The sequence below is a fragment of the Myodes glareolus genome, chromosome 20 (assembly GCF_982192425.1).
Source record: "Myodes glareolus chromosome 20, mMyoGla1.1, whole genome shotgun sequence".
In the NCBI taxonomy this organism is placed as follows: Eukaryota; Metazoa; Chordata; class Mammalia; order Rodentia; family Cricetidae; genus Myodes; species Myodes glareolus.
The window spans coordinates 23,544,643-23,833,000 of NC_142045.1; the positions used below are offsets into that span (position 1 = coordinate 23,544,643).

At 40.8% G+C, this 288,358-nt stretch overlaps 3 protein-coding genes across 4 annotated transcripts; 2 read left to right on the forward strand and 1 right to left on the reverse strand.

Moving 5' to 3' along the window:
- The first annotated feature begins 20,555 nt into the window (after positions 1 to 20,555).
- Positions 20,556 to 77,128, forward strand: Gpr149 (G protein-coupled receptor 149). The gene is made up of 4 exons (XM_087899395.1): positions 20,556 to 21,987; positions 22,879 to 23,071; positions 28,152 to 28,603; positions 76,391 to 77,128. The coding sequence occupies exons 1-4, from the start codon at positions 21,010 to 21,012 to the stop codon at positions 76,958 to 76,960; spliced, it is 2,193 nt and encodes a 730-aa protein (XP_087755521.1). The 5' UTR covers positions 20,556 to 21,009; the 3' UTR covers positions 76,961 to 77,128.
- A 12,165-nt stretch (positions 77,129 to 89,293) lies between these two features.
- On the forward strand, positions 89,294 to 121,591 carry Dhx36 (DEAH-box helicase 36). The gene is made up of 25 exons (XM_085682461.2): positions 89,294 to 89,595; positions 92,441 to 92,565; positions 93,431 to 93,665; positions 96,556 to 96,594; positions 97,886 to 98,056; positions 99,112 to 99,191; positions 100,299 to 100,373; positions 100,632 to 100,798; positions 102,069 to 102,150; positions 103,997 to 104,137; positions 104,388 to 104,490; positions 104,821 to 104,908; positions 105,757 to 105,812; positions 106,600 to 106,664; positions 107,369 to 107,512; positions 109,582 to 109,699; positions 110,492 to 110,590; positions 111,923 to 112,096; positions 112,240 to 112,326; positions 113,649 to 113,732; positions 116,214 to 116,313; positions 116,425 to 116,515; positions 119,632 to 119,752; positions 120,271 to 120,423; positions 120,905 to 121,591. Exons 1-25 carry the CDS (start codon positions 89,365 to 89,367, stop codon positions 121,088 to 121,090), a joined length of 3,015 nt encoding a protein of 1,004 aa, XP_085538587.1. The 5' UTR covers positions 89,294 to 89,364; the 3' UTR covers positions 121,091 to 121,591.
- Positions 121,592 to 129,032: 7,441 nt separating this feature from the next.
- Arhgef26 (Rho guanine nucleotide exchange factor 26) lies at positions 129,033 to 240,282 on the reverse strand. 2 transcript variants are annotated; one of them, XM_087899475.1, is made up of 14 exons: positions 238,663 to 240,282; positions 237,790 to 237,829; positions 234,112 to 234,257; positions 214,719 to 214,775; positions 211,804 to 211,964; positions 174,777 to 174,929; positions 171,086 to 171,215; positions 168,222 to 168,296; positions 165,890 to 165,979; positions 162,186 to 162,340; positions 142,134 to 142,343; positions 133,156 to 133,343; positions 131,678 to 131,782; positions 129,033 to 131,012 (listed from the first exon to the last, which is right to left on the reverse strand). In XM_087899475.1, exons 1-14 carry the CDS (start codon positions 239,737 to 239,739, stop codon positions 130,870 to 130,872), a joined length of 2,730 nt encoding a protein of 909 aa, XP_087755601.1. In that variant the 5' UTR covers positions 239,740 to 240,282; the 3' UTR covers positions 129,033 to 130,869. The 2 variants fall into 2 exon arrangements, with proteins under 2 accessions (XP_087755601.1, XP_087755602.1); XM_087899476.1 differs by having other exon boundaries at positions 133,156 to 133,223; positions 238,663 to 240,279.
- Positions 240,283 to 288,358: the final 48,076 nt, after the last annotated feature.

Below are 288,358 nucleotides of genomic sequence, written 5' to 3' on the forward strand. Positions count from 1 at the left end.
AGCAGATCCACCTCTATGGACCATCTTAATGTCCAAAACACCAGGTAACCACACCCTAGGTCAGGATATCTTGTTTATAGCCACACCTGTTGTCAGCAACTTTGAAAAAGTTAAAATAAGCTCAAACTCTCTGATATTTAGTCAAGGTGGAACAGGACTCCAATCCGTGGGCCCCCATAGAGACTGAATACTATCCTAACAGGGGAATGATGCTTGTGCTAAATCTTGAAAATTAAATACATATCCACAAGAAGGGGTAAAAACATTCCAGACCATGAGAATGGTATAGACAGAAAGACGCAATAGAGTATATATTTGAGTAAACAAGGAAGGATGGAGTGTTTATTTAACACAAATGAAAACTAAAAGGAGATTTTCAAATATAAAACTGAATTAAACAAACAAAAATTAGTTTTGAATGTGAGCATGAATATGTAGATGACAAGCATCTAGGTGCAGATTCATAAGAAGCAGTTGCTTGTATTGTTGATCCCTACTATGTTTGAAAGATATGAACTTTGGTATTGTCTGTTAACCTTATGCTAATTGAAATTCTGGGAACAGGTTGGCTCACTTAACAAAATAGCTAGGATATTTAAAGAGAGGCCTCTGTTTGGAACCTTATGAAACCCATGTTTTCACAACAGGGCAAAGCATAAAAAATGAGAACGAAAAGATAATGGAAAAGAAATATAATCAGAGAAGCATGATGTCTTGGAAACTAGGAGACTTAAGAAGTGTCCGAAGAAAATAAAGAAGAAAGGCGACAAACTACAAATGTGGAAGAACTTACAGGAGAATCACCAACTGCCAGTTTCCTCAATCAGTATAATCTTAACACATCCTAAATACTCATCCTTACGCACACAGATGAGTGTAGCTCTTAACCCTCAACAAAGAAAATTCTTTCTGCAGCAGATGTTACAGAAAGCCACAACTTGTCAAAATATAGAGAAAAACTGTATGTCACCAAACCCCAACTGATAAAGCTACAATACCTATACCTAACACTCAGGAACCATGACAAAAGGAGTGAAGAAAAGATTACAAGAACCACAGGATGAGGAAGTCTGCTAGAAGACTGTGTTTTATAATATGACAGGGAAGGGAAGCCACACACATAAAACCTCATCAATACTGTCACCTAAACAAGACCCGAAAAACTACAACACCAAGTGACATACCAATGTAGATGAAAAAGTCACATGGGGTCACACCCTAAATGAAGATATAAGGGCAATTGATGCCTACTGAGAGAGGGTGGGTGAGTCTTGTTAGGGAAAGCCCCCTAACTGTCCAATCCCAAGTGGTCATCCATAAGATTATACACATATAAGCAACACTAAAGGGACTTAGTATTTATATGTGCACACATACATATATATATATATATATATTTCTAAGATACTTTTAAAAATTAAAACCTAGTTATATCATTTCTCCTTCCCTCTCTTTCTTTCAAATCTTTCTGGTCCCCCATTTTTCTTAAATTCATGACCTCTTATTATTTAATTATTATTGTTACATATATATATCATATATACTGAGTATGTACATATACACACACACACACACACACACACATATATATATATATATATATATATATATATATATATATATATATATGATGACACAGGCAATGATAAGTGTAACATGAAGGGGCCTCCTTGTTGGGGTTTTCTGTCCTGCCCGGCCCCCCAGCTGTTTAGTCCCAGAGAAAAATCACACACAGGACTCCATAAGTTATAAAGCTGATTGGCCCATTAGGTCAGGTTTCTTACTGGCTAACTCTCACATCTTGATTAACCCATTTTTCTGATCTATTTTAGCCATGTGGCTCTGTACCTTTTCCAATGGGGCGGCTCACATCCTGCTGCTTCGGTGATCTGGGCAGGAGTGGGAGGAATCAACTTTCTCCTCCCCAGAATTCTCCTGCTCTCCTTGCATCATTTCTACTTCCTGTCTGTTTTTCCCGCCTACACCTCCTGCCTGGCCAATCAGCACTTATTTAAAACATGATTGACAGAATACAGACAATTCTCGTGCACCACACATCTTGTATGGTAGATGTGTTGCTGTAGACAGACAAGAACAGAGTCAAAGAACAGAGTCAATTGCAGCCAATTGCAACTTCTTGGTAACCGTCTTTACTCAGGGTAGGCTCTGTTTGCTGGTGGCAGGCAGAAGCATGCTTCTTGAAGAAAGACTTCCTAACTCAGCATTAGCAACAAGAACTGCATAGCAACTCTTTTAGGAGGCCATTTCACCAGACACTTAAATGGTGTTTATGAACAGCCAGCGGTATACTTCTTGGTGGCATATAACCTAGAAACTCCACAAAGTTGTGGCGATCAACACAGATCCCACAATACTTCCACCATAAAGCTAGAGTCTCAGGAAGCCAAGAAATGGGCCGAGTCAGCTTCCAAAGCTGCCACTTTAATCCTAGACATGCTGCTAAAACACATGTTCTCAGATAGATAGAGATATACAGTAAAGATGAATTCAGATGGAAAAGGAAAAAATTCTAAATGTTTTACAGTGTGTTTAAAAATATGTGTAGAGTTGGGAGAGAAAAGATAAAAGATAGAGAAAGTCATTTAAAAAAGAAATAGAGTAGCTAAGCAGTGCTGGTGCATGCTTTTAATCCCAGCACTTGGGAGCCAGAGACAAGTGGATCTCTGTGAGTTCAAGAACAGCCTGGTCTACAGAGTAAGTTCCAGGACAACCAAAGATACACAGAAAAACCCTGTCTCAAAATTTCAAAACTTAATATAAAAAAATCCACATAAAGATGAAAAATACATAGAGAATCTGGATACTGTATATTATTGTGTTTGTCTTTGATTTGTTTGACTGTTGAGGAAGGTGAAACAGTTGCTAAAAAGCATTTGATTGCAAATGCTGTTGGATTAATTCAATGTATATATTTTGAAAATGCCTTGACTTCAAGGTTTTGCTTTTGTTCCCAAAGGAAATAAGAGCATGTTGATTCATTCTGGGGTAAGGACTTGAATGAGGTTTGTGGGCAGCATGCTGTAAGTTACTTGGTAGCAGCATCAGCCAACTCCTTCCCAGAGTTGAGGTGGTGAGGACAACTACCACTGGGAAGTCCCAGAGCTAGTGGTAAAGGTAACTCCACTATATTGAGAGGCTAAAAGAAACAGAACCAGCCTCCAAACTGCTTACCACTTTAAAAGCATTCTGGGTCACAAAATGATTACAGATACACAAGGAAAACAGATTCGGACAGAAATAAACCTCTGAACAGGTCACAGTGCATTTAAAAAAATGTATGTAGGCTTGAGAACGAGAAGAAAAAGAGTATAGACAGCTATAAAAAGAAATTAATAGTTTTAAGGAATAAAACAAAATCTTTAAAGAGACAGAGTACAGACAGTCATAAATTAAAGGAGTAAAGAAAAATAAGCCATGTAAAGATGGAAAATAAACAGAGAGTCTGAATTATGTATATTATTGTGGGTTTTTTTTGAAATTTTTGACTGTGAACGAGCTAAGTACAGAGAGACATTTTATTTTACATGCTGCTAAGCTAAACAAACATATATTTTAAAGGTATCATGACTTCACAATTTGTGTCTAAGCATATATTGCTTTGGAAAAGAGGTTCTGCTTTTGTTTCCACATAGGATATAAAGCTGTGGATTCCTTACTATTTAATATTGTTTGATCAAACAAGACCCCCTAAAGCAATGACCCAGATGGACCAACATCCATGACAGTGTCAGGACTGCTAGCTAAGATGGACCTACAACACAAGGTGTCCCATGAAAGACCTAACTAAACCACCCCATCACCAGGAAGCAGTCTAGAAAACAACGCACAAATTCCCTACATGTTTGTTTATAAATGTTTGTTTTCATTTAAAAAGGGATATGATATAGAGATGAATACTTTGCATTGGTATGGATCTTGGATTATTGATACAAATTTAAGGTCAATTTTGTTATATGTATATTTCTGTTCTTGATTAAGGTATTTTGTTTGTGCAGCTCATCTAAAAATGTAATGTATAATTAAGAAATAAGGTTAGCTTGGCAGTGGTGGTGCATTTCTTTAATCCCAGCACTCAGGAGGCAGAGGCAGGTAGACCTCTGTGAGTTCAAGGCCAGTCTGGTCTACAAGAGCTAGTTCTAAGACAGGTTACAAAGCTATAGAGAAACCCTATTTCAAACAAGCAAAATAAATAAATGGAAAGAAAAAATACAGGTTAATAGATACTCATTTATAATAGTCAATAACTAGGTGTTTCTCCCTTTTATCTGTCAATGCATTGTACTGTATGAGGTGCTTTTCAAACAGTAAAATGCTCTTTTATTCTAGGAAGAAATTCTACTTGAGCATGTGGTATGACACTTTCATTATGCTGATTAATTCATGTTGTTAGTACTTTTCTGAATTTATCTTTTTTAAAATCAGTGTTTACAGGAGATAGTGTCTGTAGTTTGTGTTCCTTCTTTGAAACCTTTGCTATCAGGGCACTGTTTGTCAGCTGAAGCTTCATCTGAACACATCATCTTATCTCAAAGACTGTACCATGTGCCCTTGAGAAGAGGAATACAGTACTGAAATTAAGTGTTATGTTTATCTGATATAGAATTCTATGCTCTGTTTCCTTATTTATCCTCAACCTGAATTTTTATCCATTGCTGACTGTGGTGTTTTGAAGTCTACAACTGAAGTTTCTTCTAATTCTGTCAGTTTTGCTTTATGTGTTGACATAGCTTATTAGTTGTATAAATATTTATTTTCATTACATTTTCTTGCAGATTTGATCTTTTATCAACAGGTATCTACTGTTCGTTGTAAAATCTTTTTGGATGTAAAGTATATTTTGTTTGATACTCAAGTAGCTATTCCTATGATCTTTTGGTCTCTGTTTTCATGGAACATAGTTTTTAAGCACACTTTTTATTCATTGTAACTATGATTTTAAAAAAAATGACGTCTAAGAACATAGGGATGGGTGCAAATGACAATTGTATTAAATTCTCTAAAGATAAGGCAATGACTTTGAATAGAGGGATCCTAATTTTGCCAAGTCATTCATCAAGAAAGCATTGAATCTACCATCTACTACAGACTATTCTTGGGCAGAGAAAAATAATATAAAGATAATAATCAACATAGTGATTTAAATAATGAATCACTATCTATCTGAAGCTGTAGCCTGCAGTGGAGTATATGAGGCCTCTAGTTTAGTTTCACGGAAATTCTCTCTCAGTAACTTCCTATCAACTTGTCATCTTTCCTTTCTGATCAAATGATATAATGATGAGCTTGCTTACAAAAATAGCATAGGCTCTGGCAGCCTTTAGCAACAAAATGCAGTAGTTTATAGTGATACAAAATTAGCCTCAGACATTTCCCTTTGAGTTAACAGGTTGTCATTTGGGGTTAGCATGCCAAAAAAAAAAATGGTCCCAAAGTTTAACAGACTTTAACCAGAATCAAAATGAGGGATGACTCTCTGCCCTTGAACTGATTAAGAGCCCCAGTTGGCCTCAAATTTATAGTACCAAGTATCTTGATTCTGAGCACCTAGCCCAGTTCCCACTCAGGATTTTAAAAGTCCTTCATGAATAATCCCTTCACTGCAAATATATTCCAAAGTATTTGCGAACATTCAAGAGACAGTAAGGTTACTGTCTGGTTGATAAGGAATGGAAAAATGGAGTTTCTATAATTTTCAACCCCACTGCTTGAATTGTAGCCCTACCTTCAACAAGTGCTTTTGGCTAACTTCTCAGCTGTAAGGAATGGAAGGAAATCTTACTTCCCCCAGTGAAATAAGAATTACTGAAGTAATTTCCATAAACTCTCTGAAGCCCCATGACACTAAATAAAAATACTCCAGGTCATCGGCAACGTTCGGACTGATGTAGGATGGATGAAATGTGTGCTGTCTTAAGTTCTTCCCTAGCGATTCCTCTGAGTTACTGCTGCTGACAGCATATTTGCACAGCCAAGAAATCTAGAAAACAGGAAAAAAAATAAAGTTCACAATATTTCGTCTCTACAAACCCAGGTTCTATCTCTGTATAATCAGTTTCCAGTCCAATTCCTTCACCTACTGGCTATGTGACTTTCTCTCTGCCTCAGTACCTTTGTGGAGAAAAATGGAACTAAACTTGATATTCATATGATAAGACTGTGAAATTCAACTCCTGAAGAAATGAAAATACTTCAGAATGTCTGGCATCATAATTACGATTGCCAATGATATTATTAACAATTATTGATGATTTATATGCAAGTGTAATATATAACAAAGTGTTCCATTTATGTTGAAAATAGATAAGGAGAGAAGTGTTATACCCAAATTTGCAAAGGACTCAAAGTTTTTAACCAACCAGAAAGAGACTGGCATTAAAATCATTGTCTTTCTTATAAACTTCATACAAACATTTATTTTTCTGAAAAGTGCTGTGTGGTAAAGATATTTGGCTTTCTAGTTTACAGTCTTCTTCATGACTACTCATTACTCTGTTCTGTCTTTAAAATGAAAGCAGCCATTAGCAGACACAAATGGATGGGTGTGGTTGTGTTGCCTTTAAAAATCTACATCAACTTTTTTGACAGCTGAGTACTCTGAAGAAGTAAACATTCCTTTCACTCTTTTTGTCTCTTAAATATTTTTATAGTAAAATTTTTTAAGTTGTTTATGGAATACAATATCTCACCTGGTATGTTTCTAAGTGGTAAATAATACTAATTTTGGTTTTAGTAAATTTACAAAATAAGATATTATGTTCTTTCATTTAGTCATGTTTTTGTTGTGACAGTTTGCTTACTCTAAACTGTGCCCTATTCTAAATCAGTTTCCATGCCTTAAACACTCAAGTGTTTACACTGTCTTTATACAAATGTGCATCTATACAAATATTTTTTCTCATTATTCAGTATAATGTGTATAAAACATTTGGTATTTATACTGAACTTTAACTCCTTTTACTCAAGCTAGGATATCCAAATATTTGGCCAAATTCTTCTTATACAAATTATACAAAAGGGCCGGGTGGTGGTGGCGCACACCTTCAATTCCAACAATTAGAAGGCAGAGGCAGGTGGATCTCTGTGAGTTCGAGGCCATCATGGTCTACAAGAGCTAGTTCCAGGACAGGCTCCAAAGCTACAGAGAAACCCTGTCTCGAAAAAACAAAAAAAAAAAAAATTATATAAAAAATACCACTCCCTAGTAACAATTTCACTATGTTTTGTAGGCAGAGACTGCTTGTTCTTTTCCCAGCTAACAAATCCCAAATAATAACACAGAATCTGTATTAATTACATTATTGTTTGGTTCATAGCTTAGGCATATTTCTAACTAACTCCTACATCTTAAATTAACCCATTTCTATTAATCTGTGTATTGCCAAAAAAGGGTGGCCTACCAGTAGGTGAGGTTCTCCCTGGCAGCTGGCGTCTTTCTCCTTTGACAGCTACATGGCATCTCTGACTCTATTTGTACTGTATGCTGTATGTAATGGCAATGCTATGACAGATGCCAAGGAGACAAGGGAAAAAAATCAGAAATGGATCATGATGTTAGTAGTTTTGATACAATCTAGGAGGAGTTTCTTGATGACTTTTCCAGCTATTCCTCTCTCCTGAAGACTGCTGTCCTGCCCACTACCTAGTCTCCTCCACATCAGATCCTAGGCATGATCTGCCTAGTTAGAGAAACTGGATGTTTAATAAACAATATGTGCCCCCTGCCCCATGTGCACAGAATGTGATGGTTGGTCTACAGGGTAAACTGTGAACAAGAACTCCTAGGAGAAGCTGTTTTCAGAGACGGCTGTAGAACAGCTACCCAGGAGTAAAAATCAAATGACTAATTAGAACTGCAGTGATATGGCACAGTTGGAATGTTGCAGGGACAGAGGTTAGTGATACTGTCTCAGGTTAGCGTTACCACCATAAATGACCATTCCTTGCTCAACTTTCTGTTAGAACATGCTCTGACTAACACATTAAAAACTTTTGAATTCTGTTAAGTTAGCAGCCACCTAGATAGATAGCATTGGAGACCTATAGAAAAGTGTCCTCCATTTTGTTTTAACTACCTCTCTGATGTACCCAAGCAATGTGTTCTGAACTTGCATTGCTTTGTGGTATTCTTTAATTTCTAAAGCTATGAAACTTTATAAAATTGTCCCCATATCCCTGGGCCAAGGTCACTCAAATATGTCTCTATAATAAATTTTCTTATTCCCTTTAAAAAAAAAAGCCCGTTTAGAAAAAAATCTATAGTTTGCCAGCCTCCAAAATAAAATCAAGAAATCTTTCAAAGTAATTGTTGTTTTTTAATGTAGTGAGGAAAGATGTGAAGACGTGACTTTAATTTTAAAAATTGCTCTTCTAACCAAACAATTCCAATTACCACATTCCTCAGGACAAGAGGATGCTGCTTGCTGAAGACAGAAGACGGATTGCCAGCTAGGCAGCAAAGCCATCATGCTGAGTGCAAAGATAAGCTACACCAGGGTGGAGAGAGGCACCCCCAGGGTGATGAGTGGCGTCCATTCTGTGAAGGATAAAGAGCTCTAATCTCTGAGAACTGGCTTGATGAGGCTTCAGTTCTTAAGACTGATGACTTACAGATGTAGACACTTAAAGACATTTACAACTCATTTGTATAAATGGAAGTAGTATCCAGAATGCCCCAGTGTGCGCAGGAATATCACCTAAGAAAGGAGAACATAAAAAGGGAAGTGGAAACCCCACCAGATTGGAATGAAGACCTATTCACATAGTTGCTTATGAGTGTTTAAAGCTCCCAAATGTAAAGATAAGAGCCTAATATTAATAACAGAGCTTTTTCATGTATCATTTGTGGTACTGGAGTTTAGTTTGCAATATTATTCTGCTCTTCAGATTTGGACACACTGAGAAAACAACTCGGAAAGTTTGTAGTTGAAATGAAGTATGTGAAAATAAAGTGCAAGGATCTCCTTGCATTGCACATTACTTTGATTAGTATCAGAACATTATTATCTCAACCATTAAACGTTTATTGTAGTGAATACTGTATTAGGGTTCTACAAAAGAACGAAACCAATAGAATGCAACACTCAAAAGGCATAAGCAGGCGGATCTCTGTGAGTACAAAATTCAGCTTGGTCTATATAGAGTAAGTTCCAGGATAGCCAGGATTATGCAGAGAAACCCTGTGTTGAAAAATCAAAAGAACATAAAATTGAAATGATAATTTTAAAGTTGTCTTCACTCCTTACTAAGCAAGTGGCCAGGGACACATCACTTAAGATTTCAGTCATTGTTTTCTCACTTAGGAAATGTGGACAATGATATATGTCAGCATATTAGGATTCGCTTGGGTACCACCCAGTAATGACCAACCCCCAAACTCAACAACTCACATGAACATCCTTTCCACAGACCAGTCAACATGGTTCCCCAGGAAGCCATAGACCCACAATTATATTAACTGTCTCTGTTTCTTAAACAAGCCACCACTGTCTACAGAAAGCACAGAGAATTCAAGCATTAGCTCTCTCACACTTACACCTTTTATTGACACTGTTCATTATTGTGAAGTAGGAAGAAAGGAAACTTAAACTAAAGTTAAACTGATCTTTAAAAAAAATGCATCCAATTTAGAACTGGCAAAGTTCATACCCCTTTACAATGTAGAAACAGACACCCGGAGAAGTTTTAAGTATGTCTTAAGTTAGCCTCCTGCAATATCAGGGTCTGAGGTGAAAGTCAGGAGTGTCAGCTCCCTCCTAGCTGCAGCCCTACTGTCAAACTTTGCAAGTATTTTGAGCATCCTTTCCTACAGCACACAGACACCAGCAGCATGGTAGTCAAGTATGTCTTTTCCAGATTTCTATTTAATAAAAAATCCAGAGCTAACTAATGACGATAGGTGTAGCACCCAGCCATTACAAGCTCAATAGAGGCCAGAGTCTTAGTAGTTTACCCTGATGCAATACCTGGTTCCAAGAAAGACCACAAACTGAGACTACCCAGGCACCACCCAGGAACAAACCATCTAAAGGAAATTCCTAACGTTGTAGATAGGATCACCTGCCAACACACACCCATCCCTTTTCACCAGGATACCCCTCGACAAATGTCAACCAATCAGGAGTCCTGAACCTTAGAAATTCCTCACCCTCACCTTTGCTATGATAAAACCCTAACCTCAACTGAGCTCAGGGCTTTCTGACCACCCCAATATGTTAGACACATGGAGAGTCTGAGTTTGCAAACTTGTGTAAAAATAAAGGCTCTTGGCTTTTACATACAGGACTGGTCTTCTAGTCAGTTTCATGGAGACTCCATGATCTGGGCATAACAATAGGGAGACTGTTACAGTCCTAAAAGTATATTGTAGCAGCTGTTTATTAATTTCTATCCATCATTCCTTAACGACATGTTGTTTATTGTCTAAACCAACTGAAATTTCAAAATTAAAGGTCACGTCAAAAAAAATGACATTTATGCCTTGACAACCCAAAACAGGTCTGTGACAAGAACCACAAGTGTATAGATAGACAGACAGACAAACAGACAGATAGATATAAATAGATATATAGATACATATGGCAGGCATATATATATATATATATATTATTCTCTCTTATATCCCATTTGCAGTTTCTCTTCCTTTCTATCCTCCAAGTCCTTTCTAAGTACCCCCTTCTCTCCTAGATCTACTCCTCCTCTGTTTCCCTTTAGAAAAGAGCAGGCCTCCTGGGGATATGAAGCAAATATGGCATGAGGAGTTAAGATTAGACACAAACCCTCATACCAGGGCTGGATGAGGCAGCCCACTAAGAAAGAAAGGGTTCCCAAAACAAGCAAAAGGGTCAGAGACAGCCCCCCACTCCCATGTTTTTATGTAGGTGTATTATGGTTTCTAAACCAATAGGTGCATTCCTCTCTATAGGGGGAGCTAGAAGGCACAGGCAATGGGGGAGCTAGAATGCTCCATGTAGACCTTGACTCCATTTGCTGACTGGAGGGTGAAATTAAACAATCAGCATGCCAAAGTAATTGAGCTGCCTACTGTGTTTATTGAAGGGTATACCTGGCAAAGACGAAGACAATTACGTCCCAATTGAACAGACTCACACTCAGGGTATTGCTTAGCGATTTCATAAACGACAGGAATGATGGCAGAGGACCATCCTATGGGTATGTCATTCACATAAGTGGTTGCCACAGCAACTTTTCCATTCCGCATCCTCTACATCCTTTCAGACCCTCCAATACAAAGGAGGGAAGGCACCGAGTACAACTCCTGCCCTAAAAAGTCCTAGGGAATAAATAAGGACTAATTACTGCTTTCAGCTCCCTGGCTGAGCTGTCTTCCCATTTTGTCTAACAGTCAATTCAGAAGTACAACTACTGTGCCCAACATTCCAACATTTTGAAGAAACATGTTGTCGTTGTTGTTTTCCTCTTCTTTCATGAATTGACTTTTCTTTTAGGATCTACAGCTGAACTTAAGAATGACTGGAAGTGCAATTCATCAGATGGCAGTCTGGTTATGTGGTGACTTGACAGAAAACAGAAGCTAAAGCTACTAGACACAATGACTCAGCACAATTTTGTTTATTGTAATGAAGATTATGATGAGACATTCCTAAATGCATTTTTTATCTTTAAATATCATAATTGAAATGGTAAAAGTAAAATGCTGTGGTTCCCCCAAGGGGCAACAGTGGGCAGCAGGCCATGAGACCATGACGCAGGTCCCCAAAGTGGCAGCAGAGGGCAGTGGATCCCGAGAACAGTCAATCCCAGGCAGGGATGGTGCAGTTTCCAGAGTGGTTACAGCAGGCCACAAGTCCCAGGCAGGGAACCCTATGGTGGGTGAGAAACCTCGAGGGTGCATCCAGTCCCATGAGGAGAGACAGACAAATGGGCATGCCATAAGACCACTCCAAAGGTCTCCAAAGGTGGTTGATCCTAGGCAGGGAGCCACACAGTGGATGAGAGACAGAGTCATGAATAGGCATACCATGCAGAGCAAAGTTAGATATTTATTTAGTGGGTTATGGAGGGGAAAGAGGAGAAGAGCAGAGAGAGACAGAGAGAGAGAGAGAGAGAGAAAGAGAGAGAGGGAAGGGGAGAAGTGTGGGGAAGGGAGAGACAGAAGCTGCCTCCTCAAAAGAGAGAGATGAGAGATGGGAAAGAAAGGGACTCAGGCTGGATGCTATCAGCTTGCCTCTGCAGACAGGGAGGGAGAGGGTGTGACTTGTCTCTTAAAGGGACAGCGCAGACCATTACAATAATATCTGTGTGTGTTTATGTGTATGGAATGATAATACAACATGTCTATATAGTAACATCAGAGAAGTTGCCATTTCTGTCTCTTTGAACACATAATTTCCACATGTGGAAATTTCAGGCTCTTCTTAACTACTACATACTAAATAGTCTAAAGTTACAGACTGTACTAGAAAACACTAGAACATCCCCTTCTGCCTGCATTTTGATACACGTTATCTAGCCTTTCCACCCTCCTCTTGCCCCTGGACCCTGGCCTCTGGAAACCACTATTCCACACTCTGTTCTACAGGCCCCCACTGTTTCCCTTACACAAGTGAATGGACTATGCAGGATCTTTCTGAAGGGACTCTGGCCAGCTTGATCATGGCAACCGTGGCCACAATGGCTCTGGAACACCTTGCCCTACCATACTCTCTGCCTTGTTAAAAACCATTAGATTAAATTCCTAAGGCTAGCCCCCAAAGTCTAACTCCTCATTTGGCCTCTTGAGGCTGGCGACTAAGGTCCAACTCTCAAAGTAATGAAGTTCAGTAATCAATGGTCCCCTTTGGCTCACACAGTTAACATGGCCAGTTGAAATTAAACATGCCATCATAACACAGGGTTTCCCATTTTATCATCTGCCTGTGTGCCATGTCTGTCTCCCTTCTATCCAGAAGAAGTCCTTTGTCCCTCAGCACAAATACCCCTGCTGGCTTTCCCTTCTTCTCTTCTACTTCTTATTCCTCTATCTCCTGTGTTTGTCTCTTACTCCCTGTTCTCTGTCTTTCTGGGGCAAATAAATCTCCTTTGTACTGAGAACTTGGCCTTGGGGATCCTGAGCTGATACCTTTCCTTTCATTTTCCTTCTGAAAAATGCTTCTAAAAAGAAATCTGGCACATTTTATTCATGTCTAAGAACTTGTTGATATTCTTCCTTTGTGGAAAGTTGTCATATAGTAGTTTCTTCTGATTTGAAACACTCTCCAGGAGGGAGCCAGAAAATCTCATGAGACTTGGGAGGTAAGCAAACTTCTCTGTGTCTGGGAAAACTGAAACTTGAAGAATTCATGAAGACTGCTCCCCTAGCCCTAACCACAGGGCCATGGAAGGAATCAGTGAACACCTGCTGGGAAGGGAGAATAATCAGGGGACTGCAGACAGGAGACCCTCAGGCCTGTCAAGCTGCCTACAAGCTGTACAGAGCTCCTCTGGCAGGCTGCTTCTGTGGGTCCTCACCTGTGAAGGGTGGGTTTCTCAGTGACCTCATCATGTTGCATCATCCCTGCTCCTGTAAGTAACCCTTCCCCCACACTCCCATTAATAACCCAATCAAAGCTCTTAATAGTTCACAACTTGGAATTCGGTTCAGTTGTTCCTTTGGCTTACTGTGGGCCCCTTTCTGGCATGGATAGGTGTCTTTGCTATGCCTCCACAGGGAAAGTCTCTCATACAACACCTGATGTTCAAACAGGGACCTAACTGGGTGAAAGGTGGGGTGGGGTGGGGTAATTTCATGGTTCTTACTAATGTTGCAAGATATCCAGTTGATGCTGACCCATATAAGGGAGTAGCGCCCAAGGGGAAATGTTGATATGGCTACCTTTCTCCATATGGTTTGGGATAGTATGTTCTCTCATTATGGCCTTGTTGTGTAACTATGGGACTGAAACATGTAATTCAGGCTCAGTCCTCTATCCAGAGGGAAATTTTGGGTGATAAGTCCTTGGAGACTTTCCAGGCTGATAGGGCTTTCTTCCTACATATGGCGTGAAATTGTGTGCTGAGTGAGTAAGCACAGAGATGTCCTGAGACAGATCGAAGGTTTAGAGCAAATTTTGTTGTTCGTGATTGTGGCTAGTAAGAGGCAAGAGGAACTACAAACTACAGCAGCTGTAGCCTGGCCTCTGAAATGGATAGTCACAAATGATTTTCAGATAGAGAGAGCTCTATGCAGAGGAATTTGCTTATGTAAAAGAGATGCAGCTATTATCCTCTGTGGATAACTAGGTGGGCAACTTCAAGGGAGGGGAACATGGGATAGAGACATTGGTCTGAGGTTTCTTAGAGCTAGCAGGATACAAGAACAACAGTGCAAGTTAAACCTCTGTCAAGAAGCCAAAAATTCAGAATCTCGAGAAAGGGACTGATAGCAAAGAGAGAAGGCAGAAATGATGCCCATTTCAGCAGGCAAGACAGAACTGTATTCACCCGAGTTAAGGAAATTGATTCAATAGGGACCCTGGATGTGAGATAGAACCTTAGTAATTTGGGTAGCATATAATCATTGTGAGATAGGAGACCTCACTAGGCCTGAAAGGAAAGAAGACAGACTATGGGTTCTTTCCAAGTTACTTGAAAACCAAAGTGGCAGCTATTTTTTTTTTCTGGAGTTCCTAAAGAAGAACCTGACAGAGAACTAAATGCTCTACTTGTGACTTTTTGATATGACTTAAATCCTCACTAGCTCTTCACTAAAGGATTTTTTAAAAGGAGTGGAAGACTGGCGGTACGTGGGGTCTCCAGGGTGCCTTCTGCTGCAGAGGAAAAAGCTCCTGGGTTAGCAACTACACCAGCTATGCTCTGTCAGAGCAGCAAACGTTGCCTACACACAAGGGTGATGAGAGGCCTCATATCAAATTACAGACTGATGGCCCCCTCTGTTTCTTGGGCTCATGGTGGGGCTAAAAGTACTTAAACTCATGGCAACTCCTAAAAGCACCAAGGACAATTGGCTGCAATGGATCGATATGGGGATAAAATAGTATAGTTAAAAACAACCAAGTTTGTCCTAGGTATGGATAATAATCCCCTCAGAGTAAACTGTGTACACTGTTTCCTGGAAAAAAGAAAGAAAAAGAAGGAGAGAGAGAGAACATCAGAGTTGAAGAGATGACTCAGCAGTTAAGGGCACTGCTTTCTTTACAAAGAACCCAGGTTCAATTCCTAGTACCTACATGGTGGTCACAGCCAGTTCTGGGGATTGGACACCTCCTTCTTCCAAAGTTTGTGGGCACTGGACATTCTCATGGTGCACATAAACCATAAATGCACACACAAAAAAAATTGTACATATAAAACAAATCTTTAAAAATGTGTGTGCATGTGAATGTGTGTACGTGAATATAAGTGTGTGTGTGTGTGTGTGTGTGTGTGTGTGTGACTAGAGGTTGGTCATTTAACCTGGGGCTCTCACAGAAGCCAGGCCTGAAGGACAGAGAGACAGACAATGAGAATTGCTACAGTTGTAGAGGCCAAGAGTCTGCCAGACTCAGGATAGAACGTAGGGAGGCAGACTCAGCACAGCAAGCAGACAAAGCTGCTTTCTCTTGACTCTGTGCTAAATCAAATAGCCAAACCAGTTCCACCAAGGCCATGGTACTGAGCAAAAGTACAGAGGTCCCATGAAGGTGCCCTAGGATGAGGAAGCCAGACAAGTAATAGAACTGACAGAATCTTTTTATACAGTATTAGACTGTGATAGTTGGTTTTTTTAAGTATCCTTTTAGCTGATGAATCATAAGACCAATGTACATTACTTGTAATGGTGCACAGCGAAGCTTCAGCATACTCTTGAAGTCTTACCTTCACAGTCCCACTATTTGTAAAGGGATGGTTTTTATTAGCCTGCCCATGCTCTGTGAAAAGGCATTACACAGGTGACACAATACCAACCTCTGAGTCTTTTGCAAAGATAGAAAGCGTATAGAAGACACCCATGAGCACCTAAAGAAGGGGGATGGGAGAGCAGATCACACAAGGAACAAAGGCAGGCACAGCTGGGAAATTCTGGAAATATTATGGTCAATTCTACTGAAGTCTGTGCCTGTGAGTGTAAAAGAGCTGCAAGCATCCTTGAAGTTCCTGGAAGACTAATGGGTTTTCATACCCCACCTTACCCAAGTTGCTAATCATCTTGATAAAGAGGAATGCTACCTAGGGAAAAGGCAGAGAGGCTCTAGAGGCTTTGAACCGGGCTAAGAACCCTGCAGGACAGACTGTGTGCCTTGTTACCTCAGTGTGGACAACAGATGTGGAGGGAATACATACATAAGTCAACTTGTTTCCTTAAGGGATTGGCAGATTGTAAAGGCCATAGTCCTGTCGCTTAGGGACACAAATACGTCCTTGTTGGTGTGAATACTACTACAGGCCTCTTACATGCATTCCTATGCCAGAGAGCAGCATCAAGGTTTCATTCAATTCAGTGCTATGTATGGCCACTCATGGAAAACAAACTGTGATAAGGTGTGTTAGTTAGAATTTCTACTGTTGGGAAAATTCCCCATGACCACAACAACTCTTATGGAGGAAAATACTTAATTGGTGCTGGTTTACAGTTCATAGTAGTTTAGTCCATCATCATCGAGAGAAGTATGGTGGCATGCAGGCGGGCATGGTGCTGGAGAGGAAGCTGAGAGCTCTGCACCTGGATCAATAGGCAGCAGGAAGAGACAGTGAGCAGCTAGGCCTGGCTTGAGCTTCTGAAACCTCAAAGCCCACCTCCTGTGACACACTTCCTCCAACAAGGCCACACCTCCAACAATGCCACTCCCTGTGAGGCTATGCGGGGGCATTTTCATTCAAACTACCACATTCTACTCCCTGGCCCCCATAAGCTCATAGTCATATCAGAATGCAAAATACATGTAGTCCGACTTCAAAAGTCCCCATAGTCTATGACAGTCTCAATCCTGTTTCAAAGTCCAACATCTCTTTAGAGACTCAAGGCAATCGCGTAACTGTAGCCCCTGTAAAATCAAAATAAAAAAGCAGATACCATACTTCCAACATATAATGGCACAGGATATACATTACCATTTCAAAAGGGAGGGAGGGAGCATAGTGAGCAAATACTAAACCGAAGCAAGGCCAAAAACGAGCTGGGAAAATTCCAAACCCTACATCTTCATATTTAATTTCAAAGCACTCTTCAGATCTCCAACTCCTTTCAGTCTCTTGGACTGCTTCCACTCCCTATGAGCATCTCTCCCCTCAGGTCTCTGTCTCACAACTCTGGAGTCTCCAACATTTTGGAGTCTCAAGGCAATCGTCACCTTCACAGCTTTACACAATGCTCTTTAGGCCTCCACACAGAGTCACCCGACATATGCCTGGCCTCAGCAGCTTTCCTTGGCCGCAGAGGGAAATTTCATAAGCCTTTTCTGGTATCCTTGACTCTAAGACCAGAACTATATGACTGAAGCCGCCACGTTCTGTTGCTTGCTGGGCCTGGACTATGACTCCCTTGTTCAAATATATTTTTGCCCGCTTTCGTTTTGACTGTCCTTGGACTTGCTCTGAAGACCAAGCTGGCCTTGAACTCAGAAATCTACCAGATCTTTCCTTCCAAGTACTAGGATTAAAGGTGTGAGTCACCATGTCTGGCCCTTAGCTGTTTTAGGAAAGGGCAGAGAGCAGTCACATTCTTCACCAAAATTTCACAAGAATGATCTCAAGGCCATATATTAATATTCTTCTTCTCTGAAACATCTTAAGTTGAGCCCCAGTTCAAATCACCCTTACCACAATTGTCCTCCATGTTCCTATGTAGTAAGACCCACTAAGGCCTGCTTAAGGTGTCCATTTGCTTTTCATTCTAAAATTCAAAAGTGTTTCATATTCTTCCAAACAAAAACGTGGTCCAGACTATCACAGCAGTACCCAGACTCCAGTATCAATTTTTGTCTTAGGGTTTCTATTGCTGTGAAGAAACATCATAACTAGTGTAACTCTCATAAAGGAAACCATTTATTTGGGGCTGGCTTGCAGTTTAGTTTATTGTCATCATCTCAAGAAGCATGGTGTCCTGCAGGTAGACATGGTGCTAGAGAGGTAACTGAGAGTTGTACACCTCTATCAGTAGGCAGCAGGAAGGGACCATGAGCTACTAGGCCTGGTTTGGTCACTCCCTGTGAGTCTATGGGGGCCATTTTCATTCAAACCAGACCACAGGGTTAGTTGTGTGATTTGCAGAACTGGGGTAAAGATGACCAGGTGCCATGCAACATGCAACCACCCTGGTACCTGGTTAATTAAAAGAAGGAATGGACTGTTAAAGCAAGAGTTGATAAAATGGACATTATATCAAGCTACCCTCTAAATTTGTTTCTCTTTCATCGTGGATAGTGCAGTTCCTCGACTCAGTGCAGTGGAAGGCAGTTAATAGAGAAACTCATAGTGGGTTAAAATTAGGAGAACCAGTGTGTTTGGTGTGCTCAGCCCCAAATGGGGCAACTGAGTCATGCCCATCACTGCAGGGGAAGCAGAAAGACTGTCGAACCTAGGACTGAACTGAACAGGACCACTGTAGCCACAGACTCATAACAGTGGGGGTTACATGCACAAGACTCCAACAATAACAAGGCAGTCAACATTCCAACACGCAGGGGAGGGAACTCATGAGCCCCCCAACACTAATTGAGGCAACACTGATGGTGATTTCTGGGGAAGGGTGTGACCTCTGGGAGGTGGACTGCACCCCAGTGGATGGCCCCACATGCATGAGTACATGAGCAGCACACACTGGACTCAGTGAGTTAACAACAAATTAAAAGGACATGAAGGTGGTCGTCGGGAGATGAAAGGTTCATCTAGGAGGAATGGGGGACGAATATGAAATATACTGAATGCAAGCATACACTTCTCAAAGGATTAATCTAAAATATTATACATATTTTTAGGTGCTTAAGCATAGGCAACACCATACTAGCAGTGGAAAAGGACACTGCTAGAGGCTATAAGCTTGTTAAATGAAAATTCTAGTACCGGAGGTGGATTATTTTGTTACAGGCTGCTGATCGAGTAGGCCCTGAAGGTTCACAGACCATAAATGCTATTGCCGTTGCTGTTAGCAGCATGCCAGAACTAGATACTAAGACTCTATTGCTGTAGACAAAACACACTTTGGTTGCAGGGCATGGAGAAATAAAGTTGGGACTGAGCTTCAAGCCCCCTCCTTAAAGACTTATAGTGCCAGAAGCTAGTATTCATGCTGGGAGAGCATGGTCACCAACACTATTGCTTGGCTGTGTATTCTGTGTGTTACAGTATTAATAATTCCCAGGCAGGTTGTATTTGCTTGTGCCACAATGGTACTACTATTCTGGAAACAACAAACAATTTGGGATTTCACATTTGTCACATCTGGAGAGGTCATAGGCCCCAGTACAAAAACAACCGTTACTATTATACTAAAAGGATGTGATGCGCCTACCAAACTGTCTCCTAAACATTTGTGCTTATGCCCATAGGTCGCTGTTGCTTTGAGTGGAAATCTACTATGGAAGGAAACTTCCTTTTGCACTACATGGTGTACTCTGGGGACTCATAACCACTAGTGAGCGTCCTAAGTGACTGAGGCTGTGACATATTACCCATGCTTAGTCACAGACCGAAGAGATGGAGTGTTATCCAGCTGTGCATTGGGTTCCTCAGGACTGAAACCCTCCCTTCAGGAAGGAAGCTCACTAGACGCAAGAGGTAAACAAACTTCCTCACATCTGAGAAAGCTTCAACTTGGGAGAGTCATGTGGACCCCTCCTTACCACAATAGAAGAAGAAAGGATGGCTGGAGAGGAGATTCTAGGCAGCTGGGCTGCCGAGAGGAGAGTCTCAGACATGTCAAGCTGCCTGCATGCTGTCCAGAGAGTTCCAGGGATGCCCCTGTGCACTGGTCACCTGTGTTGGGATGGACTTTGAAATGATGCTGCTGTTTTGGAGTCAGCCCTGTTCCTATAAGTAACCCCCATAGACACTCATTAGTTAACCAAGTTGGACTTTGGTGCAATCATCAGTTTGGTCAGGGAACTGTGGGTTCCCTGACCGGGGTGAGTCGACAGACATGTCATACCTCTCCAGGGAAAGCTTCTCACACAAGAAAAGCCTGGATAAAGGATAAGAAAGGATTTCAGCTATGGGTGTAGCTTATACCTGTTGGATCGTGATTTCCATAGTTCAGTCCAACCCATAGCAAGTATTTGGACTAGTTTTATATGCCAAAATCAAAAGGCCCTGTTCCTGGTTTCATACAAGCCAAGCTGAGAGGAGAAGCTACAAATCATTTTGTTCCAACACTGAACTCTCTCTCTCTCCCCTTAGTCCCTGCTTCTCTCTCCTGCTTGCAGCTGACTCCTCCTTCCTGCAGCTCCCAGGATCACAGGCTGATTAAAGAACACAAAGGTTTGGTGAGAGCCTGTGTTCAGGCTCCCTATGACTCTCTCTCTCTCTCTCTCTCTCTCTCTCTCTCTCTCTCTCTCTCTCTCTCTCTCTCTCCCCCGCTTTCTCTCTCTCTCTCTTTGAGCCGAAACCTACCTGACAACCTCTGCCTTTGAATCCAGCTCTGGAAACAGATACATCATTTTATTGTTCTCCCAAGTGATTGCATCAAGCTAGAGCCTGCTCCTTAGGAAGGACCCACAGCATCCAGGCATGGGGAGTTGGCAATCTGTCTGAGGCTTTTCTGCTTTCTTGTTTGAAATGTGGTGGTGGGATGAAGTTTTTCCTTGGCTGGTTTACTTAAAATGCTGAAAAGTTTCTTATTGATGCCTGAAACGGATCCCAGTTTTCAAACATGGGCTGAGTCAGATCTTTCTGAGACATGTCTGACCATTTCCTGCCGGACCAATGCATGGAGCATCTAGAGAAACTTGGCAGGAGAAATGACATCAGACTCGCAACTCTCATGCTCTGAGAAAACCATCAGACTCGTTGAAGAGGGGAATTAAAATATTAAGGACAATGTCTTTCCTTCTCAGCAACTTAACAAATGACTCTGACCTGTGGAAAGTAAGTCATAATTCTACGGACCTTGAGAATTCGCCAACAACTCTGACTCTTTCTCTTTTCTGCCTGATCTGTTTAATGACTCTCGCAGCTCTGGTGGGCAGCATTTTCTCACTGTTTTCCCTGCTGACCATGCAAAACAGAACTGTTGTGTCCTTGCTTGTGGCTTCCTGGTCTGTGGATGATCTCTTGAGCGCCTTCTCAGTGGCCGTCTTCATGATTTTGCAGTGGCCAAAAGAGACCCCAGGCTACTTCCAGTCCTTATGCACCACCTCTGCCTTACTGTATTTGTGCCAGGGCCTCTCCAGCAACTTGAAGGCGTCTCTTATAGTCTTCTACAACTTTTATACGATGCACAGGACAGTGGCGAGTCAGTCAGCCTCCTTGCGATCAGGACAGGTACTTGGTGTGGTACTGACTGTGTGGGCAGTCAGCCTGCTGCTGGCCGCGCTCCCACTGTGTGGCTGGGGCTTCTTCGTGCGCACGCCCTGGGGCTGCTTGACCGACTGCTCCAGTCCCTACGTTCTGCTCCTCTTCGCGGTGTACGCTTCCGCCTTTGGGCTCCTGGCGGTTCTCTCCATCCCTCTCACTCACCAGCTGCTGTGTTCCGAGGAGCCGCCGAGACTCCACGCCAACTACCAGGAAATTTCCCGTGGCGCCTCCACTCCCGGGACCCCAGCTGCTGGGGGAAGAGTGCTCTGTCTGTCGCCAGAGAACGTTGCAACCCCAGCTCTTAGATGTGCTGGAGGATGCTCCCCAAGCTCCGACTCTGTGCTTGGTCCAGGTCAGTCTGCTGTCTCCGGCTCTGGAGGCTGCAAGCGAGAGAATCCCGGGACTCCCCAGGGCACCAGCAGCTTCCCCGTGAGCCTGGCACAGAAACGCTTTTCTTTGATCCTAGCGCTGACGAAAGTCATCCTTTGGCTGCCCATGATGGTGAGTGCATGTTCCACGCGCGGGTGTGTGAGCTGAGCCCAGAGGTAGGTTTGGGGAGCCACTCAAAGATGCGCGGATAAGTCCGCTTCCAAACGCTTCTGTTGGAGCTGAAGACACGCCTGGAGGAAAGCATCTAGGGACTAGTTAGGCACCAAGACTTGGCTGATAAGTGTTTCTCAATTTGCGAAGGGTGGAGAGCCTTTTCAACCACAGGAGACTTGGTTTTCCTTGATCATGGTCAGAGATCTCTTAAGGCAAAATCTGGGCGTATTCAGAAAGAAAGGGAGGAACTAAAAGGGTTTTTCTTTCCATCTTCTGCGGTCCAATTTCATCCCTTGTTTCCTCCCGCCTCATAGGGACCCCGCCCACATCCAGCACCAAGAAACAGAAAGGTGTGATCAACATAGGGGGAGGAGAGAGGTAAAAGGAAATTCGCTTTTGTTCCCGGCATCCCGGAGTGAGGTGGGAGGAGAGGAGACAGTGACGCTTGCTGTGACCAGCGCACCAGGGTGGGTTCCTGGAAACAAGAAGTGACTAGTGCTTGGAGTTTCCAGTACAAGTCCCACCGATTCCTGCCCTTTCGCTGCGTAGCAAATCTAGGTTATAGATTGCCCGCCTCCTGGGGTAGAGATTTCAAAGGGCAGCAGGTGCAGGCCGAGCATTCAGAAAGGAAACCACTACAACCTGTCCGCTCCTGTGCACTGCGATGTGTCCCATGCATTCCCAAGATCCTGCCACCGAAGCCCCGGGGTGTAGCCAAGAAGCAGAGCTCCTATTGATCAAGAAAGGGGGCTTGGATAGAGTACTTCAACGGAGTGAGGGCTGCGGGAAAGACTTCGAAAGTGGGAAAGAGGAATGAATGGCTTAAGTCTGAAGTTCTTTGCCTTTCAGATCCACATGGTGGTAAAACACGTGGTGGGATTTCAGAGCCTTCCGGTCGATACCCTCAGCTTTCTACTAACCCTGCTGTCCAACGTTGTAACCCCAGTGTTTGTCTTGTCCAAACGCTGGACCCACTTGCCTTGTGGCTGCATCATCAACTGCCAGCCAGACACCTACTCCGGTGCGTTTGATGGGAAAAAGTGTAAGTCCTCCCCAGTGGCAGAGGGGGAAATGTACGTGCACTCAAACGCAGCAAAAGACCTACTGAGAAAGTTACTGGGGGCGGGATGTGAGAATCCTAGGACAGATACACATGGTAAAGAACGAGATGAAATGATAAAATTTCAGCTTAGTGTTGGAGAATTCAAACAACCCTGCGAAATATTGATTCATTCGTGACTTTTATAGGTAGAAAAGGGGTGTTGTGGGGGGGGAGGCCCATTCAAGTCAGCCCTTTGATATCAACACAGTTCTTTATGTTACTTCCTTCATCACCTTTAGCCCTAAGTAAAAAATCAATCTCTCTTTCCAAACCTGCATATGAAGAGCAGCCTTGCTGAGAAGCCAGAATTTGAAAAGAAATAAACTCCCCCAAAGAACATAAAACTCCCTCCCTGAGCTATTTCTATTCAGTAGAACAGTAAGAAAGGTGTTTTCATTATTTTGATGCCTATTTTCCCCTAAGATATTGGAAAATTTCTGTAGTATGTAAACATCTTGCTTGAAAACAGTCCCCCAATAAATGTTCACATTGTTCCCCAACAGTTGGAAACGCATTACACCCCTAACATCTACCAATAAGCAAAAATCCCCAAGTTTAAAAAGGGGTGAGGGTTTCTGGTTGTCCTTGGTTTTGTACCTAAAAGTCTACTCCTGCTATTTACCCTAAAAAGCTGTTGGTGTTGCTAGAAGGGGGGAGAGAGGGCAGTTGTTGCTGTATTCAGGAGAGGCAGGAGTAGATAGAGTCTGGTCACATAGATTCCCATAGGTATGGAGATTAGATAGAGCCCGATCACATCTATTAAAAGAAGCAGTATGATTCCTACTCTTCTCAATGAAAAGATGGCAAGGGAGGAAAACAAGACTCGGAATGTGTATTTTGATCTACTGAAGCTGAAAGGACATGTTTTGTCATTCTAGATGAAAGATAGGCACTAGACTAAATGAACCGGATGATTCTTTAGTGTATGATTAATAGCTTCTGCTAACTGTCCCTCACACTGAATAAGCAAGTATAGTTTCTTTAATGGAGAAGAAAGATTAAATAAAAGCAGCTTATTCCAGATCATTTTAGGGTTATAAAAATTAGAGAGTATTAAAGATAGTATTTTTCTGTAATCAATTGAACAAGGTTACCTTTATAAATATTAATTACTGACCATTTTCATGTGCTGATTATATTTAAATTGTTGAACATCTGGATATTTTCCAATTGTTGAATATATTTCTATTGTCAAAAATATCATTGTTTTACTGGTAATAGATGGCAAATTTATTTGTGTCTTTAAAATAGCTATATCATAATAATGATGTGTTTCTAGAGATTAATAGCTAAAGCAATAACCACAGACACAACTGATAGTAAATCAAGCACAATTTACAAATTTTTTGGTGGTTATAGCAATTTATTTTCAGAAGCAGGCCAGGTAAACAAAGATAGCAGTCATGTAAGTTGCTTGCCTTGCTTTAGCTTATGTGTTTAAAGAGCCTGGCATAAAGGGCAGTTTATCCAACAGGTGTTAACAGTAACACCTAGGAGAGTGCAAACACAAATACTTCTTAATTTAGGGAGACTAAGAAAACATTAGGAAAGTTCCAGTCTACAAAGAAAATGCTTCACCTACAACAAAAATGTCCCACAGTCAATTTGGCCACCATCCTAGTCTTTCTTCCCCCTTAAAGACTTGGGCCCACCAGTCAGTTTTGCCATGATGATCGGATCCGCTCTAAGTACAGTGTCCTCAGTATTAGTGGCCAATTTAATAACCCAGTATTTTGTCAAGTAAGTATCTAAAATACTGGCTTCTAACATATCTAACATACAGCCGGAACTTCAGCTCAATATCCAATCCCATATGTTTGTTTCCTTCTTGGTGCACTGCACCAAGTTTATGCACTGCATAAAGTTTAGGGATAAGTTCATTGGCCTTCACACCAGAATTTTCTGCCAGTGCCCATGGAATTGCTTCAAATGCTTCAGCAAACTTCTTAGTAGCATACTGCTCAAGTTCAGGACATGTCTCTGCATACGATGTGATTTGTTTGGCCAATTCAATTTCTGTTGCTCCACTTACAGGTACAAGCACTGTACTATGGAACAGGAAGAAATTATTTAAAATCTGTTTCTAATAGTTGACAAATGCTATATTATTATTATATTAGGGCAGTGATTCTGTTTTAGAAAATTTAAGATTGTGAGGGAGGTAAGCGTGTGCCAGTGGAAATGAATGAAGTCTTGGTGAAGTGGGTTAGACAAACATATTTAAAAATTAGGAAGCACCCATATCAGAACTAACTAATGCCAAAGCAATGTTACCAGACACTCGTTCAAATAACAAGAAACCATTGCACAGTATACACACACACGCTGGGAGAGCCTATAGCCAGGTTAATAGAATCAGTGGTCACATTAGCACCACACTGGATGTGAAAACAAGCCTTTCAAGATCAAAATAATTGCTTTCCCCTAAAATTGCCATTACTTTTGTTAGCATTTATTTTAAAACTCTAAAAATAAAAGGTTATCTTTGAAGCCATGTTTTCTTTTTCCTATTTTCACATGTGCAGTGGCTTTAAACACAGAGTGTTTAATTACTCCCCCCATATCCTGCCCCTAACCCAATCCCTCATGTTCCCATTCCTACCCACTACCAGTTGACCCAGGAGATCTCTTCTATTTCCTCTTCCCAGGGAAATACCAACTGCTCCTTTTTTTTGACTTGTTACCTCACCTCTCTGGGGTTTTGGATTTGAGCATGGTTATCTTTTACTTTATAGTTAATATCCACTTATGAATAGTATATACACTTACCAAGCATTACGAGGGGAGGAGATTAATGCTACCTCAACTTGATATGCCATGCTTTGTTGATGTCCATGGGAGGCCTGCCCCTTTCTGAACAGAAACAGAGGAGTGGGTGGGGAGGGCAGAATGGGAGGAGAGAAGGAAAAGGAAACTACCACTTCATAATTACTATGGCAATCTTAATTTCTTTCTGCAATAGGTATTTATCATTATGGTGCGTGATATCTAATGTATATATGATGATATATGTAAGAGAATAACTTTGAGTAGATAGCTCTCTCTTTCTACTGTGTGGACTCAGGTCATCAGACTTGAATTGCAAACATCTCTATCTACTGAGTGAGCCTTTTCACTGGTCCCCCATTTTTCTTGTTACCTCAAACTTCCTTGTGTGCTCCTGACCTGGAAGCAGACGCTCCAGTAGCACATTCCGATCACGCCTTTAAAATGCTACACATTTTTTCCTCACTGTATCTCAGTTACAATATACAACTGACACTATACACTCAGGTATGAATCATAAAATTGGTGTTTTATGGGCACCCTTATTTTCTGGGTGGTTCTAGATTACAAATTTTTCACTTTTTATCTCTTTGAAGAAGGGGAATCGATCAATAATTATGTCACCCTGCAGTTCCTCAGCTTTCAGCCTGAAAGTATCTTAAAAGTTACAACTTAACTTTACCGGACTCTATTACTGGAAGAATAAAGTAGAACTATAAATGTCACAGTATACAGGATACAATCATCTGCTTCTACTTTTCAATTTTTTGATATAAATTTTTCTTATTTATGTGCTGGCTCACACAAAATGAAGGATATTGATTAATTCTATTTTCCAGGAAGCAGAACTGAGCTGTAAATCTTTGGCTCTCAGAACATTTCAGTAATAGAATGAGCAAGTGAATGCACTAGAGTGTGTTACAAAGTGAATCAAATTTTATGTGTTATCCCCATAAAAACTTTATAGCTTTTCTTTTTTTTTTTTTTTACCAAAGATAGCTAAATGCCTAACTGTAAAGCATTGCGATATCAGAGCGGAAAGTTCTCTTGAAACAAAATATGGTTTAAAAGATGAAAAACAAAGTATCAAACTGCATTTGACTATCACTTTGATATAAGTTGATTCTTAATATACAAAAGTTATCTATTGTTGTCTGACACTCATACACAAATATTGCATCACTTTCTGTACACTATCTTCCAAGACTTTGAGCCTTACCCAACAATTAGTAGTGTGATATTTGGAATACTTGCTCTTCTGACTGTTTAATAAAATTTATGTATCCTTGCTAAATTTACCTTGTAATTATTCAGATTTGAGAGTACTCTAAAAATGCATCCATTCACAGAATTACACACGCATTCATTTAAAAAAAACAAATGTATTCTGAGTTTATTTGTATGAGAAATGTAAAATGTTGCCAAATATGACTCACATCTATGGCCTAAAAATTGAGAAAGAAAGGCCAAGGGTTCAAAACCAGCCTGTGCTACTTGGAGAATTCAACACCACCCTTTCCTCCATAGTGACAGTCAGAGAGAGAAGATTAATTTATTTATTCATTTATTTATTTATTTGAAGCTTAAAAGCTACATGGCAAACTATGTTCTCATTTTAATGTGCATCATTGCAGATATAAATGTCAGAAGTATATAGATAAAAACAGCTGCAGTGATTATATCTTCATAATAGATCATAATATGAAAGTTATTTTATAATCAATTTCTAGGGCAGTAGACAATATAGTACATTTTACAGTAAAAAATAAAAACTATAAAATTGGTGAACTGAGGGGCTGTAGTGATAACAGTAGTTAAGACCACTGGCTATTCTTCCAGAGGACCTGGATTCCATTCCAGCACTCACATAACAGTCCACAGCTGTCTATCACTTCATTCCAGGGGATCCGACACCTTCACACCCATGCACACAAAACAAATGTAAACAAATTATTTAAAATGATGAACCGAGAAACTAAAACTAGATATATTTGAGAATTTTCTAGTTCACAGTTAAGTTTTGGTCATATGAGGCTTTAAGATTGGGGGCTCTTTCTGTAAGAGAAATTAGGCTCAGAGTAATAAGACGATTGAGTTTTGTAAGACATATTGCTTTGCATGCGTTACAATAAGTAACTGAAGATATTTTGTTCCAGGTAATCAGGTAAAAAAGTGCCTGTTCATACTCATTATTTACATCCAATGATGTTTATATCTGCTGTACTAACTGTGGAATTTTGTTATTGTCATTCAGTCAAGAGGAAAGGCTTTGAATTCAATCTATCGTTCCAACAAAGTTACGGAATCTACAAAATATCACACGCAGATTACTATGAGGATGATGAAAACTCCATATCCTATCACAACCTGAAGAACTGTGAGTGCGAAGCTACAAAGGAGCCTGGGGCAGACAACCGCAACGTCTTCAATGCCATTACAGTAGCAATCAGCACCACGCCACCGGTGGACAGCACCACACTAGGGGGCGTCAACAAGTGCACCAATACTTCAGACATCCCAGAGGTCAAACCCTGCGTGAACGGGGAAAGGAGCGCTTTTTCTGTTCAAACAGAAAGTGATATTAACTATGAAGAAACCACCACTTTTGAAGGTCCAGAAAGACGACTGTCTCATGAGGAGAGTCAGAAACCTGATCTTTCAGACTGGGAGTGGTGCAGGAGTAAGTCAGAACGAACCCCTCGCCAGGTAAGCTCTTCTTCCTGGGAAATTAAAAGTAAACCTAAACAAGAGTCCTGTGAAAAGATGATGAGTTTATTCCTTCATTTAATAAAACCCAAGGGCGATTTCACTTGTCTCATTTGGTTTCCATGGCATCTCATTTTTACTCCAAGGCCTTTGAAATATTCCATTTATTTATGTATCTTGGTTTTGCATTTCCAATCAAACTCGATATATTTTGGAGTCAGTAGACATACATGGGATCTTTGAGAAGAATAAGACATTTTATTTTAACCTCAAGTAATCTGTTAAAATTCAGACTGTACTCTGAAGTTCAAGCTCCTGAGTCCGTTGGTTAAATAAGTTAATATGTTTATTTTAATTTTTCACACACACACACACACACACACACACAGAGGGAGAGAGAGAGAGAAAGAGAGAGAGAGAGAGAGAGAGAGAGAGAGAGAGAGAGGATTTATTTCAGGATGCATTCTTGTGAGCCATTTCAAGCCTTGTCAAATGTTCCATTTCCCTAAGTACGAAAACATTGTTTGATGATAATATAAAAGCAAAAAAAAAATTGTATGTTGATATTCTTCTGCTTTCTCCTGATTCCAGACTTCTGAATGATGAGTCTCTATTTATGTTTCAGCATTATGCTGGCACGAGCTTGTTGTTTCTAAACCCTCACATTTGATAAAGTCACCCTGGCTTGGGGGGCTATAAGGTTACTGAGGAGAAGGAGGTTTTTCAGCATTAAGTGCTGGAAATCCGATCACTGGTCTCAATCTCTAGCAAAATATTTCTGCATTCACTGATTAAATGTATTATCACATAACACAAGTAAGAATGTGTATTTTATGTATGAATAATATATTTTCCTGTTATCATTCTCACATCACTATTTTAAAAGTAGTAGGATATCAAAAAAAGAATATAAAACATTGGGGAAATGTGCACATTATTTTAGAACTTAGGAATCTCCGCAAAAATAAATATTTGTCACAAATTTAATACTACAGTCAAAACTAGAGACCAAAGAAATCAGTTGACATCAAGTATAATATCATCATGAACTTTAAAATACCAAGAAATACCCATGCTATAGATAGATGTGTTTGTATGACCTTATACTCACAAAATTATTTATGATTTTCAAGATTAGCATTAGGTAAAATTATAAAATATTCATTTTTTAATTTCGTGAGGCATTTTAAATTTTTTTATTCTAACTAGCAACAAAATACAAGTGGCTCTGGAAGGCTTACCAGAACCTTTCCTAAGACCAGAAAACAAGTTTTATCTTTTACATCTTATTACTAACATCCCATGAATGTAGACGGTGACATTTCAATTTTTAACCTTTTCTTCCAAGTAGCTTCTTCCCTCTGAAAACAATAACTTAATAGCTTATACAGCAATATATCGAGCTTTAGAAGACTCTGCAGTTGCTATATGAGAACCTTACCTACTGAAACATTTAGATGTGGTTTCTCAGTTGACATCTAACGGCGCTATATTGAATACTGTCTGTTTATTCTTGAGATTTTAAGAGCCGTAGATTTGATTTAAAATATATTTCATAATCTCCAGGTTTCCTTTTTGATTTGTTTAATTTTAATATTAGCATTTATGCTAATAAGTGAAATTTAACTTTATTTTTTTAGAACTTCAAAGTATAATAGTTAGGATAGATTTAGTAGATTTAAATACAATTTAATGTAAGCCACAAATTGAGGATGTTTGTAAGATTAAAATTAGTGCTAAAATTAAGTAAAAAATGATTCTTTTTGGATGTCTATGTAATTCCTATGTGGTTCACTGTTCACGTGTTTGGAAGGGGTAGCAGATGTGTGGATCATTCAGTTAGAAAGTTTAAATGTGATGATCATGGCATGACTTTGTTTGGAAAATAATAGCTTTTCCAAACCTAAAATTCCACCATTTATGAATCATGAAAATTGAGCATGAAATTATTTAGCAACTTGTGTGTTATCTCCCTAAATACTAAGCTCATAAAATTACTCATGATTCCACTTTTCCTTTGCTCTGATATATTTTTTTAAAGTTCTATACTCATTTGTTCTTAAGAATCAGGAACAATTGGGCAGTGGTGGCCCAAGCCTTTAATCCCAGCACTTGGGATCTCTGTGAGTTCGAGGCCAGCCTGGTCTACAAGAGGTAGTTCCAGGACAGGCTCAAAAGCTACAGAGAAACTCTGTCTCGAAAAAGAAAAAAAAAGAATCAGGAACAATAATATCCTACAAATACATCATGTCTAATGTTTTCATACATCATACAGAACATGATTATAAATTTTGTAGGTCAGAGTGTCCATGCACAAGTGGGATAGTGCTAAGAGAGAAATTGGGATTGAGTAGGTTTAAAATAGGGCCTAAAATACTGAGATGCCAGCGGACTTCCATGTGGGTAATTTGCTAATTATGGTTGCGATTCTGTCATACAAAATCAAATTTCCAAGTTGCTCAAATACACAATGAAGAAAAGAGGAGGAGGAGGAGGAGGAATACGTATATTGGCTATACAAGTTTGCACTCCCACAAGCAATGGAGGAGTGCTCCCCTTGCTGCACATCCTTGCCAGCATGAGTTGTCACTTGTGTTTTTGATCTTAGCCCCTGATAAGTATAAGACAGAATCACAAAAAAGTTATGATTTGTATTTACTTGATGGGTAAGGATGCGTAACATTTCTTTAAGAGTTTCTTGACTGTTTGAGATTCCTCTGTTGAGAATTCTCTGTTTAGTAATGTACCCCATTTTTAAAAATTGGATTGTTTAGTTTGTTGACATCTGGTTTCTTGAGTTTGTTTTTGGTCAAGGTGCTTTATCACAGCAATAGAAACACTAACTAAGACATAATATATTCAAATCCTAATCCATTCATAGATATCCTTCTTTTATAATATATAGCTGCATTAATAATCTAATATAGATTTGACAATTGATTTCATCATTCTCTTTAGGCTATGTCTAGTATTTTGCAATGAAAAACAATACCACAATGAAAACAGTATGTGTGTATATATGTGGGGGAGGTATATATGTGTGTATGTGTGTGTCTGTGTGTGTGTGGGTATGATCTTGCTGAAAATGCATTTTTACGGTAAGTTTCTAAAATTAAGATTTCAAGGTCAAGAAATTGCAACACAAGATTGCAGTGTTGTTAGGTATTTCCAAGTTGTCCTCTATAATTATCTTAAAAGTTGACATTTTCAGCACCAACATTATAAAAGGAGGTTCTTTTCTCACCACCCTGGTAAGGAAATCTAGTATCCCACTTGTAACAGTCTATCAGCATGATAAGAGAGAAATGATAAGCCTAGTTTGTCCAAATTATGTTTATTAAGCCGTAATCAATTTTGAATACTTTTCATATATTTGAAGACTTTTTATTTTATTTGTTTTAGTCCTTTATTTTTCCATTACTTATCTTTTTTTACGTAGGTTTTTTTTTTTTGAGACAAGGCTTCTTTGTGAAGCTCTGGCTGTCTTGAAACTTGTTCTGCAGACCAGGCTGGCCTCAAACCCACAGAGATCCATCTGACTCTGACTCCCAAGTGCTGGGATTAAAGGTGTGCACTACCACTGCCCAGCTTGTTTTTCCATTTTAAGAGAAAGGTAACAGTTCTAGAGATACTAGTGATAATAGTTCTTTGTCCATAATGTATATTGGAATTTTAAAAAGTCATTCATCAGTTGTTTTTTGAATTGGTTTATTGTTCTTGTTACCACGGATAATGTGTGTAGGGGTATGGTATACAGTATACATTGTAAATGCATGTGAGTGTATGGGTATTCCTGCCTAGTGCTTGTGTGTATGCATGCAGAGGCTTGAGCAAGACATCAGGGGCCTTCCTTTATTGCTCTTTACATTACTGCATTGAGACAGTGTCTCTGAACTAGAAGATCGTGTTTTAGCTAGGCCAGTTGACCAGTGAACTCTTGATATCCAACTATGTCTGCTTTCTTGTGTGGGACTACAACATGCACAGCTTGGGTTTTTGTGTGAATGCCGTGGATTTAAACTCAGGAACTCATGCCTACAAAGAAAGATCCCTTACCTACCAAATCATCATTACATGTAGTTTTTAAATCTGTTTATTATCGTGCAGACCTACAGAGTGTCCAAAATTAAACAGTGTAATGAAAATGTGGAAAAGTAAAGACTCATATAATAGTACTGGCAGGGCTGAATAGATGGCTCAATGGTTAGGAGCACTTGATAGTCTTCAGACGATCAGAGTTCAGTTCTCAGCATCCACATCAAGCAGCCCACAACTGCCTATACTTTCAGCTCCTGGAGATCTAATGCCCTCTTCTGGTCTCCAAGAGCACCTGCACTCACATGTGCACATACCCACACAGATAAATGCATGCATACATGTAATTTCAAGTCACAAAAATGAATCTTCAAGAAATGAATTCCTGCTGAGAGAAATTTGAAAACATTCAAAACATTCAAAAACATTAAAAAAAATCCAAAAACAAGATAGATAGTCCCATATTTCACCAACTGTTCTTTCCTATATAACTTAGAATTATACTATTTCTTAAAGCTACTAATCAAATGTCTTCTTTCAAATATGAAATGATTGATTTTAAATTTTATATCTGTTTCGTCATTTATACTAGCTGCAGTTCAATGATCACTACCCAAATGTGGCTGGTGGCTACAATGTTGAAAAACTCAATAGCAAGGCATTTCTATTGCTGTATTTCGCTTAGAAAGTGTTGCCCTAGGACGAGAGTGTGCTTCTGGATGCTTTGTTTCAACAGCACAAGCCCCTGAAACACACAGAAAATGAACAAACTGAAGTTTCAAGTGCAAGAACTGCATATAGAAGTGTATTTCCCATAGATCCAGAGGGCTTGACCTTTTGGCCTTGGGCTTGTTTTGCTCTCCTTAGGAATACACAGAATCTTTAAAATACATTCCCATGGCATTTGGTTTTATAAAATTAATTGAAGGGGGGGGGTGACTGTATTCTTTTTTCCTAAAGGATACAACTCATGCAAGCTTCAGGCTCTTCAAACTGCTTCTAGTCCTGATCTAAAAAGAAATGAAAGCTAAAGGAAAGCTACACAGATGAAATGAGTTTTGCAAATATGAATTTATAAAACACCAGCTAGCCAACGTCAACTCTGTAATATTTGGTCACGCTTGAAAACATAATAAATTAAATGGTTTAAGGATACGTGGGAAGGTGATAAAAGTGTGCTGGAGAGCTGGAGGTGATTATCGAAGAACTCTGTGAACTGTTTGCTTGCAGCAATGGTCTGTGACCTAGAAAGCACATCTGTGATCCCCAGAGATGTTGACAATATCCTCCCTCTCCTCTTAAGGAATGACTATGCTCTCACAGACTGCACATTTATTCTGCATTCTCCCCTGCTTGTGTGTTAAAGTTCACAGTCTTTTAAAGATTTTGGTACATGTGTACCCCCCCTCTCCCTCCCTCCCTCCCTCCCTCTCGTATGGGTGTACATATGTGTTTGCATGTGTGTGCATGTATGCATGCATGTGTGTGCGTGTGTGCTTATGCATGTGTGTGTGCCTATGCATGTGCGTGTGCCTGTGGAGGTCAGAGAAGATATTAGATGCCCTGAAGCTGAAGTTGCTGGTCATTGTGAGCTCACTCACTTGGGTTCTGGGAACTGAAGTTGGGTCCTCCAGAAGAGTAGCAAGAGATCTTAACGTTTGAGTCACTTCTGAAGCCCCAAATTTCAAATTTTATAGAAATAAGTTTAAAATAGGTAAAATTTGCCAAGCTGATTTTAAGGGGCATCTCTAGCCTTGGGCCTCTCACCATTTTGTGCTTTGTGTTTGGTCTGTCAGAAACCACTCTGTCACTCATACTTGCTGTTAAGAGACGACAGCTACCCAGCCAGTCTCAGCACTGTTTCACATGCAGGTTAAACATTGCCCCTCCATTCAGGACTCAATAGATGTACTCAGTCACCCACAGCCTTTCTAACTATCTGAAATCCAGAAACAAGACATTTCTGATTGATCCTTGAAGAAACTCAATTATAGCACATCTCCGAATGTATGTTAACTCTAAATTCATTTCTTCGGAAGACACAGCACACTAATTCCTGGTGTGCCTATTTATCAGCCCAAATTCTCAAGCTGTTTTAGGCTCCTGTTGCTTAGCCACAGAACTATTTATTTGATATCTATACTGACTCTTGTTTAAACCCATTTGTATCTTCTCCCTGTTAAATGTCAGCTTGGTGCTATCAGCTAACTTGCACTGCTTCTGACTGCCTTTTCTACTGAGGAAAATGCTTTGGATGATGATGTTACGGGCAGGTTCCTGTACCATCCTTCCTAAATTTGTGTCACCCATAGATCTAAAAACTTATCTTTTATGTTTTCTAAAACCTTGCTCACTAAACATTGAAGCAGAAAAAAAAAAGTTGACTTTATAGAAGTAAAGAGTAGAATATCAACAAAACAGTAAGAATATAAAGACAAGTCAATGAAACAAAATGATTTAAGGATAGGAAGGGAGGTGGGGAGAGGAAAGAAGAGATCAAAGAACAGGAAGTTACAGTGAGATGATAAGAATGAGATCTAGTGTTCTCCAGTGCAGTAGAAATGAGTTCAAAACTGTAGCTTTGGAGCCTGTCCTGGAACTAGCTCTTGTAGACCAGGCTGGCCTCGAACTCACAGAGATCCACCTGGCTCTGCCTCCCGAGTGCTGAGATTAAAGGCGTGTACCACCACCACCTGGCTATAATTGAGTTTCTTCAAGGATCAAAGACGGTCAGAAATACCTTGTTTCTGGATTTCAGATAGTTAAAAAGGCCGTGGGAGGCACCTACACCACAAAAGGAGAGAACTGATGTCCACAGATTATCCTGTGAAACCCAAATCTGCATGGCATGAGCTCTCTGTCTCTCAATAAAAATAAATGTAAAAAGCAAATGCCAATGTTATTATTATAATCCCCTTAGTTTCCCTTGTAATTAATAGCTTTCCTCCTCTTTTTAACAATGATTTCATTAGTAACATATTAATATAAATGTAATAGTGAGCTTATTTGTTGCCATGAATTTGCTTGTTTGTTCAGCAAGCATTTTTCACAGAGCAGCTGAATATATGAAGTTGCAAGTCCCCTGCCTTCCAGTTACCTACAGCGCATGATGAGTGTGCGCAGTTGACTTGCATGCAAATAACTGCATCTCCGGGAGAAAAGCGTGTGTGAAGAATGAAGATAAGGCTCTGTAGACTCAGGAGATGGGAAAATGAAACCAGCATCCTTGAGAAGGTGTAGAGCTGCCTTGAGCTCACACTGTGCCCTCATTCCAAAGTTCTATACTCTTGTCTTTCAAATTCTTTTTCCCCCATGTGGAGCTTGGAACCATTCCAAAAATTGTGAGCACTTCTTGTCTCATTTGTAATGTTCACTTTTTCCATTGCAAAACATTTCTACATTTTGAATATGCACTCTCTCTCCTACTTCCCTTAAGGCTATGGGCAAATCTGTTTAGAGATGTCAGGGTCTCGCAAAGTAGCAAGGCTCTCCTTCATGACTTCTTGTGTTAATTTGGACCCTTTATTTTCATGAATATTTTCTTGACATTTAAAAAATTTCCTTCAGAATAAAGAAGCAACCAGAAGCTGAAAATACAGTCTTTTTCCATACCATCTCTTGACTCAATGAGACTAGTGTCAATAGTGAACCTGCTCCATTCAGTGACCTTCTGATGTGAACATATGATCCAAAGACCTTTTTTTATCGCTTTGGTAGCTTTGTAAGCTGTGCTTTCTCTCTCTCAGTTTCCCTTAGAGCAATCTTATTGTCTTTACTGGTGATTAGCAGAGGCCTTGCAAGCTTAGGGCCTCTGCTGGGGTCCAGCCTCGGTGGGGTTTGCACGGTCCAGGGTAGGAGCATGAGGATTAGAATTATTAAGCAAAAGGAACCGAGATATGACAGAAATAAAATATAGAAACACAGAACACCATGTGGGAAATTCAGTGAATACTGAAATCGCCCACGTTTATATTTCACATACCCCATTCCAAAAGGGGAGGGGGAGGCAACAAACTTTACTAACATGATATAAGGAATAAACAGAGCATTTTTAGTCAAGCATTCTGTTGTTCGGATAGGACTTGTAACGACCACAACCTTGGACCAAGTATCCTGCAGGCAGTCACTCCCAGGAACCTCCTGTCAATCTCCTTGAAGGAGCAGGAATATACTTGAATTCTCTGATCTTTGGTCAAGGTGGAGCAGGGCCACCTCTATACTCAAAGTACTAATTAACCACACCCTAGGGCAGCACCTCTTATTTGTACCCACACCTGCTGTCAACAACTTTGAAAGAGCAAAAATAAATTCAAACTCTCTGACCTTAAGTCAAGGTGGAACGGACTCACATCCATGGGCCCTGACAGTCCTTCTTAAGCCTTCTGAATTGAGCCACCTGAAATTTAAGACACATCTTTCTTCACTATGCAACTGGATCACTGTGATTATACTGGATTCACCATCTTCAACACCAAGGAAGGGATCTGTTCTCTCTTTCCCCATATTTGCCTTTTGAAAGTTTAGGAATACCTTGTTTCCTGTAGCCAACATCATAATAATACAAATATTGTGTAGCCTAGGAATAACAACTCATTTTCCTCTTCATATGTCCAACTGTTTCAACTTTGTCAGCCTCCTTCTTCTTCTCACTGGTCATTTAATAAACTGTTCTTTTTGTCTACTCCACTCTGATAGATAAAACCGCAAGAAAAGTGAAAATATGCCGGACGATCTGCTTGTAGCTGAATATGCCTTCAGGTGGGATCGTTTGGAAGTGCTGCTTAGCCTCTGAGCAAACAGATTCTTCTTTGTTCAAGAGTCATTCTTCCTACACTGAAAACTTAACCTAGAGGTCTACGTTACATTGAATGGCAATATATGCTAAGCCAGAAAACTATCTTAAACACCCAGAAAAGCAATATTACCAACCAACAATTAAGTCACCACCCAACAATAACTGTAGTTCATGATAAAAATCCACGAGTTTTATGCAGTTATGTAAAAGACAGAATTTTAGAGAATACTAGCTATTCTTGGACAATCATTAAAGAGTAACAGATCATGAGGGCCCTGGCGTAATCAATGATAGTTTATTATTAATTAGTTATTATTAAAGAACTTCACAATTTAATGACATTTTACTAGGTGTTAGTAGAAATTAGAGTTAGAGTTGGTTAGAGAAAGGCTCTTGCCTTTCTTTCTTTCTTTCTTTCTTTCTTTCTTTCTTTCTTTCTTCCTTTCTTTCTGCCACTCTGCTTCCAGATTGCCATAAAGTTAATAAACTTGATCAGCATCTCCTGTCACCATGATGGCTGTCTCACCACCTCAAACCCACAGCAATGGTGTCAGTTGATCTTGGATTAAATATTCCAAAGGTATGACCCAAAATAGAACCATCTTTCCTTCTTTAAATCAATTTTTCTTAGAAATTTTGTCACAGTGAGAAACAGCTAAGCTGCCATGATAAATCAATCTAATTTATTTCATGTTTATTTCCAAATAAATGAATACTGGAAAAGCGTATGTTGGACACATTAAAATTGTAGATACTCTGTAGATCACAGGATCATGATAACTTTGTCTCAATTTAGATTTTACTACAAAGTTGTATGATCTGTGGCAGGAAAGAACAGGCTCAAATGTCATCTTTTTCCGAATGATAAAATGTCCAAGAATAGCTAGTATTCTCTAAAATTCTGTCTTTTACATAACTGCTGAGTTGAGTTTGCATCTTGCAATACAGCCACAGTCCTTCATTACGTATAAGAGCAGAAGCAAGCTTACTTCCTCATTTTGTTTCTATTTCCTGTCCAATTATCCTGGCTAGGAATTCCTACTTCACCTCCAACAGACGTGGTAGGGGTAGGTACCCTTTTCTCATTGCTGATCTTAGAGGAAGGTCTTTGAACAGAAGTTTTCTATTAAGTGCAATGTAAGCAATGCACTCATTCAAGGAATTTGCCTTTCCTGGTTTGGTGAGTTCTTATTACAAAAGGATGCTTAACCCATGCCACTTTTTCCCTACCAGTCAAAATGACTTTGGGATATTTAGTCTTCATTTGCTTAATGTGTGCTATAGTAACCCTCTTGACTTTCAGATTGGCCAGTGCTTGCTTCCCAGAACTAACTCACACTTGCTCATAATGTGTGCTCTGTTTAATGAGAAGTAGTTTTTTGGGTTTTTTTCCCAGTTGTTTGTTTGTTTTAGGTCTAGGTGGACCCATTGGCCTCAAACTTACAACAGTTTTGTCACTATTGCTCCCAAGTGCTGGGATTACAGGCATGACCCACCATGCCCAATATCCTACTCTCATTTTTGTTCTTATAATAAAATACCCTAATGAAAAACAACTTAAGGGAGGAATGGTGGGGGAAGGGGCTAGCTCACAAATCTAGGTTAAAGTTTGGCAAGTACTCGAAGCAGCAATTCACATCACAGTTAAGGGCAATGAGAAACAGATGCAAGAACATTGGTATTCAGCTCACTCCCTCTTCTCTATTACAGCCTAGAGCCCCAAACCAGGCAGTGATGCCCATACACCTTCAGAAAGGGTCTTTTCATGTCAATTAAGACAATCAAGAAACTCTCCCACAGACATACCCACAGGACAATCTGATCTAGAAAATCCCTTAGTGAAACTTCTTCCCTGGTGATTCTATGTTGTGCCACGTCAAAAATTAAGATGAATAATCACACTCAGGCTGCAGTTTTGATCTATTCTTATTAGAAAATTGGCTTACAGTTTTCTTTTTTTGTGGCGTTTTGGCCTGGCTTTATTGGGATAGTAATGCTGACTTTATGAAAATTAGTTTCAAAACATTTCATCCTCTTCAGTGTTTTAGAAAAGCTTGTGAAGGGCTGTTGTAATTCTCTGCATACCAGCTGGGCTTTCTTTGATGGAGTACTTTGATTAATAATTAATTATTAATTCAATCTTTCCATTAATCACAACTTTGTTCAGATTGCTTATTTTTCACAATTCAGTCATGGCAGGATGTTTGTTTACAGATTTTATTTATTTCTTCTGTGTCTTCTAATTTATTAGTATATAGTTGCTTATTATAGTTCCTTATTATAAGTTTTTGTTCTCCTTTCTTTACTGTTAGTCTACCTAGCGGTTTTCTATTCTCTCTCTCTCTCTCTCTCTCTCTCTCTCTCTCTCTCTCTCCATTCAAACATTAAACTCTCAGGAAGCTAGGAGTTTAACTCAGTGGTAGAGCTCTTGCATCCCCATTCTCCAGAACAAAATAATAAATAATAAATAAATCAGTCTTGCTGATTTTTTTTCTAGTCTTCTGTTCTCATTTTTATCTATCACTAATCTTTATTATATTTTTCCTTTTTTGACTTTTGAGCTTGTTTCATTCTTCTTGTTCTAGTTACTTGAAGCACACAGCTGTGTTATTTTAACACATAAACATCCATTTTAATATTGCTTTGCCCTATCCAATAAGTTTGGGTATGACACTTAGAATTTTCATCTGTTTCAAAGTATTTTGTGATCTCATTTCTGACTCATTAGTTGCTTAAACATATGTCTAATTGCCACATAATTTGAGTTTTCCAACCTTTCTTCTGTCATTAATTTCTAGTTCTATTTCGCTATTATTTAAAATGACATTTGGTTTGATTTCAGTCTCCTTGAATGCATTAAGATTTGTTTTGTCGTTAAAAATGTGATTTATACTCAAGAACACCCTGTGTGTGCTTGAGGGGTATGTGTATTCTGTTGCTGATGGAGTGTTATGAATAGTTCTATCAGGCCCACTTGATCTATAGCTTTGCTCAGAGCATCTATTGTTCATTGATATTTTTATGCAAACACTTTACCTATTATTGAGACTTAGATATTGAAGTTTTCTATCATTATCATATTGATGTCAGTTTTTGACTATAGCCCTACCAGCGTTTACTTTACATGATTAGGGGTTGTGTTATCATGAGTGGGCGCAACACTTTCCAGTAAGGTAAGCCTCACAACACCTCTCTCTTTCTCAAGGCAAACTCTCTGTGATAATCACTTCTCGGTTTCTTCTGATGCTTTTTACCATTTTGGTATAAATCCCAAGGGGATTTAATTTAGTCGCAGCTGTTCTCAAAGCATATTAAATATAATAATAGCGCATCCATTTGTATCACAGGTAGAGAAAAAGAATTCCCAGTTTTGTTTCAGCTTTTTCTTCTCAGGGTAGATTTATCAATACTCTGGAAAGTGCCTGAGGCGAGCTTGCTCTACTGATGGCATATTCTAAGAAACCCTGGTTCTTTAGATGGGTCTCATTCTTTCCCACATTGCTATAAAGTAGGAAAAGGTCTGCCTTTTTGAAGTTTAATAAGACACCCAGAAATAGTGATAGTTCTCAGTAGGAATTATTTAAGCTCACTGACTCAAATTCTTCAGAAAGTTCCTAATACTTGTCATTCTCCATATCTTTCATAGATACAATTTCTTTATATGCAATAAAAGACTGTCCAAAGTCTGTTCTAAAGGAACCAGAGAGGGAAGTGGTCTCTCCTGAGGTCATATGCTTCTTGCATAAGGGAGCTTGTTTACATTACAAACGGTATCCTATGCAATAGGAAAATGAATGCTGGCTTGGCTTGGAGCTCTGTTCTCTTTTAAAATAAATGTTTAAAACCTTTTGATGAACATTTTGATGAGGATAATGGAATTACGCCATGAAATACTAATACTTACTTCCTGACAGTGTGCCTTTGAGATTAGACCTGAGTTTTTGTGTGTCTGTGGTAAGTTGTCAGGCTGATCCAGCTTGGAACTCTACAGGTGATACCTCACCATTGGGAGTGTTGTAACTGGGGGGTCTTTGTACTCAGACTTGGGAACTTGAAGGGTGGAATTTTCCACTTTTGATCCACAGTTATGTGTTTGATCTGTCTTGTCCCTTGGTTCCCTAAACTGAAAAAGATTGAAAGAACACCTATGTCCTATGGCAACAAGAGGAAACAGGCTAAAATCACAAGGTTTCCTAATACTAGATCTTCATTGTTAAGAACCTAAGTACTTGTACACAGATAGTTAACATTTCTGTGAGTCGTTAGTTACTCCCTGTCCTCCTCCTAGAAGAGTCTGAGTTACAGAAATTTGTCAGCGTTAATTGTGTTAGACAATGGAGACATTGGAATATATGGTGGCCCCTTAATGACCTCCTAGGGACATAGTCTATGTGTAGACTTGATGCGAAGAGCTCCTTTGAAACTGCACAGTAAGTTAGTAGATAGCATGGTTAAATTCTTTCCAGTGTCTGACTCTAAGATTAACTTTCTACTGTTCATGCCCTACTTGTTCCCTGAGAATAGCTCTGTTTAGACTTGACAGTAATCACTAATGATTGGTGTAACGAAATCATACAAAGACGTTGTACCCAAGGGTATTAAGCCAGTAGTTAGGTTCCTCTTCCAAGTTTTAAGCTTTTTAGTGCTCACAAGGATGAGAAGGATGAAAACTCCCTTTAGAATTTTTATCTCAGTAAAGCTCCAGGGATCAGGAATGATAACCAGGCAGAATAATCCCCAAATTCATCAGCCTTGTCTTCGGCATATAGCAGAGATACTGTGCTGTGTTTCTTTTTAGCAAGTGATAACTCTAGCTAAGGATATCTAAGAACTGAACTAACTGATGAAGATACAACTCATCAACCAAAATACATACTTAGCATGTACACTTTTTAATAAAGATACTTGCACCTTTAATAATATCTATTTACATTACAAAGGGTATCCTATTCAATAGGAAAATACTAAATCACATTCACAAATCAGAGAATACCTCTTAAAGGCCACAGCCTATTTACAAGCCCTTTTAGAGTATACCCATTGAAGTTTCCAGAAGGGAACTAGAAAAAGAGAAGCCAGTAATTTACATACAGTCCTCTGCTGTTCAGAACAAGCATGAATAATTCTTCCACAGCTGTTCAATGGGCAAAGCTAGTAGCTGTCTGGACCAGACAAACACAACCACAGACACTAAATTAGCTGTCTCCTGGCACAGTTGACTTTGTATCAAGGCACAGAAGTCCTAGAAACTCAGATGACTTCCTGGTTGCCTTGCAGAATTTGGACTGTAGTCTGGCGCTGGGTCTGTTTAAATATGTGATAATTTGGTGGGTTCTTTGCCTTTTTTTCTCATTCAAAAATTGAGACATTTGAGAAAAGGAAGGACGATTGCAGTAGGAAATCCCAGGTCTTTTCCAGCTTTCATCTTTAGCTTGATCTTAGTTTGATCTTGGTCTCACGCATCACACACTCTCCAGATCCGACTTCAAGAGTCTTTCCAATGAATAAAGATTTTTCCCACCCTGGTTAAATAGAAGCCTACATCTTAACCTTTAGTGCAGCTATATAATTTCTACATTTTGTATTTATAAATTACTCCTTTCTGTTACAGAGCTGTGTGACTGTGTTAGTTAGTGATGAGGCAAATAGACGTTAGTTTTAAATGACTATTTTTATATTTGAAGTGTGCCTAAATGCTTTATAAAGTTAAAAAAGTCTGATGCAGTGAAGAAACAGTGGTAGCATTGCTTATCTAGTAACAGTGATTTGCAATCTTCCCTTTAAAATTGAAGCTTGCAGGAGGCTTTTGGGGCATGACTAGAGCCTTTTCTCAGCCACAGCACTCGGCATCCAGAATCTGACCATCCAGAATTTCAACACTTAAAGTGTTCCTGAAGAATGCTTGGAGATGCTTAAAGACTGTTGCCATCATCTAACGTCCCTTATGTAGCTTCCTTTCTTCCTGTCTCAGCCTGCCTGGGTCCTTGTAACAAAGTACCACAAATAAAGTAAATTTACTTCTCAGTTGTAGAATTTGAGAAGTCCAGCTTAGATATCTTCAGTTTCAGCATCTGAAGATGGCTTGATTTGGTTTACAGACAATTGGTTGATTGCTGTGTCCACCTATGGTGGAAGGATCAATCCAGTTTTCTTTGGGCCTACCTAACAAGGGTATTAATCCTCTTCATGAGACAGTTCTCTCCCGAAAATTTTGCATCACCTAACACAATCATCCAAATGATTTGGGTTTCCGTATATGAATTAGGAAACAACAAGCATTTAGACCATACACAGCATCTCATCAGAGATCAAGGCATGGGTGTAATACCACTGATAGGATAGGAGACCCTGAAAACTGGGGAATTACCCCAGAAGAAAGGAAAAATCAGGGCTTTGTCAAGAGAGAGTGAACCTGTAACTTGAAAAGAGTTCTTAAGAATCCACGGAACTATGAAAAGTCAAAACACGTTTAAAGCTGTTTCACAACCAAGCACTGTGGTTCATATTTGCTGTGAGAGATTCAGCCCACATCAGAAGAAGAAACACTGCTTTTCTTTATAGAAGAAATCTGCCTATCAACAGGTGCCTGACCTCTGGAGCTGTAAGCAAAGATGAGACAACTTACTACGTGGTGATTGAGCGTGTCCTCTGGGCAACTTCTCAGCCCCATCGTTGTTTTCCGTCTCTGCCTTCCACAGTTCTCCCAAACTGGGTCTCATTTCATCTTCTGCAGATCTAGGCTAGATGCTTTGGGAGCCCTTTGGGTTATAGCAGAATATTAGTATGTAGCTAGGGATTCAGTTCTCAATCAACCAGAATTATTACAGGATCCCTTTCTACAGGTTGGCCCCAGATACAGAACATAGACATTATGTCCTGAGTTGATATTGTAAGGTTTTATTGCTGAGAAGGGACACCATGACCATGCCAACTCTTATAAAGAAAAACATTTATTTAATTGGGGCTGACTTACAGTTCAGAGGTTTAGTCTATCATCATCATGGTGGAAAACCTGTCCGTTGTTAGGCAGGCATATAGTGGTGTGTTATTTGTGTTTTAATAAATAAAGCTTGCCTGAAAATCAGTGCAAAGCAGTCACACTAGTCAGCCATACAGGCCAGGCAGTGGTGGCACACACCTTTAATCCCAGCAAGCACACTAGTTAGCCATAGAGGTCAGGCAGTGGTGGCACACACCTTTAATCCCAGCACTAGAGAGGAATATAAAATAGGAGGAGACAGGTTTCATTCTCAGTCTCAATCTGAGAATTTTTGGAGTCAGGGTAGCCATTTTGGTCTGAGGTAGAGGTAAGAGCCGGTAGCTGTCTGCTTTGCTTCTCTGACCTCCAGGTTGAACCCCAATTTCTGTCTGTGGGTTGTTGTTATTCGTGCTACACAGCCATGTTGCTGGAAAGGTTGCTGAGAATTCTGCATCTGAAACCACAGGGAGCAGGAAGAGACAGTGAGCCATTAAGCCTGGCTTGATATTCTGAGAGCTCAAAGCCCAGCTCCAGTGACACACTTAGTCCAACAGAGCCACACCTACTCCAACAAGGCCACACCTCCTTATAGTGCCACCCCTGTGAGCCTAAAGGGGCCATTTTTATTCAAACCACCACAGTTGCTATAGCTCAACCCAAATTAGAGCCATTCTGTATAGAATGTGCCATTCCAGTCCTCCATTCTGTCCACATAGAAGACAGACCAGTTCACCCAAAATAAATTCCCTAAAGGACCAATTCTTAATAGATTAACTACTGCGCTTAATAATAATGAAAAATAATAAAAAAAACTGTGCAGCAAATATTTTTAAGTAACACTACTTTGAAATGTTTTAAATTATCTTGTATATGCTAGAAATTAAGGCTATATACAAGGATATAGTTTGCTTAAGTGTAAACAAAAACATATCCTTCTGAATATATTGAATAAGCAGAAATATTCTTGTGAACCTTCAGTTTAAGAACATTCTTAAAAGAAAATGAACTTTTCTTACTTTGGCATTTGATAAATAGGAAATTATTACTAACACAGAGCAAAACATGATCATTAATAGACTGCATTCAGGACTATTCACCAGGACTCAGATTTTTAATCCTTTTTTTAAATCTTGGATCATTTACCAAACTATTTTTTTTCTTTGTCCATCCCCTAATTTCTTTTAGTTTCTCTGCACTCTCTACTCATCCAACTTTATGTTCTTTTTATCCCTACTTCTGTTTTGTAAGAGAAAAACATGAAACCAAAAAAGGAAAGAAAAGAAGCACAAAAATAATGCACAAAAATGAAAATCAAAACAATAAGGCAAAAAAAATCCAAACAAATGAAACAAAAATCAACAAAAATACCATTGAGTTTATTTTGTGTTGGTCAACTAACTATTCATGTGCATGGTGTAGTTGATATATCCAATGAGACTCCATTGGAGAAAACTGATGTTCTATTTGCCAGTGGGTACTAAGTCGGGATAACATCTTCGTAAAGGATGAGACCAATGTCCGCTTTCACTTCTCATTCTTGGACCCTATCTTGAACCTGTGGAGGCCCCATCTCTTTGAGTTCATATATGCATCATAGTCTTTCTAAATTCAGGTGCACATCTGTCCTTTATTGTGTTGGCAAAGCATTGTTTCCTTAAAGTTATTCATCGCCTCTGGCTCTTACAACCTTTCTTCCTTCTCTTGCACATAGACCCCTGAGCCATGATGGTTGAGATTTTATGAAGACATCCCATTTACGGTTGAATGTTCCAACAACTCTCTCTCTCTCTCTCTCTCTCTCTCTCTCTCTCTCTCTCTCTCTCTCTCTCCCTCCTTCCCTCCCTCCCTCCTTCCCTCCCCATGTGGTCCAGTTGTGAGTCTCTGTGTTAATTCCTATATATTCCAAGCAAAGACTTTTCTGATGTGAGTTGAGTGAAGCACTGATCTATGGGAATAGCAGTCACGGGAGTCATTTTATTGCTGTGTTCCTTTAGCAGAATGATAAGATTAGTTGTTTTTTTTGTTTTTTTGTTTTTTTTTTCTGTAGGCCCATACACTACCTAGTCTCAGGTTCTTGGTCCCGTTAGCAGTGTCAGGTATAGGTTCCATCTCACATAGTAAGCCTCAAATCCAATCAAAAGTAGCTAGTTACTCATACCACCGTGCTGTTATTGCACTAGTATATTTTGCAGGCAGATCACTGTTGTAGACCTCAGGCAAAATAATTTTTTAATGAATTAGCTTTCCCCCAAGTGATTTTTGGCAACGTAATCTGGAGCTATTCGCATTCAGTGCTCTGAACTTGGTGCTCAGCCTTCTGTACTTCTCTCTTCTCAGCCTTCTGTTATTCTGTCTGTTGTAATCCACAGGGTCCACATCTGTGGACTCAACAATTTTATGATTGAACATGAAGATCATTTGATGCTTATAAAAACAAAGATTTAATTGATATACAAGTTCTATCTTATAGTATAGAAAACACTTGAACATCTGTGGGTTTGGGCAACCACAGGGATTCCTAGAACCAATTTCATACAGATAGTGAGATGCTGTATTTCTCCACCCTTTGTTTTTGTGTGAGTTCTGTTACATGTGGCTGCCTGTTATTGACTAAGACCCTCTCTGAAGCAGCTCAGACTTACATGGATGAAACCCCACTGCTGACAGTTCCGTCCTGTACAAATGGGGCCATATGAAGCTCGGAGTCCCAATACTTGCTCCCCACGCTCTTCCCACAGCTCCCTGGTAAAATTCACATATCAAAAGAGCCAAAAGCCTGTGCTGCTCTACTTACAAGACCCAATTTTAGTTTTTCCTTTGTCTCTCATACCAGTGCTAAAGTTAAAAGAAATCTGGGAGACTCCTACGAAGATATATTGTAATTCATTTTCTTTGTTGAGAAGAATTTTTCTGACTTTCAACACGGTTATTAGTCACTGTTATAGCGTAGTGAAAAAACACAGGGATCAAGACAACTTGTAGAAGGAAGAATTCATTTGAACTTACAGTTTCATTTGCATAAAAGGAGTTGGGAAGGAAAGTAGACAATTTTAGTGTACATTTGATCCATTTGGGTTGGCAATATTTTCCTTCACTTATTTGGACAAATACTTATTCTTAAGTGGCTTTTATTTCTACAAAGTAATACATCTTTATGAAACGAAACTCAATTTTGCATATTATGTCATAGTTACAAACTTTCACATTTTTATTGATGGAATTCATTATCACCATTTTTCCAATTAAACATGGTGAAGTTGTTATCTTTTCTACCTTGTATCTTATGGTCTGCCCTTTATTTTGTGTCCTCGCTCTTAGTGACTTTTATACCAAGTAAAGCAATGAGACATTCCTGTTATGGCCTAGGACACTTTAAAATAATCATTTGCTATAAGATAATGTAAGTTCCATGTACTTGAAGACCAACAGAGCTGAATCAATTTGTACATATAGCAGAACAATCAATAAAACCTTATTTTGTAAAAGCGCTGCCTGTGAAAGCAAAATCTCTTGGACGAAAGTGACAGAGCAGTGGTTGATTGGCAACATTTATAATGTTCAGTCGTCTGAAAATGAATATGCAAAGAGTAACAGGAACACATCCAGTTTTCTGCCCGTTTTCATTTATCTTGTGGCAGAGTGGAACAAGCTCATAAGAAGGCAATTGAGCTGGAGCCCAGTGCTCAGCTTGGTGCTCTATGCCACGGGGAGTGGGCAGTAAGGGAAAGGGAAGAAAAGAAAAAGAGAAAGGAAAGGAATGGAAGGAGAGGGAAGGGAGGGAGGGCAAGGGTAGGAGAGGACAGGAGGGGAAGGGAGGGGCTATAGGAATTTTCCTTTGCTCTCTGTCCCTAGAACCTGTTCGGCAGCTTTACCCTTCCTGCTTGTTTGTCTTTGTTTTTGTTTTTCAAGACAGAGTTTCTCTGTGTGTGGCCCTGGCTGTCCTAGAACTTGTTCTGTTCTGTACACCACAGTGGACTTGAACTCATAGAGATTCACCTGTCTCTGTCTCCTGAGATCTGGGATTACAGCTGCTCCTGTTTTTAAATCTCATCTCTGACATTGATTTAGCTCAAAAGATGCTGAGTTTGGGTTTGCTGGAAATGCATTTTGATGGCTGTCTAATAACAAGTGCTTAATCTAATAAACTTCTTTTTCAAAAGAAGACACACATAACAAAAGCATCCCACGCATCAACAAAGCCTTCAAAGACTCCACATGAATAATCTAACCATTAAATACTTTGGGATTTTAGAATCAGATATTGGCTGTTTGAATGTCGTTTTTTTTTTTTTTAGATGATGATTTTTATTAATTTTCAAAGTGTTTGTGGCACTAGAGCAGACCTTGTTTTAGGTCATGCTCCACCTTCCCCTGATCTGTGCTCCTCCCTTTCCTTGCCTTTCTGCTCTGTTACCTCCCTGCCTAAGTCTCTGTCCTTGCTTTAAATGTGCGCAGAGCGATTCTGACCTTACAGTAATTAATTTGTGTTCATTACAAATTCAGAATTTTAAATTTACAATGCTCCTTTCAAAAACTCCGATGCATAAAGAAGTGGTTGATCTAGTGAGGTGGTAAAGGACTTCTTGCTGAATGAGATTCCAAACGCAGAAATGCATGATGAGGGAACATTTCTCCAGCCAGAGTAGGCTTCAGTATTCTCACCCATACAGATGTTTACTTTCGTTTTCTCATTCATAAATGACTCTCTCTACACTTTAGTTAAGATATAACCACCGAGTGCTGTAAGATCCAGCAACAGTTTGCCTGAATTCCTGGAACTCCTGGCTTTAGTAATAAAGACAGGACAAGAGTAGTGGTCCATACCTTTGAAACCAGTGCTCCGTCAGGCAGAGCTGAGTTCCAGTTCAATCTCATTTATATACAGTGTTCCAAACTAGCCAACACTAGATAGTGAGACCGTGTCTCAAAAAAATAACAGTAATAATAATAATAATTTAATAATAATGGCAGCCTCTAGATAATGAAACTGTTTTATGAGGGCACTGGGTTCATGTGTGATCCCTGATACCATCTTAGGATGGTATTTAGGGGTGTCACTCAGGAGCGAGAGATGGGACAAATATCATCATGAAGCCAATGAAGATATCACAGTTATCTCTGTTGTTTCTGTGATATGAAAGCTAAACGGGGGCTTATCATCAATGGTTCTCAACCTTCTACTGCTGCTGCAACCCTTTAGTATGGCCTCATGTTGTAGTCACCCACAATTATAAAAATATTTTGTTGCTACTTCATAACTACAATTTTGATACTGTTATGAAGCCTAATGTGACTATCTGACATGCAGGACATCTGATATTTTATACCCAAAGTTTTTTTTTCTTATTTATTTATTTATAAGAATTTCCACTTCCTCCCCTCCTCCCAATACCCTCCCGCTCCCCCCACTCCCTCTCCTCCTCCCTCTCCAGTCCCAAAAGCAGTCAGGGTTTCCTGCCCTGTGGGAAGTCCAAGTTCCTCCCCCCATCCCTCCAGGACCAGGAAGGTGAGCATCCAAACAGACCAGGATCCCAAAAAGCCAGTACATGCAGACAAAACAAGACCCAGTGCCATTGTCAATGGCTTCTCAGTCAGTGCCCATGTCAGCCACATTCAGAGCATCCAGTTTGATCACATGTTCCTTCAGTCCCACTTCAGCTGGCCTTGGTGAGCTCTCATTAGATCAGTCCCCTTGTATCAGTGGGTGAACACACCCCTTGTGGTCCTGACTTCCTTTTTCATGTTCTCCCTCCTTCTGCTCTTCATTTGGACCTTGGGGGCTCAGTCCAGGGCTCCAGTGTGGGTCTCCGTCTCTATCTCCATCCATTGTCAGATGAAGGTTCCCTCTGGTTCTGCCTTCCTTGCTCACGTTCTCCCTCCCTCTGCTTCTCATTTGGACCTAGGGAGTTAAGTCCAGTGTTCCAATATGTGTCTCTGTCTCTATCTCCATCCATCGCCAGATGAAGGTTCTGTGGTGACATGCAAAATATTCATCAGTATGGTAATGGGCCAAGGCCAGTTCAGGCACCCTCTCCTCTGTTGCCCAGGGAACAATCTGGGGACCTCTCCTTGGGCCTGGGAACCCCTCCAGAATCAAGTCTCTTGCAAACCCTAAAATGGCTCCCTTAGTTGAGATATAAACTTCCCTGCTCCCATAACCATCCTTTCTCCCTCTTCCCCTCCCATTCCCACAAGCCATCCCCAATCCTCCCGCTCTCCACTCTCCCTAACCATCTCCCCTTACTTCTACCCCCCCCCCCCGCCGTGCACCCAAGTTTGCCTGGCAATCTTGTCTACTTCTAATATCCAGGAGGATAACTATATGATTTTTTTCAGGTTCACCTTATTTAGCTTCTCTAGGATCACGAATTATAGGCTCAAAGACCTTTAACTATGGCTAGAATCTACTTATGAGTGAGTACATACCATATTCCTCTTTTTGGGTCTGGGTTACCTCACTCAGAAAAGCGTTTTCTATTTCCATCTATTTGCATGCAAAATTCAAGATGTCATTGTTTTTTTACCGCTGAGTAAAACTCTAATGTGTATATATTCCACACCTTTTTAAATCATTCTTCTATTGAGGGGCACCTAGGTTATTTCCATGTTCTGGCTATTAAAAATAGTGCAGCTATGAACATAGTTGAACAAATACTTTTGTAGTATGATAGGGCATCTCTTGGGTATATTCCTGAGAGTGGAATTGCTGGGTCCTGAGGGATGTTTACTCCCAGTTTCCTGAGAAACCGCCACACTGATTTCCACAGTGGCTGTACAAGTTTGTATTCCCACCAACAATGGGAATACAATGGGATGTGAGTGTTCCCCTCACTCCACATCCTCTCTAGCATAGGCTATCATTGGTGTTTTTGAGTTTAGCTATTCTAACAGGTATAAGATTGTATCTCAAAGTGGTTTTGATTTGCATTTCCCTGATGGCTAAGGAGGTTGAGCATGACCTTAAGTGTCTTTTGGCCATTCAAAGTTCATCTGTTGTGAATTCTCTGTTCAGTTCAGCACCCCATTTTTTAATTGGGTTCATTAGAGTTTTAGTGTCTAGTTTCTTGAGTTCTTTGTATATTTTGGAGATCAGACCTTTGTCTGATGAGGGGTTGGTGAAAATCTTCTCCCAGTCCGAAGGTAGCCTTTTTGTCTTACTGACAGTGTCCTTTGCTTTACAGAAGCTTCTCAATTTCAGGAGGTCCCATTTATTCAATGATTCTCTTATTGTCTGTGCTACTGGGGTTCTACATAGGAAGTGGTCTCCTGTGTCTATATCTTGTAGACTACTTCCCACATTCTCTTCTGTCAGGTTCAAAATGGACAGATTAACGTTGATGTCTTTAATCCATTTGGACTTGAGTTTTATGCATGGTGATAGATATGAATTTACTTTCATTCTTCTACAAGTTGACATCCAGTTATGCCAGCACCATTTGTTAATGATGCTTTCCTTCTTCCATTGTATACATTTAGCTTCCTTGTCGAAAATTAGGTGTTCATAGGTTTGTGGGTTAATATCCGGGTCTTCTATTCGATTCCATAGGTCGACTTCTCTGTTTTTATGCCAATACCAAGCTGTTTTCAATACTGTAGCTCTGTAATAGAGTTTGAGGTCAGGGATGGTAATGCCTCCAGACATTCCTTTATTGTATAAGATTGTTTTGGTTATCCTGGGTTTTTTGTTTGCCATATAAACTTGATTATTGTTCTCTCAAGGTCTGTGAAGAAGTTTGATGGGATTTTGATGGGGATTGCATTGAATCTATAGATTGCTTTTGGTAGAATTGCCATTTTTACTATGTTGATTCTCCCAATCCAAGAGCATGGGAGATCCCTCCATTTTCTGGTATCCTCCTCAATTTCTTTCTTCAAAGACTTAAAGTTCTTGTCAAATAGGTCTTTCACTTCCTTGGTCAGAGTTATCCCAAGATATTTTATGCTATTTGTGGCTATCGTGAAAGGTGAAGTTTCTCTGATTTCCCTCCCTGCTTCTTTATCCTTCGTGTATAGGAGGGCAAGCGATTCTTTGGAGTTGATCTTGTATCCTGCCACATTACTAAAGCTGTTTATCAGCTATAGGAGTTCTTTAGTAGAGTTTTTGGGGTCGCTTATGTACACTATCATATCATCTGCAAATAACGAAAGTTTAACTTCATCCTTTCCAATTCGAGTCCCCCTTATCCCCTTGTGTTGTCTTATTGCTATTGCTAGAACTTCAAGCACTATATTGAAGAGGTATGGAGAGAGTGGACAGCCTTGTCGTGTTCCTGATTTTAGTGGAAAGGATTTGAGTTTCTCTCCATTCAATTTGATGTTAGCTGTCGGCTTGCTGTATATTGCTTTTATTATATTTAGGTATGATCCTTGTATCCCCAGTCTCTCCAACACCTTTATCATAAATGGGTGTTGAATTTTGTCAAAAGCTTTTTCAGCATCCAATGAAACGATCATATGGTTTTTTTTTCTTTCAGTTTATTTATATGATGGATTACATTGATAGATTTGAGTATATTGAACCAGCCCTGCATCTCTGGGATGAAGCCCACTTGATCATAATGGATGATTTTTCTAATGTGTTCTTGGATTCGGTTTGTCAGTATTTTATTGAGAATTTTTGCGTCGATGTTCATGAGTGAGATTGGTCTGTAATTCTCTTTCTTGGTTGTGTCTTTGTGTGGTTTTGGTATCAGGGTCGCTGTAGCTTCATAAAAAGAGTTTGGCAATGACTCTTCTGTTTCTATATTGTGAAATACATTCAGGAGTGTAGGTATTAGCTCTTCCTGGCAGTTCGGGTAGAATTCTGCATTGAAACCATCTGGTCCTGGACTTTTTTTTTGGTAGGGAGGTTTTTGATAACAGCTTCTAATTCTTCATGACTGACAGGTCTATTTAGATTTTTCACCTGGTCTTTGTTCAACTTTGGTATATGGTACTTATCTAAAAAAAATGTCCGTTTCTTTTACATTTTCAAATTTTGTGGCATACAGGCTTTTGTAGTAAGATCTAATGATTCTCTGAATTTCCTCTGTGTCTGTGGTTACGTCCCCCTTTTCATTTCTGATCTTATTAATTTGCATGTTCTCTCTCTGCTGTTTGATTAGTTTGGAGAGGGGTTTGTCAATCTTGTTGATTTTCTCCAAGAATCAGCTTTTTGTTTCATTGATTCTTTGAATTGTTTTCTGTGTTTCTATTTTGTTGATTTCAGCCCTCAGTTTGATTATTTCCAGTCTTCTAGACCTCCTGGGTGAATCAGCTTCTTTTTTTTCTAGAGCTTTCAAGTGTGCTGTTAAGTCTCCAATGTGTGCTTTCTTCGTTTTCTTTAATTGGGCACTTAGTGCTATGAACTTTCCTCTTAGCACTGCTTTCATAGTGTCCCACAGGTTTGAGTATGTTGTGTCTTTATTTTCATTAAATTCAAGGAAGACTTTAATTTCTTTCTTTATTTCTTCCTTGACCCAGGGGTGATTTAGTAGTTGACTGTTCAACTTCTATGAGTTTGTTGGCTTCCTGAGGGTAGCATTGTTGTTGAATTCTAACTTTAATCCATGGTGATCTGACAAGACACAGGTCGTTACTAATAATTTTTTGTATCTGTGGAAGTTTGCTTTGTTACCGAGTATGTGGTCAATTTTCGAGAAGGTTCCATGAGCTGCAGCGAAGAAGGTATATTCTTTCCTATTTGGGTGGAGTGTTCTATAGATGTCTGTTAAGTCCATTTGATTCAATACCTCCAATAATTCTCTTATTTCTCTGTTAGGTTTCTGTCTGATTGACCTGTCCATTGGTGAGAGAGGTGTGTTGAAGTCTCCTACTATTAGTGTGTGTGGTTTCATGACTGCCTTGAGTTCTAGAAGAGTTTCTTTTACATATGTGGGTGCCTTTATATTAGGGGCATAGATATTCAGAATTGAGACTTCTTCCTGATGAATTGTTCCTGTTATGAGTATGAAATGTCCATCTCCATCTCTTCTGATTGATTTTAATTTGAAATAGATTTTGTTAGATATTAGAATGGCCACACCCGCTTGTTTCTTAGGTCCATTTGCTTGGAAAACCTTTTCCCAACCCTTTACTCTGAGTAGGTGTCTGTCTTTGTGGTTGAGGTGTGTTTCTTGTAAACAGCAGAATGTTGGATCCTGTTTTCGTATCCAATCTCTAAGTCTGTGCCTTTTTATAGGTGAATTGAGTCCATTAATATTAAGTGATATTAATGACCAGTGGTTGTTGACTCCAGTCATTTTTTGGGGGGGGTAGTAGAGTGTATGTGTTTTCCTTCTTTGAGTTGTGGTTGTGAAGGGTTGCTAGATGTCTGAGTTATTGTAGGCAGTATTGGGAATGTTGGATTCCTTGGGTTGTGATTTTCCTTCTGATATTCTCTGTAAGGCTGAATTTGTAGCTACGTATTGTTTAAATTTGTTTTTATCCTGGAATATTTTGTTTTCTCCGTTGATAGTGAACAATAGCTTGGCTGGGTATAGTAGTCTGGGCTTGCATCCATGGTCTCTTAGTTTCTGCGTTACCTCTATCCAGGACCTTGTGGCTTTCATGGTTTCCATATAGAAGTCTGGTGTAAGTCTGATAGGTTTATCTTTATAAGTTACTTGACCTTTTTCCTTTGCAGCTCTTAATATCCATTCTTTAATCTGAATGCTTTGTGTTTTGATTATTATATGGCGAGGGGATTTTTTTTTTGATCCAGTCTATTCGGTGTTCTTTATGCTTCTTGGACCTTCATAGGAATATCGTTCTTTAGGTTGGGAAAGTTTTCTTCTATAATTTTGTTGAATATATTTTCTGGATCTTTGATCTGCAATTCTTCTACCCCTATTATTCTTAGATTTGGTTTTTTTATTATGTCACAGATTTCCTGAATGTTTTGTGATGAGAATTTGTTGGATTTGTTGTTTTCTTTGGTCAGAATGTTTATTTTCTCTATGGTGTCTTTATAATCTGAGATTCGTTCTTCTATCTTTTGTATTCTATTGGTTATGCTTGTTCCTGAAGTCTCTGTTTGTTTACCTAGATTTTCCATATCCAGCCGGTCCTCGGTTTGTGTTTTCTTCATTGTCTCCATTTCAGTTTTCAATTCTTGAACTGATTCCATTACCTGTTTGATTGTATTTTCTTGGTTTCCCAGGGTATCGTTTACGAACTTACTCATTTCTTCAAACTTTTTGTTATATTTCTCTTCCATTTCTTTACTCATTTCTTCAATCTTTTTGTTATATTTCTCTTCTATTTCTTTAAGTGAGTTATTCATACCCTGTTTAAGAGACTCTATTGCTTTCATAATGACACTGTTTTCCACTTCTTTCAGAATAGGGTTTTCAAGTCCTTCTGTAGTAAGATCTCTGGGATCTGGTGTTTTCATATTGTTTTTTCAGATTGTTGGAGGAATTCTTGCCTTGGCGCCTGCCCATCTCTTCCTTCAGATGCTCTCCAATGGCTCTTCCCTCCACTGGGTCTTCTGCTACAGGATCAGTGCCCCTTTCTGGCCAGGAATCTCCTTGCCTGCAGTCCTACCTTGCTGCAGGCAGGCTATTAAAACAAAGGAACTCCCTCCTGCCCGGTTGCACTCACTGCCCCGTCCCAGGGGCGCCCATACAGGCTGGGTTGGAGGATTTTATGCCCCAAAAAAGGGGCAGAGGAAGGGAAGGGGTTCCTGGCTGAAAGCGGGGATGGGGTAGAGGAGAGAGGGTTTAGCTGGGGAAGCCGCCCCTTCGGAATACCCAGGGAGATAAGGATGGTGGGAAAATTGTGTGTTCCCTTACCGGGCTTTTGTGGAGGGTCAAGAACACACTTACCCCTCCATTGTATCTTCTGCTATAGGATCAGTGCCACTTGCTGGTCAGAAATCTCCCTGTCTGCAGTCTTACCTTGCTGCAGGCAGGCTATTAAAACAAAGGAACTCCCTCCTGCCCCTATACCCAAAGTTTTTGAGCTACAAGTTGAGAACCCCTTTCTCCCTCCCTTAGGTGAAATCATGTTGTTTTATTTTGACAATACACAGGTGTAATGCAATGTGATGGCATAAATGCAGGAATAGGCCATGTAGGTGCCCTTCTGTTGCAGGTCATAGTTTGCATCTTTCCTACTGGTTTTGCTTTCTTCCCTGTTGATGCTAAGTGACAGTGACAACTGTGAAGAGCTGGCGCTATAGGGGCATTAATTCTGTGGTAGTGAAAACCTGGTCACAAATGAGTAATTTCACAGTTCATCATTTAGGTATTTGTCATGTATGCAATCATCTCTGCAGAAGAATGCTAACTAACAGAAAGTTCGGTTCCCAAAAGAACAAAGTTCGACTGAAATCTTCCAGTTGAACTTGAAGCTCCACCCTTTGCACACACTTTATCAGCAGCACTAATGAACAGAAGCTGACAAAGATAAAACTCTGTATTGAAACAAAAAGCATTTGTACTCGCTCACTGTTTGGGTCTGATTCTTAGTTTTCTAGACAAGAGAAGTAGGATGGGGTGATTTTGGTTTGTGTTGTCTTTTTATTTATTTCTATAAAAAATAATGGACTCATGCGTGTACACACACACATGCTATGATTTAGTCTGTGTTGAAACTTTGTATTAAATCCCACACCAAAATCAATATCACAGCACAAATAAATCACAGCACAAATAAAACAGAGTTGCGTGACATAAACTACCCAGTTTGAAAATTCACAGGAAAGACACAGAGCTTCAAGACAGGCATAAAAGCAGATTCGTCGTAGAATTGCTTTCCCCTCTATAACAAACCAGAAGATTCCAGAAGATGCCATCTGTGTGAAGGAGAACCTAGTCGGTCTGTAGCATCCTCAGTTACCTGAAAACCCTGAAAAGTGGAAAAGCAAGCTGCTATGAGCCTCGCCCAAGTTCCCGATCCTTAGCATTGGCCCAACAGGGTCAGACTCTGTTCAAGCTCAAAAACTGGAGAAACAGGAGTGTGGTATCTGAGGGAAGGAATTCAGATGTTTTGTCAAAAACATGAAACAAATCTGTGCATTTTCAATCTCTTTCCTCAGTCCTCAGGCTCTGGTATTGGTGGGCTAATCCCTTACTTAGTCTCCTGCTTCAAATGCTAACCTCTCCCAGGAACACCGCTAGAGCTAGCTAGGCATCTCTTCCTCTAAACAACTTTGTGCCTGTAATGAACTACATCCACTTTTTACAATCAAGAATATAAACATGTGTCTGCTTTCAGCATAATTCACTTAGCATGAAGTATAAGTCTAGTTAGTACAGGAATATGAATTACAATAAAATATAATTTAACTCATGAAAACTTAAAGGATTATGCTCCCTTTCTCATCTTCAAAGCTAATATTCTGGCATGTCTAGCTTCCCAGGGAAAATAATGTTCTAGTTTATGGCTCACAAAATCGCCTAAAACACCTTGGACTGGAATTTACACAGATTTAATATGGATAGAAATATCCTTAGGTAAACGGTGATTATGGCCTTGAATCAGTTTAATGGGAGGAGACAAACTCTTGTGGAAAAAAAAAGGATGAACACATTTGAAAAATGCATTATTTATAAAATTTAGTGTTTTACTATTGAGTTATTGAGAAGATATTCTCTAATATTATTAAATATTTAAAGTCATGGCTGCTACTTATCTCAAATAAAATTTCATATTAAAACAGCTGTGTTCCTGAATAAGAAAATAAGAGGAAGGGCTGGAGAGATGGCTCAGTGGCTAAGAGCATTGCCTGCTCTTCCAAAGGTCCTGAGTTCAATTCCCGGCAACCACATGGTGGCTCACAACCATCTGTAATGAGGTCTGGTGCCCTCTTCTGGCCTGCAGACATACACACAGACAGAATATTGTATATATAATAAATAAATATTTTTTAAAAAAAGAAAATAAGAGGGAGAAAAGAGCAGCATTCATAAGTGGCTCTTACATGAACATTTGAGTTACCATTTTGTATTAGATATTTCCTAAGAAACATATGACATCTGAACTTTAAGAAACAAGCTGCTATCAAGCGTTGTTATTTAGCTAATACCAGACATCCATCATTGCTTAAACTTGGTGACAGCATGTAGCTTGAAAGTCTACACAGAGAAAGTAATGTCGCTGCATAGCAAGCAGACAGCCAGGACAGAGGAGGACATCGCCTCCCTAATGATGGCTTGACAACACTGCACGGAGGGCTGGTGCTCACCACTTTTCAATCTTCCTTTGCTTCCAGTTTTTTAGGAATGATTTTATGTAAACCTTGACCTTGAATTTACAATATCAACCCAAGCCATTTGATGTGCCTACATTTGTTTTCATTTGTGTCTAGGGTTTAATTTTTTTCTATAAATACCTTCAAGGACTCATTTGTCACTGAGTAGTGTGTTATTTAATCTCCCATGATTCTGTGCATGTGGTGGGGTTTTTTTGTGTATTTTTTTGTATTCATATTTTTTTTCCATTGTGAACAGATCGGATAAATGGAATTGCTTCCGTTTCCTTGTGTTATTAAAACTTGCTTTATATTGTAATAGAAGACCTAATTTAGAGAAAGTTCCTGGTTGGCTGAGAGGAATGTATATTTGTGGTTTTTGGATGGAATAGTCCTTAGATGCCTGTTAAGCACATTCGATATATGATGCCATTTATTTTGCATACTTCTCTATTTATTTTTGGTTGGGAAGAACTGTCAGCTGCAGAAAGTGAGGGAATGCAGTCACCCACTTCTATTACGTTAGGGTTAATCTGTAACTTCTACATATAACACCTTTTATTTTATGAATTTGAGTGCACCCGAGCTCAGAATTCCTGTTTCCAACGGCAGTATCCGCTTGCTGAACTGCTCAGTCAGTGTGAAGTCTCTTGTTGTCTTTTATCACCTATTTCGGCTTGAAGTTTAGCTTGTCAGATGTTAGAACAACAACACCTGCTTGTTTTTTCTGCCCGCTTCCCTGAAACACCCAGTACATTCTTTCACTATAAGGTAGGATCTGTCTTTTCCCTGCATCCTTTGCACCTTGATGACATGCATTTCTTGGAGGCAAGAAATAGATGGCTCCTGATTTTCAATCCCATGTATTCATCTATTATTGTGGGAACGGTAAATTTTGGAGGAGTTAGGTTTTCTTTGTTTTTCTTATTTCTTAAGTTACTGCGTTGGAGTTTATACACCTTTGTTGCTTAAGGTATTTTTTTAACAGCTGTATTCTTTCAGTTGAAGTGTTTGCAATTTTATATCGCATTTTCATGTGGAAGATTGAGGTGCATAATTCAGAAACTATTTCCTCAGTCCAGGAGCTCAGAGTGATTAGTGCAGATCCAATATTATTTTCTGAGTATAATCCTAATTGTGAGAACTACCATAGCTACTTCTTATTACTATACAAGTACTGTGCTAATTGGTTAAAATCGTGGCCCTTCTGACTTTAAAAAAAAACTGTTGGATGATAAGCAACCATAAACAGTATGAAACATATTGTAGTTTTAGTTAATAAGATTATGGTTGGGAAGGAAGTGTATGAGGATAGGAATAAATGCTAGATGAAAAGTAATAAAACTAAGGTGGATAAAGTAGCTACGGGGGTAAAGTTAGGATATCATCAGGAAACACAAATCTTGCAGATTGTAAAACACTGTGAAGATTACAATTAAAAGGTAAAAAGGAGAGGGATAAAAGTGAGAGGAAGAGGGAAAGATAAAGGAATAAGAGCAGATTATTTGAGATAAGGGTGAAAGGTGTAAGAAAGAGTTCCTTGTAGTAGATGGAGTAGAGAAACAGATACAGCAACCCTAAGATCTAACTGAGAAATATGCAGACAAACATAAAACCACTATGAGGCATACACATGGAAGGACCTGCTGGTACAACTGCACTGAGTTCAAAGGGGGAAGGTCTTAGATCCCCCTGGTTCCATCAGGTTCCAAATGTGGGGGTGATGGGAAAGGCCATTGATCTCTGCAGCCTCAATGTTCTGTGTTGTTCTGGCATTTGGGGAGAAAAAGTTGTAAGTCCTTTTCCTGTAGTTCGCCAAAAAACATGGCACACAACTGTGACCTATTCGAGGTAAGAATATACAAGGAACAACACTTCCCTTACAGCTATTACTGCTGTCCCCTAGGAAGCTTAATTCACTCAATGGGTGCCAATTTGAGGGGATCTTTTAGCTGGCTTCTTATTCTTAGCTCTCCCACCCGCCTTTTTCAGAAACCATGCTTGACTTGATACTATTCATGTACCACCCTGTCCCTTGGAGGATAAAAATGTATTATCTTGACTGTTTTCTTTCATTAAGTTTCAGTGGTGATACTTCTAATCTGCCATTGTACCTAGAAGTCCTAGATTTAGTAAAGGAGAAAGAACATTTTTCTATTCCTGACGTTGGAATGAGTGTGTTTACTATTCTTTTCTCAGAAACACGCCAATACAGTGATCCTTTAAAGGTTAATATTGGTTGTTAACAGGATTTAGAGCCCCTAGGAGACAAGCTTTTAACCATCCCTGTGGAAGCGTATCTAGATTAGATTAGCCTTAGAGTATGCCTGTATATTGGTTACGTTTCATTTGCTATGATAAAACTCCATAATCAAAGCAACCTATAGAAGAAAGAGTTAATTTTGGCTTACCTTCCCAAAGAGATAGTAGTTCACGATGGTAGAATAAAGGTCTGGCTATAGGAGCAGTGAGCTGAGGGCTTTCATCTTCAAATCACAAGCAGGATACACAAAGGAAATTATAAACAGCATGAATCTTTTAATTCTTAACACCGCCTCCTCCAAGGCCATTCCCCCTAAGTCTCCCAGGCGTCATTAAATGGGGAAGAAACCAGAAATGCCGGAGACTATACAGTCATTTATCATTCAAACTATTACAGGCTTTAAGGGGTTATCTATAGAACATTAAATGAAGCGGGGAAATTCGCTTTAACTGTGAGTGGCACTGTTTGGGATTCTCTAGAAGGGAGTCCTGGAGTGAATAAAAACAAGAAAGGAAGAAGAACACCAGCGTCCATTACTCCCAGTTTTCTAACTGAGAATAAAAGCTGAGTTACTTCAATCTGCAACCATCGCTTCCCCACCATAATGGAGTATAGCCTGGAACTGTGAGCCAAATAAGCCCATCTTTCATTAAGTCACTCTGTGAGGTATTTTGTCATAACCACAAGGCAAGTTACAATGTGCTTCCCAGAGTAACACCTACCAGTTTTCAAGTGCAGTCTAAAAAACATTAAATGAGAAAGCTCAAAATAGTGAAAATTTAAATAGAAAAAATCATCTTTGAGTAATGATGAGATTTCATCTGTCCCTCCCAGGCTATAAATCGTCCTTCTATATATTCTTTTATATATTGTCAGTCATTTTGTAGCCCTCTCAATCATCATGTCTTCTGTTGTGGTTTACCAGGCCTTGTGTTCAAGTAATCCCTTCTTTACTTACTGGCAACCCAAATACAAAAGTAGTGATGTCAATGAAAGGAAGAATGCTCTCAATTGAATAAAGAAAAGTGTGTGTGTGTTGGGGGCAGCTGTTGAGACTGCTAAAGATCTATGGGAAGAATAAGTTTCCTGTCTGTGAAATTAGGAAGGAGAAAAGAAGACATATGCCTGATTTACTCTCATGTCTCCAGCAACAAACACTATGACCACAGTGATCAGTAAGTGCTTGATTAAGATAAAGCATGTTCAGTCTGCATATCTATACGTAGTGGGGAAGCATGGCATTTCAGACTCAGCACTATCTGTGAATTCAAACAGCCAGTGAAGATCTTTTCTTGTTGTTATTGTTGTTTTGTAATTTTTGTTTTGTTTTGTTTTGTTTCAAGACAGGATTTTTCTGTGTAACAGCCCTACCTGTCCTGAACTAGCTCTGTAGACCAGGCTGGCCTTGAACTCACAGAGATCCACCTGCCTCTGCCTTCCAAGTGCTGGGATTAAAGGCGAGCAACACCTCTGCCTGGTGTCAGTGAAGTTCTCAAATGTGTCCTCCATGGACACAAAGCAACTACTACAGTTACTTTTACAAAGTTCTTATTCAAGGAGGCCCGTGCTTAAGTAAGACTGTGCCTGTGCTGATGTTTTATGGATAACTTCATCATTAACCCACACCTTTTATGAGATCCAATAATGTCAGTACATTTTTCTTTAAAATTTTCTACAAGAATTTTTGTTATAATTTCTGAATGCCCCAGTATTTGCCCAGTTGGGAAGATTCTGCAAACTTTGCCTCCGAAATCACTTTTAGTTTTAGGAAACAATTTCCATGTATCACGTTCTATAGTTGTACAAGTAGGAGGAGGAAGAAAATAGTTCAGGAGGGAGAGGAGAGGCTTTTCATGCTTTTCGACTGAAGAGCCAGATTTTACTTTTCAATTTTTTTCAAAAGCAAAATGATCCTCATTTAGTTTTGTCTTGAGAATAATGACTTTATTTTTTTACATAACAATAGTGTAGTGGATCTTCGTTATTTTTTTTTTTAATTCAAGCAATATAACCAAGCTCTGAGGAGAGAAAACGGAGTGAAGTAAAGTGACACATCCAGAGAGAACTACAGATTGGTCTGCATGGACGTTATGACAGACGGACAAATGTGTAGTTATTTTGTGGCTTCGGGCATGGAAACAGGTACTCGATTAAGATATAAGTTAACGAATCACAGCGTATGATTTCTTTCCCCAGAGCCATCTGTCAGATTTGAATCCTGCTCGCCCACTTGCTGTCTGAAAAGGTGTCCTAGTTTTCTCGTTTGAAAAACGGAGATAATAGTGTTCTCCATTATCCAAGGTGTTGCTAGTACATCTGTGTGTGTCCTCAGGAGCCAGAAGAGAATGGCAGATCCCTTGGAGCTGGAGTTAGTTACAGCTGCCTGACATGGTGCACGGGATTAAACAGGGTCTTCTGGAGTAGCCATGTGCTCTCCCAGCCACTGGCCAAGAAGAGTTTTAAGTGGGCTTTGTGGATATTCTTACTCTGTGTGCAAAGTGATGCACCATACGGTGATTTCTCATTGAATTTTATGGCAGGGCTTTCCTTCACGCTCACACAACTACTGTCCTGGTTATTGCTTTTGCACCATCAGCGATCAGCTGTGTGGTGACCGTGACCAAGACAGCCCCAACAGCTGGCACAGCCCCCAAGACCTTTTTGTTGTCTGCAGGTCGACCTTACATTGAGTATTAATACCCCCAAACCACCTCTTCAAAATGAAATCTGTACACCAGGCAATGGTGACACTGCCTTTAATCTCACCACTCAGGAGGCAGAGACAGGCAGACCTCTTTTAGTTTGAGGACAGCCTGGTCTAAAGAGGGAGTTCCAGGACAGTCAAAAAAAAAAAAAAAAGGAATCTGTATCTGCAACCCTCTGACTGCTTAGTCATCTTTCTGTATAGTTGTTTATGTCAGAGATGGGTCTTTTCTTTGATCACTTGTTTCTTTGTGTTTCTTTTTTAAAACACCACTCTTAGAGGTTTACACATGTGACTGTACTCATTTCTAGTTTCATGGCTGTTCTTAAATTCTATGATAGAAGTTCTATGTTCTATATGATTGGACTGTGTTCTGCCCACATCATCCATGAGTACCCTTGGATCACTTGGGCTGGGAAAAAGAACCAGTGGGTAAAAGCCTGAAAAACGCAGAGAGGAGGAAGAGAATCCTGTCTGGGAGGATGTCCGCTGACCTGCATATGTGCTACGGCAATAAGAACCTATGTCGCACACACAATAATGAGAAAAATAAAATAACATCAATCTTTTCTTTAATTAAGTTATGTTTTGGTTTCCTCTTCTTTTCTTTTTTTAAGTACCAGAGTAGCAGCTTGTATCAGTTGAATGAATGAATGACACACATGCCCTGGCAATGCTGAAGCAAGCATGGGCATCCTCTATATGGTGGTTCTGTTGAACTTGTCCATATGGTGTTTCATTGTCTGAGTTGATGAGGACGACTGACCAGGTCTCTTCCTCAAGAGGGCACCAGATCTCATTACAGATGGTTATCTGCCACTGTGTGGTTGCTGGGAATTGAACTCAGGAACTTTGGAAGAGCAGGCAGTGCTCTTAACTGCTGAACTTTCTTTCAAGCCCATCTCTCCAGCCTGTATCAATAAGGACACCAAAACAAAAACAAAAACAAAAACAAAAAACAACCAGCCAAACAAACAACAAAAAAGCATTTCAATTAGTATTATGGGATAAGAAATTTATTTTAGAATTGTTTGGAAATCTCAGGAATGAGTCTTTGAGATAATTTAGAGGGTTAGAGATAGAGCTATGTTTTCTCATTCTGAGAACCCAAGTTTGCCTAGCCACAAAAGTTATATCATGAAGAAGAAGAGGGTTTGTGGAGATGTCTGTCAAAAACTGTTGTGAGGACTGTAGAGATGGCCCTGGGGTAAAGAGCAGGGGTTGATCATTGCCCATTTAGAAGTCTATATATATAAAAGCTTTATATCTTAATATTTAACTTTATGAGCAATTGTACGTACTACTTTATTTTCAGTTTTTTCTGGGCACATATACGTTGCTGGTATAAAAAATACCAAGGATCTTGCAAAGTTATATCTTACAATCTTGTTTAGATCTATGCTTAGTCTTGAGTTTTTTATGATTCCCAGGGATTTTCTCTATGAATTAATCATGTCACCTACAAATAGCTACAGCTTCACACCTTCTTTTCTGATAAGATCCTTTTTGTTTCTCTTCCTTCACTGTGAGCTGTGCTAAAACTGTGATGAACAGAACAGTAAACACCTTTGTCCTTACCTTGCTCCAGCTCTTGGGAGAAAAGTCTCTTTCTCCATCAAATGTAGTAAGCTACACAGCTCCGATTCTACCAAAGTGAGGAGAGTTTCTTTCATTCCTCTTTTCATATTGTTTAATCATAAATGGATATTCGATTTTGAAAACTGATTTTTTTTTCTGCATCAGTTAGTATGATCATTGTTTTATTTCAGGTTTCTATAGGTGTGATGAAAGCACCATGACCAAAAATCAAGCTGGGGAAAAAAAGGTTGATTTGACTTTTACATTGTACTGCATCACTGAAGGTCGGAAGGACAGGAGCTTAAGGAGGGCTGGAACCTGGAGGAAGGAGCAGAAGCAGAGGCTGTGAAAGGATGCTGTATTGGCTTGCTCCCTGTGGCCTTTTCAACCTACTTTCTTAGAGAACACATGACCATGCCCAGGGCTGGCACCACCTGCAGAGGGCTGAGCACCATCCGCAAATCAATGATTAAGAGGGAAATTACGTACAGACCTGCCAACAGCCCATTCTTATGGAGGCATTTTCTCAACCGAGGCATCCCCTTCACAGATGACTTTAGCTAGTGTCAAGTTGACATGAAACTAGCCAGCAAAATCATGAAATTTTTCTTTCTTAACTATGGTGGGCCACATTAATATGTTTCTGAATTATAAACCAGCCTAACATTTCTGTAGTAAACTTTACTTGGTCATAATATGTAATTATTTTATGGATGACTGAATTCTACTTAAGATTTGTTCAAGACATTTGCATTGGCATCTATGAGTGATATCAATCTGTAAGATTTTCTAATACTATCAATATAGCTTTGATATTAAAGCAAAATCAAGTCTTTGAAACAAAGTGTTCCTTAGTCTTTTAGTTCCTGCAAGAAAGTGGATTTTTATTAGTTCAACTTTAAGTTGGTAAATTTCTCCAGTGAAACTAGGCCTTAGTAAGGTATTTCTCCTTTGGCGTTTTCAAATTTTGGTTTCAAACATTGTGGTAGTTCTAGTGGACTTCAATCCCTGTTTAATTTTAGATGCACTGTGGTAGTTCTGGTGCTTTCTGGGAGTCAGTCCGTTTCATTTAAGATGTTGAATTTCAGTGTGTGATTTGTGTGTCACCCCTCGCCATCCTCCCAGCAACCAAAGTTATCACGTGACCCTTTCTGATGCTGGTCATCTGCACCTTCTCCTTTTTCTTTGTCAGTGCACCTAGAGTTTCCTCTGCTATTAATCTGTTAAGAACCAGCATTGTTGCGTTGATTTTTCTCTGTTACTTTCATTTCCATGATCTCTGCTGTCTTATTTTCTCCTTCATTGCTGTTCTGGCTTATTTTGTTTTTGCTTTTCTAAAAAATAAATCTTGCTGAACACTTAGACTTGAGACTGCTTCTGTATTGTAATGCATGGATTTAGTGCTTTCAGTCCCTCTCTCAGTGCTGCTTTAGCATGGATTTTGATACGCTGCATTTATTTTAATTCAACTCAATGTGCTTTTATTTCCCTCAGCATTTTGTCCTTGAGTCATAGACTGCTTCATAGTGTTTACTTAGTTTCTGAGAGATTGGAAATGTTCTTATTATATTCTGGTTACCCTGATTCCACAGAGAGAACAATACTCTGTATAATTTTATTCTTTTTAAATGTATTTCAGTTTTTTTGTGTCATTTAACAAATTAAAGATAACCTCAGAGAATACTAAAATGCATCCCTATCACATTAACAAGTGAAAGCAAAGCCACTTCCTCTGAGATTAATTTGACCAAGAGTGAGCCCAGGTTTGAATTCTCTAATCTACCTATGTCCTCCAATGTTCTACAGTCTGTGGCTATTAACTGATCTGTGAGTTCTCTGTTGTATGAGTTTGCTGTGTCATTGTCATGTCTGTCTGAATGTCCGTGTCTGATTTGTGTCTAACCCCGTGTCTGTCTATGACAAGGACTTGCTCTGTATTTATTGAACAGCACAGAAAAACTAGCCTGGGAGCGGGATGAGAAATTCTTTACAGAAATCCTTAGCAGAGTTTTACAATGGAAGAAACTGATCCCATCTGACTCAGGAGAACAAACAAGCCTGCGAACAGATATTATCCAGCTTTATCTACCTTGCTTGCAACACTCATGGTGGCTATTTGCTTTAAAGATACTTTCAACCTGTTGGCTGTTTCAGCTAATGATTACCACAACACACACATAGAATATTCTGGTCAGGGTCAAGGAAGAGTACATAATTGAAGATAAAAAGCTATGTATTTATCTTAGGTTTTCTTTATTTAGCTTTAGCTTTTAGCTCAATTTAGCTCAACAAGGCAAACCATGTTGGCTAGGTTGGTCTCTTAAAGACAGGTTAAATTTAAACAGGCTGAGCACGCAATAGGAAAGGAAGTTAAGTACACAGCCTTTAAAGATCTGAAGGGGAATTATCAATTTGCTGAGAAGTCTGCCAAAAGTTGTGTTGGAGCCAAGGGTTTCAAACAGATTTTCATAAAAAATGTATCACTACATTGCTCTATGAACTAGAACAAGTTTTCCTCCACGTTCCACTAGCATTTGAAGAAAATACATATTCTACAGTTGTTGGATGAAATTATCTTAAAATCTTCTACAGATTGATTAGATCTATAGATTGATGAGGTGTTTTCTTATTCTTGATGATTTTCTGCTTAATTCTCACTTGTTGATACAGTGTTGACACCTCCAGCTTTGTGGAGAAGTTTTCTCTCCTGTATTATCAGTCTTGCTTCATGTGGTGCAAAACTCTCTGGTTTGTTGTGTACATTTTAGGATCGCTATGTCTTCTTGATGGATTGATCCTTTAGGCACCAGGTAATAATCTTTCCTGTCATTGGAAGTTTTCTTCATTCCAAAGTCTATATTTTCTTTTCTCTTGAAGATAAATTATTTATATCTCTGTGTGTGTTCCGACATGAGTGCATGTGTATCACATGAGTGCAAGAGCTTTTAGAAGCTGGAAGAGGACACTCGATAACTCAGAAGTAGAGTTAAAGATAGTTGTGAGTTGCCACATAGGTGGTGGGCACTGAATGTAGGTACTCTACAAAAGCATTAAGCTATCTTAACCAAAGAAACACTCTCTACCTCCCTGAATGCTGTATTTTTCACTATTAACATAAGCCACTCTTGTTTGTCTTTATTTTTGCATGGTGTGCAATTTTTCTTCCATCTATTTGAATCTATTCATCCCATTATAGTTGAAGTTTCTTAAAGACAATGTAATGGCTTGATCCACCCATCACTCTCTAGCTCTTCAACAAAGAGTTAGGTCTTCAACAAAGAATACTGTGAAGGAATAGTCTCATATGTGGACAAAATGTCTATGTCTTCCTCAGCTTTATTTCTCAAGTCTTAATGAGGGACACAGAGGACAGAAAGCTCCGAAAATCATGGGCCCCACTGTTTTCATGTCCCCGAACAGCTAGCACATATGTGGCACTTCCTGTATGTGAAGTGTTCTACCCATTATTTCCTGCGAATTAATTTGTGTAATGTTCATGTTTTCAAATGACAAGTCTAATGGCCAGAGATGTGAGGATTGCAGAGATGGCGACTCCACTGGGTTCAAAGCCAGGAATATATGACTGGAAATCAGAACTTCAATACTTCATCCACAGAACTGAAAGTTTTGCCTTGGAAGTGTCCATGTATCCCTCAGTCTCTTGTCGGCCACTTTCTTCAGGAGCACCCAAGTTCAGGTCCTCTTTCTTGAACATATGATTTTAAAACACCCCCTGTTTGCCTCCCTGGCACCTCACTCACCTTCTCTCAATCCATCTTTCACTGACTTCTCAGTTATCTTTTTAGAGCTGAGCATCAAGAATGAGAGGATCTGGAATCTGAACTGAGTTTAGAGTCCAATCCCACCCCTCCAATGTAGCCTGGGCAAGTTGACTGTGCTCTTCAGGCCTTAGCTTTTGTCTGTAAAATGTTAATGATTTCACTATCCTCATGGTTATCCTATCCTAAATTAAATTTCACATGTAAAGAGCCAGGTACTGTGTCTGCCCAGTAGGTATTCCACATATCTTCATTCTCGTCATAGTTGTTGAAATAAAGATCAGAATTTCCTCCTTGCCTACGGTTCCCAAAACTAAAGCGTTTATCTTGGTATTGAGGACTAGCATCCCTGAATATAACCTCTGTCAGCTCAGTTTCTTCTCCTTGTGGCCCCACTTATTTGTTACATCCTAAAACACATTTTTGTCATCTTATCTCTATTAAACAATCCTTGGAAGGTCCATTTAGAAACCTTTGTGTTAGAGTTACTTCTCTAAATACTCATAAAGAAATCCTTTTTCCCTCCATGTTTTCCTAGAACGCTGTAGATTATGCCCGAATGCAGAGAGTGAAATGTTAGCCTTGTTTACCTCAAGGTTGCAAGGAAGCAGGCAGAGTGACCTGTTTCACTATGTACTAGAGTAACAGAACGCTTAGAGCAAACAAAGGGCATGACACAGGTGATCTTGGACTTGGATTTGACTGTGATTTGAACTTAATTGTGCTACCTCCCACAACTCGGTGACTTCATCTATAAGTTTTGGATCATTAGGGCCTTTGTTTTATCAGATTACCATGAATAGTAAGTGTGAAAGTGGAAGTCCCCACCAAGAGGTGTGGCTCATGCTCAGCAAGATCAGTATTTGCCATAGTGAACATCAGTCTTCCTGGTTAGACTTTCACCAGTCAAAAGGCCTGGGATGAGGAGATGGCTCAGAGGTTAAAATGTTTCCTGTGCAAGCCTGAAGCCTAAATATGGAGACCCAGAACCCACATATAAAAGCATTATATCCTAATCCCTGTGCTGTGAGGTACGAGTCCTGTGGCCAGCAATAAACTCAAAATAATGAGCCTTCAGCCCTGTCTTAAACAAACAAACAAAATGGAAAAGTGATTGAGAAAGGTCCATCTCTGACCTCCACATGAGCCCACATAGGAAAATAAACCTGCCTATTCCACCACATACACATCAAATTGAAAGAAAAAGAAAAGGCTTAAGGCCCAGGCTGGCAGTCTGGGAGGGCAGACTCTGCCACACATCTTTTCAGGTGAAAGTCTCTTATTAAAGATCTTTATATTCTTTCCCAACATTTTCTTGTTTTAATAAGTTCTTGTGTGTTGTTATACTTTGGTTCCCTAATCATACAAAGAAGACATGGCGGGACAAAGGATTTGAGAAGCTGAATATATGAAGATATGTAAGCTTTATAATGACTGAATTTCCGTAAAGCAAATTTTAGTTTTCTCACGAATTCTTTTTTTTTTCCCCGTTGGCTTTTGTTTCCTTCTAGGGTGTCTATTCCATCGTCCCCTAACTCCTCTAAGTCTTGTTCTACTTATGTTCCTCAGTTTATAAACTCTGAAGTCCGAAAGTCACTGAAAGGTCATCAAATAACTTTTTTAAATATTAAATTTGCCAGTCGTTTTGAATATTCATGAGTTAATGGTACACCCCAGCTTCCAATTCAGAGAGCCTGTGACTGACTGTGGCCTTGGGTAACCTGTAACCCACTGTGGCTTTGGGTAGGTGCTGACCCTGCCTGCTGCAACAAGCCTTGCTTAAAAATTGAATAATTCAGAAGCAGCAGAAAGCCTCAGCCTCACCTTGTTAGGATAATCACCTCGAGAGACTCTTTTTATATTATAATTTCACCCCGAATTCACCTAGCAGCTTAACTGTGAAAAAATCAAAGGCATTTTGTATACCCAAGGTCGTCACGTTTGAATCAATTATCATGGAAGATTATTTGTGCTAACGTGTTTACCTGGCAGGCTCTCTTCTCTTGAAGTATTCGTGAGGTTCAGAAAAGCTTTTCATTTCCAAATGGAGGGAAAAAAAAAAAAAACTCCCAGCCACCTACACTCCTGAGCATACTGAGGTAATGGGCTATCATTATTCCCAGGCAATGTTAATTTGTTGGCTTTAAAATGGATAGAAAGCACAGACTATGAAATGAATCGTCTCAGGTTATTTAAATAGGTTATTCTGATTGCGAGATAAAATTGATGTCTTATTATGTCCCATAACTAAAATGTTTTATTAAAGAAAATGCTGAGAGAATCTTCCTGGGCACGCACACCTCTTACACAACACTGTCAAAATACAAAAATGTATACTGGACAGTAGTACCATTTTGCTTTAAGATGCAGTTACCCCACACGTTATTGCTCTTGCTATTCAGTGGCCCTTTGGAACCAAGGTCTTGCCTTGTTACCCAGACGGTCCTCATAGTCAGGATCCTTCCTTCCTCTACCTTTCGCGTGCTGAGATTACACATCTGTGTCACCAGACCTCACTTATTTAGAAATGGCATCTTCATCAGAGGCTGTACTTGGCTTCTTGTCCATTGACACCTAGAATGAATTACTACAGCTTTAATGTTTAGAAATTTATCACACCAGTATGTTTTCAGAGTCTCCTGCTTTCTCACAAGCTTCTAAAAATTTTTACATTACTAAGGAGAATTTCATTTGGATTTTCGTTTTAAAAGTGTATTAAATACATAAATATAAGAAAATTATCAGATTTATAATACATCTAAGTATTACCTCTCTTGCCTTCTGTTTGTCTTTGCTGTTTTTTTTTTATTAGAGCAACATTGCCTTGTCAGGTTTCACATAGAACTGTTGTTTCAATCAAACCTTCTTTACTTTAAATGTTGGTTTTAAAGAATTTTGTGTCTGAATGTTTTGCCTGAGGTATTTCTGGACTTCGTGTGCATGCCTGGTGCCTATCCATGGGGGCCAGAAGATGGCATAAGATCAGATTCCCTGATACTGGAGTTACAGATAGTTGTGAGCCTCTATGCAGATGTTAGGAACCAAACCTGGTTCCTCCGTAAGGACAGCAAGTGCTCTCAGCCACTGAGCCATTTCTCCATACTCTGGAATGGGGGTTTTTTAGAAACATATTTTGATTGGCAGTTCTCAGATTCTTAGTTTTACTTAGAATTCATCCATCTTACTACATTCTGTCACTCGTTCTCTCTTAGATTTTTTTTTCTCTAGAATATTTAGGTAGGAAACACTTGCATCTGTCAGTTGTGTGTCTTTGTTTCTTCCTGCCCAGTGCTTTTGCTTCTTATTTCTTTTTCTGGATTGCCAGCAAACTAAGACCTTCAGAGCGGTACTGGATATCACGGATGCCAGAGATTTCTACCATCATTGAAGAGGTAGTCCTGCTTGGGGAAGATTTTCAGGTCTCTTTCCCTTTCTTGAACCCAGACTAAGTGTCCTTTTCCCATGACAGCCCTGAGTCCAATGTTGCATCGTCACATGGACTGCTCTTGCTGAGAAGATTGAGTCCCTCTGCAGTTTGTGGGTGCTTAAAGGATGAATGGTCTTTGCTCCACTGTTGGAGACCAGCCAGCCTGTCCTTCACTCATAATAGTAACTCAGTTAGCCATGTTCTCTATTCGTCAATAGTGCTAGAAAATTCTTATAACTTAACTGAGTCTGTCAGTTCCTCTCTTGTATCTCTTTCAATGCCATGGTTCTTTGTTCAAGATTCAATTTTCTTTAGCCTATAACAGTTTTCTCTAACGTAAACAACATACAAGTCCTGTTTAAATGAGACAATTTTACAAACAATGTCAGATTTTTATGATTTTGCTGAACTTGCCTAAACATGAAATGATCCTTTGGGGTTCCTGCTTCATTAAAGAGTATGCTAGACATTCTGCAGGACACAGAAAAAAGTAACTGACAAACTGTCAGTATAAGTGGAACTGTCTTGGAAATTTCTTACTTCATGAAAAAGTCTGCTGGATAATATGGGCCTGTGGGCTGAAGAATGGATGCCAAAATGGTACAGAAGAACTTTGGGTGACTGTCCAGGTAGCATGATGTCTCTGTAAATTCTAGAATTTTGGAAGTTGCTTACAATGCACTTCCTGTTTGTTTAGGTAATAGTATATCCTTCTGAAGTCTTTGATGGAGTTGCAGAATAGATAGAAAGTAGATATAGTTTTCCTTAGTGTGATAAAGTAGATATAAATATTGTAACTATGATTCTTACTTGCTACCTGTTTTGTTATATGTAATTTTATCCCATTAAAATTAAAACCTCCTTTTTTATTTAAGCGGATAAAAGGAGCTGATGTGGGATTCCCCTCTGTATGCTGTGATTACCATTAATGAATAAATAAACTGCTTTGGACCTATAACAGGGCAGAACTTAGTAGGGAGGGAAAACTAAACTGAATGCTGGGAGAAAGAAGGGTAAAGTAAGGAGAAGCCATGTAGCCATGCCGGAGACAAAGGTTGAAACCTTGACAGTAGGTCATGAACCTCATGGTAAAATATAAAACACTGGAAATGGGTTAATACCAGATGTAAGAGCTAGCTAACAATATACTTATGTGTTTGACTAAGCAGTGATTTAAATAATATAGTTTCTGTGTGATTATTTTGGGACTGAGTAGTTGGGAATAAACAAGCAACTCTCCTTAGTACACATAGCCATGTCTGTATCAGTTTGATCTGTTTAATAACTCAGTTTTCTTTGTTTTATGCTAGTATACTACACAGCATTTCTTTTGTAAAATGTAAAAGGTCAAAAAAGAAAAATCCTTAGAAGTGATTTATTTAGATAATAAGGTAGGTCATTTTTCCTATAACAAAATCATACTGTAAGGAATTCAGCTTTCAGATGAGCTACTGCTTAGAATACAGAAAGAAGAGAGGAGGCCATGTTTACAACTCACATGATGAGACAACACTCAGGATTTTACGTGTGCGTGCCTCTGTATATGTGTGTGTGTCTGTGTGCTTCTGTATGTAAGGGCACATTCACATCACACTAAGGAAAACTATATCTACTTTCTATCTATTCTGCAACTCCATCAAAGACTCCAGAACGGCAGGTGTGTGTAAAGGTCAGAGATTGACCTTGAGATGTCTGCCTTGATTGTTCTCCATATTTGCTGCTTGAGAACAAGTCTTTCACTTTGACTCACCATTTTGTTTGGATTCCACTGAGCCCCAGAAATTCTCCTGTCTCTGTCTCCCAATGCTGAGGTTATAGGTGCATGCTGCCACACACAGCTTTGTACTTGAGTACTGGGGTCAGAAGTTAATTTGTCATGCTTGCACAACAAACTTGATCACTGAACCATCTCCCCAGCCCTGACAGTCAGATTTTCTGACTGAATAATGCTTTAGCCAATTTTGTAGCAAAAATTCATAAATCTCTGTGTTTAATAAGAAAAAATTTTTTCAGGATAGGATTTTTCAGGATGAACTTTTAATTTTTTATTTATTTATTATTTTTTTCCTTTTTAGTTTTTTTTTTCTCAAAGTTTATTAAAATACAAAGGTCTCCATTTCCGCCCCTCCTCCCAACCCCCTCCCACTCCCCCCCACTTCCTCCCCTCCTCCCTCTCCATCCCCAAGAGCAATCAGGGTCTCCCACCCTGTGGGTAGTTCAAGCTCCTCCCCCCTCCCTTCAGGTCCAGGAAGGTGAGCATCCAAACAGACTGGATCCCAGAAATCCAGTATATGCAGAGGAAACAAGTCCCAGTGTCATTGTCAATGGCTTTTCAGAAAGACTCCGGGCCAGCCACATTCAGAGAATCCGGCCTCATTCAGAGAATCTGGCTGGATCACGTGCTCGCTCAGTCCCAGTCAACTGACCTTGGTGAACTCTCATTAGATCAGTCCCCTTGTATCAGTGGGTGATCGCACCCCTTGCGGTCCTGATTTCCTTTTTCATGTTCTTCCTCCTTCTGCTCCTCATTTGGACCTTGGGGGACTCCGTCCGGTGCTCCAGTGTGAGTCTCCATCTCCATCTCCATTCATCGCCAGATTAAAACATAATTCTTCATTGATTCCTTGGGAATTTCACATCATGCACCCCAATCCCACTCAGCTCTCAGTCCCTTGATATTCTTCTCTTACCCCTGAAGCATCACTCCCCAAAGAACCCCCCCCAAAATCAATTAAAAACAAAATAAAACACACAAAAACCCCCACCTCCTTTCTCCATCTTTCAAACACCTCTTTCATTCATCCTAGTGGCACTGGGAGTTACAGAGTGTCAACCTTTTTGTCCATTCAGCCCCACCCACAAAATGTTCATTGCAATGAGTCATTGGTCTTGTTCAAGTTCTCTGGCACACCAGCATCACTGGGCCCTCACTGAAATTCCTCTCAGATATCCTGCACTGGCCCTGAGTCATGGAGATCCTGTGGTTAATGTTCAGTAGGATTAGTCCACTCGTACACTCCAGCAGATCATAGATGTATTAGTGTAGGCCAATCAAAGGCGTAGGACTGGATCCGGGTGGTAGCTGAGCTGATTGGTCCTGACTACTGAACTGCCTTCTCAGGCACGGTGTGGAATCAGTTCTCTAGGCCCGTGTCATAGGCACTAGTTCCTCTTTATCTTTGGTTTGGAATGGGGCCATCTCTCCCCAGCTCTCCCATGGTGGGAGCAGGGTCAGCTCTCCTGCTGCAATGTCCAATGAATGGCAGGATCAGCCATCCCAGGGAAAGTGAGGGGTAGGGCGGCTCAGCACCACCCTTGGATTTCAACATGCATGATTCCTATGACTCCCTGTGGTAACATGGGCCATGGGTATCATCCCAAACCCCTGGCTACTGCAGGACCATGGATTCAGGCATGGCCCTCAGCAGCAGCTTGGTCCCTAACGTCACCATAGCCCCAGTGGCAGCACAGGCCACCTAGATGAGAATGACCAAGAGGCAGTAAGTCCCTTGGAAACCAACAGGTGTCAACATAGACGCTGACTGTGGGAGGACCCCGGAACCAGACATGGCGCTCATCAACTTTTCATGGTTTGATGTCACCATGGCCCCAGGTGGCAGCAAAAGCCTTGAAGTTCGGCACCACCCTAGCTGCAGGGTGGTTCTTGGGCCCCAACCAAACTTCAGGTCTATGTATACTTTTAAATGTAACTGGATATGTAGCAGAAATATAAAAGCAATTCTACATTGTAAGTATGCATTTAATTTATGCCCAAATCCTACCCTTGGACAGGAACATCGATTTTATTGCTTTCTATCAGTACCCTCATTTCTCTTTCAACTTTGGAAATACCCCTTGTCTTCTCTTAACTTGCTACACTCCTTCAGGTATATTTGCCCTAGGAGATATTCAGCTACAGAAGCAGAATCTCATTAGCTGTAAATAGTTTCCAGGGAAATAGATCAAAAGTAGAAAGCTTACCATTCTGCTGCATAAAATGAATGTCTATGTGTTGATTTCAATAACATAACCTTTATGTTTCTGTCCCCAGCGTTCCAGTGGGCTGGCTATTCCCTTATGTGCATTCCAGGGGACTGTGTCTCTCCAGGCACCTACAGGGAAAACCCTCTCTCTATCTACTTATGAGGTCAGCGCAGAAGGGCAAAAGATAACCCCAGCCTCCAAGAAAATAGAAGTCTATCGATCGAAAAGTGTGGGCCACGAACCCAACTCAGAGGAGACTCCCTCCACGTTTGCGGACACCAGCGTGAAAATACACTTGGAGGTCCTCGAAATCTGCGACAACGATGAGGCTTTGGACACGGTGTCAATCATCAGCAACATCAGCCAGTCCTCGACCAAAGTCAGGTCTCCTTCTTTGCGCTACTCGCGGAAGGAGAACAGATTCGTCTCCTGCGATTTAGGAGAAACTGCCTCCTACTCCCTCTTCTTACCCACAAGTGATCCTGATGGTGATATCAACATCTCCATCCCAGACACCGTAGAGGCGCACAGACAGAACAGTAAGCGGCAGCATCAGGTCAGGGAAGGCTACCAGGAAGAGATCCAGCTGTTAAACAAAGCCTACAGGAAAAGGGAGGCAGAAAGCGAGATTAGTTAGGGATTGACCGGTCTTACAGTGTCAGACAACTCTGCAACCCTGGACTGCAAAACTTGCCCTAGTCCTGAGACTCATTTCCCACTTCCTTCTAATCATGGGCTTATATAAGCTTTCCTGGTTCTTATTTTTTGGGGTGACTTGCTGTAGTGCATACATACAGTGCATTTCACACACTACCACACCCTACTTAAAAATCATACACTGTGGTAATTGAACAACTTTGTATCTGGTTTCTCAAAACCTTCCTAAGCCAAATCCTGATCTAGTTTGCTAATATTTTGCCTATTTGTGAAAAGAACGTACTGTTCTCATGCCTGGGTTTCTGTGCACAGGCAGTTTTTGACAGAAGAGGGAAAAGTGATGTTGTGGAAATGGGAAAAAAAATGCACCAAAACTCTGAGTTGTATTTGAATGCATATTTACCTAAACACGTCTAGCCAAATGAGCTTATTTCAGTTACTGCTTTGCCTTTTCAGTGGTCTAGGAAGTATGTTCTTGTATAATAAGGCAAATTAGCTTCTAACATGGAAATTTAGATGTAACCCTAGTCTATTGTTACTTCATTTATTGTTATAAAGTACAAGTAGTTTAGCAAGTGGTTCTGTTTGTCTCTCTTGAATATATCAGAGGTATTCTTTTGCCTGTTCACGGTGTCAAGGTCACTCTTAAATATTCTGTATATTGCAAATGGCATTAGAAGTAATCTTTAATTCAAACATCTCTGGACAAAAGCTTGTTGTTAGGTTTCTCTTCCTCCAACAAATACCTGGGATATGCTTTATTTGAACTCATGTGCTGTGGAATATTAGTTAAAGATGTGTTACATTTGTTTATACTGTGGAACGTTTGTTTAATAGTGCAACGAAGTGTTGCATTCTTTTATGTTGCATTTGTTTAACTCTGTGAAGCTGTGTTAGTTTGCAAGTCTAACACACCTGATTGGTCTAATAAAGAGCTGAAAGGTCAATAGCTGGGCAGGAGAAAAGATAGGCAGGGCTGGCAGGCAGAGTGAAAAAAATAGGAGAAATCTGGGAAGAGAGGATCAAAGAGCAAGAAAAGAAGAAAAGAGAGGAGAACTCAGGGAGCTAGCCACCCAGCTACACAGCAAGCCACAGAGTAAAAAGTAAAAAAAAAAAAAAAAACAGGTATAGAGAAAGGTAAAAGCCCAGAGGCAAAAGGTAGATGGGATAATTTAAGAATAGTTGGCTAAAAACAAGCGAAGCTGTAGCCAGACATTTATAAGTAATAATAAGTCTCCGTGTGTGATTATTTAAGAACTGGGTGGTGGGTGGGCCGCCCAAAGACTAGAAAGAATGCAACAACAACAGCACTCATGATCTGTCTGCTCTGTGACTTCTGGGATGTGGCACACGGTGGAATGAGTTCAGGGTAGAACATAATCTCTCACTTATGAGAACAAAGGAAAGGGACCAAAGTGTTCCATAACCCTTTCTAGAACGTATTGCCGTGACCTAAAGACACCCCATTAGGCCCCACCTCCATTTACCCCTCTCCTAAAAGTACTTTCCTGGGGACTATAACTCATGACATTAACCTGTAGGGTTCAAATTATAGCAAGCCATAACTATTCCACCATCCCACAACTGTTCTATTTCTTTGAATGGAGACTGGGGGAAAAATCCTGTCACATTCACTCCTGAGAGGCACAGCACACCAGGGCAGCAAGCTTCTGGCTAAAGAAGAAAATCCCTGAGTCTAGCCACAGAAGTCTGGTCCTGTGCTGAAGATTTCCAAGACTAGCTTTGCCATTCTTGAAGCATAAAAATTTACTTCAAATATTATTTCTAGATTAAGAACTTTAAGATATCCTCCCTAAAGACAATGTGTTATCTCAAACATAACCAATTCAACTTGTATTTTATTAAATGATTACAAGGAATACAGGACAAGATTTATTTTTCAGATCACCTTCTCATCATATCACTGATGTATATTTCAAAAGTTCTGATATTTTAAAATTATTATTTTCTAATCTTAATTTTAAATAATAATCATTTAAAATTATTATTTCCATAAACATACTAAATATGTTATCTAAATATTTATTTACAAAAGTTCTTGTTTCATGTGCTTATAGATTGTGCCTACCTCTATTGTAGGCATATATGTTATTTACAGATTAAATTAATTATATTTAGAAGAGTTCATTTTGGTTTCTATTTCATTATACTGAGTCAAAACTCTTTTAAAAATTACTTTACATGAACATTTATATTGTTTTGTTCTCCAGAGAGTATTTGTCATCAAAAAATTCTTCAAAAATGAGTATCTCAAAATGAATAAACAAATACATAAATAAATAAGTAGTAGTTGTAATGGCTCATGCCTAAATTTTCAGCTTGAGAGAAACCAGAGAAGAGATGCAAGTTCAAGCAAGCCTGGGCCCTGCACGGAGTTTTAGGCACCTAGACTACCAAGTAAGACTCTGCCCCAAAACAAATAAAATATTGCATGAAAAATAATTAAATTCAAATAAAATGATCTCAATGAATTTTTTTCATCTCTAAGTACCACTCAATACCTCATTATCTAAACTTAAGAAAAGGAAATGCCACTATTAATGTTTATCAAAACAAACCTACAATGTTATACATAGCATATACATTTCAACTTACAGGAATTCTCATTATCAAAAAAGTTTTAAAACGTTTTCACCAAAATTGAGAACTATTGAGCACAATGATGGTTGGACGAGTCTGTCTGCTTAGCATGCACCTGGGTTGGTAGAGTCTTGGCAAGGATGCACTTGTAGTTCAAGATCATTCTCTAATTCCTGGAATTTGAGGCCAACCTTGTACACATAAGATCCTGTGTTCAACGAAAGGAGTTTTCATAAAGGAAGGAAGGAAGGAAGGAAGGAAGGAAGGAAGGAAGGAAGGAAGGAAGGAAGGAAGACTGAGCTGGTGACATACACTTTTAATCCCCAAATGCCAGAGGCAGAATTGGAGGCCAGCCTGGTCTACAGAGCAAGTGTCAGAGCAGCCAGGGCTGCATAATTAAACCCTGTCTCCGAAATAAAAGAATGAGAAAGACAGAAAGAAGAAGAGGAAGCAAACAAACGAGGAAGACTTAACTGAGCATTCTAGCATTGTTTTGTAAGAGACAATTTTTGGCAAATCTAGATGTCCAATTTTCTTAAGGAGAAGACAATATAGCTGTTTTAAATGCAATTTTTGACTGTAAGGAAGAATTTTAAAGATCACAATAAAGATTTGAATGTAAACAAATCATTTTTGGAGCCTTTAATGAGTTGATGAAAATAAAGATTTCAGAGATTAGAAGACAGTACTATCTGGATTTCTGACTATCTTCCATTTTCTTTTTGCTGGATAAGCCTAGGCTGGGAGAACCAAAAAGTGAAAAATAAGTATATTCCCACTTAACTACCCTTGTTTCTTATGCTATACAAGGGATATACTTTAAATGTTTTCTGTAATAAAGAGTACTGGGATTAATTATCTAAGACATTATTTAAAAGGCTAATAGAAATTATGTAAAAAAATTGTAATACATGTGCTGGAGAGATGGCTCAGTGATTAAGAACACTGATTATTTTGTGGAGACCTGGGTGGGATTCTCAGCACCCACATCGAGTTCCAGGGGATCGGATGCTTCTTTTGACTTCTTCAGACTGCATACACATCGTGCAGAACCATACAAGCAGGCAAAACACCCACACACATTAAATTAAATTAAATATTTAAAAATAAATTGTAACAGCATTCTGAGCCATCTGTATTGAATCGGCGAAAAAACACAAATTGGGTCATGCAGAAGCATAAATATCACCTCCAGATCCTTTGTAACGAGAGAGAAGTTTTAATTACACATGCCTACTTGAGTTTATTTACTCTTTAGAGTGAGTCTAATCATGAAACTCTTTTGATACAGGACGTATCGTGATATATTGTACTATATATAAATATATTAACTTACCCTTGACAGTAAATTAGGCAGAGCTTTTCTCTTTTTTTCTATAAACTGATACACCTGAAGATAAAAACTGGTTCATTGTTAGTATCACCATCTGGTGGTGACTCCTACCAACTGCAAAAGTACAGCGCCTGTAAAAACCAAATAATTTAAACACATACTATATATTCCCTAATACTTCTGACAGCTGATCTTGACAGAGGCAATTCATTTTAAAGCAGAAAAGCCTGTTGTATTTCTCAGAACACAAAGGAACTTGGTTTGCATTATTTCAAAGCTTTCTGATAAATTTCTCTGATATTAGAGTCCATAAACAAATTTTCTCTGACTCACTTTTATCCTTTAGCTTATTTTATTCATTTCTCATTATTATTGCTGTCTATTATTTACTATAAAATTTTCTAAGTACTTGAGATTGAAATTTAGATAAAACAAAACACACATACAAGCATACATATGACGATTTAAGCCACATATAAAGTTAGTAAAGGAGTCCACTCAACATTGTTTTACCCCCAATATCAATTTTATGTTCAGAAGATTCTCTCAGTCACTGTCAGTTCCCACAATTCATCAGACAGACTCAAGTAATGCCTAAGTGTTTTCTACTACTTGTATCTCACTGTCTCCCTCTTTGCTTGTCCTGAACAAACCAGACAATAATAGACTGGTTTATAATGAGAGTTTTTGGGTCTCCTTATATCAGCTTAAGCACCCAGGGGACTAGAAACTTGTGTCTGTCACCAGAACAGTTTACCAGACCCAATTCTGCTCTCCCTATGATGGAGTCCCAACAAGAATTCAAATGAGCTTGTTGTCACACAGAAAAGGAAGGCTGTCCATGACCCCATGAGAAAAGTACAATAGAAATTCTATACTTGGAACTTTTTCTGGAGTTTGCTCTATTCATTTCTTCCCCTGCCTGATTCTATTATTGTATTCTTCTCCTGTTTTAATTTTGATCCTATTTTAAAATTTACAATTAATTCTTTGAAAATTTCATGCATGTGTATAGTACATCTTGTTCATAACCACTTCCGATTTCCCCACCTCATTACCCCATCCTCTTCATCACCTTCCATTTTTTATGTCTTCTTCTTTAAAACTAAAAGTCCACTGAGTTGGTGCTGGGCAGTAGTGATGCACACCTTTAATCCTAGCACTTGGCATGCCAAGGCAGACAGATTTCTATGAGTTTTGAGGCCAGCCTGATCTAAAGAGCTAGTTCCAGGACAGGTACCAAAGCTACACAAAGAAACCCTGTCCCAAAACAATTATTGTTACCTATATGTACATCGGTGTGGGTACATCTATTGGTGCATGGGCAACAGTATCCCCAAAGAAAAATGACTCCCCATATCCTAACAGCCATAAATGTCCTTGGTTGATTTTAATCTACATTTTTTTTCATGAAACGAATTGTAGCCATGCCTGCACAACTGTTCAGATGACAGATACCATCAACTTTTGTTGACCCATATAGCTGTGTTTGCAAGACCTGGGATCTGAGAACCTAAAAGAATAGGGAAGACTACAGTCTAACGCTGTAGACAGCCATAGTTCAGGTTCAGTATACATTCATACACAAATGTAACAAAGAAAGTAATGATCCAAGGAAGGTTGTTTGAGTTCAGTAAAACAGTATCAATAATATATGATCAGGAAAACATGTGAATAAATGTCAATAAGCACACACTAAATATTAACAGAGTGACCCTTTCCCAGAATTTTCTCAGGACAGACCAATGTAAACATGATTTTCTGACACATAATATAGATTATATCTGGGAAAACATGAAAGCAAGGCAGAAGGCCATATCCAGATTCAGTGTTCTGACACTCAGCAAGAACAAACACGTCTTATAGATTGAATGTCAATGTTTGTCAAAGGGGACATGATATCACATCAAAAATCAATCCAGGGAACAAACTGAACCTGAGATAAAAACCCTCTGCCTTTCCCCCGCTTCAGCCTCTTTCACAGTTCCACTAAGGTTAGATGGGACAATCGGTAGGAGGAATGGGTCCCAAAAGCAAGCAACAGAGTCAAAGACATCCCCTGCTCTATCTGCTAGGAGTCTCACGTGAAAACCAAGTTATACAGCTGTGACATATATTGAGAGGACCTAGGTCAGGCCCTTGCAGCCTCCCTTGCAGTCTCTGTGAGCCCCTATGAACATAGTTTAGTTAGTTCTGGTTTTTGTGCCCTTGACACCATTGGGTCTTACAATCCTTGCTCCCTCTCTTCTGCAAGATTCTCCCAGTTCCAACTAGTATCTCCCTGTGGGACTCTGCATGTTTGCACCAGTTTCTGGGTGAAGCCTCCCTGATGACAGTTAGGCTTGGCACCAATCTATGAGCGTAGCAGAATAATATTAGGATCATTCCATTGACCTTTTTTTGCTACTTGTATTTGATTCTATTCTGGATCTCTGGGGTATCCCACTTCTGGTCCTGGTTTTCAGTGGGGTGCTACCGCTCAGGGTATGGGTCTCTAATTATGCCAGTCATCAGTTGGTCACTCCCATAGTTTATGTACCATCCTTATCCCAGCACATCTTGTAGGCAGGACAGATTGCAGGCTGAAGGGTTTGTGGCTGGGTTGGTGGCCCAGACCCTTCACTGGAAGTCTTGCCTGGTTACAGGAAATGGTTGATTCAGGCTCCATATCCCATAATGCTAGGAGTCTTATCTAGGGTCACCCTCATATATTTCTGGGAGTTTTCATTGTTCTAGGTTTCTAGCTCATTGCAAAGATGTCCCCAGATACCAGTTGTCTCTCCCAATACTTGCTTCCTCCATCCTCTCCCCACCTGATCCCTACTGGTCCCATTCCCATTCCCATTTTCTGATTCCTCCTCCAATCCACTGACAATGTCTATTCTATTTTCCCTTTACAGTGAGTTTCATGCATCCCCGCTTGTCCTATCCTTGGTACCTGGCTTCTCTGGCTCTGGGGGTTGTAGCGTTTACTTTATAGCTAATATTCATTTATGAGTGAGTACATACCATGTTTGTCTTTCAGGGTCTGGTTTCTTCACTCAGGAACTCTTTTCTAGTTCCGTCAATTTACCAGAAAGTTTCTTGATATCATTATTTTTAACAGCTGAGTACTGCCCATTTGTATAAATGTACGACATTTTCTTTATCAATTCTTCAGAGGAGGGCCGTCTAGCTTGTTACCAGTTTTTGGCTATTATAAATAAACCAGCCTGCTTTCTTATTGCACCCAGGATCACCAACCCAGGAATGGCACCACCGACAATGGGATGGATCCTTCCACATCACTCATCAATCAAGAAAATGCATCACAGTCTTGCCTACTGGCTAATCTGAAGAGAGCATTTTCTCTGCTGAGGTTCCCACTTCCCAAATACTCTAACTTCTATCAGGTTGACACAAAATTGTCTAGTACAAATTGTAACAACACTGAAAACTTTCCTCAACTCTTAAACAGTTCAGAAAGGATGCGGATGCTCCTCTATAGTACACAGGAGATAAAGAGGCAAGAGCTGTTGCTCGGTGGCACAGGGATTACTGGGATGGAGCCAAGTACCTGTACAGCTGACGTCAGTTGAAATTTCTGCTGGTAAGCCAACCAGTAATGACAGCCATCAGAACACCTGTTGGTGAAACAAGGTTGAATTAGCTGCACACATTCATCAGACTCTCATAGTCAAGGAATCACTAGCGTAGATTTTATCAATGAGCCCAAATATGATATCAAACCAGCAACTCTTAGAAATAAAACACACAGGCAAGGACTATTTGCTACAGTAACAAACCTCCCAGATTTCTTGCCTAAGCCCTTATCATAAAAGAAGGAAAAGCCAAACAGTGTAAAAACCTCATAATGACCTGAAAGAAGAAAATTAAGGGCTCTGATTTTAAGGAGAATAGCAATAAGCCCTATTCCTGGGTCTTAATATCAATGTGAAATGGGTCAGTGTGTTGATATAAAGATTATGGAGTATACCAGATTTCCTGACAACAACTAAAACTATGTAGTATCCCATTATTACTACACCCTGTGGTTCTGTGTGACTCCCTCTTGCTACATTCTACTTAGTGAGTAGAGGAAAGGATGCGGAGGTTGGGCGTTTATGGAAAAAGACACCAAATATTGTCATTTTTTAACACAATGCTTATGCATTCATGCTCTAACCTGTTAGCAGTAAAGACAGCATTTGGGAAGGATCATATGGTAGGGCATTATAACATTTTTGTCCCACACCCATTAGTCTGGATACAAAATTTTATTTATTACCAATTATGTTTCTTTTTCTGTAACATCTCATAGTTCTTCAAAAGGAAAATTTTTCTTAATCTTCTTTGTTCAGTATTTGAGGACATACAGATTAAAGATGGTGTGGGAGAATTGTCTGTATTCTGTCAATCATATTTTAATAAAACACTGATTGGCCAGGCAGGCAGTATAGGCGGGAAAGCCAGACAGGAAGTAGAGGTGGAGCAAAGAGACTGGGAGTATTCTGGAAGCAGAAGCTCCCTCCGCCACTCCTGCGCAGATCACCGAAGAGCCAGCATGTAACTTGCCCAGCTAAAAAAGGTACCAAGCCATATGGCTAACGTAGGTAAGGATAATGGGGTAATATATGTCATAAGAACTAATAAGTAGCCTGAACTAATGGGCCAATCAGCTTTATAATCTTATGGAGTCCTGTGTGTGATTTTCTTTGGGATTTGCCGGTTGTGGTTACCAGGCGGGATAGAAACCCCAACAAGCCGGCCCTCATGTTACATAAAGCGACTAAATGGATAAGATGGATAGAGAAAACACATAATTATATCACATAAATTCAGAGGGAAAAAAAGTATCTTGAGGGGGTGTGTAGAATTTGAGACATTGACCATTTTTTGCACCTTTATCTGAGGCTGATATGTTATGAAATATCTATGGATGCCTGACACCCCAGATATCACTGGAATATAAACTGTTATATTCCACTCAAAATGTTCTTATAGTAAAGTTTATTAGTAAAATAGGCACAGTAAGAGATTAATATCAATAACCAATAAAACCTTCTAAAAGTATGTGAGTGTGGGGGCTGGCGAGATCGCTCAGTGGAGAAAAATGCTTGCTGCCAAGGGTGACGGCGTGAGTTCCATCTCCTGACTCCACACTCTACACAATGGAAGGAGAGAACTGACTCCAAGTTGTCCTCTGGCTTCCACTCATGCACACACACACACACACAGACATGCACACACACACACACACACACACGCATGCACATGCGCCGCATAAATAAATGCGCATTTTTATGTGAATGTGTTTCTCCCTCTCTTCTTCCTTCTTTCTCAGGATATCTTTCTGCACTGTATTTACCCTCCTAATGATAAGAAGGACAGGATGGCTCGGTACGTCTGGCACATTACGTTCTGATCAATCAGAACATGTTTTCTGTTCCTGTCTTCCTTCTATAAATATGATGACTTTTTCATCTTAATTAAGAGTTTATCTTGCAGTGTGGCCACAGCTTATGCAACTTGGGGGTACCACGGCAAAAGTAGATTGCTTCTACTTCTTCGCTCTTTTACAGATAGATTCATTTTTATCATTTACCTTATAAGGCAATCTCTGCATATAATTCTCTTTTCTTACCAAATCAGAACTTTCTCTGTTTCTTTTAAGTTAAACACTTCAAGTCTCCCTTTTGGTATGTATTATTACCATAATTACTATGGCAATAATGATGGGAGGGAGTCATTATTAAGTTAAATAATGGCTACTTGAACACAAGATCTGCAAAGCCATCATACATGTTCTGATGAACTTAGAGGCACAGGAAGTAAAGGACAAGAAGCTTGTTGCAAACCTCGTATACCTTATCCGCTCACAACCCTTTTCTACCCAGGAAATGTTTTTGTGACTTTGGGTATATAGGTATACAAAATAGGTAAACAAATTGAACACCACTAAGAAATGATTTTAAAAATTATCTTAAAACAATTTCTTGGTTTGGACATGGTGATGCAGGTTGGCGATTGTAGCACTTAGGAGGTGAGGACAGGAGGATAGGAGAAGAGATTAAAGTCATTCTCTGACTATATGGCAAGTTCCAGAAAGGTCTGAGCTATGTGGGACATTATCTCAAGGACAAAAAAAAATAGCCAATTCTTTGTAATAATACATTTACTTTCACCATTTATTGAAGACAAAAGCAAATATGTGTACTAATAAGATAGGTGTGCTAGTTTACTTTTACATGAATAAGTCTTCATCGAAGAATGTACAGCATTTTCAGTTTCATGTTTTAGAGTTACAATATTTTGACTTTATAAGCACCATTTCACATAAATGCACAGTAAAAATGGCAGGTGGGTATTTAGAATTATTTCCAAAATTGTTGAAAATTCTGTGTCATCCCAAGTCAAATTCATCTAGTAATTTTTTTATGAAACCCAGATTGGCGATTTAAACAGAAATTTAAAAAAATCAAATATTCTAGCACAGTACAGTTGAAAGACATGCTAATTTGATAATTAATGCTAAGGAATGGAACTAGCAAGTATTGGTTTTCTATAATTAAACCATTATTTTTTTATAACAGCAGTATACTTATATGTATTTTTAAAACACTGCAATTCACATTATATGATAGTCCTGACTCCAAACCCAAGTATCTCAGGTAACATTTGCCACACTGCACAGTGACTGTATGCACATCCCTGTTTATGTTTCAAATCAAAACTGCAGTGAAGCCGGGTAATGTAACATGGGCTGGTGTCACAGAAGCACCTTGCCTTAATTACATGCTTGACTCTGAATTAATTTTGAGGTGCTGTATGCTCAGAAAACTTTCTTTGCTGCCAAATTTTTCACAGCCCTGATGTTCAGTTACATGACCTCAGATGGGGTTACGAACTTCACTTTGGGAAGCTGGGACCTGCAGAACATAGATACAATGAACAAAGAGATGATTCAAGTACCACGCAGAACACAGAGGAGCAATCATTTGATTTCGTCTCCCTAAATAGAAGAGTACACAATTTAAAACATAAATATTCATTCTGTAATTTTCTACTTAATAGTTTGGGACTATAATTGACTTTGGGTAGCCAAAACTATGGAAGTGAAGACAGAGGTTAGGATCGTACACTACCCTAAGGTTAAAAAAAGGGGGACATTTATGGAGAACATGGAGATGTAACTGCATCCTTAAAATAGACAGGAGATGTGGATTTCTGTGACAAAGTCTGTGTTGGTGTGGTGCTGACTTCTAGTCTCCAGTGATGAATTAGTCTCTCCTGACTCTTCTGGGAAAATTAGGACAAAATTCTTTGGGAGGCTCTGCCTTTACATAATGAGATTTCAGGAACTCAAAAGCATTTACTCAAAAAAACTTTTAGATCACAATGGATTATTCTGGATCACTTCTGGGCAGCACAGCACTTCTCTTTCTAAACTCATGCAATATGTATTCTTCCCTTCAAAGAAAACAGCCAAGCAATTAAAGACTCATAGATACCTGCCATTTTGTGGTTTTTGTTTTTAGCCACGTAGCTCTGTTACCTGAACTGAGAGGTCTAAGCAAAATAGAGAACTTTTAGTGATAATTAAAACCTCATGGTTCAGTCACTTTACTACTTAATAATAGATGGCACAAAACAGTGACTAGCCTTGTTAACATGCAGCATATGGCTTCAAATCAGTTTGCGGATCTTCAACTGTGATAAGCATTTCTTAAGTGCTCTGCCTTGAATCCAGAGACATATGCTTATCTTATGCTGTAGGTAAGGTAGTAAATAAAGACCATAATTATTACTATTATTATTAGACACAAGTATCCTAGGCTGGCCTCAAACTCATTATGCAGCTAAGGATGATGCTGAACTTCTGATCCCTCTGCTTCCACCACCTGATTGCTGAGATTATAGGCCTGCATCACAACGCCATTTATATACTGTGTTTGGGATCGAGCCAGACAAGGACTCTTATCAGCTGAGCTGACACCCCAGTTCCAGTACTGAAGGTTCTTTAAAGGCAGATTCATGTGTATAATTAGATGACTGAAAGAGCTGTCAGGCAGTTTCTAAGACAGATGATGAACTTCTTTGGTATTTGAAGAGAGTACACATTGGTCCAGGATTTTGTTGGGTATGTATTTATTATCCATAAGAAATGAAAATTTACAAAAATTTCCACACTTTTCCAGTCTAGGTTAAAAACCTTGCTGTACCGGAGCCGCTCTCCTAGTATCTAAGTATCACCCAAGGGGACCCCCGCACACACAACTTCAACCGGGGCGACCCTCTCTGCATCATCCGCCGTGACGCCACCGGAAATGCCTGCTTGTGACACTCAACGGCCCGCCCTCTCGCGCTGGGCGCCGGAAGCCAAGCCGACGCGGATATGCGCCCGCTTCCGGGCCCGGACGCCATTTTCAGCGGTTGATTTTTTGCTAAGACTCGAGTGGTCGTCCGGGACAATGAGCTACGACTACCACCAGAGCTGGAGCCGCGATGCGGGGCCGCGGGGCTCCGGCCCTGGCGGCGGCGGCGGCGGAGGAGGAAGCCGAGGCCCGGGCGGCGGCGGCGGAGGAGGCGGAGGTGGCCGCGGGGGTCGGGGACGGCATCCCGGACACCTGAAGGGTCGCGAGATCGGCCTCTGGTACGCCAGGAAGCAGACGCAGAAGAACAAGGAGGCCGAGAGGCAGGAGGTATGGAGGGCGAGGCGGGACGCGCCGGTTGGCTGGAGCTCGGTGCAGCCTCGGCCGAGCCTCCGGTAACGGGCTGCGCGTCCTCACGCAAGCCATCCCTGCTGCAGCCCCGGTGCATGCTCTGCTTGCGGACTTGAGAACCGGAGGTGAATGCCTAATTCAGATTCCAGCCCAAGCAGACTTTTTTTTTAGGGATATCATCTTTTCCTTTAGAAAACTTATTGTCACTTTTAAGTTCTTTGTCTGGAGCAGCCAACGAACGCAGTAACACCCTCTCTTAAAATGCACATCTTTGAGAAACAAATAGTTTAGCTAATAGTATTTTAACATTAAAGTGAATCACGTGCTCGACTCTTTCCTTTCTCTCTTTCGTTTCTGCAACAGAATTTTCTGTTGAATAGTAGCTGTTCTTGAAGAAGGAAACTTACCGTGCCTGCAAGGAAGACTCTGTAGGGCAGTATTTGACTAATCTCATCAGGGGATTGGCAGTTTGATTTATAGCTTGAAGATCTGTAGTATAGGAAACATCATGCTTTTTGAAACGATCCATTCCAATGAAAAATAAATCATTGCCCAAAAGATTTCAGGATGACATTTTAAAGTGACTTAATGAAAACCGCCTATTATAATACATAGGAAATGTAATTAAAACACAGACCAGTTTTTTTCATTTTCTCCTTAACCACCTCGGTTTCAAACGCGCACTTGAAACTTTTAAAAGTTATCATGATACTTTATTACCTTCTTCTTTTTGAAAATACATGCTTTGTGACCTTGTTTCATACCTGGTTTTAGAATGCTGCTTTGGGAGTGCTGAAGCCCTTTGCATTATAGTAGGGGGAAGGAAACAACCTAAACAAGTAAGTCAAATAAGTGAAAGTTATTTTTCTCCCTACATACAAAGGGGGCACGTAACTTGTGCACTGGATATTAGTGCTGTATAGGGCAGGCTGACCCAAGTGCTGGGATTTCATGTGTGTGCGCCTCAGAACTGGGCTTTTATTAGCGGAACTAGTCCATCCACAAAGTTCCATTTGCCGGTGCCATTTATTCACTTGCCAGATGGAGATGAACACTGACTTTTTTTCTTTCGTTTTGGCAAATCTGTTCGCTCTGCTCGCTTGCTTATCTCTACAGCACTTACGGACCTGAGCAGTATTTTGTTCTTCCCGTGGCCTCTGAGCTACTCTTTGAATTGTCGATCCCCCCCACCCATGATGGTCTCTTAAAAGGGATTTTTGGAGCATTTTATTTTTACTTTCCTGTCTTGTTCTCTGAAGCCATGCTCTTGTGCCTCAGGCTCATTGGCATTTCCTGGGAATCTGGGTTTAACATGCCTCCTTGAGTTGATGATTTTGAGCTCAAGCCCTGAATCTGATATAATTCTACTCTTCATTAAGTTTTATACTGTTTTATTCTCTAAAATACGTCATCGAATTATCTTTAAGTGTGTTTTTCAGTTGTGTAATTTTCCCTTTCACCACTCAGCTCGTTATGGTTGTATCCTAGAATTTCCATTTCTTTACATTAAAAAAGAAGCCTGTACTTAAAAAATAAAAGTATTTCCAATGCAGCCTCATTGTTCTTTCAACGTCTATGCATAGAAAACTCAATTTTTATGAGCTGGTATCTTAGCCATTATGTTCATAATATATCATAACTAATTTACAGAGATAAAGTGTGTTGGGGGCCTTAGAAGACAAGGTTATTTATATAGAGAACATGGACTATCTATTCAAATGAAAGAATTTTAAAAGATAGAATTTGATGGTATAAGGCACACAATGAGGATTTCAGGGTGGCTCTGATAACCTAGAGTGATTCTCAACCTTCCTAATGCTTTGACCCTTTAATACCGTTTCTCATGTTGTAGTGACCCCCAATCGTAAAATTATTTTCATTGCTACTTCATGACTAATTTTGCTACTGTTGTGAATCATATTGTAAATATCTGTTTTCTGATGGTCTTAGGTGACCCCTGTGAAAGGGTCTTTGGACCCCAAGGTTTGCAACCGTTGGTTGAGAACCACTGACCTAGGAAATCTTTGACTAGAGTTAGCATTTGACAATGCAAGGGCCCATGGATACCTCTGAAGTGAGGGTACATAATGAAAAGAACACCTAGTTCTGAAGTCCACAGATTTTACTTCACAAACTTGAAGATGTGTGAGATTCACCTGGTACCTTGTCAGTGTCTATGACTGAGACCAGGCTTGAGTCTCCTTTGCTAACAGGCTTCCAAATGATGCTGAGCTACTGGTCTGTAAAAGGTGCAGAAGAAGGCTGGAAAAAAATATCAGAGGTGGGAAGAAGAGTATATAAGTTGATAGTGGCAGACAGTGCATGGGTGTCATAAAGATCTTGATGAAAGCAGCTATGGAGACGGGTTAGTAAAACACGCAGTAGGGTGTCAAGAAATGGAAGGATAAAGAAATGAAGCATTTCGCAGCAGGTTTGTTGGGAAGAAAGAAAACTAGACCATAGGGTAGAAAAATTGAAGGAATTCTTTTACTTTGTATCTTGATGAAGAGATTGGGCATTAATGACCACTTATTTTCTGTTTGAGGCCTGAGAGCATGAGACCAGCATGCTCTTCCTGGTGGCCATCTTTAGAGCTGATTTTGTAGATGTGTAAACTACAAGGTCTAGAAGGCCACACAAAAATGTTGCCACGAATCTGACTTAGGGAGTGAGATTAGGTTAGAGGGTAAGCGTGGGTTACTAAGTTTCTTATATGCATTTGAATATAACATTACTTTACCTTTATTTTTTTTCATTTCTGATGTAAAGTAATTTTTGTGCATGTTTATATTAACAGATAACAGTTTTCTTTTTTACTAAACAGAGAGCTGTGGTACACATGGATGAACGGCGAGAAGAGCAAATTGTGCAGCTGTTGAATTCTGTCCAAGCTAAGAATGATAAAGATTCAGAAGCACAGATATCCTGGTTTGCTCCTGAGGACCATGGGTAAATAGAAAATATTCTCATAAAGAATATCAAAAAGGGAAAGTTTTGTTGTAGCATTGACTAGATAAAACACAAACAGAAAAAGATAAGACTTCCATTTTTAGTCTTTTCACAAGTCAGATTTAGTCTTCAAGAATCTTTTTAAGTGGTGCAAATAGATTTGAAGAAAGAAAAATGCATTTTATTTTTTTGAGACAGAATTTCTCTGCGGCCCTGGCTATCCTGGAACTCACTCTGTAGAGCAGGGTGGACTTGAACGCAGAGATCTTCTGCCTCTTCCTACTGAGTGCTGGGATTAAAGGTGTGTGCCACCACACCTGACTCTGAGAAAGAGAAATTTTTGATAGCATGTTCCCTAAGTGTCAAAAGTGGTTACTCGGTGTGAGATACTATTGCTTGTGTTATCTGCCTATCATCTGCTCTTTCTAGAAGTCTTCTGTGGGGCAGGTCTACATAAAGTTAAATTGCTGCTGTTTCCGAAGGCTGCAAAAGTCATGTTGTTAGAAAAATTAGTAGTGTTTGGGGACTATGTAATGTAGCTTCCCATTCAGATCTCAGGAAGAGCACAGCAGAAAAAGAAGTTGTCAAACCAAATCCTTGAAAAATCAAGAGAAGCACAACAGTAGAAATAGATGAATGGCTGTTGTGTGGATTTTAATTTCTCAAGTGCCACAGGGAAGTAATTATCTGTGATAATCCATGTAAAAATAGGGAAAAGTCTGAATCTAAGCGTAGTTCATAACTGCATTGTATTGCTTTCAGTGTTTGAGATTTTGAAGTATTTGGAGAATATAGTGCTTTGTTTTGTTCCAGTTCCTGAGTAGCTCTTCATCTGGTCCTTCTGTTCTTTATTCTGTGGTTGTAGGTATGGTACTGAAGTGTCTTCGGAGAAAAAAATTAACTCAGAGAAGAAATTAGACAACCAGGAAAAGAAATCGCTGAACCAAGAAAAAAAGACTTTTAGAATCACAGACAAATCATACATTGACCGAGATTCTGAGTACTTATTGCAAGAAAATGAGCCAAATGGAGGCTTAGACCAGCAATTATTAGAAGATTTACAAAAGAAAAAATCCGACCCTCGGTATATAGAGATGCAGGTAATGGGAAGCAAGCAGTGAGAAGTCAGTCATTCTTCTCCCTACCTTGGGAGAAGTGGGCTTATGGTCGAAGGTTAGTGCCTGGTATGGTTGAGTGTGATTCTTCAACATGACACTTCCCTCTGTGAGCGGACTTTCTTGGGTGGCAGAGAAAACCTGGGTGAAAATTCCATACAACCTATGCTGTATCGTATTTACACAGATGCATATGTGTTGAGAAGAATTGCTTGAGACTGTTAATTAATGCCTTTGGGAACACAGTTTTCTAGGCCAGTCTAATAAGAGTCCAGCCAGATTGTCAGAATTATGAAGTTTCTTCTAGCTCAGGACTCCTCCTTTTACAGGTGATAAATTTTAAAATTTCCAAAGCTAGATGATCCATCTTAGGCTTGTCTGCATTTAAGTGTGCTTCTGCAACAAGGGCTGAATTGTACAGATTATTGTGTCAGACAAACTATTTAAAGTTCCCTTCAATCCAAACGTAAAATTGTATAATTTGTGGGTGTTCTAGATGTAGATGTGGTAAAATGTTCAAATGTGCACACATACATATTTAAAGAAATATCAAGGTTATTTTGGGATCCATATCTTATAAGTCTATGTTGCTACTTTTGAGAAGGCACACTGTCCAATCTATGAGAAAGTTTTAACCCATTGGCTGCATTGATAGAGGTTGAATTTCCTGTTAGAATAAGATAAGCTGAGGTTGACCAGGGTCTAAATTGTGTAGCTGTTTGATACCCATTATTTGGAGCAATTTGATTTGGACACTGGTGAGACTTAAGAGGTGAATTATTTCAGAATCATCTGGCCGAGAGAACTTTTACATTATGAACAAAGAATTAATTACTGTCTCTCTTTGCTTTGTATAAGGTGCAAAATTCAGATGGGTGACGCCTCAAAAAAAAAAAAATGAATCTTCCGCTTTCTCAGTTACTAGTAAATGCTTGATTTCTATTAGAAATTGACTATATTTAAAGTTCAGCTTTTTTGTTTGTGTGTGCATATGGAAGCCCCGAAATGTAGTCCTGAGAAATCATCCACCTTGGGTGTTTAGTTTGTTTTTTGAGAGAGGGTCTCTGTAACGCCCACAGAGATCTGCCTGTCTCTGACTTTCCAGTGCTCGGATTAAAGGTGTGCACCACCATGTCCGGTGTCATCTTGGCCTTTTTGAAAAAGGGTCTCCCAATCTTTTTAATTCACTAAGTAAGCTGGGTTGGTTGGCCAGCAAGCCCAGTGATCTACCTAATGTTAGCACACCACACCTGGCTCTTGTTCCAAATGTTGGTTTTGGGGACTAAACTCAGTCTTCATGATGGCAAGGCAAGCAAGCACTTTATTGATATTGGAGTTATCTATTTCTAAAAATGTTCTAAACATTTATTACTTGAGAGAGACAAGACCAAGAGTGTGTGTGTGTGTGTGTGCGCGCGTGCACGCGCGGTGCAGCCGCAGAGGTGGTGTGGTGAATGTGCTTGTGAGTGCAGGTGCCCATGGAGGCTAAAAGAGGGCATTGTATTCTCTTGAGCTGAAGTGATTGGTAGCTGGTCATTACATGGGTGCTTGAAACTGAATTCAGGTCCTCTGAAAGAACAGGTAGCTTTCTTAATGGGTGAGCCATCTTTCAAACCTTACCCCCCCAAAACCACTTTAATCCTTCTTGATAATACACACTGTGTTTTAGTGTGTGTGTGTGTGTGTGTGTGTGTGTGTGTGTGTATGTGTGTGTGTGTAGGTATGCACTTATGGAGAACAGATGTTGATGGGTGTTGGGTACATTCTGCCTTAATTTCTGAGACAGGATCTCTGACTGACCTGAAGCTCATTACAGAAAGGAATTACCCATTGTAGTTTAAATGTAGTAGTTTGTACATTAAGGTGACTGCATTTGATGTCATTGTGTATTAGGATTTTTTGATATTATGAAATAATTTTTAAATAACTTAAAAGTTGTAAAAGGAAAAAATTTTAAAAAGATTGTAAAAGAAAAAATTAAGATACATGTAATGAGTTTTGTAACTTTTGACCCTAAAGCTCACTTTAATCCATCACATTGACTGTCTTATTTACGGTACTGAGAAAAATAACCTTACCACAAACAAGTGTGGTAATAATGTCCTTGATTACCTAGAATAGTTCCAATTTTGATTTTCATGTTTTAATACTTGTTTTTAAATTAAAAGTTATTTTGTTTTTCAGTAAGACAGATGCTAAAACTGCCTTGATTCTATGCTGCTGAGGATTGTTTTCATGATACAGGATGGAGCTAATTGAATATAAATTCTAGTACTTCTTAGTATGGGTCCAGGGTTCCAGAATAGCCTTAGACATTCTCAAGAAAGTTCACATCAGTCAAATAATTTGCCCTTTTTATATATCACTTGTTATCTACTAAGTTATAAATTTGGTAAGAAGCTGTGTGAGTCAAAAACTGTTACTTACATACTTAGAAAGATCTATCAAAGAGCTCTGTGGCAGCCTGTGAGATAAAGCCCACGGGTGTTGGTGCCCAGAAATTGACTAATAAGAATTACAGTACTGAAATGATAAACTAAATTTTCTATAATTGTCGGATCTGCTCCAGTGCCTATTGCATTAGTAAATGGTGTATAAATGAATAGCGAAAAGAATGATGTAGAAACCAAATCTATGCTGATTATCTAGAATAAAAATAGAATAAAGTGAAAGAAAAAATTAGAGGTTGTTACTGTATTACCAGGTGATGGGTCACTGGCATTCTCTAACCTTGAAGAACACACTTCTAGTAAATGTTTTGTAGTTAATTCTGTTTGTGCACTATGACATAGTGAAAGTTTCTTTTTTTCTATGATCTATTCTGATTATAATTTGATGATGTCTATTCTGAGAATGGTTTTTGTTTAAATTTCAGCATTTCAGAAAAAAGCTGCCTTCATATGGAATGCAAAAGGTAAAAATGCTTTGTGCTCTTTAATTTGATTTTCCCAAAAGTTTACCATATTTTTTAAAAGAAAATCCACATTGTGAGAAACAAAAGTTAGTGAACCTTCTCCCATAGGGATTTTAACTGAATGCTTTAGAGTTCTTAAAAATATATGAAGCAGTTTCCTGATATTTTTGTTCAAAGACTTAAATTAAATTCTGAAAGTAGAATTTCCATATGTGTCTCTGGAAGATTATGTTGCTCTTAACTCAAGACCAAGCTCTTGAATTAAAATTAAGGAATTACTGAGAATAGTGTTGTTAATGGATGGATCCCGTTCATCACACACTCCCTACATAGAATTGCATAGTCCTTTATCTGGCTCTGTCCTCCCAGTCTTATTTATTTTTTCTTTTTCTTTGCTTTTCATAGCACTTATTACACCTGACATCTGTGTGTTCCCTTCCTAGTCTAATGTAAGTTCTTGAGGTCAGGGTCTGTTTTGTTCTGTGTCTTAACTTGGAACAACACTTGCTGATACATTGGCAACCAGAAGCTAGCTGTTGAATGAGTGAGTTACGTTCCACTTCAGTGTTTGGGGTATTTGGGTACCACAAGCCTGAGATGTCCAAGTCCTTATTAATGATATTCTATTTTCATAGAAGCTGTACACATTCTCCTATATAGTTTGAGCCATCTCTAGGTTACCACAACACCTCTAGTAATGTATGGAAGTGCTGTATAGTTAAGACCGTATTGTTTAGGGAGTTATGGCAAGTTCAGTGCAGGTGTAATTGTTTCTTCAAAAACTTTTCATCTGTGCTTTAGTTCTCCATGTACAGAAGCCATGGATGGATTTTGAGGATCAAATGTTTACCAGCTGTTTTAGTGTTTAAACTTGAAATATACACATTGTTAGAATAGATAGAAAAAATTTATATGTAAATGTAAGTTTTATATTAAAATATATAACTTTCTTTTTTTGGTTTCTCTGTAGCTTTGGAGCCTGTCCTGGAACTAGCTCTTGTAGACCAGACTGGCCTTGAACTCACAGAGATCCGTCTGAGGGCTGGGGTTAAAGGCACATGGCAAAAATACATAATATTCTTGAAGCAGCAGGGTGATTGTTTTGTTAATACAGTGAATTGTTAGCATGAACATTATTAGTGTGTATCTAAAAATTTTAAGATATTTCTTCTAAGATTTATATGTGTAATTTACTATATAGTCTTTATCTTTAGTTGGAGAGAACTTGAAATATTTTTTCCGATTTAAGTCCGTAAGTGCTGATCTTCACTTATTTTCTCTTTTGAACTAGGAGCTGGTAAATTTAATCAATAGCCATCAGGTAACAGTAATAAGTGGTGAAACCGGCTGTGGCAAAACCACTCAGGTTACGCAGTTCATCTTGGATGACTACATTGAAAGAGGAAAAGGGTCTGCCTGCAGAATAGTGTGTACTCAGCCGAGAAGAATTAGTGCCATTTCAGTAAGTCAACTGTCACTCACTTGTGAAAATTCTTTCTCTCCTCTCGAAGGAATTTTGATTGAACCTAACTGGTTTTTAAGATTTGCAGTGATTCTTTATTATACTTAGGAATTGTCCCTATGAGAGCAAATGCTTAATTGGCAAATATTTGATAATACCTGAAAAGTGGATAATGTCTTCTCCATCAATAGTAGATGCTTGCACACTCAAGATTAATTAGTTCCAGTACAAATCTAAAAACTTAAAAGCCAATAAAGTGTTTATAGAATCGACGAGAAGCTGTAGTCTTCTTCGTGGGCTTCTGTAACTTCTGCCACTAGGCTTACTGAGTGTTCTTTCAGTGGTCTGTCCTTCAGTGTTTGAGTACGGGAATAATAGTGATCTTTGAAGCCTTGGTTAGCATTTGAAGCTGTATTTCTATAGACCCTGAGTTTTGAATGAAGCTCCTCAGAGGAAGCATATGAGGGTGAAAATAAGATATTGTTTCAGATGTCTCCTTTTGCTGTAGTGGTTTAGAACAGATAATCTGTTAGCTTGCCATTGCAAGGAGTGAAAGAGTCACCAGTGATTATAATTAAATTTCATTTTCCATTTTGTATTCGATATTTGTATTTGCCTTCGAAAACAGGCAGCCAAGGAGTTAGACACCAGTCTCTGCTACACATAAATAGAAGAATAAATGAGAAATTATCAATACGTACTTAATTTCAAATTGCACTTTTCAAGTTTGGACTATGGTCTTTAACTACTGCAGACAAGTCACAAAGAGTAATTAGTCAGAGAGTCTCATGGAAAGATGTTTTGAAAATAATGATGAAATAAGAAAGAATTTAGTTTTGAAGGTCTTTATTAGGATAAATGAGAAACAAAAGAAGCTGGTAGTGTTCCATCCTCAAAGAAAACACCACCTAGTTTTAGGTAACTCAGACATCAGTATCTAGTTTCTACTCATTGGAAAATTAACTACTTTTTAACAACTCCAGATTGTCATGACAGTTAAGTGCGTTTGTCTAGAGGAATTTGTGTTTAATTTACAACTGTGTTTCGAATTAAAGGTTGCTGAGCGAGTAGCAGCAGAAAGGGCAGAGTCTTGCGGCAATGGTAATAGTACTGGGTACCAGATTCGTCTCCAAAGGTAAACAGTGTTCGCTTCGGTTCACTTTTTGTATGCAGGTAGATTTTCGTGAAACATTGGATCAAGAGATTTTTCCTCCTCTTACGTTGATTCCTGTTTTTAGAATTAACATATATTTTACATATTTTATGTTTGTTTGTGTGTGTGCATGTGTGTATGTATGTACTATGATCTTTGTGTGTGTGTGAGAGAGAGTACAACTTGTAGGAATCAGTTCTATCTACCATATGAGTCTTGGAAAGTGAACTAGAGTCCACAGGCTTGAAGGCAAGGACCAAAGGCCCTTCATGAGCTTTTGAAGGACAAGCAGGCAACGAATAGTGAGAAGTAAAGAAACTGTTCCCTGTAGATAGTAGAGTATTAGAAAATGAGTTCCCATAAAATTAATGTTTAAAGCAGTTTTATTATTAGTTGGCATGCTACAATAAACTCATCTTTGAACCTTCAAAGTGCCATTTTAAAAATGTGCTTTCAGCTAGGTGGTGGTGGCACACATCTTTAATCCCAGCACTCAAGAGGCAGAGGCAGGTGGATCTCTGTGAGTTCGAGGCCAGCCTGGTCTATAAGAGCTAGTTCCAGGACAGGCTCCAAAGCTACAGAGAAACCCTGTCTCTCAAACCAAAAATACCAAAAATTACAAAAGCAAAAATGTACTTTCACATTATAGAATGACTGGAAATAAGTTTTAGTAGCGGATCATTACTCCTGATAAATGAGTGTCTCGGATCCGCTGACCCCACTTGTCTACCCCTTGGTCAATTCTGTTAATGATGTTTGTGTCGTTAACTTCTTTATCCATTCTGCTAAGCTGGAGCTCTTTTTCTAGAGCTCGAGTTGATCCGTTTAAGTGAACAGATTTCTATTTACCAAAGTAGAATCTTAGTGGGTCCATAAATTCATTCAGTCTTTGAATGTTAAAGGTTATACCTGTAAAACAAATAATTTTAGTGTCAAAGTAAACTTAAGGGTAGTATTTTTCATTACTTCATTATGGTTCATGCTATTATAATTAAAAGCTAGGTATAAAGATTTCTTAAACTTTTGTGGAAGTCAGTACTTCCTTAGGAAAGAAAACCAAGAATTAATAATGTGTATCTTCATTTACAGTCGGTTGCCACGGAAACAAGGTTCTATTTTATATTGCACAACAGGAATCATTCTTCAGTGGCTCCAGTCAGACTCGTGAGTATGTTTCAGTAAAGAAATAAAAAATATAGCAGCAAGCTGAGTATGCTAGCTTATGCTTTTAACCCCTGCGCTTGAGAGACAACTCAGAAATTTAAGTCCAGTCTTGGCTACATGAGACAAGCACCCTCCCCAAAGTTATATAAACACCAACACTTCACAAATGTCCAGAGACATAATTATTAAACAGGACTGTGTTGTTAAAAATGGTTTTCAGTGTTAAACTGAGTTACAAATTTCACATTTGTCTTCTAGGCGTTTGTCCAGTGTTAGCCATATTGTACTTGATGAAATTCATGAACGGAATCTACAGTCAGATGTTCTAATGACTGTCATTAAAGATCTTCTCAAATTTCGATCTGATCTGAAAGTAATATTAATGAGTGCAACACTGAATGCTGAGAAATTTTCAGAATATTTTGGTGAGTAAAATTTGATAATTATGCTAGAAAAGGTATCACAAAACCAGTAAATAAACTTCAAAATGACAGCAACGAAATATATACAGTACTAAATATAATAAAATTGAGTGTCTGCTAATTTATTGTATTTTAACTGTGTGCTCTAGTTTCCTAGATAAAAGTCCCAAGCCTGCCGTTTTCAGTGGTAGCGTCCCTTCTCTCCCACTCTGAAGACAGCTAGTTTCTTGGTGCTGCCACCAGAAACTGATGTGGCATCACTGAAATCAAACCACAGCAATGAAAATTTTTATGGCCTCTTTTTGTGTGCATGCAGACCTTCTGTAGCATTATGTACTGTCCCAGGCTTGGTTGGCAGTTTGCTAGTGTCGGTGCTCACTTAGAGAGCGATCTCAGTGTGCCACGTAGTAGCGAGCTTACGGTGGGTAGGAGTATTGCTTCAGTTTTGCAAATAACAGTGCAGCCTCAGAACTGTTAAGTGACTTACCCAAGGTTGCATAATTAACAGGGATTGTCATTTCATAGTTAACAGAGATCTGACTGCTTGGGAAAGTACATTGTGTAGAATTATTCCTCAGTGTCTGTCTTTCTCAGAATGGTAACAGAAATACTTGGGGGAAGGATAAGAAATTGAAATGGTAGTATCAACATAGTTGTTTTCAGTCTTCATAACATGCTCTAGCTGGGGAGGTCTCGTCTTTCTGGTTGTTAATAAGGCACCTGGACTTATGCAGGGGAGATGCAGAACAGGGGCAGTAGCTCGGGCCTTCTGACCTCTCGTGCTTCTTGCTGTTTGTTTATTGTGTACTTGAGTTGCTTGTTATGAGAGACAAATAGGATTTTAATGGCAGAGATATTCTGTTAGTGACCTTAAGATGGAAACATTTCAATATTTGATTAGCTCCTGCTTTAACTTTTTATCAACACCTATTCTGGCTGCCACAGATAATAATGCTTTTTATCTTGTTTGTCAGTTTAACTAAGACTCATCATTTTGTGACCTTAAATAATAGATTTTTAATGTATTTTTAGTTCAATCTAAAATGGCTTTGTTTAATATTCAGTTCTTACAACTATGAGCGCTTTATCCAGTTTGTAAAAGTAAAATAACTCAAAAAACTAGACTTTTTTAAGTCAGGTGGGAAAGTAGAATTTGTAGCACAGAACTGTTTTTTGGGTTAGGAATATTGTGCTGTCTTAGCTGTACTGTGTTGATTTTTAATTTTGAACATTTAATACAAAGTCATGGTTATGTTTTTGTCTGCTGTTGTAGGTAACTGTCCAATGATACATATACCTGGTTTTACTTTTCCAGTTGTGGAATATCTTTTGGAAGATATCATTGAAAAAATAAGGTAAATGTTAGGCAGTAAAATCAGTTAAAAACTACTAATATATCGCTCTGCTTGTGTCAGATTTATTATTTTTTCCCACACTTTTATTTTTGTTAAAAAAAACCAGAAAACAAATTACGCTTTCATTTTACGTACCAATCCCAGTTCCCACTCCCTCCCCTACTTCCATTCCCTTCACCTCTCCCCCTCCCCATCCACTCCTCTGAGTAAGACAGATTGCTCTGAGGAAGGACCAAGACCCTCCCCACTATAGCCAGCCTGAGCAAGGTATTCATCTAAAGAGGATGGGATCCAAAAAACCAGTACTAGCAGCAGGGACAAATTCTGGTGCCACTGCCAATAGCCCTGCCATCTGCCCCAGCCATACAAATCTCACCCACATACAGAGGTTCTAGCTTGGTCTTATACTGGTTCCTTCCCTGTCCGGCCAGAGTGGATAAGCTCGCATTATTTCAGGGAAGCTGTTTCAGTGAGTGAACCCATCATGGTCTTGACCTCTTTGCTCATGTTCTCACTCCTCCCACTCTTCAGCTGGACTTTGGGAGCTCAACCCAGTGCTTTGCTACAGGTCTCTGCCCGTCTCCATCAGTTGCTGATGAAGGTTCTATGGTGACGTTTACGATAGTCATCAATCTGGCTACAGGGCAAGGCCATTTTGGGCATCCTCTCCTCTACTGCTTAGGGTCTTAGCTGGGGTCATCCTTGTGGATTCCTGGAAATTTCTCTAGAGCCAGGTTTCTTGCTAGCCCTATAATGGCTCCCTCAATCAAAATACCTTTTTCCTTGCTCTCTGTCTCTGTCCTTTCCCTATCTTGACTATCCTGTTCCCTCAAGTTCTCCTCTCCCCTCCTTTTCCCCTTCCACCTTCCCTTTCCTCCACACCCCAAACTCCCAATTTTGTCAGGCGATCTTGTCTATTTCCTCTTTCTAGGTGGATCTATGTATCTTTTCCTTAGGGTTCACCTTGTTTCTTAGCATCTGTAAGGTCATAGGCTATAGTGTCGCCACCTCTTTCATGAGTTCCATTTTGGGATTTTCATCTCCCTGATAGATTTTGTGACTTAAATGTCATGTGAGACATTTATTTTATGTTTGAGACAGATGTTCTTTTGATACTGAATTTAGACTCCATTCACCCTCCCCATTCCATCTAGATGCTAGCCTTTAAATTCTGAGAGCCTTTGGGGTTAAAGTAGCCTTAGCTTTCCTTTGTTTCTTCCTGCCCTCTTTCTCAGAGCTCACAATGCAAGTGAATAATTCTTGGACACATGTACCTCTTTTGTTTTGAAAACTCAATATAGCACTAGACCTGACACATGCAGGTACTACGTCTGCATCTCCCCTTCGCTGTCACGTGACAGCAAAACTGCAGTTCTAGCACGTGTCTGATACTCCTGGAGTTACTAATTGAAACCCTTGGGTTGAAGTCATGCATTTAGGAATCTTATTTTATATGTGTTACAAGGGATCTTATGCGCAGTTTGGTTTGAAAAAACTTTCAGAGTCCAAGTTCTTCTCTTAAGCTGTAATTAGGTCTTTGGACTTTCTATTAAAAAATTGTAATTTGGAGCAAACTTTAAAGATAAAAGGTAGTTCAGAAATCATTTTTCACTTAGATTGTTGAGCTGGCATATAGATCTTATGTGCTTTAATAGGGAATACTTTTTATCTTAAATGTGAAGTTTTATGTATTAATATTTAAATCAATATGTTGGGTAATATTTGCTGGAAAATATAGTGACAATATTCTTTAGAATCTAGTTTGAAATCTCCAATATAAAAACAGGTATACTTAAAGCCATAATGTTTTAAATGTAGGAAGATACATAATACTCTTTTATTTTAGATATGTTCCAGAACAAAAAGAACATAGATCCCAGTTCAAGAGAGGTTTTATGCAGGGTCATGTAAATAGACAAGAAAAAGAGGAGAAGGAGGCACTCTATAAAGATCGCTGGCCAGCTTATATAAAGGAGCTGCGGACAAGGTACGTGTGTGCTTTAGGCAAGAACAGTGACTGAACAACTGAACCAACAATGTACTTGAAGGAGAGAATCGCATTCCGGCTAAACACTGCCAATTTGGCTTACTTTATTTATTATCCCAGTAATTTTAATTTTCTCTTATCTGTAGATTGGTTGTTCATATGCAGACTGACTTAACGTTAAGGTTTTATAGCTGATTAAGCTACAGAAAACTTGCCAAGCATGTCATGACTTTCTGTGTGATCTTGGTAGATACTCTGCAAGTACCGTAGATGTTTTGGAAAGGATGGATGATGATAAAGTTGATCTGAATTTGATTGCTGCCCTTATTCGATACATTGTTTTGGAAGAAGAGGTTAGTTTTGTTTAGTTTTTCTTCAAGTAATGCGGTTTTTAATTTTATTAACATATCAAAGTCATGAAAACCTCACTTTCCTAAGTGCTTTTAAAAAGTGGACTGGAAGGAAATCTCAGAATAACATATTTTAGGCATTTAACCTATTTAAAGAAAAGACTAAACAAATTATCTCTGGATTGTAAATCTGAGTTCTTAAGGGGATCTGCATTCATTTAAATAGTAGCTAAAATTCAGAGCTGCTTTAATTTTAGTGAGGATTTAAGTGCATAGAATTGTTATTGTGATTATCTATGTGGTCCTCTTAATAGTGATTTCCTGTCTATATAGGATGGTGCAATACTGGTCTTTCTACCAGGCTGGGACAATATCAGCACTTTACATGATCTCTTGATGTCACAAGTGATGTTTAAATCAGGTATTATATAAATGTATTATACTATAATTCCAATACTGCTACTTGAGTTCGTGTAGTATGTGAAGAAGTTGTTACTTAGGCGACTACCTTAGTATAGGATTTTGAGAGTCTAAGGCCTGATGGATTTTTTTACTTTAAGAAACTGAATGTTTTCTATAAGTTCTGAGTCATAAGTGAAGATGGGACAGACATTTTGAAGCTTTTTAGTTTTATGAGAGTATTATTTTACCATTTCTCTGAACTTCCTTAGTAAGATTGAGCTTTAAAATTAAAATATTGGTATTTATGGACTTCAAATTTCCCCTTTCATTGGAGGTTTTATTAATAGGATAGAGTTAGTGGCCTTTCATGAATATGATTTAGAAAGCTGCCTCCCACCACTCAAAGAAATTCTAGGAATTTGGGCAGGGGCTGGAGTTATGGCTCAGTGGTTAAGAATGCTCGCTGCTTTTCCAGAGGGTCTGAGTTCAGTTCCCACCACTCCACATCAAGAACTGCCTGTAACCTCAGTTTGTCTTCTGGCCATCACAGGCACCCGTTCACATGGCATATGCATACAGACACACACTCACGTTCACGTTAACAGCAAAGAAGCTTATTTTGATCTTGAAAAGGATTGATAAGCAAATACTTATCAATAAATAAATAGATTAACAAATGAAAATGTAGATATGTTAACTGGAACTCATTGGAGCCCTCAGAAACCCATTGTCGAAAAGCTTAGTCTGACTATATGTAGAAATACAAATTTATAAGAACTGTGTGATCCAACAGCTAAATGTACTGTTTCATACATGTGCCATATATGTTTAGTGGAGCTTTAATTTAATTTACTTTTTAATTTTCAGATAAATTTCTTATTATACCTTTACATTCATTGATGCCTACAGTAAACCAGACACAGGTATGTTCTTCAATTTGTTTTTTGTCTCAGATTGAGGCTAACTGTGCAGCTACTTACCGAGTTTTGTTTATCTTTGGAAACATAAACATTACTTCCATTGTTTTCCCACCCTTTTTCCTTTCTCTCACCTTTCCTGTGCATCACATACAACACTGCTCTTTCAAATTCATGACCTGTTTCTGTGTTGTTGTTGGTGGTGTGTGTGTGTAAACACATTCTTAAATATATAAATGTGACCTGCTGAGTCTGTATAATATTGGTTATGTGTATGTGATTTTTAGGGCTGCCCACTTGGTATTGGTTAGTCAGCTGGTGTGCTCTTCCCTGAGGAAGGCTGTTTCTCCTGCTCGCCGCACTCCTTAGGTGTCTGTAGTTCTTTTTAGGGTCGAGGCCTCAAGGCTTTCCCCTTTCGATGTATGTTTATCGATGTTGTCCTTGATCAGGTCTTGTTTAGGCAGTTGTGTTGAGGCTTCATAGATCTTGTTTCTCTGATATTTCTTGTCCTTGATTAAAGAGCTGTTTTTAATTTATGCTCACCAGCTTTCATTAAGGATGTGTTAAAGTAGAGTGCCTCTGTTTGCGATATATTTATAGCATCTGTGGGAGCTAACTTACCAAAGGAGGATTTCCTCATGTTGAAAATTAGTATGTTAATGATAGATTTATAAACAAGACACATTGTCATTTAATAAAGAGAAATGCTAAAATTGATCACAATATCTCAAGAAGTAACATTTTAAAAGTATGTCAGAAATTAGTATACTTTTGATGTGTTTTTTTCTTACAGGTATTTAAAAAAACTCCTCCTGGCGTTCGGAAAATAGTAATTGCTACCAACATTGCAGAGACTAGGTAAAAACTATTTAAAATATCAGCTATTGGTGATCATAAAAGTTTTGAGAACCATACATTATTAGCATACTTAAACCTTTGTTCTCCATAAGATACTTTGTAATCCTTTTAAAAAATCAAATATAAACTTCAGTTTTCTTTTTAAAGCTGTTATACTGATTTTAGTTTTCTTTTTTGAAGTAGACCTTTAAGAAGTTGTTTTTCAAAACTACTCTAAAGAAACATGGGAGCTGATGTAGGTTTAGTCCTTTTTTTTCTGTTCTCCAATTAGGGATAGTATTACTTTATAATTAATTACATGCAGCCTTAAACATTTCTAATGTTTTATCGGAGACACTTAGAGCTCAGTTGCTGAAACAGATTGTTTTCTAGAAGCTGCTGTAGACCCGCGTCCCTTAGGGCTGTCTCTCAGAGCTGTCATGAGGTGGTGGAAATGCTGAGAAGATGGCTGTGGGGTGATCAGGCTGTAGATGTAATCACTGCATAAGTCCTGCGACTATGGGCTATGCTGCCTGCTGTGGGTGCTTGACTGCCGTAAAACTGAAAGATGGGAAAAGAGTAGTGAGATTGGAACTACTAAAACCATTCGACTCAGTAAAAAAATATTTTATGTAAAATTAAAAAGTATTTTTAAAATCTATATGCTTGGTATAATAGTCCTCTTGATGTACTTATAATATTTTATGTATCTCTTTTCCAAACAGCATCACCATAGATGATGTGGTTTATGTAATAGATGGAGGAAAAATTAAAGAGACACACTTTGACACGCAGAACAACATCAGTACCATGTCTGCTGAGTGGGTTAGTAAAGCTAATGCCAAACAGAGGAAAGGAAGAGCGGGAAGGTAAGAGGGAAATAAATGCTGTCCAGGCCATTGAGAACATGGGAAAAAATCTGAGCACATTTTATTGCTGTGATGTAGAAGTATTAGTAGAAGAATTACCTTGTGTACTGTATTGAACTCATAACACTTTTGGGGCTGTCAGTATTTGATTTTTAATTGGCATATAGAATAATAAGGTTGTGTGATTACACTTCCCCCTTACTTTTCCTTTACTCAAACAGTTCCTCTTCCATGTAACATACCCCTCTTCTCTGTACCCTATGCCTCCTGCATTTAGACTTCTTCCTTCCACTCCTTATCCCTTTTATATTTTCATATGACCATCTATCAGCCTATCTAACCATCATCTGTCTAGTTCATGTGTATATAAGTTTACATTTAGGTTCTGCATAGGGGAGAATGTTTGGTACTTGCCTTTCTGAGTGACAGACTTAACATTCCTGCAGGTATCATAATTTCATCTTTACAGTGAACAAAATTCTATCGTGTATGTATGTGCCACATTTTCTTTATCAGCTCGTCTGTTGATGGGTAGTTACTCTGATTGTGTATCTCAGCTATTGTGACTAAAGCAGCCCTCAGTAGGCTGTTGGAGTACTTTTGTTATGTGCTGACTTAGAGTCCTTTGTGTATGTGTGTGTAGGGAGCAGCACAGTTGTGTCATGTGTTAGTTCTCTGGTCTTTTGAAAATCCTTCATATTGATTTGCTTGGTACCCCCAGAAGGTCCGAAGTGCTCCTTTTCCCCACATTCCCACTAACATCTGTTTTCTTGGTGTTAGCCATTAACACCAAGTGAAGAAGTGAGATGGGATCTCTTTGCATTTGCGTTTTCCCACGCCTACCTGTTACAACAACACATTTTTTAAGTAAGAAAATAGTTTTGTTCATATTTTTTGGGAAATGTTTTCTCCGACAACCTAGTCGAGTTAGTTAAAATAAATGGCCTGTTTTAGTTACTTACAGTTTTTTTTCTGTGTCTGTTCTTAAAGTATGCATTACCTAATAATAATTGAGTACCAGCTCCTCTCCTAAATGCTTTATGTGCTTGATTTTTACCTCATAACTAAGCTATCAACTATGTTTTTTAAGAATAAGGAAATTGAGGTATAGAGAAATTAAATGACTTCTTCAGAGTTCCAGTACTTTATACACAGCAGAAACAGAATCTGAATCCAAGCAGCCCAGCTCCACAGTCGGGGCTCTTAGTCAGTGTCCTTTTAAGCAGTACTGATTCTAAACAAGGAAAGCACCTTTTCTCCGTTTGTAGTCATAGAAATAAGAGCATTTGTTTAGTGATGAGAACAGTATTTGTCTTGACCTTTATATGCAGATTTGCTGACCGATTCCTTTTGATTTGTACTTTTAGTCATGTTAGTGACAGTCATAGCTGATGTCGCAAAAGGTAAAAATAAATAGTCACTGTCTTACATATGGACTCATGTTAGAAAAGGACAGCTAAAGAAAACTTTATTGGCCCCTATATTATTCCTTTGTTATATATGTGTGCTCAGTCTATAAAGCTCTGTATTGCTTGCTATAATCTTTATAGATTGTCCCTATTTAACCTAATTTCCAGATGGTTTCTTGTATTGTGAAGTTGATGCTTCACAAAGCCTGTAGATTGATAGTTTCTTTGGAGACCAGAAAACAAACAAACAAACAAAAACTACTATACCCTGTGATCCCTTCTGGAAATATGGTTACTTTCTATGAGGTGATAAATATTAGGTCTATAACACCAGAAAAATGTTAGATAATAGATATTGAGTCTTTGTAGCTATAGGCAAAACAACAAGAAAAACAACAAAAAAACCTGAAAGTTTTAGAACTTGTATTCTACAGGGCTAGAGTCTTCCGAAATACTAATCTGCTCAGAAGTATATGAATTCTGTCATATCACTAAATCGCAAACATAAAAAAGTTTCCAACGTCTGAGAGCTCACTTTATAGAATACATTTAAGTGTGTTCTTTAATTAATAAGTGCAGGCTAAGATAGTGGTTTACCTGCCTGTTCTTTCTGTGGCATCCTAAAAGTCATGTTCTTATTATTGCTTTTTTCTGTTTAAGAGTTCAGCCTGGCCATTGTTATCATCTGTATAATGGCCTTAGAGCAAGTCTTCTAGATGACTACCAGCTACCAGAGATTTTGAGAACTCCTTTGGAAGAACTCTGTTTGCAAATAAAGGTATATTTGATGGGAGAAAAACAAACTAAATGGAGGGTGATGCTGTTGTTTTCAACATTTTTAGTAGAATGAAGTGTAGTATGACCCTACTAAAAGGGATTCTTTTTATGAACTTCTTTTTACTTGTATGAGGCAGTTACTTAAACATCCTTCCAATAGATTTCTAACAGTTGATAATGTTAGGATCAGGGTACCTGTCTTTGATTCTCACGTCCTACCTGGAAACTTTGTTCTGCTTTAGTGAGCAGATATTTTAACTTAATATAAAGTTCCTGTGTAAAATTCTTAAGACAGTGTTAGACATATAATACTCAGTGGTTGTTATCTACTGTTACTTAATTTTTGTGGTTCAGAGGATTGAACCCATGCCTCATGCTAAGTAAGCTCTCTATCACCGATATCACTGAACTAACTGCATTTGCGCGCGCGCACACACACACACACACCCCGTGCTGGTTTTTTTTGTTTGTTTGTTTGTTTGTTTTTGAGATGGTCTCAATAATTGGCTCAGTCTGACCTTAAAATGTTGATCATCCTGCCTCAACCTCCTGAGTAACTGGTATAGTCCTGTGCCACCAGGTCTGTGTAGCTGTTATATCTTCAAGTGCTCTGCCTTCTGTGTCTGTACATGTGCTCAACTAACCCTGTTTCTAAAGTAGTCAGTAGTCAACTTGTTGGGATTTTTTTATATAATTTTTCTCACTAGTTAATTTGCTCTTGGAAAGTGTTATATGAACTTTTAAGTGCATGTTTTTATGTCTTTGATACATATTTAACTATTTGTTTCCACAGATTTTAAGGCTAGGTGGAATTGCTTATTTTCTGAGTAGATTAATGGATCCACCATCAAATGAAGCAGTATTGCTCTCCATAAAACACCTAATGGAACTGGTAAATATGATTCTTTTTTAAAAAAGTATAACTTGGATTTAGCATGTTATAGTGTATACTAGCTACTTAAAAGCTTTTATCACTACAGAGTCCAGCACTGCCAGACTTGATATAGCACTTTTCTTATGTTTTTAAGATATAAGACTCCGTGTGCTTTGTTCATGTGCAAGACTGATTTCAAGTTACATGAAATCTTGACTTTTTTTTTTAGTGGTCTTCATATGTATCCGTGAACTGTGTTGACTTAGTCTACTCTTTCTGGTTACCATGATATTCTCTTGTCAATATTTAAGTGTTTTTATGGTAGAATAGACATTTGATAAAGACAAATTTTATATATATATTTAAATGTTTTATCTCTATGATGCCGTAATAATACTTGAACGATCGTTCACTATTATACCATATCCACAGAACAAGTTATGTTATTTGTTATTTCGTTCTCATGTTCTGAGAAACTCTTAAGTGACTGTAATTGACAGTCGTTCCTCCATAGGACCATGTTGAGAGGTACAGGATGGCCATGAATTAATGCCCAGAGTAGTAAGAGAAGCATAAGAGATGAGAAAAGTGCTGACTACTGTTGTTTGCAGCTATGTGTGGTGATTTCAGTTATGAGTCAGTTAGACGTTCATTACCTCAGCATATCCATATGCTTTATAGCACCTCTCTGTACTGCACTACACTCTGTAGAGAAAGAACACTTGTTTATCTGCAAAGTCATATTGGCTAGTGTTGGGTTGGAGGGTGTCAATGACATGTTTTATGTCACAGGTTTGGAAGCTATTCATGTGGATAATTTTAAGGAATTTGGATTTTATAGCACCAAGATAGGCTTTTAAAAAAATAAACTGCTTAAAATAGCAGTGTAAATTTTCCAGCCATGTCCTTATATTTCCTTGTTGTATTCAGGATACTTTTCTAGCTGCCTTCATTTGAACCAGTTTACCCAGGGAATTGAAACTGAACTCATTTCCATGTCTGCCCCTTATCTCTTTTTGCATCGTAGCACCTAAACTAGACTCTAGGGACTTTGCTTTCCACCCACTTCTTTTTTCATAACTGCTTTACCACATGTGATTTTCTTTATTTCTGACATTACATTTCCAAGTTGTAGATTAATTAGGTTTATTTGAATAAGTCACTAGCCTTTGCTGACGTCAGAATTTTTTATTTTTTATTATTTTCCCCCTGTTGAAGGCACCTAAGACAGTGCCAGGGCATTTGGGGGCATAAGAGAATGATTAGTGCCCTGTGTGTTTTATAGCTAACTACAGTAGCTTTTAATGTTGTGCTTTGCTAGGCCTGCTGTAAGAAAATTCTGTCTTTCAGAGCGCTTTGGATAAGCAAGAAGAATTAACACCTCTTGGCGTCCATTTAGCCCGATTACCTGTTGAGCCACATATTGGAAAAATGATTCTTTTTGGAGCTTTATTCTGTTGCTTAGATCCAGTCCTCACTATTGCTGCTAGTCTCAGCTTTAAAGATCCCTTCGTCATTCCATTGGTAAGAAAGACAGAAGAAAGGCTGGGCATTTTTAATGCTAAAACTATTTACTGCTCACATGTATTTTTCATTATATTTTCAATAAAATATCCATAATTATTATAGTGTCAGACAAATTTAAGCTACACCTGATTAATTTTTAGGGAAAAGAAAAGATTGCCGATGCAAGAAGAAAGGAGTTGGCAAAGGAGACTAGAAGTGATCACCTGACAGTTGTAAATGCATTTGAGGTAAGAAAAAAACCTTGTTCTTCGTTTTAGATTATTCAAGAGCATGTATTATAATACTTTTAAGTGGCCATATTTATATCTCAAGGATCGGTTGCTGAGAAATGGTTAAAATTTGGCGAACATTTTATAAGTTTCTGTACAACTTTCTCTGTTGTACAAGAATTCATCTTTGTTTGGGGGCAAGGCTTATATAAAACGTAAGACTGAAATAGATGAACACATTATCTTGTTTTTCATGTGTAATGTTCCTCGTGTCTTTATCTCCATGACAGTGTATCTACTAATGTTCTACTCTTAGAGTCAATAGTACAGCCTTTTGATAGAATATCAAAATCATGTCGTGCATATATTGTGTGTGTGTGTGTCTCTCTGTGTGTGTAAATACAACCTCAGATCATAAAATGGTACTTGTATGTATATATGTATATATATATATATATATATATATATATATATATATATATATATATATATAATATGTGATTTTTAGAGCTGACCACTTGTATTGGATAACCAGTTTGGGGACTTTTCACCGAGGAAGACTATGTCTCCCAATCTGAGCATTTCTTAGTTACCTGTAGTTCTTTGTCTAGGGTTGAGGACCCGTGAGAGTTTACCCTTCATATTAGTGTATGACTGTCTTCCATGTTCAGTTCTGTGCTCTTAATTGCTGAACCATCTCTCCAGCCTGCCTTTTATTATTCTACTTAAGAAAATCATGTTTTTTAAATTGAAAATGTATGATAACATTGAAATTTATTTACTAATATTCTTTTTTGATGAATACTTGATACACAGTGGAAAGATTTTGTGAAAAATACACAGTATGTTAGTATAACTTACACTATTTTGAACGTCATTAGCAATGGTAGGTACAAGAATCATAAGGAGCTTAGGGTTTTTTTGTCCTGAGTTTAAAAGTCTTTGACATCTTTGCAGAGAATATGGGACACCAGTGAATAAACTGTTAGTAAAATAAAGATGGAAACTGGTGTGCTGATATGGGGTTCCCCTCTGTATGCTGTGATAGCCATTAATGCTGGGAGGAGGGAGGTCGAGTCAAAGAGAAGACATGGAGCCACTGCCAGAGACAGATGTGCTAAAACTTGGCTGGTAGACCACGACCTTGTGGTGATGCACAGATTAATGGAGATGGGTTAAATCAAGATGTAAGAGTTAGCAAATAAGAAGCTAGAGCTAATTTAACTAATACAGTTTCTGTGTGATTATTTCGGGAGTCTGGGCAGCTGGGAAACGAACAAGTGGCCTTCTTATAACAGTGTAGAACCATGAAAGTGAGTTTCTTCCTTTCTTTGTCATAGGGTTGGGAAGAAGCTAAGCGACGTGGTTTCAGATATGAAAAAGACTACTGTTGGGAATATTTTTTGTCTTCAAACACACTGCAGGTAACGCTGAAAGATTTGCACTAATCATATATACTAGATTAGTATTTGTGTAGGCATTTGTCCAGTTATATCTGTAGTAAAATTAAGTATGGGTGCCTGTCAGGAAATTGACATTCTAGTAAAAAGTCCCAGTCATCAATAGAGTGAAAAGTGATACAACGACTCAGAAAGATACTACAGCCAAAAATTACAAAAGACATAGGGTATTTCAAGAGAAATACCTTAATAACTCTATCATAGGATAGCGTTCCTGGAAAGACTATACATTCAGTAACAAAGGGAAGAAAATAAGGCAATAAGAGTGAATTTTCAAGGGGCCTGGGGTTGGGATCTGGTTCAAGTAGCCAGATTGAAGACCAAAGAGCGCTACAAAACAGACTCCTAAGAAAGAAAATTATTGGCATAAAGGGAAGCTTTAGGCATTCAGGATATGCAGCTGAAAGTCACAAAATTCAAGTGATAAATGAAAGTTAAGGATAAGAGTGATCCATCAGTGCACTGAGTATCACTGCATAAGAATCGTGTGCAGTGGAAACTTGCCCGGGCACTTTTTCTTGACTGTTCCCTGAAATGGAAAAACAAAATGCACTATATTGTGGAAAGATGGCTAAATTCAAGTCATCTGTGAGAATAGCATGTCCGGTTGAGATCTGTCAAGTGTATGACAAGGGTGAGCACTCAAAAATGTTCTTCTCTGAGTTCCTGAAAACAGCCGCTGACAGACAGGGAACCAGGGAAAGTTTCGGTGGGGGAGATTACATGTCCCATGATTGACAGTGCGTGCTGAACTGTTTAGATACAAAAGGAACACACGGTAGTGAGGGAACTTCACAGTGAGGACTGTATAAGATGATTTCCCTAAAATTATAATGCTATAATGACCACAAGGATGTACTTGTCAGACTCATTTAGAAGAATTACACAGGGAAACCAATTTATACCTTTTGTCAAAATAAAGACTTTTTTGTAACCAGTTGTATGTATTATAATCTTTGTTAAACTTGAAGGAATTCCTTAGAAAACATTTCTGTGGTTTTGAAAGCAGATTGATCTAGACCATTAAATTTCATTTCTGTGGAACTTATTTTATTTGAACTAAAGTTAGTTTCTCTTTATAAAAACTTGTTAAGGGGATGGTCTTGCTTGCAGCCCAGGCTGGCCTGGGGCTCCCAGTTCTTCTCTCTCAGCCTCCTAAGTGACTTGGATTATAGATTTGTATCATAATGATTGGCGGGGAAAAAAAAGCCTTCTAATTGAAAGGCTCATCTCAAGGTGGAAGTGGTACAATATACCTGTAATCCTAGCGCTCAGGAGGTGAAGACAGGGAGAGCAGCAGGAATTCAGGGTAGCCTCGGCGTCATAGTGTGAGACCAACTGGGCTATATGCTATATAATTCTGCTTCAAAAATCCAATAAACAACAGTAAGGAACAATACAACAGATCTCATCTTAAGCTACACTTCTTACTCTTCTTTTGATGTGTATGCATAGTAAGTGTCTGCAGTATTAATGATTATGAAGATAACTGAGATGGGCAACATTTTTCTTTCACTGTACTGAGCCATCTTTCATTTCTGCTTGACTCATGGTTTCTCTTAAGAAAATCTCTCCTGTGCAGTAGGCTAACAGTAGTTAATCTTGGTAATTGTTTGAATTCTTTTGTTATTGTTTCTGCTTGTTTTTTTAAAAAAAGAGTAAAGGGCAATTCCAAAACTTACGAGTCTTGCAAAATGGATTAATTCTTTAAACCTTAATGTTTTTCCCCCCTTACATCATGTAGTTTTTGTTCCCCACCACCACCAAATAATAAATTTAATCTTAACAAGCTAGTATCTTAAAAAACATTTATCTCTGTTATTAGAGTACAAAAGCAATCACAAAGAATAGACAGTAGAATGTAGTTGTGTTATAGTAAAATTTATTTACAGAAACTTATTTCTTGGTTTTCCAGTTCCCTCACTAAATGGTCACAGTGAAGAGCTGAGCTGGAGAGACAGATAGCTCGGCAGTTAAAAGCTCTTGCGGCAGAGGGTTCCAGGTTGTTTCCCAGCACATGCATCTGGTGGCTCTTAACTGCCTGTACTGCCAGCTGGTGGCGGTCTGAAGCCTTCAGGCTTCTACAGGCACCTGAATGCACATGAAAAAAACACACGTGTAATTAAACCTAAATGTTGTTGCCAGGCGGTGGTGGTGCATGCCTTTAATCCCAGCACTCCAGAGGCAAAGGCAGGCGGATCTCTGTGAGTTCGAGGCCAGCCTGGTCTACATGAGCTAGTTCCAGGACAGGCTCCATAGCTACTGAGAAAGCCTGTCTTGAAAAACCAAACAACAACAACAAAACAACAACTAAATGTTGTCTTAAATGTATCACATTTTTGTACCAGTGTTTTTGTAAAGTAGAAGTTAAAAGCTAAATTGAGGTGAGTGTGATTTATCGACTGTGTGTGAGGAGTTCTAGCTGTTTGTTCCATTACCTTCTAGATGCTGCACAACATGAAGGGACAGTTTGCTGAGCATCTTCTTGGAGCTGGATTTGTAAGCAGTAGAAGTCCCAAAGATCCTAAAGCTAATATAAATTCAGGTAAAGCAAAGCAAAGGATCGACACACACACACACCAATGTAAATCACTTACCTTTAATGGTCTCAGTATTTTCCTTTTTTTCCCTCCCTCTACTTTCCTACTCCCAATAGATAATGAGAAGATAATTAAAGCTGTCATCTGTGCCGGTTTATATCCCAAAGTTGCTAAAATCCGACTAAATTTGGGTAAAAAAAGAAAAATGTAAGCATTGAAGATTGTTGTGAACTGTTTACAAGCTCTTTCTTCGTCTTTGGATGTAGAAATGTATTCTCACTCCTGGTTGCTGGATTCTGTGCATGTCTGATAACGTAGATGTGTGGGAATTATTGAGCATAGGGAACTGTCCTCACACACAGATTAGTTACTCGTCTGACCACCCATTCACATAACAGATTAAGAACGTAGACCTTCTGTAAACACCCAAGGCTGACTGAGCAGTGTGAGAAGCAATGCCTGACGAGAAATTGGCTAGAATAGATTTTGTTTTATATGTATATATTTTCCTTATCCTTGTTTAAAAAAGATGTTTTGTTACAGATTTTTGAATAAAATTGTAATTTCACTTTTTGGAGAAGTGGAATCAATTTCTGCATAGCCTTCGTTCCAGCTGGAGATAACAGTGAAGAATTTTTCTGCTTCACAGTTTGCTCTAGTGATGGTACCGAGAGCCAGAGAAGGCCAAGGGCACTGAATTGTCACCCCTTGGAAAGTATTCAGTGAAGTCTCACTAGCTCAGTTCATTGGTTCAATTCTGATTTTAATTTTGCTTTATCCCAAGGAATTGATTACAAATACTTTTTAACGTGTATAGCAAATAGAATAGGCACACGTCTAGTAGTAGTGGTGAAATTATGGCTTAAAATTATGTAGTAAATATGTAAAATATTAGTATTAATACAAATGAAAATTCTGGGGTATCTTGTGATTATAAAAATAAAAATACAAACTGCCAAAAATGACCATCATTAGGATACTGTTCTAGAGCTGTGATTCTCAAATTGTGGTCCATGTCGTGCCCCACCCCCAGGAACATGTAACAGCAGCATAACTAGAGGAGATCTTTCTGTTTCTTAGCTTGAGACCAGGTATATAATAGACCATAGGGCATTCTGTAATTGACACAGAACTCCACCAAACTAAGAATAGGTTAAGTTTCAGGCCTATGGGCAAGCAGATGAATTTTAATCATCTAGCTAAATTATTCTGTGACTAAATTATCTATATTGTAAATGACCTAGGTTTATTTGGATTTTTGTAATTTTTTTCTTATTTTGTTTTGAGGCAGGGTTTTCCATTATAGGCTTTGTTAGCCCACAACTCACGTTCCTCCTCCTACAGGCACCCGTTTGAGGGTTACCCTTGTGAGCTACCACACCCAGCTTCCACATCCTTATACAGCAGTAGTTTGCTAGATTTCTATATCTAACTTTGCTGATACTTTAATAGGGAAGCTTGAAAGCACAAGCGTTTTATTATCTCCTATCATCTTGGGAGAGCTTAGTGAAAAAAGGACAGTTTCCTTTAGATTATTGTACTTGTTCAACTGGTTCTGGGGCATTCACCAAATTATATAGGTCACAAGTTTTCTTAAATAGTATTTTACTGGGATGCAGTCATGCCGACTTATTTGTATGTTGTCTGCTTTCATGCTTCACTAGGAGTTGGTTGCTAAGGCCACCAAATCCTAATGCACATCTGCTCTGTGCAGAAATTTGCTAACTCCTACTCTGATGATACAGGGGTGCAGAATGACATTAAGTTCACTGAGAGAAAATAATTGATGTTTTTATTCTGAATAAATCATAACCCTGATTTGTGATTTTGATGGCTTAGTAGGCAGGCACTTTTTGCCAAGCCTGACAACATCCCACCTCTGTAGTTGGTTGCTTTTTACACTGTTTACTCTTTGGGGAAGCCCACCACCCATCTACCAAATAAATACACAGAAGCTTACTCTTACTTAAGAATGCCTGGCCTTTGCTTGGCTTATTTCTAGCCAACTCTTAAATTATCTCATCTATCTTTTGCCTCTGGGCCTTTACCCTTTTCTATTTCTGTATCTCTCTCTCTCTCTCTTTTTTACTCTGTTACTGGCTGTGTAGCTGGTGACTGGCCCCTGATTCCCACCTCTCCTCCTTTTCTTGCTCTTTCTCCCTCCTGATCTTTTCTTCCCAAGTTTCTCCTCTTGTTTTTTCTTTCCACCTGCCATTCCTGCGTTTTCTTTCCTGCCAAACTATTGGCCATTAAGCTCTTTATTAGACCATTCAGATGTTTCAGACAGAAAAAATAGCAGAGCTTCACAGAGTTAAACTAGTATAACATGAAAGAATGCAACACATCTTTGCATCATTCAACAGATGTTCCACAGCATCTTAAAATGCTTAAAACAAATGTCACACATCTTAAAATAATCCACAATTAACTAACACGGCAAAGGGAGAGAATGGTCCTATCTGTCACCTCACTGTCACACACGCGCTCCTTCCCCACACAAATCACTGTAATAAAAAGAAAGCCCCTAAGAATTCAAAAAGTAATGTGCCAAAAATGCATTTAGAGTGATGAAAGGCATATGAAAACATTTTAAAGGTCCTGAAGATAAGAACACAGCTATTCCATGAGACTCAAGTTCTATTCCCAACACGCACATGGCCACTCCCAACTGTCTGTAACTCCAGTCTTAGGGGATCCAGTGCCCTCTTCTGGCCCTTGTGGACATAATATATATACGTGCAGGCAAAACACTCATACACAAAAAATAAATCTAAAGGAAATTACAAAAATCAGATTCTGCTAAGTCTCTTTTCAACAAATTTTCATTTTTAATATTGTGCTTTTCTGGGAACACAGTTAACCGATGTACGTTTTTAGTTGGTTATTTCACAGGAGCTGTATTGGCTGTGGACGGTGGCCATGGTGAAATCCAGACTCTTAGATAGACTCCCTCCCACTCATTTCACGTGCTTACTTCTTCATCCTTCATTGTGCACTGTGTACTAACGCCATTCAGTTAGAGTCTCTCACCTGTCTGCTGTGTTCAGTTATTAAAACTGTGAGTGGATTTGTTGTTAGGATGTAGAAGAATCATATTTTGCTCATGTGCTTTGACCTGTCCTTAATCAGATGGTATTTTCCTCAAAATCTGATTTTGAGATTATATATAGCAGACATGTACTAAACTCACGTGTGGTATTTTTTTAAGATCGCTTCTTTTAATTTGTATTAAGCTGCCTATTATTTTTTTAAAGTAATACTTTATAGTAATAAGGGAGAAATCCCTTAAGATACTTATGAACTGTATTCTAACTTTTTTAAAGGGTAAAAGTTCACACAAAGTCTGACGGTCTGGTGTCCATTCATCCTAAGTCTGTCAATGTGGAGCAGACAGACTTCCACTATAACTGGCTTATCTATCACCTGAAGATGAGGACAAGCAGTGTAAGTGCACACGGAGCACAATCTGAATGTCGGTGTTGTACTTTATGCTTTAAAATTAGATTTTTTTCTGAGATACAATGCAGCTTTATTTCTATGAGTAATGTACTTTTGTACATTACTTTCAAGAAGCGCTGTCAGGAGTTTGCACTATAAAGATTTGTTGGCATGACAATTTATCTTTCTGTGTAATAAGTTAATAAGCTTAGTAGTGGTCAAAATAGAAAGTGAGATTCTACTTTTTATATGTTGATATACAAATAAAGTACTCTAGGCTTTATTTGTGTTCATTAGTTTTGGCATTCAGAAGATGTTCAAGGGAAATCATATGCTTTAGAACAAAACTGTAAAACCTCAAGGAACTAAGAATGGTTTATTTAAAATGTTATTTCTTCAGAATCACCTTAGCAGGTTAATACCTGTTTTAGAAGGAAACCATCAGTGTCTGGAATGTTGAATTGCTGTGGTTGGAGTCCGATCCTCCTCCCTCATGCACTTGCTTATGTTAACGCACTTCACAGATTTACTTGTACGACTGTACAGAAGTTTCACCATACTGCCTGCTGTTCTTTGGGGGAGATATTTCCATCCAGAAAGACAATGGTCAGGAAGTTATTGCTGTAGATGAATGGATTGTGTTTCAGTCTCCAGAAAGAATTGCCCACCTTGTGAAGGTAACTAGTATTAATGATTGTCTGTAAGTTTGTAGGCAAATGAGTATGTGCTCTTGGGGACCACCAGATAGCTCAGCATGTAAAGCGGCTTGCGGCCGAGCCTGAAGACCCAGTGACTTGCATGTTTGGAGTACACATGGTAGAAGTTTTCTCTGACCTCCACACGCAGTCCATGGCACACATCATGGTCCCCAAGATAAATAAATGTTTCTAAAAGGAAAGTTTCTTGTTCTATTGCAAGAGAGCCAGTGTTGACTGATTACAGTTTTCCAAATTATTTTTGATACAGTAATAAACTCTTCCAAAGTCTTTTGGAGATGTTTGAATCTTTTAACGATACTCTTAGTTGGTTGCTCTATAGATATTTTGCCCTTCTTTCTAATAGTTTATGAAAATCCGTGTCACCACAAAAGTCATATTTGTCTTTGACATCTAAAAATCCGTCTTCCCTGATGAGCATATCTGCTTTCTTCAACCTTAGGGGCTAAGAAAGGAACTGGATATCCTTCTGCAAGAGAAGATTGAACACCCTCACCCTGTGGACTGGGACGACACTAAGTCCAGAGACTGTGCCGTGCTGTCAGCTATTCTAGACTTGATCAAAACACAGGAAAAGGCCACTCCAAGGAACTTGACACCACGGTCACAGGAGGGATATTACAGCTGACAGCTTTCTGTGAAGGCCTAAAACTCACCTGATGTCCATGGTTCTCTCTCTTTCTCTCTTTTTTTTTTCTTTTTTTAGTTTTTGGGAAAATGCGAAGCCTTGGGTTATGAATCACTTTTGCGTGTAAGATAGAAACTTTCGGTGGGTAGTAAAGAGTTAATGTGCATGATTAAACAGTGTCATCTAGCTCCTATAGAGACACTGGGAAAAGCTGTATGCTCTCTGATCATATACTCTATTGTAGATATGTCCACACTTTGGGAGAATTCTTCCATATATTAAGTGTTGTAACATTGAGAAATTCCTTTATGCCATTATGCAAAATTAATTTTCTGTCCCATAGTGACTGTCTAGAGACAGTAAAAGTAGTATGTTTGGCAAAAAAACAGTGTGTAGTGAAGAATTTGAATACAACCACTTTTTTTAAATCAACTTCTATTACAAGTAAGTTTGTTGTAATAAAGCCCAGTATTTAATAAAATGTACAATGTGTAAATCTCAGCTAACTTCTTGGTTCATTTTCTAGAAATTACCTATCACTTATCTCACTTGGTTGTTATTTTTGTTTGTTAACTTTTTCAAGTGTTCTTAACCACCTTACTGTCCTGAGCACATATGGATGTGGTGGTAGAGGGTCTGTCCTTGTCTGAGGGACAGGTAAAGTTTGTGAGGATTAAACATGCTAATATGTGTAAAGGACCACAGACTAGTGTCTGATGCATATAGACCTCACACAATCTTTGTTTATTATTTGTCCATGCAATATTTTTAACATTAAATAATCTTTTTTACCATTTATATTTTGTACCGAGGATCCTGGAGATGATTGAGCCAAAGGCTTCACACATGCTAGACAAAAGTGTGCTGGGTAACTGAGCCACATCCCCAGCGTATAATACACATTCTTATGCTTCTTACACTCTTGGAGGAGTGTGACAAAACATGGCTGTTTTCAGGCTTGGTAGAACTGTTGGTTCTTAACTATTTTGACTCCCTTCCTGGTTTCTTGTTTGAGTTCTTAACTCTAGCTTAGTGATGTTGGTTTTCTCATTGTAAGATAATCAAGTGTGGTCTTATTTCTCTCATAAGTAGTGAGATGACCAGGCGTATGGTTATGGATTTGCTGACTGCACTGGTCCAGCTACTCCTCCCATGTCTTGAGTGTATGTCACCTGGCACTATGTGCGAAGATTTGAATGTACTCCGTCCTGAATTTGTTCTTTTGGATTGTCTCACCAAAATTAAGTCTGCCCCTGAACTCTTAGAGTGACAGTGGTGTAACAGATACATGCTAGTTTTGCCCCTAAAGTCAAGGTGTGTTTCAAGCAAGTATTTCTTCTCCACAGCAAGGGAAGCATGCTTCAGAACTGTTTACAGGTAAGCAGTTCACAAAGATTAAGTGTGGTATTGCCCTCTCCTCCCTGCACCATGATATCTCTGCAGCAGCTGGTGGGGGAGGCGGGTTGAGTTGCTCATCCCTCTGAAGGTTCTGCTACTGCTGTGTACAGACTGGGGTTGCTAACTGGAAAGTGCATTCCAAGCTTCAAAATGACTTGTTCTGGAATGGTCTTAAAAAAGAATAGGTCATCAAAAAGAAAAACCTGTGTGTGTTTCATCACTTTATACAACAGAGAACAAGCTGGGAAATCACTGAAACAAACTGACAAGGAGACACGAGAAATACTTTAAGAGCATTGAGCTCATACATATGATACCTTCCTAATTAACTGACCTGGAAAAAAAGGCTTTGGATAATTTTAAGTCAGTTAATTGCAAACTGTATTTTGCTGCATTTGTAAAACAAAATCTACTTTCAAATTCATCTTTTAATATCAGTGCACCCAAGCTAAGTAAATGATGGCATATCTATATATTTGTAATAATCTTATTTGTTAAACAGCATTTTTCTTCTGATTTTTTTTTAAAACTATCTTGACTGGAGAATATTTGAAGATGTATCTAGCAATATAAATCATGTTACCATTGTTAGTTCTTGATACATACCCATACCTTCTTAAAGCTTTAAGGTATTATATATTTAAGAGTCTAGCTCCAGTATGTTGTCTCTACTGTATAAAATCATGCAGCTAACACACCACAGTCTTGAGGTAGAACATTCTCATCAACCTAAAATATCTTTGTTGCTTTTACAGGCAAAATTGCCCTTCCCCTGTGGCACCCAGTGATCAGCATTTCATCAGTTTTGCCTTTCCTAGGATTTCCAAAAATGGATTCACAGTCTACATGACCAGCCTCTTTGACTTAATATAAAGCATTGAGATAACATATATACTTACTGTACATATTAGTGATTTTTAATGGTTAGTATTCTCTTTGTCATTGTATCCATTTATGGCTTGATGGACATTTCACGTATGTTCAGCATTTTTGCTGTTAATAAATAAAGCTGCTCTAAATGTGTAGCCAGTTGTCATACGGTTCCATGTTTTCGCTTCCCGTGTAAATATCCTGAATTAAGATCATTCCATCAGATGGTTAAGTGTGTATTTTTTTAAGATTTTATTTTGATTCATATGTATATGTTCCTATATAAGTTTATATGCATCCCATGTGTGCTGGTGTCTATGAAGGCCAAAAGAGGGCATTGCATCCTCTGGAGCTGAAATTGCTGGCATTGTGAGCTGCCATGTGGGTGCTGGATACTGAATTCAAGTCTTCTGACTCAGATGACTGAGTCATCTCCAGCCACCTGGCACAGTGTGTCTTTAATAAGAGACTACCAAACTTTCCCCAAGTGACTATACCACTTTTGCTTGTGTGGTGTCTTGTTTGTACTTGATATTTTCCATTGGTTTTTGGTGTGATTTTAAACAGTGTTCTATTTCATTTTTACTTCAATGATTAGCAATGAACGTCTTTTCCACATGCTCAGTTGCTTCTTTGACTAGTTGTCTTATACACCTCATGTCAAAGGAGGGTTTCTAAAGTATTTCTGTCTAGGGAGATTAGTCACTTTAGATAGGTATGCAGTTAGTGCTTGCTTCTTGACCTTGGAAATGGTCCGATGTGCCCAGAGAATGTGGCACCAAGCATGAGAGGCGGGCATGAGAAGAAAACTGGGTGTTGAGAATACTGTGAGAACGAGTGCTTTGGAAGCATTACACAAGCAGTGTGCATTGTGAATGGAGCCCAGCCAGTCCTGCTGAGGGAGGGGACACTGTGACCTTCTCAGTCCTAAATTTGACTCATTTCAGGAATTTTCAAGTTAGTTTCCAGATAGAATGAGTGGCATCTTTCAGAAAACAAGGGGCACACAGATTGGTGAGTTATTTCCTAGAGCCTTAGTGCAGTAGAGTTTTGGATTTGTTCTAGGCATTCCTCCTGTATTGTTGACTCTTGAACAGCATGGGTATGAAGAATTTGATGAATTCACCGACACATCTTGGAGGGCCAGGGCATCAGGAAGATTTGATTTGAAAAGGTTGCACATTTTATGTCCTAGAACTATTGAAAAATTTATAAAAGGTATCTCAGTGTATAAAATAGATGTGCATAATTATCAAAATGCGTACCAGTTGATTATAAAAGTTAAAAATTTACCAAAACTTAAATTTTCAAAGTATAGCGAAATGTAAGCATCAAATCTAAAACTAGAAGAGTCATGCTAATATAGAATGCTATACTACAGCAACCTTGTAGTCACTTCTGGTTGCGCTTGCTTCCAGAACTCGTGGACCACTAGTGGTCCAGGACTGGGGAATGTTAAAACTTACACACTTACAGCTGGAGAGGCTGTACCGTGGTGGTTAGTTAGGGTCACTACTGCTGCAGTGAAACACCATGACTGAAAGCAAGTTGGGGAGGAAAGGGTTTGTTTTGCTTATGATTCCACTGTAGTCTATCATTGAAGGAAGTCAGGACAGGAACTCGAAGGTCCTGGAGGCAAGAGCTGAAGCAGAGGCCATGGAGGGGTGCTGGTTACTGACTTGCTCAGTCTGCTTCTAGAACCCAGGACCACCAGCCCAGGGGTGGAACCACCCACAATGGGCTGGAACCTCCCCCATGAATGACTAATTAAGAAAACACCGTACAGCTGGATCTCACAGTAGCATTTTCTCAACTGAGAGTTCCTTCTTTCAGGCGACCATAGCTTGTGTCAAGTTGACACAAAACTATCCAACACAGTGGTATTCAAGGGTCAACTATATTTCCATATTTCTTTGCTTATGCTTTGCCGTAGCTTCCAAGTCAGCCTTTTTTTAAGTTTTCAGTTGTTCGTAGAAGGCAATTATTTTCCTTTGACTTTAAGATAAAAATGGATGGTGTCTAGCTTATCCACTCCCTCACTGAGCCTTTGTGATTGTGAAACAGCTGCTATAACATTTTTGTGTGAATGGACATGTTTTCAGCTCACTTGGATAAAACCCAAAGCCTGTAATTGTGGTAGGGATGTTTAGTTCAGTCAGAAACTGCCAAACGGCCTTCCCAGGAGGTTACTGCATTTCCACCAGCAGTAAGAGTTCCTGTTTTTGTTTCCTCATCTTTGTTAGGGGTTATTAGAGTCTCACCTTGAACTTGGAGAGATCCACTTCCCTCTGCTTCTCCAGTGCTGAGACTGGGGTTACAGTTTTCCACAGCCATGCTGCCCCTCTCTTGGCTGTTTCAGTGTCTGACAAGATTAGTCTGCAGCTCCGACTCAAGCGGATGTTCTATGTGAGTTCTGGGGATATCCAGATCTGTGCCATTGCTTAAAGCTGAGATTGTTTCTGATCTGTGAGTTAAAATGTAGGAGTTCCTTGTACATTTCAGATGACTACTCCCAATTATATTTCTATTAAAATCATATTCTTCCCCTCCCAAAACCTAGATCTGCTCTCCCTTCAAACCCAACTTTAAATACTTTCTCTAAACAACCAAAACACCAATATAACAATATCCCCAAAATCAAGATAACGGAATGACACCTTCCCCAAAAGAAATACCAAAACAAAAAACCCACCAAACTGCAACAAACACAAAAACCTGTGGAGCCCATTATACGTTGGTCAATTACTGAACAGCCTGTCCTGGTGTGGTTGATATACACTAAGTTGCTGAAACACACAAAGTGGAGAAAACTCATCTTCCCTGTCCCAGCAGGTGTGACAGTTCAGTTTTTAACCTTTACCCTAGTGGCTATCTTTCCAGGCATTCATTTGTTTTTTTGTTTTGTTTTTTTTTTTAAGAAAAATATAACAAAATGAAATGTAAAAACTATCACAACAAAGTTGGGCAAGACAAACCAATAGAGAGAGCCCAGGAGAAGGTACAAGAATCAGAGACCCACTCGTTCACACTCGGGAATTGCATCAAAACACTCAACTGGAAGTTTACATAGGCAGAGGACCTGGTGCAGACCTGTCCGCCCCTGTGCACGCTGCTGCAGTCCTTAGTTCATAAGAGCTTTACTCATGCTGATTTAGAGGAGCCTGGGTTCCTTAGATCCTCTATCCCCTCTGGCTCTACACACTTGCTGCCTTCTCTTCCCTGAGGTTCCCTGAACTGTGGGAGAGAAAAGGATTTGGTGGAGACATCCCATTTAGGGCTGAGTGTCCCAAGGTCTCTCACTCTCTGTAATGTCTGGTCGCGGGTCTCTATTTGTTCCCATCTGTTGCCGGAAGAAGCTGCTCTGATGATGACTGAACATGGTACTGATTACAGCAGAATATCATTAGCAGGCATTTCCTTTATCAGTGATAACTTGGCACGCTTCATCACTGAAGATTTTTTAGAGAAGTTTGCTCCGTTTACCCAGTTTTCTTTCCTGGATTATCCTTTTGATGTCTTTATCACCCAAACCAAGGTCACCTGAAGTTTCTTCTGTGACATCTGAAGAAGTCAAAAGCTTTTATACATTGAGGTCTAAGAGTCAAATGCAAATGTCCTCTTGAAAGCAAATGCTGACATTTTTGCAGGGCGTTACACATCTAGTATATTGCCATTAAGCTTGTGCTTTTAAGGCTCCTTCTTCAAATGAAATACTAACATACGTTGGTATAGTGTATGTTAAAATGCTGATTTACATTTCCCTAATTTGTACTTAATGTTTTGAGACCATATCACTGGGAGGATATCTATTTAAATAATTTTATCCGCTTGACTTGATTCAATCTTCATTGAAACGCAAGCACTATCTTTAAGCAGACCTTTATCACAAAGGTCTAATGCCAATGTACAAGGTCTGAATGCTCTGACATTCGGAACAAAAGTATGTATGTATTCATGTAGGTGCCAGGAGTGTTGACTTCCTTTACCTGTCTCTTCAGGAAATGCGCTCAGCTGGGAGGATCCGCTTTAGCCAAGATCACTCTGCTTTCCTGGTGCAGCTCCCTTCCTAGACTGCTCAGATCACCTTGTTCATCCCCTCTGGCGATGCTCCCTTCCTGTCCCTTCCCTAGGACTCCATTTAAATCCTTAGAATCTCCACGGTCTTGTGTGATTCCCTGTAGTTTCTTCTAGCCTCTCTTCCAGTTCCCTGGCATCTTATTTAACTGTAATCTGATGGTTAGATGTATAATCTCTAGTTGTTTTCCTTTCTGTAGTTGTTAGTTCTCTTCCATTTTCAAGTGTGGCATTACCTCTACAAATAGCATTTGTGAATACCGTGTGGCCTGATTATTTCAGCATCCAGAGTCCCGGGGATGGTTATTTGTGTCACAATGCCGTGTCTCTGAGTCTTTGCTGAACCTCTAACCACTTGTTCGTAGGAATACTTGCTCAGAGAAATAACCGAGTTCAGGTGGCGTTTGTTTGCACCAGGGAGGTTTTGGTTTCCCTCTGCTGGGATGTAAACGTATTAGAGTCAAAGGAGCAAAGCTCCGAGTCTTTCAGGCTCATATTCCCACTGCAGAGTAAGCCCCTGGAGACTCAGTCCACAGAAGTTGTTATAGCACATACTACATGCTGACCTGCATTCTTAAACCGCAAATCAAAGTGGCTCAGCTTCCCTGCAATTTCCCAATGCCCCAGAGCAATGGAGCAGAGGATGTTGCATTCTGCTACTTATTAGAAACGGTATTCCCATGTCTTCATCTAACGAAAGCTTGAGTAGAATTAGATGCCTTAGACCGCTGGGTTGTAGTAGAGACAGGTTCTCATGGGGATCTGCTAGCGCATGATGTATGTCAGCTGTAAGAAAGCTGGGAGTATCAAGCATTGGAAGGTTCCAGGGTGGGTGACGAAGGCAGGATTGGAAGATGGCTCTGCTAACATCCGTCTTTCTCCCTGTTGTTTACATCATGTATTGTGGTGCACAGTCAAGGGAATGTACGGTTCTAACCAAGGACTAAAACTAATTAATTCTAGAACATTTATTTGCCTACTTAGAAAAATAAGTTAAACTAGAGTTAATCATTGGGGAAATTATTCCATGAGCCTAATTTAATCACGAGTCCTTTTTTTTTAAATGGAATGGATTATTTGTTTATTTTTTAATCACGAGTCCTTTAAAGAAGAGTTTTCTCCTTCAGATGGCAGAGTTAAAATCCAAGACCCAGAAATAAGCATTTTATCGCTGCCTTGAAGATAGAAGGATTCTGTGGCAGCTGTAGCCTATGAGACGAGACCCTAGTACCTATGTACGCAGGACTTCTTTTTAAACGGGAGATTCTACACAGATGCTGAGTGAGTATCGCTTCAAATCATTCATTTTGTGGCACTCTTATGCAGTAATGGGAAACTAACATAGAAGGGTTTTGATTTTTTTTTCTTCCACCATGATTTACTAGGTGATAAAAATTTATAAGCACAAAGACAGTAGAACCAATTCTCCAAAGCACCTGTTTCCTAGGTTATCTGATGCCAGCACACACCCAAGACTCAAGGTGAGTCTTCTGTAAGGCCAGCTATAGATACCATCTCAGTACAGCTTTGATTTAACCACACATCCCCAAAACCATAAACTTCACCTCACGACTAAATTAAATCACTCCAGCACAGAAGGGCCAATATATATAAAATCTTTATAAATTCACAAGCTTTGTTGAAAGTGTACAAGCAGTTTCAATTTATTGGAACAAAAGTAACATTTCTGTTTTGTAGGCATGAAGTCACTGTACATGTCAAAGACGGCATTAAAAAAAAAAGTAAGTTTAAAAAAAAAAGCGCTGTGTTAAACACAATCACAGTTGAAATGGAACACTGTGACTGTTAAATACCGGCGATACCAGGACACTTTAATAACAGGGTTCAGCCGCTTGACTTAGGATATGCATATTCCCACACTGTTTAACACTTATAAATTAATTCACAGGATCCGAAGTGTTACTTTATAGCTCCAAATCAGTATTAGCAAAAATAATACAAAATGATTCTTCTTTCAAGCAACACCTTCTGTCCTAAGTAAAACATAACATTAGATTAAACTATAATTTGTTAGCATTTCTTCTAAAAAGTTTGTGACATTACTGACGAGAGAGATTTCCTGTTTTATACTCCTAGGACATCTTTTCCTGGGGGCCACTCTATTGCTCCAATCACATACTTACATCTCAAAAAACTCAGGGCCTGGAATGTCTTGCAAGGAATACATGTAGAGGCAAAAGGAAAGCAACTCAAAGGTGAGAAAGCCCCTGGGATCTCTCCTCTGGCTTACTGCTGGGTTTGGGTTGCGAGGTATGAGCCAAGTACACCTACACATGGACTTTCTGGAGCCTTATGGTTTGGTGCTGTTTAGACAGAAACATGGCCACAGGACAAATATCTGAGCCCTCCATAATGTATATTTAGATTTTATTTAGTGAACAGAACAGAGAGGGGTTATAGCTACCAGTGAAGATATTTTTTTTCTGTCTATCTTTCAAAACTTCACTACTGTTTAATGAACTCTACTACTACCTTCTCTCTTTGTACTAGTGGGAGAATAATGTCCTACAGGAACTCACAGCTAGGAGAGACTCCAAACCCAGCTGTCAGGCATTGAGTGCAATAAACTGTTAAGGTCAAAGTATTTCAAGTGAGTGCCTTGTTGGCATCTTAATAGTATCTAATCTTAACTTTCTCTTCCTTAATGTGTGTTCCAGCCACTCTGGACTTGAAAACAAGTAGAACAGTCAGGAGCCTTGTGCTGTTGAAGGAAAAGCAGTCTCAGGTCAGCTCTTTAGCAGGTGGGCCCTAATATCCTGTCTTCCGATGTCCTCACATATGGGAACTGTAAAGCCCGGGTCATTTTAGGAGCTGAGGTTTATTAAGCTAAAGTTATCTAAGACCAATATTGAATGAGGTGGATTTTTACAAATCCTCACTGGGTGACTCCTCACTTTCCTGCTAATGAGGAAAATGATAGCAAGGTTCAAATGTCAATTTCCCTTTCGTAGAAAGAGGTTACAGAACATGACAGCTCACCTGCTGAACTCTTATTAGTCCCTTTCGGAATTAACAGCATCAGGCTAAGACACCGAAAGTATTTACAAAATGAACACTCCTCCCAGACAAACTGGCTGATGCTGCGGGATCATACAAAGGGGAAACTTAAGGGGGAGAGTAATGCTCTAAGTGAAACAAGAACAGAGAAGTCAAAATACAGCATCTTACATAACAGCGCACGTGGCTGGCACCAAGGACTATTGCTATCCCTGAAGCAGACTGCTCAGTGGACCCAGAGAGGTTTTCAGGAGTGTCATCATGCAAAAACAGCTTTGTGGACTAACTGTATCTCGCAGCTGTTCTTCCGAGAGTCCAGAACAACGTGGCAAGCTTACAGGCACGTGTTTCCATCCTTTTAATTAAGCAGACAGTGATAAGGGGAAAACTAGCCCCTATTCTGTTGGCCATCTGAGAGGTTACACGTTGGTTTCCAGTCCTAACAAACGTCCCATCCTCTCCACATTCTTATCGATTGTCGCTTGGCACGTTATCTCCTTTGCACATTCCATCGGAAACCAGCCCCTCTCTCCGTCTCGAAGTCGTTCCCCTTCATACCAGCCTGCAAGGAAAACCAGGTGGCGTCAGGCAAGACAGGCCTGGAGGGATCTTACTGAGCCAGCTCACTCTGGAGAAGAGATGGCCCATTCAGAGGTGGCTTTCTTCTGTGGGCTGGGTGACCATGGATAATAGGCAAGAAGAAACTTGAGTGCAATAGATTCCCGTTCAGGTCAAAATAGTTGCAGTGAAACAGGACAAGGTTTCAAGAGAGAATGAGTGATATACCAAAGACTGGACATGAGCAAAACACTCGGGAGGAGGCTAAGAGAGGTGAACTGACTGGGGTTCCAAAGGGAACCCTTTCTTTTTTAAGTGAGGGAGCAGGGCAGAAAAGCCTTTGGAGTTGAGAACTACGGGACTGCGGGACTGGGAAGAAAAGGAAACATCATAGTGACTCCCTCATGCTTCAAACACAAACAGAGAAAACAGAAGACGCCCGAGACGGGGCAAGGAAAGGGTTTTCAAGGATTACTTCTAAGCACTCATCAGGGCTCTGAGAAGCTTGTGGTTTGGGGCATGGATTGTCAGGAACAGGGATTAAGGATTGGACAGAGGAGCTGAAGTCAGGAACCGGAATACAAGTACTGACGACAAAATTAAATTCTGTGACCCTGAGGCCCCGTGAGTGCCCGTCTACTCCGTCCCTATGAGTAGAACCCTACTCACCATCACCAACACGCTGATAAATGAGAACCACATCGGCCACCTGAAGGGAGAGCTCATCCGGCTGTTTGGCAGTAAAAGATCTAATGATTTCCACCTGAGTTAGTGCTGTGGAGGAAACGGAACACACTGAGCTTGCGGAGGCTGAGGAACAAAACTCGTACAAAGCAGCCGCGTGCATTCACTCACTCAGCTCTGTGATTCCAGGGCTGGCACTGGCAGACTGAGCTGGGCTCCTACGGGGCCGGCTCTCTAGCCACAGTGTTCTCATCCTACCAGCAACTAGGCATAAAGGCTGTGAAAAAACTTAGAAAAATGAGGGCTCCAACCAAAAGGTTGCCAGACTAATTTGAAGTACCCCCAAAATGCTGATTTGCAAAAACATAACTTCAGCAGAACTGACTGGTATGGCTTCATTATTTTTTTTAAATATAATTTAATGTTGCACCAACTACTTTGGCTTTGACTCTTAAAAGCTGTGATCATTGCCCCCAGAAACCACCTTTGCAAACCCCATTCTTCAGTCCTCCAACTGAGGCAGAGCATCACAATGAAAGAATAAGAATGAGAGAACATGGCTGGAGAGATGGCTCAGTGGTTAAGAACATTGACTGCTCTTTCAGAGGTTCTGAGTTCTATTCCCAGCATCCACATGATGGCTCACAACCATCTACAGTGGGATCTGATGCCCTCTTCTGGAATAAAGGTATATGTTGACTCATATGCATAAAGTAAATATATGAAATTAAAAAAAAAACAATGAGAAGGCACCAGAAGAATGGAATACATTTTCTCAACATAGTCATTTACAGTAAAAAAAAAAGAAATGTAATTTTCTTTAGACCAAAAACTTGTAACTAGACATGGTCCTCACACCCTGCAATTCCAGCATTTGGGAAGCTGAGGCAAAAGCTTGAGTTCAAAGCCAGTCTAGGCTAGTGTGAAAGCAGGCCAGGTAAAGCTACAGAGCAAGTCTTTTTAATAATAATAATGATGATGATGATGAGGATGAGGAGGAAGAGGAGGAGGAGGAGGAGGAGGAGGAGGAGGAGGAGGAGAAGAAGAAGAAGAAGAAGAAGAAGAAGAAGAAGAAGAAGAAGAAGAAGAAGAAGAAGAAGAAGAGGAAGAAGAAGAAGAAGAAGAAATCAAACATACACCACATTCTTCTGTGTGTATTCAAGCCATTAATAACAGCTAAGTGTAAGCACTGCACAATTCAAGCAGGGTTTCACCCTCTGTAATTTACCGTAGCCCTCACAATAACCCACGGTGAACCCCATGCCTCTGACTCACGGATGGAGAAACAGACTCACGAAGGCTAAGGAGCGCTTTTTCATGTTTATCTAACAAATGCTCCTGGGAGGAACCTTACAAAGCAGGCAGAGATGAAGGTAGTGTAACCAGTCAGTAGTAACCATGCCAGCCAGCAGGGGGCAGAGCCCCTCCGTGTTCCAGAGCAGCTACCTCTCCTGGAAACTTACTGGTTCGATCTGGTGGCTGCTTCCCACTGCTGTGTCCCAGGGCTGTGATCCAGCGGGCTCGCTCACTCCTAAACACAGAGAGCAGGTGCAATTCATCGTCCCTTAGACACCAGAAGTAGTATATCCCAGATAGCCAGTGTAAATTCATTTCCAAAACACAAAGGATCCCGGAGGGTGGGGGACTGACCCTTGAAACAGGAAGGAGTGAGTTTTAAAAAGGCAGGAGCAAGCAAACATAAATCTGGCTCGCTATTGGCTAAATGGAACTTTTCATAGGGCAGTTGGACATTTAATGAAGAACTAACTAATCCCGCCAGCACATGAAAGCACAGGTATTCAGCACACGCCTGGTCTGAAGTTTAACAGTTCAAAGATTAATTTCACCTGTACGTGAGCCTGTGAAGCAGGATCCTTCCCCTCCCACACACGCAGTCATTCTGGTAAACAGGACAGGGAATCTGACATAGTTACGGCTATCTCTAACACAGGCACCTTTGGTCAGTGTGAGCTTTACGGAAATACAAATCCCGACATGTTTAAACTATTCCCAAATGCTTTAAAATGTTTTCATGAGGATAATTAGGATGAAAAACAGCTGAACTATTTTAATATCATGCTAAGGTATAGCCATACGAAACAAAGTTAACCATGACTACCACATCCCAAGTCTTGGGTAAGTGAGCGCTGCTCCATTACAGAGTCACCCTTGTGTCTTTAGAAACCAGCATTAGCTCTGCAATTCATTAAATCACACTACACAGTTTTCATTCACACACAATTGTGTGAAAATCACACACAATTTTCATTCTCTTAAGCAGTCACTAAATACATATGTGTCAGATATATGTACTCAGCATCCATTATTTCATATTCCAAAACGCCATCTGTGGGATGGGCCTAGCATTTTCTGAGGTAAGTAGTTTAAACTAATCTACTGTGCCAATGTGCCTTCTGGACAGATGTCTTTATCCCTAAATACTTAAAAAAAATTTAAATTTTCTCAATACCTCACATCTAAACGTGTCTCTACAACCTAGCTGCACTCCCCAACATGAATTCCCCTGCCATACCATTCAGGGCAGCCCACGAGACCCGGCAACAGTGCACACACCCATGCTTTCCCGCTGTGCTCAGCAGCCTTGCCTGCGCATCACTACCTTCTAAAAACACTGCCTCTTGGGGCTGCTGAGACGGAGCAGAGAGATGCCCGCCCTTGTGCAGGGCCCGAGTTCAGTTCCTAGCATGCAGGCAGGATGGCTTAAGACAGCCTGCTACTTAAGACAGGATGTTACTTCGAACATCCACACTCACACGTACATCCCCACACAGAGACACATACATGGAATTAAAAATAAATCTTTTTTAAAAAGTGTCACAAAATTTAAAAGAAAAAAAAGTATTTGAAGTACACTCAACTCTGCTTATGCAAACCCATGTCCATCTGTTACCAGACCAGGACCAGTCAATGTCTTCTGTCCAAAGGAAATGCCACTATAATTTTCATCCCGCATATTAATCTTCTATTTCATATATTAGGAAGTGAGGTTCTACAGTGCATTTCTGTTTGGGCTTCTTTTGTTTCTATAGTCTCGATATTGAAAATCTAACCTCGCCTCTTCCGGGTAAGTTCCCTTATCCCTATCTGGTAGTCTGTCCCCCGGGGCCCTCGGCCCAGCCTCAGCATATTGCTGGCCCTCTCTAACCTCCTGAAAGCAGGCAGTGGGGTGGCCTGGTTAACTGGATTATCTCCAGAGCACTGCTTAGTCCATAACCGGGGCTCAGAAAACAACTGCTTACAAGAGAATCAAATCACTAATCACACCCTGAACCTTGATCATTTATCAAGCCGCTTGCTCCTATGACCAGGTCATAAGCTCTGGCAGGGCAGGAATCCGGCCTCTTTCTTAAATATATAGAGAACTGCACAAGTTAAAGGTGTCTCTTAGCAATATATTGAGACTGACTCAAAAAAACAAAAATAAATAAATTGATACATGTTTAAAAGTAAAAATAACGGGTTAGGCATTTCGGATGAAATGGGTATGCTCAAATAATTTTCCTTTAAAGAGTGAATCAAGGGGCTGAGAAAACGGCTCTGAGGGTATAGCTCTGGGCACGCATGGGTTTGAATTCCCCAGAACCCATGTAAAAGCTGGACCCTGTAGTGTAAGTCCCTACAGTCCCAGCTCTCCTGCAGGGATATGAGAGGCAGAGAAAGGAGAGCCTCAGGAAGGTTGGGGCCACCCACTCTGGTGTACACAGTGGCAATGAAGCCCTAGCTCCGATAAGGTGGATTTCCACCAGGGACAGTCCTCTGGCCAGTATACACTGGCATGCGCAGGTCCACACTCACACACAGAAAACGAAGGAAATGAGGCTTCAGGCAGTCATACCTACAGCTATTAGAAGCCGATGGTACCATCCTGCTTCTAAAAAGGTTGTCTTTCTAGTGCAAAGGAAAATGCTTTACCTTGGTTTTGTAAGGACTAAGTAATAAACAGCTTCCTTTAATCCAGTTCCCAAATAAATACTTTGAATTCTGACATTTGATGGGGAAAAGATCCTTATTATGCCACAGGCTCAACTAGATTTCCCAAGGACAATGCCAACTGAAAACTGATGTCTAGCAGAAGGTGACTGGTTTACTTAGAGCAATGTCCACAGCTCCATATCTCTGTCTCCTTGCTGTACCAAAGGCATAGGCCTTTACCCCACGTCTTATCCGGCCCAAACTGCTGCCTTCCTGGAGCACTTTAGACCTGAATCTTTTCCTCGGGGCTCTGCAGACAAGGCCAATCTCAAGACCCAGCAGCTGTCCCCTGCTACTAGGCGCTGAGCAGCCCAGATGAAATCATTCACTCCCGTGCCATGCTGTCTGGATACTAATGGCATCCTGTAGACAGTGTGGCCCCTTGCTGAGACTCTAGAGGACAGAACAAGCCACTTGTTGTTGCCTTTGCTGAATGGAGCTGCTTCTTGAAACTGTTTCAATTGAGCCAGTCCCGCCCCCTCTGAGAAGCTGTCAAACCACACCACTTCCCCTGGGGCTTCTAAGCTCCTTGCCAAGGAGCTGCCCCACAAGGAAAATGGAAGGACCTATCTATAAAGCAGGGGCAGAGCACTCACTGTAAGACAGAATCCTAAAGACAGGAGGACCATTATTAAAAGCCATGGCTCACTCTCATCTAGTCTCTCCAGGGACAATATGAAACAAGAGGAATACGCAGCCTACCGCCCGTGCAGTTCAGACTTTTCCCTTTGCTCGGAGTAATCGAGTGGGAAACACTGGGCTAATGCAAACTCATACCTGCGGGGTATCAAATTCCAGGGCACAACTAACCCTCTCCAACCGAGCTTCACTGCCCGCACAGGCTCTGCACTCGGCTCGGGGTACAGAGTGGACAAAGTGGGGTTCTCGGCTATTCACGGTCCTTAATACAATGGAGCAGACAGAACAGAATGCATCCCATTCAAGCCTCAAACAGCGTGCAATATGCAGGGGAGAGACTCTCCTTAAACCACATACGTTCGTGATTTAAAGGAGAAAAAAACACTAAAGGGCGAGAGACTTACCAGTCCTTCCATCCCTTGTGTGCCTGGCACTCTAAGATGCCATTGCACTTTCCTCAAGGGGACTTAGCAGCTGAGCACCTTGTCCTATCCCTTAACCGGACACAGAAGGCCAGTTTCTTACTGCATCTACTAAAGGCTAGATAAGCATTAGAAAGGAAGGCTCTAAAATGACAGCACACTGCATCCACACACTGCTGGATATCCCAGCACTCAGGCTGAGGAGAGAGCATCACAAGTTCCAGGCTAGTGTAGGCTGCATAGTGAACCTTGTCTCAAAAGTAAACCCGGGCAGTGGTGGTGCATGCCTTTAATCCCAGCACTCCAGAGGCAGAGGCAGGCGGATCTCTGTGAGTTCGAGGCCAGCCTGGTCTACAAGAGCTAGTTCCAGGACAGGCTCCAAAGCAACACAGAGAAACCCTGTCTCGAAAACAAACAAACAAGTATTAAAGGGCAGTCTTATTTTTCCAACATTTTAAAAACAGAAGCGATCATTTAGAAAATAAGAGTAATTCAAATTTATAATTCTGTCACACGCAGACACACCCACACCCACCCCAAAAGTCAGACTGGCTGTGACGCTGTTAGCATGCTCCACCTGAAATGTTAGGGCTCAGTGTACACTTCACCTGTTCAGAGAATCAAATGAAGGCTTCCGTAGTCTGGTCCCCCACCCAATAAGTGTGCATAACATTGTGATCTCCCCATGGAGCTGGAGAGACGACTCAGTGGTTAAGAGCACTGGCTGCTCTTCTAGAAGACCTGAGTTCAATTCCCAGCACCCACATGGCACCTCACAACTGTAATTTCAGTGCCAAGGAATTGGCACCCCTGCGCAGACAAACACGCAGGCAAAACACCAATGCCCATAAAATAAAAATGAACAAAATCTCTCAAAAATTTTCTGTCCATTTCTACTTGAAATATCTTATTTGTTTATGAGAGGTGTCTTTCATGAACATGGTTTTCTTAAAAGAAAAGAAACAGGTTGTTTGAGAAACATTATATTCTTGCAAAAGGTCATATTTTGGCCTAGAATATAGATTCAAGGAGGGAAAGAAATACTGTAGCCCAAAATACATTTTTCCATTATAGACTCTACTTTATATTGTGATTTTCCTAAAGGAAGGAAGATTGGCTCCGAGATACATTTACAGTCTTATTCCATCCTTTACTTCCTGTTGTAATTAAATCATTAAGTGAAGCAGGAAGAGTGCAAGGCTCGCTGCAAACAATGCCTCTTTGTCAGTGGCTCAGCACCGGGTGGTCTGGACGGCTGACAGCATCAGCCACACTAGTTAGACTCCCACTTTCTCTGTGAGAGACATGCAAAGGAGGATCTCTGATTGTGGTTTTTGACGATTCTGTTCTACAGTTACAGGGACGAGCTGAAGAAAGCGTGTACCCCTCACTGAACACACACTAGATGTCTCATTCCTCCATACGCTGGACCTGAAGGACATCACCACTGCAAACGCAGGAAGCCAAGGTCACCACTTGCTACCTACAGTCTGTTGCCTTTGGGAGCTGCAGCTGCCTGTGCTTCATTGTAATGAAGGCAGACAAAGGGGACTCTCCATCTCCCACGGTCTCGAGGGAAAAGATCTGACAGTAAAACTTTCTTCCCTTGTCTTTTCTTGAAGAGTAGCTCTTTATAGTTTTCAAACTCTTGTCTGATTAGCTGTATGAACTTAAGGTTTGTGACAACCAAACAGATCCAAAGCTATAGACACCACTAGACATACATTCTACAAAATGGTCAGCAAGGTTTTTAGAAACAAAGGTTGAAGATCAGGAGGAACTGTGGGGGAGGAGATGCTCCAGCAGCAATGCTTATAGATGCTGAGAAACTAGGAAGGGGCCGGGGGGAGTAGCACATCTTAAGGGGAGAACAGGCTTAAGCACTGGAGGGGTGGGGGAGCATGAGAGCATGAGGGAGGGCAGCCGAAAGAAATAGTGTGTGAAACAGTAATATGGAAACTAACATGTTTATAAGTCCATTAAAAGTGTAAGTTAAAATAAGTAAGAGTTGGAAAGGAGATGCCCTTCCTAGCTAGATAATTCTGCTCCTAGAAGCCATGGTTATGAAATAGGTATCACAGTATCACATGGAGAATCCCTCTGAGTTGTCACAAGGGTCCCCCACATAATGCAGGTTCTTGCCATTCTTCCTGGTTACCCACCGGAACTAAACGATAAGATGCTATTGCTGAAGATACCACTTATCTTGATTGCAAAATATAGAGAATTAATGTCAGAACTGAGCAGAAATCTGCATCCCTGATGGCTAGCTTCCAGGATGCTAGAGAGTGCTCTATAAACTCCTGGGAGAGAAAGGACATCAACTTTGAACCCTATGAACTATAACACCAACCACTCGGCAATAAGTGCCCACTGCTACTCTAATGACACAACCATCATAGGGGCAACCAAATCTCTATGGTCAGATGCGGGCCTGTTCCACGAGAGGAAAATCAAGGTTCATACTATGAGTTCAATCAAAAACCTGTCACTGGGGAAAACATACACCATAAGAGGCAACATACTACTGTTGTTTAACTAAACTGACCTGAGTCAAACTGCTTCCTAAACGCACATGTTTATTCTCATGGACAAATGCTACGCTCAGCCTTCCTCAGAGAAGCTTCTCTTTACAAGCAAACATTCATGAATACAGAGATGTTTTGCTGCTTGGGTAAAGGACAGTTGAGTGCACAGCCCAAAATGGGATATTTGTAAAGTTCAGAGAATACTGAGGTAGAAGCGATAGTAAGAGCGTAAGAACCGGATGGTAGGGAAGGGGAAGAGCGACAAAAATGGCATCTCCTAGACATGACTCAGCCATTATAATCATGTACTCACGGCAGCTGTGGTTGCTTTCACTGGGCTTGCACAAGGCTCACCCTGTCACAAATTGTGGATGGAAAGGGGGCTAATGGGGCACAACTCCGCCCTGCTGAACTACTTACTGGTCACTGACTGGGTCTGGGTGAGAACCATTTGTCAGCCCACAGATCTAACCAATATTGCACAAAGCTCAGATGCGAAGAACACTCCTTACACTGATCAAAACTTGTTCAAAACCAGATAGACCACATCATAAAGACCTGGTAAGTGTGTGTGAGATAAGAGATATTTAAGTTGATTTACACAGACCATAATGTGCACATTTTATAGTGCTCAGTCAGTATGCTCAACTTTTATATTTTCCAGGTGTAAACTTAAAAAAAACAAACAAACAAAACAAAACAGAAAAGCCAGTAACTCACGACCAACCTACAGGTGTCCACTCCCAGCGTGCAGCAATTTGCTAGACGTTTAAACAACTAATTGTGCATGAGAGTGTATGTGTTTTAAGGAAAGCGCACTTGGGAGTCATTTACTTCTTACCTCTACCAGTACTATTTTGCATCTTGCCAGCATCTGTCTATTTATCTTCAGAACTATTATGTTTGCATTATGCCTTTAAATGTTTTCCGTGTACATATGTATACATACTGCAAACAAGTCTGGCACCCACAGAGACCCAAAGAGTGTACTCTAAAGCCCTTGGAACTGGGCTCACGGATAGTTGCAAGTCGCCATGGGGGCGCTGGAAAGTGAACCCAGGACCTCTGTCAGAACAACGAGTGCTCTAACCACTGAACAATCTCTCCAACCCGGTCTATTCATATTTCTTAGCTGTACTTGAAGGCAGAGAAGGGAAAAGAAGAATGACAGTCACTCTTTCTGTTCCCAAAGGGAGACTTCTGACCCCCTCCCTGTCCCTTCTGGAATGTTCTCTTGCTAGCAAAGAGAGAATGACCAATATGAGTCATACTCATGAGTTTGTGGGTGACATAACTAAATATTCTGAGAACATGTCTGATTCAGAAAATGGGTAACTGTTCAATCCAAGGCAAATCAAAGGCAAGAGAGCTGAACAGATTCTACGGTCTTGGTGTGAAAAGAGCAGGACATTGCCTTGGAATATTTAAGAGACAAGTGATAGAGATTTCATAAATTATGGATGAGCCAGTCAGGAAAAGCTCTGCAGTGCACTGGCGAAGCCTGAATGAAGAGCAAACTGAATAGAAGAGAACACAGGCAAAAGCAACACTTTCAGCATCTCTAAGTACAGAGGGGGCACTTCATGAATTTTCTAGAACATCTGGGCAAGTATTAACCCCCAAAGAGTTTAAGCTTTTCTTAAAAGTTACACAAAATCCAGCATATTAATTCCATTTTTAAAGAGGTTCCCTCACACAAAGGACACCAAGTTCTGCCTCTGCTACCCAAGGCCTCTAGGGTTGAACAATGCCTTTCCTTACTCCTGGCCCTGGGTGTGTCCCGTGCTAGATTCCAGAAGCACAACCCCAAGGATGCCCTCCTTTCGAAAGCAGCAGACATGGAAGGCAATGCTGGGAACTCTGGCGGGCTTTTCTATAGCCCCCAGGGAGGAATTGCGAGCCCATAGAGCAGGACTCTCTGGCAAGAAAATACTTTAACATAAAGACTTAACTAGAGTTGGGGCTGTTATCCGCTATTACCCGTTGATTCATTTTAACCTCTCAACATGGGGATGCTGACGGATGATCAGGCGATGGTAGGAAACAAGCAAGGGCCAGAGAGGACCCAGACTTAGGGAATCCCTTTTCCTCCCATGCTCTGTTCCCTGATCCAACATAGTACTTGGTCTATGACCGTTCATGTGGGAGTGGACTTCACACTAAGTATAGGTGAAGATACGGGTGGACACAGAATGCCCAATCTGCTTTCAGAGACTGGCTAGAAAGCGGAATCAGGAAATGTCTTCCTAGACCAGGTATAACTCCGAGAGCCCTTGTGCTCTGTCTGACTGGAGACAGGTGATTCAAGATTCACTTCAACTTCAGTCCCAAAGAAAGCAGCATTTGCTTGGAGTCTCTACCTTTTAATTATTCTGCCCAAAATGGGTGAGCCATTTTTCAAGGCTCCAAAATGCAGCAGATACAAGGCGTTCGTGTGAAATGTTAAACGGCCATGGCCGAGCTTTCAGTACTAGAAGCAGCTTCTCTAGGGCTGCAGAAATACAAACGGAAGTTGACGTAAAGTTCCAGAATATTCCAAATGAACTTGCCGGAAAGAATAGGAAAAAGAACTTTATCCTAATGTTTATCCAAATGTCAGTATTTAAATAAAATGCATTTTTAATAAAAGATTCAACGAAACGCTTCCATCAGGACGTATAGGGCCCAATATGCAACATCCCACCCTAGAGATACTCAGGAGATCATATCTGCTAAAAGCACCTGGATGCTGTGCTCAGCACGCAGGAGGTACGCAACAACAAAAACAAATCACAGCCGCTGTCTGTGGTAGAGGAGGAGCAGGTAGGTGAAGCAGAGGGAGGTTGGGGAACTCTGAGCCTTCGCCCTGCGTGCACTTACTGGGTCTCAGCCCCGAGCAGCATGTCCACCTTCTCATTGGCATGGTTGCTGAGGACCGTCAGAGTGAAGAGGTGCGTGGCCGAGCTCTGTCTTGAGTAGAGCATTGTGGAGGTAGTCTTCCCTGGGGACGAATTAAGCTCCTCATTGTCACAAGACTCCACCAACAGCTGGTCCCTTAAGGAATAATCAGTGACGTTGTAACTCTCTTCACTAAAAGACAGGGGGCGAGAACATGTCAGTTAGCAGCAATGACTGTGACACTGTCACACTTCATTCAAGTCACTTTTTTTTTTTTTTTTTTTGAGAATTGGGCAAGGTATCCAAAGGAAGGAGAGAATGACCTGTCTCATAACATGAACTGGAATCTGAATTTTATCTATTGATTACCAATCATGAGAAGCACCAATGTAGCGCACTAATGTACATCTCGGGTAAAAGAGCAATATATATTTGAAAACACAGATCATTTCTTACATGGACTTAAAATCAACCTAAATCCAAGTTGGGTGCTTCTTGAGTATAAACCCTGAGAAATTTCTACCGAAGATCTAGCATCTAGCAGGCAAATGCCATGAGACTTGCGTTGCCACTTTAGGAAGAATAAACAAAGGTTAGATCTCTGAAAAGATGAAGCCTTGAATAATTAACCCAATACAGAGACTCCTAGGCTACATTCGCCACAATTCCCTATTTGTTAAAATCAGTGAGACTTGCATGCATTATAGTTCATGAATGGCCTTCTCCCCAGCTTTTATACCCACCTCCAAGGAATGAAGAGGGGGCTGTAAAACCCCGCCCATGCGCAGGTAGCCCAGCTTTCACCCCTTACCCCCAAATGACCACAGCAGAGGATGGAAGTAGAATCCCAGAGGTCTGCTTGCTCTGGCAAATGCCCAGTCGATTGTCTCTCACATTACAGACTCCCGTTTCAGAAGCCACCAGACTCAATCATGTTGTGTGCCCATCCTTGCTTATCCACCCTCACACTGTGAGCAAGGCTAATTCCCTCTCAGGACAGCTTGTTCCTGAATGCTTGCCACTCTGCCCTCCTGGAGTGCCCTTCCTTAGGGAGTTCAGGAAGAGTCTGAGGCCTCAGCTTCTGAAGCTTTCCTCTACCTTCTAATCAATTATGGTTCTTCTAACAGAATCTTGGTCTCTCTAGGGGATGCCATATCCCCCGCTGTCTCTGCTCACTTCTAGAAAATGATCACTTCTGGCTCCCAAGAAGGACTAGACTTTGGAGTTCACACTATCAGTCTCTGTCCTAATGACAAACTTCTACAAACTTTGTCTGTCTCCAGCCTTACTTCCTTCTTTGCAATCCATGATCAGCTCCTTCTCTTGCAATGGTCTCTCAGTTCTTTGACTTCCTCAGTGACTTTGGGCCTGCTACCTCAGTCACCTCAGCCACCTCAGTCACCTCAGCCATGCTTTATCATTGCATCAAACACAGCCTCTCATCCATTTCCGTATCAACCAAGACATACCATGCTCTACCTGGCACACCAAATCTTATTGGCTCACCAAATCCTCATGCCCCAAGCTTATTTTCACCTACCAGTTCCTGCTCACTGACTCTTTGACCTTTTCCTCTGTTGGTTGATTAATTCCTCATGTCCCCTCAGTCATGCATATCAAATTACCTAGCCTGGAGTCCTTGTACCCAGCTAAAATCAATTCTTGCACACAAGCTCATCTGCCTTGGCTGAAATGGCCTAGGAAACTCCATCTTTTCCATCCTTGCAGATAAACCTCAACTGAACTGCTACAAATGACCCTACAATAAATTCTAACATACGCTAGAAACAATAATTATCTCATGTAATAGCAAATATAAGTATATGAACTGAGAAGAGCTGAAAGAAAACCTCCTGTGTCTAAATATACTAGGGCTTTTAGAACAAAACATTTTGTTCAAAGTTCTGAGGCCTGCTTTATTCAGTAGTAAACATTCTGCCTTGTAAACGTCCTTGGAAAATTTCAGTCTTTTTTTTTTTTTTTTGAAGTTTAGTTTGATGGATTCTCCACTCAGAAGACAGCACATACAGGTTCCACCTCTAAAAACAGAACACACCCCTGACCAGATCTATTGTTAGGGTCATGTCTGTATTTACTGGAAGTTCCCAAAGCTGTCCTGGGGCTGCCACACCCAGAAGTTCTCATATCTACAATAAGACCTATAAAAGTGCACACTATGCTCAAAGGAAGAAGGTAGGACAGAACACCTTACAATCAAACATGGCTGTATCTTTAAAAGATCTTGTTTACTAGAAACAAAGAAGTCGATTGTTTGCAGCGCAGAAAATGTTTACAGTGTCAGGACATCTCAGACATAAATCTAACAGCTCAGGAGTCAGGATGTGTACACACACACACACACGCACGCACGCACGCACGCACGCATGCGTGGCAGAGGGATAGAGAGGGACCTCTAAGACAAAAAAAAACAAACTAAAACAAAAGCAATATCTCAACAACAGTAACAAAAACCACATAGTAAAGGATTCTAAGCTCCTGCACCTACATCGGACAGTTTCGTTTGTTAGGTTGGCCCTGACAGAACTCAAGGACGGAGTTCCCAGGAGACAAACGAAAGCTATAATGCTTAGTTTTTACTCTTCTTCCTTTTCAGAATTCATATTCCTTGCTGTTCTCTTTTTCCTACCTACCACCCTCTCTTTGATCCAAATCAAAAGCTACAAAACTCAATAGCAGGCCACTTGTTCCCAGTGAAGGTCATTCTCTGGACAGAGAGATTGAAGAAACTGATATTGTAGAAGTGGGGTGGCTAGGTAGGCCCCGAATAATGAGAGTTGCATTGATACTGAGGTTACATCCAAAGAAGCAAAAGTCAAGAGAATATGCACATGACAGTGTCCTCATTTAAGACCAGCTCAGCTATTACACCTCCAGCTTCAGCCACTGTTGCTCATTAGGTTGTCCCTGGTAGAGAAGGACTGAGTTCCCAGGGGACAAATGTAAGATATGATGTTTAGTCTTTGCTCCTCTTCATTTTCAGAATTCATACCTTACCAGGTTTACCTAAATTAGAAAAATAAATCCAGCTATCAAATTTCAAAAATGCTTTGAATTTTTTGAGAAGCATTTATTCTAAAAAGAACAAAAAGCTTTGGTATTTCAAAAGCCAATAACCACCCATCACTAGTAAGTTAAACACCTTTCCCAGGGATCCGAAGTACAAAGGCACAGACCCATTGGTTCAAGGTAAGAAAGAGGCAGTGTACAAACCAGCAGAAGACAGGGAAGCCATCCCCTTCCCCAGAAAGGGTGGCCATAGGACTGTTGGTGAAGTTTTATTTTTTAGCAATCATTAAAGGCAGAAAGAAACACATTTTTCAAATGTGTATTAAGTTTTCCTTCAATCAACAAGTACAATGCCACTGATTACTAGCTAAGGTAGTTGTTTGCACCAGTTTAGACCAGTTAGCCCTTCAACTGTCCACTCTGGATGGTAAAAACGGTGGTCATCCTATTCATAGCTATGGAACTTCACCTCCAAACTGTGTCAGGATGGAGAACTTAGCTTGATCCAAAGCAGTTTCCAAGAAAGATGTTTTCTGTCTGTCTTTTAAGCACTTTTCGGTCACCTATCCCAAAACCACTGTTATCTAGATAGCAAGCTTCTGCATCAGGCCATAACACTTTTTAAAAGTGGCTTTCATATGAAAACAGACTTGGTATCATGCAGCAGTAGGAAAGTTAAATTGGTTGTTTACCCTGATTAGCTACTTTCAAATCCAGTGAAACAAAAACTGACAAGCAGCTGGATCACTCTTGTAAGATACTTCTGGTGTGTTCTCTCATAGACTCTCATGCAGATATTTAACCTCCCAAAGGCTCAGAATAATGGCCGTTATCCCCCTGCCTCTGAGTCTGCTGCTCGTTGCACAAAACTCATTCTTCTGTCAGTCAGCACGAACAATTTCTCTCCAGTTCAGAAAGACAGCTGATTACAGGGTGTGCTGGAGAAGGAAGAAGGAAGCCTACCAACAGGCACCTCTAGTCCAGGCTTCCCCTTCTGCTCGCTCAGGTCCCCGAAGGCTGGGTGAAATGGAACAGAAACATTGCCTTTCCCCAGGGAGGCTGACTCTAATCAGACTTCCTCATGTGTGTCTTCATCATTTAGCAAACACATGGTTTGACACAGTTTCTGAAACAACTTGGATCGTGCAATTAGGAAGTTGAATTGCTCACAGAAAAAGGCAAATGGAAAATCCACCTTTGCTTGCCTGAACGAGTTTACGCGGAGACTTCCTTCCATTGTGCCGCAGGCGCTCTGCACTTGCAGCTGCTCAGGCTCCTGGCACTGTGCAAGCCAGGTCTCAGCTCAGGGGCAGCGAACCGATCAAGTACACAGAGTCCACTGCTCTGAGTCTTCAGTGATGATGTGCCTCCCCGTTGAAACCCACTTGAAGGCCCAGTAAATCCTATCCACACTCTTCTTCTTTAGATAATTATCTTAAATAAAAGAAAGAAATGTCCGCAGAGAGCAGGATGCGATGCCAATCACGCATCCCGGTTATTTTCCCTTCTGGAAGGGATTCTGTGTTAAGACGTTGAGACAATGTCGGAATGCACGCCACACATGGCTGTGGTGTTGTGACATGAGTCTGATTGTAAAGAGGTCCTTTCAGCTTTTCCGTGGTGCTGGGAATAGATCCCCGGGCCCCACACAGGCTGAATCAGCACTGAACCAATGAGCTCCATCGTTGGCCCTCCCTTTATTAATTGAATAATTATGGAGCACTTGAACTTCCTGTCCCATAGTTTCTACAAACGTTGGAACACTTCTCATAGTGGAAAATTATTTATTTATTTGGATATCATTTCTTTTAGGCCAGACAGACATTTAAACATCACATGTAACAAGTTTGTGTTTAAAATACCCAAATGACACAGTACGTGAACATCTGCAACACTGAGCACAGAAATAAGCACCCATTTCCGCCCAGATGAGGACAAAGGGACCTTGATCCACGATTTTGTTCAACTTGGGTTTTCTTATTGGTTTAAGAAGAAAGTGTATACCATTATGAACTGTGACAAGCTGGGGCAATGAGTGTGTGAGTGTGTAATGATTTTCTGTACATTTGACTGATTTCAAAGTAAAAGTAGAAAGAAAATACGTTTCACATCAAAAGTGCACAGACGTGAAGATTATCAGTATTGGCAATTCAGGTGTCTGTGGATGTCTGTGGTTCAATGGACCACTAGGTAATGGGATGTCTTCTTTATCCCACCAACTGCTGACGGTCCATAGAATTCATCACTAGTTGAAGTATAACCACCAAGTGACCATGAATATTATGACTGAGAAAAAGAACTGCAAATAATAGCTCTCCTAAACATCAATGATCCAGTTGAATATGATCCATGAGGACCATCAAGATGGACTCAGGGATAAGGGTTACTCTGAGGAGCTGAGTTTGGTACCCAAGTCCAAAGGCAAGAACTGAATCCTATAAACTTTCTTTTGACCTCTACACACATGCTATGGTAATACACACACACACGCACACACACATACACACACACAGACACATACACTAAATAATTTAATATTTGCAATAAAGTTCAAGATAAAATATAACTGATGAATCCACCTCATTTATAACATTAGAAAATCTCTTCAAATATTTATGATGATGCTTATCAGGATTTTCTACAAGAAGACAACCCTGATATAATAAAGGTATCTGTTCTTTCTGACGTAACTTACAATTTTAATCCAGTCAATCCAAATGCAAATCCAAACACGGTTTTGTAAGGAGAGCTGAATGGAGGGGTTTATTTCAAATCATGTGGAAAAAGAAACCTGCAGAAATAGTGAGAAGGACTACAGAACTAGATGAGAATGAATTGGCCCTTGGACATCCTAAGAAGACATTAGAAATCCACAGCAGTTCAAGGACCAGGACAGGGCATGAGTTGAAAATGATGGACCAGTGAAATAGATGGACCAGTGAAATAGACTGATGAGTTCATACACTGACTAAAACACATTTAGGGACTTAATACAGGGTACAGATGGTTTCTCAAACATGTGAGGAATTGATTACCATTAAATAAATTTGGGAGTTTTGGAGAAACATCTGACGTTGCTTAAAAATTTCCATTCAAATCCTTAGACTGTGTCTGTTCAGGTCTGTAAGAGTCCCAACATGATGAACAAGACAAGTCAGGCCTGCCTTTTGGGGGACTTTCACTCTGACCCTTACTAGCTGTCATTCTAGAGAGTGACTTTTGCTGGCCAGAAAAGGAGAAGGGATGCTTGAGCAAGACGGATCTAGGGGATGCAGGAAAGAAGTGTTGGCAGGGAAGGCCAAGGGCTGTACTGTAAAGAGCAGCTTCCCTCCTGTTTAAGGCACCAGAATGCTTGCATGCTTTACATACTGTTCTAAGAACCCTGTCCCATGGACCAAGAATGACTGGCAGGAGCCTAAGCAACACTTTCAACTGTTCCTTTCATAAACAAAGTTAAATTAAGAGAGAGTGGTGTTATAGAGATTTATCAAATATCCAAACAGCACACTGACTCCTAGCATATATCCTCAAGGTAGTGACAAGGTTTGTTTTCTCTTTTTGCCTATTCAGTATACATTTTCCATAGGTTTTATCTAAAACATTCATACAGCCTCTGTCCTAAAATCAAGCAAATACAAAACACTCCAGCACCAAGACGAAGTCTCCTGAGCTAGTAGTTGCTTGTGTTTCCTCAGGCCAGCACTCACAGACTAGGGAAACGGTTCCCCAAGGACACCAGGGCCTAGCATCCCATGAAATACAGTGCCCGGGGCATTGGTATCATTCTTCTGGATGCCAGCAGAGAAGTCGATGGGGGCATGCGCCTGTGGCATTCTGAAACGCTATCCTCCCCAGGGCCTTCCATGGCATTTCCCTGGCAGCCCTCCTTGGAGCCATCCTACAGCCACTTGGGATCCGTGGTTCTGCCAGTCTCCCAGGAGTGCTCGGGCCAGGAGCATACAAGACGGCAATGAATGACAACAACTCCTCTGTGTTTTCCTGAGGCTTGGACAGGGCTCTCCCTCTGCAGATTCCAACTCGTTTCCTTGCTCATTCAGTAGCGTGACTTCAAAAATCCCTATACTTGCTTCTGTGCTTAACTGGCATTAAAATGCTCCAGTCAAGCATTGTTGAGACAGAGGCCCTTGAACAATGGTGGAATTTACTTCAAGCTAAAAGATTAAACGAAACAAAACAAAACAAAATAAAACAAAGTGATCTACCTGGTTGAGACTGATTTCATGAAAAGTGTGGCTTAGGACACAGCTAAGAAGTAACTTTATGGAATTTTCAGAAGTGATGGATTTCAGCATGGCAGGTAGGCTGAGAGAACTGACTCAGACGGCCTGCTTAGAGCGAGTCCATCACACAGTTGCTTTGTGAACCTGATCAGGGCTCCAACCCTCTCCACACGTCACTGCTCTCATCTGTACAATGGTGGTAACAGCACCAAGGCACCAGGTTGTTGTGGGGATTAAGTGAGACAATAGGTGTATAATTACCTCCTTGTCATGCATAATGCTTCTAATCACTCCTGGATCACACCAAATGTTAGCTATTCGTTTTTGTTTTTTCTAACAGAATACCATCCATTTCAACTGCCTGGGAATGCCTCAAAGGCCTGATAATTACGTATGCCCTGCAAATGGATCAGTAGACTAAGCAGGATTCAAATTAAATACTCATATCAGGAGATTCATGATCTGCCAAGAGCCCTGACTAGCCAAGATGCGATATTTACATTGACACCGATTTCAAATAGCCTTTCTTATTCAGCTCCTCAAAATAGTTCTCAAGACTAACACACATGCTACACACTTCCTACCCATTGTCCGGAGAATAACAAAGGGGAGAAGTAATGAGGCCCTCATTCGCTGGGATGAGAAGCATCTGTGGTAATTAACCGCCACCAGAAGAGATGGCCAGAGTCCGCAGGAGGGCCAGATTCCACAGCCCAGCAATTGCAACACCTATCGTCTTTAACCAAGAGGAGACAAGCAGTTCTGAGAGCTGCGCGCCCCTTGCTAGAGCCCCTGCAGTGATCAGGACGCAGCAGGATCAGAGAACAAGCGGACAGCCTCTCACATGGGAAACAAGGTGACCCCAGATTATAGGAATCACCCCACTCTGGTTTAGGAATATCGTCATTGATTTACACCACAAAATGAAAAATGCAGTTGGGCTGTCCTTACTATCCTGAGGGAACTCTCAAAGATGTTAAACCTGCGAATAAGTTATGTCCCACATTCAGAGCTGCATATTCACATATCAAATTTTCAAATATGCTCTGCATGTCCTATAATGACTAGCACACTATGGAAACAATTGCTATGCCATACCATCTAAAGAATAACAATATGAAAACATGTGTGCAAGGCAACACAGCAACCCCCAGCCTTATTTGCCATCTACCACGGGCTGAATTCATGCCCATGGAGGCTGGCTACAGTAGGAGTGTCCCCAAGTCCGCAGGAAGGGAGGGTGCTAGAGAAAATCATCCCCACGAAAGTACACATGAGTCACAGCTCTTTGGGAAGAATGAGGGGATGTCACTGGTGATCCTCCGCTGACGGCTAAGATGGGTGATGGGGAGAGACAGGCACTTATTCCTAAATCACTCCAATTTCAAAGGTCAAACATTCAGGCCTAGTCCCATATCCTGTATGTCTTCCAAAGTGAAACATGGCCTGAAGATTTCAGATTAGTTTTTAAACAGTAAAATATTGTACACGGGTAGTAATTTGATTTGTGGCAAGACTTTTTAGAGAGACAAACACAATGCTGAAATTAATATCGATCATATCAGTTACTTCGTAGGGATTACTGAAATAGCCAAGACTCTGTGTGCACTGTCTTACAGAATTTGAACACATTCCACAATAAAGATGACATTATTACTTGTATTTTACAGATAGGGACAGTGAGATGCTGAGAGGCTGAAAATGCTTCGTGCAAGGTCACATGGCCAGGAACTGAACCTTACTCTTTCTGACCCTACACATTGACAGTGTGCTGCTTAGGTGCCTCCACCAGGGAGTAGTGATGTCAATTCTCCTTAGAGACACAGAAGAAAATTCTTTGGGGTGCTAGAGCAATAGTGTGGGACAGTGAGGAAAAATAAAAGATGAAAATTATTTTTCATTTCTCACTGTCTTCAATATAGAAGCAAATACCACAGTGATGGGCAGCACATATGCTTAGTATATCTAGAGTAAAAAGATTTAAATCTGAATTCTTTAAGTGTGATTTCCCAAGAATTTTTTTTTTTCTGCAGAGAAAAACAACTTATATCAGGTGGCTTCAGTTTTCTATAATAGGAAAGAACACTACCATGGAAAAACTTATGACAGGATGGAAGTAGGCCAGGACAGTTCCTGGGAGCCTGCACACTCTCTGAAGCCACTGGGCATTCAATGCTGATAAGAACCGAGTTCTAGAGTAGGACCCTGACCTCACGATGGTGACCTGGTGGTCCCTCTACAGAGAACCCATCTTCTAAGCCCCAGGATGTGTTACAGAGCTGAGCTATGTTTATAAGATTTAAGAAGCAGGCATCAGAGAGAGGAATCTATAGCTTTAAAGGGAGTGTTGTGAAGGAGAAACCCTTCACACCGGTGGCTCGGGAATGGCAGTGCAGTGGGAAACCTGCAGACATGATTCAGCACCCGTTCCAGTTTTCTCCCGTGTGTAAGAAAACTGGAAAATCACTTTTAAAATGGTGAAACAAGCTTTTTGCAAAACATGTTTTCATCAAGAAAAGAAGCCCACAGAGGGAACAGAACCCTTTTCAGCTATACATCAGAGAGAAGACTAATATCCAAAATACAAAATACAAAGATCTCAACAAAACAAAGCAAACAAACAAAAAAATTCAAGAGAGCAAAAATGACCTAATTTAAAAAGCAGGCTTTGGATCCAAACAGGTAGCTCAGAAATAAAGAAACAAAAATGGCTAAGAAATGTGTTTAGCATCTTTAGTGACTAGAGAAATGGAAAGTCAAGCTTCTTTGAAATTTCATCTAATCCTGGTCATAATGGCTGAGAGGACATGAAATTGATAACAAACACGGTGAGGGTGTGAGGAAAGAGAACCCCCGCTGACTGTCAGTAGGACTACAGACTGGTACACTCTGAATCCATGTGGGAAACTCTCCAAAAGCTCCAAGTAGCTTCACTATACAGCCCAGCCCCGCTATACCACTCCTTGGCACACACCAAAAGGATTTGATATTCTACTACAGAAATACTTGCTCAGACATTCTCAGTGTTGCTTTATGCACAGTAGCTAGGAAATGGAAACAACCTGTATGTCCCTTGACTAATAAACTGAGAGGAAAAATGTGGTGCACACACACTATGGAATACTATCCGGTTATCGAGAAAAATGAAACTTGCTGGTAAATGCAAATTTACGATGCAATTTTGCATAAAACACAAAAGGGAACTAGAAAATATTATATCGAGCGAGGTAACCCAGACCCAGAAAGATGGATGTTGAATGTTCTCTCTTACTTGTGGATCCCAGCTCTGAATCTTTAGATATGTATAACCCATAGAAACCAGAAGGTAGAAAGAGATCATGAGGGGGGAGAAGGGGCTTTAGAGAAGGGGTATTGGGATGCTCAGAAGGGGACAAGGGGAAAATGGGGAGGGGCTTTAATTAGGGAGGACAGAGGAAGGGTAATACAGAGGGGAAATGAAGGAAAAAAGATTAACACTAAGGATGTTTTAAAAGATATAGGGAAACACTTTATACGCTTACTTAAATATGCATGCATGAGTGTTTGCCTGTATGTGTGTGGTTTAAATAGGGTTCTGCCACATGGGGTGACAATGTTCCCCTTAAAGGCAACAGATATTCTAAAAATATCTTCCAGGCCTAAGCAAGGGAAATTTCCCTTCTATTTGTTGGTCAGGGGGACTCCAAAAGACTCTCCAAATAATATAGGCTATTGGTGTTGCCTTTGTCTCCCAGAACTTGAAGGTAAAACCCTTTTGTTGAAGACACCACACACTTTGCCCACAGGACTTGAAGGCATAGAGGTACAACTGACCCCAACTGATATATACACAAGGCAACCCCAAAATTGAAGGAAACATTATGAAAGACGGAGACTGCTAGAGGCAGAGGACGGGAATGCGCATTGAGAGATAATACCTTCTAGACATGACCAAGGAAGCTGCACCCATGAAAGTTCAACAACGAGGTTGTCTAAATAAGACCTTCATAATGACACCAGTCAACATGCCAGTGTGGATAGGGAAATGTCACAAGGCATCTGATTCTCCTAGATGAAGAACTATAGACAATCAATATATCACAAGGCATCTAGTTCTCCGAGATGAAGAACTATAGGCAAACTATAGGCAAAGGGAAGGGGAATCAGTTTTCTCCAGTTAGGAGCCTCCTGATAGGCGATCTAATTCCAAGTAGGCAGCCCCAAACTGAGTACATTCAAACAACACAAAACGGATGCAGTAGTTTGAAATATTATACATCACTTGTATGTCTAGCAATAATAAAAATAAAAAGGTAAATAATATAATATAATAAATATATTTATAAATATAAATATAATATAAATAATATAAATATAATATAATAAATATAAATAATAAAAAGAAAAAGAAAAAGGTCAGAAATTTGTGAGAGTATGGGATAGAGCCATGGAAGGAGCTGGATAGGGGAGGATAGAAATTATATAAATACAGTACTCGATATAAAATTCTCAAAAATATTTGGAAAATCCTAAAAGGTTTCTACAATATTTTTTCTAACAACAAAAAAATAGGAAAATATATTAGGAAAATGAAATCATGAAACAATGAAAACGAACTGAGCCTCAGGGATTATAGAGACTCATGCACCGGGGCTCTGATGAAAAGCTTTAAAAATGCATAGTTTGAGCGCCCTTGGTCCAAACAGCATGGTCAGAAGGTTTTAGAATTTAGAATTTTTCAGACTGAGAGTATTCGCATACATTGAATGAGCTATTGGGGGGACAGTACTAAAGTATGATCCAAAATTACTACTATCTCACATATACCTTCATACACAGCTGAAGGTCAATATATATATATTATATATCCTGTCCCTTAGCTTGTATATTTTTAATTTACTCTTGAAGAATTTCAACAGTATGCATAATGTATTTTGATAATTTCCACCTCCCCCTACCCAGTACCTTGTTTCATCCATAGCTACACACTTTTCTGCTGGGCTGGTGATAGGGATCAGTGTGTAAAGCAGCTTGCTGCCAAGCCTAGCACACTGATTTCAGTCCTGGGGCCCAAATGGTGACAGAGTCGAGCACTGACTCCTGCAAGCTGTCGTCAGAACAAAGAAATGCATGAAGGGAAGCTGCACAGCCTGGGACTTTCTGCTCTCCGGCTCTCGAAAGGTTTTGGATTTTCTGTAGCGTTTCAGATTTCAGAATGAGAGATACTCAACCTTAGGTGTTTCCATCAGTGTCGTTCTCTGTAACATGATGAGGATTATAGGGGACCATGACAATGGTGCTATATTGCACACACATTCAGAGTAGTGTGAACTGCAAGCAACACATGTTCACCATACATGTGCTTCTCTGTGACCACTGATTCAACTAGTAGTACTAACATGGCTGATGGTGTGAAGGTAGAAAATTAGGAGATGAACGGAAAACAAGTCAAGACTACATAGGTTCTGGCATGCTTCTGATATTATGGCTAGCACTCTGACGACACCCATCTACATGTCAGCTTAAGTGTCTGGCAGGTACACCTGGACTGCTAGGAACAAAGAAGCCCTGCCAAGCACATACTCAGTGAGCCAAAGACAAACGGCCAATGTGAGGAAGAGGATGCGAGTCTAAACATTCTCTCACTGTTCCTCATCATCCATCTATCCTAATGGCGAGGTGTTGGGACTTCCAAAGAACTCTTCTCATTCTCCCAAGAAACTTGGGTTAAAGGGTGACCGACAGGAAAGGGGTTCTGCGGTGCGGCTGCCACTATCTAGTACCCAAACAGCTCTGGCTCCATTGACTCAGCTCTGGCTTCATTGACCCAGCTCAGGGACATTACCCGACTGAACCAAAAGAAGCATTTCTCTTCTAGTCCTTTCTGACAACAAACTTGCTCTGGATCCTGTCCGTGGCGCTTTCCCCAGCCAACACAAAAGGAAAAGCCATTTAAGGAAAGCTGCCTTTGGGCAATCATTTGTACATAGTTTCCTATAATTGGATGGCACCCTGCTGCTGCAGACACTGGCAAGTGTGATGCTCTATTCACAGGGCCAGAAAGCAAGCCTGGATCCAGCATTAGCTGTGGATAGGAAGGGGCTCAGCTTTGGATAAGGAAGGAGCCTGGACTCCCATCCTCATGTCTCACTTGAGAAAACCAAGCATCACTGTTATTCGAGCTACTGTGATTTGGGAATCCTGCTGAAAGCGCAGCGAATGATGCAACAGTGAGTTTCCCAATGAAGAAGAGAGCGTGCATGGTTTCCCAACTGGGCTTCATTTCTCTGGCTTTGTTTTTGGGCTGAGAGTGTGAGAGGGTGATAATTCAGTATTTCTACTGCTTAAAACCTTTGATATGAGAACACATTTACTGGCAGCCTAAAACATACTTATTACTACTATTAATACTATAATAAAAATCAGAAGCAAGTAAAAATGGCCTCTGTTGAGTAGTTTTATAAACTGAAGCTATGTGGCATTTACAATGTATATGGGTGATGTTCCAGAAAATGTCAGAAGCCACATCACTTACTAGGCACAGTGTGTGAGTGTGTGAGTGTGTGTGTGTGTGTGTGTGTGTGTGTGTGTGTGTTTTATCAAGATTAAGTTATTAGTGTTCATTTAGAAACTGGGATATAGCTGAGTTGATAGAGGTCCTGCCTACCCTGTACAAAGTCCTGGGTTCTAGTCCCAGAAACATATCAAACTGTGGTGGTCCACACCCATAATCTTAACATGCTGAAGGTAAAGGCAGGAGGATCAGGAGCACAGTGCCATCCTTGGTTACAGGGTGAGTTAGGGGCTAGCCTGAGATATGTGCTGAAAGGAAGCGAGGAAGAGAAGAAAAGGAAAACAGCATGAAAGTTTATTATTTATAAAGACAATACCCAAAACAAAGGAAGACATAAATATTCTTCCTGAAGTCTAAGCCAAAGCAAAGGTGAATAACAAGGATACAGAAGGAAAGGCTCACACACACACACACACACTCACACACACACACACACACACACACACACACACACATACACACACAAATAGCCACACATCAGCCACATCTAGTCTTCCTAAGACACCATAGATGGCAGTCAGCATAAATATCCTCAAAAGGACTCACCGGGAAAATAATCTGGATCACTGCACCATCAACAATTCCCTAGGAATACCAGTTCCACCATGAGGAAGACAGAAGACAACTCTACACACTCTGGAGGACATGGCCAGACCAAGCCAGACTCCAGAAGTTCCAGACATGAGACAGAATGAATACAGAATCCATGCAAAGGGGGTTCTGTTTGGCCACCTGTGGTGGTTTGGGGGAACAATGGCCTCCACAGACTCATAAGGAGCCACACTGTCTGAAAGGATTAGGAGGTATGGCCTTGTTGGAGTAGGTGTGGCTTTATTGGAGAAAGTGTATTGCTAGGGGTGAGTTTTGGGTTTTCAGAACGTCAAGCCAGGCCCAGTCTCTCTGCCTGCTGCCAGTGGATCGAGATGTGGAACTATTAGTTCTTTATCCAGCACCATGTCTGATTGTATGCTACCATGACGACAATGAATTGAACTTCTGGCTTAAGCACAGGGGACATAAAGGTCAACATGAGACACAGGTTCGTAGTGGACATTAAATGTTACAGCCAGCAAAGTGCCCAGTTTTATCAGATCACAGGGAGGCAGATAACAGACTTAGATAGTAAAATAAAACCCCAGGGGATGTGGCCATTAATGTAAGCCTAAAAGATGAGAAAGTTGCCTAGAGAAGGTCTGAAGTGAGGGAAGGGCAGAGCAGGGGGGAAGCATTCCAGAGAGAGAGAGAAACCTGTGCTAGAGTTGGCGTCTACAATGGGGTGAAGAGGCACAAATGCAGGAAGAAAACAATGAGGAGGAGATGGAGATGGATGTGCTTGTGAGGCATTTGTGCTGAAAGCAAGATAAGGAGGCTAAGTTTTGCAAAGGGTGAAGCTAAGTAGGTTCATCTTTAAAACATATTCTGAATGTGGAGGGTAAGGAGCAAGGAGAGGAAGTGCCCGATGCCTGCTGGTTCTATCTTACTGGTGATGTGGACGAGAGAGCATTTCACGAGCTGCACGGAACCACCAGCTACCCTGAAGGCTGTGACAAACCAACTGCCTGTGGGAGCCCGGCAAACCCAGACAGGAAGGTCACCTTTTAGGTTTCCCATAGCACCCAGAGGACAGAGGCGCCATTTACTAAGAAGGGACTGGACCCGGGAGAAGGTGAGAGGTGATGGAGAGGATTTGAACGTGAGCAACCTATGAAACCACCAGAGACATTCAAGTCACATGACCATGACAATATTCTGAAAACTATTTTAGAAAATGAAGTGACTTGGTGTGGAAGAAACATGTGGTCCCGAGCTACCTTAGACCATCAATGCACATTTCTTAATGGTGTTTAAGTGAGGTGACAGTAAGGGGCCAGGCGTGTAGTGGGTTGGATTGTATGCAGCAAAGAAGAGGGGTGGAGCCCTAACTCCTGGCACTTTGGTTTTGTTGGTGGTGGTGGTTGTTTGTTTGTTTGTTTTGTTTTTCGAGACAGGGTTTCTCTGTAGCTTTGGAGCCTGTCCTGGAACCAGCTCTTGCAGACCAGGCTGGCCTCGAACTCACAGAGATCCACCTGCCTCTGCCTCCCGAGTGCTGGGATTAAAGGTGTGCGCCACCACCGCCCAGCACTCCTGGCACTTTGAAAGCTGCCTTATTTAGAGATAAAGCCTTTGCAGATGTAACCCAGTCATGACGGATTGAAGTAGGCTCTGCATCCAGTAACTCAGCGATGAGAGGTGAGGGACTCAGAGACACACAGAGGCACAGGCAACAGAGAAGCAGGCCATATGGAAACGCAGGCAAACTGGAAAGAATGCCTGGAGTCACTGGGAGCTGGAAGAGGTGAGGCTGGCCCTTCTGGACCCCTAAGTCACTCATTTTTAGTACTGTAATACAGCAGCTATAAGGCGACCAACCGTGGCATAGAGCATCTGCTCTCAGCTTCAAACAGAATTAGGACGAAAGACCAGGCTTATACCAGGCACTAAATAAAACGATAGCAAACTGACTCCCAAACTTTGAGAGTTTTAACCAACTAAGGTCTTAGATTAGGGCCAAACGTTCTTAACTTCATAAGACTGAACATGTGGGTAGAGTCAAGAGCCAGCTTATTGTGTTATTCTTGGCATGAATCTGCTACAATATGATAGTACATATCAACCCACTACTATCTGATAACCTATCATGTTTATAATGCATTATTTCTATTATTGTTGTGTCAAGCCATGCACTGACATGCACAACAGTACTGAGAAAGCCAATCTGATTGTTCTGAAGAGGTTTCCATCTGGGGAGGCATTAGGCAACTTTCCTGGAGATGGTTTTGTTACCACAAAGGGAAGAGGTGCTATTAGCAAACAGTGGGTAGAGACCAGAGAGACTGCTTAATACTACATCACAGGATTCCCCGTCCCCCAACAAAGAAGCATAGGCCCTATATCAACACTGCTGAGGTCAGACTCTAGTGGGGTCCAGGTAGCTTCCAGTCCCAGCTTCAAGCACCATAGAACTCACTTTCTGATCAAAAGAAGTCAAATTAGATGTATCTGATCAAAAAAAGTCAAATTAGATGCATCCCTTTGAAATTTGGCAGAATAAACCACTAATAAAATGACTAACTAGCAACCCAGATAGGATAAAAAAAAATTATGTTTCCTTCCAATCTAAAAAATGTGAAAAAAGAAAGAAAAAGAAAAAAAAAAAACCACTATCTTTGAAGACAACTCCATGGGGCTAAACCTCCAGGCCCTGCTCTGCAAACACCAGCTATATGGTGAAGGGCCACACACTCAGCAAGCTAGGAAACGTGTATAGTATGCCCTATGCAACAGTCTGAAATGGAGGAGAAAGAATAGGGGTTCTCCCATAGAGCTAGCATCTGTAGGGAGAAAGAAAGCCTTCCCATGCTACAAACTACCGGCGTCCATGCTAAACTCCTTGCTGGAACCTTATAGCTTCAGTCAGTCCGTGGGTGGTTGGATCAGCCCTAGAGGGCTGGCACAGATAATGAGCCCTTATCTCTCTGCCTTGTAGATGGTCTGAATTATTGCCTGACTCCAAGCAGCCGTGTCTCCTTCACCGCTGCCTCTGGCATGCAAAGCATCCGCAGTTGCCTCCTTGATGCTACTGTGTAAATACAGCAGCACATACTGTACACTCACACCCAGCCTGTTTACCAAGGCTCTTTCCCGCAGACAGACTCGCACCATGACCCAGCAGTTTCCAAGGGTATCTCCTCAGCTGGGAGGACTTTAGACATACGACGGGCTTATTGAGGGGGCAAGAAAATGCCAGTTTTGACAAAAGTTAATTAGGTGCTCAGGTTGCCCTTTCCGCTGGGAATATATGCCATGCTCTTCCTGTCCTTCGGATTATAATTTCAAAAACATACTTGGGCCCACGAATTTGGCGTAGCTGTATCAACATGAAATATAATGGCAAAGCCACCTGTGAGAAGGAAGATCAGCTGCTGAGTGAGAAAACATCTGCCCTAATGCTACGTTTACTGCCCAGCTATGTGGATGTTCAAGAATAAAAGCTGCGCTATCCCAGTTTTAGAGCTGCCTCTAAAGATGACAACTCTCATCAATTTATCAGTCAGCAGTCAAAACGACTCTAATATTTAAAATGGGCAGAGTATTGTCAACCTTTATTTTATCATTCAACTCAGAAGATTAGATAAAACTGTGGGTTCGCGCAGAGAGCTGAAAGATGTCAGACGTCAAGAGTCTGAGGCACATCATTGTGCCCCCTAAAACTTACTTCGTGTTGAAAGCCAAGCTCGGTGGTACACAGTGTAAGCCCAGTATTGAAGAAGACAAGGCAGAAATGATGGGCAGAGGCCAACCTGGTTACACAGTGAGCTTCAGGCTAGCCTGAGCTAACTAGAAAAAAACTGTCTAAAATCCCAACAACTCTGAAAAAAAAAATCTTTATAAAAGTCAAGATAACATGCTGTGCTTGCTAGGTTTTGGGGAAGAGGGAACCTCAACTTAAAAATATATATATATATGCCTCTACCTGACTGGCCTGTAGGCAAGCTGGTGGGACATTTTCTTGATTAATGATTGCTGGTGGTTGGTACACCTAGCGGGCAGTGTCATTCCTGGGCAGGTAGTATTGGGTGTTACAAGTAAGCCTTGGGCTAGCGAGTAAGCAGCGCTCCTCCATGGCCTCTGCATCAGTTCCTGTCTCAGGGTTCCTGCCCTGACTCCTCTCTGTAGTGAACATTTATGTGGAAATATAAGATGAAATAAACCCTTTCCTCCTGGAATTGCTTTTGGGGGTAGATCATCAAAGTTCCTGCTTTGCTGCCCTAGGTATGTGTGGTAGCTTGAATGAAAATGACCCCCATAAGCTCACAGGGAGTGGCACCATTAGGAAATGTGGCTTTGTTAAAAAGGGCATGGCCTTGTTGGAGGAAGTGTGTTACTGTAGGGGCAGGTTGTGAAGTGTGTCATATATGCTCAAGATACCACTCAGTGAGATGTAGACTACTTCCTGTTGACTGCAAGATGTAGGAGTCTCAGCTACTTCTCTGGCACCGTGTCTGCCTGCATGTCACCACGATCCCTGCCATGATGATAAGGGACTGCATCTCTGTTTTCCTTTGTAAGAATTGCTGTGGTCATAGTGTCTCTTCACAGCAACAGAACTCCCGAGACAATATACACCTGAACAATTCATATCACAGACTGATTAAATAAGAAGCTCAGTCTCTATTTTGTTTTGTTTTGATTCATCAGTTAAAAAAGTCAGCAACTCAGAACTAGTATTAGAATAAGTATCCCATGATAAATTTGGACATTTATTGAATATTTTCCTAGATAGGCTGTTTCTACTGTTGACAGTTTACTCTCTGAACCACCCATTCTATCGCATGCCATCAGTTCACCCCATTTCCTTCATACATGGAAATGACCCACAGTTTGCCATTTTTATTTCCAGACTATAGTCTAAGAGGTATGTAAAATATATCTTATACCAACAGGGAACATAGCTGTATGTGAGTAATGTCGTCATGTGATACGTGTGACAGAGAATGTCCCCTCAAGAAAGGCAGAGATGATGGGCAGAGATAAGGAATGTGTGTGTGTGTGTGTGTGTGTGTGTGTGTGTGTGTGTGTGTGTGTCCTGAGAATGGAAACTGTTTGGGATTTTAAAAAAGTACTGTAAAGATATTGGGCTTATATGAAATTCCTCTGGTCATCTCCTCAAAGAAGGACATGAATGCAGAGCAGAAAAGCAGAAAGAGAAAAGAAAAGACACTTGCCAGTCAACTAAGATACTTCGCTTCTCCAGTTAAGGAGCACGCTCAACACCTTGCCATTCATGGGCACATTTCTTAGATTAATAACATCTTTTAAATTAAGTCACAAGGCACACCAGAGTTGCCCCTAGCATGTCCTTAACCATTTATTTTGATTTATCCAAATGCCCTAAGACAAAAGAAGCATGGAAAATGCTGTGGGGATAAAGTGCAGGGGAGAACTGAGTGATGCAGAGGTGTCAGATGCCCAGAGCACTGGCTTGTCCCAGTAAAAGCTCAATAGAGTACGGCTGTGATTACGAGGTTCATCGTGATGCAAGTCTTAACTATACTTTATACTTGGAGACAGTGAAGGACAGATGTGACTTTGACTCAACACTTAGGAATTACACAACTTCCATTCAGGCTTTCGGAGGACCGTGCCCTAACAGGCAACACTTGACCGGCTCACCTTTTCTTCTTAGTGATGATGAGCACATCGTTGAAGAGGAAGAAGTAGACTTGCTGTTTGGACATCCTCTTTGAGAACAGCACCGTGTCTTCCACGTAGGCTATTAACTCCCCTCTTTTCACCAACCACCGGGAAGAGGAGACAAGGGGAAAAGGCTATAAAGAGAGAAAAACTCAGTGCCCATATCCAAGTGAAGGCCAATAAGACATCATAATCAAGGTACATCTGATGAGATGCATCATTATTTTATAGGCTGATGGTGGCAAAAATGCAACCGGATCTGGTGCATTCTCCAGAAAACACACATTTATTTCTCAGCATAAAAACTTACTAGCGTGTCCCTACAAAACTGAAACCACAAGTGAATGTTATTGGGCCACAAAATTATGACTCTTCTATTAACTCTGAACAACAAAAGAAAACAGGAGCCACTTGAAGTTCAAAAAAACTTAGTGGCAAAATCTATCAGTTATTGTAGATAGCTCAAAGTTGAACATAAACACATGGAAATCTGTAGATACCTGTAGTTTCCAGGAGACATCTCAAAGTCTGTGTTCACTTTCTGAACTACAAAAGGATTTTTCAAGAAGAAAAAAAAAACCACAAAACTTATGTTTTGTCTAGAGAAATCTTCTCAGCCATAGACTTGAGAGCACCTGTTTTTAAGTTTATGGTGTCTCCACGGTGTAAACACACCCCTGAAAACCTCACTCCACTTTCTGGTTATGAAAGTTGAGTTCTTTTATGGAACCCCTCAATCTCACACAAAAGGCTGCACCCAAGGAATTACATTCTGCGTTTGCTTTATTCAGTTTTGTATGAGCCAACTGGAAAACTCTCAAAACCACAGAATAATTTCTACCCTTTCAAGTTCTTTCCTTTTTCTAAAGAATAAAAAGTAAAGTAACTAGAAATGCATACTGCCAAAAATTTAAGAACATATATTCATAAAAGAAGCAACAGTTCCTGGATACATAGTAAACAGACAGGCACAGCAACATGGCACAGTACATGGCATCCTGCTAAGTGAAGAATGATTAAAAATGACTGAAGGAAATTGAGGATATTAAGGAGGAAATGAAGAAGCTAAGAAAGGGTTTCATAGTTTTCCAACTTTATAAAGGGCTTTTATAAGAAGGTTATTCATCCGCTGTATACAAATTCAACAAGGAAGATCAAAGATTATGGCTAAACCCAAACTTTGCAAACTGGCTTTTAAGGGAGGTCCTGGGATTTCCAGCCCCTTAATCAGAAGCACACAATTATGTAACAGGTACAGCAGAGTCCTGTAAGGTCAGCAGAGAAAGAATTGCTTAAGGTAAACTCTGACCTGTGTGCTTAGGAATTGCTACAAAACACACACACACACACACACACACACACACACACACACACACACACACACACACGTCAGGTTAGGTCCCGATCGATGCAAGTGCCAGAAGCTCAAGGCTGTCCGCCATTGCATGTCGGTCCTGGGTCTGAATCAAGGACACTTATGACAATGTTCTACCGTATATGTCGCCCTAGGACAATTCTTTGTGTAGAAACTAGGAAACTAGGTAGAGTTTTTCATTGCTTTGTTTTTTTTTAAAGTAGATTGATTTTTTTATAGTCTTTGTATTCCACTAGGAAATAGCAAGCTTTCACTTATTCACCCAAAATTGAGAGTAGTTTTCAGAATGTCTATGCTTTCTTTGAAAATCAAAGTGTATTGTGAACGAATTATTGTGGGAAAAGCCTCCTCTTCACCATCCCTCTCACCCACCCAGGTCCCACACACTGCCTCCTGCCTCCACAGGTAATGGCAGATGCTAGATCCTTCATTGCCTCTCCAGAAATTTCTTCAGAAAAAGTACTTTTCTTAACAACTATTTTTTAACTTAATGATACACATGATGACCTTCACAGGTACCCAAGAACCCAATCATCCTTTGTTTTCCCCAAAGTTGAGAGCGTCTGTTCTGCTTCATTTTGATGCAACAGTTCTCCAAGATAAATATCTGGATTGATTCAAATCCTCTGCTAAAACAAACTAACTATGTGATCTTTATATTCCCCAGTACAGAATAGACTCCTGGAAGTAGACTTGCTGGTTTGCAATAACTTGCTTTGTAAAAAATGGCAGCAAGTTCCACGACTGTGACAATCCTTCCTAGCAACAGCCTGTAAAATGCCATTCCTATAACCTCAGCTGTCTTCTTACACTTCTGGATTGCTTGCTACCCCAGTGCCCATTCGCAATTTCTTTATGAATGAAACGAAGCCATTTTTCAAAACCTTAATCGTCCTTTGCCATTCCTGCTCTGGCAGCAGCTCTCTAACTTGTCATTTCCGGTGTCTGCCCCTTCTCCTTTCCTCGACACTCTGACTTTCCATGTGAGGTATGGAATGCATACTGCATGAACAAGGCTGCAGCTACTTCATCCCCTCTGCAGGCTGCCTCTATTTCTGTTTTTATTGTTCCCGTACAGTGAAAGGTTTATACATTTTCACCTAATGAACTAGGCATTGGGCTAGGCATTGTTTTCTGTTCTCTATTTATGACTTGTATGTTGATTATGTGTTTAAAGACCTTCACTACACTGCTGATGTTATCTTAACCAAGCATACCTGATTGCATCCATACTTCTGGGACAAAGCACTACAACTTCTTTGAACTTCTATTTTTCTTATCTTTACAATGAACTGAATACAAATGTGTATTATTATCCACCAAAATAATAAGACCTATCTTATTATCCAACTTAAAGACCTCCAGTTGTGCCAAATGACATTTCTAAGTGGTCTGAATTAGTCAACAATCTGTGTTTTGATTTATCAATCTGCATTCAGACATCTGTAGTCAGGGTATTAGAAGGGAAGAGTTTACACCACCCATCAGTCAGGATGCCGGGGTCCTTAGCCTGATTTTACATTGATCTTGATGTGTAGCATCATTAGCTGAGTGACTCTGTTGACAGTTGGTCTCTGGGTTTTGTTTTCCTGGTGTATACAATAAGTGGCCATAGTTGCCCCATATCAGTGGGACAACTGTACTGTGGCAGAGAATGTGCCTTCTGCAGAATACCATGACATGTTGATCACCAGGACACTACTGTGTAAGTTAGAAAGTCTGGCTAGGAAAAATATAGGGTCATTTTAAATTGCCTGATTAAATTTCTGTGTTATATAACAAAAACCGAATCACACTCATAGGCTTATCCTTTACAAACTCCACCAAAGAATGAGCCGTGACCCAGGCTTGCCATTAACTGCCACTTTCTGCTGATCTGGGCATTCTGATCTGCTCACGAGCAGTGTCAGACAGGTAGCAGAAGCGGCACGGATGTAGAAAAAGAGCTACATGAAAAAACACGCTTAAAAAAGATGGTTCAATAACTCTCTCTTTTGCAAAAGCAAAGTAGTAGTCTCACTTGGCTTAGAACATCCTAGTCCAGTCAGGGGACACCATTATATGGCACGACATACTGACAACACTTGAGGACTCTCCTTTATCAACTATTTTAACTGTGCAGTGGTTTTCTGAGGAAGGTCATACCGTCATGGCCAGGAGAGAAGCCTGGAGACTCCCCTAGGCATCTGGGGGGTCCTCTGTCAGCTGCTTTTTTCAATGGACAATCCTTCGAAACGCTAATTCCAACCTTCTCTGCTTAGATGAGATTTAAGCAGCAATAATATGATAAACATAGACAGAAGGCTACCTTAATTTTAAATTCCAGCTGGGAATTAATCGTGTACATCATCTCCGTCCTCTCCATCTTCCGTGCTCCCTCGTTGCACAGCCGAACCAACTGGGAACACAGCATAGGAGGGTTAAGAAATGTGAAGAGAAATTTTATTCAGTTTCTTTTACTTTGTATGGCCCTTTCTCCCCCCCCAAGAAACCTCATTTTCAATCGCAGATCTCTCCCTAAAAATCATCTACTCTCTAGAAGTTCCAAGAACCCATTTCTGATCATTATAGAACTCACTGTGCCACCCGGTTGGGACTTGGTGCTCAGATGTGGAGCGGGTAACCAGGAGTGAACAATATGGGTGGGAGTTGGGTAAAGGACAAGGTTTCACCACACACTCTAGGTCTCTATTCTGCTCCTACCCTCTGCGTAGCTTCGCTTTTACCTATGAGAACCCCACTCTACCACAAGCTACAGTGCCTCCTCTCTTCCAGACCAGAGCAGCAGGAAGCAGACTACCAAGTTCAAAGGCAAAAACTAAGCACAGTGTTATGTAAAGCAAGAGACCACAAAGGGATGCTGGAGGAGGGAAATCCCGGCAATTCTTCAAGGGCATCCAGCTAAGAGAAGCTCTGCTCAATTAGAAATACTGCATTATCTGCAAAGAAATGGCTTCATGGGCCATTGATGAATACTTAGTAAATATTCGGGTCACTGAACTAACCCTAAACTTTGTAAAATGGCTTTCAAAGATAAGTAAAATAACGAATGTACTTAAAGCTGATAAAAAGAAAAAGTATTTTATAATGAAGTGGAATGAAGAGTTTTCCCATTTAAGCAGGAAGTAAGCAACAAGAGATAATTGGAAGTTTCTGGCATGCTCAGTGTCCATTCATCTCTGCCCTGTTCATATGCTACTCACAGGGGTGACCATACTTTCTTCTGCTTCCTCAGCCACTGTGTGCCTAGCAGCAACTAAACACACAGTTTTCTGTCTTTAAACATTGCTTCCCTTTCAGTCACAGTTCTTTCTCTCTCTCTACCCCAGACCTGATTCCTGAAGCAGCCAGCCACCAGGGGCAGCTGATCCTACTGCTACACACCCAACTCATTGCTCAACATATTTCAATGCGGTTTCTGTGCCATTTACCTGTGGATGAACCCTGTAAACAGCTAAGTGATACTTGCCTCTTTCTCAGGAGCACCCATGAGCTATTTAGCCATTTTTGCAATGCTAAAGGCTGTTCTGTTTTTCTTTACTCTGGCATGTCTTATTTGTTTTTTTGTCTCCTATGCGGGTTACTTTCTTCCAAATAAGACTAAAAATTGTTATTCCCTGGGGTTTTCACCACGGGCTGCTGCAGTTACTATCCTGCATTCTCATCGTGGGTAAAACCCTTCACACTCCAACCTCGAACTATCATCTATGCTGATGGTTCTTAAACCCAGGTCTCCAGTTTGATTCTCTCCTCTGAGCTCTGATTCAGAATACAAATTTTATAGAATCTACATTATATGCCCAAGATGGAATTTATCTTTCCATAGTAATAAAACGAGAAGGTGACTCAACTGTCTACAATCAAGGATTATATTTCTCTGATGCCTGTCTTCCAAAGTGCTCACCAATTCCAAGCCCCTACTATACATATACATTTACACATACACATACATTTACACACACACACACACACACACACACACACACTTTTTTCCATCTTCTTACACAAATTCATAGCTTTATCATCATCTTAGACTATAGCCTCCAACTCCCTAACATTTTTAACAAGCTCCTGGCATGTCCTCCCTCCTTTCCTCCCTCCCTCCTTCATTCCCTCCTTCCCCTCTCTCTTCCCCTCTCTCAGTGAGTTCTTCAAACTCTCCAACACTTGGATTTGGGTCTCTAGACGCCCAAGACACTCTTTCCACCTTCTACCCCCTGCCTCACAATTATGCTTGCTGTAGATCTCAGCTGAAATCACTCAGTACTTGCCTCCCACATCCCTCATCACCCTTGAGTGTAATTCAATTTCATGTATGTCTTTCTCTTTATTCTACACATACCATGAATGCAATAACCACACCTGCCTTGTCACCAAATATTCAGAGGCCAGCGCTAGTCCTGGTATAGTGGTTTACAGCCAATAAATATTTGTTGAAGGTAAGAATCAACAAACAGCTATTAACATACCAGACAAATGAGCTATGGATGGCCACATAACACAAAACCTGTCTGAAACCGTCAGCATTCCAATTTATTTGAATATGGTTGCACAAATTTCAGTGCTTTTAGCAAAGACAGACCTGCTGGACTCTTTGAAACTCGCTACATGGGTTTACTGTTATTATGGTAAGCAGTTACCTTGCTCACTTCCTTCAAAGCCCTTTTGCAGACTTCATACTTCGGAGAGTCCTTGGGTGTTTTTTGACATATAGTCTAAGAAGAAGGAAAAGAAGCAAAACCAATTGATTTGTCATATGAAGCCAAATGAATTACTACTCAGCCATTTCCTCTTATTCACACAAAGCACTATTTCTGGACACAATATTAGAGGTGAGGATATTAAAACACAGCTAACAGAACTAGAAAATATTATTTACATACATAAAGCCTAAATAAATCTAGCTACTTAAGAAAGAAGACGTCAGAGGTCAGTAGGTTGGCCAGCAAATCTCAGACCTGCCTTATAATAGCTATTTAACTGTGGGCATATCACTGGCCCTAGATAAGCAGCATTGTCCTCCTCCGTAAAACTGTAGCAAAGCCAGACACAACACAGGCTATTGGTGCTTTGCCTTTTGTTCCTTGTGCAGGGATCCAACCTGGCCCCGTCCACGCCCTGTTCCAGGAGATGGTAAGTGATCTACACATCTTAGCTGAGTGCCTGGCGTATGGTCACCCCACCACCACCACACAAAAGTGTCCCAGTTCTGATGACCAGCTAAAGATAAGCTGAAATACAGTTGCATTAGATATGAAAATCTGAAATCCTGAACCTTTAAATATACAGACTGTCAGAACACCACAAATGGAGAACTTCACACCAGAAACTGGTTCATGCACACAATTACTAGATGCATATAACTGCCTTTAGAATATGCATGCAAGGTATGCTTGAGACACAAATGGATTTCATGTTTAGTTTGGGGCCCCATTCCCATGACACCTCCTTAAACAAATGAAAATATTCCCAAATTATTCAAACTGTAAAACACATCTTCCTGCAAGCATTCTCAGTAAGGAACACTCAGCTTGGACATATAACTTTGAAAGCTCGGGGAACCGATGTAATTGTTTTAAAATGTTCATCCACGTAGACAAATTTAAGTCAGTTTCCTAATGAATGAAGTTTAAGAGGCAGTGCTTGAAGCTGTCTGGGTTCTCACATATGGGAAACAGATGAGGACAACAGTCACCAGGGAGGGCAGAAAGTGGCTAATAACTAGCAGGCCCCCGTGTCTTAACGACCGATGAATGCAGTCTGTAAATCTGGAAGTCTGGCAGTGGAACCGCTACATGAGAGAAGTGCAGAGTGCATCATATGTGGGCTTATAGCAATGATTCTTCCTTGCAAAAGGACCTGTTATAAAGAACGCATTTATACTACAAGCGGTTCCTATGTGCACATAAACTAGGCAAGGTTTTTAGAGATAATATTTATCGACATTATAAGTCATGTATATATCAAATACTTCATATTCTGTTCTATTGTACTTTGAAAACCTTGCTCATGGTTCCACAATCAATTCTGTCCCCTTTAATGGATATAAAAGCAATATGAGAAATATTGGGTTATTTCCATGAAGGCAGACATCCTTCCCTGGAATCTATATGATAAAAATGTACATAAAATTGTGTGCATACATTAATGATCTCAGCATCTCAAACAGGATTATGACAGAACAGCATAAAAAGCCTACTATGTAACCATGCCATAAATATCCAACATTGTACACTTCGGTGTGATAGAAATAGGAATACCATTCTGGTCTCCAAATTTGGTTTCGGTTGATTATTAATTAATGCGTTCTATCTTTAGATAGGATAAATACTGATCTAAGAAAATTATTCAGTTATTTGAAACTCCAAGTTACACAATGGGCCAATGACAAACTGCATATAAGACTTACAAGATGATTTCTCCTGGGGAAGTTGAGGTTGTAATTAGTAGATACTCCTAGTTACATTCACTGACGCTACACGGCACCGGCGTTGTATGTGAGCCATGCGTTTCTCAGACTGCTAAGCAGCTGTAACCATGTGCATGCAGGAAACAGTTTCCTAAACTACAATAGTAGACACAGTAGACTGAAGTGACTTGGAGAGGACAATGGAAGGGCCGATGAATCAGAATTCTGAAATAATTGATAAAGCCGTCACACCGCTGTGGCAGAGTGAGAAGTTGGCAATCGTATGTACTTTGCTGCACTGCACACTTCACTGTGTTTGAGGGTATCTCAGCATCTTACGGTGGAATATGGACAAGGGCATCTATATTTGCAGTTCTACTCAACCATGTATCTCTGATAAGTTTTCACCTTGTGTTTTGATCTGTAAAATCAAATACCTAAAAACTGATACCAAGCCAATATAATGACCCGTTTTTAAAGTACATCTGTGACAAACTGTCCTAATTAGATCAAAAGACACTATTTGCCCACGGGCTAAGCAGGTCCTATCACAGGCCAGATGGTCTCCTCCCCCTTCCCTCAGCAGGCCTTGTCATTATTCAAAGTCAAAGGCTTCTTCCTCTAGGACTATTACCTAATACCGAAAGGATGTTGGGCTTTTTACCCACTTTACACAAGGCATGGGAGAAACTAGTTCACACCTTCTCATGCCAAGAGAAACTGGGCCCAACGCATCTTGGAATGTTCAAGATGCAAGGGCCCGAAAACAAAGTGACTTGTCCAAGGTCTCATGCTTAGTGGTTCAAGCAGAAATGGAATCCAAGTCTCTTGACCTCAAAAAGCTAATGTCATTCCCATTCCAAAAAAAAGAGAGTAATGTAAGCAGGTTTCACCAAATTGACCACACAAGTCTAAATTAATGATAAACTCCAGTGATCTCAAACATAGACAGACTTTCCAACCAAATAGCATCTTCTCAATGAAGGGGTTTTATAAAAGAGATATGCATCAATTTAAGCAGAATAACAGTGAATTAGTTACTAAGATTTGTAGCAGCGAATATCCAGAGGACAAAGCCATCAAATCCTGCCTTACATCCATCAGCAGGGGAAGGCGAGTCACTCTCTGCATGGGGAGAATGAGGAAAGAGATCATGGGTAAATTCCTGCAGTCTTCATGCGACTCAATTCGTGACAATACTTCCTTAAAGGAGGGGTTGGTGGCTCTGTGGGGAGACAAAGCAGAAAAAAACTTCAAAATGTTTCCTTTGCAAGCTCAAAAGCAAACAAAAACACATTACCAAATACTGAGGTCAATTCTCACATTACCAATGATTCTTATACATAAGCCTAACATAAACTATAATACCCTGGTAAAGACAAGTGACGTTTCTACCTTTTATATTTAATGCTAAAAGTAAGACATGGTACCCAATAACAATATTAATAATAAAATAAACATATAAACTAGATCTTTGTAAAATTGAGGTGTTAACAAGAGGACACAGGATTGTAATGGAGAATATGTTAATCATGAGTTAGCATGAACAGATCAGATCTCATACTTGATCACATACAAAACATACTCCATCAACACAATAATCAAGCTTCAAACCACTGTTTTGGCCCTGGGCAGAGCCAAGAAAGAAATATTAAGAAGTTTAAATCCCCTGGTAGTAATGCCACCGCCGATATAATAAGTCAGATCGGATCAAATTAGTTAATCCGAGTTTAATCTAAGCAAAAAAAAAAGAGCAACTCCTGGGAGACTCTTGGGAAGGCAGTGGGGGGGGGGGAATCCCATGGCAAATATGGCTGCTGGGTATTATATAACCTGTAGGCGTGATCTTGAGCAGCACCAGAAAAGGACTGATTTTTGACAGGTTTACTCAGAGGCTGTATTTGGAATGAGAGGAGTGAGACCAGAGTTTGGAATAGGGCCCCTAGCTGGAGATCCCCAACAAGTATCACAGAGGCAAGATCTTCAAGGGATGTTTGTGCCGAGATCATCTTTCTAACAAAGGAAACTCTGTTTTGTTTGTGTTCGCTTCATTGTTTGGGGGTTGTAGATTTTTTGGAGGGTGATGCTCTTCAGGCTAACCTCCAGCTTGCAATCCTTCTTGGTCCTTGGATTACAGACATGTCTAGCCAGGAAACCCTTGGGCCACATAAACCAGAATATTTCTCTTCATCTCCCACTGAGTTGAAAACGGCCATGATACTGGTGTGTATCCATGTAGTGTTGCCAGATACTTTATACAGAATCTCAGCAGAGCTGTCTGTAGAACCTTAAAGGGGGATGAGGTGGAGATTCCAAGAGAATGGCGCTCACAAAACTCTAACGTGCAACACACTTAGCAAAAACAACAGAAAGAAGTCAAACTGAATTTTTCTAACCCTTGGTCCCACCTTTCTCCCCTGCTCCTGTGGTGGTCTGCAGCATCCACAGCCCTCTTCCCATGGGAAAGGAAGGCTGCAGAACCAACCACTGGACTCCAGAACTGGAGAGGAAGACTGTGCCCATCATGACTATTTTATTTTAAAAATGTGACTTGAAATTCATTAGATGATGTGGTTCAAGGGCACTAAAAATAAAGTGTGAAAGACCCGGAATATCAAATTAAGAGAAATTACACAGAACTGTCTTATTTTTATTTTCTCACACTGGGAATTTTAAGTATCCTTTCCTCAAAAGTTTTCAAAAGATGTCTAGGAAATTAAAAATAAACTTCATGTAGGTTGCACCTATATCTCACACAGGTCCCAAGCTCCTCCCACGCCCAAAGGGTTCTGATTAAGACATCTGCGGTGGTCTAGAGAATCTTGGTTGGCTGGGTTTTGAAGACATCTGGGGTTGCTAGCATTCTGAAGTAGAAAGTTACTGCACCAACCTTGAACTCCCCTAAAGACACAAACACTAAATTCCATGGGAAAGCTCCCATGATGGTTTGAGTAAGGTAATCTAGACAAAATCTATTTTTGAGAGTCACAGAACACAGATACAGTAACTAGTCACTTTTTTTTTTTTAAATCCTGCAAAACAAAATGAAAAGCAATATCCCCCCTAATTCAGGGCCTTGCTTTCAAGCATGAACATATATGTTCAGGTACAGGGCCCTAGCCAGGTGTGGGGTAAAGGAAAGTGAAGGACAGGTAAATCTGATGACATTTCTGGCATCAAGTGGGTGGAAGCCAGGTATCTGGCTAAATACCCTGCATCGCTGAGAAGCCACCACAACAGACTTACCAGGCTTTAAAATCCCCAAAGTACAAGTGAGCCCCTCTTCACATGGAAAACCTAATCACAACGCCAGCTGGGGTTTCCACCCTACCTACCCATGTAGCATGTCTGGGGATGGAATAGAAAGACAGCACTATCCGCCCTCCTTACCAAGTAGGGAACGATCACTGTTACCAGGAAAACTGAGGCCACCTTCTGGTTATTAGTCTTCACTAATAAAAAGAATTTCAAAAGATACTTGGAAGGAAGTTCATAGGCAATTGTTAGTTCGAGAGAAAGATCCCACGGGTGGATAAATGGAGATCTCAGCAGGTGCCCGGAGGACAGAGAAGGGGGAAGAGGAAGACAGAAAGTTAGGCCTTTGGCAAGGGCTGTTGACAAGGAGCTGAGTGGCAAAAAGGTAGTCCCATAGTGTCTGGGTAAGAGGCTTAGAAGTGCTGAGCCAGGAGCTGAGTTTGGGGGGAGTGGGGAGCACATGTTTATAAATAGAAATACAAATAGGTTATTAAGAAAGGGAAGTGGGAACAGGTGTGCAGGGAAAGTGTTGAGCCTCCAGGGGCCTGATTCCTTTCAGGCCATTCATGCAAACAGCGGTTGCTCTCAGGTTTGTATCTGAAGAGCTGTTCTCACCCAGGATGATTGTCAGGACACCCAGGTGGGGAAAGTTAACAGGCTTCCACTCCCAAAGAGCTCTTTTTCCATATGTTAATCTTGATGTTTCCGACTCTAGGCCCCCATTCTCCTGACACATTGTCACCATCCCCTTAGACCCTTCAAAGATCTCACACCTCGCCTGGGGTGGCGAGAGGCACCATAAATGTCACTAATCTTAGGAAAAGTGAAAATAACAATAGCCAGGAAGTCCCACAACTGGGTTTATGGTGGACAATGGCAGTATAAAATAGCTACTTATGATAATTGGGGCCTCTGAAAACAAAGCAGTATATATAGAACACTTAACAATTGTTGATTCTCCTGTACCTCAGATCCAAACTCTCAATAATCTAAAAAGGAAGGACGCGTGGCCAGAAACAGAATGCTTGGCTCCTGATGGTGGCATAATTAAAATCTCTACGCTTGTCTTTTTCTTCTGTTCTTTGAAACCCTCCCACAGCAAGCAGCTCAGCTCCCAGGGAAGGAGAAGAGGGATCCTGCAAGTCCTGTTAAACAGTTTACAGACTTTAGAATAGTAAGGGAAACCCTAGATCCTAGGGACTCGTCCTGGTCCACTTAAGAACCCCCTTTTGCCGTCTGGCAAACCACTTAATGGCCAGTTACTTGTTTAGAAAAGTGGGAGCTTGGGTGATGATGAGTCAAGTCTCTGGACAACGGAAGGGATGTGCAAGGGGAAGGGGGGCATGACTTCAGCATACTTTCGGGAGAAAATTCTCCACCACATCCTCACTGGAAAAGTAACCCTCTTACACATCGCTCAAGGAGGAAACAGTCTCTGAGGAGTCATGCCTATGATTAATTAATCTCTATCAATGAGCTTTAATCAAGAGTAGGTTAGACGATCAAAACCCGAGCCTTCAACCCTGCTTACAGCAACTTCTGTAGCGTCCTCTGCTGGTAGACTTCGTTGGTGCAGTATTTCACGTAGGGGTCAAACGTGGACGCCGTGTGCTTTTCTACGATGTCACTTATATCGTCTATGAAGATGTTATTCTGATGTCTTGCTTCTAACTCTGTAAAGAATCTGGGAAAGAAAAAGAAAAAAGCATTTATACTTCTTTTTTTTTAAATTTATTTATTATGTATTCAGTGTTCATGTATCCCTGCAGGCCAGAAGAGCGCACCAAATCTCATTACAGATGGTTGTGCGCACATGTGGTTGCTGGGAATTGAACTCAGGACCTTTAGAAGAGCAGGCAAAGCTCTTAAACACTGAGCCATCTCTCCAGCCCATATTTATACTTCTTTAAACTATAAGAAACAACAATTATCTCCATGGAGGGTTTAAAAATAATAACAATACACAGTTTAAAATTCTTAAGTATTTTTAACAATTCTCCCACAAAGAAAAAGCATTGAAAACTTTATTTGAATTTAAAACTATTGTGTAACACTATATATATTGTATATAAATTATTGCCTTAAATTTTGATCTTTAAACATAGATAATCCTGGATATTTCTCTGCTTTGGAGGACATTTTAAAAATAAACAGATTTTCCTATATCTTAAGAGCTCTCCCTGATGGAGGAGGGAGGGCCTTGCTTACAGATTATCCTGCCACTTACGGGAGAATGTAAGATGCGTGTTTGTAACCCCAGCACTGGGCAGGCAGGGGCAGGAAAATCCAGAGTACTGGTCAACCACTGAAACACAGTGAGGCCCTGTCCCCAAACCAGACAAGAGGAGGAAATGCAAACACACACCCAAGCAAAAGATGACAAAATGAATCTGAAAGAATCCAATCTCACATGCCCCTGCAAATCAAAAATCTTATCTTAAATATGTTAATCTGCACAGTATTTAATATGTTCACAACTTAATCAGGCTGCAATTCAGAGTAATCAGATCTTGTCTAGGAGACAGATGGAAGAGTAATTTAGGGTTGCCTGATTTAGTCATTACACACACGAGTATAACCACTGGTTATACAATCATTGTTAATGGTTCTTTTGGCTACTATGACTGAATAGTCTCATCTAACTATCTGTTTGAATCTCTGCTTTCAAATTCTTGCGGGTATAACCGGGGAGACTGGAATTCAGTCGTAAGAGACTATCCACCAAGACAGGACCATGCACTACCAAGAACCAGCACGGAAGAATCTGGGTTATTCGCCAGGGAAAATTAAGTCACCGAATGAAAGCTGAGTAAAAATGGCCCTTCCCCTCTCAACACTCACCCTAGTGGCTGATGGGAAACATGGGGGCAATTACAACAAAGCAGAGTCATGGTAGGATTAGAAAAAAAAGTTTCATTTTCATTTCTAGTTTTTTTGAACACAACTCTTAAAATCTTGGCATCTCCATGCCAACACATGTCTTTCATGTGATGCTGGGGAGGCACATGGAGGTTGGGGAAGCCTAGGTAGGTTCAGGAATTGTCAGCCTGCATCCTAGGCTGACAACCAGAAAAACCAGACCACCTTTATAAAGATGGAATTCTCAGGCCCTCTCTGCTCACATTCAAGAACGGAAGGAAGCTGAACTTCAGGCTCCTTTACCAAGTGTCTGTGGCCTATAATGCCTATCCAGTACCACCTTTACAAAGACCCTTAACAACAGGCTTCAGAGAGGGCCGGATGCACTGCGGTGCTGGGAAGGCAGCCAGCCTGGGGAGGACATGGAGGCTCTGTGTCACCTGCCCCATCCCCGACACTAAGTATCTCTTCATTTGCTTCTCCCTGAAGTTCCTTCCTTCTTAATGAGCTAGTGATAATAGGAAAAATGCATTCATGCATTCTGTGGGCTGCTCTAGCAAGCCAGTCATCAAGAAAGGGAGAAGGTTTGAAGGAATCCCTGACTTTGTAGCTACGTAGGGCAAGAGGGCATGATAACCGGAAACCCAGTGAAAACTCCAAAGGTGAAGTCACTGTAGGTGAGGAGGCGTTGAGTTGCTCAGTCGTCCCTGAAAAGAGGACAATACAGCGGAAGTAGAGGAGAGAGAGCCATGTGGCTACAGTCTCTCATTCAGGAAATGGGGAGTTTATGGGGCTGAAATGCAAACCACAGACTAAATAGGCAGACAGAGACGCCTGCGGAGCGGAGGAGAGCTGCGCGGCAAAGGTTTGACTGTGTGTGACCTCAAGAAGGACTGGAGAGTGGAGCCAGAAAGTCAACAATCACAGTCAGAAGTGGGACAGAGGAAAATGACGAGACAGAAGGCCAGCAGGCCAGGAAGGTGGACTCAAGACAATACAGAGCGGAAGCACAGATTGGGCAACAATTTGGAGGTAAAACAGAATTGAGACGCTCGAGGAAGATGCTAAGGTTTCTGAGAGAGGGTGCCGCATGCAGAGCAGGTGGCTCATTAAACCCTGAATGGAGACGGGGCTTCAGGAGGAAGGAGAAGCAGCGAGGAAGCTATTCATTTCGCCGGGGTGATTTCTAGGGGACAGCTGAAAACACACATCTGTGAGAAATCGGAGGAACTGGAATTCTAGGCACAGCAGAGCTAGGACCGGTGCGTTTTTAGCTGATTTCACATAAATGCAAATACGTGTGATTTATTTGAATCCAACTGTTGCAAGAAAATATTCCAAAAAAAAAAACTAATAAAAGGAGCTACTATAAGTAATCACCATGCAAGCCCAGTATATAAATATCTAACAGACGAATAACCTTCAGATCTTTTTGCCTTATGCAATTGTCAACAGTCTGAAGAATGCAACCGCTAAGCAAAAAAACAGTACCTTTGCCTTCCCTAGTGGAAAAAAAAAATCTCATTTATTACTTGAGAAGTTTGCCAAAATGTAGAATTAAAAACAAGGTACTAATAAAATATCTGCTCATGTGACTTACTTTATTTTTCCCCACCCCGTGACTTACTTTAATACAATACAAGCCAAGCTATATTCCCTTTGTTTTCACATTAGCATAATAAGGACACCGTTTAAGACTTTCAAAATTAGAATACCTGTTGGTTATTTGGAAAATCTGCATACTTTGCTAATCAAGCTGAGCGGCAAGAAGACCAATATATTTCTGAAGAAGGAGTTGCCTTCTCAGTAACCAGGAAGGCTGGTGATTCAAATCAAATATGAAGCCAAAGAGAAAACACTGGAGTTCTGAATGAAACAGGACCAAGTTTAAGGAGCAATCTGGCAGACAGCTCTGAAATGGAAATTTGGACTTTGGCTCTATGAAGTTTCTTCCTTCTGCAACAATGCCATATTCTTCCCTTCTTACAAATGCCACCAGCCAGACTGTTTTACAACTAACCAAGCTGTAGAACCACCTCACCACCAACAACAACACAAACATCACTGACAGTCTACACCATGGAAGTCACCAGGGGGTCAAAGGGATCTCCACCAAATACCTCCTGACCACAAACCTATCTCGCCTGCCCGTGTGGCTCTTAGCACACCATCACAAGAACACTTCAAGCTGCCAGATTCCTCCAGTGCTTCCAAAGACAGCAGGCAGACTGCAGTTCCTCAGCCAGCAGTCGGATTTGCTGAGCTCAGTCTCGCAATGTGTAGGAGTTCCCAAGAACTCAATTAAAGAATCCGTGTGAAGAAAGCCCGATGCAAAACATACTCCTAGTGCATAATCCATCCCTCAACATTTCCCAGAACTCCAGGACCTGGATTTTCTTCACTCTTCCCAGGTTGTGTTCTTCTATAGAATACTACACTTCTGAGCAGGAAACAAAGTCAAGGGTCTTTACCAAGTTGCTCCTTGGAGGCACAGCGCCTGTGCTTACTTTAGCTCCCTTTGCCCTTGCCGAATAGGGAGGATCGAACTACGAATGTGGTGTAGCAGCAGCCTGCAGCCCGCTACTGACCAGTAGACTTCTGAATGAAATCATGAACTCTGCAGGTAAATCGGTGGAACTGAAAATTATTTTACCGAGTGAGGTAACCCAAACCCAGAAAGACGAAACACTATATGCCCTCTCTTATTTGTGGATCCCAGCTCCAAATCCTTAGATTAAGTACAATAAATGGAACACCCAAAGAAGTCAGGCAAATGGGGACTGTGGTGGAGGTTGGGGAACATGGTTAGGAGAGAGTGTGCTCTAGAAAGAGGAATAATAAGAGGCAGGCCTATAAACATGGATGAGATAAGAGGGAAATAGAGGGCTTTAGTTTGTAAGGAAGGGGAAAAGGTAATACAAGGAAAAAGGGGGAAAACATAAAGGATGTTTGAAAGATCCATAGGGCTACATACATCATATAAGCTTAATTCTAAAAGTGTGTGTGTGTGTGTGTGTGTGTGTGTGTGTGTGTGTGTATTGAGGCACACCCACATCAGTGAGGCTCAATACAAACTGACTAATCATGGACACATATACTGGACACAATACTAAATGGAGGTGGGAGTACTTTTGTGATATATATATACACACACACACACACATGCATGCACGCATGTACACACACAGTAACTATTAAAGGAGACATAGATGGGGGGATTCAAGACGAGTTGGGGAGGAAAACAGGAGGAGTGATACAGATACAGTGCTCATATACAAAGTTCTAAAGAAAAAAGAAAGAGCGGAAGTTAACTGGTAATGAAGCCGGCACAGCAGATGACAGCCCTTGGAAAGACGGCACAGTAAGGTCAGCCATCCAGAGAAGAGAAGAGATCCCGTAACACAGGCCTAAAGTGCGCTTTTCAGAATATCCTCTAGTGTCTAGCACAGGGCACCAGGCTCTGGTGGACGTCAGGGAACAAACCCTTAGTCCTTCAGCCTCCCATACAGTCTCAAATTCAGTCCTCACACTTACACCTACAGTACTTATTTTAAAGATAAGCAAACCAAGACTAACAGAGCGTGAGTAAGAATTCTAAGCACCTGATCTTAGTTTGAACCCAGAGACAGAGGCCTTCTGTATTCACCGCCTGTGATCACACCGGTAATCTGCCGCCTCTGCTCGCCTGTGAAGGCTCATCTCGCCTACCTGATGGTACTGGCCAGCCCTGAACACACACATCCAGGAAGAAGAGCAACAGCTGGGGCTAAAAAGAATCGTTACTTTGCAAGGACAGCTGTTGACTAAGACTATTATGCAATCAAATGGTGTGGGAGGTCCTTCTGTCTATGTGTTGCTTTATTGGCTAATGAATAAAGAAACTGGCTTGGCTTGTAACATGGGAGGAGGAAGGTAGAGGCAGAGAGAAGCCATGGAGCCACCGCCAGAGTCAGTCGTGCCAAAACTTTGCCGGTAAGCCACTGTCATGTGGCGATACACAGATAATAAAATAAAATGGGTGAAATTAAGATGTAAGAGCTAGCAAATGAGAAGCTAGAGCTAATGGGCCAAGCAGTAGTTTAATTAATAGTTTCTAGGTGGTTAGTTTGGTTCTGGGAAGCCGGGATGAACAAGCGGCCTCCTCCTACAATCAAAGACTGCAAAGACCTTTCCAGGAGACCTAAGCCATGGCAGTGTGTGAGGACACCATGGAGGCTCAGCCTCCAGGGGAGGAATGCAGCCCACAATGGGAGCGAGCCCTAGACCAGAAAGAATGAGCGCAGGCCCGCAGTGTTCTGTGGAATGGCCCAGGATCCATTCTTTCCCCTCCTTGCCCCTTGCAACCCTTCGCTCTGCCGGGTGACTGCATACTCATGTCTCCGATTACACCCATATGCTACAGGCAGCCATCTCCAACTCAGCTGGGTTGGTAATGCTCCCTGATTATGGCTTTACTAGACGATCTTCTATTCTTCACTCTTCCTGCTGCGATCACAGCTAAATATTTTATAATTTCTATTTCCTTCTGTCTGACTCAAATCAGAGGGGAGAAGTGTTGTTTTGCTGTGTTCACTGTTAATAAAGACCTGCAGTTAGGTACTTAAACTTTGGAGACAGTCAGTGTTTCATAAGTATATAAACGCAGAATAAATACAATTTATTGTTTTAAATTGGACATTAGTATAGACATGAAATCTACTCTTTTTTGCTTTATTATTATTTTACCAAGAATGTGGTAGGCAAAATAGAAAGTTCTCTTTCTAGTTTTTCTCCCTAGTAAATCAAGTCAGCACACATTTACTGACTGTGGCAAATTTGGCTCTCAGAACTACCTAGAAGTAGTTACTGCCATCACTAAAGATGCAAACTAGGTGCAGTTCTTCCCTCCACCAAAGACACAAGACTCCCAGCACACGTTTTTACAGTCATATCAAACTGAGACACAGTGAAATCTGGGCGGCCCAAGTTTCTTCAGTGCAGGCTCTGCTTTCTGAATAACCTGCCCGACCAGCCCTTCTTCACCGGTCCAGGAAGGGTGCCAGCAAGGCGGGGCAGCCCAACTCGGGAGGAATCACAAGTGGAGATCTGGCATCCATCAGCACTGTCTTGTGTCCCTGGGATGGCATCTTCAGAGAATGCTTCCTACACTAACATCCATCTCCCTGAAGCAAACCCAGGTCACTCCTGAATGTTTCCTCATCACTGAGCTGTCTGTCAATCTAAGAATCTAAGCTCTCTACCACTTTCATCTGGTGACAGTGGCTCGCCAGACAGGGTCACAGTCAGTCAGGATGAAAACATAGAACACATCAGGCAGTCTCTGCATACCCAAGTCGCTATTATATAATGCAATATCTTCTCTAAACACAAATATTTCATCACCTATGTGCTCCTCAGTACTCTTACAGAATTGCCAAAACATTCTGTACTCCATCAAAATGAATTTATATTCTGCTATGGATAAGTCATACACACACACACACACACACACACACACACACACACACACACACACACATTTCTTTAAATATCCTTGGGTATATGTGATTTTGCTGGTTCCAATGACAAGTGTCAGTTTTGTTTAACACACCAGACTGAGGACAGCAAACATGGAAGGAACTGCCACCACCAACCCACAACAGTCATTATTAAGGGACTGAGGGACTCTGCCCAGGTTTACAACCTGGACTCTAGGCAGCCATTATCAGTCAAGCCAAATCAAAGACAAAGATCATATCCATCACCAGACTAAGGCTGAGTAATGTGTGGTTGGACAAAAATATAGGACTGCCACATCTCAATCAAAATATCTTATAGTCTAAAATGGAAAAGGTTTAAAGAGGTTTCCCCTCACTAAAGAGACAGACAGAGAGACAGACAGACACACACACACACACACACTCACTCACTCTTCCCCCACCTGGTGCTTGTGTGTGTGTGTGTGTACGTGTTTCTGTCTATCTTCTTACCCTGTTTTTCAGCTTTTTATTTTAAATCTGAACTGATAATAAAATAATAAAGGTGAAATTTAAAGTGGTTTAGAATAAGAAAACAGTTCTCAAAGAAGTTCTCAACAACAAAAAGAAAAACTGCCTCACTGACTTGCATTCTCACTTATTTTATGTGTTTTCTGTGTGTATGGGCCAGCATGTGTCGTATGTGTATGGTATATTTTGTGAACACACCCACAACAGTCTACACTGGGTGGCTTTATCATTCTCCACTGTATTTGAGACAGTATCTTTCCTTGAGCCTGGGGCTCACCCAGTGACTAGACTGGCTAGCAGCAAATCCTAGGAACCTGTCAGCTCTGGGATTACGGTGCATTCTGCCACTACTACCATTTCCAGCTTTTCACAGAAGTGCTAGATATCTGAACTCAGACCTTCATGTTTGAGCACTGAGTCTTTTCCCAGCTCCGCATTCCCATTTTAATAGCTATTGCTTGCTACGCTAAGATCTCTAGGCTAATTTTTGCTACAAATTCTTTTTTAAAGTTTAATTTATGAACACACATATATGAGGGTGTGCCACAGGCATGCAGGTGCCCAGGAGGGCAGAAGAGAGGGTTAGGTTCTCTAGAGCTGGAGTCACAGCGGTTGGGAGCCGCCTAATGTAGGCACTGGGAATTCAACTAGAGTTCCCTGAAAATATGGCGAGTGCTTTTAACTACCAAGCCATCGCTCCAGTCCCCTAGGAATTCTGATAGTTTTGTTAAAACTTTTAAGATGTATTTGAATTGTGTGAACACACCACGGAGGTCTATATCAGATATCTTTGAACTACATCAGATATCATGTTCCACTGTAGCAAAAAAAGAGAAAAGACTGAGGCAAAAGAGGCCAGCCAGGTGCTGACCAAAGGGCTGCTTATCCATTACACGGTACAGTTCAAAGCTTAGGCAATTCCCCCTCTCCTCCTCCCCCTCGTGCAAAGTCCACAGAAAGGAAAGGTGTGTGTCAAGGCTGGAAGAGGAGGGGTAAAGACTACAAAACCCAGGTGTCCCCGGAAGCTCCCACAGCAGTGAAAGTTCAAACTTAGTCCATGCGTTCAGGGATGACTTATGTTCTAAAAGGAATATACACAGGACCATATAACTATGACAGTATTTTTAAAGTCCTTGAAACTTAATGCTATTAAGGTTTTACTTAAAAGTAAGAATTCAAAGTACTTGTCATCTGAAACTTCTCCATGAGAAAGTAGACCAAAAAAAAAATTTGCTGGTTCCCATGGCAACTTTTGTACATACTTGCACCTAGTGTTCTGTGCTGGTCCACTCATGCATACTCTAATTTCTTCTGGGGGAAAAAAAGGAGAAACTGTAAGGACACAAAGCACGTGGTTACACTCTTATTAAATGTCCTTAGGAGAGACGGAAGCCTGGGTGGTTCTGGGTTGCTAGGAAGTTTTCCAGTTTCTGATTTTCCTCCTTAATATCCAATGCCATAATGAAAGCCTTGCTCCCACAGATATATACGGCAATGAAGACACAGACTAGCCATGCGTGGCTCAGGCAAGTGTCTAGGACCTAAGAAGAAGGAATGCTCCAAGAACATGCTAAATGACTTCAACTAGCACTTTCCAAGGAGAGCACTAGCAACCAGCCATACCAAGCAAGCACCTAGCATAACTGTTATGGTCAAATATAAGGGTCCTGTGCCTGGGGCAGCCTGGAGTGAGGCAGTTGCTGAGAGGTTCTGTCTCTGTGGCCAGGCAGCCTCCTCAGCTGCCTTTATCTCCTTACACTGCATCCACGATGAAGGGTGATGCTCTCCCCAAAGACTTCCAATTCCATCCTAGCAAAATTCCTCAGAATCCCCCGAAGTAGAACAGGTTTACTACTTCAGAAAGGCTGTTTCCTTTTAGTGGGCAGTGGTTACAAAAAGAGTCGTGACCTTTTCGACTTGGCTGCCTGGAAGGACACCACTGTGTTTAATCCTTGCTAGAGGCAACTCCCTGGGGAGAGGTGGCTTGGCATGTTTGCTGTCTAGGTCCCTGCTGTGTTTTCCACTTCCCACTTTAACAGACTTGCCATGGTCAGTAAGTTGCCTGAAGCTCTCCACGGGTACCATTGGGGGTATAAATTAAAGCAAACTAGGCAAACGAAGATTCTTGTCTGCTGCCTGGAAACACTGCTAACAGGCTGGAACGAAGTGAAATAAAACAAAAAGGGCCCTCATGCCAATGGCTTCTTTCCTATGCAGGTTGGCCATTCTGGGATGAAATTACTATAGGAAAGAACACGCGCTCTCTGAGCACTACACCGAGATACCTTGGAGGCTGTATATACAATATTTTAAATTACAATTTAATCAACGGGCACAAAATAACATGTAACATCAACCCCAAGTTTTTGTTCATTGAAATTTTCATGTTTTACACTCCAAGCCTGTCGTCCTAAAGAGCCAAGACTTTAAACACCCCGGCTCAGGCACCTGAGCTGTCAACTTAAAGGAAAAAGAATCCATTGTCTGCAAAAAGGGAAAGAGAATTCCCAGGCTTCACTGCATTTCAGAGCTGCTCCGGCTTAAGAGGCAGCCAACTCCTGTCTGCCCATTTCACAGTCAGCTGTCTCCTTGGACTTTCATCGAAGACTTTCAAGGTCCTCCTTTTACAGATGTCTACCATGGCGGGCTAGCCAAGCACCAGAAAAAAATGGGATTTGTGGGGAATGCAACTTCTTGCCCAATTCAGGAAAAACAATAAATTTCCATTTCTTACTGAAGCCACTCAGTTCAAGGACGGTAAGTCTCTTCTCTGTTTCTAGAAAGCAAATAGGGGCAGAGAGAAAGAGAGAATCCTGACATCCACTTGCTTAATTTCAGCTTTACACGTTGTCGACAACTTTCAAAAACGTAACAGGTACTGATCAATGATAAAACTAGAGGAGGGCGAGGGCCTAGCACAGGCTTTTTCAGGTCCTCTTATGTAGGCTCCTCCACAGTAAGTTACAGATGGGGAAACAAAGGACCATGGAAAACCAGCTGTCCTCTGAAAGGAGAAGCAGGGAACACTGCTAAAAAGGACTACAGTTCCTGGTCTTGGACCCTGAACCATTGTGAGGATTAAGTATTGAGGTACTTTCTCTCCCCCCCCCCTTGTATTCAGCAAGGACAAAAAGAGGTACATTTATTCTTGCCTCTTCTCTTTATGGATGGGTATATAATGGCCCCTGACAATGTCCTCGTCTGTAGAGTGTGTTACTTTCACAAAGTAAGAATAACTAAGTAGAAATGATTCTGAATATTGAGATGGAAAAATTTATCATGGGAAACCCAGTTGGTCCCATGGAGTCTCAACAGTCCTCACAAGAGGCAGGCGGGAAGGTCAGTGGGAAGAGGTGTGAGGGAGGAGGGAAGAGAAGATGCTACACGTCTGGTTCAGACGAGGAAGAAAGAGGCATAAGCCATGGAAGGCAAATGGCCCCTAGCAGATGGAAAAGCAAAGGACACAGGTTCTCCCAGAGCCTCCTGAAGATGCCACCTTTATTACACTATGGTTTTCGTGACCACGGAACTGACTTAAACATCTAACCTTTGGAACTACAGGAGATTAAATCTCAAAGCCATGTGGTTTTAGGCCACTAAGCTTGTAACTTGCTACAGCAGCAAAAGCAGATGAAAATATCCATTGAATTCATTTAGAATCTTCCCTTTATCACCTCCCCATTCCCTCACCAGCACCCAACACCTGATGTCTGCATTTGCGTCCCTTGGTTCCCGTGGGCTTGGTTACTGTGGGTATGGTCACAGTACCTCTTGGCTTCCGTGGGCTTGGTAACTCTGCCCCCCTCGGTTACTGTGCCCTTAGTTACTGTGCGCTTGATTACTGTGCCCCCCTTGATTACTGTACCCCTTGATTACTGTGCCCATCAGTTACTGTGCTTGTGTTCCTTGGTTTCCATAGCCTTGGTTATTGTGTCCCTCAGTTACTGTAACCTTTGGTTACTGTGCCACTCGGTTACTGTTCCCCTCAGTTGCTGTGCCCCTTGGTTACCATGCCCCTCCGTTACTGTGCCCCTTTGTTTCTGTGTGCTTGGTTGCCATGGGCTTGGTTATTGTGCCCTTCAGTTACTGTACCCTTGGTTACTGTGCCCCTTGGTTGCCCCGGGCTTGGTTGCTGTGAGTTTGGTTATTGTGTCCCTCAGTTATTGTACCTTTTGGTTACTGTGCCCCTCACTTTTTGTGTTTCTTGGTTTCAGGCTAGGTTACTGTGTCCCTTGGTAACTGTACACTTCAGTTACTGTACCCCTCAGTTACTATGCCCCTGTGTTACTGTGCCCCTTTGTTATTGTGCCACTTGGTTACAGTGCCCCTTAGTTAGTTACTGTGACACTTAGTGTACACCTTAGTTATTGTACATTTTGGTTACTGTGCCTCTTGGCTTCTGTGTGTTTGGTTTCTGTGGCCTTGGTTACTGTGCCCCTCGGTTATTGTGTCCCTTGGTTACTGTGCCCTTGGGTTACTGTTGGCTTGGTTACTGTTCTCTTTGGTTACTGTACCCCTTAGTTACTGTGCCCCTTGGTGCCATAAAGATTTGCATTGATATGGATCTTGGTTTCTGATACAAATTTAAGGTTAGTTTTGTTATACTGTGTATCTGTATTTCTGATCTTGATTAAGGTATTGTGTTTGTTCAGCTCATTTAAAAATGTAATGTAAACTAAGAAATATAGGTTAATAGATAATCATCTATAATAAGTCAAACTTGTAATTATGTTAGTTAGATTTTCTAGATGTACAGAGATGTATTTCAGATGGATAGGCATTCTTCAAATCTTTCAAAGACTACAGAAAATGGCATTTAAAATGTTTAAGAACTTAGGACTTTTCATGACAATGAGACATATCTGCTCCTTGCAGCACCAATTACTCCAAGAGGAAGATAGGCATTGAAGGGGCTTCTTACGGAGTTTCTTAGCCATTTGGGCAAGAATCTGCTCTTGTCTGAACTTCTTGATAAACTGGACATACACAGAGAAATGATTGCTGAACTTGCCTACACAGAAAAATATGATTGACAAACTGCCAATATAGGAAGAAATTTTGAAATTTTCTGCTTCATGGAAAAGTCTGCTGGATACTATGGGTCTGTAGGCTGAAGATGGATGTTCCCAATGATACAGAAGAACTTTGGGTGACTATCCAGGCAGTGAGATGTCTCTGTCATTTCTAGAGATTTGAAAGTTGCTTATAATGCACTTTCTGTTTACTTAGGTAACATTATATCCTTCTGGAGTCTTTGATGGAGTTGAAAAATAGATAGTTATAGTTTTCCTTAGTTATGATAAGAGATAAAGTAGATATAAATATTGTAACTATAATTCTTGCTTGATAACTGTTTTGCTATATGTAATTTTACGATGTTAAAGTTAAATCCTTCCTTTTTATTTAAAAAGAGAAGGGGAAATGGTGTGAGAGATCCTTCTGTATATGTGTTGCTTTTATTGGTTAATAAATAAAGAAACTGCCTTGGCCTGTTGATAGGGCAGAGTAGAACTAGGCAGGAAAAACTATACTGAATGCTGGGAGAAAGAAGGCAGAGTCAAGAGACACCATGGAGCCACCAGAGGAAAAAGACACAGCCGCCAGCCAGAACCTTGCTGGTAGGCCATGAGCCTTGTGGTAAAATATAAAATAATGGAAATGGGTTAATTCTAGATGAAAGAGCTAGATAGCAATATGCTCAAGCTATTGGCCAAGTGGTGATTTAATTCATACAGTTTTTGTGTGATTATTTTGGGAGTGTGGGCAGTAGAGAAACAAACAAGTAGCCTCCTACAACATCCTGGTTACTGTGCCCCTTGGTTGCTGTGCTCCTCAGTTATCATGAGTGTGGTTACTATGGGCCTGTCCTACAATTTCATTCATCACAGAGAGATAGAGTTTCCAAATCCAGCTCTAATCTGTGATGTGGCTTGAACAGGAAATGCCCCTTCCAGTTTCTGTGATAAATACTTGGTCCACAGCTGATGGCACTATCTGGGGGAGACCTGAGTAGGTGGAGGTAGCTGGAGTCCTTAGCTCACTTGGATTGTGGCTTTAAAGACTGTACTAGATCCTAAGATTTTTCCTCCCTCACTTCCTTCCTCCTTCGCTCCCTTCCTTCCTCCCTCCCTCCCTCCCTCCCTTCCTTTTCCTTCCTTCCTTCCTTCCTTCCTTCCTTCCTTCCTTCCTTCCTTCTTTCTTTCTTTCTTTCTTTCTTTTCTGGTCCACTGTGGTTGAGTATCATGTGCTCCTGTAGACATGTTACATCAAAATGATCCTTCTATCCTAAAGGTGTTTTGTCAGGTATCTTGTCTTATCAAAGAAAGGCTGTTGTGAATATTATTTAACTAAGTATAAGTGTGCTGCATTTGTTTATGTTGCGTTTGCTTCATTATGTAAAGGCATGTGGCTGTTTTACCTTGTCTTCCTAAGGCACCTGAGTGGTCTAAGAAAAAGTTGAACAGCCAATAGCTAGGCAGAAGAAGGATAGGTGGGACTGGTGGACAGAGCCAAAGTGCAAGGGAGAAGCTAAGGAGACCAGTCACCAGCATCATAGGGTGCACACTGAAAGGAAGAGGGAGTGTCTTGGCACATTAGAGTCTCCACGAGCCTAAGGAATTCCACTCTGAGGAATGGACCCAAGAGACATGAAAACCTGGAACACAAAAGCTTACACAGAAATGTTCACAGCAGCAAATTACAGTAGCAGAAGGAGAAACAGCCCAATACCCAGGAACTCGCGAATGCATAGGTAAAATACGGCATGCTTAGCAGCAGTATAAACGAAGTATTGGAACATGTGTATCATGGCTGACTTTGAAAAGCCTGTGTTCGTAGATGAAGCTACTTACAGAGGAACACAATTGTGTGCCTTCGCTAATATGAAATGCCCAAACAGAAAAGAAGTCAGAAGCTGCCTAGCGCTCGGGAAGTTCAGGGGCAAGTGGAGAATGCATGTTAGTGAGCACAGCATTCATTTCTGAGAAATGAAAAAGTAGAAAAAAGCGATTGTGATGGTTGCACAATCTGCGAATACAACAGAAAAATAGTGAGTTATGTGATTGAAGTGGGATATTTGTATAGTACATCAATTACTCTCTCAATAGAGAGAGTGCTTCAGTAAAGGGAACCAGAAAATACAGAGAGGGATGAGAGCGGAAGTCAGCTACTTCTGTTCATATACAGAAGCCTCCTTTCTGCTGCCCAGATGGCACATGGAGTGTGTGCTTCATTTCCTTGCAACGGACTCCTATGAAGTCCCACAACAAGCAACAAAGGCGGGCTGTTCTTCTGGAAGCAGGGTCGGGAGGCCCCAACCCAGTTGTTTGCCTTCTCTGACACCCAGACTAACAGACACGAAAGCCCTTCTAGGCTCATGGGATGCAGGCTGAAGTCATTCCACACATCCCCAACGCTGACATACGTGGGAATGCCAAGCATGTTTGTAAGGAAGTCAGCCAAGAGTCCTGTCACGCCCGGGAACTGGAGACTGTATGTCCTCACAGAAGCCAGCCTCATTCCAGCGAGTGTAGCCCTTCAACCTAAGACACAGCTGTCAGCCTTCAGCTCAACCACCAGTGAGACCAGTGTCAGGAGAACCAGCTGCATTTATAGAAAGTTGGGCAAGTTGGCTGCTATACCTCCCCACAGGCTTTCTGAGAGCTTCTTCAGTGGATGTGACATAGTTTAGACATAGTGCTAAAATGTTGAGAAAAAGCTCTTTCATATCCCAGTCTTATGAAGTATTTGAGCGTAATCAAGGTCCTGGCAACCTTTAACTTCAACAATGGTGGGGTTTTGAATTGCAAACTAGCTTACCTCCTCCATCAGAGATACATCCATAGGACGAAGCCTCTTAAATATGCATTTCCTGCTTCCTGACCTCATTTTATAAGCCTTAAAAAATGAATGTCACTTTTGTTCGATCACTCTTTTATACATAACCCTTTCCTTCTCTTACTCCTTTAGTCAAACCCTGGTCCCAAAGCACAGGGGCTCTTTGCGCTATGCCCAATCCCCCACCCCACTCTGACCCACTTTCCCCGTTCTATTGAAACCTTGTCTTCTAAAATCTTCTCTGTAGTCATCTTATTTCCCTCTGAAGAACAGGATAACCCGCCTTTCCCAATCTAATTCCTAACTACCAGTTTCTAACCACAAACCACCCAGTGAGGCCTGTGGACACAAACCTTAGCTGACTTCCTTCCTATTCAGCCCTCTTAGTCACTTAATTTAGGCCAGTCTAAACACCTGGACCTAGCTAAATCATCACGGAATCTTCCCTTCCTGAGGATGCTAAGGAGGGCCAGAGCAGATCACCATGACTGTATCATTCACAAGGATGCAAAGCGCTTGATCCAAGGCAAGGGGATCATTTATAGCTTGTAAGCAGTTTGCCATTATCCAGTTTCACTGATATTTCTATAACTCATTTCTTGATGTTAACCAACTGGAAAATGCTCCTCTGGACTTCAACACACACACACACACACACACACACACACACACACACACACACACACTTTACATCTGGTCCCTTCTCCACCAAAACACAGTTCCAGTTCACTTTCCATTCTCACCCTCTGCCACTGGAGAAGCTGTCCCTTGCTAGTAGTAAGAACTGGAGAAAGATCAAAGAAACCACCTACCTGTCATTTACATGGGAGGGCTGCCCTAGAGTCCTTCAGGAGGGATGGAGGTAGGTATGTCAGTGTGAGACATACAGAGGGTCAGGGAACACGAGTGGGTAGCTGGATAAGATTCAGTACCTGCTAGCATGTGTTAAGGCTCTTGTTACTGGCAGTTCTTTCTTCTCTCAAACACAAGATCCTGAAAATATCTGGGGACCTGTGCTAACAAAGCCAGCATGAACCTGAGCTAACAATTCCCCACTGTTATAACTGATAGCTATTCTTTGTATGGTGTTTTATTTTCCATGTGGATATTGACATATCTAACTGTTAAACAGTATCATTTCTAAGTGCTTTCCTTAGAGTCCATTAGAACCAGGCAAAAGAAACACACACTGGCTTCTGTCTTAAATAAGACAGGATAAGATAAAACAAAAACCAACACATGTGAATATTTTTTCTCTGGGGTTAGGGGAAGAGGATTAAAAGCCTAATTCAACGACAGAGAACAGTTGTCTCATCTGGTCTATGCAGGAGCAATGAAAAGCAGTTATCTTAACTAGGACTTCAGATTTTACAAACTGTAATTTCAAAAAGGCTGCTTTCTTTTACAAATCTCCAGATTTGTGTAAATTAATTCTATGAGAAGCTTTTTATTAAAGCTAATCTAAAGGTTTATGGGAGAAAAATAAAAGAGGGAAGTTTTATTTCTGTGGGAAGTCAAGGGAACTATTAATCTTTTATTTTTAATCGACTTATTTTTATGTATGTGTGTGGGTGTTTTGACTGCATGTATGGCTGTGCACCATGTACATGCAGTACCTGCACAGACCAGAAGAGGGTATCAGATTACCCTGGAATTGGAGTTATAGAGGGTTGTGAGTCACCATGTGGGTGCTGGGAATCAAACTCTGCCAGTTCTCTGGAACAACAGTAAGTGCTTTTCACCACCTGGCCATCCCCCTAGCCCATGAAACAATCATGTTTCATGTTAAAAAGGTAGATGTGGGGTGGGGTCACAAAATGCCTGCTTCTTTCCAGCAGCAGCTGCTTCCTGTCCTGTACAGCATCCAGACTGCCGGTTCTGACAACAGCAGTAGCCCCTCAGCATGAATTAAATGCACCTAGCTGCAGGCATGAGGACAAAGTTCTACCATGAAGCCATACACATCTATAGAAGTCTGAAAACGAAAGAAAGGGGTGCCTCCCTGTATCTCTCTCCCCAGACTTTCAAAACCCAGACCTGCACTCTCTGACACAGAGTGGTGAACTTGTGTTTGGAAAGAACAGAGCTCTTTCAAAATAATAAAAGTATTATACGCAAAAAAACAAAAAAAAAAACAAAAAAAAGTATTATACGCAGGATGCCCCCCATTGAGGACCTGGAGATTTTATCTTCATCTTTTTTTTAATGTTTACACAAGGTTTTTTTGTTTGTTTGTTTTCTTAAACCTATGTATTTGTCTATTTGTTGAGACGGGGTTTGTCTTCTGCTTCTACCTGGAAGTGAAGGTCTTCCTGCTTCAGCCTCTTGAGTGCAGATACTACACTCATCCCCTCCACATCCACAGCTTCGTTCTCGTGTTCTCGAACTCATTAATCTCAGTATTTCCTAATATTTTATGTTCCTATAGGCCAACTCAATTATAATCAAAAAAGGTGAGTATGGCTGTACATACATACATATAGATGCATACAAGTATACCTGATACATTAGCTGCTCTACCGTATATTATTTTTTTAAAAATCTTCCTGTGAAATTTACTCAAAGTTCTCTAACACACATGAGCCAAGAAGGGAAATGAAGGAAGGTAAGCATATTTTAATCACTGAAAACCACATAGTTATATCTTGTTAATGTCTCAAATTATATAAATGTGCTTGAAAATATTTTTGTGCTGGGCAGTGGCAGCACACGCCTTTAATCCCAGCACTTGGAAGGCAGAGGTAGAAGGATCTCTGTGAGTTTGAGGCCAGCCTAGTCTACAGAGCTAGTTCCAGGACTGCTAGGGCTGTACAGAAAAACCCTGTCTTGAAAAGCCAAAGAAGAAAAGAAAATATTTATGTTTAACTTCTCTAAATCATGATGGTAGCACTCACCCTAATACTTTAAGATATATTTTCCTACCCTCCTCTACTCTGGCTGAAGATGTACACAGGGTCGTGGGGACCTTTAAGAGTGTGACCCTGAACATTGGCACAGGCTCTACCCACTTATTGGGCTAACTTAAACTAACACACTATGCAGCAGACTAGTAACCTATGGTAGAAGGACTCAAGGTGTATGCAGGAGGACTTAATTGTTTATCTACCAACACTGAAAATGAAGAATGTACATACATGTCCAGTCTTCCCAATTTTCCTGAAATGTTAGGATCTAGGATAATGAGATTACCATGGCAAAGATGGTGAAGGCTGAACTCGCAGCCCACTATTTGGAGAACTCTTGCTACTCAGCACCATCCTACACCCATAACTTCCTCAGCCACAAGAGCAGCTAGCTGGCTCTGCCTCCCTATAGGAAGCAAGCTTGACTCAGATGTGGGTCTGAATGCTGGCCTCAATCCTTTTGTACTGTTACTCTACTCTGTGGTGTGGGAGGTCCTTCTACCTATGTGTTGCTTTTATTGGTTAATGAATGAAGAACTGCTTCGAGCCTATGGCAGGGAAGAACAGAACTAGGCAGGGAAAGCTAGGCTGAGTGCTGAAAGAGGGAAGGGTGGAGTGAGAGAGAAGCCATGGAGCCACCCCCAGAGTCAGACATGCAGAAACTTTGCCGGTAAGCCACTGCCACATGGCAATACACAGATTAATAGAAATGGGTTAAATTAATATAAGAGTTAGCCAATAAGAAGCTAGAGCTAAGGGGCCAAGCTGTGACCTAATTAATACAGTTTCTGTGTGATTATTTCAGGTCTAAGCTAGCTGGGTGGCCGGGAACCAATAAGCAGCCTCCTCCTACAACTCTGCTCCTTGTCTGCTAAAGAAGATCACTCCTCCACAGGTGATGATGAGATTGAAAACATAAAGCAACCTACAGAAATAGAAGCTGACATATTATCATCAAATGACTAAGACACGCTAGTGAAGAACTTCCATAGAAGCCAAAATGATTACAGCAATCTATTTCAGTTCTTCCAATTTAGAAGCAAGTTTAGTTATAAGGGACTCACTAGGGTTTTCCTTCTGCCTGGCAGAAACCTGTAAGCACACGTTCTATGTCAGAAAAGAAACAGACTCTTATGTGCAACTTCTGGTTTCTGTTTAGTTATGAAGAAAAGCGACACCTTGTTCATCGGGAAGAATTACATCTATGTCAACCAATCTGTCCCACACGTGAAGGGTTTCCCACATTAACATAAATGGGAGCAACGACTCTAAAGATTTCACGAATGTTAACAGTGTTATTTTTACCGTGAGCAAGAATTAATTACTGCAATTCCCATCACATTTTGACAGATATATACTTGCAAGATATTTGTCTCTCATTAGAAAGGCTTTGAAGTTTGCAATTTTCAGTAATTGATGGTATGTAGTCTAATTAATTGGGGACATTTACAGTTCAGTGACAAATGGGGGTAAGTGAAAGAAAAAGTGTGCTGGCCATTTCTTCATAATCTTAATGTGGCCTTGATGAACTGTTATCAGTAGAAAAATCTTGTCAATGTATACTCACAATCTGAGCCAGAATAAACTATATCAGAAGCTAAGTCCAATTATTTATATCACTCTGGCAAAACTCCAAGGCAGCAACATAATCAATTTTCAAGGGAGTGTGGCAAAGAGTCCACGAAACCTTGATGATAAATTTTCCTAAATATGAAAAGACATTAATAGCACCTGGCTGAACACACTATATTCCGATATGTAAACTATGCTATAATAACAATTTCTCAAATGTTAGTTTTGGCTTCAGGAGGCATGTGAAAATTGGTATGGACAAAGGCCTTGCTTAGCTGACTGATTCCCATGCACTAGCGAGACCTAAAAAAGGCGGCTCTGTTTTCATCTCCCTTAACGCTAGTACATGAATGCTGAGGCCCAAGGCATCATTGTCCTCAGGCAGCTACCCAGCACAGATGGTGACACAGGGCCTGGAGCCGGGCAGACCCATGGCATATCTAGGTACCAAGCTAAGCCGTTAGGACACCACCAGCAACATTCTAATCGTCAGTCTTTAGGATGTTGAAAACAAGCATTTAAAAAGTAATTAAAGTCTTTAACAGTTCTGAATTACTTCACTACCAGGGTATTGTTTTCCTTTTTCATTACATCTAAACTAAGTTATTTCTAGTTTGCCCTCAGATATAATGAAAGAAAACAAAGAAATAAAGCCAAGTAATATGAGCACGGAGTGGGACATTTGTGGTTTTATAATTATTGTGGATTCTTAATATCCATAGTACTTATGCGCCACAAAGTTGCTAGGAACATTGAATGAGTGAAGGCTGAACTAATTAAGCTGTGAGTCGAAACCTGAGTCAAGCTTCTAGAAGCCTTTAGTCACAGTATTTTCACCGAACAACCAATATACAACATTGTTTGATGTGTTTAACACATCTTATTATATACATATATATAGGGAGACACAAATATCTGCTTCTTTAATATAAACTAACCCAATACAACTGTAACTATAGTCACAATTATGTAAATATGGTGATTTTCTGGACATTCAACTTGTGCTAATAGCATTAAAAATGCAATTTAAGGGCCAGGCAGTAGTGGTGCACACCTTTAATCCCAGCACTCAGGAGGCAGTGGCAGGCTGAACTCTGTGAGTTTGAGGCCAGCTTAGTCTACAGAGCTAGTTCCAGGACAGAGAAACCCTGTCTCAAAAAAACAGACAATCAAATGCAACTTAAAACATGATAAAATGTATCAAATGTACATATTTCCTCTAAAGGTGTTCTAAGTCGTGTTGTGAAGGAATACTACATACTTGACAGCACACCAGTCTGCTGCTCTGAGACCATTTCAAGTAACAGAAATCACAACTGAACCATGAAGATGCAACAAATACGCCACCAGCTCACCAGAAGGTCCCTCGTTAAGGATATAACAGCTGGTGGTTGGTTTTGACTATGAGCAAGACTGGTCATTCATGAGGTACGCCCTACGGTGTGGCTGTGAAAGTTCTTCTAGAGATGATTAACCAGGAGAGGAGATTCACCCCCAACATGAACACACTCAATGAGCTGGGGTCAACTGAATCAAAAGAAAAAAAAAAGGAGAAATATAGGCAAGGACCATTTCCGCTCTCTGGTCCACCCAGATGTGAGGCGCTTCAGCCATGAACTCCTGCAGCCATGAGAGCTACCACGTCTGCCCAGTTGTGGCGGACGGTGCCTTCAAATCAGCGACAATGAAGATATCCTCGTAAGTCGCCTTTTGTCACAGCCATGGGAAATAGCTAGTACGGGTAGAGCGCCCTTGTTCAACTTCAGAAAGCTGGGAATGGGTGTGTGGAAGAAGTTAATCACAAAGCTAAGTCAAAATAAGAAGTCAGGGGTGCCGTGCGATTTGTTATGAGAACTAAACTCCCAGCGGTCGGGGCTGCCTTCGTCAGACGCCCGCTCCTGCTGCACACTGGCGGATTCTGCTATTTATATTTCCAGTTTCAAAGAAGCTAACTGGGTATTTTAAAAATAAAGTGAAATCTTGACTTACAGAAATTTTAACAAAACTAAGCATTCCCTGAGGACATGATGTAAAAAGGAGATTTAGTGAGCAAGCATAAACCAGATGCCTTCTCCTTAAATTGTATCAAGTGCCTATTACCAAACCCTGGAAATGTATAAACCCTCCAGAGACAGGGAAATACTCAAAAACTATGCATTCAAACTAGACATATGTTTAGTATTTTGAACTGTGGCATGTCTCGGGTTTGGGTTTTCTTTAAATTATGTACATTATATATGTATGTAATATATATATATATATATATATATATATATATATATATATATATATATATATATATATATATGGATTTTCTAGACAGGGTTTCTCTGTGTAGCCTTGGCTGTCCTGGAACTCACTTTGTAGACCAGGCTAGCTTCAAACTCAGATCTGCCTACTTCTGTCTCCCGAGTGCTGGAACTAAATGCATGCATCACCATGCCCAGCTTAAATACCGTAGCTTCATAGTGAAAATAAATAATTTATTTGCAGCACAGAAATGTTGGTGTCTTAAGTAAGCTATGTTCCACATGTCAGTTGTTCAATTTTAATGAAGGTATTTTAAAATATAAACAACCAACCTGTGATGAGAATGGTATTCTTAGAGAGGTGAAGGCCGGTATTTTTTGAGGTCAATCTGATGAGGACCAAAGGCAGGAAGGGTAATTAAGAGGTAAGGAGGGCCACTGCATGGTTTCCTGCGCCAGGCGTAGCTCCCAGTTTGAGATATGCTTATCTCACCAGGTCACAAGAATGGGCATTTTGTCTACTAAGTTTACTCTTCTATTTCCAGGACCTGGGCCCATAGTAGGTGCTCAACATGTAATTCTTAAGGAAAAAAACAAAAACAAAAAAACTTGTAGCCTATTTTACAAAAGAAAAAGAAATGATGCTTTAAAAAGTCCTATACTTACAGAAATGACTATTATCAATGTATAGGTGCTCATTACAAGTTCCTAAAGTGGGGCCAGTGAGAGGGCTCAGTGGGTGAAGGCAACGTGCCACCAACCATGCAGGCCTGATGACTTAAGCCCAGTCCCTCTGAAGTCACGTAAAGCTGGAGAGAGAACTGTTGTTCGTCCTCTGACATTCAGGTATGTACCGAGGCATTATCCATCTCTCTCTCTCTCTCTCTCTCTCTCTCTCTCTCTCTCTCTCTCTCTCACACACACACACACACACACACACACACACACACACAAATAATAAATAACTTTTTAATTTCCTAAAGAGAAGAGAACAAAGAAAGTGCCAGCATATTTGGAGAGCAGAAGAAGGGAGGAAAGGATACTCACTGCGACTTTCATTTCAAACTCCGGCTATGAGACAGCCCAAAAGAAAAGTCACCAGCCTCGTGCCTAAACTCTGCCTGCAAATCTCTGGAAGCGACAACCAAAGCTGCTTTATTAGGGATTTATTTTTCACTGCCTAATCCTCGATAGAATTTGAATTTTCCATGTATACAATTACCATTCTGAGTGATCGAAGGCAGAGTCTCTAAACCACGGACCCTGGAGTGGTAAAACAGAGTAACTTCCTCCAGACGGGCAAACACTGAGCACGCGGCTAAGGAGGGAGATGCGGGCACCACACCTGGGTCGAAAGCAGTTCTGGATGGTGCCTGTTTTCCTGAATTCATACTTTGCCTACATGTCAATGCCAGGCCTTTTCAAAGAAACCCGGTAACTAAAATTATCAAAATAATGTACTGTATTTCCCTCGAAGCAGGGGCAAAGCCCTCTTTCTACCTGCTTTTTAGAACTTTGATGTTCATGCTCAGAAAATAATTTGCAGAACTATCTCTTAATTAGGACAGTGGTTCTCAACCTGGAGGTTACAACTCCTTTGGGGGGTCGAACGATGCTTTCACAGGGGACACATATCAGATATGTTGCATATCAGATATTGACATTACAATTCAAAGCAGTAGCAAAATCACAGTTCTGAAGTAGCAACGAAATAATTTTATGTGACGACATGAGAAGGATCACACATTAGGAAGGCTGAGGATCACTGGGTTAGAACATTTGCTGTCACAAACTCATCTGTGTCAAGTTTTAAAAGCATTATAGTGACATGTATAGCTATACTGTTCTAGACATCTCCAAGGCTCTCACCACTTTCAGACCCTAATATGAGACACGCATGAGCCTTAGGTAAAGTTTGCATGTGCTGTCTCTGTGAGAACACATAGCACTAGAAAAATCTACAGCCAAGGGAAGGCAGGCACTGGCAGGAATTCGGAATTCTCCACTGGGAGTTAGTGATAACACGGCTTCAGCAAAGACCTAAAAGCCACGGTTTTGGGTCCTGAGGTTATTCTGATAAACATCAGCTCTCTCTGAGGGAGGGCTCACTCAGCAGCTGACAGGAAGAGGGGAGTGACCCACTCAAGGATGAGACTGACACTCCTTGCTCCATTATCGGGAAAAGAAACAAGATCAACAAAAGCTGGTCTTCAAAGCTAGGAACTAGTTAATGCCTTGAAAGCCGAAATAAAGCAGGCAAAGGCACACGTTTCTCCACTATATATCCCTACAGAATACGGGAGAGGGTGATATCTCACTCAACAGATTGTAAGGAGAGAGAGTTTTGAATCTTTTATTTCTTGCTTTTTTGGTTTTTCGAGACAGGGTTTCTTTCTGTAGCCTTATGCTGTCCTAGAACTCACTCTGTAGTCTAGGCTGGCCTCGAACCCACAGAAATTCACCTGCCTCTGCCTCCCAAATACTGGGATCAAAGGTGTGTGCCACCACCGCCCGGTAAGAGTTTTGAATCTAAATAATAGCATTTTTTGGAGGATAATTCATGACAAATAGAAATCACCTGGTCCAAAAACAACAGTAAGAGGGTCATGACGCTGCAAGCTAACTCCATTCTGATCACAGACGGAGTTCTACAGACATAAGCTAGATACTGGCCAGAGAAGTAGAAAAAGGTAAAGAGATAAAGGGGCAAGGTTCAAATCTGGGGTGGCAATAACACAGTCGGGGCACACCAACTCCTTCAGAAAGGGAACGTCTTTGGCGTTTTGTTTTGTGTTGTTTTGTTTTGTTTGAGACAGGGTTTCTCTGTAGCTTTGGAGCCTGTCCTGGAACTCACTACATAGACCAGGCTGGCCTTGAACTCACAAAGATCCACCTGCCGCTGCCTCCCAAGTGCTGGGACTAAAGGCACGTGCGATCATTGCCCTGCAGAATGAGAACTTCTTAAAACCTTCCCCAAAGTATCAGTTGCTTCAGAGTTAAAGACATACATTTAAACCTGTGACAGAGAGCTTTAAAAAAAAAAAAAAACGCATTCCTCCTAAAAGACCTTTAACTTAATGTTAGAGACATCTAAGAAAGTAGTTTAGTGCCATAATAACCTCTGATTTTGTTTTGTTTCTTTCTTTTTTTTTTTTCAATAAAATGGAGTCAGGTAAAATTCAACTTGGGAGATGAATAGTTGAGGACAATCTGGAAGGCGACTTGCACATATTCTTCAAGGGCTCCACGTACTCACACAAGCACAGACCTGTGTCTGTATAAGTAAATGTGCATCAAATGGCGCATGAGACGCAAAGAATGAGAAGCAGGGCCGCTTCCACAGTCAAGTACAAACACTGCTATTGTGCCCTGGGCTGGTTCTCCAGATGGGTCTCCTCTGCGAGAAGACATTCCAATGAACTCCCAATACAAAGGCCGCTTGCTAGCTACAAGGAGACCTTTGTCTGAGTCCCCACAAGTGACAGGGTCAATCTCAGCCAATCTTGACATTTCCATGGAACCTTTCCACAAAGTCTTTTTGGAAGCCCGAGTCATTTCCCGAAACCCTTTAGAAATCCAAAGAAAACACTGTGAAGATAAAGGCTCCGTTGAGAACCATACCTAACGCCATGCGCTACATATATGAGCCGCTCAGAATATTCTTCTAGACATGCAATGATTTAATCCAGATTCTGGAAAATTGTAGAGAATGGTAATGATATGCTGGGTTGATAATTAAGATATTATTCATCTCTCTTCCTAAAATACAGAAAATGAATTTTTAACTTGTTAAGGGAAACCATATTTTCACAGCTTTTTACACAAAGTTGAGGCCTTAAAAAAAAGTACAATAAAACCAGACCACGGATTGCTCAATATTTACATTACCACTTAAGAGCTAAATAACCCACTCACTTTCAAACGTTTCTACAAATGTTTATTTTGGAAATATATTTCTCATACCAAATATCAGAAAAATCATAAATCTGAGTTAAGTCTCCACTTTCCAAACATACAGTTTCCTTGTCTTCCTCAACTCACTGTCGAAGTGGTTGAAGGAATTTAACACACGCTTTTGTTGGAGCTGTCTTTTTCATCTGTCCGACCCTTGTACAGTCTATTTGCTTATTTTAGGTTACACGGCAGCCATGCAATGGGACGGCAGGAGGCACAGTCAGAGACGGCTTATGATAAAGACACTGGACAACCACCCTTGCTTACAGCAGCAATGAGGGCATGTTAACAGGGCAATGAAAAGAGCATGTCCCAGAGCACACGATGCCTTGGCTTGTAAGGCCTACATACTAGAAGAGGTCAAAGCCATTCAGATAGAAGAAAAAGCATTTACAATTCTCCATTGGAGGACGCATACCAAAAAGATGCAAATCATAGTCATTTTCCGTGTGTGTGCGTGTGTTTCCTAGAACCCTAAATTGAAATTTAGTTCTTCAGACTAAAATCTCTTTGGTTTTCCAAAACAGGTTTCTCGGGTAACCCTGGCTGTCCTAGAACTCACTCTGCAGACCAGGCTGGCCTTGATCTCACAGACCCGCCTGCCTCTGCCTCCCAAGAGTGGGATTAGTGGTATACCACCACCGGGCTAGACAAACCCTTACTGGCAACACGTGTGTGTTTTTGATAGGTTGCCCAGGGTAAACACATCTGAAAAATCAAAAGCCTCCCTTATTTTAACCAAACTTAAGCAATAGAGTAGAGTCGCATAGTTTTGGCTCGATATCTTTACTTGGACATGAAAAATGATGGTACTTGACAGTATCCTAAAAGGATCAAGATGAAACGGCCAGTGTTGTTAGAACATGGAAAATTCACACTACGATGCTTATAATGAGGACACAACAGTTAGAAGCAAACAACCAGAACGCTCACAACTGCCTGCCTTTGCAACTTCATTTATCAACCATCCCTCCTGTGCTTAAACCAAGTGCTAGATTTAACTTGGCTAGATCTTCAAGTTTACATTAAGATCTTTTCCATTGCCAAAAAAAAAAAAAAAAAAAAAAAAAAACTGGGTGGTCTTGCTTGTTTTACTCACGACTGGCAGAGTCAAAGGAAAAAAAAATTCATGAACTGGTTCAAAATCCACAGTTGCAAATGGAAGGCAGATGAACTACAGCAGCTAAACCCCGGCCTTTGTTTCTTTTTCCAAAGATTTCCACTCTGGTTTAAGGTTGGTCACAGTGAAGCAGTGAAGTTTCACAGTGCTAACAGTGTAGTGGGCTACAACTGGGATCTTTATCTGAACTTAAATCTCTCTGTGACAACTCAGAACTCATGGGCCTGTGCAGTCAATGCATAAAGGTGAAGGGGGGGGGGTGTATAGTCCCCGGAAGGTAATCGGAATAACCTGGCTGGCAGTCATAGCCTGCCAGGGCCTTTGCCAAACACTGGTGCGAAGACCTTACCATTTACACAGAAAACACCAGGTTTTAGTTGACAACTAAGTCCTAGGTAACATATTTTGTACGACGACAGTAGCCTCCGTTTGCTTTGGCTCTGACTTCGGTCAATATCAAAATAAAGCAGACGGTTAAAAGGGATTGATAATGTGCTGTGGCCATCACCACTGTCACGGGTCCACAGCCCTGCTGCTGTGATGAAGCACTGACGGGGCCAGCTTGGGAAAGGAATTTTCCCAAGGGTTTATTGGCTTACACATCCACATCACAATCCATCCCGGAGGGAAATTTCAGGGCAGGAATCTCTGGACAGGAGCTGAAGCAGAGGCCATGAGGGAAAGCTGTTTCCTGGCTGATTCAGACAGCTTTCTTATACAACCCTGACCCAGGGTGGCCCTAGACCACAGCGAGATGGACCGTCCCATATAGATTATGAATCCAAGAAAATGTCCCACAGATATGCACACAGGCCAATCTGATGGAGGCAGTTCCTCAGCTGAGGTTCTCTCTTCTAGATGATTCTAGTTTAAGCCTCTTCTTGTTCTTGACTAAGGTTGGTAGAGACAATTAAATAGAAAATGTTTTTTTAAAAAAAAAAAAAATCTGGAAAAGCAAAATCCAGACACATTTCATAAACCTCCATGGGTAAGGATGCTTGCCTCCAAGACAGATGACCTGAACTCTATCCCTTGAACCCAGAGAAGTAGAGAACAGACTCCCACAAACTGACTTCTGTCTTCATATACAGGCTGTGGCATCCATGCCTACACATATATAAATAAATGCTCCCACCCTACTAAATGCCTGGAAGTATTTAGAAAATCTGAAAAAAATGTTACATGATTGCTTACAAGGTGTCGTCCTAAAGACTTTGCATGTAATTTTTATTATCAAAACATTTCACAGAAGGTTAAGGGTACAGGTTTTTTTTTTTTTTAAGAAAGAGAAGGAAAAAACCCTAAGATTTGGAATCAGTAACCCTTTGCCTAATATTTTCCTAAAATGAATGTATCTTTGAAGTTTGAGGGTTACATGTAGAAACCATAATTTTCAATGTGTTGTTTCCTGCAAATGCTGATAATAGTAATATCACATTAGAGCATAAACGCTATTGATGAAGTTTGTAGAATGGTTCAAAAGGGAAGGGTAGAGGGTCCACAGGTGCCTGGCTAGGGGTGCCCTGGAGGAAGAGTGGAAGTAAACTGTTCCAAGTGTCCACTGTTGCAAGATCCTAAGTCCACACCTGAGCCTGCATCATCCATCCAAGGGTTCACCTATTTTTTTTCCCTGTCATTGAGGTCCAGAGGAGCAACATCTAGACATCTCGCTGATATGCAGAATCAAAGATGGGTCCAAAGTCTGACAGCTTCTTAGTCTTCCACAGGGTTGAGTCAACTTCACCTCAACTTCACCTATTTCTGTCCTTTTCAGAGCAAAGCATATTAAATGTAAGCAGAGTATGATCCTGGCTATTTTTATTTTGGCTTCCATTACTGTCAATTTCAACTGAAACTTTTTAAGTCGCCTGAAATAGTTACTGAGAATCCAGCTTGGGTTTTCTAGGCCCAAACACCACAGCCGGCACCCATCCCAATGAGTTTGCTATTTGATGGCCCACATTGTCCCCACCGGATTTCAAAATGAGTGTCTGTTTCCAGCTCCCCACATCTCCCCAGCAGCATTTGCTGCTCATCTTTACCAACCCTCAGCTCATCCACCCATTTCTGCCTTCTTAGCTTGAAGAACTACATCCATGGAAACATCAATAGCCCTTATTTTTTCTGCTTGAGATGACTGCCTATTTCTTCTCATGTCACCTCCCACACGTTTGTGTGAGAGATTTGCAGAGAATTTCTGATGAACTCCTGGGGCATCCACCTCCAGGTGGAGAAAAGGCCCACAAAGGTCACAGAGAATGGCTTCTATGTTTGGCTGTGAAGTGTTCGCTGAAGAAATTGGCTTCAGAAAATAAAAGAAAAAAAAAAACCCACACACTTTTATCTGTTTAATAAAGGCAGGAAGAATAATGGGTTTCTTTTCCAAATATTCTATGGCAAATTATATTACATGTTGAGTAAAGAAAGAACATTTGCTAGCAAGAAACTCCAGAAGAGCCATCACTTCAGGGCAAAAGCTGAACCAGGGCTCTCTATCTAAGGAGTTCTGTATTCTCTGGCCCAGTTACATTTCATATGCTTTTCTTTTAGAAGCTGGCTATATGAATCAGATAAAAGGGGAAACACTAATACTAATGCCATTAAAGACTTCGGGAGGTTTACTGCCATTTGGTTAATTCACCAAAGCTTAGAATTTTAATACCAAATAGAAAACATATTTCAGAATACACATAGACTGTGCCAGTATTTGAACAAAATGCCATCTTTGGTACTATTAAGCAATTTCATAAGACATGTGTAGTTACAATAATATTTAATGCTCCTTGATATCTTAATTTTAATTAACTTGATTTAAATGGATAAGCAAATAAGGTAAGGGTTGTTTAGTGTGTCTACTGCTGCCATAGCGTATTCCTTAAACAAAGCGGGAGCTGGAAGAGCTGGGATTTGCTGCTCATCATACGCCAGGAACAAAATCACCTCCCCAGAATACAAAAGCACATTGAAGGACAGTCTGACTGTACTCTGCAGAAGACAGGAATATTTTCTGCTTCATATGGCTTTCCAACGAAATCGTTTATTTCCATTTTTTTTTTAAGTGGGAAAAAAAGAAGTAGCTTTTTCCACTTGCAAAACTCTGGCACTACCTATTTTACAGGGTGCAGATAATAGCACACAGCATGGCCAGTCTGACAGGATATTGAAAAAGAAAGCACAGAATTGGAGGTAAAAATACATTACATAGAACCAAGAATCATCTAATTTTCATTTTGCAGAAAACTTCCTAACACAATTGGCTCTTGTTTAGACCTTAGCTTCTGGCCACAACTGGGTGACTAATACTTTGCAGCAAATGAATGAATTTCCTTTGATGACAGTATCCAGTCTTTAATAGGGAAATATTTCAAGTTCATAAATAATTAGAATCAGATATATTCTACTGCAAACTGACATAAAGCAATAACACTGACTATTAACACAGCAATAGTATATGCACATTATTGTAAATGGACACCCAAGCAAGAATTAAAGGGAACCACTTAAACAAGCAAAGCACATGCCAGGTGTGGTACCTATTTATGAAACAAACTTATCTGTTTTTAAATGGAAGAATATAGCAAATGTTTCTATTTTCATAATCAGGCTTTTAAAAGATCATTGAGCCTTAAAGGAGAAAAAGACTATGAGTCAGGTTATCGCATGAACTTGAAACTCAGTCAAGATGTTCTCCCAGTTAAGTTGTAAGTAAGACTGGGAGTCAAAGGTCGTTCACAGTCTGGCCCAGAACCATCCCGGTACCACAACTTTCCAGACTTTTCTCTAGTCATTCTATGAATGGCATTCCTTTCCAGGAGAAAACACATACAGAGTCAGCAGGAGGCTAGCTTTCCCTCCACAGAGACTTCTAACCCTGAGTTAGACAGCAGACAGTTGCCAGGCCAAAGCACCAAGAGAGATGCTATCTATCAGGAGACAAATTTTCTAGGACCAGAGGATCAAAGGTCAGAACCCACTGTGTAGGTCTTATACTACCCAGCCACTTATGGTAGCCACAGCTTCTCAAATGTTTCTGGGTCAAATGGTGATACTCATCTTCTTTGTTCCCAGCTATAAATTTGTCAAGGACTTTTATCAATTGTACCCAAATCCCATCTACTAATGTCAAGTCACAGGATTAGCCCCCAAAATACATTTCCTTGGAGGTATCTGGTTTCATCATCACCACTTTAAAAACACTGTTATAAAATTGATAAGTTATTTAAGCCATAGTGACAGGACCCACCTTTGTGACTCAATTCTACACTACCATTCAAGACTTTAAAGTTGTTTCTCTCCTTTCTTTCTTTTCTTCCTTCCTCCCTCCCTCCCTCCCTCCCTCCCTCCCTCCCTCCCTCCCTCCCTCCCCTTCCTTCTTCCCTCCTTCCATTCCTTCCACCTTTTTCTTTTTTTTTTCTTTTTTGGTTTCTTTGGGACAAAATCTCACTATATAATTCTGGCTGTCTTGGAACTCACTCACTATGTAGACCAGGCTGGCCTCAAAACAAACTCACAGAGATCTTCCTGCCTCTGCATCCTGATTCCTGGGACTAAGGCTTGGCTCACCAGGCCCAGACCAGTTTTCTTCTTTCAATTAAGACACCTTCTTTGTATGTGCCACATTCCCACGTTTAATATGTCCCACACAGAAGTCTTTATCTCCTTCACTAAGTGTCAACCGCATACATAGAACTGCATCCATAGTCAGCCAGGCAGAAAACTAGAAAGCCAATGAAACTTTCCTCATTCTTCCAAGTCCTTGAGGATTCATATTCTAAACATCCTTTGAATTCTTCTTCCTTGTCTGTGTTTACTATGTTAGCACCATAGTTGACTATGCTACTAAAGCCACCTCAAACCTCTCACCACCAGTTGTTTCCTTCTACAATAGAGTCGACACTGTTCTTTCCAACACCAACACTTAGCAGCCTATACAATCGCTAAGTGTGAAATCTCTCAGCAAACAGTAGAAACCCAGCCCTGTGAGCCTTGCCGTCCATCAACTCTCTTCCTCTCCTTTGACCTCACCATGGCCCATGGCCTCTAGTGTGACCCAAACATTCTTGTTTCCAGAGATGTGTTAGGCTTCCCGGTCCCTCCGCACACATGCTAGGGTTGTTCTACCAGCCACCACTAGCTCCTCAATACCAGCATCCACAAAACAGACACTGGCTAAAATGTGGTGTAGCCCTTAGCATAGCGGAGGCTCTATAAGGGCGTTCTGTATAGGAGGCTCTGTAAGGGTGACTGAAATGAGAGATTTGTCACATAGAAGAGAATCTAGAAGCGACACTGCTGACGGGTGCCTATTCATACACTTAAAATCAGCAGGGTCTTTATCCTTGCGCCCATCCATGTGCAAATAATGCTACCTCACATGGAAGGGCCCTCTGGTGCATAAGCAGCAAACAGAGGAGCCTAAGGTGCCGCCAAGGGTACCAGATGTCAACCTGGATGTCAACAATGTTCTAATCTCAATCTACACTAAATATGCGATCACCGACGGCTACCTCTTTAATTCTATAAAAGAACAGTCATGCCGACAAGCCTGGTTTTGCTGCAGCCGCAATACTCTGCTCCATTGGCACTGTCCGACGTCCGTAAGGAACATTTATCTGAGACTCTTTCACGAGTGCCATGTTTAAGATCTTAAGAGTCACTCCTGATGTTCCTCAAGTGGATGACCTGCAAGTCTTTTAAGCACATTCCATTTTGAAAAGGCTATCTATGAAATGGCATTCCAAATTTAATCAAATAAATGCTCGTCACTGGAATTGTTGTAATATAAATGCAGAGTTATCAAGCAGAAGGGGCTCAGTTGAAATATAATAACAGGTCACACAACATGGGCAGCTATCCAAATCACAGTACCGCATTGCCAGGGAAACAAAGAAGAGGTACGATCAATAAGGGTACTTCTGCTTTTATTCTCAGAAAACTGAGAAGTTCTACAGTTAGTTCTTTGGTTCAATGTTTTATTTTAAATTTATCTGTTTTGTATGTATGAGTCTTTTGCCTGCATGTTTACAGGGAAGTCGGTAGGGGGCAGTAGATCCACTGGCTCTGAAATGATGGGAGGTTGTAAACCACCATATGGATGCTGGGAATTGAATCTGGGTCGTCTGCAGGGGTAACAAGTGCCCTCATCCGCTGAGCCATCTCTCCAGACCTCAGAGTTTTATTTTAAAATTTAGGTATCAATGCTCAGAATAGCTATTTACTCTGTGTTATTACAGATATTGAAGTCCTTTTAACAAATTCATGAAATATTTAAACTGTGAAAATGGCTAAAATTAAAATTGGGTTTTAATCCATAATTCAACAAGCTAACATATTTCAGGGTTACCTAGACACAGACTTGTCGGTCATCAACTTGTTCAATGTCTAGATTGCATTTTTGGTAAGCATTTCATGCCACTTGCTTAATTTCTCCTTTTACGAGCTTCTTTGTCTGACTATATAAATGTGGTATGAATTAAGTAAGGTAAACTACAAAAACTAAAAGAATAATTCTATCAGGCCAAGGTAATTTTTCTTTATGTTTTTTATTTTTTATTTTGAGATAGGTCTCACATAGCTCAAGGTAGCCTCAAGTTAAATATGCACTCGATAATAGACATAACTCTTGCTCCTACCTCTTGAAAGTTAGGATTGCAGGACTGGGCCATCCTACCCAATTTATGTGCTACTGGGAATGGGCCCAGGGTCTCATGCATGCCAGGTCTCAACTGTGCTATCAACCCAGCATATGTTTTTTGTTTTGATAAATTTTACCTTTCAAACAATTAAAATCTAACAATTTAAAATCGAATCTTTATATTCTGAATATATTATTACAAAAGTAATATTTTAAAACATAGCTCTAAAGTTTTTTAATTGATTGAATAATTATTTCTAATATAGACCAATAAGTCACTAAAACTCACATTACTGATTCAGCAATCTTTCAGGAAATTTTGACTTCCACATTCTTTTTTTTTTTGATTGCTTGTGTTACCTATTACCCACAAAACCGCACTATGGCGCAGCATAGAACTTTTTGGTCAACAACAGACCACACATAAGATGGTAGTCTCACAAAAATATAACAAAACTAAACCATCTCTGGTGTCTAACCACTTTATAGCGGCCATGTGGTTGCAGAACAATGTTTACTCACGTCTGGGGTACAAACAATCCTAAGGTGCTGCCATCTCTACACAAGCAAAGCAGGAAGAACTTTTGACAGCGACAGAACTGTGTCAGCAATTCACGGATTTCCTTGCTGTACGTTTATCACTAAATTATGCTTCTTTTACTTAAAGAGCAGAAGCTTATAAAGCCATATGCTACACTGGTAGCAGCACCTTGTATCATGTATTTCCTGTGTCTTATTTCCTCTTATGCTTACTTAAGTCTGTTTTGTTCATGGCTCTAGGAGAAATCGCCAGTATCACCTACATTACAATATCACCTAGGCATGTAGTAGGTTACTCCATCTAGGTTTGTGCAAGTGCACTCAATCTAAGGCCTTTTCACAATGACAAAGCCCCCTCCCCGTGATGGATTTCTCACATCTCATCCTGGCTGTTGAGCAACATGCAAGTACACACTAATGCCCTTGTTATTACCCCAAGGCTTCAATAGCCTATGTTCATTACTGAGAACAGTATGTTTACTGTGCTGAAAAATACCACCAATTTAGCATCTATTGAACTATAGTATGCTCCACAACGCTTTAATTTCAAAAAGAAAAAAAGCTCTAAAGAAATGCTAAAACTGTATTGAGATAATAGTCCTTGCTTAACAGACTGACAAATACCTAAAGATTTGTTGACTGCTGGGAAGGCTGTGGAGGTGCAGAGACTTGTCTGTTCTTATTGGCAATGCAAGGTGGTTCAAATACTCTGAGGGGAATTTGGCAATACACTACAGAAGGGCGCACACATTCACCCTTTGATATTGCAATTTCTCCTCAAATCTTCTCCAAAGATAAAATAACTAAACACAACAAAGCATACACACAAAGGGCAATAGTGAGACTGAAAAACAGAGCCTATGTCCGTAAATAGAGGTCTCCATGCATAAGCCATGACACAGCCTCTCAACGGAGGATCAGGCAGCCAGAAATGAGAATGGCTTTCTTTATAAATGACTAGGGAACGACCTCTAGCCCATCTCATTATGTGAAAAAGAAAGGCTGAGAGAAATGTATGGAATATGTCTGTAGTATCTAAGGAAAGCGATAAAATATGTGCATGTGGTGTCTATATGAATACACACATGCTTACAGTAAAAACAAAGATAAACAGTAACTTTTGAGAAGAGGGATGCAAGATGGCTCAACAGTTAAGGGTACTGGTCACTAACCCTGACAACCCAGGTTCAATTCCCTGAACTCACATGGCGGAAGAAAACTAACTCTTGCAGGTTGTCCTCTGATATACATACTATGGCACACTGCACCTCTACCCCAAATAAATGTAATAAAACTCAGTAATTTTTTTTAAAATTTACCATACAAGGGAACATGGTGGTTGGGACAATGACAGTAGCTGGGCTTCTTGGTTGGATAAAACTGTACAGGCTTTATGGAGCTTAAACAGACATATAAAAATTGTACATTTAATGCATACATTTTGATGAGCTTGGGCTAGGTGAATTTTCTTGAGTATATCTAGTTCTATAGATTTGAATTTGGACCTTTTGTTTTTTTTTTTTTTTTGTTATCTACTGAAAGCCAAAAACGATGCAGCAATGAGCACCTGTGAATTCTTCATAAACATAAAAAGATACTAAGGCTCCTGGGACAAACAGTTGACTCCAGATCTAGAATGAGAATTATAGACCATGATCTTGAAGTGCTATGTAGGAAGAGGTGGACCAGAGACTATTAAGGCTAAAATTGAAAAAACCTGAACATTAGCAAAGAGAGAAAGTGTACCACTGGGTACATTAATAAACAGACGCGCATTTACCTTACAGAACTATACTTTACTCGATAAATAAAGCACGGTGTATAGAGAGCAACAGCATCTGCAGTCCTTACTGAACTGAAAAATCTCAACTAGATCATCAGCCTCATGCTCCATCCCCATGGAAACTGTTGCCCAAGCGTTAATCTGGTGCCTTCAATAAATACTGTGCAGCAAAAAAGTATCTTTAAAAAAATAGAAACTTTTAATTACAGACTTGTAACGGTTTCTAAAATTTAAATGAAAGGGTTACGGGAAAGAATGGTTTCCCACAGAGTGTTACCATAAAAATGAGGAAAAGTATATTTCCATGCATAAATCTTAATGTACTTTGAAGGATACATAAGGAAGATATGTTTGCTCTACCTGCTTCCCAGGCAGCCAGCAAGTAGTACATGAAGGGAATTCTTACCATATAACCCTTTGTGACATCAGCGTTTTAAAATAAATGAACTTATTATATACAAACCTCTACACACATAAAAAATAGGATAACCAAAACTAAACTTTGGTTTAGGATAACTTTCATAAACCAAAGTATAGTAATATAAGAAAATACTTTTCATTATTAAACACTGAGACATTTATCCATCAAATAACATATGCCTATACCTAGAAATATTTAAGTGAAAAAAGCAAAACTGGTAAAATGTTAAATATAAGTTTTGAATGTATGAAGCTATATTACAGAAATGTAACAACTTCTCATGACATAACTCAATGTGAAATAATTAAAAACAATAAAAACACTGTTACAGGCTACCCAACTATTCATACAGAAGATGAAAGCCTGAAGACGCTCTCTCTTTTTACTAAAATAGACAAGTGACACAGCCTAGCCCAGAAAGGGCTCCTTCTCCTGTAAATAGAAGAAACAAAGGAGCAGATGCAGGGAAGAAGGAGGACGAGAGAGGCCTGGGCTACCTCCCTGCTGAGACAAGGAGCAAGCACAGGTGCTCAAGATCTAAATCACCAGTTCAAAGCAGGGCCTAAAACTGACTTCATGGGGTAAAGACCAGCTTGGTGGAGAGAGACTTCCTAACCCCAGCAGCTCCTCAGTTAGAGGACACAAGGGTCCCTCATAAGTGCTGTCCAGACTGGCCCCAGGCAAGCTGAAGAGCGCTTACTTTTTGCTGGCCTCGCAGACGTCTGTGATGTTGGAGAAAAGGTGGTGCCTCTCTGTTTTCGTCATCGTCTCGCTCAGCTCTTTGGATTCTTTAAACATCCGAATCAGGATCTCCAGGCTGAGTAAGTAGGAGTGCTCAGAGGATATGACTTCAAAGATGGCCTGGCAATGTGAAAAAATAAACACCATCTTAATGATTGTAACTGACGAATTACATATAGCTCTCACCATTCTCTATAGGAATGACATGGAAAACACATCATCCTTAGCGAGGGCATGTACACCCAAACGGAGGACTGTCACTGCCTCCACATAGGAAAAGCTAAAGAGCCAGGATGACTTTCCATGGCATCCTGAGGTCATGCCTTTGCCACAGGGTACAATCTATGGAAGGAAGTAGGGCATGCCATAAAATCTCACTGTGACACTAATTAACCCTTGGGGTCACCTCCTCTAGCCCTGCTTTCAAAGCGCCCTGCTTGAGAGACAATAAGAATTTATGATCACCATCTCACAACAAGTTCCCTGCTCCCTTCTGGTATCTGTTCCTTCTCTCTGTGTTCTAATACGACTAATTTGCAGTTCACAGCAGCAAATACTGTGTGGCATGACCGCACCTACCCTTGGAAGGTTCTTAGCGGCCACAGGAATTCTTTTATGTAACTCATACAATTGAAAGTAATTCCATCTGCTCAACAAGCCACCCACTCTACTCTCATCCGTGTCTCAAGAAGGAACAAAGCACCCTCGGCAGGGACCCTTGGTGGCAAACACGGACGCTTCTGATAACTATGAATGATGTAATCCCAGGCCACAGCCACAAAGACACCAACACCCTGTGTAAAGAAATCATCTACCTCTTCAACAAAGTCAGACTTAGATTCTCTACGAACCGGAACGCTAGGAGAATTTCTCAGTGTGGGGAGGGGGCGGTGTAAACATTCTTACAGGCCTGGGTACCTTGACCTTTAGGCCTTATTTCCTTCTAGACCCTGCACAGAGGATGAAGGCTGGATGGGAGGACGGACACAGGCAGGTGGATTCCCAGGTGCTCATGGCTGGGCTGGGCTACATCTTGTATATCAAGTTAGGGCAAACAGTGTTCACTGTCTCTTTTATTTATTTCTTAAATATTTATTTATGTTTTAAATGTAAGGTTTTGGAGACCTTCACCTTAAAGATTCTGGTCTGGCCTCAGCTAAGCTGCAACCAGTTAACTGACATACCTATTTTAAAAATAAAGAGTGAAAGTAAGACTGCAACTTGTACAAGTAAGTCCATGCAATCAACATAGCTGTCCCTAAGAAATAGAAAACAAACTCAAGAAAACTCTCCATTCCTGAACAAAAAGAATAGGTAATAGGAGGCTGATGGATTTTGTGCCTTGGAATGACTTCCGATATTTTCACCAGCCTTTGCAATCACCCAAAATGCAAAGACAGACAAAAGACACATTGGACTATGCAGAAGAGATCACAAGCAAAGGGAAGTAAGGAAAAGTTTAAGATAGTAATGACTGACTACATCACTAAAGAGACATTCAGTCCTGGAGAACAAACACGGGAATGCCTGAGGCAGAGAAAAGAGTTAGACCACGAGACTTAAGCTGCCATGATATTTCTATGAGAAACCTCAATGAAGAGTTTTAGAATTACAATAGAAATAGTCAAAATCCAATCTAAAAAACAGATTGCTTTAATAGACTTAAGACTTTGGAGAAATTCTTGAATTTGTCAATGAAAAGAAAGAAATATCATTTATTCCATGAAGCATGATTAATAAAAACTCAGAGACAGAAACTGGGGTTCAACCTGAAGACCAGAAAAGCAAAGCAGCCAGCCACTGACTCTTACCTCGATCTCAGTCTGAAATGGTGATTTTTGCCTTCAGGAATCTCAGAATGGGACTGAGCCTGAGAGTGGTCTCCTCCCATTTTATAATAATCTCTAGGGCTTGGATTAAAGGTGTGTACCACTGGGATTAAAGGCATGCGATGCCTGATCTCAGTGGCAAACTAGTGTGGCTACTGGGATTAAAGGTGTGTGTCACCACTGCCTGGTCTGTAAGGCTGACCAGTGCGGCTGTTTTACTCTCTGATCTTCAGACAAGCTTTATTTATTAAAATACAAATGAAATATCACCACAATTCCATAATAAGTAGATTAACAAAAGCTCTAGCCTCTGCCAACCTTTAGTAAAACTGAGGTAGGCGTCAGGTGGTGGTGGCACACACCTTTGCTCCCAGCACTTGAGAGGCAGAGGCAGTGGATCTCCGGGAGTTCAATGCCAGTCTGGTCTACATAGTAAGCTCCAAGAAAGCTAGTGCTACATTAAAAAAAAAAAAGAAAAAAAAATCAAACCAAAAAAAACCCAAAACTGTCTTGAAAAAAAAAACAAAACAAAACAAAACAACAATAACAAAAAGGAACAAAAAATTTTTAAACTGTAATGATTTAAATTTCAAGCTATAAAGTCCTATTATCCGCCTTTTCCTTACGGAGACTTCATTTTTTGGTGCACTTCCTAACATACAGAACATTTGCAAAGGCAGTCCATAAATCCCCATATCCTTTACCCAGTTACCCCATGCAGTGTGTACTACACCATCAGCGTGTACTGTGTAGCAATAACAAAGTACTAGATTCAGAGTTTGGCTTTTTCAAGTCCAGGATCAACCTTCTGTATTTCAAAATATTTCTTCCAGGGGCTTCATTGTTTAAATGCAAATGATGTTAAGACACTTGTACTACTTCTTCTGTTCTGGGGGTTAAAGTGTGTGTCACTTTATTCAAGGACAACACTTGGTGTGTTCATAGAAAGAAAACAAATATGTTGCCAAACACAGACCAAACACACAGAGTAGATGCAGGCAAAGGTGTGTGTGCCACCCTGCATCACTCAGAGGGGGGAACATACCTCTTGTCTCTTTCTTTCCTCCTGGCTCACTGCGTGAGATAACCCATTTCTCTTCACCTAGAAGAGGAGGCAAAGAAGAGTTTATTGCACTGGCTTCAAATGAATGAAAAGAAATTATATCCAATGTGGGATTATAAAAGTTCAATGTAAACACACACACACACACACACACACACACACACAACAATGCTATCAGTTCGGGTTTTTGCTTTAGCCTCTATTTGTGGCTATTTCCAGAATATTCAGTTATCTCCAAGTCATAAAGAAATCAGAAATCAAAGGAAATGATTGGCGGCTCTGAGTGTTAATGGTTCACGTTTTCACCCAGAAGTCATTCCATCACTTAACCATTGTCTGCGTTCTTTACAGAGCTCCAGTCCAGAAAAAGCTCCTCCCACAACTGCGCCCAGCACCGGAGATCTCGGCAGATTTCAACATGATGAGCACAGATGTCAATCTGCCTGTCTGTGAGAAGCAGTAGTGTCTCCAATCCGCATGAGCATGAGCAGTGTGCTGGATGTAACACTGCGGTGTCATCCTTTGAGTGGCTGAAAGACTCGTCTCAACTACCACCCTACGTGGCTGCTGTAGCTCCCATCAAAACCCAGATTCTAAACCCAAGAACAAAGGAGGCCCACAAACTCCAAGAGGCAGGGTTCTGGTTTTCTTCTAGCATTCCTGACACTTCTGTCAACACAGGAAAGATATTCCTGATTTTCAGACACGGACTCACTTAACAGAAGGTCGTCATGAAGAGGAACAGCCACCCCTGAGCATGACAGACAGAGCTGCAAGAGAGGAGCCTGAGTTTCTTCAAGGGACGAAATCTACAGCAAGGAAACGGGACCGTCTATAAATCTTGTGCTGTCTTACTTTCCCCACACAGTAAGAGCTGATTCTCTAGGCTCATTATGAAACCGACACCTAACAATTTTCATCATAAGCTTAAAAACTTAAAAGAGCATGTCTGACATTGGTTACATCTTCAAATTTTAAAATGCATCCAAAGAGACGAGAAGATTGTAGTCATTTGCTACCCATGTATCCATGTAAACCAAGTTCCTCAGCAGCTGGACAGTTCACATTGTTCTCTTCCAGACACCATAGTCTCTGGTCAATTTCCCAGGAAAATTTCATAATGTAATATAAAAATATAAGTGCTTGGATCCTCTTATTAACCACCATTGGAGCACTTTGAAATCAGAGATATTTTTCAAGTTTAATTTTCTAAAATTCCCTTTAGTCCCTAACAATCCCTATAGCGAGTCCCAAGTATAAAGAAATTCTCCTGAAAAGTGTAATTCCCACAGGTGTCATGAATAACCTACCATCAAGGCAGCACCGCTACTAATAATAGAGGGGAGCTTGTTTGTTTGTTTGTTTGTTTTTCAAGACAGAGTCTCACTATGTAGCTCTGGCTGTCCTGGAACTTACTATGGAGAACAGGCTGGCCTCAAACTCACGAAAATCCATCTGCCTCTGCCTCCTGAAACCTGGGATTAAAGGCATGTACCACTATGTCCGACAATGACTGACAATTATAATTCATTAAGCAGAAAAAGTAAAATATTTTTTTGTGAAGATATCTCTCATTCAGAGGGAGATTCACGATGCCTTTAACAAAGAAGATTCCATTAAAACCAATATTTCGAACTTACTTGGTCATCGGGGTCCTAGTTTCACACCTCAGGACAAAAATGCCACGGAAAGATTTGAGATGGGTAAGAGAACCACTGTATATAAAAAGGGCAAGAAAGTAACTCTGAAAGGGCAGTGGGGATGAGGCTCTGTCATACGTACTTTTAGACACATACTCAGAAGGTGAGGGTCTAGAAGATGAAACCCTGAAAGCATTCCTGGCCATCATCCCATGCCCTTCATGAGGTCCCAAGGGAGGGACACATACCCTATCATGAAGGCCAGTGGAGCATAATTCTCACTCCACAGGACAGCTGTGGAAACTGCAGACATTTTGTTCTCTTCAGTTTGTTTTTGATAACAACTTTTAGAAGGCAGTAGAATAGAGAGTGATCCTAAATCAATCGCAAAATCAATAATCATTTAACATTCTTATTACATGCTAGGAACTGTGTTGAGCATTTAGGTATTTTCCCATTGGATTCTCATAAAAATTCTGGGAAATTAATGGTGTTCACAGATGGTGGCAGCTGAGGCTTAAGATCCAAAAGAACAGAGCTACCAGGAGCAAGGCCAAGATTGGGTCTATGTCTGTCCAACTGCAACTTTTGATGATTTATAGTAACCCTCTGCTCTCTATGAAAGGCGCCCGTTTTCAGGACGGGGCTATCATCGCTAAGACTCCTTTGCATGCCGGCTCTGCAACACAGTTTCCATGTGTTTCTTGGACCATGCCCATCATGGAATGCTCTTATCTTTATCCACCATCGTGACCCAAGGTCAACCTGCCAGTAAGAACTCATGGGTAAAAAAAGGCTTCCGTATGTGTTTTAATAAGGCAGGAGACTGGCCAGAAGAATGAAACCCTTCAGAGTTCCATTTGGTGAGCCTGGGCAGGAACTTCACAGGATTTCCTGCCTGACAAAGTCCTGGCGGACGGATGTGCAGGGAGGCACAGGGCCCACAATCCCTGCAGGTGAGGTCACCAGTAAGCCTTTCCCCACTGCTGGCTTCTCTCTCCAAGTAGACGTTAGATCGCAAATTCTGCTGGGGAGGAAAATTAAATACCCTGCTAAGAGACCCACAGAGATGACAGCTGGTATTTCTGAGAGATGAAGAGTATTTCTCCAAGGGAGAAAAGAACAGCTGACACAGTCACCCTACTGAGGAGGAAAAGTAAGGATTTTGAAGAGGTTGAATGATCAACGCAAAGAATTGCTACTCCTCTGTCATATTAATGTAACAAACGACAAAATATTCCTTTTACCAAGTCATGCATAAAAACCAGTGGCGTCCCAGACAAACAGAGTGCCAAACAAAGACTCCAGGAAGTGGTCTTGAATTATGATCAAGGAAACTGAATCGGAGCACATTCGGGGAGGCTGAAAGTTCATTCTGGTGAGTTATGCCAAAGTTGCCCTTTGCGGCTCAGGGTCCCAGGGCCTGTCCTCTCGTACCAGACACTCACACCATGGACAGGATGTCTACCTGAGGGCACTTCCACATAAAACTCTAAATTAAGCAGCAGCTAAGGTGTTCAGCAGTCATCTGGAAGCGCAAGGCCATGGACAGAATGGATGAGCTGACAAAATCGAGGAGTGTGGAGAGAAGACCAAGGAGGGAGTGACCTGCAGAGCCACTCAGAAACAATGGCAGAAGCCAGAAAACACTGAAGGAGAGGAGAGCACAGAAGCATAATGCAAGAGGGCTGGCAGAAGGAGAAGGAGGAGCAGCGCAACAGAAAGGAAAAAGAAAAAAAGAATGCATCCAGAATGCTTTGAGAAGGTCCATTAAAGTAGACATTCAAAATCAGAAACGGTGATCGTGTCAGTGAACTCACGCCGGAATGACTAGAGGGACCAGGGCTTTTTTTCTTTTTCTTTTTTAATTTTAAAACAACAAACTGTGCAGTTTTAAATACTACATGCTTTCTGAAGTTTGCAAGCTTTTGCTCCGAGAATCTAATGGTCAAGTTTATTCCATGTGTCCACATGTGTGTTCCTTGTTTTGATGTATGGAAAAGGAAAAACAACATAGTAGCTACCGAGACATACGAATCCCAATTTGCCATCTAAAGGCAAAGAACCTAAACTGTTCAGCGTTCTTTTAATTCCTATTTTTCAATCTCTCTTTTTTTTTTCAACATGAGAATCACCGTGCCCACTTTATTGACTTTATTGGTACTGCTGCTGGAGAACGGAGTTTAGCCCTGGGGTAGTTTCTTCTTTCTTGCTTCCATAAGCCGAACATTCACACTCCCTAGATGCTGAACAAGTATCCAATCCACTCCAGAGACTCCTGGCAAGACTCATACATGGCCTCCTTGTCATTTCTTAAATATATACATCATATCCGAAGCCCCAGCTGGGCACAAATGAAAGCACACAGATGGTCACAGTAACTGCATGTGAACTTTGTTGCTTAATTAGATTGACTTATCGTCAATAAGTAGAATTTTGAAAGTGTCTTCATGAAACCTTACGAACTAAAGTAGTTTGGGGCCCTTGATTTCTCACAATCTAACTAATTCACAAAACTGTTCAGGGCTGCTCATGCAGACGTGATACAAAGTCAAACATGCCAATATCTTTACATTTTGAATGAATATTTTTTTTTCAAATAAAGCACCAGAATGTGCAAGACTGTACTTCTGGTCTATTAAAAATCGAAAACTATATCTGTAGTTTAAGACAGAGAATTATGTTATAATATGTCTAATTTTACAATTGTAGATTAAGTACTAGCTGTTGTAATCAGAAATTCTTCTCCTTTGATCTTTGAGATCTATATATTTTGAATATCTGGATGATATTCAATACTGGCATTAAAGCGCATGCTACCATCCCAAGTCTTTTAAAATAGGATCTAACTCAGATCCTCATGTTTGTTATCTGTCTTGGGCCCCTCAGATTTCTTTATTGAGATCTGAGTCATGACTGGCAGCTACTCCTGCCCAGGACCTCCCCGCCAATGCCCCAGAAACCATAAGTCATTAGATACCCAGCGTCAGCTGCATCAGCTGAGCTGTCAGCAGGGCCTCCTAACTGAACATGGGTCCTGACATTCCTCCCACTAAACAAATTCCTCTCCTTTATTTACTGTTCTCTCTAACCTACAGCCCTTCCCAACAGTTTGTTTCGGGATTTGAGCCCAAATGTATTCATTTTCTTTCCCCAAATAAGTGTGAGTTGTGCTTTTGATATATCCATCAGGACTCAGAAAAGAGTATGAGGTTAGCTAACACATGGAAGCTGGGGACACAGAAGTAGAAAGCACGTGAGGCTGTAAAGGGGAAATTCTATAGCGTCATTTAACAAAGAGGAGTAATTTCAAAAAGAGGACTGTTTAATAAAATAATGGCGAGCAGAGGGGAAACAGCAATTTGCGGTTGAAAAGCTGGGACTGCAAGCGAAGATGGCAGCTGCAAGGAAGTGCCTTTGCATTGGGTCTGCAATTAAAAACAAACTACTTTATAGGTGGAAGGGAGGGCTCAGCACTTAGGAGCACTCGCTGCTCTTGCTGAAGAGTTAGCTTCCGTTCCCAGCACCCTTGCAGTGGTTCACAACCATCTGCAAGTCCAGTTCCAGGAAACCCAAAGCCCTCTTGTGATTCCACATGCACCAGGCATGTATGTGGAGCACATACATACAGGTAGAGAAAAAACATACCCATAAAATTTTGAAATATTTAAATATTTAAAATAAATATTTTTCGTTATTTTAAAGAAGTTAATATTAAATTTTTAAGGAAATAATTAGAAAATAATGGCAAACCGTAGGAATTGGTCAAATTAGTTAAAGAAACTAAATTTTGACGAGCTTTAAGACGAAAGCTTGATAATAGTAAAATTCATCTGAGGCAGTGCTAAGTGAAAACAGAAACACGCATTATATTACTGTAAGTTCACCAACATAAAAACTGTTAAAACAAAAAATAACAGGTGGCAAACTACTTTTATGTTATTGAATTTATGTTTAAAAGAAAATATTTATCTCTCCATACATATTCTTAAAAGGTCTTTTCAAGAATTGTTTTACTTTTAAGGGGCACATATACATGAGCATAGGCACGTATGGAGATCAAAACAGAGTTCCAGATCTCCAGGAGCAAGAATTACAGGCACTCAACGTGGGTACTAGAAACAACTTCAGTCCTCTGAAAGAACAATATGTGTTTAGAACCACTGCGCCATCTCTCCAACTCCTCTATATACACATTTTTAAAAATATTATTATTATTATTATTATTATTATTATTATTATTATTTACATACCAATCCCAGTTCTCCCTCCTTCCTCTCCTCTGGCTCCCCACTTGTCCCTACCCCCATCCGCTCCTCAGAGAGGATAAGGCCTCCCCACCTCTTGGTCCTTAGAGAGGATCAAGCCCCACACACACACACACTGCCCCTGTGCCTAGGCTGAGCAAGGTTTATCTCCATAGAGAATGGGCTCCACAAAGTCAGTTCATGCAGTAGGGCTAGATCCTGGTCCTACAGCCAGTGGCTCCACATACTGCCCAAGCTACACCATTGTCACCTGCATTCAGGGGGCCTATTTTGGGCCTATGCAGGCTCCCCAGTTGTCAGTCCAGAGTTGGTGAGGTCCCATTAGCTCAGGTCAGCTGATTCTGTTGTGAGTTTCCCAATCACGGCATTGATCCCTTTGCTCATATCATCGCTCCTCTTTCTTTTCAATTGTACATACACATTTTTTTAGGGATCAAAGAAGTTATGAAACAGTTTTCAGCAGTAATCAGACAAGGAGAGATTTCAATTAATTTCAATTTCCTTTTGTCTCCTAGTAATTCTTGACACTCCTATAATAAATATGCCTGGACGATGAAATGAAAGGATCACTTTCAATAACAAAAATTAAATATGTTTTAATATCTTCCTTCCAAAAAAAGAGAAACAAAACAAGTAATGCATGCAAAAAGAAGTGTTTAAGGATGTCAGAGGTAACAATATTTCCCTGTAAAAGGGGAGCTAGGGAAAGGAGGAATGGCCGTCAGCAGCTTGAAGAAATGAAGACACTAAGATAAAGGGAGGCAACAAGACTTGAATCGGGTTCCAACCAAGCAAGGCTAATGAGGCTGTGCTGAAAATGAGTGCTGACAGACAGAGCTGGGAGTTCCAGAGATAAGGAGAAGGATCAGGCTGGAGTCAGCATACCTGAGAAGGAGGCCATGACACATAGCGACGGCCTGAGTCAGGAGGGACCGAGGAAGATGGGGTGAGATGCCGTTCTCAACAGAAGAAAGAGCAGCCGCTTGCACAGGCCGTGCCAGCATCTTAGCCGCTATTGTACTGGCTTTTTTAGTAAAGTGGCAGTTGGGTAGGAATGGCAAAATGCAAAACAACGAGTTACTTAGAGCAACACTCACACTGAGGTTACTTTCCTGGGTTTGCAATAAATTTAACTTGAGCACAATGTACTTCAGATAGAAGTGGGTGATAAAACTCGATGCTTTCTATTAGGCATACAAAACATACAATAGTTTTTTTCAAGATGTGAAGTAGCTCATCGTACAGAGACCCGAGGAAGAGACACAAAATTCTGACTCCCTTCTCCCACTGGCCTATGTACCAGACTTTATGACACACGTTATACAAGTATCACCTCTATTCTAGCTTATCCGCTTCTATGGTCTGTTTGACCTCTGACCTGCGACATCCCATGAACAGAACTCTCTGAATCTTTCCTGCTCTCTACGTTTTCTATGTCACTCACATTCACATTTTTTTAAATATATTTTGAAAATATCACTTAGGCCTTTCATATTCATCATCTTCCAAACAATACTCCAAGACCCTAGAGTACAAGCTGGTTTCAGGCCTGTTCTGTCTGTTCCGTGTTTAGTACAGTGCCACAGAATACAAGCAAACCGCGTCATGAGATATCATGAGATACTAGCATTTTTCCCCGACATTACAACCTTGTAGTGAATATAGTGACTTTATTACTTAAATGTGTGTGTGCGTGCACATACACACACATGCAAACACACACACACACACATACACAGAGTACAATCAATTTGTCATTATACTACACTGAAACAGAACATAGTTACAATATTCCTACGGACCCTATAAAAAAAGCTAGACTACAGACACAGTTTCTGGGCGGGGGGGCAGTAGGATAGATGAGAGAGAGAGAGAGAGAGAGAGAGAGAGAGAGAGAGAGAGAGAGAGAGAGAGAGAGAAGAAAGGATAAAGAAGAGAAGAGAGAGGAGTATCTTCATTAGGATTCCTATTGCTGCAATGAAACGCCATGACCAAAAGTACGTTTGGGGAGAAAGGGTTTATTTGGCTTACACTTCCACACTGTAGTCCATCATTGAAGGAAGTCAGGACAGGAACTCAAACAGGGCAGGAACCTAGGGGCAGGATTTGATGAAGGGGCCTTGGAGGGGTCCTGTGGGTTGCTCAGCCTGCTTTCTTAAAGAACCCAGGACCACCAGCCCAGGGATGGCACCATCCATAATCTCCAATCAAGTACTAGTTAGAACATGCCTTACAACCTGATCTTATGAAAGCATTTGAAGTTGAGGTTCCCTCCTATCAGGTAACTCTAGCCAGTGTCAAGTTGACATAAGATATCAGGCCAAAGAATGAGGAGAGAGGAGAGAGGTGGGGAGAAAGAAGGAAAAAGCACTATCCAAAGTGGTCAGTGGTCATACTTCATAACACATCATGGATGCCTGCCAAACTTGGCTGTACTCCAGCTAGTCAAACACTGGGCAAAGACAACATGTTTAAGAGACCTGTTATGTAGGATAAAGCAGCTCAGCCGATATAACCCTCTTCCTCAAGAAATCAAACTTGCAGGTTACATCTGGAATCTGGAAGGAGCATAGAAGTCAGGCTACGTTAGGCAACCTCAAGTCTAAGATACAGGAGATCAGGAACTCTGAGTATGTAGGGCCTCAGTGGGGAAGGAAAGCATGCTGGAAATGGGAAAGGAGCCAATTTATAAGAAGAGAAGGGAGCCAGCAGACAGAACTTAAACAGATCATTGGCTGAGCACTAGAGGGAAATGTGGGACCTTTCTCCAGTGACTGGGCACACGTGCCCATTATCAGAGGCTTTGTCCCAGGTCATCTCAAAAGCCTACGGCAGCAGAAAAGCAGTCATCATTAACAGAGTCAAAGCTGCCTCCATTTTTACGATAGTCTCTCAAGGGCTATATACACTGTGAAATGGTCGAGTACAGCTCTTGGCACATCAGTGTGGTCAGTAGTTCAACAACACATAAATTAATCATTATGTTGATGATCCATGGAAGGTCCCAAGATTTCATGCCAGCAGTCATAGGACCGCTACTCATGTGGAGACTTGGATCCTTGAGTCTCTATATCTGTAATCTCACTATTGCCCTATGAGCACGCAACTGCACACCTCTGAGTGGCGCTTCCAAATATACGGTTTCTTGTCATCCAAAGCAGCCACTGCTGTTTTGAAGTCACTGCCGTTTGACCAGGCGGCAGAGTTCACTTCTCACATCACAGAGAGAATTAGTCTACCATTCTCTTCTACTGGTAATAATACTTCCCTCTCCTGCGACTGTTTGCTGACTTTGTACTCTGTATCTCCTCGAATAGTAGGCATGCAGATTACAAACGCCCCACTAATTCATAGGCAGAAAGCAGACAAATCATCTGTAGATGGTCAGACCATAAGTCTATTGCGCAAATTCAGAAAATCTGAATAACAAAGTTTTGAAGACTAGCCCCATATGTAAAGATTAACTGTCACTTCTGGTACTCCCCAAACATCATGGAGACCAACTATTGGTTTCATCTGCTCTAAGAGACAGTGTCTCGCTTGAATGAGAGAGAAAATGCAAGAGGTCACTTTAAAGCCAGGAGTTTAAAAAAACTCTAATGAATGAAATCCACATTGCAGGGCTCTGTACTGCACAGCCCTTTATTGGCAGAGATTCACAACTACTCAACAGGATCAGCCTTTTTATTTCTTTTTTTAACCTAAAGCTACATTTCCCAAAGAGGCTGCTATTGCTCCTGCATGTGTCCCACCTGCAACCCTGGAAGCCACAGCTGGCAAACTTTGATTTCACAGTAAGAGCTCAGCAGACAAAAGTGTATCGTCAAAGCCACAAAACCGGCAAGATTACCAAGTGCAGGTGAGTAAAGATGGTGAAGGACAGAGCCTAGAGAAGCCCAATATTAGGAGATCAAAGGAATGGGAGGGACCAACAGAGAGGATTTGGAAGCTCCTGCCATGCCATCCATACCTCAAGTCCACTTATCCAGGGCCACTCAAACCCTCATGTACATTGTATTTTCTCTGACTCAGACTCCTCTATCCTGCCTTGTCAACATTGCCCAGCCAATGGGGATGCTCTTTGGATCTCTTCAGTGGACCCTTCTCTTCACTAAGCACATTTCCCAGACAGATGTTCCTCCACATGGGATCCCCAGACAGATATTCCCCCACATGGGATCTCCAGACAGATGTTTCTCCACATGGGATCTCCAGACAGATGTTTCTCCACATGAGATCTCCAGACAGATGTTCCTTCACATGGGATCTCTCGGCATGATGACACATCCCTCATAGCTTCACCAAAGTGGGAATTTTGCATTCCTTTATGAGAATGCTTGACATTTAATGTCTGCTTCATGGTATTGGCAAAGACATCAAAGCAAGGTATTCTTGCTCTAGCTCACTGCTCAGCATACGGACTTGCAGAAAGCCAGTCCTTGATAAAGACTTGATAAGTGAAGCTGTCATCCTTCAGTCTCTCTCACTGGATTTTTACTCAGTGAAACAGTATCCTCTTTATCTGGGTCCCAGGAGCTGGTTTTAGGTACTTATACTATCAAAATGAAACAACCTGTGCTCATCTCTTCTCACTTTCTTGGGACAATAATCTCTACTTTCCTAAGGTGTGTGTGCGCATGCACGCGTGCGTGCACGCACACACACACACACACACACACACACACTCTCACACCCTTTCTACATCCTAGTTTTACCTTAGAAAAAAACAGTAATATGAATATTTGGCATATCTACCACTCAGCACATAACAAATCAGCCCCAAACAGAATAATTTAGTCCTCGACCTCTCTGCATTTTTCACAAGATGGAAACATAAACCTCAACATGACGAGTTAGTTTTTGGTCACAGACATTGAATCCAGAGCCTCATTCAGGTTTAGCAAGTTTTCTACCACTGAGCTATATCTCCTGCACCAGAGTAGAACTCTAAATGTTTTAGTGTGTGTGTGTGTGTGTGTGTGTGTGTGTGTGTGAGAGAGAGAGAGAGAGAGAGAGAGAGAGAGAGAGGGAGAGAGAAAGAGAGAGCATGTGTGTGCGTGCACGCACATGCGTGTATGTACTTATGTGTGCCTATATCACAGGGCATCTGTGGAGGTCAGTTCTTTCCCTCCCACCATGTAGGTTCCAGGGATCAAATTCATGTTGCCAAGAAAGGGCCTTTACCCACTGAGCCATCTCTCTGGCACAAGGATACCCTTTGAAAGTGATTGTGAACAACATTCAAATGGTTCGCAATATATAAAGAGGTACAGTAAAATAAATAAATAAATAAATACTCAAAACTGAAAAAGCATAAGTAAATATTCAACATATATGTGTGCATTTTTCTAAATAAAAAATGATTCATAACTTTCTTTTTCCCTCAAAGCATAGGCAATCCTCCAAAAGGAAGATGGCTATATTACTAAATATGGCAGAATATGCCCAAGCATAGGTAGTTTACATTTTACAGTAAAAAATGCCAGGGTAAATATCACTTCAACGGATGTTTTGATAAAGTCCAGGATTTCATTATGATGAAATTTCAAAAGAAACTATATCAATAGGAAGAACCCAACCAACATAATGAAGCCTATATGCAATGAAACTACACCCAACATTTTAAGGCATAAAAAAACAATGTTTTACTTTTACTGAACTCAAGAATGAGCTTTATTTTTTCACTAAATTCTCCCCATTTGTATTCAGTATAGCGCTCTCTTAAGTCCAAGCTTAAGCAATATCACAAGAAATAAAAAGGATACAAAAAGAAAAGCAAACAGTTAAATTATTCTTTGTAGACAATTTGATCCTTCGCATAAAAGACCCTAAGGACTCCATCAGAAAACCCTGAGAAATAACAAACAGTTTTAAAAAGTAGCAGCATACAACATCAACATAGAAAATCGGAGATTTTTTTATAAGCTAGTAATAAAGATTTTGAGAAATAAACCAGGACTATAATCCCTTTCATGATAGCTTCAAAAGTACAGATGAGTAAACCCAACCAAAAGGTAAAGACCTCGCCAATGAAATATTTTAAACACAAAGGAAAAGGAAATTGAAATTTTTCTTTGCTTGAAAATAGAAGACATTCTACACTTTTGGCTCAGCCGAATAAAAACAAAGAGGCTATACTCCCCAAAGCAATATACAGAGTCAATGTAATTCTCATCAAAATTCCAATGCCATTCTTCACAGAAATAGAAAAAGGAAAAAAATCTTTCCTAAAATGCATACGCAAGCACAAAAGATCCCAATAGGTAAGCAATTCTGAGCAAAAATAATACTGCTGGAACTATCACAAAGCTGATTTCAAGTTATACAGCAAAGCCACAGGAAGAAAACAGTATGGCACCGACATAAAACACACAGCACACGCACACGCACACACACACACACACGGAATGAAGCGGAGTGGAGTGGAGGAGGGGGCAGAGCAGAATGGAAAGGGCAAGAAATAAACCCACACAACAAGAACACCTGACTTTTGATGAAGTCCATGGTGCTGGGGAAACATGCAGAAGAATGAAACTAGATCTCAGTCTCACATCCTGTACAACTCGAGTAATTCAAAATGCATCCAAGACCTAAGTCTAAAACTGAAAAACTGTTCCAGAAAAACACTTCAAAATACAGGGTGTAGACACAGACTTTCGGGAAAGAACGCTAATAACTTGGAAGTAACTATAAAAATTGACAGACGGAATTTCATAAAATCAAAAGGCTTCTATAATCAAAGGAAAACAACTGAGTGAAGTGACAGACAAAAATGTGTGAGAAAGTCTTTCTCAGCTATACATTGGATAGACTGTTGTCTAATGCACACACACACACACACACACACACACATAGAGTACATCCACAGTACACCGGATAGACTACTGTCTAACACACACACACACACACAGTACATCAAATAGACTAATGTTTAACACACACACACACACAGATACACACAGTACATCGGATAGACTATTGTCTAATGCACACACACACACACACACACACACACACACAGAGTACATCCACAGTACACCGGATAGACTACTATCTAACACACACACACACACAGATACACACAATACATTGGATAGACTACTATCTAAAGTATATAAAGAACTACACAAACACACACACACACACAATCTAATTATCAAACTAAAACCCAACAATCCAATCAATAAATGGGCTAAGGCAGTCAGCTCATTAAGTTCTCAAACAGGTAGTTTTCAAAAGATGCAAATCAAAAGATCAGTAAACATATTAAAGTACATTCCATATTTGTAGACACCAAAGAAGGTAAACTGAAATTATGACAAGAAAACACGCACTGGTGAGAGTTTGGAGAAAAGAAAACAGAGACAATAGGAATGTAAGTTAGACGGGTGCTATGGAAACCATCATGGAGGACCCACATAAAACTGAAAATATGACGCAGCTAAATCAATTCCAGATACATCCAAAGAACTCTAAGTCAATATGTGAGAGATACTGTCACATTTATGTTTATTGTGACTCTGTTCCCAATACATAAGTAACGGGGTTAGCCTATGTGTTCATCAACAGATGACTAGATAAAGAAAATGCATATACAAGCAAAAAGGTTATATGGATACAATGTTTTATTCAGTCATAAAGAATAAGGAAATTACATAATTTACTAAGCATGCAACGTGAAATGATTATATCAAGCAAAGTAAGTTAGACTCAGAAAGACAAATATCATGTTTATTCATTAGTGAATCCTAGATTTTATATAGCGACATATAAATCCATTATATATAAACACAATATATACATATATAATATAGCAGAAGAAAGGCTGGGAGAAGAAAGAAAAACTAACACAAGTGAGATAAAAGGGAAGTTATGGAGGAAATAAAGTCAAAATACATAATACACTGCTTAGAAAACATCTTTATAAAAATCCAGCTCTACATATAATGAGCACATGCCAGTAAAGAGGAAAGGTCAAAGTATTATACATAAACCCCTACAGAATAGTGAAGAAATCACAGCAAGGTCAATCACTTCACGTATGGACCTCAAATGTTTGTAAGACGATTCAGAAAAGGCAAATGTTATCTTATAAACTAATTATTTATGTGAGCATATATAACCTATTTTTCTTAAATATGCATGTAGATTTCAGAAAGTGTTAGTAAACTTAGAACAACTCATCTGTGGGAAAGGAAAAAAAAACTGGGATTGGAAAAAGACTGAAAAGGACTAGTTTTATGTGAATATTTGGATTCCGTTTTGCATAGGGACCATGTTACACATCACTTATGTAAGTTAAAATTAATTTTCAAAAATGCTAAGAGAACACTTCAACACCATTACAGCGACATGCTAAGACCATGCCTAAACGTCCTATTACCCATCACGGACGTGTGCACTAGTACTCCAGGTGACCATGTCACGACAAGGGGTAAAACAGTCACACATGAAGGATGGTTAATGTCTATACTTCAAACATAGATGACAGGCAAGAGCTCAGAAGGGACGTGCTGACCTCATTTCAAACGCTGGGACCTGAGAAAACCAAGTCCAAGTGTACTCTAACCTCCATGTGCCCTAAGGTATGCAAAGGCATGGGTCCGTGATTGTGGGCACGAGACAAATGAGCTTAGGAGAAAACTAAACTCAGAAGACATTGTAGACAACATCAATTGCTACCAAAGGTTAGAAAACAACTTTATGAGATTGCTGTCTTACAAAACTGTTAATGAAAACACACTGGGCTGCAGAAGCTACTATTTTAAGCAACAATGTAGGCAAGTGTTCAAAGTTAAAGACCAGAATGAAAGTTTTCTTTGGCTTTTAAATGTGTTAAGCATTTCTCCAAAAGGGAATGCTATTCATGGCTTTTATATTTGTTCATCTCTGGTTTTAAGCAAAAACAGTATCTTCTGCAAAACATCTAGTCTAAATCCTACAAGAATAAATCCCATCTGATTATACTGCTAAAACTCAAAAGACGCGCTTTATCTTTAGCCTAAACCAGATTATTCTTGTGAATGCTCTGGTTTCCCTTCCTCATTTTTGCAAGTTCCAAAATGCCTTCCAATGGTTACTACCCACATGCAGAAGTAGAGATTATAAGATCCTAATTCTGGATAGCACTGGCCACTACACACAGCCAAAGCACTCTGATGAAAATGAAAAAAAAAAAACAAAAAACAAAAAACAATGCCTGACAGGAGAGCTTGAATTCTTTAGGCACAGGGAAGCAACATCTGAACTGATGGCTGGTGGCTGATAAAGCCGCATGCCAGCAAGCACAGCAGAGCCCATGAGTGGATGACTATATTAGGTGTGGAAAGAATGCCGGCATGTTCCAGCTTCTGCCCCAGGAGCCTGAACACCCTTCTCAAAGGTACCTGGCATTTCAAGGTAAAAGAAATTATACAAACACACCCCATCGCAATGGGGTCAGGGCAGGGCTGGCAAGGGTTGCTCTGGTGCTGTCACCGAATGTAACTGAACAAACACGGGTTTCACAAGTCGCTTTCTAAATGTCCCCAGCCTGTGCCTGAGGTGAGAGTTAACGATGAAAAGCAAAAGTCCACACAGGAAAGAGCGGCGCTCCTGAGATCCTAGCAATGACAAAATTTTGGAGGACACCAGAGCTCGCTTTCCACACAGGGCTCAACTGGCAGTGCACCTGGCACCCAGCGTAACAAGTACCCAATGTTCTACCCCTGACTAACACGATCAATATTTCCCTTTAAACCCACAGCTTTTCCCAGAGACCCAAGAACTGCTGGCTCGGGTTCCTGCCTTCAGTGTCGGTGAGTCACTGAGCCTTTCACCTGTGTGCGGCAGGTTCCCTGCCTCTGGGCACAGTTCCAGATACCGAACTCTTGAGGTCGAAACAACTTCACGATCTCAAAACGTTCCCCGTTTAAACAACTAAACCCTGGGTACTGAGGTGCAGTACAACCCTGAAGGGGGGCACTGACAGCGACAGTCAAGTGTATGAGGTCTGAGCCTGCTCCACCCTAGGAAATGAATGAATGCGTCTACACGGGGAACCTGTGGGCTGAGAGAACATCGGTAAATGCATAAACCACCAGTTCGCTTGAAGTCTGGGCAATCGAAATGCTCGTTCCAATGAGGGAGTAACTAACTAACCTCTCTGACACGGGTCTGCCTCTCCTTTATCCCTAAATGATCATAACACCGCAGTTAAAACTGTCCCGTCCTGTAAATGAGCGCTGCCTGCACCTGTGCAGCTGAGCGCCTCCCTTCCTGGCCCTAGCCAATAAAATCAAAAGAGTCATATGCTTAAAAACACTTAGATAAATTACACTGCAGAATGAAGGCCTAAGGAGCTTATATAACAGTCATAAATTACTGCAAATTGCTGCACATCAAAAGAGACTTTGGCATACTGCATGCTTCGTACAGTCAACAGATAAGAAATTGCATCATGCTAGAAGGCAGGCAGGTGTTTGCAACACAGATAAGAGCTTTTTCAAAACTAAACATTCAACGGTGGCCAGCGCGCATGTGCACCCACGCAGGGCCCTCTTCAGCGAAAAGTTAGCTGCGTGCCAACTTGAGACGTGCCAACTACTGGAAAACTGCTCGTCTTGTTCTCTTTCAGGGATCAAGGCCACACTCAAGGAAGAATTTGGGTAAAAGTGATACAGGCAAGGACTTTACGTAGGGACAACACCGCTAACCCAATAAAAGTTAAGCGTGGCAAGATGATACCAAGACCAGTCTCAGTAACAGAAGTCTTCTAAGAACTGCCTTCAATGTTGCCTCTGCTCTCTAAGAAAGCATCAGGAAAGGAGGGCAGACAGATAAGGAGTTACCCTGACAGTGTTACTTATTCATGAAGCCTCCTCTACTTGTGGTCCCGACTGAAACGTGTCCATTCATTAACACATGCTAGTAACTGCCTTTCAGGATTACAGGATCAACTCTGCCAAGCTCCAGAACTGGTTCCACCTTTGGACTAGATAGAGTTCCCACCTCAGCTAATTCCAGCACTCAGAAGACTATGACAAGATAAACTGAGGACAGCCTGGGCTAAACACAGAGACTGGATCTTACAAAGTATTTTAGAAAAAGGAAAACCATATGGAAAAGGCAAAGACCCTCAGGATAGTCACTCTCTGGGGAGAAAAGACAAGAACACAGGAAAATAGGGGCGTTGTACTGGATTGCCTCAAAAACAGAATGAGAAATATGGGTTATAATTACATTAATATTAGTTGTTTATTGGTGAATACATGGAGATCTACCACCTTTATGACAGTCTGTTTGGGTTTTTTTTTAAACTTTTCTGTATATCAACAGCATTTTATAATATGATAAAGTAGAATGTTAATGAAAGGTAAATAGAAAAGTTGCAAAGAACATGCAGATTCATACGTAAGTATCTTTGTAGGTGGCCAAAGTCTGACCAGGCAGCAGCCAAAGAACACCATAGATACACATGAGCTTCCTGGGAACACTCAAATCTAAGACGCCACACTCTAAAGTTAAAGGTATATCAGCATGTTTTCTCCCGGCCAAGTAAAAACACAGGCTCATAGGCAGAGCTGTTCTGAAGGACATCCAGCCTTACTTAACTGCATCTGTGTTTGCTCACTGCAATGAGAGCCAGATGCCAGGAGGTCACGAACATGGCAGCTTCAGTTTTAGTGTTGAAGCTAAGCTGGATGGAATGGTGACACAGCAGTCACATTCCTGCTGAGAGTTCAAAAGCCATCCCCAGGACCTAGGCTAACGGCAAGTACAGTGGCTGTCACAAGTGAACACTCAAAAAATAAAACAAAAAAAAATTCCCCCACATCCTTTACCAAACGGCTCCTATCAACAAGTGAATGAGAACTGAACGACGGTCGGTAACAGCTACATTTTCCAGGTATCTCTTCTGATACATGCATATCATCAGATCGTTTCATTAGGGTAAAACATTACTAATACACCAACTTTCCAGAGACATTTTACCATCGATCCCCATAAAAAAAAAATCCTAAGAATGTCATAGAAGAGGCATACCATTAATGGGGAAGGTACAGATGTTTTGCTGGATCCACATAACATTTCCCTAAAACTTAAATTCCGATCATACTCATCAAAGTCTAGATTTTTGTGTCAGAGGACCTGGCATACTATAATGAACCTTTGCAATTCCCTGACCTGAGTTAAGAAGTAGTTGTTCACTGTATAAAGGCCTGCCCATCACAGCCCTCACAATTCCCTATCACCTACACTCAAAAGAATCACTGGTTCCCACTGACTACCCTATGGCTATCAGCATTGTCATTCCGGGCATAATTTCATAGGTACCACAGAGGAACAGATTTGTCATAGAACAAGATTAGGAGAAGAAGATGGCCAGGTGTGCTGGCACACATCTTTAATCCTAACACTGAAGAGGCAGAGGCAGGTGGATCTCTGAATTCCAGGATAGCCTGGTCTACATAGAGAATTCCAGGCCAGCCAGAGTTACATAGTGAGACTCTATATCTGAAAGAAGGAGATGGGGGAAAGGGACGTGATTCTAGACTTTGAAATTGCATACAGGTTAGACGACGACAGATGGAGTCTAAAAAGCAGAAGCTGTCCCCCAGCCCTTATACAGCATTTCCATGATCCTGGCTGCACAGCACCAACGCATGCAACTGTGTGCTAGGCTGGTGGCTTCCCCAAACCCATGAGAATCAGGACTAAACAACACTCAGCATGGCTTAAGAGGGAGCTGCCTCTATTCTGGTAGTACCTGAGACTCTCAGAGCTTCACTGGCCTGCTTTTGATGCAGTGTCTTTACCTCCCTTGCCTAGCCATGGGAAACTCCTTCCAACTTGCTAATGCCTCAGGCAGTCAGACAAGGTGTGCCCAAACTCGATCAGGAAAACAGAGTGACACATGGCATTTTATAAGCCAGGGGAAGACTGGCTATGGCTAAAAACGAAATATGTTTGATCCAGAAAGAAGAAATTATACACTATTACAAAATCATTAGAACCACATATGCAGAGGAAGTACAGAAAAGGGAGCCTCTTTTCAAGAAAATATCCATATGGTTATGGAAAATAAAATGTCCAAGAACAACTGTAATCGATTCTCCATTGTACATACACACAAATAAACATATATATCCATACAACACATTTATATGCATATACATGGGCAATTATGAAAACATCCAGGCTATATGATCATTACATGCATACTGAATGAGAATTCACTGAGTCCACACAACATTAGTCTCAAGGTATGTCCTGTCATTTTATCAAACCTGCCTTTCCTGACCCGAAGTGTCAAACTCCATGTTCTTATTGCAGTTTCCAGAAACATTTTGCAATGTGGAGTCTTTTGTTCTTAGAATTACAGGATCATCGGTAGAAAAAAAAATAAATAAAGGGCGCATTCATGCACGACTTCCACAGATTGGCCTTTCCCTCCCACAGATAGAAAAGGAGAATGTAAACACTCACCGCAGAGAGCTGGCTCCACGTGGACCTCAGTGGCTTATGGTGAATCACAATTTTCTCCTCTGGCTTCTGTTCTTTGGGCTCTGATTCTTCATCAGAGTCGATGTCAAGGGCCTTTTCTTTGTAGTTTTGATACAGGACTGCATTTTCTTCAAGAAAACAAATCAGTTAAGTCACTAGCTGCCCCAAGGAGCTCTGTCACTTGCTCTCAACAAAGGTCTGTGTTTATGCAATGATTAGTGCTGGCTTACTTGTTAGTTGGGGGAAAAAAGCAAATATGTTTTGTCACGAAAGAATATAGGACATTCCAAGTTAAGCCAAGTTTTGATATCTCTGTCCACTGTTCATAAAGGATGGTTAGCCTCAACCCACTGTAATTCGTGTTAAATTAAATCCAGGTTATGATTTCTCAATGCCTATCACTGCTCCTTTCACTTATCTATTTAGCAGACATTTACTGTACATCTATAATGTTTTACTTTCTGAAAATAAAGGGAAAAGATACTTGTTATCCCTCCACGAACCAAAGTTAAGTTAGCAAAAGGAATGGACCTCATAGTCACACATTTATTCACCCTCCCTGACATTTAGGAAACGTCTACTAGATGCCAGCAACTGCTAAGCAACTGGGACAAAAACAATGGACAAAAAAAAAAAAAAAAACGATAAGAAAGCCGCATGCTCATGAAGCTGACATAAAATGAAAGAGACTGAAGTAAACAATTAACTTTCATAGTATTTCAAATATGACTATGTTGTCATGGAGAAAAAACAAATGGTGGAAGGGGTAGGAATTCTGGGAAGAAAGGGGTGGTTTAGGAAGGCCTCACAGGACATAATTAAGGCAAGACATAAGAGGTAAGAAGGAAAGCCATTTGGACAGCTAGAGAAGTAGGTGTGTGTGTTGGGAGGGGGGTGTTACATACAACAACACACCTGAGAAGTCAGAAGACAACTTCTGGTGTCCGTCTATGCTGTCCACCTTATTTGTCACTATATCAGCTCACCAGAGGAAGACCAGGGTTAAAGATATGGTCTATCACACCTGGCTTCATGTGGGTTTGGTTAATTCAAACTCAACTCCTTATGTTTGTGCTATAAGCACATTATCTGTTGAGCCTTGTCCCCAGCCCAGGAAAGAATATTTCGTGTGAGTCAACCCCACATACAAATGCCTAGGGGCAGACTGCCTAGTATGTCTGTATGGACAAGAAGCAGCAAGGCCAATGTGGCAGGAGTACCAGCAGAGGGCTGAAATCACAGAAGAGGAGAGGTGAGTACAGGGCAGGTCATATGGGGCCACTAAAAAGACCCTGATTTTTTACCCCAAGTGAGATCACAAGTTATTGAAGGGTTCATGATCTCACATCAACACATAGTGACAGAAGGGAAAATGAGTGTGCAGAGCCGTTCTGACAGTGTCTGATACAGCCTGGGTGTCGGGGAGGTGTCAATGAACACGACCTAAACTCTGAAAGTAGAACACGGAACAACAGAGCTCACAAAAAAAAGCAGATGGGCACTCTCTGAAGCAACAGGAAATAGAAACCTTAGGGGGTCTGATGAAGGTCGAGGCAGTTGTATGATGGCTGTAGACAGTGGTCAGACAATGCAAGACGTGTTTACAGAGATGAGCCACACAGTCCAAAGCTAAATAATCTACATAAAAGAATTAGATTTTTATCCTGAGTGCAAAAGGATTCACTTTCTTCCACACCGCAATGATTGTATCTTAACCTGAACGCAAGGGAACCCACCAGAAACAAATTTGCGTTAATTAGCTACTAGTCAAACACTAGCTACCCGGGCGACTAAGTAGGATGCCAGTGGAGTAGTCACTGATAGGTGATAGAGCCCTGGGCTGTGCTGCTTAGAAGGGACTGGTGACAGCCTGGATGTGTGTGTGTGGGGGGGGGGGGGGAGAAGTGGGTTTCAGCTTTCAAACACTTCCAATTATGCAGATAGAAAGCAGAAGACAGGAGATTCAGGAATGATGGGGAAGATTCTGAGTCTGGTACAGGGCTTAGGGAGTTAGGAACGCTTTCCACATCTGCTTCTTCTCTTGGCGACCACAGACAGCTCGGTGTGCCCTGCGTCTACAGTAGCACGGAGTCGATGCAAGGCTTTACTATTCTGAGATTGTTCTGCGCATGAAGATAAGTGAGTCAATCCCAGTTTCTGCAGTTCTAAAGTAGTTCCGGGGGGGAGGCACAACGCATGTATGTGAACAACATCGATGCAAGTTCTCACTCACTCTCTGCGGTAGTATCACCCTCACTTCCCACGAGACAGGGCTCGATGACGCACAGTTCTTGCATCCCTGCCACTCAGTCAATGACTAGAAACATTGAGAACCTGGCACCACAAGTCCTCACCACTGGACAACACTGCCTCACAGGTGCATCCTTCCAGGACACCTTCCACTCTTCCCTTACGCGTGTCAAACAAAAAAGATATCTACCCCATCGTGTGTAAGAATTGATAAGATACTCAGACAAAGCTGACTCAAGGAGATGACACGCAGCTGCCTATTCTGACTTTAAAACACTCAAACTTTTCAACCCTCTAAGGCCTTCACAGACTCGAGCTCAACTTCCCAGAAGCAAAAATTATCCTCTGAAGGAAATATAAAGTGGAGGGTTGCTGACTTCACAGCGGTACAGTAGTCCAGGAAACAGCAACATGCGTAAATCATCGGCCAGCCCTAAACTCCAGAGTGTCACCAGGGGATGAGTTACTAAGATTCTCAGGGCTTCTGAATTTTCCCAATTATAAAATCAAGGAGATGAATTTCCCTCAGCTAGTCCAAACACCATATCTGGGTTTCTTCTCCAAATCGCAATTACTATCTACAGTTAGCACAATGACTTCATTAATCTCCTATTTGTAGCTATGCAGGAACGATTTTATAATCACCCAAATTACATATTTTCAACCCATGTGGTTTCCCATTAGCTTTCCTTATGGAAGGGCAGGCTTTCCTTCTTTATCCATTTAAGGGTGGAAACTCCCGGCATTTCGAAGCATGACAGAAAGTAAGTCCACTCACTGTCCCCAGGAGCCTCCGGGCTGAGGCTGAGACTGCTCCCTTCATGCTCCTCCAGTTGGCTGACACTTGACCCATCTATTTACAGAGTCCACTAATCTGATTAGCATGTGGACACCTGGCTGAAGCCGCTTTTGTTTCTGAAGTCCTTAACAACCAATAATATACAGGCCACAAAGTCTTAAGATTGTTTTATTTTTTTTCCACCAGAAAAGCTGCATTGCCCCAAATATGAAACTTGGTAGGAAAACAGGAAGTCAGAAGTGAAAATCGAAGGTAAAAATAATGCTAAGGAAGAAAAAAAATGAGGCCTAAGGAAATATCACGTAGGATCCAAGTGTCAATTTCAGAGTGCTTGACTAAAGAGCTATAGCTTGCTCTGTTTTGAGGCAGGTGGGATGGAGCCAGGGCAAAGAAGAATGAAAGTTCCCAAAATGTGAACTGAAAAGGTTACCAACTTATAAAAATGCCCCCTCTAGGTAAAACCCTTAGCTTTGCACTGTATAGTCCAAGACAAAGTTGGGCAATTTTGTTTTTTCATCACAAGCAGTCTTTGTTACTGAAGTTAAGTTTCAACTTATAATTGATGCACCATATTGTAGCCGCAATAAAAGTCTGGGAAATTAAATGCTTACCTTCCCCATCAAATGTTCCTTGTCCTTTCAGCATTTTTTTCTAAGAAACAACAAAAAGAGAGAAAGAGAGAGAGAAGCAAACAATGTATGAATGAGCCAAGTAGAAAATATAGCTATCGTAAGCAAATGCCCCCTTTTTTTTTGTTATATCCCTCAGATTTCCAAAAGCACACTGCAGAGAATCTCATGCCAATTCACAGCAACAGCAAACTAAAATGTACAACACCCCCACATCCTGTTAAGCCAGACTAAGGACCCTGAAATTGACTGGCAGTCCCACTCACTGCTGTTAAACTGAACTCTGCTGTCCTTGACAGCCGGGGGGAGGGGCTTGGACATAAAACGTAAAGTCTTTCCTTCAAGACCGTAAGTCTAAAAGGAAACAGGCTTGTTCGAGTATCACATATGTGACATTTATATAGACTGGTTCCAGTTCTCTGATGAATCAGGAGAAAAATGTGACTGCCAAAGGCAATCTTGGCCCTCTTGCTTCGATCTGTTTTGTTTCTAGGAAAGGGGCACCTCAAAACATCCCTCTCTAGTTATCTGTTTTCCTTTAGGTCCCGGTGTAAAAAATATTCAGTAAGTGCAACGGCTAGCTAGGCCTGTATCAGAGTACACTACTTCACACCCTCTCAAGTTCTAAGCTACCAGCTTGTCAAATACACCCAATTATTAACGGCAATAAAATATTAAAAAGGGACATGGTGACTAATGCAAACAACAGAGGTCAGCGCATTGTTCCCTGATTGGGACACTGTGTAAAACTCAACTTATTGGAACGTTATCACAAGTGCCATGATCATTCAAACCTTGTCCCCAGCACATTCATTTTGAGTTTAATGAACGGCATGAGAGCCTGCCCAGTCCTACCTTTATCCTCCCCAGGCTAGAGAACTTCTCCTTGTCTTCCATGACTGCCTTCAGAACAGGCTGGGACATCCTGTTCTTCTTCTTTGAGCTGGTAGGGCTGTCAAAATCAAACCCGCTGACCACTGCCCTCCGGTAAGAAGTGGACCGCAAGCCTCGCCGAAGGGAGCCCGGGCTGTCCATGTCATTGTCGACTTCACCTTCGTCCCCTTCGTGGCCCAAGGGTGCTCCCAGTCCCTCCACCATGCTGCGCACCTTGAGGAGTCTCCTGTGGGGCTCTACGTTTTGACTGTTGGATTTACTCAGCTTAATTTCCGAGGCAAGGCTTTTCGGGATAATCTGCTGCTTTCCCATCTTGAGGGCGGCCGGGCTGTTGGTACTCAAAACTACGGGAGGGTTCTGGAGCTCATTCCCTTGGGAGGACAGCCTTTGGAGCGGCAGTTTGTGTTCAGAAGACCTGTGCTGGGGAGCAGGGGAGAGTCTCGAGGAGCCCGGTTCCAAGTCCCTAGCCGTCTGACCAGTTTGAGAAGGTGAGCCAGGTGAGTCGCTTTTCGGGACAAGGCCATTGGCAATGGGCGAAGATACCTTACTGGCAGTTATCCCGGTGCGGTCCTCCTCCGGGTCATACGAGACAGGAGGGTCGGGAGTCCGGGAGGCGCTGGACAACAGCACCGTAGGCGAGGCCACCGTGCCATTAACAGGGGACTTCAGGGAGCCTCCTGACGCCGCGTGAAGAACTAGGGGTGACTTGGGTCGTCGAAGTCGAGGAGAAGCAGCTCTATAGTCCGGGGACACCGTGCGACCATTGGTCACTGGTCTCCGATGGGAGCACAGAAGCTGGGGGCTCCTGGACACCGTCCTATCGGCCGGGGTGGCGGGCACGCTGGCTGGAGTCTTCGGCGCCGGCAGAGCGGCCAGTTCTTCCACCGGGAAGTCGGTAATCAGCAGCCCGCTGGGGCTCTGGTAGGATTGTGGCCTCGGCTTGCTCCGGCCGAGCACTTGGAGAGGAGGGGTGGACCGTCTCCGCCACAAAGGGGTGACGCCGTTGCTGGAAAAATCCACCTCGCTTTCGCTGTCCATAGCGGGGCCTTGGGGCCGGCCCCGGGAGAAGGAGAGCTGCTCAGGTTGCCTAAGAGGAAGGAACTTTGCCTCCGGACAACTGGTCTCGTCTGGGAGCCTAGCCGGCTCCCAGTCTGGCAGTCACACGAGTGTCGCGCGGGACTCGGCAGCGCCGCACTTACCCGCCCTTTCTCGGGCACAGCGCCTCCTGCCACGCTTGGCGACCCCGGGCAGAGATCGGACCTGCAGCCGGTCGGATGAATCCGGTCTCTTCGGCGTCCTTCCCGCGCCCAAAGCCCGCCGGCACCTAGAGAGCCCACTCGCAGCGGGTAGCTGACGCGCAGGACACTTGGGAAGAGTTCAGCTGGCACCGACAGCTCGCCGCGGGACGCTCCCCGACGCCTCCATCCAGCCGCCCGCTCCGAGCCAGTCCGCCGGGCCCCCGCTGCACGGCCCGCGACGCGCTTACCCTTCCGGGTGTCCAGAGCGCAGATCAAGGAGGGCACCGCGCCCCGTGGGTGGCCTGGGTCCGCACCAAAGCTCCCGGCTAACAACTCAGCGCAGCGCAGCAAAGGCCCGCGGCGCCGGCTCCGCCCCCACGCTAGGGCCAGCCCCTCCTGGCCCCGCCTCTGTACGCCCGGGAATCTTGCGGTCGGAGTCCCGGAGTACCAGTCCCCGCCTACACCAAGTGCACTCTGATCTCTTTGCCTAGAGGACTTGCACACCTGAGTCCTGTGCTAGACGCGGGTACCAGAGTGCGGGAGGGCAGGCGGCTGCCGTAGAGGCCAGCTGTAGGGCGCGCTGGTGCCTCGGAGCACAACGTGGAAACCGTCGTGAGAGTAGGGCCAAGGTGTACTTTCTGATCCCTGAGCCCGGGAGGAGGCTACGTCTGAGCCAGGCACTATGCCGCTTGGAATGGTGAACCAGGTCGGAACGTTGTTCCACCACGCTGGGCCACCAGCGGTCTTCAAACTGAACCTTACTCCCCTACTTACAATGCTGTGTGGGACTATTGACAGATTTGCTTGTGGGCACGCAGAGGAAAACGTGCTCGGAGGCCAGGTGGAATTCTTTTCATAATCTTTGGACCTTGTGTGTTTGAAAGTTAGACAGTAAAAATAAACAAAAGACAAAATATGTATCGAGCATGCAATTGTGTGTAATGCACTCTGAGAATGAATGTGTAGAATAAAATAGTGTACAAGGAGTAAATTCCAATCCTTATCAGAGGGCCAACTCTTACAGCTCAGTCTCCTCTCTACCTGTACTTAACCAACCCACGTTCACAGCCTTAGAGCCTTCACTTTCTTGGCCTTCTGGGTTGTCACTCAAACGCAAAGCCCCCCCCGAACTGGAACACTCTCTGCTGGTTATTTCCCCAACCCACCTGGTCTCTTTCTTTACCACACTAACTCAACTCTGTAAATCTGCAGGCTTACGTGCTTATGTGTTAAGGCTTTGTCTATTATGCTTTTGCATTGTAACCTTGAAGAAGGCAGGGGCCGTGCACACAGTAGACGATGAAAAGTATCTGTTGAGTAAGTGAGGAGATGAGTATGAAAAACGAGCATTCCTCCCGTGGCTGTTGGTTGCCAAGCTGACTATGTCTTGGTGAACGTCCTGATGTGTAGGAATAATGAGGCAAGCTGGAAGGGAGATGAATTTAGTTGGTTGGGCTTGAATTGGTACTGTTAGCAAGACACACACATGGGAGTCTCCAAGCTGTCAGCCTTCGTGCGCCCACACACGGTTTACAAGCCATGCTTCCTTCTGTTTGGGGTGGATAAAGGGAGGGTGACGTTTGTCGTGTTTCTTTAGATGTTCCTATACTCACCAAAGCTGTAGAACTTTGATCTGAGGAAGTTTTGTGAGCTAGAAGAAATGGCGTCACAATGTTTACCAAAATCATTTTTAAAAAAGAAATTTGCCAACCGTTTCGTACGGAATGAACCAGATTCTGTGTTCATACACAAGCCCTTAATATAGGGAATTTTGTATTATTAATATTAGCCTCATGTAATAAAATAAATTTAATTTCAGAAAGTGTGGAAATTGATAAATGGAAGGTTTAATATGGATGACAATCCTGTCTGTAACCAAAGTTGAAAGGCTGTAAGCGGTCACATGAGAGGTGGCGTCTCTGCGAATTATGTTGGGTTTTCAGTTGTGATCGGTGTTTGTGAAGAAGTTCCAGATTCTGCTTTCATTTTTCTCAGCAACAGCCTAATCCCCAAACAACAATGAAACAGCAAATGCTGTTCTTTCATTCAGGGAAATTTGGGAACACACAGACTGTATGTTTCAGCCTTCAGTTAATTTATTGTATACTTTCAAATCTAAGATATAGTCAGTTGGTTGCCAAACAACTAAGTAGTTAAAATATGACAAAGTGTCGTGCTATGGAATTCTTTATACCTACTGAAAAAAATGCTTGTAGACTTGCTTAGACAAATTTTTAATACCATGCACGTATAAAAAGTGTAAAATACAAGTAGGGTAAATTGGTTGAAGCTTTGTATGCCATGACTATTTCTTTACAACACTTTTATTGTCACTCAGCTATTAAGATGTGTGGCTTCAACACACATACACACACACACAAACACACACACACATATACACACACACCACACAAAATAGTATCAATAATAACAGCATTTTTAAAGAGCATGTTGTAGTCGTGTGTCTGGGATTTTCTTTCTAGCCATTGATAAACATATCAAAAATCTGTTGCCTTCGTTATTCTTTGATTAAAACACAGAAATTTTTATGCAATGTCATTATATGGATCTGTGTGTATGCTGTTGTTGTTCACAAATGCAGAGGTAATGACAACTGTATTGTCATTTCCAGAACTTTGTCAGTAACTTCTTTTTTGATAGCAAGAAAATTTCCCGTTTCACAGAAATTGAAAAGCAAGACTAAATGCTCTTTAAAATTGGAATAAAGGAGTGTATTGAGCAATACAGATTATTGGTATAATCAAAGGCCATATTTGTTGACTGAGGTTTCTATCCCACCCAGTCCTGCAGCTGTTCAGTCTCAAAGAAATACACAGATGTCTACATTAATTATAAACTGATAAACTGATTGACCTAATATCTCAGGTTTCTTATTAACTCTTATAACTTATATTAGCCCATAATTCTTGCCTGTGTTAGGCACGTGGCTTGGTACCTTTTTCCGTAAGGCAGTCACATCTTGCTTGCTCTGTGTCTGGCTTCCTTTGTGTCTGGGTGACGACTGCAGACTGAAACTTCCCTCTTCCCAGATTTCTCATTGCCCCACCTCTACTTCCTGCCTGGTCATCCCACCTACACTTCCTGCCTGACTACTGGCCAATCAGCGTTTATTCAAAATACAAGTGACAGGGTACAGACCATTGTCCCACAGCACATATTGAATTATTAGAATATCCAGTGGTATACTGCAGGATATACCTTTTATATAACAATAAAAGTAAATAAAAATTTACTTTTATTGTTGTATTTAGCACAATAATCGAGCTAATTTAAAGTGCACTATGTTGATCAGACGTAATACCTTTGCTGGTATGTCCATGTACCTTTAATAGATTTAGCTGCACTTTCCACAAATACTGATTGGGTGTAGTTAAAAGTGAAGCAGTGGGTGAGGTCTGCTCAAAGGATCCAACTTGTCTCAAGTGCCTGAAGCATCAAAGTGACAACAGAGACACTCAAACTATAAGCTAAGCAGAAAGCTCCCTGTTCTATGGAAACCTCTGTTAGCAGATACAACCGGGCCAAAGGAACGGGCTTCCAAAAGAGATGTTCCAACGTGAGCAAAATGTGGGGCAATGATTAGACTGACGACATTTCTTAAGTACCAAGTGGTTGCTAATCTAGTGTACAGATCTGATGCTTCTCATTTAGAGTTCTACTTGGATGATATAGGGTAGCCAACTGTGGCTACCTCATAGAGACTGAGAGAAAGGATGTGGGCAGGCATTCGGCTCAGGAAGACAAAGGAGCATGCTGCTCCTCTTTGTTCCTTTACTGGAGAGCCTGAGAATGGCCCCCTAGGTATGTAGGTCTGTAGGTGTGTGCAGTTTGGGGCACACACCCACGGAATTGCAGTAACTGCCAAATGAGAGTCTGCAGATCACCAGAACAATACCAGGCACAGGTGTTGTGGGTTGAGGGGTAAGCCAAGTGTGTGTGTGTGTGTGTGTGTGTGTGTGTGTGTGTGTGTGTGTGTTGGGGGGATTTGGAGGAGGATTGGCAAAAAGTACTAATTTCATGGACGATTCTGGCACTTAAAATTCCAAATTAAGAATTTAGGAATTGTAATCCTTTTTGCAGTGGGCTTGGAGTCATCTCTGGAAAGAAGGGCACGGCAAAAGGAAGTGTGTAGTCTAGGTGGTTGGTTTGCAATGTGTTGATCTCTAAGCACACCCGAATATACAGCAGATTCCTGTTCCACCCTCAGTGCACAGGTAAGCATATGTGTGCCCAACATATGCTTCTTGGCTTTCCCATCTGCTTGATACCAAGGGTTTTCTGGACAGTTTGGACATTACTGGCAGGAGTGTGCAGGGTTGTCCTGATTTTTAAGTCTCTGATTTAAGCTTTTCTGATACAAATAAAATTCAGACTTGATAACCTGGGATATTGACAGTAACAATTTAGGTTACCCAAGATAAAGAATTCTCAGTTGAAGTTGGTGGGAAGGTTCTATAGCATGGGCCTTTGGGAAAAGGAAAGTTCAAAACTGACGGTTTTCTAAGGGTCCAACAATTCAGTGATTTCAGTGCACATGGCGACAAGTCCCGGCCTTTGGCTTGGCAGAAGCCCTCTTTCTTTCCCCTTTACCCAGTAATATGGGCCTGACAAAAGACAACTTGGCTTTTCAGAGGTACTTAGGATTGAGTTATCATCCTTAGGAAAGTAATAGAGAACTCTGCAATATTTATTTATATTCTGTCTCTTTCTGTGTGCATGGCTTTCTCTGTATATGTGTCTCTCTGTATCACTGTCTATCTCTGTATCTGTCTCTGTGTGCGTGTCTCTGTGTCTCTATCTCTCTGATCCTGTGTTTCTGCCTGTCTCTGTCTCTCTTTCTCTCTATCTCTCTGATCCACTCTAGATATATTATGCTATAAACGTAAGTTTTGTGCAAAGGTCCCTCCCTACTCTTTTGAGTCCATTGGTCCGATCTCGTCATTGCGCCAGGTCACTGCCTGCCTCCTACTCCAGGGACGCAACCAAACTAGAAAAAGCAGCAGGGTTGAGGGGTGGGCTTTGTGAAAGATGAATCATAAGGGGAGCTCTTCCTCATGTCGTCTGCTGTCTTCAGTACTGTGAAGGAATTCTTGCTAGGAGGCAAGGGCCAGGCCTAGGTCATCTCTCATCTGTGAGCAGAATCTTTTAGCTTGCTGCTCAGTAGTCTGCTATTTTGAGCACTCTCATCACACCCTCTATAAGGGACAGTCTTTTTCATGCAGGTCCCTTTGGACCCGTTGACAGCAAGAGCTGTCCTGTTGTTGGATAACATCTGCCCATAGGAAACAGTATATGTGATGGGAAGTGGCAGCCACATATAAATTCTGCCCTCTAGTGTACTCCCCGAGTAAGGGTTTATGACAGGAAGAAAGTGGGGTGCTAAGGTTAGCAAAATGGTGCTGCTTTGTTTGAAGTGCTTTTTCTTACCTCATCCTGTAGCCCAGAAAAGGGCAGCGCATCTGTCTGGCATGGACTTATGGTCTTGCCAACTGCACTACCTGCCTGTCAACACTCGGAGACATTGTCACCATTCCTCATATTTGGATTGGAATGAGCAAATAACTGACAGTATTTTGTATTGGTAAGACAGTATCACACCTAAGCATTTTTCTCTGCTTGACCACCTTGCTAACAGACCTTTCTACTTTGCCTGCATTGGTTACATCTTCCCTTCTGTATTTGGACACTCACTGCCTCCTCTTAGGTCTTAAGCAGAACCACAAAGACTGAAACAGGAACGGAGTTTGTCCTGATTTATTTTCTACCGTCCTTACTGCTAAGTATCTTTCTTGTTCCACAAGGAACTACTTGGGCTGCATGGGCTGATTTGGCTTACACAACCTGGAGAGCTAAGGAAGCCTCAGTGCTTAGGCCTTGCCTGGGTTACCGCCTCTTCAGAGTTTTCCTCCGCAGGCTTAGGGCTTGGGCACAGATTGCTTTTCAATTTAAGAATTATGGAAACATTTTAGAAGGTAAAGTGTAGTAGAAACTAAAGTGATTTAGAATTATCGTTGCCTTTATTTTGGTAAAGACATATTCCTCTAAGAGACTGCCAGGAAAGAGGTGGGATTTAACTGGAAATCTGGCCTATTTCCTAACAGTAGAAACAGAATGAAAATAAAGACTAATGCAATGGTCTATGGTCCACTCAGTCTTTCTTCAGGGAGAGCTACTGAGATCACAGCTTCTGCTTTTTTCGGTTATAGGAGGAAGCTGTGGGAAGAACTTTTGAGTATTAGTTGGTGCCTATTAATTCCTTCTTGGGTTTATTTTGGTTTGGTATTTGGTTCTGGTTTTCTCTTATCAGCCCTAGTAGAGCAATAGCCCCAAATCTGTCAAGATAATAAGGTGGGCTCAGTCCAGCAGGTGCCAGAGGGACAAACGGCTTTTTATGCCATTCCTAATGGTTCCTACTATAGCTGACAATAGTTAGCCATGCTCCCTCTTCCTACTGTCCAACTTGGTATTAACTACCTGCACAGTAGCAGTTATTGTGGGGACAAAAAAGAAAAACAAAGAATCTCAGTTGAATGATTACTTTTATCAGATTGGTGTGCAGGCATGTCTGTAAGAGATTGTCTTGATTGTTAATTAGTGTAAGAAGGCCTAGTCCACTGTGAGCAACACCATTCCCTGGACAGATGGTCTTGGTCTTAAAAGGGAAGTGGAGAAGAATGAGTTGGAGGGAGCCAGGATGTTCCTTTATGGGTTATGCTTCAAGTTCCTGCCCTGATTTTCTTCAGTGATGGACCATGACCTGAAAGTGTAATCACAATCAACTTTTGGCTCCTAATTAACTTTTTCTTATGGTTTTTTTTTTTTATCGTAGAAACAGAAAGGAGGCTGTGGTGGCTCATCCCTTTAATACCAGCACGTAGGAAGCAGAGGCAGGGGGAGTTCAAGGTCAACCTAGTCGACAGAGTGAGATCAGCAACAGTCGGGGATACACATAGGAAAACACTGTTTCAAAAAAAAGTAAAATAAATTTAGAAGAAGAAGAAGGAAAAGAAGGAGGAAACGAAGGAGGAAGAGGAGGAGGAGAAGGAGAAGAAGAAGAAGAAGAAGAATGAGAAGGAGAAGAAGAAGGAGGAGACGGAGAAGAAAGGAGCCACAGTTGCATTCCTTTCCCCCTTTTTATTGAGCTGTAGCAATAACCCTCTAATCCTATTAAGAGCTGAGTGAGTGTGTAGAGAAAGGGTTGCTTCAGCTTCCTGGGGTTTGTGGGCTTCTCTCCCATGCATTTGCACCCTTGCCTGGCCAGGGGCCACCCCAAGGCACCACTGCATGCTGAAATCATGCAGTGGGGTGGGATAGGTGTGAAGGTCACCACTAGTTTATTGGAGGGGGGGATTTTTTTAGTTTTCATCTTTTTACCTAAGTAATCCATCCTATACCAAGAAATGATTAATTCTGTGGGATCCCTTTGTCTTTAAGGCTACCCATGAAAATAAACTGCATCTCTCCACCTCTGAATAGAAATAATACACAACCTTTTAAACCATTTCTCCCATTCTTGGTAAATGGTTTACTTGGAATCCTAACTCAATTTTTGTATACTCCAAAGCTTGACTACTGAAGCAAACAAAAACAAAGTTTCCCAGGATTTTGTATTAATGAGTTGTATGGAGTTAATTTGGCTAACTATGGGTAAAGGAGACGGCACCCGCTGCCAAAAGAACTACATTTTTACCTGAGCAGCAACTGGTACTCTCTGGAGAATTTAAGTTTTGTTCTTTTCTGAAGAAAGCAGACTCAGAATCAAAGAAACAAAAGATTAACAGACTATAGCACCTAAATTAATGCCTTTGTGCTTTAATTCAAGCACATAAATCCATAAATCTTATGAGCAAGTTACAGAAAATATTTAGATATACACTAAAATAAGACAATCCATACATATTTGTTGACAGACGTTTCTGTCCTGCCTGGTCTCACAGCCATTTGGACCCAAATAAACACACAGGCTTTTATTAGATACAAGACTTTAAACTTACCAAGATAGAATAGATTATAGAGCATTTTCTCTGAATTGTCAAATGAAAATAGACCACATATTGTGATGTATCTATTGCCTGTATATATTGTATATAGCCATTGTACTTACTGTATATGGTTTTTCTTATATCAGCTTTCTTTTTTATTTTAGACAAAAGGGAAAATGTAGTGATATTTTATTTGTATTTTAATAAATAAAGCTTTCTGAAAGATCAGAGAGTAAAACAGCCGCATTGATCAGTCATACAGATCGGGCAATGGTGACACACACCTTTAATCCCAGTAGCCACACTAGTTTGCCATAGAAACTGGACGGTTGTGGTGCACGCCTTAAATCCCAGCACAAGAGAGGAACATAGGAAGAGACAGGTTTCAATCTCAGTCTCATTCTGAGGATTCCTGGAGGCAGGATCATCATTTTCAGACTGAAGTAGAGGTAAGAGCCAGTGACGGACTGTTTTGCTTTTCTGGTTTTCATGTTGAACCCCAGTATCTGTCTCTGGTTTTTTATTAATCGTGCTACATATATTTCTTCATTCACTAATCAGCAAGGAGAAATTATCTGACAAGGGAAAATGAGCAGATTGAGAAAAAGCACTTTAGAGAAGCTACAGGTGCCTACTTGTTAAGACACAAAATATGCTAAGCCAGAGCAGATTGCCACAGCGGTGAAAACAGAAGTAGCAAGATCGTCGTTGTCATATGTTAGATTAGCAGAGATTGTAAAAGACAGTAAATGGGGAAGCTGGATAAGGTGGCTCACGCTTGTAATCCCAGCATCTGGGAGGCTGAGGCAGAAACACTGCTAGGAGTTCAAGGCCAGTTTGGGCTAAAGAGTGAGGCCCTCCCTCGACAAACCAAAACTGGGGCTGGCAAAATGGAACGTTACATAAAGGTCATCAAGTCCTATGACCTAAACTCTATGCCAGGAACCCAAGAAGTGAAAGAAGAGAAAAATTTTCCCCACAAAAATGTCTTCTGACCTCCATGTACCCACATGTACACACAATAATAATAATAATAATAATAATAATAATAATATAAGTGTTATATGAAATTAAAAGAAAAGTAAAATGGATTCATGATCCTTGTCATGGCGCAGTGGGAAAGACCAATCACTATGGCCCCTAATACTACAATATTTTCCACTTAAAATCCTTGAACTAGAAGGATTTTATCTTCATGGGAATAAAATCCAGCTTGGAGAACTAATAGACAAGCAATCAGTAAAGAAAGCAGGTTTTTAACTACAAGTAGAGAGGGTCTTTTGGTTTTTTTTCATATATTTATCTTGTTTTTTGTTTGTTTGCTTGTTTTGTTTTAGCTTTTTGAGACACAGTCTCTCTGTGTAGCCCTGCCTGTCTTAGAACTCCCTCTGTGGAATATGCTGGCCTCAAATTCATAGAGATCTGTCTGCCTCTGCCTCAGGAGTGCTGGGGTGTGCACCACCACCACACTTCAGGAATTTCCACATTAAAAGAAAGGAAGAAAATAGGGCGGAAGTTGGAGGGGAAGGAAGAAGTAGGCGGTTTTAGTTTTAAGGCTGGTTCCAATTGACTGGACATCAGGAAGCTACGCTTTGATGTGCTGGCTATTTCCAATAGTTAGAAGGACGGTCACTTAATCTTAAAGACCATCATTTCTCCAACCACAACACAAGATCGTTTCTCTTCCCCAGCGTCATTTGTGGAGAACTGGTATAGATAAGAATAATTTTGTGGTAGCTGATCCAGTACCTGGAGGCAATTATGAGCACAGGACTGTGCCTAATGGGAGAAGACATGGGACACATCGGTCTGGCCATGGAAAAGGGTAGAATTCATGGAAATAGCCACAGAGGCCACTGGTGCTCATACCAAGGGAGAATTACAGGCAGATATGATCAGCAGGACGGCCTTTCTCCTTTGTTCCCACTGTCGGGAAGATGAAGTATCCCCTTGGCTAGTTCACAGCCATAGTGAGGATAACTGGCATTTGAAGTTTAAGAACTTATATGTTGAGCAGAAGATTCAGAGAAACCTCTAAGTTCACATGACTGGCAGCCCTAGCCAGGTTTGTGAGTTCTTCTTGAATTTCAAGGATAAGATACGCCCTTTAGCAGCTTCTTCTTCAATGGGTTCCAGTCTGAGCACACAGCATGGGTAAACAAGATCTTCGTCTCTTTAAATAGCTGTGTTCCTGCGGCTTTGTTTTATTTACTTAAACACTTTATCAGCAGGTAATAATTATAGTTAATGGGTTTGATTACAGTATTTTCATACACACATGGATATAATGTATTTCAATCATGTTCATTCCTCGTTATGCTCTCTTTGTCTCCCTCCCTCTTCCCAACTAGTCCCCTCCTGTTGCCATACCTCCTTTAGGGGTGGACCAGTGGGTTTAATTAAGGTTGCTTACAGGAACCTGGGTGCAGAGCTACTTACAGAAACATGGGCGATTTACCAATGGTTGTACAACTGAGGAAACTGTCCCTCCTTCCCCCAGCAATGGCTAGAGGGATATAAATCCCCAGAGAGGGGTGATCCTTATGAGCTTCTCTCCCCTCCATGGAATAATGCAGAGGAGCCCAGTCTCTACAGGTCTGGTACAGGTGATTATAGCTGTCTCGAGTTTGTAAGTGTAGGGTCCTCAAAAATAAAATGCTCCACAGAGCTTCACCTACTTCTTCAGCTCTTATTCTCTTTCTGCCCCCTCTTCTGCCTTGTTTCCTGAGCCTCGGAGGGGGTGATAGGGATGTTCCACTTAGGGCTCAGTTTTCATTGGCCAGTTGTTCTCTTCACTTTGACCAGGTATTTGCCTCTTCAGTAACCGCTGCGAAAAAGAAAACTTCTACGGCAAAAACTGATGGTGTCCTCAATCAAATGGTGATAAGACATACATGGAGTAAAAATTGGGAGTGTACAAAAGTGGAAAAAGGATAAATAAAACAAAATGAAATTAGCAAATAAACAGAAAAACCTTACTCCATTTTCTTCATTCATGCCCGTAGTTTCTTTCCTGTTCCTTGAGGTATCCACTATGAGTAATTTACACTAGTTTATAGATTCATCGTAGATGCGATATACACATAGATCCCCAGATATTTGAAGCATACATCACACCTTCTATATTAGCTAGAATTCTCTAAAGGACCAGAACTGATAGAATCTATGCATCGACATATACATATGCTCATATACTTGCATAGCATGTGTATATGCACATATATGTGGAATTTATTAGACTGGCTTCCAGGCTGTGGTCCTGGTAGGTCTTGGTAGTCCCCATTGGCTGTCTCATGACAGAAAGGCTGAAAATCCAGTAATTGTTCAGTCCATGAGGTCACAATATGATACATTAAGAAAAAAAATATGAAGTTCCTTCAGGTTCTATCTTACCCCAAATTCATTGCTTTACTCCTTCTATGCCCAGGGTACCAGAATAGATAAAGCAGTAAAAGAAATAAATAAATAAAATGATAAAACCTGAACACTTGATGGAACACTATTTGGGTATGGTGTAATGCGGATATACTTAACATAGAGTCATAATGATGAAACACACCAGTATCCTCTAAGTAGGTCTGGTCATTTTTGTAGATGTTTCCTAATGGAGGCTATCACCAATGTCATTTTTCCTCTGGTGACTATTTCCCAGTGCCTAGTGTCTATTTACTTCATTTTCTGAGCTTTCTCGTATTCTAAGTTTTCTCCCGGATTAACAAAAAACAGTGTGTAGAATCACAACTCTTGTTTCATGAATTTAGATAAGTAATTTGAACAGAGGAGTGCCTGAATAGGCCACACTGTTCCTTTGTGTGGAGAATTCTGTTTGCAAGTGAACTCCAGATAAATCAAATTTCTGTGTGTGCATTCCTTTCTCCAGGTAAAATTATATCAAGTATAATGTGGAGATACTTAAGACTGGTCGGTCCTTTCAAGTTTTTTCCAGATTTGTTTGGCAGAAATCCTTTCTTACCTATCTCAAAAATCCAGCAAGGGGAGGGGGGCACAGCTGAAATCAATTGAACCCTGTGATTACTTAGTTCTCTGTTTACCTAGGCATTCAAGCCTTGCATACAAAATAAAATCTTTTCAGACACACTTTTCAAGCTCTCGTTTGCCATCAAGTTTTAGTTAGACACAAAAGGTAGCACCAAAGCAAAGGTTTCTGTGCTGTGCCCATCCAGGCTCACTAGCAAGCTACTCTCAGCCAGCGCTGACAATCAAGTCTGAAAAATGCTTTCCCAAGCGGAGATCTGCCACCTAGCAACCACTTTGAAATGCTTCCTGCGCTGCCTCCAGATGCTTCCAAATGCCCAGTTTTGAAACTGGTGGGCTGTTGTACAGACCAAAGCCATGAAAGGACTGGAACTTTGTTTTTAGGGTAAAGACATGCAGATTAGGGGCATTGTTTAGCTTAACTGCTCCACTGGTTTTGGAGTGAGGTTGGCAGAAAAAATACAGATGAAAGGCTGCGTCAGGATACAACACTAAAAATTACACTTATCATTTATGGGGAATTTAGTTTTGACTAGGAGAAGAGTATTCTCATTCATGAAACCTGGCGATCCCATTTGAGAGAGACTTTCGGGGTGAAGTGTACAGCGACATGTGTAAATATGTGTATTCCCTTAGGGCCACTGAGCAAGTGTGCATAGGACACCTGTCTGGGAAGGAGCCCGAAGGATGAGGCCATGAATATGGGCCCAGCAGAAGCTTGTCGCTGAGGACAAGCAATCACTCCAGGGTTGGTATTCAGGAAAGACAAACGGAGGAGAGGACAGGAAAAAAGATAGGTTGAGCATGCAGGGATAATGGTACCCTCCAAGGTGAATTGATGTGTAATGAGGAGAGAGATTTGCTCAGAAAGCTAGGACGGAGTGTAAGTCACAAGAAATCAGCAGTTACTTTACTTCTGAAGAGGGAGGAGGAGGCTGAGGAGTTGAGCCCTCTGCAGAAACGTTCACCCTAAACTTCGCTGAGGTGGGAGAGATGAAGCCTGTGACTGACTAGAAGCCATTGCCCCACAAGCACCCCAACATTCCTCACCCTGCGTGCATCAGCATGAGGTGTCCCCTTTGGGTCTAGAGGTTTTGTCGAGGTCCTTCCCTTCCAGCTTTCTCTGGCCCAGATCTGAGCTGGGGAGAGGCTATCATTTATTCTTGGTTTGCCATTCTCTTCATGGTATGTAGCCATCCTTGGCTGAGTTCAGCAGTGCAAAACAGAGCATTGAGTACAGCATAACCTCTGAAGGAGGTAGCTGGCTGGGAGAGGCGGATTAAAGGGGAAGTCTGTAGAAGAGCGAGAAGGTTTTGTGGCACATCTTCTGCGTACTTGTTTATTATTCATTTTACTCTGGATCTGTGTTGGTGACATAATATCTAAAGAGAGTTTAAATAGAGTGACAATGTGTAGACAAATTTAGCTCAGAAACTGGCTCAAGTTTAGTTCATGTACATCTTTGTTTTAAAATGGCCAATTGAGATGAGAAAATTTTAAGTAGATTTCTTCACAGTCATGAACTACCTATATTTGTGAGAGAGTCCTGCATCTGGCATTGAATAAATGTTATGGAAAATGTGTTATTTTAATCAGTGACAAATCAATAATAACCTTCATAAAATCCTTCTGTGCATCTTCTAAATGTTTCCTATGATTTCTGTGTCAGGTGGTTATTATATATAAATATACAGATATTAATTAAGGGTAGAAAATGTATATAATTTAAAAATATAAACTAAAAAGCATTATTGAGTATTCCCTTGGAAATAGCATTAAGAAACATCTCATTGTTCTCTGTGGATCTCTGGGCATTAGAGTAATTTTAGCTCATAGAGTCGTTATAAAATACAAGCATTATGTATATATACACTATAGAATGTGTAATAGTGCAGCCCTTTCACCTAAATAGCCAACTTCTCTGCTTCTTAATGTAAAAGGAGTCATATATTTACTGCATAATAATATTTTCATTATAAATATGCTTTCTGAAAAACTAACACCAAAAAGATTGAGCAAACCAGCCTTGATATGAGGATGTGTGCCTAGTCTTATTGTAGCCTGTTATGCTGTGTGTTTCCTTGATAGCCCTGGGAGACCTGCTCTTCTCTGAAAGGAGACAGAGAGTCAGTGGAATGGGGGGAGGGTAAGTGGAGGAAGAGAAAACTGCAGTCCAGATGTAGTGTGTGAGAGAAGAATAAATAAAAAAACTACATTAAAATTTATTAATGTAATCATTCACTCAACATATATTTATAGTGTTCACAAGTTTTGCAGTTTGGATGACTATCATTAAACACGTTAATGCCTAATTACATGAAACCACAACTGCAGTTATGACAATAATTATGAAAAATTGTTCTTTGAAAGTATATAATTGATAACGAACACAAAAGACTATGTCAAATAAGACCTTAGGTTATTCCCAACTCCAAGCAAATTTTCAACCATTTTTGTTGTAAATACTTCAAGGTTGCTTTAAAATTATTTGATCAAGGTGTTTCCATTTAAGATATATCCCATCCCATAAAGCATTTGGTATTTCACTAACTAATAAAATAACTTGATTTTTTAAAAAACTTAAGCATGTGTTAGAAAAAATAGGAGAAAATGTTTTAGAAAGAATGGAAGAAAATATTTTGTACAAATATAAATGACAAAAGATTAGGGTTGAGACATAAGAACACAGTCCAATCACAGAGGAACGGTAGTAAAACTCTTCGGGAGACAATAGAGCACATGCAAATAAAAGCAAATTCTAATGCTTTTAAAGCAAGTATGCAGTGTTCAATCTCACTAGTCATGAGAGAAGCAAAAGTTAAAACCATGCATGCCAATGGCTGCCAAAGATGCTACAGTCTCACAGTGCTAAATATTAGTGATCTCCCTGAATTCTGTGTCTTGTTCTTTAAAGTAGAGCTGAGCCCAGCTTGGGTGTGAGCACAGAACTGGATAATGTTTGTAAACATACCTTTCAGGTGCTATCAGACAAAATAGATGTTTATTGATGACAAAGGCAGCATTCTCTGAGTCAAGTGCACACATAGATTGAACCAGGAGTATTGTCAAGACACCCAAGGCCAGTTTCCAAAAGGAACACCCTCATTCTCTGCTTCTCATCCTGTGTTCTGGGCTAGGACCCATAAAGCTGCAGGGAAAAGGCATCCAGGTGGTTTTGAGGTACTTGACTTTAGACCTGATCTTGAGGAAATGACAATGTGAACCATATCACAGGCACATAGTATTCCTTCAAAGAAGACTTTAGTCTTTCAATGTGAATAAAGACTCTGATATTATCAAGTTGGGGATATCAAAGGAGCTAATGGGGAAAGACCAGAAAGCCTCATATCCTTCTGATAAATAGAATTAGGGTAAGTTCTGTCCAAAGCTCTGATGTGTACATATGCGTATATAGTATATTTTTCACACATATTTCATGCATTAATTGTTCATATTCTTTGTGTGTTTAACTCAATATTTAGGTTTAAATTTAAACTCAATATTTACTTTGGGTTTTTAGGAAAATAACCCTTTGCTCATATTTTGCAGATATCTTCCAGTTGTTCTGACTATTTTTATGTTACTCAAAATATATATCAAAATTGATAGTAAATGTCATACTTTGGAAGACCTCTTACACTCTAATTATTGGAGGGGTGGGAATTACCCAGAGTATTTTCTCAGCTATACATGGTCCAGGGGAGTGTTTTGCCGTGGGTCTTATGGCTGTTTTAAGAAAGACCTTGTGTCACTGTCCTGCTGCTGTGATTAACACCATGGCAGAAGCAGCGGAAGGAAGGGTAGGTCTATCTTGGCTCAGAGTTCCAGAGGACAGTCCATCACGGTAGGGAAACATGCAGCACAAGCTTGAGAGACCTGGTGATGCTTCATTCACAGTGAGACAAATACAGGTTTGAACTTGGCTAGTTTTCTCCTCCGATCCCAGGATCCAGTTCCAGAGACTGGCCCCATCTCATTGTTTTCTAGAGTGAACAATGTTTTCTGTGAAGCTGCAGAAGGTGGCTGCCGGCAGCACCAGGCTTCAAAACCACAATGTAGTTGCCAAAGAAAGAGAGGTACTGTCTCCCAAATCTTGTAGATTGGCCTTACAAGACGACTTGACCCTTCTTCTACTATGCCTACTCCTTTTATCAATTTCTGTTTCTGAAAGTTGGGACTATTATAAATCTGATTTTACATTCTTACGGTTTTGAGCATGTATTTTTGAGGATGAGCTGACAGCCTCATTCCTAGATTCAGAGCTGGTCAGCAATTTACCTACTTTGAACTTATTTCATATTACAAAATCACTACTCTCATACACACACTGATATTCTATCTATATGGAAAAAATCATTTGCAAGCTGATACTTTGCAAAAACGTGGACTTGGGGCTGGAGTGATAGCTCAGTAGTTAAGAGCTCTGTCTGCTCTTCCAGAGGACAAGGGCTATCTTCACAGCATTCGTGTGTCAGCTTATAACGTCTAAACTCTGGCTCTTGTAATGTACCTCCTTTTCTGTCTTCCACTGGCTTTGCATGCATGCATTACACAGGCATACATCCAGGCAAAACACCAAGACACTGAAAATAAAAATAAAAAAATCTAAAGAAAACAAAACAGAAATCCCATGGACTCATACTGTATTTATTTAAGATCCAATGACTCCCCTAAAGGGTCAAGTGTCTGTGGCAATCAAGAGTCCTAAGAAACATAAGAATGAAAAACAGGAGGGTCGTCTGCCAGTCAAACATAAAAGGATTAGAGAAGTACCTACCACAGGAGGTAACTATTCAGAACCACATGAAGGATCAGAAATCCATGCATGTAGATAGCAGGTCCTAGGGGTCTATCCACCCCTAGTTGAGAAGCTATTGACAGTTGATAACTGCAGGGGAAGAGTTATTCTTCATTGGGTTTATGGCCAATATGTACCAGAATATGTACCAGTATATGATCCTGCGCCCATGGTTACTAATTGGACTTGGGGGTTATTGAAGAAAAGAAGAAGGCCTGAAATTGGGAGGGAGTATGTTGGAGGGTGATCAGAGAAGAATTGGAGAAATGAATGGAGGATAGATATATTCAAAATACATTTTGTATATCTATAAATTTTGGTTTTGGTTGTTAGAGATAGGGTTTCTCTATAGCTTTGGAGCCTGACCTGGAACTTGCTCTGTAGACCAGGTTGGCCTCAAATTCTATGAAATTCTTAAAGAACACATGAAATATATATGCAAAGTGAATAGTCATACATAGTAAAATTTAGACAAAAATCATAAATGAAATTTTGAGCCCTCATAAGAGAAATAGAAACTTCTGTAAACCTATGCTCTATGTAAGCAGGAGTACTATCTAGCCAGTTACAAGGATGAAAAAGAGGCAGCCTTAGACAGATAGTAGGATTTCCATAAAGACACTTACAGACCCATAGATACACAGACACACAGTCAGTTAGAAAGTGCTCGACACAGCCAACAGTGACAGCCAGAATTTCAACACAGCTTTGTCTTTGTCAAAGCACACATTCATGATCCTTGCCAGAAACTAGTCTCCATTATGATTTGACTTTTGGATTGCAAAATACTTAGGAATGTGAATTATGTGTCTTTCATCTCCCATAACAAGATCCATACCACCATTGTAGAATCTTTCATTACATGCTGATTAGCCAATATTATATACAGTCATGAACTATGGAATAATGTTTTGATCAGCAATAAACTGGGTTTATATAATGATGGCTAATATAGCCTTGGCTGGTATTGCAATACCTTATAGGTCTGTGTAAGTGCACTCCATGGTGTTCGCATAATGATGAATCAAGTAATATTTTATTAACATGTCCTGTTATTAAATGATACATGCCTACATTTACAGCCCCAATTGTCAAATTTTGAAGGCTATATGTATTCCTAAGTATTTATATCTGTATAATTATACCACAGATAGACAACTGAATATCTGTAGAATGAATGTTACCATCCACAGTGACAATACATCCATGTAAGCAATTCCTGAATGGTTCATCTCTGTCTCATGTTTGACAGAGCACCCGATGTGGAGCCTCAGTGATGAGGTTCTCCATTGAAACATTCCCGACACATTTTCATATAGATCCTGGTATACTATTTGTGTTTTAATAAATAAAGCTTGCCTGAAAACCAGAGTACAAAGCAGCTATACCTGTCAGGCATACAGTCCAGGCAGTCTGCACACACCTTTAATCCCGGCAGCCACACTAGTTAGTCATAGAGGCCGGGCAGTGGTGCTACACACATTTAATCACAGCCCTAGAGAGGAATGTAAAGTGGAAGGGACAGCTGTCAGCTCAGTCTCAGTCTGAGGATTCGTGGAGGCAAGTTCACTCATTTCGGTCTGAGATGGAGGTAAGAGCCAGTGGCTGGCTGCTTTGCTTTTCTGATCTTCAGCTTGAACCCCAATATCTGTCTCTGGGTGTTTATTATTCATGCTACACCTATATGCTTATTAACCTTACACCCATTATCACTAAAGTGCTGCTCTATGTTACCCCAGAAAATATAATCTTTACAGTAGCTCTAAGCCCACACTACTTTTCACATTTTACATGTAAAGAATGTGAATTTCAGGACAATAAAGCATGCCTGCAAAGTCCATCATCCATTCCACCAGAACTTGCAAAGATGTCACAGCTAACAGCAGACCACAAACCCATCTTAACATGTGGAGATGATAGGGGAGTTCAGCCAATCACATTCTGTTCGTGGGGCGTGTCACCCTAAGGCAAAAGTTTACCTATAAACTTGGTGGGTGAAAGCCCCCCACCTCCTCTCTCCTTCTCGACGTGGCTTGGATCCAGCATTCCAGCAGGGTGAGATTCTGTGTAAGTTTTACCTTCTGTAACACGAAGGGCCAGCTTGTTGGGGTTTCTATCCCGCCCGGTACCCCACAGCTGGCAGTCCCCAAAGAGAAAATCACACACAGGACTCCATAAGGTTATAAACTGACTGGCCCATTAGGTCAGGCTACTTATTAGCTCTTATAACTTATGTTACCCCATTATCCTTATCTATGTTAGCACATGGCTCCATACCTTTCTCAGCTGGGCAACTTACATGCTGCCTCTTCGGTGGTCTGCACAGGAGTGGTAGAGGGAGCTTCTGCTTCCAGAATACTCCCAGTCTCTTTGTTCCACCCCTACTTCCTGTCTGGCTTTCCCACCTATACTGCCTGCCTGGCCAATCAGCGTTTTATTAAAATATGATTGACAGAACACAGACGATTCTCCCACACCATATCCCTCTTTTTTTTTTTAAATAAAGGAAAATACCCATAGTCCATTTGTTGGGAATGTGGGCGTAGTATTTCAACTCCTTCCTGCTGGTTGGGGGCTCTGATGATCTTATGGGGACCTAAAGAAAATTTAGAGTTATAATCAAGTCCTGACTGGAGTATCCTGTGAGTCTTGATCATCCAACAGTTTTGAATCTGTTCTGGATATAGAACTCTGTCATCTAGGCCATCTGTTCCTATCGGAGATTTCTCAGGTGATCTTCCTTTTTCAAACCTGATTTTTCTTAACTCAGAATGAATCCACAGCCTCTCATTTTCTGTGGAAACAAAAGCAAAATCTCTTCTCCAAAGTAACATACCTTTTGACTTCAGTTTTGAAGCCAAGGTATTTTCAAAATACCTATCTTGGGTTAGTTCAGCATCATTTATAAACAAAAGTCCTTTAGCAGTTGTTGCTCCTTCCTCAGCATTCAAACAATTCAAAGAGAGCATAATAACACACAATATCAAGATTCTCTGTGTATTTTCCATCTTTACATGGCTTTATTTCAACATCTATTTCTTTTATTTTTACTTTTACTTTTTGAGACAGGTTCTCTGTTTATCTTTGTCCTGGAATAACTCTGTAGACTAGGCTGTCCTTGAACTCACAGAGATCCTTCTGTCTCTGCCTCCCCAGTGCTGGGCTCAAAGGTATATGCTACCACACCTTGAATTCAGAGATCCTTCTGTCTCTGCCTTTCAGGCACTGGATTAAAGGCGTGTACTACCACACCTTGAGGTCACAGAGGTCAATCTACCTCTGCCCCTTGAAGTCTCAGAAGTCAATCCACCTCTACCTCCTGGGCATTGGGATTAAAGGTGTGTACCACCACACCTAACTACTCTCTTTTTACTTTAAGAACTTTAACTTTTATCCTGCATTTATTTTTAGCACACTGTAAACCATTAAGAGGTTTTCTTTGTCTTTGAATATCTCTTTACTGTATATCTCTCTTTTTCTGACCACATGAGCCTTTAATTTACAAAGCAATATGGAAAGCCATGGCTTTGACAGCTAGATCCAGCCCATTCCTTAGCTTTCCAGACTCATGGCAGAGGTACCGCTGGAGTCATTTTTACTGCCACAACTCTATGGCATTTCAAGATCCTTGCCAGCAAGCAAACTGAGACCACACTCAGTCGGACCGCCTGCCTGAAAGAGTCAGAATTTGCCCTGGCAGGACGGCCGGCATTTTAAAATAGCACAGCTTTTTTCCTGCTATGGCTGAAAGCCGAAAACCATGCGTTCAGCTTTTCACCAACACCGTTTAAGTGTTTCGTGGCAGGACCTCTTAATGAGCTGCAGGGTTTTGCAGCTAAAGCTGAGTTAGGAAGCCTCTCTTAGATGAGAGCATTTGCTTGCCTCTAGCAAGCAGAGCAGACCCGAGAAATTGCTGCTACTAAGAAAATATGCTTTACTTTATTCTTTCCCAAGCTTTCTCAAGCTTTCTGTGGATTCAGTTATCCACGTTGGGCGTCATATGTAACACAAAGGGCCGGCTTGTTGGGGTTTCTATCCCGCCCGGTACCCCACAGCTGGCAGTCCCCAAAGAGAAAATCACACACAGGACTCCATAAGGTTATAAACTGACTGGCCCATTAGGTCAGGCTACTTATTAGCTCTTATAACTTATGTTACCCCATTATCCTTATCTACATTAGCCACATGGCTCCATACCTTTCTCAGCTGGGCAAGTTACATGCTCCCTCTTCGGTGGTCTGCACAGGAGTGGCAGAGGGAGCTTCTGCTTCCAGAATACTCCCAGTCTCTTTGCTCCATCCCTACTTCCTGTCTGGCTTTCCCGCCTATACTGCCTGCCTGGCCAATCAGCATTTTATTAAAATATGATTGACAGAACACAGACGATTCTCCCACACCAACCTTCTGTTTTTATTAAAGCTGTATCTTTTGTAAGATAGTCTGGGGACTTTTCATTACCGATCGCCCTGCGTCATCATGGAGTGGCAATGAGTCAAATTTTCCTTTAAAGATATCCATTTGTGAAGGTTTCATCCATGTACACAATGTGTCTCCATCTGATCCATTCTCCACTACCTCTCTCTACCATACATTAGGGCTCCCACCCTCTCTCCCAACTTCACGTCCTGTGTTTGTCATTGTTAATAACCCCCTGTGTTCAATTAGTGCTGCTCGCGTGCACATGCATGAGAACCATTCTCTGGAGCATGTGCAGCCCACCAGTGGACACGTCTGCAAAGCGGAGTGAGTCAGCTCTTTACAATTACTACCATAGGTTATTAGACACTTGCTCCCTGTTGTCAGTGAAGTCGTCACTCGTTAGGGATACTTTTCTCTGCATTTTTCTTTCTAGCTGGATGGTAAAGTTTTAAAATTTATTACTTGCTTCTTTTGTGTGCTTGTGTGTGCCCGTGCCTGTTCATTTGTGCCAATCAAAGAAAACTTGAGGGGGTTTGGTTTTCTTCCTCCAACATTTGGTGTCTAGGATTGCACCAAGGAAGTCAGACAAGCGCCTTTACCCACTCAAACCCCCTTGCCCTCCATATTTTAAAGGTATTTTTTAAATGTGGGTTTGATTTTGCTTCACATTTCTCTATTCTTTCTCAGATATTCAAGAGTCTTTAGTTAGATTTCTGAGAAGGACTCAGGAAAAGAGGGTGCAAGACACTGAGGATGTAGGGGCGGGAAGCTGCTGAATGGTGACTGTAAACTGGGTGGCGTTGGTCCATCTCCACATGACACTTTACAGGCTGCAAGAAAAAAACTGTCATGAGGAAAACCTGTACTGCTTTGATTAACAGAATGGAAATTTAATTGAACACAGAGAGTTCTATGTAACGTAGTAAGAACCTCAGGATGGTTCTTACTTCATTGTAGCACGGTGCTGTGCAGACGGATGTTTCTCTCCCACCCACCAGTTCCCAAATAACCAAATGTTAAACTAGAGGCTTAATATTAATTGTAAATGCTTGATTGACAGCTCAGACTTGTTACTAGCTAACTTTCATGCTTAACTTAACATATTTCTTATGTATACCTCACCACATGGTTCATGGCTTGTTATCTCCCTACACACTCTGCTTTTTAGGCAGGTAGTTGGTTTCTCTTTCTCTCTCTCTCTCTCTCTCTCTCTCTCTCTGTTTCCCTCTCTCTCTCCTCTCTCTCTCCACCATTCTTTCTTCATCCTAGTACGTATCATGCCTTACTATAGGCCAGTTAACTTCTTTATTAACCAATGAAAACAATGCATATTCCCAGCATACAGGAGGATCATTCCATAGCAGTGGTGATCTTTTGTGCCAGTGAGATTTCTTTAAAATTATTATCTCCTAAGTTTAGTTACTAGTTGAAGCTTAAAAGAAATGGAATTATATTACCAAGGAAGTGGTGTCTGCAATGCAAGCTAGCAGGTAGAAAACACAAAACAAAACCACTGAAACACAGCTCTAAAATGAATAGATCTATGGCTTTGTTTTACATGTTAAAACATAATAGATATGATTTAGGAACCAGGAAATCAAACAAACCATGTAAGTAACATTAGAATCCAGGAATGAAACAATGCCTAAATGGTTGATGGAATTTTTTTCTCCCCCTCCTAAATTAACTGTATCAAGAATATAGGAGAGGTATGTTACCTTTCTGAAAATCAACATATTTCACCGTGTGCTTTCAAAGTGAAATGGCAGTATAATTCCTTTCAGTTATAAAACTGAAGAAACTTGCTCCTAGTGATGCATCTGAGGATTACCCAGCGGTGCCCTCTGGTGATCATTTCACCCTCTTACTTTAATAGAACATCACCAACATACCTATCTCAGGAAATCCCTCTCATTGGCATGAAAATAAATGTTCCTCTGCACGCAGGTGTTGAAGGCACTCTGGCCAGCTCAAGCAGGGTGGGCATGGCTCTGGCAAGCCTTGCCCTTCTCCCTGATTCCCTTTGCCTTGCTAAAAGACAGATTATACTCCTGAAGTTAGCTCCCAAGGTCTATGCAAGAGGACATCTGTTGTATCTGTGACTTCGTAAGCACATTTACAAAGAAGTTAATAAAAGTGGAGGAAAATGGGGCTCCAAAGAACGAACATCTACACCTACTATACCTATAAAAAAAAGGTATCATCTCAGGAACCCAAGTGCTTTACACAAAGGAGATTTGTTTGCCCTAGAGTGACAGAGGACAGGGAGTAAGAGACAGACACAGGAGACAGAGGGTTAAGGAGAAGGGGAAGGGATGGGGGCAAGGGGGGAGCAGGGGTATTTGTCCTAGAGGGACAAAGGACTGCCTCCAAACAGATGTGGTGCCTAGGAAAACGGAGGCTTATAAAGGTGGGGGGGGGGCAGCTGGAGAGATGGCTCAGAGGTTATGGGTACTGATTGCTCTTCCAGAGGTCCTGAGTTCAATTCCCAGCAACCACATGGTGGTTCACAGCCATCTGTACTGAGATCTGGTGCCCTCTTCTGGTCTGTAGCATATATGTAGGGAAAACGCTGTGTACATAATTAATAAATAAATTTAAAAAAATAAAAAAAATAAAGGTGGGGGAAAGCCCCATGTTAGGATAAGGTGTTTAATTTAAATTGGGCAAGTTAATTAGGTGAGCCAAAGTGGCTGTTGATTTCTGGACTTCAATGCTTTGATAGTGGGACCTTGGTAGTCGGCCTCAGGAGGAGGAAGTGGTCAAATAAGGGAATAAACCTTGGTGTCTAGCTTTATGTACTTAATCCAACAGTTCAGAAACACAGAGGGAATTGGGGGTGGGGGCTAGGCCTCCCCAGCCACGTTTGCCATACATAGGCTTAGTAGAATCCTTCACAATATACGGCAAATACTGTTGGAAAAGTTAGTCTCAGGTCAATATGATTTACATAAAATGGTGTTACAGATTCCAAGAGATTGGAACTTCTAAGTAGAGACTCTCTTGTTGCCTTTAATGAAGCATAGTATCTTGTGTCCACTGCACTGAGAGGGACAAAGTCAGTGGGTGGCCTCTAAAGTATTTGAGGAGCTCTCATTTTCGGTTCAAAGGCCCTGAAGCAAAGAGACCCTGCCAACAACCATGCAGAGCAGGAAGTGGATCACTTCCCACTTGAGCCTGCAGATGATCTATGCCACCTCTCTAGTCCTTGGCCGGCATCTTCGTAACAGCCCAAAGCAGACATTCTCGTTCCTGCCTAGATTCCACACCCACAAGCCCTGGAGAATGACAAGTGTGTGCTCTGTTTAGTTCTTGGCCTTGTGGGAATTTTCCAGACGGTAATCAAAAATAGATCTGAAGAGCTGAACTTTTGCGAGCCTGAAAGTATTGTGTGGTCGTTTTCTCTGAGATGGGAAAGGGTCTTAAGCCCTCAGGGAAACACTTCAAGTCCCTGAAGCTGACCAGGTTGACTCGGTCCCCTTTCTCCCAAGAGAGAACAGTAATGACTTCTGAGAGTTGCTCTCTGATGAGCCCAAGTGCCTGGAAGAAACCAGCTGAGCAACCTGAAAGCAGCAGAAACCGGCTTATCTACCTGGACAGATTCAGACCTATGAAGGCACCTGGAAGGCAGACTCTCCAAACTGTTGAGCTGCCAGTGGGCTGTGCCCTGTGCTTCAGGTTCCCAGCTTTTGTGAGCTGTTCCCATTCTAGCGTGGACTTTGATGATACAGCTGTCTCTAGGCCATTTGTGCTGCTGTAAGTAAACCCGTACCCATATTCCTCTAAGTGACCCGAATAAAAGTCGTTGATTCACTAGGTTGGACTTTGGTGATATCCATACTTTGGTCTTTCATGGGTTTCCTACCTCAGGTAAGGAGACATATATGTCTTGCATCTCCCTAGAAATTGTCTTGACACAATAACAGAAAGTTCTTTCCTGATACGCCTAGAAGGCAATAAAGAGTTTGACTGTGTAAGAATTCTGTCTTTTCTGTAAACATGTAAGTTAAGGTTGCATCGTTTTAGTTTTATTTTTGTTAGAAAAAGTCTATTATTTTGTGTTTTCAAATAATGTCTACACATTTTTTATCAATTTTTTTCTTTATTTTTGATGTGTTTCACAAGGGTGTTCCTGGGAGATTATCTGTTTACAGTCTATTTGTCTGAGATCATTCCCTCTAGGAAGACTCTTGTTTTTCTGCACTTGTGGGAGCATCATAGCTAATGAGGTTTTACAGCTGTTGCTCCATCTTGCTCATCCTGATGTCTGGAATTTCCATTATATTGGCTCTTCTCAATTCCATATTTCTCTCTTCTCAATTCCATATTTCTGTCTTTTCACTGCGCTTGTAAAAACAGAACAAACCTCCCCCAGCACTTTCTTCTTTGTGAACATCTTGAGTTACATTTTTTAAATTTTTATATCAGTCCCCTTTTTACCTTAACCGGGAAAAAGAATAAGCAGTCTATTTGAAGGGACTCTAGCCAGCTAGAGTGTGACAAATATGGCTCTGGCAGGCTTTCCCTTCTCTCCCATCCCCTCTCCCTTGCCAAAAACTGTTAGATTATATTTCCGAAAGCTAGCCCCCAAGGTCTGTTCCCTTATTGAGTAACTTCCTCCTCCTGAGGCTGACTACCATGGTCCAGCTATCAAAGTATTGATGTCCAGAAATCAAAAGTCCCCTTTGGCTCACCTAATTAACATGCCCAATCAAAATTAACAATCTCATCCCAACACAGGGCTTCCCCTTGGACCTGTACACACTGCCATTTTCCTATGTGCCACTACTCTGTCTCCCCTCAGAGGCAGTCCTTTGTCCCTCCCCTGTCTCTTGTCTTTGTCTCTTATTCCCTGCCCTTTATCCCTCCCAGGAAAATAAATCTCCTTTGCGCTGAGAACTTGATTTTGGGAGTCCTGAGCCCACACTGATCCTTCACTTACTGACATGGTACATTTTTTGACTATGCTTTTCTTAACAATATGTATGAGGTTGAGGTGTTTTTTTCTTTTTGCTCTGTCTCATTCTGTCTATGCCTTTTGCTTTAGTGTTTCTTGTAACATTGTTTTGTTTGTTTAATTTTGCTTTTGAGACATGTTCAATCCTGGCTGTCCTAGAACTTGCTATATAGACCAGGCTGGCCTTGAACTCAGGATTCTGCTTGCCTTTGCCTCCGGAGTGCTGGGATCAAAGGCATTCATCACCATGCCAGATGCCTGGCTCTTGCAGCTTCATAAAAACTCCCTTTCTCTTTAGATGTTACCCATCCAGGGAGCCTGACCCCAATTCCTCTAGCCTTAGGCGCTTTCAGTCACTATTTATCAGTAGAAGTCAAACTTTCCGCAGTCATTTTCTCCTTCTGTCCCAGGAGCCTAAATGGTCTTTGATACACTCACTACTTTTCATTTTGACTCAATTTCTAGTCTATGGGCATGTTTATTTGACTATTCATATTCCCACTCACTCGTTCTCATCATTCTTGTTAACATTTTGAAGGAAGAGAACATTATACCATTTTAAAGACATTCTGGTGTCTAGAAGAGTATCAATAAATACCTAGGAATTTAAAGTCTTTGCTTTTAATCTGCACTAATTCATTTAATCCTCACAAGAGGAATTAATTAGCAGTAGGTGAATGCTGCTACTATTCTCGAGAATTATTCATTTCGGTATTACTTTAAGGAGTGCCGAGGCCAGTGGCTACATTATCCAGGGTAGAATAGTTCACTCTCTCACCCCTGGAGCAAACAGGATGCAACCTGGCCAGAGGGGCCAGAAAAGAGTAAAAGAAACCAGGTTGAGATCAAAGGATTGAATGGCAGGTGATGGACTTAATGCCAATGCCTTGAGTGACAAGTTTGAAGGACTCAAAGCAGAAGAATGCTTTAGGGTTAAGGAGGTCATCATGGTCTGAGAAAAAGTGGCCTCATCAGCATCGCGGCTCCCGAGAGTACAGCAGAAAACATAACACACTAGTCTTGAAACCTTGAGACTGGTTCGAGATGCAAGGGAGAAGGGGGAAGCATTAGCTGTTTCTCTGGCTGCTCTAACCAAGTGCAACTTAAAGATAAATGCAACACAAGGAGGAAGCATTTATTTTGGTTGGCAAATCAAAAAGGATTTCGGTCCTGAGTAGAGAAGGCAGGGGTGATGGGGAGTATGGCGTAGCTGCTTATATTGTGACTATAGTCAGGAAGCACACAGTGACCAGGAAGTGGATCTAGGCTCCACAGACCTCAGGACTGTTCCCAGTGACTCACTTCTTCCAGAGAGGCCCCATCTTTTACACGTTCCACAAGCTTCAAAACCGGCACAGTCAGCAGGCCCTGAAAAACAGGGCGCTAAGTGTTCAGACTCATTCATGCTTAGGGAACATTTCTTAGTCAAACCACAGAGAAAGATGTAAAAGGTGTCTGTAATGAAAGATGTCAGGTGTGTGTGTGTATGTGTGTGTGTGTGTGTATGTGTTGTGTGAACATACACATGGAATCAAGAGGATAACTTGGGTGTCATCCCTTAGTTGCTATTTGAGAATTTGAGAAAGTATCTCTAATTGCCCTGGAACTTATCAAGTAGGCTAGGCTGGTGGGGTAGCTAATCCTGCCATTTAACCCATCCTGCATCTCCATCTCCCTAGGATTGGAATTATAAGTGTACACCATTGCACCTAACCTTTTAAATATGGATTCTAGGGTTCAAACTCAGGTCTTTGAGCTTGCTAGGCAAGCATTTTGCCAACTGAGTTATCTTCCTAGACACAAAGTCATGAATATATATAGGCTAAGGTATTGCTCAGTTCTGTTCACCATTAGGTGTGCTACTTTGTATTAAGTCTGTTTTCAAATGAGTTTCCAGCAGACAACCTGGAAAGTAGAAGCTGCCGTTTTATTTTACTTACTTATTTTAATTTCTTATATGAGTAGTTTGTTTGCATTATTTACATACTTCTTTCCCCCCCTCCAATACCTCTTACACCTCCTAACTTCTTCTCAATTTTGTGACCACACAGACAGGCAGACACATACACACACACCTTGCTAAACCTATCTAATGCTGTGTGTGTGTGTGTGTGTGTGTGTGTGTGTGTGTGTGTGTTTAAGGCTGACCGCTTGGGATTGGATAACCTAGGATAGGGCTCATCTTTGGAGAGACAACTAGACTAATGTAGCTCCTAACTGTATTCTAGACACGTATACTCACCACTTCAGGTAAGAGTAGTTCTCACCTGTCATCAAAAAAGCTTCTTTTTATAGCAGACAGAGACCATCACAGAAATCAAGATGCAGAGAACTGTCCATGGGGTCACAGCCCCAGGTGATACATCTCCAACAGCTGAAACTCTTAACAACGTCCCAGAAAAGGAAGCAGAAAGAGCATAAGGGCCAGAGGGCCAGTACATCCGCTGTGGGGTAGTCTTCTCTATATGTCAGGGAAGCTGCAGTCATGAAATCTGAGCAGTATGGTCACCTACACAGGAGCTGAATGGTGACAACGGCAGCTAACATGCCACCGTGGATGGGGAAATTTCATAAGGTCCTACTCCAAGATGAAGTGCTGGAGGCAATTTGTGATGGCTGAGAGAGGGAGAACTACTAGTCCTTTTTAAAGTCTATTTTATTTATTGTTTGTGAGTGTATGTGTGTGCCTGTGGTGGTCAGAGGACAACATTGTACAGTGGGTTCTCTCCTTCCATATTAAAGTAGGTTATCAACATGGGACTCAGCTAGTCAGGTTTGCATAGGAAATACCCTTACCCACTGATTCATTTTGATGGCCTGACATTTTTTAAACAAAAATTGTTGCAAAAGAGCTGGGATTAACTGTCAACTTTTTTTCTCATCTACTTCTTATAACAAACATTAACATTTATCATATTTACATAACGATTGATTGATCCATTTATCCACCTACCCATCCATCTATCCAGCATAACATGCTACAATAAGATCAGTTACATACTATCACATCACTGATAGTGATGTGATATCCACTGGTTTTCTGGATGAGGCAAACCAGTAGGAAGAAAAGGGTGGGTCCCATAAGGCAAAAGAGTCATCAACAACCCTTGTTCCCACTGTTAAGAATCTCACAATAACACCAAGCTACTCAGCTATAACATATATGTAGAGGATCTAAGTCAGACCCTTGTGGTAGCCTGAATGTAATTGACCCCCATAAACTCATAGGTAGTGGCACTACTAAGAGGTATGGCTTTGTTGGAGTAGGTATGTCCTTGTTGGAGGAAATGTGTCACTGTGGAGGTAGGCTTTGAGATCCCATATATGCTCAAGTTACTTCCAGTGTCTCAGTTCACTTCCTGTTATCTGTGGATCAAAGATGCAGAATTCTCAACTCCTTCTCCAGGACCATGTCTGCCCACATACTGCCATGTCCCACCATAATGATAATGAATTGAGTCTCCTAACTGTAAACTATCAAATTAAATGTTTTCCTTTGTAAGAGTTGCTATGGTCATGGAATCTCTTCACAGCAATAGAAACCCTGACTAAGACAGACTCCTACTCCTGATCTCTGTAAGACCCCTTAAGTCCTAATCAGTTGATTCTGTGGGTCATGTTCTTGTGGTATTCCTGAACCCTTTAGTTCCTCTGATCCTTCCTCTGCCTCCTCCACAGGACTCCCCGTTCTCCACCTAATATTTGTTTGTGGGGCTCTGCATCTTTTCCCGTGTTAAGTCTCCCTGGTCTCTTTGATGATGATTCTGTTAGGCTTGAGTCCCAGAATACTCTCCAGGCAGGACATACTGGAAGTCGAAGATTTTCTGACTGAGCTGGTGTCCCAATACCTTCACTTGAGGCCTAGTCTGGTTATAGATGGTGGCTGACTCAGGCTCTGTGTCTCCCAGTATCTTTGCTAGGGTTACTTTTGTAGATTCCATGGAGTTTCCATTTCATTAGGTTTCTACCTTGTTCCTGAAATGCACCCCCTAGTTCCAGTCGTTTCTCCTAGTATCCCCCTGCTCAATTATCTCCCCTGTTCCCGACCCCACCAGCCCACAGTCCACTTGCGAAATCTTTTCTCTTTCCCCTTCCCAGGAAGATTCTTGCATGTCTTCTTAAGCTCTCCTTGTAACTTAGTATCTCTGGGCCTATGGATCATAGCACAACTATTTTTTACTTAACAACTAATATCCACTTATAAGTGAGTACATACATGTTTGTCTTTCTGGATCTGGGTTACCTCACTCAAGATTTTTCAAGTTCCATCCATTTGTCTGAAAATTTGATAATGTCATTATTTTTAATGACTGTAATTCCTATAAATTTTATGTTTTATTTACATTAGAAGGTGAGTGAATTTTAAAGAAAGGATGCTTGTTCCACGTGTTTATGAGAGAATTATGGGAAAGGCATCATCGTGACTGAGAGGGAAGATGATCAATATCCTTCTTATCATAGAGAGAGAAATAAGAAACTTCAGTGCTTGTATTTACCCACTCTGTAGTTAAAACCCTGGGGAAAAAACACACCACAGTCCCATTCTATATCCTATATGAAACATTAAGAGAAAAGGTGAGAAGGGTGTGGAAAATGACATAAAAATTAAAAAGGAAACTGAGACAGAAGAGTCCCGGTCTCACCAAAACCTCAATTAGATTTCAGACTTTCAAGAGCTGTGGGATTGACCTTCAGGTAGATATGCCAACCTTTCTACAAAAGAGTTGTCTAGTTTACTTGAGGGATTATGCTTTTGTTATTGCCTTTATGCTGTGAAGCCACGTAGAGGGAGCTGTGCACTTAGTTCCCTGTGTGTGTGTTTATGTGTGTAATTGCACATGTGTCTGTAGGTCTATGTGTTTGTGACTAGAGCATATGCTTTGGTGCTGTTCCTCAAACATACCACAGTTTCTATTTTGTGTGTGTGTGTGTGTGTATAAAAGGGGAAGAGAAAGAGAGAAAAAGAGATAGAGAGATAGAGAGATAGATAGAGTGTCTCTCAATGGCGGGGAACTTGTCAAGTAGGCTAGACTGGCTGGTGAGCTAAGCCCAGTGATTCACCCATCATGACTTTCTTACCCAGAGATTCCAAGTGCGTGCCATCTCTTAACCTCAGCCTTTTTCTTTCCTTTTCATAGCTTCTGGCAAGTAGTGTACAGTTGAGTTCTTCCCCTGGCTCTTCTTACTCTTTTCTTCCTTCTTTTCCTCTGCATTTTTCAGGGCTGTTATCACTCTTTGGGGATCCTGCCACTCCTGTATCCTTTCTCCTTTAAGAACATTGTTGGTTGTCTTGGTTTTCCTCACTCACCACATCATGTGGAGGCTCCTAGAACCCATCATCCTTCCCTGGGAGTCTCAACTAATTTTCTGTCTGTTTGGTTATTCTAAACTGGCTAATTATCCCCTCCACAGTATCAATTGATCTACTTTCCCCAAACATCCTCCAGTTTACTGATGTTGCTGGCCTTATGCCAGGATTGGGTCAGGCAGAATCAACAGCTGAGCTCCATTCTCTGGTCTGGTAAGTTAAGCAGTATTTTGCATCTGTTCATTCTACAGTAATATAAGTAAGTTTAAAATTAAATTTCTCTTTTTCTAATCAGTTCTTAAAATGAAGGAATGATTGAACCAGCTCTGTATAGACTGACCCATTTCCTGTATTAAATTTTCTATGGAGAGGTGTATACTATGGCTTGTTTTCAGTCATTATATAGCGTGTGTACTGATGTCTTTAAACTTTGGAAGAGATTTTGTTAGCTGAAACAAGAATAATTGACAGGGCAGAATTGCAGGAGAAAGTAAGAAAATAGTGAGGGTCAACTGCATGGATCAAATATTATCAGTTTTAAAAAGAAATTGCTGTGTATAGAGAAGGAAATGGGGATGGGGAGGATGGGGAGGCTTGACTTTCATCATTGTCCCCAAAGCCACTCACAGTAAACTTTCTGTCAAATATCTTTAAAAGCAATGGATTTATGAGGCAAAAATACACTAATAGACCCACAAAAACTTCTAATAGAACTACTCTATTCTACTGAGTTCTTTTATACAAAAATTTGAAGCATCTAGCTCAAAATTTCATTATATGGAAGTTTTAAACTTGATGGTAGGCACCCATCCTATTGTGGAATTACTGTTAAATGTGTTTGAAGGAGCCAGAAAAATTCATTGACAGGGTCTCTCTGTGTGGTCCTAGCTGTCTTGGAACTTGCTATGTAGACCAGGCTGGTCTTGAACTCACAGAAATCTCTCTGCCTGTGAGTTCCAAGTGCTGGGTATGTGCCATCAAGCCTGGTCCAATAAAACTCTCTTAACAAGTAAGCCCTTCTACTATGATTTCATTAATGGAGATATAGTGTCATAAATGATATGCCTGGAAGTTGCCTATACTCTGATAATGAAAAAATATGACTCTTTGCAGATCATCTTTATTGAAATAGGCCTGTTTAGATATAGGACAGTATCTGAGGTTGGACCTAGATGCTAAGATACATTTTCTTCACTTCAGAATTTAGCATAGGAGGTTATATATAGTAAGATATATATATATTATATCATATGTCATAAATACATGATATATTTTACTGCAATATTATAATATATATGTATATATATATCTTCATGATATATGTACACACACACACACACACACACACACATATATATATATATATATATATATATATATATATATATCTTTGGCAGAGTAAGTAAAAACCATTTTTAAAATGAGTCAGTAAAAGACATGTTTAAAACCAAATATAGCTGCCTCCAAAGATCATGGACCTTTCCATAAATGATTGGTTGTGTGGTCAACCATGAAACTTTGTTCATTAATTTATATTTATACTTGGATGAATAATTTAATTAATTTCAGAGTTCATCTTGACAATGGTACCTCATCTGCAAAATGAAGATCTAGATGAGTGAGTTGCCACTGAGTCACTTCCAAGGGACACCATGGTTGTGTATCTTTCCCCAGGTACACATAAGCAAATGACCCCCCCCCCCTTCATAGGATATAGTTGATAGACCAAAGAACTGAATCTTGATGTGGGATTCCCCTCTATATGCGGTGAATATGTTTTAATGCCATTGGTTAATAAAGCAGTTGCTTTGGCCTATGGCAGGGCAGAATATAGGTAGGTGGGCAAACTAAACTGAATGCAGGGGGAATGAAGGTGGAGTCGGGTAGATGCCATGTAGCTGCCCAAGAAGCAAGAAGTAACAAACCACGATCCTTGTGGTAAAATATAAAATAATGGAAATGGGTTAATTTAAGATGTGAGAGTTAGTAAGAAGCTTGAACTAAAAGGCCAAACAGTATCGTAATTAATATAGTTTCTGTGATTATTTGGGTCTAAGCAACTGGGAAATGAAAGTACAGTTTCTGATTACAAAGTCCAGCTTAGTGACCCTGTGATCTTATTGTGGTTACTTAAAGCAGTACGGCTGAGAGATTACTTGCAGAGATATTGGTGAGGAGTTAATTACTTACAACCTATTCTAACGAAAAGCTCCCCAGCTCTGGGATCATCTCACTTTGACACTTGTTACATTTGTGCCTCAGATGAATGTTGCTCAAGCTTTTAGAAGCTTTCAGAAGCTCCCTAGCATAACATTTAGCCATAGGAACTACGCTTGTCTGCAAGTGACCTAGACAAACCTGTTTACTTTGTCTTTTTCTTGCTTCCCTTTAATTGCACAGTGTATGCTGGTCTACGTCACTCAGACTAACTATAGACTCTTCTTCCTGGTAGGGATTTTATCCCACTGAGTCCTGAAATCCTGCTGAGTTAGACATTTTCTTAACTATTCCGTGAACACATCACTATACCTGGATGCTCTGGGCATCAGATCTCATGACCAATCTCTCAGCGATGCCTGTCTTTCTTCTACTATGTTACAGTCTGTGATAGTCATGTGAGCCTCAGATTGTAAAATCGAATTGCCTGTGATGACTTATATGAGCCATTCTGTCAGGAACTAATTTTTCTAGTATTGCTTCAGCTATTGAGTCCTTACCAAGATTTGTGTCTTTCAGAAGAGTGTGGAGTTACAGTATTCAGTTTCCCCACTTCTATAGCATTCATATTGCTCCTGTGCCATGAATCAGGTTTTCAGAGGCTTCAAAACTTACTTTCTTAAAAGTCATCCCAGCTTCAAGGAGTTCATAGGCTGAGTAATTCCTGATAATCCTAGTTTCTTGTACGGGGCCATTGTGGAGACGTCCTTTTCCATGCTGAGTCTTGGAGTTCTCCCTTCTTCTGTATTAGACATCAGATCTGAGGGTATACCATGCTAACATATTCTGTTCTTCCTCACCATTCAACCGTTCCTTTCAGGTCCAAGTTTTTGGATCCCAGAAAGGAATCCTTAGAATACTGATTTTTGCTCTCGTTACAGTACATTTTGTCAGCTGTAAGAAAGAGCAAGCTAACAGCCCTATCCTCCTTTTCTATATTTCTTTCTCAATAAGATCCTAATACAGAGGATAGCATCTGTCATTCTTCTTCTCATTGTAATTTCTCCCTTACATGTTCTTTCTCAGAAGACAGGTGAGTGTCAGCTACATGCGTTATCACTCATAGCAAAGGCCAGACAACTGATGACATCTCATTTCGTATGTGCTGCTTGGGGTACACTCATCCGGGAGGCACATGTGTTGGTTTGAATGAGATGCTCTCCATGGTCTCCAGTGTTTAACTGCTTTGTCTCCAGTTGGTCACACTGCTTAAATAGGTTTAGGAAGTGTGGACTTGCTGGAGGAAGTGTTTCACTGGGGGCAGACAAAGCCTTCAAAGCCATGTGTTATTTTACTTTGTTCTCTCTGTTTGCGTTTGCAGATAAAGATGTAAGCTCTTAGCTTCCTGTTCCAACTACCATGCCTCTGCTCGGCCATCATGGACATTTATGCCCCTGGAACTGTTAGTGCTAATGAATGCTTCCCTCTCTCAGTTGCACTGGACAGGATGGTCTATCCCAGCAGACAGCGTTCCACCTCGTGTCAAGTGCAGCAAGATGACTCCCTTGTGATTTCTTTCAAGGACCCATCATTCTCAGGAAGTTTAACCTTGGTTTGATGTTCAATCACCCACCTCAGGGAACATCCAGTCACCATTACAAGAAGAAGACACACCATCCTATACTATACTGGGTAGGATTGCCCCTTTGGGTGTGTCACCCTCAAATAGATCAGTTTTAGTTGCATTTCCCAGAAACAGCTGCAGGGACTATTCAACCCCTTCTCACACTTGTCTTATGCTCGGTTAGTTCCTATTTGAAAACCAGTTGTCTTGTGGTGTGACTTTTCCTACGGAGATGTGAAGAAATGTCTCTTCACCCTAAAGGTCACTGATGACAGACCAAGGGAAATTATCCCATTTATTCAAATCGATTGAACAAGTCGATTTGCGATTACTTATGGAAACATGGGTGAGAGGTTATACGAGCAAAACGCCACCCAGCCTGGGTGACTGCTCATGAAAGCTGCATCCATAGAGCTTCCTGTGCAACATGCAGGCAACTGGGTAGATATGAAAGTCTTCTCGTCAGCTGTCGTTACCTTTGTGGCCCTCAGGTATGGCCTTGTAAATCCCCTAAGTCTCAGGAGCTTCTTGTGCTTTGTAAGATACTCTCATGTAGCAGACTTTGTGAAACCTTCTCTTCCAGCTAGGAAGGAACATCTCAATCCAGAGGAAATAGCTATCCAATAACCAAAGATACCCACAGTCAAATATTTGGATTGTAACAGATGATAAAGGACTGCTAAAGGAGGCTGGTCTTTTATTCCCAACTTTGGGCAGTGTTCTCATTTCTTCTTATTGATGTGATAAAATACTGACTAAAAATAACTTGGGAGTAAAGAATTTATTTGGCTTACAAATTCTAACCCACTATCAATGGAAGCCAAAGCAGGAACTTAAGGCAGAAACCTAAAGGTAGTAACAGGAAGAGAGACTGAGGAGGTGTGCTGGCTAGTTTCTAGTCAATTTGACAAAACTAGAGTCATCAGAGGAGAGAGCTTCAATTGAGAAAATGCCTTCGTAAACTTGGAGTGTAGTAATACCTGTGGGGTATCGGGCCCAATCCATTGTGGGTAATGCCATCCGTGGGCTGGTGGTCTTGGGTTCTAGAAGAAAACAGCTGAACAAGCCATGAGGAGAAAGTCTGAATTCCTCTATGGCCTTCTGTATCAGTTCCTGCCTCTAGGTTCCTGCCCTTGCTTGAGTTCCTGTCCTGACTTCCTTTGGTGATGGATGATGATGTGGAAGTATAAACCAAATAAACCTTTTCTTCCCAAGCTACTTTGGGCAATAATGCTTCATCGCAGCAGTAGAAACCCTAATTGTAACAGGAGGAATGATGCATACTGGTTTGCGACTCATAGCGCAGCTAACTTGCTTTCTTATACAAGCCAGGATCACATTCCCAGAAGTAGTATGGCCTACTGTGACCTGGGCTCATGCCATATCAGTCAAGAATCAAGAAAATGCCCCCCTCAGACGTGTGCAGAAACCAGTCTAATAGAGGCAATGCCTCAGTTGAGGTTCCTTTCCCAAGTGACTTCAGGGTGTCATCTTAACAAAAAGTAGGCAGTACAAGCAGTGTTATTGAACTCAGAGGTCACAGTCCTGGGACCCAAGTCGGCTCCAACCACCTATCTCCAGTGATCCAGTAATAAGTGATAAATTAATAGTAGGATTCAGAAAAAGGAGATTTATTCAATATGGACACACATTGGGTCAGAAAGATCCAGCACCCCCATCCCCTGCTGTCTTCCAGGTCCTGAAGTGAGATCCAGATTTAAATAGAAGGCAAGGATATGTTCTTCAAGCAATGAGATCTACCCACCATCCCTTCATTGACCCATCACTGTCAATGGGCTTTGGTTCCATCCTGTGAGGTGGTCTTATAAGTTGCTAGAACTCTGTGAAATCGCCTTCCTTTCTCCCAGCAGGAGATTCCTGGGGAAATTCCTTTAGTAATTCTTCAGGGTCTATGGTCCGAAAGTAGGTAGTTACATTGAGAGACACACATGTTTCCATTTCTGCCATATGAGTTACAGCAGGTTTTACAGTTTGATTTGAAGTTTTCACAGCAAAGAGAGTTCTTATTATATTATATACCTTCAAGTACACAGGGCTGGTGCAATTGTGAACTCAACAGGAGCAAAGAAAAGTGTGGTTTAATGAACTGAAGGTATAACTCAACACAGAGTCCTTGCCTCCCAGGTACAAGTCTTACATTTAGTCCCTACTACCACAAATAAACAAACAAATACAACGTGTTTTAAGCCCTGAAGAATAAAATAGGCCACATCAGACATGGTTCTTTGAGTTTTAAAGACCATCAGTTTTTACTTAAAATACATGAGTCCTTTAAGTTGTTTTTAATTTGGAGAAATAAAAAATTTCATACCTAAAATCCTGAAAATTCATGTGGTTAAAACCCCTTGCTTGTGCATTTTAATGTTTCCTTGCTCTGGCTAAGCTAAATCAGGATTGTGTAAGTAATATTGTGAGAATCTGGCAAATGGGGTGGAGGAGGAAATAGTTTATAAATTCTAGAGTGCTGTAATTAATAGACAGAAACACACAAGCCATTTTCGTGTAATTAAATACACATGAAGAGTCTCTGCTTGCATCATGGGTACGGATCTGAAGGGATGGGAAGGAAAGGAGCCGACTTTAAAGATGTTTATTATTTCGGCATATGGAGAACATGTGGAATTAACTATACAGAACATATATCCAAAACCTAAATAACTACCTCAGCAAGTTAGTATTCAATTCTTTAAGGCAAAAGAGAGTCTTGTTCTTTTTAGTTTTCAATTATTTCCAACAGTTTTAACTACAAAAGTCTTTTTTTGGCTATATTATGGAGAACTTCTTTCTCACAAAATAATTGAGGAAGCCTTACCTTTGCTTGACGATGAGAAAAGACTAATCATTTCTCCAAAGTACTAACAGTATGCAAATGAAAAGCAGCACACTTTCGTGAGTGCACCCGGGGTCACTCTTTTAACAAATATTTACTCTGCTCCAATATGCTGGATAATATACCAGGGCTAAGACCACTAAGAAGAGAAATATGACTCTCCTTCCCCTTAGGGAATATTGGAACCTAAATGGAAGACAAAATATACACAAACAAACGCTAAAGAAGATATACAGCAATATAAAGGGTTTTTATGTTATGCAAATATTCAAGGGATGTATTGCTTTGGACCGATTGATCCCTATTTCTTGCTAGTCTCTTTAAAAAAAAAGTTCACCCATGATGGACTTCATTACTCTTGTTTCATGGTAGAACAGGCTCAGAAGAGTATGTTTGTGAAGAATTTGGAACTGGCACTTTGTGCTGGACACATTGATGCGGGAGAATTGTCTGTATTCTGTCAATCATATTTTAATAAAACACTGATTGGCCAGGCAGGCAGTATAGGCGGGAAAACCAGACAGGAAGTAGAGGTGATACAATGAGAACAGGAGAATTCTGGGAAGCAGGGAGGTTCCTCAGCCATTCCTGCGCAGACCACCGAAGAGGCAGCATGTAACGTGCCCAGCTGAGAAAGGTATGGAGCCATTATGGCTAACATAGATGAGAATAATGGGTTAATATAAGTTATAAGAGTTAACAAGAAGCCTGACCTAATGGGCCAATCAGTTTATAATCTTATGGAGTCTTGTGCGTGATTTTCTTTGGGGCCTGCCTGCTGTGGGGTACTGGGCAGGACAGATACCCCAACAAGCCAGCCCCACATACTACATATGGCACCCAGACATGGATAACTGAATCCACAGAAAGCCTGAGAAAGCTTGGGAAAGAATAGAGTAAAGCATGTTTTCTTGGTATGGTAGCAGCAATTTCTCAGGTCTACTCTGCTTGCTGGAGGCAAGCAAGCGCTCTCGTCTAAGAGAGGCTTCCTGACTCAGCTTTAGCGGCAAAACCCTGCAGCTCATTAAGAGGTCCTGCCACGAAACACTTACGGCGTTGATCAAAAGCTGAACGCATGCTTTTCGGTTTTCAGTCGTAGCAGGAAAAAAGCTGCGCTGTTTTAAAATGCCGGCTTTCTGGACTGTCCTGCCAGGGCAATCTCTGACTCTTTCAGGCAGGCAGTCCGACTGAGTGTGATCTGTGAGCAGAATGCTACAGCTTGCTTGCTAGCAAGGACCTTGAAAAGCCATAGAGTTGTGGCAGTGAACACAGCTCTGGCTGGTATCTCAGCCACAAGGCTGGAAAGCTAAGGAATGGACTGGATCTAGCCGTCAAAGCCACAGCTTTAAAGGGGAGGATTAATCTTCTTAAAGACTCATGTAGTCAAAAAAGAGAGAGAGATACAGTAAAGAGGTTCAAAGATGAAGAAAACCTCTAAAGAGTTTACAGTGTGTTAAAAATATATGGAGGCTAAAAGTTAAAGTCATTAAAAATAAAAAAGAAAGAAAGGGAGAAATAGGGTGTGGTGGTACATACCTTTAATCCCAATGCCTGGGAGGCAGAGGCATATTGACCTCTGTGACTTCAAGGGGTAGAGGCAGATTGACCTCTGTGACCTCAAGGTGTGGTGGTACACACCTTTAATCCCAGTGCCTGGGAGGCAGAGACAGATCTCTGTGAGTTCAAGGTGTGGTAACACACACCTTTAAGCCCAGCACTGAGGAGGCAGAGACAGAAGGATCTCTGTGAGTTCAAGGATAGCCTGGTCTACAGAGTTATTCCAGGACAAAGATATATACAGAGAACCTGTCTCAAAAGCCAAAAGTTAAAAGTAAAAATAAAAGAAATAGAGGTTAAAATAAAGCCGCATAAAGATGGAAAATACACAAAAAATCTTGATACTGTGTGTTATTATGCTCTATTTGAATTGTTTGAATGCTGAGGAAGGAGCAACAGCTGCTAAAAGATATTTGCTTATAAATCTGCTGAATTAATCCAAGATAGATACTTTGAAAATACCTTTGCCTCAAAATTGAAGTCAAAAGGTATGTTACTTTGGAGAAGAGATTTTGCTTTTGTTTCCAAAGAAAATGAGAGGCTCTGGATTTATTCAGAGTTAAGAAAAATCATCTTTGGCCAAGGGAGACCACCTGAGCAATCTCCGGTAGGAACAGATGGCCCAGATGTCTGAGTTCTACATCCAGAACGGATTCAAGGCGCTGCCTGAGATGATCACTCCAGTCATGACTTGATTATAACTCTAAGTTTTCTTTAGGTCCCCATAAGACTATCAGCGCCCCCAACCAGCAGGAAGTAGCCTGAAATAATACGCCCACATTCCCAACAAATGAACTATGGGTATTTTCCTTTGTTTAAAAAAAAAAAAGAGGGAAATGATGCGGGAGAATTGTCTGTATTCTGTCAATCATATTTTAATAAAACGCTGATTGGCCAGGCAGGCAGTATAGGCGGGAAAACCAGACAGGAAGTAGAGGTGAAACAATGAGAACAGGAGAATTCTGGGAAGCAGGGAGGTTCCTCAGCCACTCCTGCGCAGACCACTAAAGAGGCAGCATGTAACTTGCCCAGCTGAGAAAGGTACGGAGCCATGTGCTAATGTAGATAAGGATAATGGGGTAACATAAGTTATAAGAGTTAACAAGAAGCCTGACCTAATGCACCAATCAGTTTATAACCTTATGGAGTCCTGTGTGTGATTTTCCTTGGGACTTGCTGGCTTGTTGGGGTACTGGGCCGAACAGAAACCCCCACAAGCTGACCCTCATGTTACAACACATAGTAGGCATTAATTTCCCCCTGGGCTGCATGGTCTTTTAATTACCACATGATCCTGTTCAGGATCAGAAAAAGTTAATGAAGAAGAACATGCAGATTCTTCTTACAGTGAATTCCTGGTCACTTTCTCCCCCTCCTCCCCACTCCCTAACTAGGACAATTAAAGTCATCTTTTGAGAACTCTCAAAGCTGAATCTTAGAGAATGGAACTAGTCTTTGCCAACGTGGGGGCCATGACAAATGTATGCTGGGAACTTTTGCCTACAGGATGCAAACTGTGTAAGAGATGTTGGACCAAATTGGAGCTGACATCTCAATGAGAGTAGAGATGGGGAAACAGATGAAAATGTGAGAAGAGGAAAACACTGTCTAGTTTTACACAGATCCACCTTTAGGTCCTCTCCCTGATATGGAAAATATTCCTGTATCCTTCTAATCTATTCCACTAACTATAATTCACTTTTCTATCTTCTGCAGACAAAAATATGAAGAGGATCATTTTTATCACCAAAGCTTTTTTTTTTTTTTTACAGTGAACTGTGTATAAACGGAAACTGTGCCTTCATTTTCCAAATGCCCACACACAAATAATCACACAGAAACTTTATTACTTGCAACCCTGCTTAACTAACAGCTTAGGCATATTCCTTTTATATCTTAAATTAATAAATAAATTTATATCTTAAATTTACCCATTTTTACTAATTTGTATATCGCCACAAGACTGTGGCTTACTGGTAAGGTGCTGGTGTTTTTTCTTTGGCAGCTACATGGTGTCTCCCTGATTCCACTTTCTTTCCTTCTTTCTCTGTGCTTGGATTTCCTGCCTTGCTATATTCTACTCTGCTATAGGCCAAAGTAGATTCTTTATTAACTAATGGTAATAAAGCATATTCACAGGATACAGAGAGGCATCTCACATCAACTGTGCATAATACAAAGGCTCACAACAGGACCAGGTACAGAGAACAAATGTCTGTGGAATTCTCAGTCTTAAGTGGGACCACTGTATCCTCCCCCTGTCCACCACCACAAGATTTAGGGGACATCATAGAAGATGGGGTGGGAAGATTGCAAGAACCAGGGATTGGGGAGGACTGTGGCAAAATAATATTTTCTGGATATGACAGGACAGATGTACTTATGAACTCATAACAGCTGAGTTTGTCTGCACAAGGTCAACATAAGATCAAGCAAGTCAACATTCCAGAATGGATGGGGAGGGGCTCATCAAACCACACCCATGTTGGCAATTGATAGCTGCTGGGGGAGAATGAATCAATTTTCTTTAGGTACAGTGACCATACTCCAGGGGATGGCTCTATGCCCATGCATACATGGACAACACTGTTTACACTCAATGGATTATTAAGAAAAAAAAGAGGAGAGTGAGTTATGAGAAGAATGCTTGCACACACACACACGTGTATGTGTGTGTGTGTGTGTGTGTGAGAGAGAGAGAGAGAGAGAGAGAGAGAGAAAGAGAGAGAAATATAGAGAGAGGGTATCAAGGAGGAATTGGAGGGGAAACACTATCAAGACACATTATATACATTTATATAAAACTACAATATGGTAAGCTGACCTCTGAAGACAGTATTGGATAGTACAAGTGAAAAAGAAGGGGAAATATAACTGAACCTCCCCCTCTAAGTTTTGCAGCAAACAGAGCCTGAGGCAGGTATGCATGCGGTGCCATCTTGTTAGAGAGCAGAGTAAGGAGAAAGATGAGGATAATGTGGGAAGGTGAGGTCTCAGAAGAGGAACTTACTAGCCAATTTCCATCTCTTAGCTGTCAAAACTCTCTTTGATGCATGATGACCTTGCTCTTCAGAGTTCTGAGATATATATATATATATATATATATATATATGTATATATATCAGATATATATCAGTATATATGATATTGTATATGCAGTATCAGCAGCAATAGAGAAACCTTGGGTAGAAGTACAAAGTGAGATGTGCAAATGAGTATTTAAGAATGACTTGTGTTCCTGAGTTGTGTCTGAATAGAGTTAGCCAAAGGCCGTGCAGAACAGCTATGAGTAGACTCTACTATGTATGATTGACATGAAAATAAAATATCAAGACAAAGTCAAAAGAAAAGTTTGGGGCAGCTAGTCACCAGTAGCAGTGAGATACCAGTTGTCATAATTATTATGACTATTATTATTACAGTTGCCACTGGAGACTTTCAAAAGTAAAAGAACAAAGCCACAGCATCAGTGTGGAAGGAATGGATCACAGGAGAAGAAAACACAGCTAGCGGGACCAATTAGACACATTAACCAGGACTTCCCTAAGATAGATAAATTAGGTGAACAGACAAATAAAACAGGTTGGTGTATTTTTTTAAAAAATCATGTGGCCCTCATTGTTCTTTCCTTTTCTCATCTGTTTTTGGCTATAGAACAAAATAAAAAGTGAAGCAAGGACATAGAAAAATATTTCTATCGATAGAAAAGCACTGCAAATACCAAGGATAACGAACTTTTAGTCAGGCATTGGGGCTGCAGATGGGAGCAGTAGGGCTTGTGGGAAGCTGCAGAATACACACCCTACATAAAGAGACCGTGTTTACTCAGTAGAAATTGACCAATGCCTTCTGAGAATTCAACCCAACTTCAGTCAAGATCTTTTGGTGTTTGAAGAGCAAATGGAGTTCTGAGAGTCATATGAAGATGACCACGTTGGATATGCTGGTTCGTATGTCAATCAAAGAGAAGAAGGAGAGGGAGAAGGAAAGAAGAAAGAAAAACATATATAAGACCTTCTTTAAGACTTGCTTGCTTATTTGCAATTGTTAATCACAATGACTGGAGGGAGAAAGGCCACCAAGCCAAATCATCATGGCCAAATAAAACAAGTCATTGATTAAAGCAAGCTTTTTCATTTACATACATGGGTTGCCTCTGTCTAAGGTGGGGTTTGAGAGGTCAGTACTGGACATGAGGAACTCTTAGCTCAAGGGTAGGAAATTTCCAAATAAGTAATTTTGAGGGTAAAATAGGCAGGGTTATGGAAGCAGAACATCATAACAAGTTAGTCTTAAGAACTTCCTAAAGCAAAGACATGATCACAAGGTGGACATAATGAGGTAGTCATAACAAGGTAGTCATAACCATAACAACCATTTCGGGAAAAAAGGTAGGGTTACATGATGGTTATAAGCAACTTTTTTAAACAAAGAGATTATTGCCATTCCTGGAAGAGGGAGTACAGAACCATTTTCGTTAAGGTAACATGTGTGGCATAGCCCAATCCTTGAGAAACAGAGGTTTAATCATAAGCACGAATGAACCATGTTTGTCTTTACTGTATTTAAACCTAAGATGGAGGGAGGTTGATTCTTCACAATCTTTGTGAGGGGCAGAGAAAACTCAGCCAGGTTATAAGGTTGTGATGCCCTTAGGTGTATGACTACACCTTGCTGACATTTGTAGGGTAAACACTATTAGCCTTTTAGTGGCCTAGATATCGGTAGAATGAACCTCTCTCTCATGTTCTTGACTGTGAACTTGATTACATCTGGAATTAACTAAAAAGAAAGCATCTGTGTTCACTTTTGAGGCGTTTTTCTTGATTAGATCTTTGGAGGCGGGAAGACCCACCTTCAACTTGGGCCACACCATCGGGTGACCCCCTATATAAAGGCCATGAAAGAAAGAAGTTCTTGCTTTTTGTTTGCTTGCTCTCTTTCTCTCCCTGTCAAGTCAGTTGCTTCACTGTTACCAGAGCCTGCCTCTTTGGGACTCGTGAATATGACTGAAAACTACCTGAGACATCCAGTCTCATGGACTTAACAAGTACTGGATTCTTGGACCTTCCATCAGGAGAGAAACATTTTTAGAGTAGTTATACCATAGCCTGAAAGCCATTCTAATAAGTCCTGTGTGTGTGTGTGTGTGTGTGTGTGTGTGTGTGTGTTTAACATATGAATTCTGTTTCTCTAGAGAATCCTCATACACTTTTCTAGTAACATAACAATGTAAGGTGGAAGGTAGGTATGTACATGACCATAGGACAGAAGCACCTACTGCAGCAGTATGTCCAAGGTCTTCACACTGAAGTAAGTGAGCTTACTAAAAGCACCTACAAACAAGGAAGCTTCTCTGCAAAGTGACATTTCCTTGCTAGACAGCATTTAAAATGTTCTAAGAAGTTAAGGCATACATTAAGAGTATTTACTTTAAAAAAATTATTGAGACCATGAACTGAAATTTAAAGCAGTATATTGTCTGTATTCATGTATTCAGTTTCATTCATGAAAACAAGGGATGCATGGGCATTTTCCATTTTCCTTACAAGGAAGCAGAAGGAGATTGTTTGCCAAACCATGGCATATTTCAGTTTTGTCTTTTTTTTTTTTTTTGAAAATACACACACGACTGGACAAGGGAGATGGCTGAGCAGGTAAAGGTACTTGACACCAAGACTAAAGACCTGGTTTTGCTATCTGGGACCCGTGGTGGAGGGAGACACTGATTCCTAAAGGTTGTCTCCTAATGGTGTCCACATGTATGACGGTGTCTGTCCACATGCATGATGGTTCCACACACATAATGGTGTCCCACACGCAAGATGGTGTCCACATGCATGATGATATCCACACACATGATGATGTCCCACATGTATGATGGTGTCCCTAACCCCAGTAGATTAAGTAAAAGGATATTCCAGGAAAAGGGAAAATAATCCTAAGATCAAACTCAGTTATACGGTTGTCTGTGTAGCTAACCTGAAGTGGTACCCACACCCTGTGTTCATTCATCCTTACCTCTCAGCTCTGGAAAGTTGTCTGGCTTTGTCATCAAACATAGTTCACTTTTCATTAGTAAAAGACAGATTTTATCTTTTTTGTTAAAATTTACTTTTCATTTTACATACCAACGCCAGTTTCCCCTCCCTCATTTTCTCTCACCCCTCAACTTTCCCCTTCCTATCTCCCACCCACTCATCAGAGGGGGTTAGGCCTTTCTTGGGGAGTCAATAAGGTCTGGAATACCAGTTTGAGTCAGGACCAAGCACACCCCTCCCTGTATCCCAACATAGGAACTGAACTCCATGAATCCAGTTTGTGTACCTGGGATAGGTCCTGGTCCGACTGCCAGAGTGCCCCCCTCAACAGATCAAACTATGTAACTATCACCTCCATTCAGAAGCTCTAGTTCTGTTCCACGCAGGTTCCCCGCCTGTCAGTTTATAGTCCGTGAGCTGCTACTAGCTCAGGTCAGTTGTCTGACAAATTTTATCTTTAGCAGTTGGTGGAATACTTTTATATTCTAGCAGTGAGATTATAAAAACTTTAAAAAATACCCTTGAAACATCTTTTATACATAGAGATGCTTTGCAAGATCTTCACAACATCTTTGAGATCAGAAATTTTATTTCTATTTTTTTCAATATTTTATTCTTGTTGAATATATAACCATTAAGAAGAAAACAGAGCTGAGCAGTGGTGGTGCATGCCTTTCAACTCATCACTCCAAAGGCAGAGGCAGGCAGATCTCTGAGTTCGAGGCCAGTCTGGTCTGCTTAGTGAGTTTCAGCACAGTCAGGGCTGTTACATACAGAAATCTTGTCTCAAAATAAACAAACAAACAAAAGCAAAACAAACAAAGAAGATGGGAGAAGAAAAGGTATATAATCACAAATGCTGAATTGCTTTAACTGGCACCTGTCAATCAATCACTGCTGAACAGCTTGAAGAACCTGAAACAGAAGGGAACAGTGTTTTAAAAGAGCCAGTTTCCACTGTAAGGTATTGTTGCTGGAGTTTGAACCCAGGCATTGTGCACAATAAGTTTGCACTACCATGTAACTGCTGTACCGCTTCTCTATCTATATATGTTTTTTCTTCTTTTGAAGCAGTGTCTCTACTCACTGTGTATCAGTGGAAGACCTTGAACCAGAAGGCCCTTAAATCTTCACCCTTTAATGCTAGGATTGCAGGTGCATGCCACAGCACTGGGGTTTACATTGTGCTATAGAATAAACCCAGGGCCTCATGCATGTTAGGCAAACCCTCCATCAACTAAGCTGCATCCTCCAGTCTCTCCGCCCCACCCCTTACTTTCTTTAATAAAACGTAGAAGAAAGCAACAGTTTAGAAGGGACATTTAGCTTGCTAGAGAGACAGAGACAGGGTATCTGCCCAGGGTACCTCAGCCACTTCTATAATACTAGGCTAGTTCTTGGTACTATAAAAATGTTAATGATCCTGGCTTTGGCTAATTCATAATTTATATTAACCAGATGGGACATGGGGTAAAATTTGTTTTCAAACCACTTAAAAGGGGGTGAAAGGGTTTGAAAACAGCTTAGCTTTATAAATGAATCGGCAGATGAAATGTTTATGATGGTAAAAAAGAACGAGCTGTTCCCAAACCTTCTAGAAGCATGGACTTAAATAAACACATGAGCCGCGGGGCAAGTTATTTACAGACATTCTAAATCTTCTATTTGGAAAGCACCTAACCTTCCTTTTTCCTTTATCGGCATTCTAACTCCGCCACTTTACATGTTTTTAATTTCATAATTCTTTGCTTAAAACGCTATCAGTAAATAACAAAAATGCAATTCCGGCTCTCTTGTTCAAGAACATGAGGTAGGAAGTTGCTAGTAGTATTCTGTAAATGTTGCAGCACCACAGCACATATGGGAAAGTCAAGAAGATGGGGAGTGGGTACCAAAAGCATGGGTTGTGTTGATAATCAGGACATCTGCTGATTTTTTTTTTCTGGCTTTCTTTTCCTACCCACTAATTCAGGTCACAGTATCTCTTTTTTATCTGCAACTAATGCTTCTCCAAGTGATGTCTTTTTGTTGTGTCTGCCAATCAACTGAGCATCAAGAGAAGATTCTCACTGCTCTGAGTTCCACTGACTGCATGTAGTCTTCTGTAGCTGCCTGTCCCTTCCCAGATCCACAGAGGCAGGTAACCACAGCAGAAGAGAATGGAGCCACCATACATAGAAAGGAGTAAAGCCAAGGCATGGAGCAGCCCCAGGAGATGGCTGAGTTCTGTCCAGCAGTCATTCCCTGAAGCTAATGTGTCAAGAAGTTATGCCTGGCTAGTGAATTTTACAAGGAAATCAGTTTTCTACCCTACTTCCCACCCCAGTTTCTGCCTTTGCATATGTGAAATCAAATTATCTCACAAATAACAGCAAAAATTAGCGACATATTGGTGTATATGTATGTGTGTGTGTGTGTTGTAGTATGTACCAGATAACATAAAACAACCATTTTTTTAAGAGACTGAGAATCCTCAAACGAACTACACATACCTCCTCAACACTAGTGAATAAGTAACAGCCGAGAAGGAAATACTTGTCTTCTTATCTCTGCTCTAGGAATAGAAGGAAAAGGATGCAAATTTTGTGTGGTCTACAGAGAGCAGCATCTCTAAGAACCAGCGTCCAGCGCATATACCGTGGATTTCTTATGTCTTAGTTTGGACATCACAGCACACAGGGCTTGTGGCAGGTGGAAACTGTCAAGAA

Bases quoted from the DNA above. Each gene is read 5' to 3' on its own strand.
- Gpr149 (XM_087899395.1), top strand. From the start codon at position 21,010: ATGTCTTTCCTTCTCAGCAACTTAACAAATGACTCTGACCTGTGGAAA. The intron at 21,988-22,878 runs GTGAGTGCATGT...TTTGCCTTTCAG, and splicing joins TCCTTTGGCTGCCCATGATG to ATCCACATGGTGGTAAAACA. The intron at 23,072-28,151 runs GTAAGTCCTCCC...ATTGTCATTCAG, and splicing joins TGCGTTTGATGGGAAAAAGT to TCAAGAGGAAAGGCTTTGAA.
- Dhx36 (XM_085682461.2), top strand. From the start codon at position 89,365: ATGAGCTACGACTACCACCAGAGCTGGAGCCGCGATGCGGGGCCGCGG. The intron at 100,799-102,068 runs GTGAGTAAAATT...CTGCTGTTGTAG, and splicing joins GAAATTTTCAGAATATTTTG to GTAACTGTCCAATGATACAT. The intron at 104,491-104,820 runs GTTAGTTTTGTT...CTGTCTATATAG, and splicing joins ACATTGTTTTGGAAGAAGAG to GATGGTGCAATACTGGTCTT.
- Arhgef26 (XM_087899475.1), bottom strand. From the start codon at position 239,739: ATGGACAGCGAAAGCGAGGTGGATTTTTCCAGCAACGGCGTCACCCCT. The intron at 174,930-211,803 runs GTAAGCGCTCTT...TTTCTTTCCCAG, and splicing joins GTCTGCGAGGCCAGCAAAAA to ATTCTTTACAGAGTTAGAAG. The intron at 131,783-133,155 runs GTAAGTTTCCAG...TTTCCTCCACAG, and splicing joins GCAGCCACCAGATCGAACCA to CACTAACTCAGGTGGAAATC.